Source organism: Pinus tabuliformis, chromosome J, assembly GCF_031772625.1.
Source record: "Pinus tabuliformis cultivar Carrire ecotype Pingquan chromosome J, CPIR1, whole genome shotgun sequence".
NCBI classification, from domain to species: domain Eukaryota; kingdom Viridiplantae; phylum Streptophyta; class Pinopsida; order Pinales; family Pinaceae; genus Pinus; species Pinus tabuliformis.
This window is the reverse complement of record NC_142295.1, coordinates 679,404,199-679,692,556: the sequence shown is the minus strand read 5'-3', so window position 1 is coordinate 679,692,556 and position 288,358 is coordinate 679,404,199. Positions and strand designations below refer to the sequence as shown.

Here is a 288,358-nt window from a genome sequence, read left to right as displayed (position 1 = left end):
TACTCCTCCTTGCTGCCCATATGCAATATGCAAATATGAAGATGGAAATATCCAAAAGAAGTTTGAAATAGGGACTTACCAGTAGAACTATGAATTCTTGAGTTATAAGAGTGTTATATATATACTAAATTTTCATCCTATATCTTCAGATGCTTTTGATTGTAACACCTTGAAAGTTGCACCAAAGTCCTATAGATTACTTTCGTCTGCCCATCTGTGGATGGAATGTTGTGTAGACCTCTTCAACTTCGTGTCCATCTTCTCCCACAATGTAGTTTAAAATGCATTGAGAAATCATGTGCCCCTATTTGAAATGATGCTCCTTCGTATCCCAAAGTGCACCTAGACTTGTACAAACAACAAGTTCCTTGCTTCTTGCCCACTAATGGCCTTTTTACAGGGCATTAGAACACACATATTTCTAAACATGTCAACTACCATGAACAGGTAGTCATGTCCCTTCCTAGTTGTTGGTAAACCTCGCACAAGTCCATGGAAATGATTTCCCAAGGACCATTGGGTATAGGTAAGAAGGGATGGCACCAGCCCTGTTTCTTGTTGTCATGCTTGTTGGAGCAACAAAGCATGCATCCTCTTATGAACCTAGCTATATATTCTTGCATCTTAAGCCAATACACACACCTCTACAAGTTGGCCACTATTATCCCTAAACCAAAGTTCCCTGTAACCTTAGAGGTTTGAGCCTCTCTATTAGCTGCAATCACTCACCTTTAGGAACGCATAACTTATCTTGCCTTTGGAGTAACCCATCTTGGTGATGATAGTCAACTATGTTGTCACCATTGTACACATGACTTTGGCTTTGCAACTACTAAAACACCTCCTTAAAGTCCTCAACCTTTGAATATACTTATCCATATACATCATGGGGGAATGGCTCCATGTGCATCAGAGTTCCAAAGTTGTGATCTTTGATGTGGGTGGCCTTGAAAACATGTCATCCAACTTGTTTGTGTCTTCCTTCTTATACTTGATCACTAAATAAAATTGTTGTAGAAACCCCATCAACTTGTAATTCTTGGTTTTTTATAGCTTACTCTAGGCTTGCAGGTAGTGTAGTCGCTGGTGATTTATGTGGATTACTATCTCCTTTCCCATCGAATAGTGTATCCACTTCTTCACATTTTATACCAGGGCATATAACTCCTTGTCGTAGGTAGGGTATTTGAGAACCACCCGATGAAATACTTCAGAACAGTAGCATATAGGCCTTCCTCCTTGCATTAAGACCACTCCCAAAACATACCCACTTGTATTTGTCTCAACTTCAAATAGCTGTTGCAAGTTGGGTAATGCTAAAATTGGTGCTTAACTACTATTTTTATTTAACTCCTCAAAGTCCCTCTGCTGACCCTTTCCCCATCGGAAACTCTTGTCACTCACAGTTATCGCATGGAGTGGTGTTGCTACTACTAAAATAAGGGCTAATTTCCCCAGGTACTATCTTGATGCAATGAAACTCCTCCTCATAAACATTACTAGGAACTAGCCACTTTATGATGGCCTACATCTTTCGAAAGAATGCCTACCTTAGAGGTGAAGGCCTACCTTAGAGGTGTCGGTCGTTCGGTTGTTCTTTAGAAAGAATGCCGACCTTAGAGGTACGGTGCTCAGCTAAGCGTCGGTCGTTCGGTTGTTCTTTAGAAAGAATTTCCTACCTTAGAGGTACGGTGCTCCTCCCGTATAGCATTGTATACCAATATATCATCTAAATAGAAAATAACAAATGAATCTATAAAAGGGTGCAATATATCATTCATTAACCTCGTGAGCGTAGTTAGTCCATTGTGTAGGCCAAATGACATTACTAACCAATCATACAAACCTTGCCTGATTTTGAAGCAATTTTCTAGGTATCTTCTTCTCTGACCAAAACTTGGTGATATCCAAACTTTAAGTCCATCTTGGTGAAGTACTTGGCCTGTTGCAACCGATCCAAAAAATCATCTATCTAGGGTCGGGGATATATGTTGTTGAGTGTTATTATGTTTGACGCCCTATAATCAATACAAATATGTTATGTTATCACTTAAGAATACTAATGCCAAAATTTCTCAATTTAGTTTGATGCATTACACAAGGATTCATACAATTGCAGACAGCAACACAGTGGCAATGGTTATTATCAATCCAAGCAACCCATGCGGCACTACTTTTACCCATGATCATTTGGCTAAGATTGCAGAGACAGCTAAAAGTAATTACTCTTGGGAGCATATCAAAGAAAAGGATGGTTCCTGATTGGCACAACAGATATTCCTGATTGGTGTTTTGTGGAGGCATATGGAAAGAATGGGAAAAATGTTCACACTGAAGCACCTTCAATAGAAAATACCGCCCTTGACCGCATTCTGCCTTGTGTAGATGTGGCAACAGCGGAACAATCTTTAAATCAGAGCAAAATAGTGAAAATTTAGTAGACCTTATGAGGAGGATGTTGTCTTCATTGCCAATGATTGGCATACATCTCTTCTTCCTTGTTACTTGAAGATTCTTTCACAAATGCCAAGGTTACATATTGCATACATACCTTGAAGAATGGGGTCTATATATATATATATATATATATATATATATATATATATATATATATATATATATTCAGTTTGAAAAGCTTCAAGGCACATGAAAAGAGACATTTGAAGATAGCAAAAGGCTCAAAATGAAAAATTTTGGTTCAAAGCTGTGTTTTTGTAATTACACAGAAGTTTCGTAGCGTGCGACGAAACTGCTGTAAGTGATGCCTAATGATCAGCAGTTTCGTAGCGCGCTACGAAACTGCTGTAGGAGCATATTATGAATTAGTGGACCAATTTTGAGAGACAAAGGGAAATATTTTCAAAGGGGAATCTCTGCAAAAGATCAATTACAAAGTGTGAACATTCAGCAAGGGCAAAACAAGTAGAAGGAGGACATTTTTGTTGAATTCTAAGCTACATGTTATAAAAGTGGAAATTGTTTCATAGCTAGATGATGCTTCAGGCGGCATTAAAGGAGCTATTTGTCTTAATTCAAGTGTGGGATCAGATTTCATGGTTGATTTAATGCATTTCATATGATTAAAGAGACAGCATGGTCAGCAGAAGGATTCGAAGAGGAGCATAAGAATGAAACTCTAAAAAGGAGGAGTTTTGTTTCCCTGTTTTTACTAGTCAACTTCTAGAAGCGTTTCTGAGCATTTGAAAGCTTATCTCTAAAATGTGAAAGAGGTTTTCATTCATAATATACTGAAATACAAAAACCTCTTCCACTTTCTTCAAATCCATTATGATTTGAGAGAAATGAATGATCAAACTTGCGCTACGAAACTGTTGTAGGTGCAAGTTTTTCACAGGCATATTTCTCTGTTTGACACCTGTTTTTAAAAGAAATATTCTGGACGGTAGGAAAGGTATTTCAAAAACCCAAGAGAGGTTTTTGTTAAGCATGTATTGGTTCACAAAAGCCTCCTTCAGTTTTTCCAAATACATTTTTTATGAGAAGTTATGAGCTCTGTCCCAAGACCTATTTTTCAGCCAGAACAGAGCAAGGGACAGTTTCCTAGTTTCTAGGAACAACAAAAGGATGAGTCATCAAGGGCCAACTGGAAGGTTATGGGCTTCATCAAATTCGACTTCATGGATTTTTATGTGTCAAAAGGAGTGTTTAATGCTTAGATAAGGTTGTTGTAATCATGATAAGGAGTTACACTCCTAGTTGTATTAGGTCTCTACGACTACTAGTTAGGTGTCATTTGCATTTAATAGTTAGTTTTGAGTGTCATTAGGTGTCAGGTCAGGTAGAATTCGAATTTTCCTCATCCTAGAAGAGGAATCTAAGTTGTGTAAAGAGCTATATATATAGCACAAGAGCTGATGTACAAGGGGTTGGAAAATTTTATGGAAAAGCTTGTATTTGGCCTATGTAAGACTCATTTTCAGTAATACATGCTTGACTTTACTTCTCAGGATTCATGAAGGATTTTTTATGTTCAGAATATGTTATGTTGTCCTTTTCTTAATTCTTACAGTGGTATGGATGTATAATCACTCAGAATTCACTGAATGTGCTCTGACTTCCTGTATAAATTTATAAACTGTGTGGTCCCATATGAGTTTATGTTCTGAATGTTTAAATGTTGAATGCCCTGACTTCCATGTAGGGTTGAGTTCATTGTGATATTGAGGTGTTTTTGACTCCATAAGCCCAATGGATAGTTTTGTTTAATGTGTTTCCACCATTCATATTTTTCACAGTTGTTCTATAAGAGTTAGCCATCTTATCTTTAATCAAAATCATTAATCCATCAAGAGAGAGCCCTCTCAGGTTGAGGAGGCTAAGCCTCAGCCTAAAGTAGGTTGAAATAGTTACTTAGAGTCAACCTGACCAGCAGCCTATCAGGATCTGATTTTGAGATAACATTTTGGTGCGTCTGCCGGGAGCTTGAAGTCTATTCATTCCCGAAATTAAGAGGTTGAACTTCTGAAGGTAGCAGGAGCTCAGACATCTATTTGAGGCTGCAAAACTACCTTGGCTACTCCACACATCGAATAAGAAATTGGAAGGTGACTCCACTGCTAGAAGATCAGTAGCTTGATGAAGTTTCAAGATGAATTCCATTGCAAGAATGAATGACAAGTATGCTCCTATGAATCGGTCTCATATCCCTGGTTTTCCAAATCCTATGCCAAAGGTTGATTGGTTAGAGGATCTTCCGATATTCAAAGATGAAAAGAAAGACAATGCTGCTCTTCATTTGGTTAGGTTTCATATGCATGTACGCAATCTTAAGGTTCACTTTCCTGAGGATTGTCTCATGAGGATGTTTATGACCACTTTAGAAGGAAAAGCATGGTCTTGGTATAAAAGTTTGGAAAATGGTTCATTATATTCTCTTGTTGATTTCCATGATGTGTTCTATGACATGTATAAAGAGTGTCATCCCTCCTTATTGTTGGTCAAAGATTGTTGTAAACATTCTACGAGTTTTATTCAATATTTGGAGGATTGTTATGATGATGATGAATTTATGGATGAAGAAATTTTAGAGGCTCTTCATAACAATGCATTTCAACACCAAGAAGAAAGTATAACATCTCATGAAACGCAGCATGAAGATCAGCAGGGGTTTACTTGTGAAAACTATGTTTCATCCTTTGGTATGAATGAAAAGATGCAGCAGATTTGTCATTCTTTTGATCATAAAGAATATGAAATTGATTGCAAACACCAAGAAGAAATACTGGAAGAAATTTTTTATAATCCTCAGGCAGAAGAAAAGGTTGTTCATTTTTGTGATTCCTTGCAGCAGCTTACATCAAAGAATGATCACAATAGTGAGGAAAATTACATTGTCTATGGGAATCATGCAGAAAGGCAGTTGGATAGCACATCAAAGGAATTTTGTGTGGCTAACGATCAGTTGTCTAAAGAGATAGAATGTTATGATGATTATCAAAATAACCATGTTTTCTTTGACCCTATAAATGAATACATGGCAAAGTTTTGCACATCAGTATTTCAATTTCATTTGCATTATGAAGATCATATACATTATAGGTTGATTTGGTCATCTCACTACCATGGTTATTTTGAGGTTGAATGCAGTCAAGAGCCTCCAATATCAAAGAGGACAATTGATTGGCTTTATTGGAAATATCATGTTGCTTGAGCTACAAGTGGAGCTTGCAGCTGATAGGGTAGGTAGGTAGGAAAATGAAAATAAGCTCAAGGTTGACTGAGCATTTTTTTCAGTAGTGGTAGATTTCTTTCTCTCACAATGATCATCAAGTTTAAGCCCGAGGTGAAGGCCCAAGAAGTTGGAAAGGAATGCTCGTCAAGCAAATCTATGTTTTTCATAAAATGGACAAAGCACTGGACCTACGAGTTCTTAGTGTACTACAGGAGCACACTATCCCAAGTGGAGCCACTGTTATCACTTAAGAATACTAATGCCAAAATTTCTCAATTTAGTTTGATGCATTACACAGGGATTCATACAATTGCAGACAGCAACACAGTGGCAATGGTTATTATCAATCCAAGCAACCCATGCGGCACTACTTTTACCCATGATCATTTGGCTAAGATTGCAGAGACAGCTAAAAGTAATTACTCTTGGGAGAATATCAAAGAAAAGGATGGTTCCTGATTGGCACAACAGATATTCCTGATTGGTTTTGTGGAGGCATATGGAAAGAATGGGAAAAATGTTCACACTGAAGTACCTTCAATAGAAAATACCGCCCTTGACCGCATTCTGCCTTGTGTAGATGTGGCAACAGCTGAACAATCTTTAAATCAGAGCAAAATAGTGAAAATTTAGTAGACCTTATGAGGAGGATGTTGTCTTCATTGCCAATGATTGGCATACATCTCTTCTTCCTTGTTACTTGAAGATTCTTTCACAAATGCCAAGGTTACATATTGCATACATACCTTGAAGAATGGGGTCTATATATATATATATATATATATATATATATATATATATATATATATATATATATATATATATATATATATATATATTCAGTTTGAAAAGCTTCAAGGCACATGAAAAGAGACATTTGAAGATAGCAAAAGGCTCAAAATGAAAAATTTTGGTTCAAAGCTGTGTTTTTGTAATTACACAGAAGTTTCGTAGCGTGCTACAAAACTGCTGTAAGTGATGCCTAATGATCAGCAGTTTCGTAGCGCGCTACGAAACTGCTGTAGGAGCATATTATGAATTAGTGGACCAATTTTGAGAGACAAAGGGAAATATTTTCAAAGGGGAATCTCTGCAAAAGATCAATTACAAAGTGCGAACGTTCAACAAGGGCAAAACAAGTAGAAGGAGGACATTTTTGTTGAATTCTAAGCTACATGTTATAAAAGTGGAAATTGTTTCATAGCTAGATGATGCTTCAAGCAGCATTAAAGGAGCTATTTGTCTTAATTCAAGTGTGGGATCAGATTTCATGGTTGATTTAATGCATTTCATATGATTAAAGAGACAGCATGGTCAGCAGAAGGATTCGAAGAGGAGCATAAGAATGAAACTCTAAAAAGGAGGAGTTTTGTTTCCCTATTTTTACTAGTCAACTTCTAGAAGCGTTTCTGAGCATTTGAAAGCTTATCTCTAAAATGTGAAAGAGGCTTTCATTCATAAGATACTGAAATACAAAAACCTCTTCCACTTTCTTCAAATACATTATGATTTGAGAGAAATTAATGATCAAACTTGCGCTACGAAACTGTTGTAGGTGCAAGTTTTTCACAGGCATATTTCTCTGTTTGACACCTGTTTTTCAAAGAAATATTATGGACGGTAGGAAAGGTGTTTCAAAAAACCAAGAGAGGTTTTTGTTAATAATGTATTGGTTCATAAAAGCCTCCTTCAGTTTTTCCAAATACATTGTTTATGAGAAGTTATGAGCTCTGTCCCAAGACCTATTTTTCAGCCAGAACAGAGCAAGGGACAGTTTCCTAGTTTCTAGGAACAACAAAAGGATGAGTCATCAAGGGCCAACTGGAAGGTTATGGGCTTCATCAAATTCGACTTCATGGAGTTTTATATGTCAAAAGGAGTGTTTAATGCTTAGATAAGGTTGTTGTAATCATGATAAGGAGTTACACTCCTAGTTGTATTAGGTCTCTACGACTGCTAGTTAGGTGTCATTTGCATTTAATAGTTAGTTTTGAGTGTCATTAGGTGTCAGGTCAGGTAGAATTCGAATTTTCCTCATCCTAGAAGAGGAATCTAAGTTGTGTAAAGAGCTATATATATAGCAGAAGAGCTGATGTACAAGGGGTTGGAAAATTTTATGGAAAAGCTTGTATTTGGCCTATGTAAGACTCATTTTCAGTAATACATGCTTGACTTTACTTCTCAGGATTCATGAAGGATTTTTTATGTTCAGAATATGTGATGTTGTCCTTTTCTTAATTCTTACAGTGGTATGGATGTATAATCACTCAGAATTCACTGAATGTGCTCTGACTTCCTTTATACATTTATAAACTGTGTGGTCCCATATGAGTTTATGTTCTGAATGTTTAAATGTTGAATGCCCTGACTTCCATGTAGGGTTGAGTTCATTGTGATATTGAGGTGTTGTTGACTCCATAAGCCCAATGGATAGTTTTGTTTAATGTGTTTCCACCATTCATATTTTTCACAGTTGTTCTATAAGAGTTAGCCATCTTATCTTTAATCAAAATCATTAATCCATCAAGAGAGAGCCCTCTCAGGTTGAGGAGGCTAAGCCTCAGCCTAAAGTAGGTTGAAATAGTTACTTAGAGTCAACCTGACCAGCAGCCTATCAGGATCTGATTTTGAGATAACATGTTGTAACACCCTCCTCCCACATCTACCCAAGTAACTGGCCAATCGGGGTAAACATGTGACGAGAAGTTACTATGATATGATTTGACCTCCTAAATCATGTTAAGGAAGTGGAACCAATGGAAACACGCCATATAGACCATCCACGTCAAAATCATGACTCCCAGGAACCATCCAAACCTCTTAGCTAACTGTTGGAAAATGTAACTATGTTCGTTCTTCATTAATGTATGGAGTCGTCATGTAATGTACTTGTCAAAAGAATAAAGAAAATAATTATTATTATTATTGTGACTTGTTGAAGCATGGGTTCCATGCTTGGATCACCTTGTTTTAGGTAAAAGTCCACATTGAGGACTTCTAGGATTTATTTTGAGTCAATAGAATCATTGTACTTTTAAAGAGACCCTTCTTGGGTTTTTGAATCATGTAAAAAGGTTAAGTATTGAGTCAAATATGACTTATATACCCTCCACACCATGTCGACCTAGAAGAAGATCAATTTGGCCTAAGGACCCTATTCGACCTCACATTGAGCCTATAAATACAATCTCATCGAATTCATTTGTAGTATCATTCTCTCACACAAGTTTGATATCTCTTGTCGTTGGGAAAAAGTGTGAAGTTCTCTTGTAGATGGGAAAAGGTGTGAAGTATGTTGCAAGGAAACCAAAGTAAATGCGAGTTTGGGGAAGTCTAAGGAGAAAGGAAAAATCAAAATTTTGGTGTCTCCCTCTCTGTTTAGTGCTCTAGATTGCGAGATCAGAGTCTTCCAAGTTTCTCTGTTGCTGGAAGTTATCAGTGGTCAGAAGCCGCTACCTAGTAGAAGTTGTTGGAGAGTAGTCGAAATTATGAGAGGTTGACTTAGTGTGGAGGAAAGTTCTTGGTCTAGGGTGAAGAGTCTCAAATAATACTATTGAAAGTAATAATTTCTTGACTTGGTTTACCCTGGCATAGTGCCTACATCTGGTGTTTATTGTTTTATGTGTTGTTGCTTTGTTAATTGCTTGATGAACTAAAGGAAAGAAGATATAAAGAATAATAATAAGAAACATCACAAGTCATTATCAAGAATAAGAAAATCTTTCCGCCTTTCTGATTTTCTAACATGGTATCAAAGGTTTGGTGAAGAAGGAAGTAAAAGGCAGTCTCAAGCACTTGATCAAGGAACCATTCAAAGGGACTATCTTAGGGAAGGAGTCTACTATATTCAAGGAAGATGTCTAACACAATCAAGGGAGAGAAAAAAATTGAAGGGGCCTCTAACTACAGGCCCTGCAAGAAGAGGATTGACCTAATCCTTGAAAAGAACAAGGTACTAGACTTGGTCATAGGAAAAGTAAAGAAGCCTATAGAGGATTCCAACTATGCTAACAAAGTGAAATACAGGGAATTAGAATTGGTGGCCACAACTCTGATCGTAGAAGGAATACAGGCCAACCTTGTCCCATTCATAGCTAACATCGATCATGCTCACGAAACGTATGAAGACTTGTTGAAGTTATTTACTATGAAAAACATTGGTCAAGTAGAAAATTTGAAGAATGAGTTAAGGACCATGAAGATGACTAAAGAAGACATTGTCGCAACCTTCTTTCTGAAGATAGCTAGAATCAGGGATGTTCTCTTGGCCATTGATGAAATTGTTCCAGACAAAGAACTCGTGATCACTGCCCTATTAGGATTACCACCTACTTGGGGTGCATTTGTTGCAGATCTTAGTAGTTGGAAGGAACCTCCCGCTTTTGAAGAACTCTTGCAGTCAAGAATAATTGAGGATCTCTTTGGTTTCCAATTCTGAAGGTGTTTCAAATGCTTACGTTGCTCAACGTAAAGGAAAGAGATCGAAGGAACCAAGGAACAATTTTGACATGTCCAACACAGAGTGTTATCAATTTCATAAGAAAGGTCACTACAAGGGTGATGGTCCCGACAATCCAAAGAACAAGAAGAGAGATAAAGATCATGCTAACTTTGTTGAGGAAGGAGACTCAAAGAAGGCCAAGCCCGAAGAGTCTGACATTAGGGACTTATACTAATAAGTATTTTTCTCATAGCTTTATATATCTTGTTTTATATGTTTTAGAATTTATAGGTCTTTAAAATGTTTTGAAAAATACATTTTTTTATAAGTTTGTAGGTATCCCTCAAGCTTTGGAGGGAGCCCCCAACAACTCCCTAAGATACGTATCTCATTTCCTTTAAGTTTTCGTTTCATGTATTCATTTATTTTTTATTATGTTAAATATTAATCATCATTCTCCCTCTATTGTCTTGATTAGGAAAAACATCTGCAAGCAGTATGAAGGAGGATCTCTCAAGACAAGATTGGTCAAGGAACAAAGGTATGCTTTAAATACATCGATTTTTTATATTGAAAGAATTATTCATTTGAAAATCTATTACTAACATTGTTATCTCTAGCTATATTGAATCATAATGATTCTTGTTTTGGGTGATTCATCTCTTGATAAATCTACCCACTCCACTCATATTCTTAACTGATTTTGTAAAACCCTAGATAGGTTCTGGAAAACCCTAACCAAAGGGTATGCTATTGTGAATGTTTAAAACCCTAAACTGATTAGGGATATTGTGAAATGATATTTGAGGTTTTATTGATGATGTCATGTTTCAATTTTGGTATGATTATGAAAACCTAACTTGTTGTAGATTTTCATGCAGATTCATCAGCTCATGTAATGTAATAAAACACAAGACAATAATCTACTCTACTCTCAAACAACGGAAACCAATGATCGATGAAAACAATAATCAGCAAGAGGAAGGTAATCAAAGACACATAACACAATTGTTTCTCTGGGGAAATCCACTGCTCAAAAACCTGACTATCTATTTCATTAATCAAAAATCTGAGTGATAATACAAAGTTTGTTCTCACAAGAACAATTCCGCACAAGTATGATCAACTCTCTACCTCACAAGCCCGCACTGACCAACACTTAGCCAATTTATGTTTCCTGTTGAGCCCCTATTTCCTTGCACAATTCCTATGAGGAATAACCCATATTTAATTTGGAATTCCTTCTTCCATAACTATGCAATCCAAAACTAGGTCCTCTTCTAATTGCATGCATGATACGTACAACTTGGATCATTCTACAACTGATAGTACATTGTCATTGCACTCTAGCCTCAACTGGGTCTTAATCTGAACCGGCATGCATGAATTTCTCATGAGGGAATCTTCAGTTAGCTAGAGTAGCAATAAGGATGCACCAGTGCACCAACTTACTGCCAGACCTCTACTAGTTCCACAAACATTTAGAACTCATTTAATTGTCTATAACTCAATCAAACTGAGTTATCTAATTACAACTCAAATAAACTCATCTTGGACCCCTAAAAATTTTCACGCGTAAGTTAATTAAACTTAATTAACTATTTACAAGTTCCTATGAGAAAAAAAAATGATTTTAATTCACAGTTTAATTCAAGGACAAATTAAACTGGAATTTATTGTTGCCATTTCTCAACACTTGTTAGGGTTGAATGATAAGGTCTAAAATATCTAACCTTTGAAATGTTGGGTTTGCTATGATTCTACATTGAAACCCTAACTCATTAGGATTTGGTGGAATGTGTGAGCAAGACCCTTTCAATGACTTAAAAATGATTTCCTTGGTATGAGTGTGTTTGTTTGATCAACCCCTCGTCTAATGAAGTTTGTATGTTTAACTCTTTTTTTGATATTTAATTGAAGTTGGGTTTGACTAACACATGATATGAAATGTATTTTAATGATGATGAAATATAGCCATATATAAATATGTCCTTTTGGTTGAAACCCTAGCTTGGTCTAGGTCAAATGTATTAATGTTGTCGAACATATGATATGCTTATGAATGATTATGAATTCCTAGATGTGTGCGTTGACCTAGTTATTGATGGTCATAAGCCTTACGATTTAATGGAAGTCCTTACCTAATATTCTAGGATGATGATATTTGGAAATCTAGGGTTTGCAACTAAATCCTAGTAGTAACGTTATCTAGTATGTGTGATATAACAACCTGAGATCTATGTATTTAATGATTGTTGAGTTTGTGAAAATGAAATTCTAGGGTTTTGGAGTTGAACATTAGTTGAATTAAAAACCTATGATGAATAATGAAAATATGCTAATTTGAGATTTGTGTTGTTAGATCCTAGATTGACCTCAGGCTGAAAGAAGGCAATCCTAGGATAACCACAAACCAAGCTTAACCTGGTAGCTAGCCCTACCAGGTCAGGGGAGGGCTCTCTCCTTGTCGATCTCAGTTGAGATGACTGAATTAAATATGGATTTTAGGCTAGGTATAGTAGCTTTATGGTTTTTTGTTTGATTTTGATGATTTTGTTGATGGATCAAATGGAGCAGGCAGCTTTGGGTCTGAGAAATCAAGTCAAAATTGCAAGGTGTTTCATGGGGCGAGGTAGGTAGGTGTTTTGGTACTTGGAATTGAGTGAGATGGTAGGTCTAAGACTAGTGAGGAGCTGAGGAGGGCATGCAAGGATCATGAGTCCTCTTTAGACAGCTGAAAACATCAATAACTAAATGTATTCCCAAGGCAAAGCATTGTTACCAATGTATTCTACCTATCTATCTTGATTCATTTAGTTAAGAAGAATTAAATAGATTTTGGCACATATAACACATGAGAAAAACTAATGGCAGAAGGAGAAGCCATGCAAAAACACATTACCACAAGAATCCCACAAAAATAGCTGCAAATCCTGGTTTATTTCCTTGCCAAACTGTTGTAGAGATGTACAATGTAGCTCAAAGCATCCACAAGAATCCAACCTTTGCTAATGACTGAAAAAATACATAATATATACATCAAGCCACCTATGCTAGCCATCAGGGGTCGAATCCATGAGAAGAGGGGTGGTTTCAACCATTTCTAAACTAGGAATAGGAATATAGGCAGTGGAACAACTTGCCTCTATAACCATAGCAATTGATTCATATACCCCTCAACCACCTCAAAATGATGAATCTACCCTATAAGGTCCTTTAGCAATTACATTTACATAGCATAGCATCATTTACAATCATAAATTCATCCATGAGGACAGAAAAAGTCAATTTGTGAAATAACTAGGCGAAAATTGGATTTTTGAGCAAAACTGGCAAAATTTATCCTATGCACAGCACCGCTTCAGACCCAGTTTTGGAGGCCTTCCCCTTAACCAAATTGAGCCCAAGATAGCTCGTTGGAAATGTCTTCTTGTCTAGTTTCTGGAAAATCTTGATTTTTTGCATTTGGAGATCATTTCTCCTGTCAAAATTGGAATCTCTCAAGGCTTCTTCCTATGTGTCCAAAAAGAGGCAGAGAGGTCATTTTTTGATGGTTTTTTTACCATTAGGTGATCAAGATTTGCTTAAATTTGCCGAAACTTTCAGGGATTGATGTTCTCATCATGCTGAATCTGAATATGTAAGCCATTTCTCCAAAAAGTGTCCGAGTCAAAAGCACCTATGCCAAATTCCTGTGTTGCAAAATTTAAATTTTGAAAATTGCAAAATCTTACCAAAATTGGCACAAGGCACCCTCATCCATTGCTTTGATGAGCTAATGAGGCATTAGCTAGGATTTCCAACTTGTCTTGCTCCTTTTTTCTTCTCAAGGCCTTCCTCAACCTTGCCTTAAGCTTCCTCATCCTTATATTGCATATTTTGTTCCGGGTCATATAGTGATAGGCCATGTGATGAAGCATCTTTTTTTCTTTATTGGCCTTCTCAAGCAGCTTTTCAAGGTGTATGTTGACCCTTTCAAGCCAATTTTCCAGGTCATTCTCAATATCTTGCTCAATGGAGGTCATCTTGACCTTTGCCTTCTTTGCCTTTTGCCAGTTCTCCTTGATCATTTGCAACTCCATGAGGACTTGCTTGTCGGTCAATTGCTTGTTTTCTTGCTCAAGATAATTGATGATCCACTTTGCCCTCTCTAAATTGACTGACAAGGCTTGTATATCAGCCTCTTTCTCTTTGATGGTCATGTCTTTAGTTATCTTTCTACCTTGAGTCTCCAAATCAATGACATCAACTCCCTGTGTCTCCTCATGATCAACTAGGTCAAAGTCCCTCTCTTGCCCATCACTAGGATCCCTCTCATGCCTTTTTCCCTTGCCTTTACCTTTGCCCTTGCTGTGCTGCCCAACCTATACCTGTTTAGCTGAAGATGAAGGCAAAGCGCCTTCCACTCCTTATGGAGATAGCATTTGCATGTGGCCTGAAGATGAAGGAGAGACTGCTTCCACACCTTGTGGAGATAATACTCGCCTGGCAGTTGCAAAAATTTTCCTAGTGCCTCTCTCATAGGTCACAAACACTGGCACTCCAATAGTTTCAGTTTCTTTGACTTGTTCATGTCCTGAAGGTCCACCTTCCTCCTGATGCACTGATGAAAAGATTTGTGGACCTTTGAACATCTAATGAGAAATGAAAGTTTCCCATGGCATGTTGATAAGGTTCAGCTGATGTAGAACAATGATTTTAATCAAAGAATAATGAAAGATGTTGTTTAACTGTTGGGGATATGGCTTCTTCTTGACATAAAGTGCCATCTTCTCAATATTTTGAAACATGAAGTAAGGAATATTCATCATCCTCACTCTAGTAAAATGCATCGACAATCTAATGTGGTAGGCATACAACCGAGAAAACCTACCTTCACAAGTAAAGTATTTGATGATGATCTTCATAAGTGGATCAAATCTGTCTTCCAAGAATTTGAAGGGGAAAACTCTCTTCAATTTGCCATGGTATTTAGCCTTGATTTAAGGCTCATAGTACTCCCTGTCAATATACTATCCTTTCTTTGATTTTTCACCTACATTTGGAATGCCTGTAGCCTCTGAAATAACAGCAGGTGACAAAGTGAATGTAACTCCAGCAAGGTTTACTTCATTGTTGTCCAGATGTGTCACAAACAACCTTGCTAATTCATGATGAAACTTAACCCTCTCCACCATTTCACAGAAACCAAAACATGACTGATGTTTGAAACATGAGATGGCAAGTGGACAAGCAAGCAATTCCCTCAAACTAATGGGCTCCTCCCTGATTATCTTTCCCCCTTTGTGAGGCTTCCTCTGCTGCAAATTTCTTTCCCTAGAACTGTCACTATGGGTATCTTCCTCCATTTCATACTCACTGTCCCTCTCAAATATTGTACTACTTTTTCCCTTGTGATGAATGAAGTATGGTGAATGAAAGTAAGATGAGTATGAAGAGATTTTGATAGATGAATGGGTGATAGTGAATAAGGGTGTGAATAGGATTTAGTGAGTGAGTAGGGTTTAGGAATAGTGTAGGGTTTGGGTAGTGTATGAAGTGGGGAAAATATAGAGGGAATGATGTTTAGGGAATCTTGTATGGGGAATAGGTTTTAGGTAACAACCACTAGATGAGGAAAGACAACAATAAAACAGTGGGATTTTGAATTTATGAAATATTTTGGTGACAACTAAGGTTTACTTTCTTAAGAGACAAACTCACCAAAAACTGATTGCAAAAATTCTTTTGAGCAAGAATAACAATGATAATTACTTGCAATGGAGGAAATTGGGAGATTTGAGGCGATTAAATGCAATTTGGAACAAATTAGCACGTTTTGGAGCTTGGATGCCAGGTGCGCAGCGCACGTTTAGTCTTGCACTGTGTAAATTCCCCAGGTGTGCAACGCCCCTTCTATGCGCAGCACTAGCTACCAGGTGCACAACACCCTCAGATTTCTCCAGAAACGATCTGACTTCCTCCCTTTGCTCAATAACAACTCAAGATCACGTTTTTGGCTCTCCTTAGCATTTCAAACTTTCAACAATGAAATGACATAAGATATGGATGACCTTTATATATCTTTTCAACTTTGGATTTTTCATTCCTCAAAACCCACTTTATAATGTCTATTTGCTTTCTCCAAATACTTTGTTTTTCTGATATTTGACTTTTTGGCTTTTGACAGGTGGACTGATGCTTGATTGTTTGTCTTTTTGCAGTGGCATGTGCTTGGCAAATGTCACCAAGTGACCAGGAGCAGCATAGAAATATTTATTACATATAGCATCAATAAAATTACAAAAAGTTACAAATAAAATATCGATGCTCCGTTTTCACCTCAAAACTAGTTTTGAGGTAAAAACTTATTAAGTTTACAAATTTAAGAGATTAAAACTTTTATGATGATTATTGTCATCCTCATGTGTCTGCTGACCCTAGATTGGTGATTATTAGCAATAGTCAATGAAATTTTACCATGGTAAAACCCTAATACCTAATGAGGCTGAAACCCTAGAACTAAAACCAAAATGATGAAATGAACTGAAAATATACAGGAACCATGGATTGAAAAGTATGAAAGGAGATCAGCAAATATACGTCAAGAGAGGAAAAACTGAAATGAACCCTACCATTAGTTGATCCATGACCTGATGCAACTCATTGTGAATGGGACTCCTAATATGAATGCAAAAAAGTGAATTTTGATCACTGATGGCAGTGTGAAGACACTGACACTAACATTGGCTCCAATGGGGATGGTAGCTCCTTGGAGGTGCCAAGAACCATAGATCTCTGGAATAAGTAGACTAGTGCCTCTTCCATTGGGAAATATGGTTAATATACTTCAAAAACTGAAACTGACACTAAGAAAATGGACTCAAGACTCAAAGACTGATACAAATCATTCAACCTTATAGCCTTCACCTCAGGCCCCAAGCTGAAATGAATTGTAACTTTTGAACACTTGCAACGAAAGGAAAATGGTATATACAATGATCACTTCATGATTTCAGAAATCATCTTAGAAAAAGTAGCGCTTCAAGAGCCTACCATTGACTGGTCCTCCTGAACAATCTTGTCCAGCCATCTCTTTGAGCAGGAATTCATTTTTCCCTCTGTATGCAGCAATCTTATAAGGTCCCTTCCATAAGTTTTCAAACTTGCCATGCTTGCCTTTATCTTCATTCCTAGCATCCCACCGTAACACCACATCTTCAAGCTGGAATTTATCTGCTTTATTTTTCTGACCATAGATCTTTTTAATCTTCTCCTGCAATCTAAAATTATTTTGGAAGACTTCCTCCCTTGTCTGCTGTAAATGAATCATCTGATTGATTCTTCGCTGAAAATCATCTTCCTCACTACCAGCTTCCTGTAAAAGTTTCACAACCGGGACTGCTAGAGATGTCGGAAAGACTGTGTCAATGCCATATACTATTTCAAATGGAGACATACCTATAGACTTCTTTTGGCTCACCCTGTCCGCCCACAAAGCATTGACTAACTTTTTATGCCAGCCTTTCTTATTTGTTTCCAGCAGTTTCTTGATGATGTTCACCAATGACTTATTGGAGGATTTGGCCAGACCATTACCTTGCGGATAATATGTTGTGGAGTGACCCAAGGTAATCTTATACTTGCTACAAAAGTCGATCATCTTCTTGGATTTGAATGCAGCTACGTTATCTGTGATGATTTTACTAGGACAACCAAAACGAGATAAAATGTTTGATTCCAAAAATTGAATGATTACCATGTCTATTGCCTGTTTGGTCGGGATTGCTTCAATCCACTTGGTAAAATAGTCGGTTGCTGTTAGGATCCATTTGTGTTGAGCCGATGATGTTGGATGGATTTCCCCGATAAAATCGAGTCCCCACTGCTGAAATGGTGCATTGACTTCAACCGGTTTTAGAGGAAGAGGCAACAACTTTCTTTTCCCCTGAAAGACCTGACATTCATGACAGCTCATGACCTGTTGTCTTCCAGAACAAGTGACCACCACAATCACCCTTGTGAAAATCACTAATCACCTGTTCAGCTTCATCTTCGATTAAACAATTCAGCAAAACAGCTCCTGGATCCTTCCAATAAAGAGCGCTATTCAAAATGCAGAATTTAGCAGCTTTAAGTTTCAGAGATCTACCTTTATTCTTCGACATTTCCGGAGGTGGTGAGAGGTGTTGAAGTACATACACAATATTTGAATACCACGGTGACTGAAGGAACATTTCAGACACTTGAATCAGGGAGTTTTCTTCTTCATCTTCAGACATAGCAACAATAAGATTTATATCTAACGCATGCAAATTTGACTTCGCCATCAACCTCGCCAGGCCTTGTCCTTTGATCAACTTTGTAGGCTTGATCTCCAGATCATATTCTAACAATTGCTGCAATTCATTTTCCCTGCCTTCCTTCCGGATCGGTTTGTACCAACACATCCTTAACTGTTGTGTTAGGAATGTATGCTATGATGTGGGAGTGCAGAATATACACTCGGAAATCCTTCAAAGCTTTGACAAGAGTAAGAGCTTGCTTCTCAATTATGTTGTACCTCAAAGATGCATCTCTAATGACTTTGTGCAATGGGATTTTCTAGCTAATCTCTCTCTTGCATTAAAACTGTTGCCATGGTATGCTCAGATGCAAATGAGAATAAAATGAAATCTTGTGTATAATCGAGACTAATCAAAACCGGGGCCGTAGATAAAGCATACTTTACCAAATTAAATGATTTCATAGCATCCTTCGTCCATTTTACCACGTTTTCCTTCTTTAACATATTAGTAATCTCTCTCAAATGCTTAGCTAGATTGGGTACAAATCTTCGTAGAAAATTCATCTTACCATTGAATGCTTGTATCTCCTTCTTGTTCCTGGGAAAATCTATCTACTGAATCGCTTCTACCCTCGAAGGATCAATACAAATGCCTTCCTTTGAGATGATATGACCAAGCAGTTTCCCTTCATCCATGGAGAAGAGACTTTTCTTCAGATTGAGTGATATCCCAAATCTTCTACAGCGTTGAAACACAACCCTCAAATGGCGAAGATGCTCATTATCTGAACCTGAAAACACTTTCAAGTCATCTAAGTATACAACTAGAAATACATCCTTTTAATTGGAAAAAGAAATATTCATTGCACGTTAAAATGTTGCTTCAAAATTTTTCAAACCAAATGGAATTTTAGCATAATCGAATGTTCCCCAAGGAGTGGTGAATGCAATCTTATCATGGTCATCTTCATGCACTAGAATCTGATTATATCTGGAATATCCATCGAGCAGTGACATACGCGATGCTCCAACCACTCTCTGGAGGATGTGATCCATCTTTGGCAGCGGGTAATTGTCCTTCAATGACACTTTATTCAGATTTCAGAAATCGATACACAATATGATCTCTCCGGTCTTCTTTCTCATAGGAACAAGATTAGAAATCCAATCAGAAAATCTGATTGGGACAATTATACCAACCTTGTATAATCTGTTTACCTCTTTTTCAATGGAAGGCAGCAACTTGGGATTGATTCTTCTCAGCTTCTGTCGAAATGGCTTCTGATTTGGCTTGATGGGAATCGTGTGCTGAATTATGTCTTTTTTATACACCTTTAAATCTAAATAATCCCAAGCAAACACATCAGCAAATTCAGACAATAATTTGATATATTTAGACTTTACCTCTGGTGACAATGTTTTCGACAATTTCACAAATTTGGGTTTTTCGGTTGTTCCAAGATTCACATCCTCCACACCTTTGTCTATAGGCACCAAGATTGGCTTTTTAGCTACATCATCCTAATCAAAAGTTCCTCTAAAGGTATAAGATCTTTAGGAATGACATTGTCCTTCAATTGCAACACTTCCATCTGATTCACCTCAATTTATGGTTCATCGGTGTCATAATCAACATCTATAGATGCATCTTTGTAGTTTCCTTCATTCTACAAAAATTTATTGATCTCCTTATCATCCCAAAACACCTACCAATACCTTAGATTATCGGAAACAGCTGGGTGGTGCTTGACATGGATCTCAAATTTGTTGGTGGAATTCATCGGGATCTTCAAATTACTTGTAGCAGTAGCAAGTGAATCTACAACTACATATTGTGCACGAGGTACGCATGTCAAGGTATAGTCTGGAAACATCCTTGATATATCCAAAACTGTATTTCAATAGGCTCTCATCTGTGGATGTTTGGCTTTATATGCACCCTTAACTTGCTTAATTATCAGCTCTGAATCTCCATAGACCGATATCCTTTTTGCATTCAGCTTTTTAAGAATTTTCAAACCTGCAATTAAGGCTTCATATTCGGCTTCATTGTTAGAACAGTCAAAGGCCAATTTATATGAACAAATTCTAACATTGCTAGGGACTTTATTTGGTTGGAAAATAGGGCTGTGAATCCAAATCCCTATGCCAGCACAATCCTTGCCCACGGCTCTGTCAAAATCCATGCTCCATAGGCCTGCTTCTTCCTCTAAGTGCTGAAATTTTGTTTCATCCTCTTTCTTACCTTGACTGATCTCTTCAATTTGTTGTTGTTCATTACCTTTTTGTTGCTGCTGGAATGTGGACTGCTCAGAGGTACTTGCAAGTTTTTGTCTTTCTTGATCAAGGACTGCTTTGAAATTTTCTGAAATCTCTGGCACATCTTCTACTTCAACTAACTGACTATCAATATCATTCAAACCACTATCGGAATATAATACAAATGACTCTAAATCTGTATGTACAACATTAATTGGATGATTAAGTGGTTTCTCCTTGCTTGTGATCATGTACTTCATTTTCTTCTCCCTATATAATTTTCTCAATTGACCAAACACAGGAATGGTAGCATAGGAGAAATCTAGTTGTAAATTCCCTTTAAGCTTTGCACCCCACGATCTGGACAAAAGCATACCAAACCATGGCGAAATTTCTACAATAACCACATCCATGAGAACATTCTTTGCCGGAATTTGGTCTAAAGACACCACCAGTCTTTGATAATACCAATGCAATGGACTCTACCTGAATCAAAAGAATACATGTCATTATACTTTCGAGTAATGTCAAGGCCCACTTTCTTCTTAATGGCTTTTGGCATCAGATTATGGAAAGCTCCGGAATCAAACATGGCATTGTGGAGTACATACTCGTGTAATCTAAGGCTCATATAGAATGGAGGCACTTCATTATCCTCAGACTGACCTTCTAAAGCAGGGCCAAAGATGAGCTCAGGGTGATCATCTTCTACATTGACCATATCAGATAAAGGATCTATGTTCAAAATTTTGGACACTTGGTGTTTATAACTGTTGTTCTTCATCAACTCAGTCAAAGGGATTGAAACTTTTAATTTAGCAATCTCATTTTCTAAACTAAAAGCTAAAAATTTATCTACCTCTTTGACTGGAGGGTCCTTCTTTTCGAGCTTTTCCTTTGCTACACTTTACTAATTGGTCTTCTCATTTGTAGATGGTCCTTTGCTGGAAGTTGGATCAGCAAGCTCCTTCCCCTTCTTCTGAATGTTCGAGGATTCATTCTTAGGTTGTGCTTTCTTTCTCTTTTGAATCGGGCTGATTGGTACATCTCTACTTCTCAATGAATATTGTTTCTGTTGTGCTATCAATGCATTCATATATCCATGCTAATAATAATTTGACTCATCCTCCAAAACTGCTTCATTTTCCAATATAATCTTCATCCTTTTGCACATTAGGGATCTCTAAATATTCTTCATCTTCCATGAGATAGATAGGTAAACCATCAGCAGTAAAGAAATGATTTGCCTCCACTACCGGATCATCATCATCTTCACTCTCCATTCCATGTACATAGTTTTTCTGCAAAGGAGTTTTGACTTGCTGCTGTGATGACTGATCTTGTGCCTTCTACTCCCTTTGTTTAATCCTGAACTGAGGTTGTTGTTGTCCTCTGAAGTTTGGATTTCTAATTGTGGTTTCAGGCTTGTCTGCAATTGTTAACCGATCGAACATCTTCTCAATTTTCCGAAGTATATGATCTGCCTTAACATCTGAGGAAGATGCTTCTTCCTTTATAGTCACCTTCTTTTTAGTTTTCATCCTTGCTCTTTTGGCTAGCAGATTAGCCTCTACACTCACTGCGTTCTTCTGCATATCCTCAAGTGTGGTAGGATCTCTTTCTCTCAACTGATATGTCATATCAGCATCGAAGCCATCAGGAAATTTGATCAATGCTAACCCCATCGATGGCTTAATGTCAGTTGGAATAGCATTATAAACTGTATTGAACCTTACGCAGTAATCTTGGACACTTTCACCTACATTCCTTTTAATATTTTCATACTCGGATAGAATTTGGAGAGGATTTTTCTTTACCTCCCATCAGACCAGGAATTGTTTATGAAGAACTGGAAAAGTATTGATAGATCTCGCTGGTAATGCTCTGAACCACTTTCGAACCTTGCCTCTGAAACTCTGCACAAATAACCTCATGGACACATTTTCGGCATCTACCTCATGAAGATCAAATAAGTCGTTCATCCTATCAACATGTTGCTGCGCTGTGATGCTTTGAGTGGCATCGAACAGAGGTATTTTACTTTGTTGAGCAGTGGGCATATCATCCAAATTTTGAGGCATAACGAGAGGTGCATATCTGGCAGCCATGACTCGAGGCGGATTTGAAATTGGTCTCAGAGAAAGAGGAGGATTTATGGCAACAAGAGCTGTTGATGTGGCAGAAGTAATGGGAGGCTGATGAGGGAGGGAAGGTATAAACGAAGATGTCGAATGACTTACAGGAATATGGGGAATTGATGATGAAGCAAAAGATGTTGAAGTCGAATTAGAGAGCTCAGGAATTCAATTGGTGGCGATAGATGACTGAGGAGAGTTTTGAAGATTAGAGTTACTTATCAATTTGGCCCTTTCAATTTCAAGTTCCTTGGTGAATTCTGGGTCTAGTACTATGTCCAACAACTCGTTATCAGATGTGGTTCGAAATAAGGAGAGACCAAAATATTCATCAAAAGGAAGATCTTCAAGGAATTGCCACTCTAACAGGCATGAATGGGATCTGAACACCGGTCTAGGACTTGATACACTTTCTTGTTTGAGTATCTGCGGAATGAGATTAGGATTTTCGAACACGGGAGGAGGATCAGGATCAGGATTTGACCTGGTGTATCTTCTTGAAGCCAGTGTGTTCAAAGTTCTCAAGAGTTTGATATTGCTTTACAAATTTCCACTTTTCAGCCTATTGAATTCTAAACTTATCATCCAAAAGTTCAGAACTTCTCAATTGTACTGGGGTGATTTGTCTTTCTTCCTCAGTATGGTCGCCACTATTTTAGAGCCTAGATTGACCTCAAGCTGAAAGAAGGCAATCCTAGGATAACCACAAACCAAGCTTAACCTGGTAGCTAGCCCTATCAAGTCGGGAGAGGTCTCTCTCCTTGTCAATCTCAGTTGAGATGACTGAATTAAATATGGATTTTACGCTAGGTATAGTAGATTTAGGGTTTTTTGGTTGATTTTGATGATCTTGTTGCTAGATCAAATGGAGTAGGCAACTTTGGGTCTGAGAAATCAAGTCAGAATTGCAGGGTGTTCTGTGGGGTGAGGTAGGTAGGTGTTTTGGCACTTGGAATTGAGTGAGATGGTAGGTCTAAGACCGGTGAGGAGCTGAGGAGGGCATGCAAGGATCATGATTTCTCTTCAGATAGCTGAAAACATCAATAACTAAATGTATTCCCAAGGCAGAGCACTGTTACCAATGTATTCTACCTATCTATCTTGATTCATTTAGTTAAGAAGAATTAAATAGATTTTGGTGTAGAAATTTTGAATAATTTAACACATATTCAATGGAGATTATCCTGATCATGTACTAATGCGGAAAACATACACAATACATAAGCTCCTCTACGTTGATCAAGAATATAGCAGCATCAATAACAATAAAACATCAAGAGCATTCACACATTAACACAGTATGTATCACGGGGAAAGCATCTCGCTAAAAACCCCACACTATCTGTATATTAATGATTGAGTCATGTAACATTACACAGCATAATACTTCTCACAAGTATCTCCACCTCTGTTACACACAATACAGCTCAGATCTGATCTCCAAATCTCTTCCACTGCTTGCCTGCCTCCACTGCTCAATACCTGCTCAAGAACTCATGAGAATTGCTTCCCAAACTCGATTTTCACCTGCAAAATAGTCACTCACTCTTTGTGGACGTGAGCAAAGGCTAAAATGTGGGCCAAATACGTGAGCAAACTCATTGGCATACTCAATCCTTTGATTGTGCAAGATCTGGTGCACAACTATAGTCACAACTGATAGCAATCTGATTCTCTACCACCTGTCCCTGTTGAACTGAACATGCACTGACATGCAACTGAGTTAACTGATGTATTCTTTAGTTGTATTATGAGTTAATAATTAGTTTAACAACTCATCATTAGTCTATCTGCAGTTAGACTAACTACAACCAGTTTAACTAAGTTAAACTGAACACAACTCCATCAACTGTACCTCCAGTCCACTAAACTCAACTCACTTGAGTTCTAACTGAAGTCATGCATGCAACAACTCAACTGACTCATAAGAAAAACAAATTTCCTTCTGACAGCTGCATGTGCCACTTCCGTAGCTCAAACTGAAGTGCTCCAAGAGAATAAGATTAAGTTTATAGTCCAAATATTATTGTGAGATAATAATATTTGACTTTTCTATTTTTGACAGCCAGTCTAAAAATAGACTTGATCACTCACACTGTGATCACTCACACTTTCATCAAAAATAGAAGTCCATCTATTTTCCCAACTTGATCAATCATCCATAAACATAGACATGATCCATATGTCTAAAAATAGACATAGTCTAAAAATAGACTTGCGCCAAAAATAGCCTGCGGGCCCACTTAGTGAAGGCGACTCTTTTCACTAAGCTCCATCATCTTATTGCAATCTCAACATTTGGCACATATAACACATGAGAAAAACTAATGACAGAAGGAGAAACAATGCAAAAACACATTACCATAATAATCCCACAAAAATAGCTACAAATCCTGGTTTATTTCCTTGCCAAACTACTGTAGAGATGTACAATGTAGCTCAAAGAATCCACAAGAGTCCAACCTTTGCTAATGACTGAAAAAATACATAATATAGACATCAAACCACTTATGCTAGCCATCAGGGGTCGAATCCATGAGATGACGGGTGGTTTCAACCATTTCCAAACTAGGAACAGGAATATAGGCAGTGGAACAGCTTGCCCCTATAACCATGGAAATTGATTCATTTACCCCTCAACCACCTCAAAATGATGAATCTACCCTCTAGGTCCTTTTGCAATTACATTTACATAGCATAACATCATTTACAACCATAAATTCATCCATGATGAGAGAAAAAAGTCAATTTGTGAAATAACTAGGCGAAAACTGGATTTTTTAGCAAAACTGGCAAAATTTGCACAACGCCACTGTTCCTATGCGTAGTGCCACTTCAGACCCAGTTTTGGAGGCCTTCCCCTTGACCAAATTGAGCCCAAGATATCTCGTTGGAAAGGTCTTCCTGTCTAGTTTATGGAACATCTTGAATTTTTTCATTTGGAGGTCATTTTCCCTCTCAAAAGTGCAACCTCTCAAGGTTGCTTCCTGTGTGTCCAAAAAGAGGCAAAGAGGTCATTTTTTGATGGTTTTTTGACCTTTAGGTGACCAAGATTTGCTTAAATTTGCCGAAACTTTCAGGGACTGGTGTTCTCATCATGCTGAATCTGAATATGCAAGCCATTTCTCCAAAAAGTGTCCCAATCAAAAGCACCTATGCCAAATTCTTGTGTTGCAAAATTTAAATTTTGAAAATTGCAAAATCTTACCAAAATTGGCACAAGGCACCCTCATCCATTGCTTTGATGAGCTAATGACGCATCAGCTAGGATTTCCAACTTCTCTTGCTCCTTTTTGCCTCTCAAGGCCTTCCTCAACCTTGCCTTAAGCTTCCTCATCCTTATATTGCATATTTTGTTCCGGGTCATATAGTGATGGGCCATGTGACGAAGCATCTTCTTTTCTTTATTGGCCTTCTCAAGTAGCTTTTCAAGGTGTATGTTGACCCTTTCAAGCCAATTTTCCCAGTCATTCTCAATCTCTTGCTCAATGGAGGTCATATTTACCTTTCCTTCTTTGCCTTATGTCAGTTCTCCTTGATCATTTGCAACTTCATGAGGACTTGCTTGTCGGTCAATTGCTTGTTTTCTTGCTCAAGATAATTGATGATCCACTTTGCCCTCTCTAAATTGACTGACAAGGCTTGTATATCAGCCTCTTTCTCTTTGATGATCATGTCTTTAGTTATCTTTGTACCTTGAGTCTCCAAATCAATGACATCAACTCCCTGTGTCTCCTCATGATCAACTAGGTCAAAGTCCCTCTCTTGCCCATCACTAGGATCCTTCTCATGCATTTTTCCCTTGCCTTTACCTTTTCCCTTGTTGTGCTGCCCAACCTGTACCTGTTTAGCTGAAGATGAAGGCAAAGCCCCTTCCACTCCTTGTGGAGATAGCATTTTCCTGTGGCCTGAAGATGAAGGCGAGACCCCTTCCACACCTTGTGGAGATAATACTCGCCTAGCAGCTGCAAAATTTTTCCTAGTGCCTATCTCATAGGTCACAAACACTGGCACTCCAATAGTTTTAGTTTCTTTGACTTGTTCATGTCCTGAAGGTCCACCTTCCTCCTGATGCACTGATGAAAAGATTTGTGGACTTTGAACATCTCATGAGAAATGAAAGTTTCCCATGGCATGTTGATAAGGTTCAACTGATGTAGAACAATGATTTTAATCAAAGAATAATGAAAGATGTTGTTTAACTCTTGGGGATATGGATTCTTCTTGACATAAAGTACCATCTTCTTAATATTTCGGAACATGAAGTAAGGAATATTCATCATCCTCACTCTAGTAAAATGCATCAACAATCTAATGTGGTAGGCATACAACCGAGAAAACCTACCTTCACAAGTAATGTATTTGATGATGATATTCATGAGTGGAGCAAACCTGTCCTCCAAGAATTTGAAGGGGATCACTCTATTCAATTTGCCATGGTATTTAGCCTTGATGTAAGGCTCATAGTACTCCCTGTCAATATATTGTCCTTTGTTCGATTTTTCACCTACATTTGGAATTCCTGTAGCCTCTGAAATAATAGTAGCTGACAAAGTGAATGTAACTCCAGCGAGGTTTACTTCATTATTGTCCAGATGTGTCACAAACAACCTTGTTAATTTATGATGAAACTTAACCCTCTCCACCATTTCAAAAAAACCAAAACATGGCTGAAGTTTGAAACATGAGATGGCAAGTGGACAAGCAAGCAATTCCCTCAAACTAATGGGCTCCTCCCTGATTATCTTTCCCCCTTTGTGAGGCTTCCTTTGCTGCAAATTTCTTTCCCTAGAACTGTCACTATGGGTATCTTCCTCTATTTCATACTCACTGTCCCTCTTCAATATTGTACAGTTGTTTCCCTTGTGATGAATGAAGTATGGTGAATGAAAGTAAGATGAGTATGAAGAGATTTTCATAGCTGAATGGGTGATAGTGAATAAGTGTGTGAATAGGATTTAGTGAGTGAGTAGGGTTTAGGAATAGTGTAGGGTTTGGGAATAGTGTATGAAGTGGGGAATATAGAGGAAATGATGTTTAGGGAATCTTGTATAGGGAATAGGTTTTAGGGAAAAACCACTAGATGAGGAAGGACAACAATAAAACAGTGGGCTTTTGAATTTATGAAATATTTTGATGACAACTAGGGTTTACTTTCTTAAGAGACAAACTCACCAAAAATTGATTGCAAAAAAACTTTTGAGCAAGAATAGCAATGATACTTACTTGCAATGGAGGAAATTGAGAGATTTGAGGCAATTAAATCCAATTTGGAACAAATTGGCACTTTTTGGAGCTTGGGTGCCAGGTGTGCAGCGCTCTCTCTCAGGTGCGCAGTTCCTCTTCTATGCGCAGCGCACATTCAATCTTGCACTGTGTAAATTCCCCAAGTGTCCAGCGCCCCTTCTATGCGTAGCGCCAGCTGCCAGGTGCGCAGCGCCCTTAGATTTCTCCAAAAACGCTATGACTTCCTCCCTTTGCTCAATAACAGCTCAAGATCGTGTTTTTGGCTCTCCTTAGCATTTGAAACTTTCAACAATGAAATGACATAAGATATGGATGACCTTTATATAGCTTTTCAACTTTTGATTTTTCATTCTTCAAAACCCACTTTATAATGTCTATTTGCTTTCTTCAAATACTTTGTTTTTCTGATATTTGACTTTTTGGCTTTTGACAGGTGGACTGATGCTTGATTGTTTGTCTTTTTGCAGTGGCATGTACTTGGAAAATGTCACCAAGTGACCAAGAGCAGCATAGAAATATTTATTACATATAGGATCAATAAAATTACATGAAAGTTACAAATAAAATATTGATGCTCTGTTTTCACCTCAAAACTAGTTTTGAGGTAAAAACTTATTAAGTTTACAAATTTAAGAGATTAAAACTTTTCTGATGATTATTGTCATCCTCATGTGTCTGCTGACCCTAGATTGATGATTATTAGCAATAGTCATTGAAATTTGACCATGGTAAAACCCTAATACCTAATGAGACTAAAACCCTAGACCTAAAACCAAAATGATGAAATGAACTGAAAATATACAGGAATCATGGACTGAAAAGTATGAAAGGAGATCAGCAGATATATGTCATGAGGGAAAAAATTGAAATGAACCCTACCATCAGTTGATCCATGACCTAATGGAATGCAACTCATTGTGAATGGGACTCCTAATATGAATGCAAAAGAGTGAATTTTGATCACTGATGGTAGTATGAAGACACTGACACTAACATGTGTAAGATTGTTGAAATCTGAGTTTTGGTTGGATTTTATGGTTAATCGGAAATCTAGGGTTTGCAACTAACCCCAGTGCAAGCTGGTCATGTTAATGAATAAGCTGTGATTGACTTTGATTGATTCTTTTGTATGAAATCTAAGATTTGTATGAAACCCTAGTGAGAAGTATAACATATGAATTTCTAAAAGGTTATTAGATGGTTTATATTTGTTTGAATTATGTATAGGGTTTTCTATATGTTGAAGTAAGGTATGTCATACCTTTAGAAGAAACATTGAAACCCTCGATGGAATGAATGTTGTCATGAAGTAGTCTAGGGTTTATGACAAAGTCCCTAATAAGATGTTGAAGAGTATATGTCTCTTGTCTCGGTATCTGATATATATAGAGTTGAAATGCTTCCGTGATTCTATTATGTCTAACTACATGCTTCTATAAGATTTCATTGTACTTGTTATCTTAGTTGTGCAGGTACACAATCTTCGATATGGTGAAGACGCTCGTTGATATGATGAGAATGATGAGGCTGATGGTAACTTTGATGAAATGATTGGAAGCCATGAAATATTCTCTGATGATGAAAAGAAGAAGTTGATCTCCTAAAGGAAGCCAACATAGAAGATATCCCTAAGATTAAGAGGGAGTATGGATGAAGAGGTGCTTCCTGGTTGAGAGGGAGGGCATAGCTTGATTTTAATTGTATAATGAATTTCGGAGGATATGTTGCTACATGAGAAGTAGGAAAGGAAAGTATATGATTTATGAATCTTCTGTCAAAGATTTGGTTGATAAACCTATTGAGTTGAGGAACAACATCTAGAACAACCAGGAGGCTTGTATTTGATTATGTACATATGGAAGTGTATTATTGATTGGAGTTGTGTTTGTACGAGTAAATATCTCGAAGGTTTTGATATCATGTTGGTTACCAATCAATTTAATTGGGAGAGATTGGTCATCCTTGATATTTGGATCAAGAGGTGTTGAGGATTTGCGAGTGAAACATTGCTTGGGAAGACATCTAGCCGACACTTTGTGTTGATGTCTGGGTCCCAAAATTGGAAAGGTGGTGTTGGTTATTGAGCTTTGTTTTGGATACATGCCTAGATTTTAGGATTGGTGGTTATAAATTAATCCTGATGGTACCTAGAGGGGCTGAAAGCTTAAATCCATCTTATTCCCACTTGGATAGATTGCCCTGGTCAGGAATCTAGTCCATGGCATTGTGGTGCCTAAATTGTTGAGAGACCACTTGGTTAGATTGTCCTGGCCAGGAATCTAGTCCATGGCATTGTTGTGCCTAAAGTTCTTCATGGATCATATAGTTTGAGATCTTCCATTGTATTTGTACATTATGAATACCTCCCTAGTTAAGAGGGAGTATTGGAAAATATAACTATTTTTGGGCTTCATTAATGTACTTGAGTCATCATGTAATGTACTTGTCAAAAGAATACATTTTTTTTTTTATTATTATTATTGTGACTTATTAAAGCATGGGTTTCATGCTTGGGTTACTTGGTTTTAGGTCAAACTCCCCATTGAGGATTTCTAGGATTTATTCTAAGTCAATAAAGCCATTATATTTTTAAAGAGACCCTTCTTGGGCTTTTGAATTATATAAACAGGTTAAGTATTGAGTGAAATATGATTTATGTACCCTCCACACACCATGTAAGCCTAGAAGAAGATCAAGTCGGCATAAGGACCCTATTCGAACCTATAAATACAAGCTCATCGAACTCATTTATAGTATCATTCTCTCACACAAGTTTGATATCTCTTGTAGCTGGGAAGAAGTGTGAACTTCTCTTGTAGGTGGGAAAAAGTGCGAAGTTTGTTGTCGGGAATTCGAAGTGAATCTAAGTTTGGGGAAGTCTAAGGAGAAAGGAAAAATCGAAATTTTGGTGTGTCTCTCTCTTTGTTCAGTGCTCTGGATTGGGAGATCGAAGTCTTCCAAGTTTCTTTGTTGTTGGAAGCTGCTAGTTGCCAGAAGTTGTTGTCTAGTCGAAGTTGTTGGAAAGGGGTCTAAATTATGAGAGGCTGACTTGGTGTGGGGGAAAGGTCTTGGTTTATGGTGAATAGCCTTAAAGAGTACTATTGAAAGGAAGAATTTCTTTATTGGGTTTTCCCCTCGAGGGGGTGTTTCCCAGGCATAGTGCCTACATCTGGTGTCTATTCTTTTGTGTGTTGTTGCTTCGGTAATTTCTTAATGAACTAATGGAAATATGATATATAGAATCGTAATAATAAGAAACATCACAAATAATTATCAAGAATAAGGAAATACTTCTTCCTTTTTTATTTTCTAACAGAAACCAACCCCTGGGTTCCACTTATTTTTTAGACCAGTTAACCCCGAGATGCTCCCATGATATGGCATACATTCATCCAGAGGGCTCTGGTTGCTCCCATAACATGGTATATCAATGTCTAGGAACTTTTCTGCCCAGTGTTGTGCCTGCATCCCTGGGATTTGAGCCACTTTTTTAGGCCCAGAGCCCAGGTCATTTCCCAGAACTAAATGACACTTCCAGAACATAAAGATAACAAGGGGATGATGATACAAATGCAATTACTTGAACAAACCCTTGACTGGTCCCCTACTAGGCATGACAATAATTTCGTCAAACATATCACAAATATGTAATCTACAAGTGTAAACAATAGATTCAAGCATAGGGGTCTCATACTCATCTGAGAATCACTAAGAAGCATTGATGCCTCAACACATTAGTTGCAGTTTCATCCATTAGGCCATAGATACATTGTTCATTCATTTACAAGTAAAAAAATGATGAGATCCATACATAGCCACTGTCATAATACATATGCATAACTAGCATAATAGAAACATAAATACCAAGGAAACAATAGCCATATAATCAACATATAGACCAATATATTAGTCATGAAATAACAAGGAGAAATAACCTCATATTAATGATGCAAAGGCCAACCAGTTGTGGGACTTCCACGAACCACCCGACCATAGACATGGATGAGCCAAAAGTCTCTTCAATCAGTCGCCTCTGTGCCATATTCCAAGCATGAATGTGGGATCTCATAAAATAAATCAATCAAAAACCATATAGGGCTTCAAGAGGCCAAACCACCTCAACCCATCAAACAATGGTTCCACCTCACGGTTAAACATCACAAAACCATCACCAGATTGAGCTCTACCCAAGACTCCCAAGGCTCCAGAGCGTTTGTTCCAACTAAAGATCCAGGACTAGTAACTCAACCCACAAATGTTGTCGGGCTCCAGAGCGTTTGTCCAACCAAGGCTCCAGGACTAGCAACTCAACAGATTGAGGGCTCCAGAGCATTTATCCAACCAAGGCTCCAGGACTAGTAACTCAACCTACCAAGGGCTCCAGAGTATTTTTCCAACCAACGCTCCAGGACTAGTAACTCAACCCACCAAGGGCTCCAGAGTGTTTGTCCAACCAAGGCTCCAGGACTAGTAACTCAACCCACCAAGGGATCCAAAGCGTTTGTCCAACCAAGGCTCCAGGACTAGTAACTCAACCCACTGAGGGCTCCAGAGCATTTGTCCAGCTAAGGCTCTAGGACTAGTAACTCAACCCAAGTTGTTACAGGGATCCATAGCATTTGTCCAACCAAGGCTCTAAGAACTAGTAACTTAACCCAAGCTAAAGGAAAGCATGAGAACCAACTGTTGATTTTGGGTAGCATTGGTTGTGTTCTAGCCACGAAAATTGGTGGAATCAATTACATGCTAAGCTGCTTAGTTTATCCTATGCTTGCTTCCGGGATTCTCTTTATCCTCTCCTGGTAGGTCCAATTTCAATAATGCTCTCTTTTCTTTGCCGGTCGAAACACGAAATAAATAGAAGCTGGTCGAAACCGACGAGGTTGGTTGAACCCGCGAGCCGAGAACGTGCGGATGGCTAGATTCATCAACCTGTAACCCCGGTAAAAGGGTGAAACGAGGTGGACGCTTCATGGGATGCAGTGCTTTTATTTAGATAAATCGATGCTTATATATCCTCTATGTGCTTTTTTCTTCTTGATTAATTTGATTGACTGGATCCAACTCGATGGAGGAGTTGGAAGGAGGAGTCTCACTATAATAGAGACAGTATTCTGGGAGGGGATAAACAGGAGCCTTAAGCCTAAAAAAGTCCACTAGAATAAATAAAACGGGAAGACAAGCCCAACTTATAGAAGCCTTTTTCCTTTCCCCTTGAACCTTTAGTCAAGTCCATCAATTCCAACAGGAGCCTAACGCACATGAGATCTCCAATACCAAGAAAGGGTTTGGACAGATTCTAAACAGTTTGGGAGATATTAAAATAATTAATATTTTTAATGGATTCCCTAAGTCTAAACTTAGGGAAAATAAAATATTAATGTGAATTAATATAAAACTGTGTTAGAATGGTCCAAAAGTCATGGATCAAACCAGACCTAATCTTAGCCGTTGATTAGGGACTTAATCCTGGTCATTGAATTTTCAACGAGAAAAGTATAATAGGTGGCTTGAGGGTCACTTGGAGAACACACCAAGAGATCAAGATTTCGACTTTATGGGGCTGGGTTTACTGAGAAAGTTGAGAGAGTTATCAAAGTTGCAGCTGAGGGGCAGTGAATACAGAAGTAGAGAGGCAGAGATAGCACCGGGAGGATCAGCGCAGTAGCTGAAGAGAGGGATGTAGAACCAGCCAAGGTTTCACGCAGACCCATCCAAGGCTCATCCAGAGCCAGCCAAGAGTTTCGCAGTGCCTCAAAGGACTAGCATGAGTGATGCAGAGGGCCAGAGGACTGACGCAGTGCCTCCAGAGGCTGATGCAGGCCAAGCTAGAGTAACGTTGGGCTAACGCTAGGCCAGAGAGAGCTAACACAGTGCCTAGAGGCTGACGTTGGGGTTCGTCAGGCATATTGGAGCTGTGGAGCTGCAGGAGTGTTTATCCGGGGTTTCAGCCAGAATATCCGCTTCCGAGCAGAGAGGTAATACTGCCGAGATTTTTCTCTGGTGGGTGAGTCGGATTTGGCACCCAAATTGTATTCTAAAATTGCTTAATAAATCAAACCCTCAGATAGCTGCATCGGTTTTCCCGCATTGGGTTTTTCCAGGGACATTAGTCCAAAAACAACGATGCCACTTGTGTGATTGTTTCTGTTTCATTCAGTTGATGATATGTAATGTGTTGACAATGTACTTGTATTTATTTCCAATATTTACATGGTAAATAACTTTTTAATTTACAGAACAAGTAGGTAGGAATAAATCAGTAAAGTACATGAAGGGTTTCTAACGGGTTAGAATTAGAAATTCCAACACCAACCAGAAAACAAAGAAATAAACCTACAACATCATGGTTATCCAGGAAATGGCGAGGCTAGGCAAATCCATTGTCAATCCAGGCAATCCTCCATGCCAATGACAGATCACAACCAATAAACCACATGCATATGCCATGCATACCAAAACTAGTGAGGAAAACATACATACAACTCGGTACCTGCAACCAAAATCCATTGTAGCTAATAATCTTGATGTCCTCTTGAGATTTCTTACTCTTCCTTTTCCTTCTTGCTCCATAACTCCAAGTATTCCACACTCTCCAAGAGTGCTCCAAGAAAACTCTAAGTGTCCAAGAGTACAAGAGAGAGAGAGAATAGAGAGAGAACTCCAAAACTGAACTAACAAAATTCTGTATACTGATCCTCAGAGGCCTTTTTATTCATGAGGCCTCTATTTTCTCCATTGTCCATTATTTTCCTTCATTTTCCTCCTCACATGGAACCTGTGACCTTTCACCTCCCTTTTCTCCTAATTTCCATTATTTTCATAAATAAATGTGCCAAGATGCCATTTTGCCTTTCCAAAGCCTTAGCCATTGTCTTTGCCAATTTCCTTAGCCATAATAAACCAAATAGACACCCACTAGGATGTTTTTCCCAACATTCAGTTTGGAATATGTGTCCCGTCAACCATGGTTATTATTTTTGCCTTTATTAAATTTTATTACATGGAATTTTCACTAGGGTTGTTACAAAACCCTCCCCCTTAGGGTACACCGTCCTCGGTGTTCAACCACACCTATAACTCAACAAAACCATTGAAAGGCAAACATACTTCTCATGGAGCTTTATAACTTAGCTCGATGTAGTATTTATAAAGATCACCTTGTTGAAAAGTAAACCAACATGACAACATAACAACTATAATGACATGACACCCATACCGCTTATTGGAACTTTATAACATAGCTCATGGCTATATTTACATCAATATACATATTGACATATATCAAAACATCACCCAAACAAATGCCAAAACAAATACCAAACATCATACCAAAACTGCTTTGCCTCAACTAGCAAACAATGAAGGATACATAGCCCACATCTGATCCACCATCTCCTGTGTAGCTTCATCGGGCCCAAAGTGCTTCCACTACACTTTAACCTGCTTGATTACTTAGTTTTGGAGCATGAGCACCTTTTTCTTCAATATACACTGAGGCTCCGGCTAGAATTCTCCATCTGGCTCCACCTGAAATACAGACCAGTCAATCACATGATACACATGTTTAACATACTTCTTAAGCAATGACACATGGAAAACATCATGGACTTTTATTGTCGGAGGTAGTGAAAGTCGATAGGCTACTGGCCCAATCCTCTCAATAATCCTAAAAGGTCCACAATATCGGGGGTCTAGCTTGGCACATGATCTAATCTACAAGGAGCTCTTCTTTGGTTTGATGCGCAAGTACACTTGTTCCCAAACTTGGAACTCCTCAAACAACCTATTCTGATCTGCATAGCTCTACTACATATCATGTGTTGCTTTCAAATTATTCTTGATTACTTTCATTTCTCGCTCCATGTCTACCAACATGTTTGGTCCAATGAACACCCTTTTAACTGGATCACTCTAGCTAATGGGAGTATTACAACTCCACCCATACAATGCCTCAAAGGGAATCATCCTTAGTGACTCCTGATACCCATTTTTATAAGCGAACTCTACTAGTGGAAGGTAATCTTCCCACTTTCGTTGACATCTCCTCCAATATCTTGTTGACACTCTTTGTATGTCCATATGTCTGCAGATGATAACTTGTATTGAAGTCCAACTCTATGGCCAAACCTAAAAATAACTCCTTCCAAAACTTGGAAGTGAACTTCGCATCCCTGTCAGACACAATCTTCTTCGGAACTCCATGTAATCTGACCATGTCCCTGATGAAGACATGTGTTACATCACTCGCTGAGAATGTAGACTTCACTGGAATGAAGTGTGCTACCTTTGTCAACTTGTCCACCACTACCATGATGGAATCATGTTGTCTCACTATCCTCGACAAACCTGTGATAAACTCCATGTAAATGACCTCCTATTTCCACTCCGGAATCAAAATCAATTGTAACAGTCCACCTAGATGCTTACACTTTGCCTTCACCTGTTGATAATCCAAGCACCTAGCCATAAACTCTGCTACATCTCTCTTCAAATTTGGCCAATAATAGAATTTATTAACTGCTGTCATCGTCTCTTGATAACTTGGGTGACCTAAATATGGTTTCGCATGAAACTCCCTCAAGGTCACCTTCTTGAGATCACTGTTACCCGACACATATATCATGTCTCTAAATCTAACCAATTTGTATGTCGTGAGACGATACTCCACATCTTGTGCACCTTAATTTGTACCTGTACCTGTACCAGCACCTGTACATGTACCTATACCTATACCACTACCTAAACTCTACTGCAACCTGTGCACAATCTCCATATACCTGACATCCTGCTGACTTGCTTGCAAGATCCTATCCTGTAAATCTGTCATCATAGGAGCTCATAGCTTCTATGTGATTTCCTGTATCCACCTGCTAAGAGCATCTGCCACCTTGTTCTCTTTACCTTTGATATACCTGATCTCAAAATCGAACTCACTAATCATGGCCAATCATCGAGCCCGTCTGCCATTAGAATTTGGTTGGTTAAATAGATACCACAAGCCACTATGATCACTCATCAATACAAACCTCCTGCCCAAAAGATGGTGCCTCCACATTTCAATGCATGTATGATCACTGCCAACTCAAGATCATGTGTCAAGTAGTTTTGCTTGTGCTCATTCAGTTTTCATGACTCACAACATACCACCTGTCCATCCTACATAAGGACTCCACCAAGTACTCTCGTGCAAGCATATGTACATACTACAAACTCTTTATCTGGATCTGCAATCTTTAACACTAGTGCATGTGTCAACAACTACTTGAGTTGCTCCTCTGTCAATTCAAACTTATTACCTTTCTTCTATAATGATGTGATAAGATAAGCAATCTGCGAGAAGTTCTTGATGAACCTCCTGTAATAACCTGCTAAACCCATAAAAGATCTCACCTCATCCACATTCCTAGGAGCTACCCACTCCATGATAGCTCTTTCCTTTTTTGTATCCATTGTTATGCCATCCTTGGAAACAACATGTCCCAAGTAATGTACCTTAGTCTGAAAGAAACTGCACTTGTTGAGCTTAGCATACAACTGATGCTCTCTCAACAATCTCAACACTACCGCTAAATGCTCAACATGCTCTTCTTCATTTTTAGAATATATTAATATATCATCAATGAACACAATAACAAACTTGTCCAAATACGGATGTAACACATTATTCATCCAACACATAAAGGTAGTTGGAGCATTAGTTAAACCAAATGGAACAATAACAAACTCATAATGCCCATACCTGGCCCGGAAAGGTGTCTTGTATATGTCCTCTTCTTTAATGCGTACCTAATGATATTTAGATATTAGACCAATCTTCGAGAACAATGTTGCTTCCTTAAACTGATCGAACAATTCATCAATCCTCAGTAACAGATACATGTTCTTGATGATCACTTTGTTCAATTGCCTGTAGTCAATGCATAGCCTGAGAGTACCATCCTTCTTCTTCACAAATAGTACCGGTGCACCCCATGGTGATACGCTTGGCCTAATGTATCCCTTGTTTGACATTTCCTTCAACTGCAGCTTCAACTCTACCAACTCAAGTGTACTCATCCTGTAAGGTGCCTTTGATGTCAGAGTTGCCCCTGGCACCAACTCAATAGAAAAGTCTACCTCCTTGCGAGGTGGAAACTCTAAAATACATCCTGAAAACTGTAGTAGAATTGGGTACCTTCTCAAAACATTTGCATCCTCAAATTCCTTACCTTTGTGCACTGTAAATAACACACACACTTTCCCGTGACTACGCTTTGCCTACATAGTTTTCACCATCTTAATTGATGTTGCTTCTTTTTCTTTTTTACCTTACAAAACTCTTGGTTCTCCATTGTGATCCAAGCACTCAATAGCTTTGTCATAACAATCCACCTTGGTTCTATGCGGGTACAACCAATCCATGCCCAACGACATACTATATGATCCTAACGACAATACATTCAAATGTGTTGTGGTAGGCATACCATTAAAATCAAATGTACAAGCTCTTACTGAATGATGAACTCGCTTCTTTGTACCTATAGCCAATTGCACTAACCAAGACTCTGCATGCTCTTCCTTATTCAAACCACACTTTTCCACCAAGTTAGGACTAACATAGTTATAATTAGATCCAGAGTCAATCAAAATAGAAACAACTTGATCACAAAGCTTACTTTCCATCTCAATGATAGATGCCTGATGATCTGCATGTCTGTTATCCAGCCCTACATAGATCCTAGGAATAATCTGCCCAACATCTCCCATTGTCTATGTCTCCTAAGCACTGTAGATCAGTGGTCTACCACTGTGATGTTGTGGACAATATCTCCTACGATGATCTCCTCCACGTGTCCAACACCGCACAGGCTCCTTATTCTGCTCCTTAGATCGAATTCCCTGTCCTCTGTCAGATGCATTGAACTTCTTAGATGGAGCTGCATTCTCTTTATTACCTGTACCTTCATGTCTTGCTCGCTTCTTGTCCCATTTCCCTTTGTTCTTATTGTTTCCCTTCTAGTCTTGCTTAGTCTGAGATCTGTGCCTTGATTTCTCATAGCAATGCTTTAGCTTCCAGATGGCCTTCTGTTATGAAACCAGCTCAAGAAAAGATAGAAAACATAGATCAACGCCTTAGAATTCAGCCTCTTCGAGGGGGCAACCTCCTTTACATTACATAAATGAACAATTCTTGGATGACTCAAATGACAAAAACTCCTTTCTATATATAGGAGTCTAAGGAGTCACAATATAATCCAGCCGACCTAACAGTAATAATATAAATCCACAACAATAACAATAGAGGGATTCTATGGGGCACAGTAATAACAATATGGGGGTAATAGGGGCACAACAATATTAATAAGGGGTATAACTACAATAGTAATGGGGTAATCACTAGTATTATAGGGACCCAACATGCCCCTCTCCTTCAAAAAAGTGTTGTCCTCAACGCTTGAGTAGTTCTAGATATTTCTGCATAAAATTCTCATCCTACCATGTGGAATCTTCAGCGGATAAGTTCTTCCACTTGATAAGATACTCTGAAATTGAACGATTTCATAGTTGTCGAGTTCTTGTTTCTGTGACTGCTTCCGGTTCCAATATAATTTTTCCTTCCTTGTCAAGTTCTGGTAATATTGTTTGAACTGGGAGCTTGTCGCCTATAACCTTCTTTAAACATGAAACATGGAAAACTGGGTGCAATCGAGAAGCTGCAGGAAGCTCCAATTTGTATGCCATAGTACCCCATCTTTTGCAACACCTTGTACGGACCATAATACTTTGGTGATAATTTATTATCCTTCTTAGCTTGCTTGAGGGAAATTTGCTTATATGGTTGTAGCCGTAGGAATACCCAATCACCTACATCAAAACTTCTTTCACTGCGATGTTGATCTGCCTGTTGTTTCATTCTATTTTGTGCCAACACGAGGTTATCCTTTAAGAGTTGGAGGACTTGTTGTTGATGTTCGATGTGATGTTCCACTGCCTGAACCTTAGAATTTTCTCTTAAATATGATGTGATGGATGGTGGTTGATACCCATAAAGTGCCATAAATGGGGTCATTTTTGTTGCTGTATGGAAGGAAGTGTTATACCACCATTCAGCCAGAGGCAACCATTTGACCCATTGTGTCTGTTTATCAGATACAAAGCAACGAAGATATCCTTCCAAACATTTGTTTACTATCTCAGTTTGCCCATCAGATTGAGGATGATAAGATGAGCTATGAGCTAACTGAGTACCAAGACAAGAAAATAATTATGTCCAAAAATTTCCAGTGAAAATGGGATCTCTGTCACTTACAATAATCTTTGGGTTTCCATGTAGCTTTTGAATTGTTTCCATAAATGCAGTAGAAACTGTACTGGCTTTAAATGGATGTGATAATGCACAAAAGTGTGCATACTTGGTAAGTCTGTCAACTACCACCATGATGACACTCTTTCCCTCAGACTTGGGTAAACCTGTGATAAAATCCATTGAAACCTCCTCCCAACGTTGGCTTGGAATGGATAAAGGTTGTAATAGACCTGGTGTCTTAATTGTTTCAACTTTATTTGTTGGCAAACCAAACATTTTGCCACAAACTTTTGAATATCTGATTTAAGGCCATCCCAAAAAAATTCCTTCTTAACCCTGTGGTAAGTTTTTAAAAATCCTGAGTGCCCTCCTAAGGGAGAAGTGTGCAATTCCATAAGAATCTTTTGTTTTAGCTGGGAATTCTTACAGAGGTATAAGCGATCTTTGTACCATAACGAATCATTTTGCCAGCTAAATGTATCAGACGTACTGGAATCTTGTTGTAACTTTCGAATAAGTGCCCACACTTCTTCGTCATTCTTCCATTCCTCCCTTGCTTTGTTTATCCAATCTGGTTGGATAATAGAAATGGCGCACAACAATGCTTCCACATCCTCATCCTTTCTTGAGAGTGCATCTGCCACCACATTTTGCTTCCCTTTTTTGTAGATGATTTCAAAGTCATAACCCAACATCTTTGTGACCCACTTTTGTTGCTCTTCAGAGGATAATCTTTTTCTAAAAAGTATTTAAGGCTATCATGATCCGTTTTTACCTTGAAGTGTCTTCCCATTAGGTAGGGTCGCCATTTCTTAAGTGCATGGAGTATTGCCAACATTTCCTTCTCATAAATAGCTTTGCTTAAAAACTTTCCCTTGATTGGACGACTTTCAAAAGCAATGGGTCTTTCATCTTGCATTAGAACAGCACCAATTCCATTTCCTGAAGCATCACATTCCACAATAAAGGTTTTTGTGAAGTCCGGTGTAGCTAAGACCGGTGCTTGGCACATTGCCTCTTTAAGATGTTCAAAGGCCTTTGTTGCTTCCGGAGTCCATGAAAATGCATCTTTCTTCAATAATGTTGTTAGAGGTGCTGCTATTCTCCCATAATTCTTAACAAACTTGCGATAATACCCTGTCAACCCGAGAAATCCTCGCAGATGCTTTATGGATGTGGGGATTTTCCATTCCTTAATGGCTTTAATTTTGCTAGGGTCTACCTTAACTCCTTCATGAGATACAATATGACCCAAATATTCCACCTCCTGGACTCCAAAGAAACATTTGGATCTTTTTGCATATAATTGTTTCTCCTCCAATAGTTGTAGCACCCTGTCAACATGTTCAACATGATCCTTCCAAGACTTGTTGTAGATTAGTATATCATCAAAAAATACTAACACAAATTTTCTAAGGAATGGTTTGAAAATTGAATTCATCAAACCTTGAAATGTTGAAGGTGCATTGGTAAGGCCAAAAGGCATGACCAAAAATTCATAATGACCCTCATGAGTTCTAAATGCTGTTTTCGGAATGTCTTCAATCTTCATTCTGATTTGATGATATCCTGAACGAAGATCCAACTTGGTGAAGTAAATTGATCCATGCAATTCATCCAGTAATTCATCAATGACAGGAATGGGGAACTTATCTTTAATAGTGAGCTTGTTGAGCTCCCTATAATCCGGACACATGCGCCATGATCCATCCTTCTTGTGCACCAATACTACTGGAGCAGAGAAAGAACTTTGACTCGGTTGAATTATACCAGCCTCTAGCATTTCTGCAACCATACGTTCAATTTCACTCTTTTGGACATAGGGATATCTGTACGGCCTGATGTTTGGAGGAACACTTCCTGGAATCAGATGAATAGCATGATCATGATCACGCATAGGTGGGAGACCTTTGGGAGTCTCAAATACCTTGGAATGATTGTCCAGGACTTTTTGGAGATCTGGAGAAATAGATGATTCCGATGTGGAAACATCTAGCGAACATAATTGTGCAATTACACCTCTTTGCTCCTTTTTTAGAAGCTTTGTCATACCATTAGAGCTGATTATCTTTCCTGGTTTCCCTGCAATACCCCTTAATTCAACTTCCTTTCCTTCCGTAGAAAATTTCATGAAAAGTTCTTGAAAATTAAAAGCTATTGTACCCAAGGATTGTAGCCATTGGACTCCTAGTACAACATCAGCACCTCCCATTGGAATGGAAAGCATTGGGCTAGTCAATACATATTCTCCCATGGATAGCTTGATATTATGGCACTTTCCAGAGCAATTTATTGTTCCTCCATTTGCAATCATCACTTGACACTCTGGTGCTGGATATAGGAAGCAATTCAATTCTTTTGCTACCTTACAATGAATAAAATTGTGGGTGCTTCCTGAATCAATCAACACTATTACCTTTTTCTTCTTGATTTGTCCTTCTATCTTGATGGTTTGAGGAGTGGTAATTCCCACCAATGCATTACAAGATATGGTCGGATTTATTTGTTCTTCATCTAGGCTTTGTTCCTGGAGTATATCCTCTTCTTTTGACCTTTCTTGCTCCTTTTCTTCTTCCTCTTCACAATCTATGTAGAATAATTTCTTCTCAGCACACTTATGACCTTTAGTGTATTTGCTATCACAACTGTAACAAAGCCCTTTTGCTCTTTTTTCTTCCAATTGTTGTGGTGTCAACCTTATAGGTTGTGGAAGACTAGGGGCAACAACACTTCCGTCTTTATAGTTGTGAGTGGTATGCTTCCTGGTTGCCATAATTTTGCTTTCCATTTTTCTTGCTAACCTGAATGCCTTCTCTAATGAATCAGGTTCCCAAAGCGAACATCATGTTGGATATTATCCTTTAAAGACCCTATGAACACATCAATCCTATGCTCCTCTGGAATATCTTTTACCCTTATGTTCAATTTTTGGAACTCCTCAATGTGCTCCATTATTGAACCCTTTTGTTTGAGACTTATCAATTGGCTAAAAAAAGTGTTGCTTTTTGTATCCTCATAATGTGCTACCAATTCTTCCGTAAAAATTGCCCAAGTGATAAATTGTTTACGAGAGCAAAGCCATTGATACCATACAAACTGATTTGGTTCCAAATATAAAGTTGCCATACGTACCTTTTGTGTGTTTTGCACATTATTGAGATCGAAGAATTGCTCCATCTGTAATATCCATGTGGCAGGATCCTTGCCATCAAACTTCCTCATATCGATTTTTGGAATATGGTGAGTCTTCGATCCAACATTAGCATCTATGGAATCATGATTAACATTTTTTTTATTCTCATCATGAGTTTCCTTTAGTACCCTTTCACCCTTAGTGCCCATTTCTTGTAGCAACTTATTCACATTTACCTTCAATTCGTCCATGTCTGTCTTCAAATCTATCTTCAAATCATCCATCTTAGCTTCCACGTCAATCATCTTAGCTTCTACGTCTTTCTTTAAACAATCCATCTTAGCTTCTACACCTTTCTTTAAACCATCCATCTTAGATTCTGTTCCTTTTTGTGTAAGGGACAGTTGTTGCACTTGGTCTTGTAATTTTGATATATCATGTTGCATTTCTTCCTCTTCTTCATGAGTCATGCTAGAGCTTTCAGGTTCCTTACTAGGTGTTTGCATTTTCTTTCCTCGGGGCATCAGTTACCGATAATAATGCTCTACTATGCCCTTTGAATTCCTTCAAAATAAATTTTCAAACCAAGCTTAAGCAAAAATTTAAGAAAATCTACACACCTTTTTTCACTTTGTAGGAGCTCGATATTGCCTCTGATGTATCTTTTTACCTTCCAATCATCTAGTTCTAAATTTGTGACTTGTAGTAGCCCTCTGTGTCCTCTTTCCAATGCCACAAGTCTGACCCAAATTGGATTCTCCAAGGAAGATTTATGCGAAATCTCCCACAGTGACTTGATTATAGACTAGTTCAGTAGAGCGAACTTGTACGACGTGCCACGAGTCACTGTTTCGACCTTTGGATCTGAAAAATGCATACACGAAACTACAGTCCATCCTCTTTCTTTACCTTCTTACAAAATTTCAATCCAATCCCCAGAGAGAAAGTTATGACGATTTTCCCAAGGTCACCTGTTTGGAATGTAATTCAGGAGTCTGCAAAAAGACCAACTTCCTCAGATCATATCTCCGCAAATATAGCGCGAAAAACTCTGAAATTCAGACCCAAGGTTCAGCACGATTTCTTCTCAAATGGGTTTTTTTTGCGACTTCTGAAACGTCACAGAAAAAACGTAATAGCGAAAATGCCACGATGACCTGTTTGGAGCAGCGAAACCCTAGAATCCAAAGCTCTGATACCAAATGTTATGAAACCAGCTCAAGAAAAGATAGAAAAGATAGATCAACGCCTTAGAATTCAGCCTCTTCGAGGGGGCAACCTCCTTTACATTGCATAAATGAACAATTCTTGGATGATTCAAATGACAAAACCTCCTTTCTATATATAGGAGTCTAAGGAGTCACAATATAATCCAGCCGCCCTAACAATAATAATATAAAGCCACAAAAATAACAATAGAGGGATTCTATGGGGCACAATAATAACAATATGGGGGTAATAGGGGCATAAAAATATTAATAAGGGGTATAACTACAATAGTAATGGGGTAATCACTAGTATTATAGAGACCCAACACCTTCTCTAATGATCTAGGCTCATCAAACTCAATCTTGTCCTTGAATGAAATTGGTAATCCACTAATGAATCTCTAAATCTTAACCTTCTCCTCCTTGAGGTAAGGCACATACTTTAGTAGCTCCAAGAACCAGCTAATGTACTCATCTATCATCGCTCCCATCTTTAGCTCATAAAATTCTTTTTCCCTATCATCAAAGTATCTCTTCAATAGGTACTTCTTCTTGCATAGTCTCTCAAACTCATTCCAAGTCAAGTCCTACTCATGAATACCTCTAACATTCTTCACATGTTCCCACCAAATATCTGCTTTACCTTTGAGATTGAATGTAGTCATTATGTCTTTCATGTTCTCTAAATAATTATACAACCTGAAGGACTTCCTCATACCAAGAAACCAAACTTCTGCATCTTGTGATTTCTTCATCTCTCCATTAAATGTAGGTGGCTTTGCTTTCTTAAAATCATATGGCAAGTATCCTCTATCACTCCTCCTATAAGGATGATAACGATGGTGATCGTCATGCTTGTCAAAACCAGAACTATAATAGTACCTGTGTTTATCACCTCTCCTATCTGGAGTATCCAACAACCTACCATCTCTCCCTGTGTCATCTCTATCCGATTTGTGACCACCACGAGACCTACTGCCATATGCTCCATTAATTTTTTTCCCCATTCTCATGGTTGATCCAAAGTGGTACCTATCGCTGCAATTCTGACAAACTTTTAAGTATCACTGCATTTACCTTTGCTTGTTTCTCATGTGCTTGTATGATTTTGTCATTGTTTGCATTACAACTCCTTATTTATGCATTTAAGTTTCTCAATGTATCTGCTCAATTATAATAGTGCCCAACACCACGTTTCTCATCTGATCCATAGGGAGAGTCTCGGGAACTATAGTCTACCATCTTGCTAGTCATCTTTGATATTTCTTCCCACAAGGTATATCATTTCAGCTAAACCAAATCACAATAAACCAATGTACCTCAGCATAAGTCGGGGTTGATATCTTGTCTGCAAGGTCAACAAATCAACGTAATACATGTATAACATAATCATGACAACATATAGAAATATAACACATAATCATATAACTATAAAACCATCATTCTAGCTAGAGTCTAATCATCAATGCATGACCTTATCAACAACATGTTGAATTTTCGAAGTCTATCTGTTAGAAAATTAATCTATATTCTGTTGGTTTATTTCTTCTACTTGTTTAAATTCGAACAAGCTATTTAAAATGTTTAAATACCGAAATAAACATAATACAGTCACAACATCTACAAATCAACAACTAAAAGAAAATAATCACATAAGTGACACCGTTATTTTTGGACAAATGTCCCAGGAAAAAACCAATGCGGGAAAACTAGTGCAGCTATTCTGAGGGTATATTATTATGCAGTATTTCCTTTAGTACAACTTAGTGCCAAACTGGGTCACCCGACAGAGAAAAATAATCGACAACAATGCCTCTCTATTCGGAAACAGGTATTCGGAAAACCTGTCCCACGAAACCCTCTCAAGCGACTTTGAAGCTCTGTGCTGGCCCTTTTGGCCTCTGCGTCAGCCCCAAACCCCTCTGCATCAGCCCTTTGAGGCACTGTACATCCTTTGGGACCCTCTGCATCACTCCAGCTACTCTCTGCGTGGATGACGCAGTCCCTCTAGCCTCTACAATATCCCTGTTGGGCTCTACGTGGCCTGCTCTGGCTACTGCTCTTGCTCTCTGCTTCTGCACTGGTCTCTTGGCACTGTCTCTACCTCTCTGTCCAATACCCACTGACCCTCACTGCTGATCACTGATTCAATTCTGCTTAGCAACCCCTCTCTAGCAAAATGAATGACTGATCACTCTGGTGTCTTTTCCAACTGAACCTTAAGCCTCTTCTTATACTTTTCTCGTCGTTCCTTCAACGGCCGAGATTGCATATCTAATCAACATCTAAGATTATATTTGGCTTGATCCATGAATTTTGGAACCTTCTAACCCAATTTTATATTGATACCCATTAATATTTTATTTTTCCTAAGTTTAGACTTAGGAACTCCATTAAAAATATTAATTATTTTAATATCTCCCAAACCGGTTAGAATCTGCCCAAACCATTTCTAGGTCTTGGATATCTCATGTGCTTTAGCCTCTCCACCAATTTTCATGGCTAGCTTACATGCGATGCTACCCCAAACCAACATAACATATACTCTGACCTCATGCATGACAACAACCACCACATCAATTTACACTTGACCACATGTCAATACTAACATGCATAAGCAAAGCATAATCAACCATACACTTATGATGACACACTCCACACCAACACCACCAACTTCCCATGGCGACATCACTACAACCATGACCCATACCACACAAATGCAACAAGCACATGGTCTTACAACACAAGAAACACATATGCAACTGACATGAATGCATGACAAACACATAACCCATCCAGTCTGAGGGGTGAACCATGCTCTGATACCACTTTTTAACACCCTCCTCCCACATCTACCCAAGTAACTGACAAATTGAGGTAAACATGTGATGAAAAGTTACTATGATATGATTCGACCTCCAAAATCATGTTAAGGAAGTGGAATCGACAGAAACACACCATACAGACCTTCCACATTAGCAACAGGACTCCCAGGAACCATCCCAACCTCGCAAGTAACCAGCCCTTGGGTTCCACTGTGTTTTTAAACCAATTAACCCTTGGACGCTCTCATGATATGGGAATGCATGCGTCCAAAGGGTTTTGGACGCTCCCACAACATGGTATGCCAATGTCCAGGGACTTTTATGCCCAGTGTTGTGCTTTCATCCTTGATATTTGAGCCACTTTTTCAGGCCCAAATCCCAGGTCACTACCCATAACTAAATGACATTTCCAGAAAATAAAGATAAAAAGGGAATGATGATACAAATGAAACTACTTGAACATGCCCTTGACTGGACCCCTACTAGCCATGACAGGCATTTCGTTAAACATATCACAAATATGTAATCCACAATTGTAAATGATAGATCTGAGCATAGGGGTCTCATACTCATATGATAATCACTAAGAAGCATTGATGCCTCAACACATTAGTTGCAGTTTCATCCATTAGGCCATAGATACATTATTCATTCATTTACAAGTAAAAATATGATGAGAGCCATACATAGCCACTATCATAATACATATGCATAACCAACATAATAACAACAAAAATACCAAGGAAACAACAACCATATAATCCACATATAAACCAATATAATACTCATGAAATAACAAGGAGAAATAACCTCATATTAATGATGCAAAGGCCAACCAGTTGTGGGACTTCCACAAACCACCCAACCGTAGACATGGTTAAGCCAAAACTCTCTTCATCCAGTCACCCCCGTGCCATATTCCAAGCATGAATGTGGGATCTCATAAAACACATCAATCAAAAATCATCTAGGGCTTCCAGAGACCAAACCACCTCAACCCATCAAACTGTGATTCCACCTCATGGTAAGACATTACAAAACCATCACTAGATTAGTCTCTACCCAAGTGTTCCAGGTCTCTAGAGCGTTTGTTCCAACCAAGGTTCCAGGACTAGTAAATCAACTCACAGTTGTTGTTGGGCTCTAGAACATTTGTCCAACCAAGGCTCCAAGACTGGTAATTCAATCCACCAAGGACTCCAGAGAATTTTTCCAACCAAGGATCTAGGACTAGTAACTCAACTAAAGTTGTTACAAGGCTCCAGAGTGTTTTTCCAACCAAGGCTCCAGGAACTAGTACCTCAACCCAAGCTAAAGGAAAGCATGAGAACCAACCAGAAAACAAAGAAATAAACCCACAACACCATGGCTATCTAGGAATTGGTAAGTCTAGGCAAATCCACTGTCAATTTAGGAAATCCTCCATGCCCGTGACAAATCATAACCAATAAACCACATGCATATGCCATGCATGCCAAAACTAGTGAGGAAAACATACATGCAACTCGGTACCTACAAGCAAAATCCGTTGTAGCTGTTGATCTTGATGTCCTCTTGCACTTTCCTGCTCTTCCTTTGCCTTCTTACTCCAAAACTCCAAGTATGCCACACTCCCTAATAGTGCTCCAAGAAAACTCTAAGTGTTGAAAGAGTATGAGAGAGAGAGATAGCTCCAAAAGTGAACTGACAAAAGTCTGTGTACTAATCCTCATAAGCCTTTTTATTAATGAGGCCTCTATTTTCTTCATTTTCCATTATTTTCCTTCATTTTCCTCCTCACATGTAACCTGTGACCTTTCACCTCCCTTTTATCCTAATTTCCATTATTTTCATAAATATATGTGCCAAGATGCCATTTTTCCTTTCCAAAGCCTTAGCCATTGCCTTTACCAATTTCCTTAGCCATAATAAACCAAATGAACACCCACTAGGATGTTTTGCCCAACATTCATTTTGGAATAAGTGTCCCATCAACCGTGGTTATTATTTTTACATTTTTTAACTTTTATTACATGGAATTTTCACCTGGGTTGTTACATCTGCCAAGTCCCATCCTTATTTGGCATAATGATGGTAGGTGACCCACATGGTGAAGTACTTGGTCAAATGACACCCTAGTATATTTGTTGTCACAACTACTTCTTCACCTCACTTGCTTCTATAACAGACTACCTATACAACCTAATGATTAGCAATGTGAATTCCAGTAATAACTAGATCTCATGCTCCACTTCCCTCTTGGGTGGTATCCCCTTAGGCTTTTGGAAAACATCCCTATATGCATGTAGAAACTTTTCCAGTTGTTATTCTTGTCTCTCAGTACACCCCTCTCAGGATGACTTTGTTGTCACTAACTCTTTTATAGATTGATTTTCTTTTAAAAATTGTAAAATGTACTTCTTATTAGAACTAATCAGATTCTTGGCTTGGTTGGAACTTACCATAAAAAAATAGTTGCCATGCATTTGTGTGGGTTAATGGTGAAAGATTTTCCATCCTTGATGAGGCATTATTGGTTGGCTCTCTACATGAATATTTAATCATGCATGTCAATATAGGGACTTCCAAACATCACTCCACATACATCAAGGGGGGTTGCATCTAGTTCTACTTCATCAATAAAATCAACATTAGTAGTCAATCTAGTTTTACACTATTTGGTTTCCTTTATTTTCGCATCTAGTTTACCCATCCCAATGGATAGGAGCTTGGACAATCACAAACTTCCAATCCCAATTTGTTCACCAACTTTGCTACAACGAGATTTTCTTGTGATCCTAAGTCAAACATAACATCATTATTTGTCTTCTTGAACTATATCTTTATATGGAATAATTTTGTCTTCTCGTTCTCTTCTTGTTGTTGAAGTCTAATCAAAATCCTTCTGCACTGATGTACAATGATATTCTCATCCACATCTGAGATGCTTTCAAATTGGTTGCCCAAATTAGTGGCCATTAGGTTTTTCTTCTGTGCATATTTCTTTCTATTCTTTAGGTTAGGCTCTGAATGCAACTTCCAACGCTTCTCCTTTGTATGGTTACAGTGCTTGTAGTGGTTTTTAGATCTTTTCTCTACTGTGTTGTGGCTACTATTTTTTATCCTCCCCCACTTTCCAATTATTCTTCCCCTCCTTGGAAGCTTCTTAGTGCTCTTTCTGCTTTGACCCACTTGATTTCCCTTTCTTTTGGCTTATGTTTACTAGGTATTGTGTTTGTACACAAGCCTCGTCCACTAGTCTAGGTTTGAAAAACATCACTTATTTTTGCATATGGTTGTGTCACCCCCCATATACTTGAGGAGTATATTTGAGTTCTTTGGGGAGATACCCATCATTATAGTCATCTTTCTAAATTTTGTGGTGTACTCTTGTACACTTTTCACCTGCTTCTACCTAAAGTAATGCCACCAAATCTAGTGGTTCTCTACATATCTAATAAGGAAAAATTGTGATATTATGAGGGTTTTGAAATCCTCCCACTTAGTCACTAGAGGATTTTCCTCCAACCTCAATATCTCCATGTGGCTTTCCCACCAGGTTAGGGCGTGGCCTTCTAATTTCAGCCGAGCAAACACAATATTTTGTTCTTTCTCTTTATGATGAATACTAAAATAGAGAAATATTTTTTTCTCTCTCTTTATGATGAACACTGAAATACACTTCTAATTGTTGCAACCAATGATGTAGCTTTAAAGCATCAATCTCATCTTGATGTAGCTTGATGTCGACCTTAGCTTCCTTTTGGAAAAGGGACTATGAATAGTTCACGACACTTGAACTAAGTGGATCTTTTTCAGGTTCTTTCTTAGATTCCTTTTCTAGTTCTTCTTGAATTGTTGTTTTCCTCTCTGATCTGACCTCCTCGCCTCCATCTTCTCCGAATAGTTCAGGTTCATTGGTCAGTGTTTCCATGAGTAGGCTCAAACTATGGTTTATATCTGTGACTTGTGCTTCTAACTAGACAAACTTCTCCTCTACTAGATCATGAGGGATATTCATAGACTCGTTGGCCATGATTGAGGTTTTGTGACTTTCAGATCCCTACAATGTGCCCAAGAAACTTACTTTGATACCAATATGATCTGTAAATTGTTGTGGATATTCCAATAGATGGTTTGTTACAACAGATCTATTAAAATATATTCGAAAATTTGAAATTTACAAATGAGGGTTTATTTCTCCTTAGATTTATGGATATGTGAATTGTCGTGTATTGCATATGCATGCAAATTACAATTATGTAGAAAATATAGAACAATGAAATAAAACTCACAAACCATAAATTAACCCAAGATATAACTCAGGAAACCCTTTCGAGAGAAGACCTAGCTGGAAGGTAAGGTCGCTCTACTTTCTTTCTCTAAATGGAAAATGAATGCAAGTACAAAGAAGTGAGGCGTGTGGGTTCCTATAGTGTAGAAATACTCTTTTTTTGCTTTCTCCCTATCCACTCTCGACTACTCTGCTCATTTATGGAACAAAATGCACTTGAATAAGGTGGAACCCATTTTCCTCCTAGTGGCCTAGTTATGACACATTTCAATATCCTCCTTCAACTCTTAACAAGAGTTACAATATGGACTCATCTAGAGTCTTCATCATTGTGATCATGTGGATAGCCCCTTTTCCATGAATAATGGGGGTCGATGTGGCATCCTGTCAAATTATGGCGGTTAAAACAAGAAGGTCAATTTCTAAGTGGCATAACTTTTGCATACATACTCTGATTGAGGTGATTCTTATACCATTGGAAAGGTCTCTATGTGTATAATAGCACAAAAATGTGCCACACTTAAGAGACAAAATATTACCCCTAAAAAACATTGTTTGATGCCTCTAACTGCTCCCAAAATTTTTCAGACCCCAATTTCCCAAATTGGGTCCTGTTAGTAAAAATGGTCATGTGAGTTGATTCCTCCACTTTTTTCACTTTGAGAGAATTAAGATGGATGACAAACAATTTAATGATCTAATCCAAATCTTTCCCTTATTTTAACTTTTGTTCATTGAGGTTTCCTTCCTGCAATGACATAACTTCTTTTGAAAGTTGATCAACCAAAAAATTTAACTCTAAAGAGTTTCATATTTCCTTAACCCGAAGGAATTGCAACATGAGGCTCAACTAAAATATTATAAATTCTACATTTCATATTAGCCAAATCCACCATCAATTTAGAGTCACCAAATACTTGCAATGTTTTTACTCCCTTATTTGTTGCTACTTTTAAAAGAAGCCACAAAGCGAAGGGTTCAACTTTGTTGTTTGTACATGGGCCCACTGCAAATTTGAGCTTGAAATAATGTGGTTTATTTAAGAATAAAATATCACTAGCACCACATAGACTCGAGACATCTTGACAGGTCACATCAAACAAACCCTAGGACCATCCATAATCAATTTAGGCTCTTTTTTAAATTTATTGTTGGTTTCTCTTTAGAAGAAGTCGAGTTTCCAAAACTAACACTTCTTATTTTATAGGAAACCTAAGAAGGAGTTGATTTTGATCCTCAAAAAACCATTTTGTTTCAAGATAACCACAGACCCCAAATAAAAAAACAAGGAAGAGCCCTGTGATCTTTTATAGCTTTGTCTACTTGTAACAAACCTGGTGAAAATTCCATGTAATAAAAGTTAAAAACAACAACCACGGATGGCTGACACATTTATTCCAAGCTAAATGTTGGGCAAGACATCCTAGGGGGTGTTCATTTGGTTGTTTATGACTAAGGAAATTCACAAACATATTTTGGCACACTTTTAATGAAAATAATGGAAACTAGGAGAAAAAGGAGGTGAAAGTTCACATGTTGCATGTGAGGAGGAAAATGAAGGAAAATAATGGAAAATGAAGAAAATAGAGGCCTCATTCATAAAAAGGTTTCTCAGGATCAGTTGATAACCTTTTCTTAGTTAAGTTTTGGAGCTCTCTCACTATTCTCTCTCTCATACTCTTGGTGACTTAGAGTTTTCTTGGAGCACTCTTGGTGGGTGTATTATAATTGGACGCTTGGAGCAAGAAGGCAAAGGAAGAGTAGGAAAGTGCAAGAAGGCATATTTGCTTGTAGGTACCGAGTTGCATGTATGATTTCTTCACTATTTTTGGCATGCATGGCATATGCATGTGGTTTCTTGGTTGTGATATGTCATTGGCATGGAGGATTGCCGGGATTGATAGTGGATTGCCTAGCCTTGCTATTTCCTGGATAGCCATGGTGATTGTAGGTTTACTTTCATTGTTTTGTTTTGGTTGGTTCTCATGTTTCCTTAGTTTGGGTTGAGCTATTAGTCCTGGAAGCCCTGGTTGAACAAATGCTCTGGAAGCCCTGTAAAAACTTGGGTTGAGTTACTAGTCCTGAAAGCCCTAGTTGGACAAATGCTTTGGAAGCCTTGGTTGGACAAATGATCTGGAAGCCCTGTATAAGCTGTGGGTTGAGTTACTAGTTTTGGAAGCCTTAGTTGGACAAACAATCTGGAAGCCCTAGAAGGGTTGGATGGAGACCAATCTGATAATCGTTTTTGGTGATGTTCGACCATGAGGTGGAATCACTACTTGATGGGTTGAGGTGGATGGCCTCCGGAAGTCGTGGATGAGTTTTGATTGATGTGTTCCATGAGATCCCACATCCATGCTTGTAATATGGCACGGGGTTGAATGGCTGAAGAGAGATTTGGGTCAACCATTCTACGGTCGAGTGGAACTTGGTAGTCCCATCTCCGGTTGGTTCATTGCATTCATTAATGTGAAATCCATTCCCTTGATTTTCATGTGTAAAGGTACTGATGTATTTATGGATTTGATGGTTGATATGTTTATTGTATTTATGTTCCTATTATGTTGGTTATATGCACATTTTATGACAACAACTATGTATGGATCTCAACATGTTTTTACTTGTATGTGAATGGATAATGTGTTTATGACTTAATGGAGGATAATGCATCAAATGGCATGAGGGAGCAATGGTTCATTGTGATTCTCATATAAGTATGTGATCCCTAGGCTTAATTCTGTTGTTTACACTTGTAGGTTACATGTTGATGATATGTTTAACGAAATGCCTGTCATGGCTAGTAGGGGTCTAGTTATGGCCTTGTTCAAATTATTTATTTTTCATCCTTGTTTCCTTGTATTCTTACCAATTTTAAGTGATCATTCCATTCTGGGCAGTGTGCCGGGCTCTGGGCCGAAAAAGGTGGCTCAATTCTCGGAATGCTAGCAAACAAAGCATTAGTTTAGAGACTAACTCGCTTGGGCAGTGCCTGGGGAGTGTTATAACTCACCTTGGTAGTGTCTGGGGAGTGTTATAACTTGCATGGGTAGTATTTGGGTAGCATTACTCTACCCTAAGTTTCTCAAACAACAATAGGACCCAGGGACACGCTGTCTGAGTGGTTGACTTGTCTTCTAAAGGTTCTGTGGATGATGTTGGATGACTGTGTGTGATGTTTCATCAATTCCATTTCCTTAGTCACCAAGGAGGTTGAATCTTATCATAGTGGCCTCTCGTCACATGTTTACCCCAGCGAGTTGGTTGCTTGGGTAGATGTGGGAGGAGGGTGTTACACTACTATCCACAAATGAATACAATATATCAAGGATGCTTGTGCCCATTTATTTTCCCATTGGTAATCTACAATATATCTTTTCAAACTCCTATAATAAAAGAACAATTGACAAACAAGTGGTCCTTAGATTCCTCATTATTTTCGTACATAATAAAGATAATTATGCAACTTACATATAATTCAATATAGATTTACAAATAGGACAATAAGTAAAAAATGCTCTGCTAGGGTTTCCTCCATCGAACCCTAAAAATCTTCTGAACATTCTTTGAACATGGCAGGGTAGACATTGTCCTTATAGGCTTCAATGGTGGGGATCGGAACTCACGTGGGGGTGGGGGAGATCCCCACCTATAAAAACGTTACAGCAGGAGAATCTAGTGCGTAAGGAGTGACTACAACACACAACAGCGCAAGCGGCGGAGCCAACGGAACCCTAGTGCTGGGGGATCAATGGCAGAACCGATTCAAGGGACAATGTATGCCCAGAGCTGTTAAGAAACCCAGATTTGTAATCTTGAACAATAAACTAGAAACATACCGGAAGTTTATGAAAGATCACGCCTTGATTTGCAAGTTCATTGGGATATGGCCTTCTGAATAGGATCTGGTGAAATGGATATAGCTAAAATGGCATCCGAAAGGACACATAGATCTGACACATAGATCTGAAGCTGGGGGCTCAAGGGTTCTTTACAATGATCTTCACTAGTCTAGAAGACAAGGAACAAATATTTGAGAATGACCCATATTTCTACTACAATGTTGGACTCTTCATGCGACATTGGGAGGAATGTTATAATCCAGACCAAGAGAAAGTAATGGTTGCCCAAGTCTAGGTTAGATTGTTTGGACTCCTGGTAGATTTTTGGGATCCAGAGATACTAGAAGGTATAGGAAATTTTATCGGGATCTTTGTGAAAGCGACATATTCAACTAGGAGAGGAAGGTATACCTCCTGCACACGAATATGTGTATACATGAACATTACGGAACCCCTATGAGAGTTCGTAGATATAGAGTATCAAGATGAGGTATGGCAGCAGACCCTAGACTACGAACACATTCCCTTTAGATGAAAACGGTGTCATGAGTATGGGCACTTGTATAAGGCATGCCCTCTAAATCAAATTGATGCGGCAGACTCACCAGAAGCCAAAGATAATGGGAAAGGGAAGGAGGACAACGACAAATTTCAAGAGGTCCAAAAGAAGAAACGAAGCATGAAAACCCCAACAATAATGGCGCAACAACATCCAAAGAAAGGATCGAATCAAAGCAACCGCTTTGAAGTCCTGACAGAGGAGGAGGAGAGTATTAATGAATCTAGGGGCCTGATCCACTCGAATAACTCTCAGAAGTAGCCAATAGGCAGACAAAAACCTAAAAGAAAAACAGAAGAGGAACCCCAACAATGCAAGCGGAACAAGTTAATATGGAAAATAGATGGCTCGAAAGAAGAACTGAGCATAGAGGAACAAGTGATGAGAAGATTGTTGAACGAATGGAAGCACCTAGATGAAAGATTCATTCCTGAAGAGCAAAAACAACTATATCATGAAACCTTTCAGCGATTCAAAGCCAAACAAGGCCCCCTAACACCAGATTTGCCAGATCATCTAGGATCCCAACAAGGATAGGGGATGGAACTAATTACAGTAGGGAAAGGAGGAAAGAAACAAGGTCACAATAATTTACAAGAATCCATACAGATGGTGGGGGATATGTTAGTTAACTCGGGAAGGGTGGTACCATTGTCAATGGTTTTCCACCATCTCAACAAACCTTCTCAATGATCATTACATCCTAGAATGTCTGAGGCCTCAACAGTCGAGGCAAGCAAAGGTATTTGAAAGATAGGATCCACAAAGATCATCCGAGTATAATGATTATTCAAGAAACAAAAATCTCTGAAAGCAGACTGAAAGAGATTGTAAAAAGTTTGAAACTTCAATACGAAGTGGTGGCTCAGGATTCCAATGGGAGTGTGGGCGGGCTTGCTATCCTATGGAACCCGATGGAGGTGATATTTGATGAGTGGGTCAGCTTGCCTAGGATTCTATCAGGAAAGTTTCGACACATTGGATCCAGAGATTGTTGACTAGGGTTTATGGGCCTCACATTCCAGGAGAAAGAGGGGTTTTCCTCCAAAATCTAGGAAAACTAAAAAAATTATATGAGGAGGAATTATGGATTCTGGGTGGTGATTTTAATGTTATTGCGTCACTTGAGGAAAAGAAAGGAGGGCTTCGGAGGATGGATGCCGATATGGAGGCATTCTGAGACACAATAGAGGGACTGCATCTAGTGGATATCCCTACAATCAATGGAGTTTTCACTTGAAACAACAAAAGGGGGGGCACTCATCAGGTAGCATCAAGATTGGACTGATTCCTAGTGTCTGAACAGGTCATAAGCAGTGATATCTTTTTGGAAGCTGTTATCCTACCAGGCATGGGGTCAAATCATTGGCCAATCAGGATGGAGATGGACCTAAAAGTAGGACCAAAAAACTAACCCTTCCGCTTTGAAACTTTCTGGTTACATGATCCATTATTTATGCAGAAAGTAGAGGGCTGGTGGAATGGAAGTACTGTGCAGGGTCGCAATCATATGCATACATTTCAACTCAAGCTAAAAGACCTCAAGCTCCAAATTAAGAAATGGAACCAAGAAGAGTTTGGGAACATCTAGAAAGAGCAAAAAAATCTCCAATATTGCATGCAAGAAGTACAACAAAGAATCATTCTAGAAGGAAGATCAGAAAGTTTGGTTGAGACTGAAGGTCGTCTGTTGAATCAGCTAGAAGAAAGAAGGAAACAAGAAGAAATCATATGGAAACAAAAATCTCGAATCCAATGGCTTCGTGAGGGAGAACGCAATACAAGGTTTTTCCATAAGGCAATGATCCAACATAGACAACATAACCACATCTTCTCCCTCAAGGATGGGGTGGGGAATCGACTGGTTCAACATGAAGAGATGGAAGAGTTGGTGGTCAACCATTTCCACACTAGGATTGATCAAATGCCATTGCATGAGTCACACGTCACATCCCTCAGCTAATCTCCCAAAATCATAACATGGCCCTGATGCGGGTGGTGACTCTGAGGAAATAGAGGAGGTTGTCAAAGGAATGACTAAGAACAAAGCTCCTAGACCAGATGGGTTCACGACGGAATTCTATCAAGCAACATGGAAATTTATTGGAAAGGATATACTTGAAGTGGTGGAGGAATCAGAAGGTATGTCCAAGTCTTAATTCCACTTTTATTGCTTTAATCCATAAAACTGCCAAATCGGAGGACCCCTAGGGTTTTATACCAATTGCTTTATGTAATGTTATCTATAAAATTATTTCTACGATCATTGTCAAACGCCTAAAGCCCCTTCTTCCTACCTTGATCTCACCGGAGCAATCAAGTTTTTTGGAAGGCCGCCAAATCCTGGATGGCATCATTACCTCTCAATAAATGGTTCATTCCCTAAAGCAACTCAAATCTCCTGGCATGATGATTAAGCTAGACCTATCCAAAGCCTATAACCGTCTTAGTTGGCCCTACCTAACAAGTGTTTTGAAGTTGTTTGGTTTCGACAAAAGATGGATAAACTGGGTCTTCTCTCTGGTGTCTACCCCAGTGTGATCTATCTTGCTCAATGACTCCCCATCCCGAACCTTTAACCCTACTCAGGGCCTCAGACAAGGGAATATGGTTTCTCCATTCCTCGTTATCTTAGCTGCTGAGGGATTGGGAATATTCTTGAAATCAACGGTTCGTTCCTCCCAACTTAAGGGTCTTCGACCTTGGGGCTCTAATTTACCCATCACTCATCAACAATTTGTGGACGACATCATGCTATTCTGCCATGTATCTTTGAGGGAAGCCCAAAAAATCAAAGAAATTCTTCAGGAGTTTATGACGGCCTCAGGTACTTTGATTAACAATGAGAAATCAAATATCTTCTTTTTTAATACCCCTAGAACGATCCAATCTTTCCTGGCCCGCCTGTTGGGGTTTGGTATAGGGACATTACCTATGAAGTATCTGGGTATGCCTTTAGCCTATAACTCTTTAAAGACCTCCTGTTGGCAAGACCTCCTTGTTAAAATTCAATCAAAACTTAGTGGATGGGCGTTCCGAGCTCTCAATTTGGCTGGTAGAACTGTTCTTCTAAAAGTTGTCCTTCAATCCATCCCGATTTACCAGCTATCAGGAATGGCGGCCCCTAAAACCTCTTGTTTAGCCATGGTAGATATTTTCAGGAAATTTCTATGGAAAGGGGCTCATAAATTAAAGAAATGGGCCCTGGTATCTTGGAACACTCTTACCCTTCCTAAGATGGCTAGAGGATTAAGTCTCAGAGACCCTTACACCTTAAACCAAGTTATGGGAGCTAAGTTATGGTGGAGATGGTTAAAAGGAGGACCTGATTTATGGAAGAAAATATGGACCCAAAAATATGGTATGCCGATCCAACCTAAAGATATCCTTAGATATAGGGATCCCCCTCAAGGATCTACAATATGGAACTTGGCAACAAAGAATAAGGATCTAATAAATCAACACCTTTTTGCTGGGAAATCCGAAATGGCCGCACAACTCTATTCTGGTAGGACTCTTGGCAACAAAGAGAAAAATTGTTCAGTCGACCGGATCTTGGAGACATTTTCTTGTATACAACTAGTAGGAATTTCTATACGGTGGACCACTTTTGGAAAACCTCTCCACAAAGCTCAGGATGGCGAAAATGGAAAGAGGTTGGGGACTGGCCAAATCCCCCTCCCTCAGAACAATGGAAAATCATGGATCAGGAGCTCCAATCAAGGAAAATAACTTACCAAGAGGGTGAAGACATCCTACGATGGGGATATTCGACCAAGGGCACATTTAGCATCAAGGAAGCATACAAGCTTAGAGTGGAAGAACCCCAAAACCACCAGTGTCCTTTATGGAAGAAGATCTGGATGAGTAAATTTTGGCCAAAAATTGTTCAATTTCTATGGCTGGTATGCCATGGGAGAATCCTTACTTGGGACCAGCTTCAGAAGTGAGGTTTCCAGGGCCCTTCCTGTTGCGTTCTATGCGGTCAGCACAATGAACACCTAGAACATTTGTTAAACACTTGTCCTTTTGCAATCCAAAAATGGAACCAACTTGGGAACTTGTTCGGGCACTTGGATAGGGACCCCCAGAGCATCAAAGAATCAATAATCCAATGGCATAAATGTATCTTCTCAAGCCCTATTGTAAATCGAGCATGGAATTTAGCTCTAGGGTTCCTAATATGGGCCATATGGAAGGAAATAAATAGTAGAATTTTCAAAGATCGACAAAACTCTCAAGAGATAATATGGGCAGGGATTATGCAGAATATACGAGAGACTATTCTCTTGGAAAAATGGCATCCAGATGACTGGAAAGTAGCTATAGCTGAAGCAAGAATTCTAAAGTTATTGAACTTATCAGCAAGTATGATAGCTCCAAGCTCATGGAAAGTTTTGACTCCCCCCACATCATCACCTCAACATTTCATGGGGCCCCCACAAGGTTTTATTAAACTAAGATTTGATGGGGCTTTGAAAGGAAACCCAAGGAACATCGGGTATGGTGGTCTATCTAGAGGTTGTAAAAAGAAAACCAGACTTATCTTCATTGCATATTATGCAAGTAACAATGAGGTAGAGTTCACTGCAATCAAACAGGGCCTACTCATTTCTCAAAGAATAGGGTTTAAAAGGCTAGTGATTGAAGGTGATTCACGGTTGGTGGTGGACATAATCAAGAAGCTAATTCAGGGCTCTCACTGGGAAAAGTTGAGTCACAGTTGGCACATAACTCATCTAGTGCAGGAGGTTGGAGAGATCCTTCCCTCGTTCGACTATCTCCTAACCTCTCATGTCAGACGAGAAGGAAATAAAGCTGCCAACTTCTTGGCAAATTGGAGTTGTGCTCATCCGGGGAAATCTTTAGAAATGGTATGGCCACCAAACCCTCTAGAGGATGATCTAGTTCCCCTCCAAGGTATTCTTGAGAAAGATAGAAAAGATAGTCAACAACAGGAGGTGAGTAGGAATCACCTTCCCTGATCGGGGTGCGAGCCGACCCCATTGGGCTTGTCCTGGCCTGACGATTAATGTGAATCCAACTGATTGTTCCAACCACCCTTTGCATGCACGCAACACTTGGAGTGGTGGCGGTACGCATGCGGCGTTTAATGGCCCAACTCAAAGGCGGCAAAGGTATAAGGACATTTGGAGCTGTGAGAACTCTATTCGGTTTGTTGATAAGGTAGTTTGTGAGCTCACGAACCTATGGATCTGGTTTGAGATGGTGATTTTGGGCAACAGGTAGTCGTCGTCGTCTCGAGGTTTTGGCAGCGTTCACCAATATGTTTCTGTTCTTAACTTAACACCTTTTGTTTGTAGGGAGCAATCTATTCAACCTTTGACTAATGAAATGTATGGGTCTATGCTTTGGGGGGATGTGAATTGGAAGTGCCAGAGGCATGGCCTAGTTGGGTTTCTCATTGGGTCTGAGTCCATTGTCCTACTCATCCCAGCGTCTGTCACTTATGGTATTTTCTTGTCTCGCACGGGTGCTTGCATGGTCTGGGTGGTAAAGGGTTTTAGATGTGGAGGTCCCCCATACTCAGGCATGAAAGAGCTAGAAGGGGTTTGGGTCTGTGAAGAATTTTGTTTGGTTCCAGGGTATTTAGGTTATGGGAGAGCTCAAAGTTGAGCCATGGGTTCAAGTTACTCCAACTATGTCCTCTAGTGGCAGAGGGGCGAAGGTAGAAGAACCCGGTGGTCCGTTTTTGGGTCAGTCTGGTCCTGTGGAATAGAATCTATTGAGTTGGGAATTTTTGTTTAGCTAGAGGTCAATTCTAGTTTCAGAGCTGGTTATGGCCTGATGTTTATCACCATAAGCTAGTCTTTGAGCATAGGGGTTTGATTTCTATGGCCTGAGTTTTCTGTATGGTGTTATGAAACCAACTCACAAAAAGATAGAAAAGAGAGATCAACACCTTAGAATTCAGCCTCTTCGAGGGGGCAACCTCCTTTACATTACACAAATGAACAATTCTTGAATGATTCAAATGACAAAACCTCCTTTCTATATATAGGAGTCTAAGGAGTCACAATATAACCCAGCTGACCTAACAATAATAATATAAAGCCACAAAAATAACAATTGAGGGATTCTATGGGGCATAGTAATAAAAATATGGGGACAATAGGGGCACAACAATATTAATAAGGGATACAACTACAATAGTAATGGGGTAATCACTAGTATTATAGGGACCTAACATGCCCCTTTCATTCAAAAAAGTGTTGTCCTCAACACTTGAGTAGTTTTGGATGCTTCTGTATAAAATTCTCATCCTCCCATGTGGAATCTTCAGCGGATAAGTTCTTCCACTTGATGAGATACTTCGAAATTGATCGATTTCATAGTTGTCGAGTTCTTGTTTCTGTGACTGCTTCCGATTCCAATATAATTTTTCCTTCCTCGTCAAGTTCTGACAATATTGTTTGAACTAGGAGCTTGTCGCCTATAACCTTCTTTAAACATGAAACATGGAAAACTGGGTGCACTCGTGACGCTGCAGGAAGCTCCAATTTGTATGCCATAGTACCAATCTTTTGCAACACCTTGTACGGACCATAATACTTTGGTGATAATTTATTATCCTTCTTAGCTTACTTGAGGGACATTTGTTTATATGGTTGTAGCCGTAGGAATACCCAATCACCTACATCAAAACTTCTTTTGCTGCGATGTTGATCTGCTTGTTGTTTCATTCTATTATGTGCCAACACGAGGTTATCCTTTAAGAGTTGGAGGACTTGTTGTTGATGTTCGATGTGATGTTCCACTGCTTGAACCTTAGAATTTTCTCTTAAATATGATGTGATGGATGGTGGCTGATATCCATAAAGTGCCATAAATGGGGTCATTTTTGTTGCTGTATGGAAGGAAGTGTTATACCACCATTCAGCCAAAGGCAACCATTTGACCCATTGTGTCTGTTTATCAGATACAAAGCAACGAAGATATCCTTCCAAACATTTGTTTACTATCTCAATTTTCCCATCAGATTGAGGATGATAAGATGAGCTATGAGCTAAATGAGTACCAAGACAAGAAAATAATTTTGTCCAAAAATTTCCAGTGAAAATGGGATCTCTGTCACTTACAATAATCTTTGGGTTTCCATGTAGCTTTTGAATTGTTTCCATAAATGCAGTAGAAACTGTATTGGCTTTAAATGGATGTGATAATGCACAAAAGTGTGCATACTTGGTAAGTCTGTCAACTACCACCATGATGACACTCTTTCCCTCAGACTTGGGTAAACCTGTGATAAAATCCATTGAAACCTCCTCCTAATGTTGGCTTGGAATGGATAAAGGTTGTAATAGACCTGAGGTCTTAATTGTTTCAACTTTATTTTGTTGGCAAACCAAACATTCTACCACAAACTTTTGAATATCCAATTTAAGGCCATCCCAAAAAAATTCTTTCTTAACCCTATGGTAAGTTTTTAAAAATCCTGAGCGCCCTCCTAAGGGAGAAGTGTGCAATTCCATAAGAATCTTTTGTTTGAGTTGCGAATTCTTACAGAGGTATAAGCGATCTTTGTACCATAACGAATCATTTTGCCAGCTAAATGTATCAGATGTACTAGAATCTTGTTGTAACTTTCGAATAAGTGCCCACACTTCTTCATCATTCTTCCATTCCTCCCTTGCTTCTTTTATCCAATCTGGTTGGATAATAGAAATGGCGCACAACAATGCTTCCACATCCTCATCCTTTCTTGAGAGTGCATCTGCCACCAAATTTTGCTTCCCTTTTTTGTAGATGATTTCAAAGTCATAACCCAACATCTTTGTGACCCACTTTTGTTGCTCTTCAGAGGATAATCTTTGTTCTAAAAAGTATTTAAGGCTATCATGATTCGTTTTTACCTTGAAGTGTCTTCCCATTAGGTAGGGTCGCCATTTCTTAAGTGCATGTAGTATTGCCAACATTTCCTTCTCATAAATAGCTTTGTGCAAAAACTTTCCCTTGATTGGATGACTTTCAAAAGCAATGGGTCTTTCATCTTGCATTAAAACGGCACCAATTCCATTTCCTGAAGCATCACATTCCACAATAAAGGTTTTTGTGAAGTCTGGTGTAGCAGTGCTTGGCACATTACCTCTTTAAGATGTTCGAAGGCCTTTGTTGCTTCTAGAGTCCATGAAAATGCATCTTTATTCAATAATGTTTTTAGAGGTGCTGCTATTCTCCCATAATTCTTAACAAACTTGCAATAATACCTTGTCAACCCGAGAAATCCTCGCAGATGCTTTATGGATGTGGGGATTTTCCATTCCTTAATGGCTTTGATTTTGCTAGGGTCTACCTTAACTCCTTCATGAGATACAATATGACCCAAATATTCCACCTCTTATACTCCAAAGAAACATTTGGATCTTTTTGCATATAATTGTTTCTCCTCCAATAGTTGTAGCACCCTGTCAACATGTTCAACATGATCCTTCCAAGACTTGCTGTAGATTAGTATATCATCAAAAAATACTAACACAAATTTTCTAAGGAAGGGTTTGAAAATGGAATTCATCAAACCTTGAAATGTAGAAGGTGCATTAGTAAGGCCAAAAGGCATGACCAAAAATTCATAATGACCCTCATGAGTTCTAAATGTTGTTTTTGGAATGTCTTCAGTCTTCATTCTGATTTGATGATATCCTGAACGAAGATCCAACTTGGTGAAGTAAATTGATCCATACAATTCATCTAGTAATTCATCAATGAGAGGAATGGGAAACTTATCTTTAATAGTGAGCTTGTTGAGCTCCCTATAATCTGGACACATGCGCCATGATCCATCCTTCTTGTGCCCCAATACTACTGGATCAAAGAAATAACTTTGACTAGGTTGAATTATACCATCCTCTAGCATTTCTACAACCATACGTTCAATTTCACTCTTTTGGGCATAGGGATATATGTACGGCCTGATGTTTGGAGGAACACTTCCTGGAATCAGATGAATAGCATGATCATGATCACGAATAGGTGGGAGACATTTGGGAGTCTCAAATACCTTGGAATGATTGTCCAAGAATTTTGGAGATCTGGAGAAATAAATTATTCCGATGTGGAAACATCTAGCGAATATAATTGTGCAATTACACCTCTTTGTTCCTTTTTTAGAAGCTTTGTCATACCGTTAGAGCTGATTATCTTTCCTGGTTCCCTACAATACCCCTTAATTCAATTTCCTTTTCTTTCGCAGAAAATTTCATGAAAAGTTCTTGAAAATTAAAAGCTATTGTACCCAAGGATTTTAGCCATTGGACTCCCAGTACAACATCAGCACCTCCCATTGGAATGGAAAGCATTGGGCTAGTCAATACATATTCTCCCATGGATAGCTTGATATTATGGCACTTTCTAGAGCAATTTATCGTTCCTCCATTTGAAACCATCACTTGACACTCTGGTGCTGGATATAGGAAGCAGTTCAATTCTTTTGCTACCTTACAATGAATAAAATTGTGGGTGCTTCCTGAATCAATCAACACTATTACCTTTTTCTTCTTGATTTGTCCTTCTATCTTGATGGTTTGAGGAGTGGTAATTCTAGCCAATGCATTACAAGATATGATCAGATTCATTTCTTCTTTATCTAGGCTTTGTTCTTGGAGTATATCCTCTTCCTTTGACCTTTCTTGCTCCTTTTCTTCTTCCTCTTCACAATCTATATAGAATAATTTATTCTCATCACACTTATGACCTTTAGTGTATTTGCTATCACAACTGTAACAAAGCCCTTTTGCTCTTTTTTCTTCCAATTGTTGTGGTGTCAACCTTATAAGTTGTGGAAGGCTAGGGGTAACAACACTTCCATCTTTATAGTTGTGACTGGTATGCTTCCTGGTTGTCAGAATTTTGCTTTCCATTTTTCTTGCTAACCTGAATGCCTTCTCTAATGAATCAGGTTCCCAAAGGCGAACATCATGTTGGATATTATCCTTTAAAGTCCCTATGAACACATCAATCCTATGCTCCTCTGGAATATTTTTTACCCTTATGTTCAATTTTGGAACTCCTCAATGTGCTCCATTATTGAACCCTTTTGTTTGAGACTTATCAATTGGCTAAAAAAAGTGTTGCTTTTTGTATCCTCATAATGTGCTGTCAATTCTTCCGTAAAAATTGCCCAAGTGATAATTTGTTTACGAGAGCAAAGCCATTGATACCATACAAACTGATTTGGTTCCAAATATAAAGTTGTAATACGTACCTTTTGTGTGTTTTGCACATTATTGAGATCGAAAAATTGCTCCATCTGTAATATCCATGTTGCGGGATCCTTGCCATCAAACTTCCTCATATCGATTTTTGGAATATGGTGGTTCTTCGATCCAACATTAGAGTCTATGGAATCATGATTAACATTTCTTTTGTTCTCATCATGAGTTTCCTTTACTACCCTTTCACCATTAGTGACCATTTCTTGTAGCAACTTATTCATATTTATCTTCAATTCTTCCATCTTATCATCCATGCCATCAATTTTAGCATCCATGCCATTCATATTAGCTTCCATGCCATCCATCTTAACTTCTACGTATTTCTTTAAACAATCCATCTTAGCTTCTACACCTTTCTTTAAACCATAAATCTTAGCTTCTACATCTTTCCTTAAACCATCCATCTTAGACTCTGTTACTTTTTGTGCAAGTGACACTTGTTGCACTTGGTCTCGTAATTTTGATATATCATGTTGCATTTCTTCCTCTTCTTCATGACTCATGCTAGAGCTTTCAGGTTGCTTGCTAAGTGTTTGCATTTTCTTTCCTCGGGGCATCAATTACCGATAATAATGCTTTACTATGCCCTTTGAATTCCTTCAAACTAATTTTTCAAACCAAGTTTATGCAAAAATTAAAAAAAAACTACATACCTTTTTTCACTTTGTAGAAGCTTGATATTGAATCTGATGTATCTCTGCAATTTCGGATCATCCAGTTTTGAAATTGCGACCTGTAATAGCCCTCTGTGTCCTGTTTCCAATGCCACCAGTCTGATCCAAATTAGATTCTCCAAGGAAGAGTTATGCACAATCTCCCAAGATGACCTGATTATAGACCTTTCCAGAAGAGCGAACTTGTATGAAGTGCCACGTGTCACTGTTTCAACCTTTGGCACTGAAAAATATATACAAGAAACTATAGTCCATCCTCTTTCTTTACTTTCTTACAAAATTTGAATCTGATGCTCAGAGAGAAAGTTATGACGATTTTCCCCAGGTCACCTGTTTGGAATGTAATTCAGGAGTTTGCAAAAATACCAACTTCCTCAGATCATGTCTCCGCAAATATAGCGTGAAAAGCTATGAAATTTGGACCCGAGGTTTAGTACGATTTTGTCTCTAATGGGTTTTTTTTTTTCGCTTCTGAAACGTCACAAAAAATGTTATAGCGAAAATGCCACGATGACCTTTTTGGAGCAGTGAAACCCTAGAATCCAAAGCTTTGATACCAAATGTTATGAAACCAGCTCACAAAAAGATAGAAAAGAGAGATCAACGCCTTAGAATTCAGCCTCTTCGAGGGGGCAACCTCCTTTACATTACACAAATGAACAATTCTTGAATGATTCAAATGACAAAACCTCCTTTCTATATATAGGAGTTTAAGGAGTCACAATATAACCCAGCCGACCTAACAATAATAATATAAAGCCACAAAAATAACAATAGAGGGATTCTATGGGGCATAGTAATAAAAATATGGGGACAATAGGGGCACAACAATATTAATAAGGGATACAACTACAATAGTAATGGGGTAATCACTAGTATTATAGGGACCTAACATATGGAGTCTTGTCAGAAGGGGTTTGGTGGGCTGCGGGCTTAGTGTAGTTGTTGGCTCGACTTTCTTTTCAATTCCTAGTACAATTCTTGGTTGGTGAAGTTGATAAGCTGTGGGATGTCCTGATATAATTTTGAGGTCTTGAACATGGTTGGCATGGTCAGTCCAATCAAGCTCTACAATGGGCAAAGGAAGATGAATGAAAAAAGTGACACCCTTATCCTATGTTGGTAGTTAGTTGATAACAAAATGTGGAGTGGGTTCCTTACTTGGCTAGTTTCGTTTGAATTTGATTTAACATGTCTGCAGTGTGGGTGCGACCCTTAGTAGTGTCCAGCACCCAAGCTATGACCCTGCTCCAATTGATACCCAAAGTTTGGAAAAGAGAAGTCTTTGTCAGGTACCAAAAAAAGCATGGCCCAGACAAATGGTACAAGAGAGAATGGTCATGGGGGCCGAGTCCGGGGAAAACAGAGGAAGGCCACTTCGTCACCGAAAATCCAACCCAACTCTTCTGGTGGGGAAACTGGGGTGGGTCGTGGGTGCAAGCCGACCTCTCGCACAATTCAGGAAGCAGCTCAAGCATACCATGCTAGCAACTCCAACTCGGTCAAGCAATTAATTGTAGAGTGGGAGGGTGAGATCCGACAGACAGAGGAGGATTTCAAATTGGATATGGATGAGTGGCAAGCAGTGATCCCGGACTTAGGCCACACTCATGGCAAATCAACTCAATAGAAGCAGACAATCCATTTGTTTTGGATGATGAAGAGCATTCAAGCAAAAACTCTAGAGCGGTTTCCTCCTGACATGCACGTAGCCCCCGAGTCATTCAGATTACACTAAAGAATTTCAAAAGATTCAGTTTCAATTATAGTCACAGAATGGTTGGTTGAGCTGAATTGAACAACATATTCCTTGCATACCCCACATCGACGTGTCGGGTTCCACTGTGAAGGATCCTGCTCTGGTGGATTCAACTGATGATGAGTAGTGACAGTGCATCCTTATTTTTCTTTTTGAATGATCCAATCCCAAAGTTTTAGGCTTATTAGCAGTTATGTTTATAGTTATCTAGAAAATAGGAAGTACAAAGACTCTCAAGTTTACATAGTGTGGCTAGTTAGACTTATCATTTTTTGTTTATGGATGGCATATTTTGCGGTTAGGTGGCCAACAGATCTGGTTTCCCTCTGGGTAGGTTGAGGCCACCTAACTCTCAGACATATGGATGTAACTTGCTTTATTTTCGAAAATTAATGGAAAGGTACCACCAAGCTTACAAAAAAAAATATAGATTTACAAACAAAATTAATAAGGATTATTAAATTATTAAATTTTAATTATCGATTTCACATATTGGAATCCAATTTTTCACTCTTCAAATATGTTATTCACAGTGTAGGAATATATCTTCAAATATGTTATTCACAGTGTAGAATATATTTTTAAATATTCTAAATTTCATTTTACATTTTTTAAATCCAATATTCACACGTTTTTTATTATAATATCCATACTTTTTGAGTTAGACTCACACTTTAAAAACATTGATTTTCAGCCTACTAAGAGGGATGTAGACCACAATTAACCCAAATTTAGTCAAAGTGTTGTTATATCGTTTTTTTGAGCTTTCCACCATCTTACTAAGTTGTTTAGTGGTTGTATATAAAAATTGGGATATAAGCATTACAATGATATATTTTGGATGTAGTTCAAGTATGTTAAGTTTATTTAGATGTTCTAAATAGTATGCAGTGTATAGTAATTCCAACTCCAATTTCGATTTAGAATGTAAACACTCAAAGCATTGGAAATTCTCTTACATAAGACCCTAATTTTGTTAAATTTTAAGAAAGGTTCATAACCAACTTTTGTGGACACATAACTATAAAAGGTTTTTAAAAGTCAAACACCAGCGATTGAGAATAGCACTAAGACTCGTTGAATTGTAGCAAAAGCTAATAACCAATGCCATCAACCAAAGACATTTAGAAGTCACACGCCTAATCTAAGGAGCTTTATACATATAATGTGAGGATCCACATAACCGTACAATTATTATATATTGAAAAATTGAAAACTATACTTCCACGATTATAAATCATAATCATGTACGCAATAATATACATTACATTAAAAGAGAAAAGATGAAATAATTCATAGATACAAACATAACATAGAGGACTATGTAAGTCTCACATGGAGCATTGGTGGATGGTGATGAACATTAAAAAATAGATATGTTATATCTTGGGTGAATTGTCTTATATAAATGTCAAGTTATGATCACAACATATTATAATAATTAAAGTTGGTTTTTTTTGCTTTTTTGTTTTGTTTAAAAAAAGATTTTATATTAGCAAAAATGATTTACATATGTTACAAACATGAGATCGCTGAAGTACCTAGGTCTATAACAATGCTTGTAATATCAGATTTGTGACCATTTGTCCATCAAGGAGAAATCGAATGATCCCTGAATGAAAGCATATGTTTAAAAATACTTGTTCCATACACGACACAAAAGAAAATAAATAAAAAAAATGTTGACAGAGTTACAAAACTGCTTGTGATTGTTTGCATAAGTGTTGGTCCTAAAATTGAAAAGAAAAAGAGTAGAAAAAATAAGAATTATTTTGGGAGACCACATGCTTGCCTTTGGAGTTTGAGGAAGCCTCTTGTTCTTTGTTGATCGTTGTCTGAGCAACTGCATCTTTCTACTTCTCCTCCAAAATGAGGCAACCATACGAGCTTATTTCCTGCTGAGCTTGTTCCTTTTATGCTTCCTCTCTTCCAAAATGAGCAGCCATACGAGCTTATTTCCTGCTGAGCTTGTTCCTTTTATGCTTCCTGACCCGCTTGGTTTTGGAGTTGCGCATTCTCTATGACAAGAGAAGGGGAATGAGATGATGGAGAGACAGAATGGGAGCCAGAGCCATCCAGAGAGGTATAGGAAGAAGGTGAAAGAGGGACATGAGGGAAGGAAATGCCAAAGCTGATCCAGATTTAAACAAGAATGCAACCAATTACAAATATAACCATAAATACAGAGATGCAACATAAATAACACTTCATTTCATTAATATCAAATACTAAAATATGCTTACAAACAGAATGGAAATAAGACTAGCTCGGGCGATGGTAGCTTATCTCTGAGAAGAGTTGTGGCGGCTACATGTCTTTGAACTGTGTTACAATGAGACTCAAAGGCCTATTTATTATTGAGAAACAATGGAAAACCCTAAACATCCAAAAACCTAACCCTAGGAGATGAAGCGCCAAACTACGAGTCCCATTTGGGTAAATTGGTACATCAACTTCCCAGGGTCATAACTTTGGCATACGATCTCCGTTTGGCGTGTACAATACCTCGTTAGAGAGATCTATTAGAGGACTACAACTTTCGAGCAACCAACATGGTCCACAACCTATGTTGGCCTTGGTTTCCCCAAAAAACATCGTTTAGGGCCTCAAAATGACTCCAGAAGTTCAAGACCCGAAAATTGGCAAAAATAGTAAACAATGCTACAATTAAGGAAACTGAAAAACTGAAAGAGACAGTGGTGGGGGTCCAAGTTGAATAGGCGGGTGGCCACCAACATCCACCTGGATCAAAACATCTAGATATTTGGTGCAAAGATTGATGAAAGATGCTCACTTGGGCATTGACCTCCACCCCCTTCTGCTTTGTTCCCTCTTCCTGTTTCCACAAGTGCCGATCCAATAAGTTTCTAACACCCCAATCACTGTCACTTATGTGCCTCCTCTCACCGCCTTCCGATGAGGCTACTGTGCGATGGATATGCGTAGGGATGTTGGGGTCAAAGAGCTCGATGTTTTCATCAATCCTTGAATTGCGAGGGGGATGACCTCGACTGCGACCACCACCATCACCCACCTAACTCTTCCTCGCTAATAGACCATTGCTACAAAAAGACGTCGCTTTTGGAATGCCACACGAATTCAAAAGATTGTAATACTTAGAATTAGTAATACCACATTAAGGTTATAATGTTTTATTTTTCATCATTTATATTATATAAATGCTCATTTATATAATAATAACATTAAATATATAATTATGATTTTAATATTTAGAATAAACTATTCATATCATTCAATTTTATCCTTTAAAATGAACCATTTTCCTTATGTTGGTGCATACACAAACACTCTAATAATCATATTAATAACTGATCTTCATTAAATTGAGAAACGACTAAACAATATATATAACTTCCACGAGAACTTAGCCTACATAACTAAAAGATTTTATGTTATTAGAGCTGCCTTGGAATTACGTAGATGACATTTGATCGATTTGGTTTATAACATTTTCTATCAATCAGGCGTTCCGCGAGAGTAACATTTTGCAGTGCAGCGTAGCGAGGTGCGGGCAAGGTAAGGAAATTGGGTTACACGCTGCGCGCCCATTTCACAAAGAAACACGGTGCGTGAGGTGAAGCCCCGACGACACTTGACTTGACCTATCCAGCTCTTGACAGTGCGACTGTTTGTGTGATTTACATTGGTAATGGCGACGCCGTCTCTGAGGGAGTATCTGAAAAAATATAGCTCCGATGAGAAACCAAAATCCAAATCAAATAATAAGAGGAAGAAGCCCCATAAATCCATGTCTGTTTCGGTAGCAAATAAGATCAACAATGCCTCTTCCGGCGTGCGCATCGTGGACGAGGATCCGCTATGGCAGACTGAAATTAAGGACGACTCCAACCAGGAGGATTCTCCAGGTGATGTTATGCTATGTTATTCGTCTCCCTCTATAAATTTATATTAGATGTTTCAAGAAGCAGATTTTGATGGTCAAGGAATTCATTTTTGGTTGCACAGCATCCAACGTTCACAGCACCATTCGATTTACATCCTCAAATGCTCCTAAGATGTCATTTTGCAAATTTGTACATGAGAAAGAGAATCAATATCGTCATTAGTTCTGTTCAAGGGGTTCTATTATAAACTAACAATAGAACGATGCGACCCAAATTATTCCAAAGAATTGAGAATGGATAAAAGGCTACACAGGAGAGACTCCAACTCGTTCAAGATTACAGAAGAATGTCACACCCATGGCTTTCGACGGAGCGAAAACTAAAGTAAATTGAATGGAAACATAACTGCGTCTCTCCACGCCCTGCTTACCACATAACTCATGATGGAATGTTCTTGCCAATCGACAAAGCTATAAATTTGAAAATGAAAATAACGAAAAAAGAATCGAAGAGAAACCCCCCCAACGCTTAGTATTCTCTTCTAGGATCGAACTACTAGCTTCAACGTTAATAATTAACGTTACCATCTAATAGTCAATGATAATGATTGTGAGGTCAGCTAGGTAGCCAGGCGACCTAACTCTTTAGGGTTTTATATAGGACAAAATTAACATGAGGGAGTAGTAGTTATGTAAATGTGGGTAGCCTACCTCAGACTCCTTTGATATATTGCTGCAGCATGTTATTTAATGAATTATATTTATTGTTTTTCCATACTTATGCATAAATTGTTTATATTCTATCTATATATTGAGTGTATGTTCATGTGCATACATAAAATAAAATCCTATCACATTTAAGTTTCAACTAGCCAGTTCCAAATCCATCTGATAAAACCTGAAAGAAGAGCATAACATAAAAACTTTAAACGAGTTCTAAAGAAAGTGCAATTCAGAATCCATATCTGGATTGATAGCATCCTCTCTTACTCTGATACCAACATCAGTCAGAGGTAATTTTGTCAATTATAGGTCTCCTCTTTTGTGATTGTTGTCTCTGTAATGCCTTCTTAATTGCAAATTTACTTAATTACCATGATTTATCCGTTATTGAGGACTTTGTATCTGTAAGCTCGTAAAATCACACCCTATACATACGTTGGGAATTTGATCCGGAAACAGTATGCCTATGGCTTGTCTGTTTCATCAACACGGATGCCTATTGCAGAGTAAGAAAATTCATTTGCAAACTTTGTTTCTGAGATGGTTGGCAAACCTTGCAACCAATCAATTACAAATGTTATATGTTAGCAAAATGTAAACTCTGTTTCTTATGCCAAGAACGAGTCATGCTCAGCACTCTTCCATGGGAATCATATATATCCAAGCTACTCATTCAATAAACTTGTGGTAGATTGTGATATATAGGCTACTGATGTCAAGCTAAAAAAGAACATACTTCTTGCTCTGCTGTAAATAGAGAGGACTGCTCTGTTTGCTTGTAATAACAATGCAAGAGCACCAAATTGCGGTTGTGGTCAACACTTAATTGTCTGTTTAAAGGAGTTTCTGCCCAGAGAAGGGATGCATATAGTCATGTGGTCAACACCCAGCTGAAGTGTATCTGCGTAAATACCACCATGACAGATTATGCAAGCATAGTACCAATCGCACACCAAATCCAACAGAATTTTTATCCTGGAATCCCAGCATTTAATGGGTATTTCATTAGGCTCACTAAATAATTAAAGAGGGGTGAGCTATACACAGATGTTGTATAGATTCACTATTAATACAAAATTGCAGATGGCCATGGTTCAGAGACACCTTTGCTCATCATGGACAGGCTCTTTGACTCCTTCGTCCACTGATCTTCAAGCAGGTTGCCCTCTTGGAGCTCTCATTTCTTTTACTGCCCTCCCTAGTTCTCCTTGCATCTCCCTTGGTCATCCTTCACTACAGCATTCATTGTTTTTAATGGGCTGCCTTTGGACGGCCAACCATCACAATGGTTCATTTCCACTTCTAACTTTGCCAAAAAACAAAGTTAAAAAAATACAATGACATGTTTATTACTTATTACAAATTTGGCGAGGATCCATTTCGGATCAAAATTGGGGATAAATATATAACCTTTACCTGGGCAGGAAACAAATGGAAGCATGTACCATAGCTAGAGGAGATAAGGACCTAGATAGGCTTTTGCAAGCCTGACCAGGAGAAAGCACCAAAACCACCTGGCAGAGATACAAGGATTTCTATCTAAGAAACATTTAGCAGTCTTTGGATATCATAATAGTTGCTGGGCTAGATGTTTATTTTTGTCTCAACAAACTTTAAAATAAGTTCGTTAATTCACTCGGATAAATGCTTTACAATGACAGATGAGAAACCTCAAGTCACAGAAGATGTAGAGGTGAAGCGGATGAAGCGATTAGAGCATTTGAAGATGCACCGGCCATATCTTACAGTTGCTGATGATGGCAGTGGATGGATTACTGTGTCTGAGACTAAGAAAACAGGTGAGATCTTCTACGAGAATATTTCTGAAAACAACCAATATAGAAAAAAGATTGATGCTTTTCTGAGTCCCAACAATGGGAAAATAAACCAATATCCCTGATAAGACCAAAGCTGGTTAAGGTCACTGTAATTGCATGTATCAGAGCTGTATTCTGACTTCCCATGTTGTCTGTGACTATTTCTTGTACATAAGTCATGGTTTTGAGAATATTTATGTTTACAGTTTGCATGCGTGCTTGATTCCTTTTATGGAGCAGATATCTCAGTAGTAATTTTCTATTTCTCCTTTGGCAGTTCAATAGTGGTCCAGTTTGAAGCTATTCATACAGTAATGGAGATTTTTTATTTATTGCAGGCATACATTCAAATGATTCATCTCCAAAAAGGCAGAGCTCTGCGGATGTTCCACATGATAGGCATGTGCAATGTACTTATTCAGATCAAAGTTTATCTCCACCAAGGAGAGATCAAAGCAATATTCATAAAAGGGATTTATTACTGGTTAATAAACACACAAATTTTGAAAGCAGCAACCTCTCCCCAGAGTCAAACTATCATGAACCCCACCATTTGCTTCTGAAAGAGCATGAAGGTGGTGCCCTGAGTCCACTGCCACCGAGGAAAGTTCGACATGATTCTCCTGATCAATCTCCTCCAAGAGATGCGTGGACCAAGTCTCCAGATTTGCCACACCCAAGAAAATGTCAAAAGGATACTTTCTTAGAAGGGAAGGATCGAACTCTATCTCCTGTTCTGCACAATGATTCTTTCCTGTCAAGGATGCCCCACCGTGACACAATTGGAAGAAGAGGAGAACATCCAAGCACAAACAATTTTATTCCATCACCGCAAAGAAAGGTCCGTCATGATTCCCCCGACCTAACCCCCCCAAGAAAACCCTGGACCAAGTATCAAGATTTATCACCCCCAAGAAAGCCTCAGAATATTTCACCAAACAAAAGGGATACAAATGAATCTCCTACTTGGCATGATTCTCATTATTCGCTACCAGCAAGAGTTTCAGACTATGAGGTTCAGGATCTTTCCCCACCAAGTAGGACCCAGCAGCACTCAATTGGAAGAAGAGGGGATTTTCCAAGCAGACACAACCTTACTCCGTCACCAAAAAGGAAGGCTAGACATGATTCCCCCGACCTTTCTCCTCCTAGAAAGGCCGATACCAAGATTCAAGATTTATCACCCCCAAGAAAGCCTCAAAAAGGTATTCTGACAAATAGGAAGGATCATAAAGAATCTCCTTTCCTGCGCAATTCTCATTACTCAATACCAGATAGAGTTTCAGAAAATGAGGATTTGGATTCTTTTCCACCAAGGAGTGCCTGGCATGACTCATTCGGAAGACAGGAAGATTCTCCAAATGGAAAAAGATTTTTTCCACCCCCTGGCAAGGACCAGAGGGTGTCTCCAGATTTGTCACCCTCAAGGTATGAAAAGGATATTTCCCCACATAAAAAGGGTATAAAAGATCCCCCCATTTGTCATCATTCTCATTATTCATCTCCAGCAAGAACATCAAAAGATGATGAACAGGATTCTTCTCCACTGAGAAGGACACACCACAATTCTTCTGGAAGAACAGATGATTCTTCAACAAGAAAAAAAATATATCCTTCAACAAGAATGCCTGAACAAAGCTTGTCAGAGAGACATGTAATGGATAGGTTAAAATCAAAGGGTGAAATGACTGATGGGACTAATGCTGGCTTACGCACGGGGAGGGATCTTAAAGAGGAAATTGATCGAAAGAAAAGAGAGGAGTCCCAAAGGTACGTATGCATTGCTTTTTTCTTGAGTTATTTTAAATTTTCAGCTTGTGACAAATAAGGTTAGTGCAAAAGCTTGAGTCATAAATCTTCAGTATCTTGTTCTGTGAAACTAGTACTATTATTTTGACTTCAAGTGGTAATTCCTTAGGTTCAAGAACTTTGTGGAAACAAAAATTAAAGCAGTTTGTGGGAACAGTGAAATCTTTTATAATTTTATTTGCACCTTACTTTTTCAATTTCAACATTTTTTAAGGCATTGTTACTTTTCAATTTCCTCAGTGTCCTCCTGGAGATCTAATGTAAAGGAATGCATATTTAGTTAATTCTGCATTTATCTTGAGTATTTTGAGCCATTCTGTTTTTGGCATACCTTCTATCCGTCCTCAGTGTAGAGTTCGCATTTATCATTTGACATTGATTTTTCTATTGTCTCAGCCATGTACAAGAGCTAAGTAATGCTACAAACCTGGCATCCATATTACTTTGTCTGTATCTCCTAACATAATGGATAGCTAGACTGATTTTTAATGTATTACATGAATGCTGGGTGAGTCTGTTGTCTTCTTTGCATAAAAATATCATTAGCTCTAATTATTTGGTCTTTGTTTACTCCATTTGAAACACTGTGATTGTCTTCTTTAAAATGAAACTAAATGTTTTCAGTTTGAGATGTTTATCTGTTTAAATTGGAAACTAGGGCCAAATTCCATGTGTGTCATCTTATTAATGGAAGCTGATATTTTTCTTGGATCCCTCTCATCGAGAGGTGTAGGATTGATCTAAAGATCATCCGATTCTGATAAGCATTCACGGAGATATGAATTTATTTGTGTTATGGGACAATTCGTCAAGGTCGGCCAGTTACCAAATAAACCCCACTTGTGCTCAACGTTTTAGTATAAATAGAGGTGGCTTTCAAGTCACTTTCAACACACTTGGGATTTCTTTCTCTCTACTTGTCTTTGGGTTTTACTAGGAGGAGAGATCCTAAGGGATAACGTTGCCTTAATCTAGAGGGTAGAAGCAGGAACTGCCGGAACTACCGGAACTGCCGGAATTGCCGAGAACAGCCAAAACTGTTGGGAATTGCGGAACTGCTGGAATTGCTGGGAACGGTTGGAACTATCGGGAACAGCTGGAATTGCCGGGAACTGCTGGAACTGCCGAGAACAGTCGGAACTGCTGGAACTGTCGGGAACAGTCGGAACTGCCGGAACTGTCGGAAACAGTCGGAACTGCCGGAACTGTCTGGAACTGTCGGAGCATCTATCTCCGAAGGAGAGCAGCATGCAAGGGACAACTAACTAACATTGGGACAGTTGTATGGTACTTAGCAGCAAATACACCAAGCATGCAATGTTACAGCTAGCATGCAAGGGACAACTAGCATGCAATAGCAAGCATGCTAAGGACAACGAGCATGCTAGGGACAACAAGCAAGCAAGGGACAACAAGCAAGCAAGGTGCAACCAGAGCATAGGTCAGCACGACAACATGGTGTAGCAATGGCACATAATGCAATACAGTGATGGGTACAGTCATGATTAATGAAGCGTGATGAGATGCATCACAGTGATGATGGGTGCAGCGCGGTGAGGTACAACATTATGGCGAAATGCAACGCAACGATAGGTGAAGGAGTCACCTTGGAGAATCAGTTGAAGCAACATGTCTTCAACTGATCTCATGTATCATCTTTTTAGAGATGATCTATGCTCTTATCTAGATAAGTCAAAGTGTTGACTTTTTTGTAAACGTACTATCTCTCTCTCTCTTTGCTGAACTATTGAAGAACATATAAGAAGAATTGATCAAGGGTTTCCCTACATTGGGGTTTGTCCCTGGCTAGCGCCACATCTTGTGTCCTCTTGTCTTGGCTTGTCTTCTGTGATTTATGTTTATGTTGTAAAGTTTTGTAGATGTTCTATGCTAAGAGCAATTTCACTTTTCTCACAGCAATCATACAAGTAGATAAGCAAAATGCAGATAGAACATATAAGCAGATCTTACAGAAGACAAATCAGAAACAAGAAAAATGTATGTGTTTGTTTCGGCGGTCAACAGGTTGCTTCAACCAGCAAAGTCTCCTTTGGTCAGCCAGCCCAGCATGTGTCACAACAACCCTCCAACCAGTAGATGAGTCAACCCAAGTCAGTTCTACAAAAGTCAACGCTGTCCTGAAAAGTCAACGCAGGGGCAACAAGCTAAAAGTCAACGCAGCAGCAAAACGGTCAACCCTTTGACCTCGATTTTTGTGCCAGGTAGTATGGCCTTCAAAAATCGAACCTCCCACAAGTTTTCAGCTTGTTTGGACCAAGCGTTGACCAAAGTCAACGCTGGTCAAACTTCTGCGAAACCCTAGCAGCAGAAACCCTAGCAGCAGAAAAATCCTCTTCGTCCTTCCCACGTGTGGCTGAAATTCGTCCTCCAGGTAGCTCGTACTTTTTAGGATGAGAGAGGAAGATGTGAGTTGTGTTGTGATCTAATTCTCTCCAACTTTTCCTGTATATATATATCCATCAATGAGGGTGTGTGACACATCTGTTGGGCATGTGAGCCTACATTACAAAACTGGCTGACCTTTGCACATATAATTTATTAAGAATAATAAATTCAAAATATAAGTTCTGCTCATCGGATTAAGACTATTTTTATATGGATTTTACACCTCTCAGAAAGAGGAATCCAACAAAAATATTAGCCTCTTAATCTGAGCATCAGAACATGGAGTTTGGACCTAGTTGTCCAAATTTAACACTCCCTCTCAACTAGGGAGAACTCCATCTATTAGTGCAATTAACATCGTGAGTCATCCCGTCGAAACTTGCTTTGCTGGCTTCTTTATTTCAGAACAGAAGTGGGTCAGTCACAAAGACATCATTCCCCGACTGACATAATCAGTCCAGAGGTCCCAGACCTCACAAATCTTGATCCCAGATCAAGTGGTTGGACCATGCCATCCTAGATAGAGAGTACGGCAATCTCTGATGCGTCCATCAGTCTTTGCTAATAGTCTCTAGCTTTTCCACACCTCATTGGCCAAATGAGAGGTACTTCCCATGAGCCCTGAACTCAATGGGTAGGATGCATACGGGGCACAGATTAAATGAGTGGCGAACCAGCTCAATAATCACAAGGGTGGGGCAGAAGCATTATGAGTGCTTATAGCTCCGAGAAGCTATCCCCAAAGCCCCCCAGAGCTCCCAGAGCTCATCGTCCAACAGGACCCACATCATAGGGTCTTTCCACGACACCAAGACTCTCACGGAAGGTTAGGAACTTGACCTTCCCCAGGGGCTTAGTGAGAATATCCGCGACCTGCTCATCAGTTCCTATATGATCGAGCCTTACGGCGCCTCGCTGTACCATATCCCGGATAAAGTGGTACCGGATATCAATATGCTTGGATCGGTCGTGGAACACAGGATTCTCAGTCATACGAATCCCACTCTGATTATCACAGAGTATTACAGTGGTATCTAGCACATGTTGGAACAGCTCACTAAAGAGCTTCCTCAACCAAACTGCTTCACAACAGGCCATACTAGCAGCAATGTATTCGGCCTCCGCGGTGCTCAAAGCCACCGACTTCTGCTTCCTGCTCATCCATGAGATCGAAGCAGAACCAAGATTGAAACAGCATCCAGATGTGCTCTTACGATCCACCACACTGCCAGCCCAATCGGCATCAGTATATCCCCGGAGTATCACACTCCCGGCAGTGTATCTCAGCCCATGGTTTATCGTGCCCCGAAGATATCTCAAAAGATTCTTGGCACCAACCCAGTGAAAATGATGAGGCTCAACCATCTGTTGACTCAAAGTATTCACTGCAAAACATATGTCCGGACGGGTGTTCACTAAGAACATCAAAGCTCCTATGAGTTGACGATACTCAGTAGGATTGGCCAAGATAGGCCCTGCAGCGCTGCCACTCAACTTCTTAAAGTTGAGTTCCATTGGTGTCGACACGAACTTACAGTCCACCATCCCAAATCTTTCCAGAAGCTTCACAATATACTTTCCTTGAGAAAGGAAAATCTCTCCAGGTCTCTGCCAGACCTCCAGGCCTAGGAAATAGTGCATCAGTCCTAGGTCTTTCATCTCGAACTCAGCAGCAAGCTCCCTCTTACATTGATGAATGAGAGGGTCATCACCTGTCAGGAAGAGGTCGTCCACATACAACACTAGAATGAGAGGCTTTCCTTCCTCAACCTTAAAGTAAAGGTTTGGATCAGCATTGCTTCGAGTGAAGCCCAGCTTCATCAAGTAACTATCCATCCTCTCATACCAAGCTCTGAGTGCTTGCTTTAACCCATAGAGGGCTTTCTTCAACCTGCAGACATAAGTGTCTCGATCTTGAACTTCAAATCCCAGAGGTTGTTCTACATACACCTCTTCCTTTATTGCACCATGTAGAAAAGCAGTCTTGACATCCATCTGATGAAGACTCCATCCTTGCGTAGCAGCAAGGGCTATGATGGATCGGATGGTGGTATATTGAGCCACAGGTGCAAATATATCGTCATAGTCAATTCCTTCCTTTTGAGAGAAGCCACGGGCAACAAATCTTGCCTTAAACTTTTCAGCACTCCCATCAGATCCATGTTTAATCTTGTAGAGCCATTTAGCGGTGACAACAGATTTGTCCTTCGGTCTCGGGACCACATCCCAGACATCATTCTTCATAATAGCCTCATATTCTTCATGCATAGCATCCTTCCAGACTTGATGCTTGATGGCTTCTTCAAAAGATCCAGGTTCAGATTGTATAATAGTACTCATGGCAGCTAGATACCCTTGGTATCTACACGGCTTCTTGCTTTCTCGGAATGTTCCCCTTGGGGCAGCATGACCCTCAGCATCTTCGAGGGTGTCCCTGAGCCATGATGGCCTCTTTCCTAGAGAAGGGGAAGGATCAATAGGGTCCATTGGCTCTTCAACATCAGGCATAGTCTCATCCTGGGGTTCTTCCAGATTTCCAGGTCTTTCTTCATGGTTTTCTTCAGATCTAGGAAGATCTACTACTTTCTTCAGGGAAGCATCTTCGTCAAAAGTGACATCATGGCTTATCTCTACTTCTCTTTGACCAGGTACATAGACTCTATATGCCTTAGAAGTCTCACTGTAGCCCACAAACATTCCTTTCTTCCCAGTAGCATCCAGCTTACTTCTCTTTTCTTTCGGCACATGAAAATAGACAGGACATCCAAAAATTCTAAAATGTGAGACATCAGGTTTCTTACCAGAGAAAACCTCTTCGGGAGTTTTGGAGTCCAAAGCGGAATGAGGGCATCGGTTTTGAATGTACACAGCAGTATTTGCAGCTTCTCCCCACAGAAACTTTGGAAGACCCTGGTCACATAGCATGGCACGGGCAGCTTCCACAATAGTCCTATTCTTGCGTTCAGCAACACCATTATGCTCAGGAGTATATGCAGTGGTAGTCTCCCTCTTAATGCCAGCTTCTCTGCAAAAGTCTTTGAACTCATTTGACTCATATTCAGTGCCATTGTCAGTCCTCAAAATCTTGATCTTCTTTCCGGTCATATTTTCCACCAAGGCTTTGAAGGTACGGAACCACATGAAAGCCTCATCCTTCTTCTTCAAGAAGTATATCCAGGTTTTGCGAGAGAAGTCATCAGTAAATGTCATATAGTAAGAACATCCCCCCAGGGATGTTACAGGCAACATACCGGAAATATCAGAATGGACCAGTTGCAATATCTCAGATGTCTTTGTGACACTTGAGGGGAAAGGTCCCCTTGTATGTTTTCCTTCAGCACAGCCCTTACATACACCTTTATGATTATTTCCAAAATCAGGCATCCCTGTCACCACCTTCCTTGCTTCGGGAAGAGCCTTGTAATGAAGGTGTCCAAATCTTCGGTGCCATAGTTCGGTTTGACGGATAGTATCACAAGTCATAGCTCCCAACGGACTCCCTCCAACCTGGTAGAGTGTACCAACTCTAAAACCAATTGAGATAGCTTCCTTGAAGCTCTTCTTCCACATGAGTACCTTTCCATCAGAGAAAGTTACATTGAATCCTTTGTCTTCCATGGCAGATACAGACACAAGGTTCTTCTTCAATTTGGGTACATAGAGTACATCTTGTAGATGGAGGACTTGTCCTTGAGACAAGTGGAGGGTCACAGTCCCGGTCCCTTTCACAGGATAAGTGGCATTATCCCCAAGGATAATTTCTAGATTAGTATCCCTTTCAACCATGTCAGAAAGTGCTTCCTTGAATGCGGTGATGTGCCTTGAGGCACCACTATCGATTAGCCAGACATCCATAGTGTCGGGCGGAGATGCAGCTGAGAGAGCAGATATTAGAATATACTCATTTCTTTTATCAACAACATTAGACTCCTCATACCTGGTATTTCTGGTCCTTTTAGAAGGTGGATGGTTTCCTTCAAAGTGAGCCTTCCTCTTTCCTTTGGATTTGTCATTTCTTTGATTCCCATTCCTTCGGTTGTTGTTGTTGTCGTCACTATCGGGAGAATTCTTCTGGAAGGGGCATTCTCTAGCATAGTGTCCAGTCCTATGGCAGGTGAAACATTTACCCTTCTTCTTTTGAGTCTTAGTCCTTCCTTTGTCCTTGGAACCACAAGAGTTCTTCTTTCGGGAATGAGCAACATAGGCAACATTTCTTTCATTATCAAATTCCTTCATCCTTGTTTCTTCTTGCATACATCTAGACAGAAGCTCATCAAAGTTAGGGATGGTATTATTGTTGAGAATGGTAGTTGTGAATACTTGCCATTCATATGGAAGTCCTCCAAGTGCGGTGAGAACCATCTCACGATCAGCTATTGTCTCCCCAATAGCTAGCAGATTGTTCCTGGTTTCGGTCAACTTCATAAAGAAAGTTTGAATAGACTCGTCTCGGCCCTTCTTCATATTCTTCAACTTGTTCTTGAGGAATAGCACTTGGTTCACATTGTTTACTCGGAACATAAGTATCAGTTTGTCATACATCTCCTTGGATGTGCCTAGTTCAGATATGTAGGCAACCAGACTCTTATTTATGGATTCCCTGATCAGCAGTTTTGCTCTGATTTCTCCCTTCTTATACTTGTGTTTAACAGCAGCAGAGGCATTTGATGGAGGTTCTTGAATCTTCCCTGTCACATGATCTAGGAGATCATGATCTTCTAATTTGAGATCTAATAACATCTTCCATGCATGGAAGTCATCACTTCCAGTCAGCTTGTCATTCTCCCTGAATTCAAGCTTAGAGGAATCCATTTCCTTCGATGATGATTGCTATAGATAGAGTTTGTCTTCACCTCAGCTCTGATTCCATGTAAAGTTTTGTAGATGTTCTATGCTAAGAGCAATTTCACTTTTCTCACAACAATCATACAAGTAGATAAGCAAAATGCAGATAGAACATATAAGCAGATCTTACAGAAGACAAATCAGAAACAAGAAAAATGTATGTGTTTGTTTCGGCGGTCAACAGGATGCTTCAACCAGCAAAGTCTCCTTTGGTCAGCCAGCCCAGCATGTGTCACAACAACCCTCCAACCAGTAGATGAGTCAACCCAAGTCAGTTCTACAAAAGTCAACGCTGTCCTGAAAAGTCAACGCAGGGGCAGCAAGCTAAAAGTCAACGCAGCAGCAAAACGGTCAACCCTTTGACCTCGATTTTTGTGCCAGGTAGTATGGCCTTCAAAAATCGAACCTCCCACAAGTTTTCAGCTTGTTTGGACCAAGCGTTGACCAAAGTCAACGCTGGTCAAACTTCTGCGAAACCCTAGCAGCAGAAACCCTAGCAGCAGAAAAATCCTCTTCGTCCTTCCCACGTGTGGCTGAAATTCGTCCTCCAGGTAGCTCGTACTTTTTAGGATGAGAGAGGAAGATGTGAGTTGTGTTGTGATCTAATTCTCTCCAACTTTTCCTGTATATATATATCCATCAATGAGGGTGTGTGACACATCTGTTGGGCATGTGAGCCTACATTACAAAACTGGCTGACCTTTGCACATATAATTTATTAAGAATAATAAATTCAAAATATAAGTTCTGCTCATCGGATTAAGACTATTTTTATATGGATTTTACACCTCTCAGAAAGAGGAATCCAACAAAAATATTAGCCTCTTAATCTGAGCATCAGAACATGGAGTTTGGACCTAGTTGTCCAAATTTAACATATGTTCTATCTACAATTTACTTTAATGTTGATATGATTGCTAATCTGGAAAAGATATTGAGCTAACTGTGAAAATTGAAATAAATTGCTCTAAGCATAGAACATACCTAAAATTAACATGGTATCAGAACTAAGATGAAGGCAATGCCCAAGCAAGAGTGAAAGAGCAATCACCGCAGACAGTTGGGAAAGGAAAAAAGGATGAATGGATTCCTCATCCCTCTTCAAATTCACCAAGGGTGAAGTCGAAGCTGAGAATATTATGAGAATGACGCAACAGAAGTTTCTGATGGCCTACCTAAAGATCACTTCAATAGGAAGTCCGGATCTAAGGGTGGAAGGAAAGGCATATGCCTTGGTTGTAATAAGTTCAGCCATTATGCGAAGGAGTCTCTGAGGTTGGGACACATCACTTGATGATGATAACAATCATTCTAGGTACATCTTCAATGATCAGAGGAATGACAGGTAATGCAGGTCATCAAGGAAACGACCGACTCTTCAGAGACAACAAGGAACCCCAGGTATGAAGAATCAAATGTTGTTTCTAATAAGATAAAGAAGCGTTATCTTGTATTGGCCCTCTCCTTCAGATTCTTTGGGAATCTGGCTTATTGATTGTAGTGCTTCAAGGCACTTCATCGGATAGAAGGGTGATCTCTCTAATTTAATAGAGATGGAAATAATCGTGGGATTGTACTTGGAGCCGTTGCCACCTATTTCGGAAAGGGTGTAGGGAATGTTATCCCTCAATTGAATGAGGGTAACTCTATTCATTTACAAGAATCTCTTTTATGTACCTAATCGCAAGAAGAACTTGGTGTCCATCTTGGAAATGGAAGTCAAAGGTTTCAGAGTGGCATTCATCGATGGAAAGGTACGTGTTAAAAAATAGAATTTTCAAAAATGTTTTTTCTCATGGGTTCAGGGTTGGAAATTTGTATCAAGTTGCAGGATGGTCCATTGGAGACCATGTTAGTTGTCACATCTCATCTATAGCACTAGAGGTCTACTTATTATGGGGCCCTACCCGATGTGAGTCAGATGGTGACAGGGATGCCTGAATTCAAGAAGAGCATGAAGGTACATGTCCGAGATGTACCAAAGGAAAATCTTACAAGGGGACCATTCCCCTCATGTAGTAGGTCCACAGGTTTGGAACAACTCGAGGAGTTTGAGATTCATGATCGGGAATCTCATGTATACAGGTGGAAGAAAGCCCTCTATGGCTTGAAGCAAAACACCCCGGGCATAGTATGAGAGGATTGATAGCTGTCTGATGAAGCTGAGATTCACTAGGAGTGAAACTGATCCAAACCATTGCTCGAAGGTTGTGGATGATAGACCTCTCATACTGGCACCTTTTGAGGACGACCTATTTCTAACAGGTGTAGACCCTCTCATTTGAAGAAGTAAGAGGGAGTTGGATTCCGGATGTGGAATAGTAAACTGCAAGCCCATGACTACCTCGTGGATCTTAACTTTCAGAAGTTATATGGTAGTGATGCCGGACCAGATTTGGGAAATGCCTCTGAGTTTCATAAACTCATTCACATTGATGTTCTTGGTGAACTTCTGTCCGGATATATGTTTTGTAGTTAGCATGGTGAGCTCATGTTTGATTGAGCCTCACTGGATTGGTGCGAAGAATCTTTTGAGATATCTTTGGGGCACAATCTCTCATGGATTGAGATACACTGCCGAAAATATGAAGTTGCATGATTATTCGAATGTTGACTAGGTAGGCAGTGTGGAGGATCACTAGAGCACTTCTCAGTGTTGGTTCTCTTTGGATTCTGCTTCGATATCATGGATGAGCAGGAGGCAGAAGTCGGTTGCTATAAGCACCGCCGAGACCGAATACATAACTGTAAAGTTTTGTAGATGTTCTATGCTAAGAGCAATTTCACTTTTCTCACAGCAATCATACAAGTAGATAAGCAAAATGCAGATAGAACATATAAGCAGATCTTACAGAAGACAAATCAGAAACAAGAAAAATGTATGTGTTCGTTTCGGCGGTCAACAGGATGCTTCAACCAGCAAAGTCTCCTTTGGTCAGCCAGCCCAGCATGTGTCACAACAACCCTCCAACCAGTAGATGAGTCAACCCAAGTCAGTTCTACAAAAGTCAACGCTGTCCTGAAAAGTCAACGCAGGGGCAGCAAGCTAAAAGTCAACGTAGCAGCAAAACGGTCAACACTTTGACCTCGATTTTTGTGCCAGATAGTACGGCCTTCAAAAATCGAACCTCCCACAAGTTTTCAGCTTGTTTGGACCAAGCGTTGACCAAAGTCAACGCTGGTCAAACTTCTGCGAAACCCTAGCAGCAGAAACCCTAGCAGCAGAAAAATCCTCTTCGTCCTTCCCACGTGTGGCTGAAATTCGTCCTCCAGGTAGCTCGTACTTTTTAGGATGAGAGAGGAAGATGTGAGTTGTGTTGTATTCAAATTCTCTCCAACTTTTCCTGTATATATATCCATCAATGAGGGTGTGTGACACATCTGTTGGGCATGTGAGCCTACATTACAAAACTGGCTGACCTTGCACATATAATTTATTAAGAATAATAAATTCAAAATATAAGTTCTACTCATCGGATTAAGACTATTTTTATATGGATTTTACACCTCTCAGAAAGAGGAATCCAACAAAAATATTAGCCTCTTAATCTGAGCATCAGAACATGGAGTTTGGACCTAGTTGTCCAAATTTAACACTCCCTCTCAACTAGGGAGAACTCCATTTATTAGTGCAATTAACATCGTGAGTCATCCCGCCGAAACTTGCTTTGCTGGCTTCTTTATTTCAGAACAGAAGTGGGTCAGTCACAAAGACATCATTCCCTGACTGACATAATCAGTCCAGAGGTCCCAGACCTCACAAATCTTGATCCCAGATCAAGTGGTTGGACCATGCCATCCTAGATAGAGAGTACGGCAATCTCTGATGCGTCCATCAGTCTTTGCTAATAGTCTCTAGCTTTTCCACACCTCATTGGCCAAATGAGAGGTACTTCCCATGAGCCCTGAACTCAATGGGTAGGATGCATACGGGGCACAGATTAAATGAGTGGCGAACCAGCTCAATAATCACAAGGGTGGGGCAGAAGCATTATGAGTGCTTATAGCTCCGAGAAGCTATGCCCAAAGCCCCCCAGAGCTCCTAGAGCTCATCGTCCAACAGGACCCACATCATAGGGTCTTTCCATGACACCAAGACTCTCACGGAAGGTTAGGAACTTTACCTTCCCCAGGGGCTTAGTGAGAATATCCGCGACCTGCTCATCAGTTCCTATATGATCGAGCCTTACGGCGCCTCGCTGTACCATATCCCGGATAAAGTGGTACCTGATATCAATATGCTTGGATCGGTCGTGGAACACAGGATTCTCAGTCATACGAATCCCACTCTGATTATCACAGAGTATTACAGTGGTATCTAGCACATGTTGGAACAGCTCACTAAAGAGCTTCCTCAACCAAACTGCTTCACAACAGGCCATACTAGCAGCAATGTATTCGGCCTCCGCGGTGCTCAAAGCCACCGACTTCTGCTTCCTGCTCATCCATGAGATCGAAGCAGAACTAAGATTGAAACAGCATCCAGATGTGCTCTTACGATCCACCACACTGCCAGCCCAATCGGCATCAGTATATCCCCGGAGTATCACACTCCCGGCAGTGTATCTCAGCCCATGGTTTATCGTGCCCCGAAGATATCTCAAAAGATTCTTGTCACCAACCCAGTGAAAATGATGAGGATCAACCATCTGTTGACTCAAAGTATTCACTGCAAAACATATGTCCGGACGGGTGTTCACTAAGAACATCAAAGCTCCTATGAGTTGACGATACTCAGTAGGATTGGCCAAGATAGGTCCTGCAGCGCTGCCACTCAACTTCTTAAAGTTGAGTTCCATTGGTGTCGACACGGACTTACAGTCCACCATCCCAAATCTTTCCAGAAGCTTCACAATATACTTTCCTTGAGAAAGGAAAATCTCTCCAGGTCTCTGCCAGACCTCCAGGCCTAGGAAATAGTGCATCAGTCCTAGGTCTTTCATCTCGAACCCAGCAGCAAGCTCCCTCTTACATTGATGAATGAGAGGGTCATCACCTGTCAGGAAGAGGTCGTCCACATACAACACTAGAATGAGAGGCTTTCCTTCCTCAACCTTAAAGTAAAGGTTTGGATCAGCATTGCTTCGAGTGAAGCCCAGCTTCATCAAGTAACTATCCATCCTCTCATACCAAGCTCTGGGTGCTTGCTTTAACCCATAGAGGGCTTTCTTCAACCTGCAGACATAAGTGTCTCGATCTTGAACTTCAAATCCCAGAGGTTGTTCTACATACACCTCTTCCTTTATTGCACCATGCAGAAAAGCGGTCTTGACATCCATCTGATGAAGACTCCATCCTTGTGTAGCAGCAAGGGCTATGATGGATCGGATGGTGGTATATCGAGCCACAGGTGCAAATATATCGTCATAGTCAATTCCTTCCTTTTGAGAGAAGCCACGGGCAACAAATCTTGCCTTAAACTTTTCAGCACTCCCATCAGATCCATGTTTAATCTTGTAGAGCCATTTAGCGGTGACAACAGATTTGTCCTTCGGTCTCGGGACCACATCCCAGACATCATTCTTCACAATAGCCTCATATTCTTCATGCATAGCATCCTTCCAGACTTGATGCTTGATGGCTTCCTCAAAAGATCCAGGCTCAGATTGTATAATAGTACTCATGGCAGCTAGATACCCTTGGTATCTACACGGCTTCTTGCTTTCTCGGAATGTTCCCCTTGGGGCAGCATGACCCTCAGCATCTTCGAGGGTGTCCCTGAGCCATGATGGCCTCTTTCCTAGAGAAGGGGAAGGATCAATAGGGTCCATTGGCCCTTCAACATCAGGCATAGTCTCATCCTGGGGTTCTTCCAGATTTCCAGGTCTTTCTTCATGGTTTTCTTCAGATCTAGGAAGATCTACTACTTTCTTCAGGGAAGCATCTTCGTCAAAAGTGACATCATGGCTTATCTCTACTTCCCTTTGACCAGGTACATAGACTCTATATGCCTTAGAAGTCTCACTGTAGCCCACAAACATTCCTTTCTTCCCAGTAGCATCCAGCTTACTTCTCTTTTCTTTCGGCACATGAAAATAGACAGGACATCCAAAAATTCTAAAATGTGAGACATCAGGTTTCTTACCAGAGAAAACCTCTTCGGGAGTTTTGGAGTCCAAAGCGGAATGAGGGCATCGGTTTTGAATGTACACAGCAGTATTTGCAGCTTCTCCCCACAGAAACTTTGGAAGACCCTGGTCACATAGCATGGCACGGGCAGCTTCCACAATAGTCCTATTCTTGCGTTCAGCAACACCATTCTGCTCAGGAGTATATGCAGTGGTAGTCTCCCTCTTAATGCCAGCTTCTCTGCAAAAGTCTTTGAACTCATTTGACTCATATTCAGTGCCATTGTCAGTCCTCAAAATCTTGATCTTCTTTCCGGTCATATTTTCCACCAAGGCTTTGAAGGTACGGAACCACATGAAAGCCTCATCCTTCTTCTTCAAGAAGTATATCCAGGTTTTGCGAGAGAAGTCATCAGTAAATGTCATATAGTAAGAACATCCCCCCAGGGATGTTACAAGCAACATACCGGAAAGATCAGAATGGATCAGTTGCAATATCTCAGATGTCTTTGTGACACTTGAGGGGAAAGGTCCCCTTGTATGTTTTCCTTCAGCACAGCCCTTACATACACCTTTATGATTATTTCCAAAATCAGGCATCCCTGTCACCACCTTCCTTGCTTCGGGAAGAGCCTTGTAATGAAGGTGTCCAAATCTTCGGTGCCATAGTTCGGTTTGACGGATAGTATCACAAGTCATAGCTCCCAACGGACTCCCTCCAACCTGGTAGAGTGTACCAACTCTAAAACCAATTGAGATAGCTTCCTTGAAGCTCTTCTTCCACATGAGTACCTTTCCATCAGAGAAAGTTACATTGAATCCTTTGTCTTCCATGGCAGATACAGACACAAGGTTCTTCTTCAATTTGGGTACATAGAGTACATCTTGTAGATGGAGGACTTGTCCTTGAGACAAGTGGAGGGTCACAGTCCCGGTCCCTTTCACAGGATAAGTGGCATTATCCCCAAGGATAATTTCTAGATTAGTATCCCTTTCAACCATGTCAGAAAGTGCTTCCTTGAATCCGGTGATGTGTCTTGAGGCACCACTATCGATTAGCCAGACATCCATAGTGTCGGGCGGAGATGCAGCTGAGAGAGCAGATATTAGAATATACTCATTTCTTTTATCAACAACATTAGACTCCTCATACCTGGTATTTCTGGTCCTTTTAGAAGGTGGATTGTTTCCTTCAAAATGAGCCTTCCTCTTTCCTTTGGATTTGTCATTTCTTCGATTCCCATTCCTTCGGTTGTTGTTGTTGTCGTCACTATCGGGAGAATTCTTCTGGAAGGGGCATTCTCTAGCATAGTGTCCAGTCCTATGGCAGGTGAAACATTTACCCTTCTTCTTTTGAGTCTTAGTCCTTCCTTTGTCCTTGGAACCACCAGAGTTCTTCTTTCGGGAATGAGCAACATAGGCAGCATTTTTTTTCATTATCAAATTCCTTCATCCTTGTTTCTTCTTGCATACATCTAGACAGAAGCTCATCAAAGTTAGGGATGGTATTATTGTTGAGAATGGTAGTTGTGAATACTTGCCATTCATATGGAAGTCCTCCAAGTGCGGTGAGAACCATCTCACGATCAGCTATTGTCTCCCCAATAGCTAGCAGATTGTTCCTGGTTTCGGTCAACTTCATAAAGAAAGTTTGAATAGACTCGTCTCGGCCCTTCTTCATATTCTTCAACTTGTTCTTGAGGAATAGCACTTGGTTCACATTGTTTACTCGGAACATAAGTATTAGTTTGTCATACATCTCCTTGGATGTGCCTAGTTCAGATATGTAGGCAACCAGACTCTTATTTATGGATTCCCTGATCAGCAGCTTTGCTCTGATTTCTCCCTTCTTATACTTGTGTTTAACAGCAGCAGAGGCATTTGATGGAGGTTCTTGAATCTTCCCTGTCACATGATCTAGGAGATCATGATCTTCTAATTTGAGATCTAATAACATCTTCCAGGCATGGAAGTCATCACTTCCAGTCAGCTTGTCATTCTCCCTGAATTCAAGCTTAGAGGAATCCATTTCCTTCGATGATGATTGCTATAGATAGAGTTTGTCTTCACCTCACCTCTGATACCATGTAAAGTTTTGTAGATGTTCTATGCTAAGAGCAATTTCACTTTTCTCACAGCAATCATACAAGTAGATAAGCAAAATGCAGATAGAACATATAAGCAGATCTTACAGAAGACAAATCAGAAACAAGAAAAATGTATGTGTTCGTTTCGGCGGTCAACAGGATGCTTCAACCAGCAAAGTCTCCTTTGGTCAGCCAGCCCAGCATGTGTCACAACAACCCTCCAACCAGTAGATGAGTCAACCCAAGTCAGTTCTACAAAAGTCAACGCTGTCCTGAAAAGTCAACGCAGGGGCAGCAAGCTAAAAGTCAACGTAGCAGCAAAACGGTCAACACTTTGACCTCGATTTTTGTGCCAGATAGTACGGCCTTCAAAAATCGAACCTCCCACAAGTTTTCAGCTTGTTTGGACCAAGCGTTGACCAAAGTCAACGCTGGTCAAACTTCTGCGAAACCCTAGCAGCAGAAACCCTAGCAGCAGAAAAATCCTCTTCGTCCTTCCCACGTGTGGCTGAAATTCGTCCTCCAGGTAGCTCGTACTTTTTAGGATGAGAGAGGAAGATGTGAGTTGTGTTGTATTCAAATTCTCTCCAACTTTTCCTGTATATATATCCATCAATGAGGGTGTGTGACACATCTGTTGGGCATGTGAGCCTACATTACAAAACTGGCTGACCTTGCACATATAATTTATTAAGAATAATAAATTCAAAATATAAGTTCTACTCATCGGATTAAGACTATTTTTATATGGATTTTACACCTCTCAGAAAGAGGAATCCAACAAAAATATTAGCCTCTTAATCTGAGCATTAGAACATGGAGTTTGGACCTAGTTGTCCAAATTTAACAATAACTACGAGTATGATCTCGTGTGAAGCTGCATGGTTGCAAAAGCTCTTAAGTGAGTTGTTTGTACACATGATGAATACCACTGTGATTCTTTGTGACAACCAGAGGGGGGATTCGATTATTGAGGAATCTCGTATTCGATGATTGCTCCGACAGATAGACATTAGACACTGCCTTATCTGGGATATGGTAAGTCGATGAGCAAGGAGGCTCCATTGCATTGATACTGATGTACAGGTCACAGACATTTTGTCAAAGCCCCGGGGAAAGGTCAAATTTGTGACTTTCCCGAACAACTTGGAGTCGTTGAGAGACCTTCTTATAAGGGTCCTGCATGTTGCATGCATTGAGCTCTGGGAGCTTTGGGGGGCTTGGGGTACTTACTGGAGCAACATACAACCACAGGGCGACTCACCGTCCCTTGGTGGTGCGCTATGTACAGGATGATAGGTTCAACCTTCCCCTGTGATACCCCGTGGCGACTGTGGAACAAGATGGTTGGTTCTCCTGTGGGCCGGGATGATTAGTTCTCCCGTGGCAATTGTGGAACAGGATGATTAGTTCTACTGTGGGCCAGGATGATTAGTTCTCCCGTGGCAACTGTGGAACAATATGATTAGTTCTCTTGTGGGTCGGGATGATTAGTTCTCCCGTGGCAACTGTGGAACAAGATGATTAGTTCGCTTATGGGTCGGGATGATTAGTTCTCCCATGGCAACTGTGAAACGAGATGATTAGTTCTCCTGTGGGTCGGGATGATTGGTTCTCCCGTGGCGACTGTGGGGTAGGATGATTCGTTCTCTCGTGGACAGGATGATTAGTTCTTCTGTCGAGGCATCCTACCCATGCAATCTGGGACTCATGGGAAGTACCTCTCATCTGATCAATGAGTAGGGAAATGGGGTTAGGGACCATTGTAGTACTATCGATGGATGCATCGTTGTATCTACCATACTCCCTATGCTAAGATGACCTCCATTGATTTGGGATTAATGAAACTGATCTGGGATCAGTATGAGTGGTTTGAGACACTCTCTTGTGATATTGATCTGGGATCAATAAAACTGACTTCGGGTCAGTAAGAGTGATGTGACACACTTTCTTTAGATGAAACTGACTTCAGGTCAGCAGAGAATGGTATGAGACATTCTCGATCAATTCTTCTTCTTCATGGTTCAACAGAGCATAGCAGAGCAAAGCAGTGCAGGGCACTGATAGCAGAGATAGTACAGTCGGACATATGGATCAGTGGATGGAATTCTCCCTAGTTGAGAGGGAGTGTTAAAATTGGCAACTAGGGCCAAACTCCATGTGGGTCATCTTATTAATGGAAACTGATATTTTTCTTGGATCCCTCTCATTGAGAGGTGTAGGATTGATCTAAAGATCATCCGATTCCGATAAGTATTCATGGAGATATGAATTTATTTGTGTTAAGGGACAATTCGTTAAGGTCGGCCAACAACAAAATAAACCCCACTTGTGCTCAACGTTTTAGTATAAATAGAGGTGGCCTTCAAGTCATTTTCAACACATTTGGGATCTCTTCCTCTCTACTTGTCTTTGGGTTTTAGTAGGAGGAGAGGTCGTAAGGGATAATGCTGCCCTAATCTAGATGGCAGAAGTCGGAATTGTTGGGAACTAGAATTGACAGAACTGTCAAGAACAGTTGGAACTGCCGGGAACAATCGGAACAACCGGAACTGTCGGAGCATCTATCTCCGAAGTAGAGCAACATGTAAGGGATAGCTAACTAACATTGGGACAGTTGTATGGTACTTAGCAGTAAATACACAAAGCATGCAATGTTACAGCTAGCATGCAAGGGACAATTAGCATGCAACAACAAGCATGCTAAGGACAACAAGCATGCTAGGGACAACAAGCAAGCAAGGGACAACAAGCAAGCAAGGGTGCAACCAGAGCATAGGTCAGTACGACAACCAGAGCATAGGTCAGTACAGCAATGGAACATAATGCAGTACAGTAATGGGTATAGTCATGATTAATGAAGCGTGATGAGATGCAACATAGTGATGATGGGTGTAGCATGGTGCAGCGCGGTGAGGTGCAGCATGATGACGAAATGCAGCACAACGATAAGTGAAGGAGTCACCTTGGAGAATCAGTTGAAGCAAGATGTCTTCAACTGATCTCATGTATAATCTTCTTAGAGATGATCTATGCTCTTATCTACATAAGTCAAAGTGTTGACTTCTGTTGTAAACGTACTATCTCTCTTTCTCTCTCTTTGCTGAAATATTGAAGAACATATAAGAAGAATTGATCAAGAGTTTCCCCACATTGGAGTTTGTCCTTGGCTAGCGCCACATCTTGTGTCCTCTTGCCTTGGCTTGTCTTTTGCGATTTATGTTTATGTTCTATCTGTAGTTTACTTTAATGTTGATGTGATTGCTAATCTAGAAAAGGTATTGAGCTAACTGTGAAAATTAAAATAAATTGCTCTTAGCATAGAACATACCTAAAATTAACATTATCACTTTGGCAAAGAGAGTTTATTTTAGAGGAACTTGGTTATTAACAACTAAGAATAACTTATGAATATGTGTATAATTCTAACTCCTTACATATATGAATTTTGTGTTCAACCACTTTTTGCTTGAGGACGGACATCTTTAGCTGCTTAGCACGTTGCCCCCCAACCTAACAAGTCCTTTTTATTTCTTGACCTGTCACCATCCAAGGATATTTGAACTGTCATTGTCCAAGAGTATTTTGAGCTGTTGCCCCTTTAGCAGGTTGGCTCCATATTCCATAACGGTCCCATCACTCCGTATCCTGTAGCAGGTTTTGTTGTATCCTGTTGGTTGCTCTAACCCATATAGAACATCCTTTTTTTTTGGTGTTTGTGGCCTGTGAGTCCTGTGCTGTGGCCGTGCCCTGAACAACACCGTGTCCCTCCACACTGTGGGTTTCTCCTTCCCTCACAATTTTGCCCCTCCCTATATGCCCTCTTCCCCATCCTCGACTTCCCCTACCATCAATCCATCGCCCTCCTCGTTATCAGTTACCTTTCATATATATCCCTCCTTTACCATTCATCATTGCAGATTCACTAGAATCCAATCAGAAAACATAGGAAATGCCAACAACAACTCAAATTGTGGGTGTACCGAGGGTGCAACAAACAGGAATAGCGATCGGAGACCTGGTTAATAGCAGCCTTGCTGTGTTTCAAATGTTGGGCAGCCCTCAGACAAATTCAGGGCTAAACAAGAGTCTTGGCTTGTCTTTTGGATTGATACAACTTTGATGATCATAGTAAATGACTATAGGTTCCAATTCTTGATCAAACAATCCTACAAGTAATTTGTGAAGGTAGATGGCCTTTCAACTAGCAGTAGTAGCTACCATGTATTTTGCTTTTGCTGATCTAAGTGTCATGCAAGTTTGCTTTTTGTTGAACAATGATACCATTGTTGATCCCAAGCTAAAACGACACTTTGAGGTGCTCTTCTTGTTTACTGCACCCTGTCTAATCTGAGCTTGAATAACCCTCCATCTTCACTTCACCATCTCCAAGATATCTCAGGCCATACTACACTATGCTCCTCAAGTACCTAAGCACATGTTTTGTTGCTACCCAATGCTCTTGCCTGGGCTCCACCATGAACTGACTAACGGTGTTCACTGCAAAACATATATTTGGCATGGTGTTGACTAAGTATATTAAGGAACCTATCAGTGGCTTGTACATTGTGTGTTATGAAACCAGCTCACAAAAAGATAGAAAAGATAGGTGAACGCCTTAGAAATAAGCCTCTTCGAGGGGGCAACCTCCTTTACATTACACAAATGAACAATTCTTGGATGATACAAATGAAAATACCTCCTTTCTGTATATAAGAGTCTAAGGGGTCATAATATAATCAGAGCCGACATAACAATAATAATGTAAGGGCATAATAATAACAATAGTGGGCTTCTATGGGGCACAATAGTAACAATATGGGCACTACATGGGTACATCAATATAATAAGGGGGTTGTACTAATAACAATAAGGGGTTACACTAGTAGTATAGGGGCCTAACATGCCCCTCTCCTTCAAAAAGTGTTGTCCACAACGCTTGAGTAGTTCTTGATGCTTTTGTATAAAATTCTTGTCCTCCCATGTGGAATCTTCAGCGAATAAGTTCTTCTACTTGATGAGGTACTCTGAAATTGATCTATTTTGTAGCTGTCGGGTTCTTGTTTCTGTGACTGCTCCAGGTTCCAATATGATTTTTCCTTCCTCTTCAATTTCTGGCAATATTGTTTGAATTGGGATCTTTTGCAACTTTTGAATAAGTGGCCATACTTCTTCGTCCTTCTTCCATTGATCCCTTGCTTCGTTTATCCAATCTGGTTGGATAATAGAAATAGTACAAAACAATGCTTCCACATCCTCATCCTTTCTTGAGAGTGCATCTGTGATAAAATTTTGCTTCCTTTTTCTATAGATGATGTCAGAGTCATAACCCAACATATTTGTGACCCATTTTTTTTGTTCTTCTAAAGATAATAGTTGTTCTAAAAAGTATTTAAGACTATCATGATCCATTTTTACCTTGAAGTGTCTTCCCATTCGATAAGGTTGCCATTTCTTAAGTGCATATAGTATTGCCAACATTTCCTTCTCATAAATAGCTTGCTTGAGATGTAGCAGTAAAAATACCCAATCACCTACATCAAAACATTTTTCACTACGATGTTGATCTACCTGTTGTTTCATTCGATTTTGCACCAAAGTGGCGTTATCCTTTAAAAGTTGGAGAACTTGTTATTGGTGCTCGATGTGATCTTTCACTGCTTGAACCTTTTTCTTCTTGATATGTCCTTCTATCTTTGGAGTTTGAGGAGTGGTAATTTCTTCCAATCCTTTACAAAATATGGTCGGATTCATTTCTTGATGCTCGATGTGATCATTCACTTCTTGAACATGTTTCTTCTTGATATGCCCTTCTATCTTGATAGTTTGAGGAGTGGTAATTCCGACCAATGAATTACAAGATATGGTTGGATTCATTTCTTCTTTCTCGATGTGATCTTTCACTTCTTGCACCTTTTTCTTCTTGATATGTCCTTCTATCTTGAGAGTTTGAGGAGTGGTAATTCTTGCCAATGCTTTACAAGATATGGTCTGATTCATTTCTTCTTTCTCTGGGGTTGGGTCTTGGCGTATATCCTCTTCTTTTGATGTTTCTTGATCCTTTTTTTCCTCCTCTTCATACTCTATGTAAAATAATTTCTTCTCAGCACACTTATGACCTTTAGTGCATTTGCTATCACAATTGTAATAAAACATTTTTTCTCTTTTTTCTTCCAATTGTTGTGGTGTAACCCTTGTAGGTTGTGGAAGGCTAGAAGAAACAACACTTCCATCTTTATAGTTGTGAGGGTTAGACTTCCTTGTTGCCATAATTTTACTTTCCACTATGTAACAAAGCCCTTTTACTCTTTCCAATTGTTGTGGTGTTGCTCTAAAGAAGGTGTTGCTCTTTGTATCCTCATAATGTGCTATCATTTTCTCCGTGAAAATTGACCACGTAACAAGTTGTTTACGAGAACAAAGCCCTTTATACCATAAAAATTGATCTGGTTCTAAATATGAAGATGCAATACATACCTTTTGTAACAATGGTACACCATGTAGATCAAAATATTGCTCCATTTGAAGTTTCCAATTTACCGGATCCTTGCCATCAAACTTCTTCATCTTGCTTTTTTTTGATTTTAGGAGCTTGATCTTGAAACGACTGTAATTCTGTACATTTGGATCTTTAAGTTCTGAAATTGTGACCTACAGTAGCCTTCTGTGTCTTTTTTCCAATGCCACCAGTCTGATCCAAATTGGATTCTCCAAGGAAGAGTTATGCCAAATCTCTCACAGTGCCCTGATTATAGACTAGTTTAGTAGAGCGAACTTGTACGACGTGCCACGTGTCCCTGTTTCGACCTTTGGCTCTGAAAAATATATACAAGAAACTACAATCCATCCTCTTTCTGTACCTTCTTACGAAATTTCAATCTGATGCTCAGAGATAAATTTATGACGATTTTCCCTAGGTCACTTGTTTGGAATGTAATTCAGGAGTCTGCAAAAAGACCAACTTCTTCAGATCATATCTCCGCAAATATAGCGCGAAAGGCTCTGAAATTCGGGCTCGAGGTTTAGTGCGATTTCTTCTCAAATGAGTTATTTTTTTCGCTTCTGAAATGTCGCAGAAAAAAAGTTATAGCAAAAATTCCACGATGACGTATTAGGAGCATCGAAATCCTAGAATCCAAAGCTCTGATAGCATCGAAACCCTAGAATCCAAAGCTCTGATACCAAATGTTATGAAACCAACTCACAAAAAGATAGAAAAGATAGATGAACGCCTTAGAAATAAGCCTCTTTGAGGGGGCAACCTCCTTTACATTACACAAATGAACAATTCTTGGATGATACAAATGAAAATACCTCCTTTCTATATATAGGAGTCTAAGGGGTCATAATATAATCAGAGCTGACATAACAATAATAATGTAAGGGCATAATAATAACAATAGTGGGCTTCTATGGGACACAATAATAACAATATGGGCACTACATGGGTACATCAATATAATAAGGGGGTTGTATTAATAACAATAAGGGGTTACACTAGTAGTATAGGGGCCTAACATTGTGGGATCCACCAACTTTGAATCTGAAGCTGTCACCTTTTTCAGATTAGTGATCATGGATGTGTTTATGGGTTTGCAATCCTCCATCAAAAAGCTCTTCAAGATTTGAACTACGTACTTACCTTGCACAATGAAAATCTTTTGTTGTTTGTGCCAAACCTCCAACCCTAAGAAGTAATCACTCTAATGCCCTTCATCTCCAACTATTAAAATTGGCAACTAGGGCCAAACTCCATGTGGGTCATCTTATTTATAGCAGCGGATATTTTTATTGGATCCCTTTCATCGAGAGGTGTAGGATTGATCTAAAGATCATTCGATTCCGATAAGTATTTATGAAGTTATGAATTTATTTATGTTATAAATCAAATTATCAAGTCGGCCAGCAACTTGAGTAGGCTCAGAAGCCCAATAGACGTGTCTATTCATCATCCACGTTTTAGTATAAATTGGTGAGGACTTGAAGCCATTTTAGACATGTATTCTTGAGGTGATCTCCTCTCCACGTCTTAGGTTTTTGGAGAAGGAGAGAACTAAAGATACGTTGGCCCAAGGGTGATGCCCTAACCGCAGGAAGCCGTAGGCATATGAGGATGATCCACGCAACAGACAGAGACCTAATACGCTGTCCAGAAGTCCTATACACAGGCACGCAGGCCCTAATCTACGCAGTTAATGAAGACTCCTTCAACGCAGTCAATGGAGACTCCTACAGTCAATGGAGACATCTAAGCACAGCTAGGAGACCTATTCTCGCTGTCAAAAGGAGACACAATTCTTCGCATTCCTCTCTGAAATATGGGCACATGTATACGCTGTAAAGAGAGGAACAGAACTCGGGTTTCATCCTTGTAATTTCATGTGAATATGGGTGCAAATATCCGCAAGCAAGAAGGGACAGAACTTGCAAATACCTCTGAGATCTTCCCATGTTAGGGCAAGCCGCAGTAAGGTCTGACTGCACCTGGTTTGGGTTTTAGGTGCAGTCATAACATGGAAGCAGCGAATGAAACCCTGTATGATGCAGTAAGTTAAAAGCCTCATATCTAAGATTTGAAGGTGGTATTCTTGTATGAAGAAAGCAGAAAAGGGATGTATGTGATCTGGGCATTTCATATCTATCTCGGATAGATGAATCAAGACAATCTTCATATGAGGACGCAGAAATCACGTTGGTCTCAAGAATGATATCCCTGTAGCAGACAACAGTACCTTGGACTACCCAAAGCTTCGGTGATGAACACAATCCTCCTTGGTGGTATTCATCTCCATGAATGGGATCAATGACAGCGTATTCCTGTGGCAAAGAAGATCTATGAAACCCTACAACAGTACTAACTCGGCATAGGAGTATATTACAATGAGAAGACCGGATCTGTCATTCTCAACATACTTGTTGATTTGGGGTAGCAATGTGATGCTGTATGATGAGAGCAGCATAACAGTCATTGAGTATACATCAGATGGGTGCAGATCCATGATGTTGAGAACAGCTCAGTGATATTTGGGTGCAACACAACATAATGATATGAGCATGGGCAGCTTGATGGTAAATGAGATCATGGGCAGCATCATGAGCATGAGCAGCGTGATGATATGAGGATGGGCAACATGATGATGAATAAGATCATGAGCATGGGCAGCTTGATGATGAATAAGACCATGGAAGATGTAGCATGAAGATGATGAACGAGAGGCAGCGCTACGATAGGTGAAGCCGTCACCTTGGAGAATCAGTTGAAGCAGAATGTCTTCAACTGATCTCATTGTTATAGGAAATGATCTATGCTCAGATCTAGATAAGTCAAAGTGTTGACTTTTGTTGTAAATGTACTCTCTCTCACTTTCTCTGCTGAACTTTGAAGAACAAAAAAGAAGAATTGATCAAGGGTTTCCCCACATTGTGGGGTTTGTCCTTGGCTAGCGCCACATCTTGTGTCCTCTTGTCTTGGCTTGTTTTCTGTGATTTATATTTATGTTTTATTTGTAGTTTACTTCAATGCTGATATGATTGCTAACTGTGAAAATTTAAATAAATTGCTCTAGCATAGAGCATACCTAAAATTAACATGGTATCAGAGCTGAGGTGAAGACAATGCCCAAGCAAGAATGAAAGAGCAATCACCAAAGATAGTTGGGATAGGACAAAAGGATCAATGGGTTCCTCATCCTTTTTTCTAATTCACCTAGTGTGAAGTTGAAGCAAAGAATATTATCAAAATGGCGCAACGGAAGTTTCTGATGGCCTACTTAAAGATCACTTCATTGGGAAGTTCAGATCTAAGGGTGGAAGGAAAGGCAGATGCCTTGGTTGCAATAAGTTCGGCCATCATGTGAAGGAGTGTCCGAAGGATAGGGACACATCTCTTGATGAAGATAATAGTCATTCCAGGGACATCTTCAATGATTAGAGGAATGATAAGTAATACAGGTCGTCAAGGAAATGGTCGACTCTTCAAAGAAAGCAAGGAACCTCAGAATCTCTTTTATGTACCTGAATGCAAGAAGAACTTGGTGTTCATTTCAGGAATGAAAGTCGAAGGTTTTAAGGTGGCATTCATCGATGGAAAGGTATGTGTTTGAAAATAGAATTTTCAAAGATGTTTTGAGTTCAGGGTTGTATTACGTTACAGGAACTCCACTGGGGACCATGCCCGTTGACACATAGTACTGGAGGTCTGTGAGTCAGTGGTGACAGGGAAGCCTGAATTCAAAAAGAGCATGAAAGTACATGTCTGAGATGTACCGAAGGAAAATCTTACAAGGGGACCATTCCCCTCATGTAGCAGGTCCACAGGTTTGGAACAACCCGTGGAGTTTGAGATCCATGAACGAGAATCTCATGTATATAGGTGGAAGAAAGCCCTCTATGGCTTGAAGCAAAACACCCCATGCGTAGTATGAGAGGATTGATAACTGTTTGATGAAGCTGAGATTCGCTAGGAGTGAAACCAATCCAAATCATTACCCGAAGGTTGTGGATGATAGACCTCTCATACCGGCACCTTATACGGACAAACTATTTCTGACAGTTGCAGACCCTCTCATTTGCAGAAGTAAGAGGGAGTTGGATTCCTGACATATGTTTTGCAGTTAGCATGGTGAGCCCATATTTGGTTGAGCCTCACTGGATTGGTACCAAGGATCTTCTGAGATATCTTCGGGGCACAATCTCTCATGGATTGAGATACACTGCCGGAAATATGAAAACTGTGTGATTATTTGAATGCTGACTGGGCAGGTAGTGTGTAGGATCACTAGAGCACTTTTCAGTGTTGGTTCTCTTTGCATTCTGCTTCGATATCATGGATGAGCAAGAAGCAGAAGTCGGTTGTTATAAGTACCGCCGAGACTGGATACGTAACTACGAGTATGACCTTGTATGAAGTTGCCTGGCTGTGGAAACTCTTCAGTGAGTACACATGATGAATACCACTGTGATTCTCTATGACAACCAGAGGTGGGATTCGATTATTGAGGAATCCTGTATTCAATGATTGCTCCAGCCAATAGACATCAGATACTGCCTTATCTGGGATATGGTAAGTCGATGAGCAAGGAGGCTCCATTGCATTGAGATGATGTACAGGTAACTACACTTTGTCAGAGCCCCGGGGAAAGATCAAATTTGTGATTTTCCCGAACGACTTGGAGTCATCAAGAGACCCTTGTAAATGGGTCCTGCATGTTGCATACATTGAGCTCTGGGAGCTCTGGGGGCTTGCGGTTCTTACTGGAGCAACATACGACCGCAGGGTGACTCACCCTCCCCTGGTGGTGCGCATTGTGGACAGGATGATTCGCTCTCTTGTGGGACAGGATGATTCGCTCTCATGTTGACAAGAAGATTCGCTCTCTTGTGGGACAAGATGATTCGCTCTCTTGTGGGACAGGATGATTCGCTCTCCTGTGGACAAGATGATTCGCTCTCTTGTGGAACAAGATGATTCGCTCTCTTGTGGAACAGGATGATTCGCTTTCCTATGTAGCAGGATGATTAGTTCTTCTGTGAGGTCCGGATGATGTGTTTGTCCATGACAATTGTGTAGCAGGATGATTAGTTCTCCTATGAGGACAGGATTGATTAGTTCTCCTGTCGAGGCATCCTACCCATGCAGTCTGGGACTCACGGGAAGTACCTCTCATCTGATCAATGAGCAGGGGAATGAGGATAGGGACCATAGTAGTACCGATGGACACATCGCTGTATCTACCGTACTCCCTATGCTAGGATGACCTTCATTGATCTGGGATCAATGATATTGGTCTGGGACTAGTTGTAGGAGTTGTACCCACTATGACGCTATCTTCGGGTCGGTTGAGACTGGTCTGGGACTAGTGGTACATACTCTGAGACTGACTTCGAGTCAGTGGAGGACTGGTATGGGACAGTGAGAGTGGTACATGCTATGACGCTGACTTCGGGTCGGTTGAGACTGGTCTCGGACTAGTGGTACACTCTCTGAGACTGATGATACTGGTTTGGGACCAGTAGTAGGAGTTGTACCCACTATGACGCTGACTTCGGGTCGGTTGAGACTGGTCTGGGACCAGTGAGAGTGGTACATGCTATGACACTAACTTCGGGTTGGTTGAGACTGGTTTGGGACCAGTGGTACACTCTCTGAGACTGATGATACTGGTCTGGGACCAGTAGTAAGAGTGGTACCCACTATGATGCTGACTTTGGGTCAGTTGAGACTGGTCTGGGACCAGTGATACGCACTCTGAGACTAACTTCGGGTCAGTGGAGAATGGTATGAGACATTCTCAATCAATTCTTCTTCTTCATAAGTTCAACAGAGCTAAGCAGAGCATAGCAGAGCCAACAGAGCTGAGCAGAGCAGAGCAGAGCCAGTAGAGCTAAGCAGAGCTGAGCAAAGCAGAGCCAACAGAGACAAGCAGAGCTGAGCAGAGTGAGCAGAGCCAGCAAGAGCTGAGCAGAGTTGAGCAGAGCAGAGCAGAGCCAGCAGAGCCAGCAAGAGCTGAGCAAAGTTGAGCAGAGCAGTGCAGGGCACTGATGGCAGAGATAGTACAGTCGGACATATGGATCAGCGGATGGAGTTCTCCCTAGTTGAGAGGGAGTGTTAAAATTTGAAATTAGGGCCAAACTCCATGTGGGTCATCTTATTTATGGCAGTTGATATTTTTATTGGATCCCTCTCATCGAGAGGTGTAGGATTGATCTAAAGATCATCTGATTTCGATAAGTATTTATGAAGTTATGAATTTATTTATGTTATAAATCAAATTATGAAGTCAGCCAGCAACTTGAGTAGGCTCAGAAGCCCAATAGACGTGTCTATTCATCATCCACGTTATAGTATAAATTGGTGAGGACTTGAAGCCATTTTAGACATGTATTCTTGAGGTGATCTCCTCTCCATGGCTTGGGTTTTTGGAGAAGGAGAGAACTAAAGATACACTGGCCCAAGGGTGATGCCCTAACCGCAGGAAGCTGCAGGCATATGAGGATGATCCACGCAGCAGATAGAGACCTAATATGTTGTCCAGAAACCCTATACACAGGCACGCAGGCCCTAATCTACGCAGTTAATGAAGACTCTTTCAATGCAGTCAATGGAGACTCCTACAGTCAATGGAGACATCTAAGCACAGCTAGGAGACCTATTCTCGCTGTCAAAAGGAGACACAATTCTTCGCATTCCTCTCTGAAATATGGGCACATGTATACGCTGTAAAGAGAGGAACAGAACTCGGGTTTCATCCTTGTAATTTCATGTGAATATGGGTGCAAAGATCCGCAAGCAAGAAGGGACAGAACTTGCAAATACCTCTGAGATCTTCCCATGTTAGGGCAAGCCACAGTAAGGTCTGACTGCACTTGGTTTGGGTTTTAGGTGCAGTCACAACATGGAAGCAGCGAATGAAATCCTGTATGATGCAGTAAGTTAAAAGCCTCATATCTAAGATCTGAAGGTGGTATTCCTGTATGAAGAAAGCAGAAAAGGGATGTATGTGATCTGGGCATTTCATATCTATCTCGGATAGATGAATCAAGACAATCTTCATACGAGGACGCAGAAATCACGCTGGTCTCAAGAATGATATCCCTGTAGCAGACAACAATACCTTGGGCTACCCAAAGCTTCGGTGATGAACACAGTCCTCCTTGGTGGTATTCATCTCCATGAATGGGATCAATGACATCGTATTCCCGTGGCAAAGAAGATCTATGAAACCCTACAACAGTACTAACTCGACATAGCAGTATATTACAATGAGAAGACCGGATTTGTCATTCTCAGCATACTTGTTGGTTTGGGGTAGCAATGTGATGCTGTATGATGAGAGCAGCATAACAGTCATTGCGTATACATCAGATGGGTGCAGATCCATGATGTTGAGAACAACTCAGTGATATTTGGGTGCAACACATCATAATGATATGAGCATGGGCAGCTTGATGATAAATGAGATCATGGGTAGCATCATGAGCATGAGCAGCATGATGATATGAGCATGGGCAGCATGATAATGAATGAGATCATGAGAATGGGCAGCTTGATGATGAATAAGACCATAGAAGATGCAGCATGATGAGCAGCATGAAGATGATGAACGAGAGGCAGCACTACGATAGGTGAAGCCGTCACCTTGGAGAATCAATTTAAGTAGAATGTCTTCAACTGATCTCTTCATTATCGGAAATGATCTATGCTTAGATCTAGATAAGTCAAAGTGTTGACTTTTGTTGTAAATGTACTCTCTCTCTCACTTTCTCTGTTGAACTTCGAAGAACATAAAAGAAGAATTGCTCAAGGGTTTCCTCGGGTTTGTCCTTGGCTAGTGCCACATCTTGTGTCCTCTTGTCTTGGCTTGTCTTCTGCGATTTATATTTATGTTCTATCTGCAGTTTACTTCAATGCTGATGTGATTGCTAACCGTGAAAATTTAAATAGATTGCTCTAGCATAGAACATACCTAAAATTAACACCAACTCAGCTGCCATGTTTGCTTTGCACCTTGCAATTTGCTACTGTATAGCTATCAAAAATAAGTCATCTACATTCAACACCAAAATAAACATATTAGTTTGAACGAATATTTAGTATAAGTTAGAATCTACTTCACTTAAGGTAAAGCCCATACTCTACATATTCGCCAATCTTTGAATACCTAGCTATCGTTGCCTTCTTCAATCCATAGAAGGCTTTCTTAAGCTTGCACACATGGCACTCTTTCCCATTTACTTGTTGCTTTATGTACACTTCTTCCTCAATGATTCCATTAAAGAAAGTTGACTTCATATCCATCTAATGTATCCTCCATCCCATAAATGAAACCAAGGACTTAACAACTCTAATGGAAGTGTACCTTGTGATTGGAGCAAATATATTGTCATAATCCACTCCCTCTTTCTAGGCAAACCCTTTTGCTAGGAAGCCTTGCTTTGAACTTCTCAATGTTGCCATCTGCAACATGCTTGACCTTGTAGAGCCACCTGGGGAACTCACAGTTGACTTCTCCTCCGATCTTGGCCCTATGTCCAAAACATCATTCTTCATGATGGAAGTGTACTCTTCTACCATGGCATTCTAATATATTTGTTGGTTTGTTGTCTCTTGAATGCTGGAAGGAAACTGGTGCAAATGTATCATCATAATCTTCACCCTCTTTTTGGGAGAATCCACGAGCCACGAATCTTGATATGTATTTGTCCACACTAACATCAACTGCATGTTTGATTTTGTAGATCCAATTTGAAGTGACAACAATTTTACCCTCAAGTCTAGGTACAATATTCCAAACATCATTTTTCAATATGGATTGGTATTCTTCTGTCATGGCTTCTCTCCATTCTTGGTGTTCAACAACTTCTTCATAGGAGGATGGTTCAGCTTCAATGAGGCTAGTCATAAGGGCTGTATAACCTGAGTATTTTCTATGCATTTTGCTTTCTCTAAATGTTCCATGAGCAGCAACATGTCCTTCAACATCCGTTAAAGTGACCTTCAACCAGGCAGGCCTTTTTCTAGATTCAGGTGCATGAGCTTCAGGAGGATGATTAGTTTCATGAAATTCTTCTTCTTGAACATCTTCATTTTCTTCCATGGAATCAGGTTCTTTTGGTTCAACATTTTTAGGAGCTTCTTGAACTTCATTATCAATCTCCTAGAATATATACCCTAAAACCCTTAGAAGTCTCACTGTATCCAACAAGGGTTCCCTTTTGTCCAGATGGTTCTAGTTTTGATCTTTTCTACTTCAGAACATGAACAAATATAGGACAACCAAAAATTCTTAAATGATCAACATTTGGTCTCTCACCTGAAAAGGATTCTTTAGGGGTCTTGTATTCCAAGATTCGACGAGGACAACGATTTTGTACATTTACAACAATTCTTGCAGTTTCATTCCAAGGAAAACTTGGAAGATCTTGGTCATGGATCATTGCTCTGGCAGCTTCCATAATTGTTCTATTCTTTCTTTCAACTACCCCATTTTGTTGAGAATTGTAAGGAACAATGAGCTCCTTTGTGATCCCAACTTCTTTACATAAAGCAATGAGTTCTTTAGAGACAGACTCTCCTCCTTTGTCAGATCTTAAAATCTTGATTTCTTTCCCTTTAGCATTTTCAATCTAAGCTTTGGATTCACGAAATTACTTTGGCAGATTTGAATAAGGAATCTTTATTCCAAGCAAGTACTTGTCCATCCACAAATGCAACTCTATAGCCCTTATCCTCAATGAGAAGAAATAGACGAGATTCTTCTTTAACCCAACAACATAAATTATATTGTTAATAGAAACATTTGTACCTGATTCCATTCGAAATGAGGAAGACCCAATGCCTTTGATTTCGTATTTTCCATTGTCTCCAAGTTCCACCTTTTGAGGTATCTTTTTATCCATCAATTCTGTAAGATTATGTCATGTGCCTAGAGTGACCACTGCAATCAACCGAACTTCATAATGTCCTGCAAGGTAACCTGTTAGAGCAGAGATAAAAGAATATTCTTCATCACTAGAATTTTGATCTTTTGGCTTCCTTTTGGATGATGGTTCTCCAACTTCAACTGTTGATGCATGATACTCATTTTTCCCTTTTCTACCTTGAGGTAAACCCTTTGGTAATGCCCATATGCATGACAACGAAACCATTCAGCCTTTGACAAGTCAAACTTTCTAGAAGAGGGAGGTATTCTTCTTTGTGGAGTAGATTTACTTCTTTGATTTTGATTTGGAGCAGGTCCTTGTCCTTTAGTTATTTGAAATTTCCCGAAGTTCTTCTTTCCCCTGTATCTTTTTGCATGAGTAGCAAGAGCTCGTGGTTCTTCATTTCGAGTCATTCCTCTATTTATGAGGCTAGATTCCTCTTGAGTGCAAGCATTACATAATTTTTCAAAGGTGGGAGGAGTCTCTCTAAAATTGATTCCAGACATAAAAGGACTCCAAGAGGGAGGTAATCCATTGAGAGCAGTAGTGACCAATTCTTTGTCTGAAATATGTTCATAAATTGACTTGAACTGATCCCGAATTTGAGATAGTTTCACAAAGTAGGATGCCACAATATCATTGCTTGTCATCTTGGCATCTCTAAGCTGATTTCTTAGAATAATAGATGTTGGAAAATCAGAAAGGCAGAAAGTTTTTCTTAACTTGATAATTACTTGTGATCTTTTAGTTATCTTCTTATACCAAAACAAAACATGAACTAGGGTGGTGTTCACAACTTGAATAATTATCTGTAGTGCTTCAACTATTTTACAATCTCAAACATCCTCATGGACTCCACATTATGTTATTAACTATGGAGGAGATTCACTTCTCTTCAACCAAGCTCCCTCTCAACTAGGGAGATATACACTTCCTTTATCCAAGCTTCTCCTCAACAAGTAGACAAATGGTAAAATTGGCAACCAGGGCCAAACTCCACCTTGGATAGCTCATATGATGGAGCTGATATTTTTATTGGATTCCTTTTTTCGAGAGGTGTAGGATTGATCTAAAGATCATCTCATTCTGACAAATATAAATGGAATTATGAATTTATTTCTTCTATGGACAAATTGTCAAGGTCAGCCAACAATCTAATGTAGGCTCAAGAAGCCCAAAAGTCATGTCTCTTCACCCTCAACGTTGCATATAAATAGAAGGAGCATCTACCTCATTTGATTGGGTCGTATGAATTTCAAGGCAACCTTCTTGTCCTCCACACGTGCGAAGGGTTGACTGCGTTTTCTATTTTCCTGCATTGACCAAGTTGCAGCAAGTTTGACTAGCGTTGACTAGGCAACGTTTGACCTTGTTTGATTTTGTTTTTCTTGGGAGAATTTCTGTTCGGGTAGGCCACATTCTTTAGCTCAAATTTCGAGAATTTCTGGGCAGGTTGACCAACGTTGACCACAGGTTTGACAGTGTGTTGACCAAGTTTGACTGATTTCTTCAGGACTGTTTTGGGTTGATTTGGACAATTTTTGGAGGCCGAATTGACTGGGTTTGCCTGAGCTGATTTGGAGGAGTAATTCTGCTGATTTGACCAACATTGAATTTCTGGTTAGGGCATCCTGTTGACTACAGTTTGACATGACAGATTGACTGTTTGGGCAAGTGAATTTTGTATATCGTACTCTCTTTCTTTGCTGAACTTTTGAAGAAGAATAAGAAGATTTGATCAAAGGGTTTTCCCCACATTGGGGTTTTTCCCTGGCATCTGCCAAATATTGTGTCGTCTTGTCTTGGCTTGTCTTCTGCATATTGTTTATGTTTTATCTGCATTTACTATCAATGTTTATGTGATTGTGATATTGGGCTAATAAGAAAAAATGGAGTAAATTGCTCTAAAGAATGAACATACCATTGTTATCTAAAATTAACATGGTATCAAAGGTGAGGTGAAGACAAAGCCCAAACAAGAGTGAAAAGAGCAATCATTGAGATTTGTTGGACAAGGACAAGATTCAATGGCCTCCTCATCTTACTTCAAATCTGGTGACAAGCTCAATGATAAATTTGATTATCATGCATGGAAGATGTCTCTTGGCTTGACTTTGGAAGAGCAAGATGTTATGGACTATGTGCAGGGAAAGATTACTGAACCTCCTTCAAATGCACTAGCTGCCGCTAAGACAAAGTATAAAAAAGGTGAAGTCAAAGCTAAGAAGTTCATCAGGGATTCTATTAATAAGCATTTGGTTGCATACATCTCTGATTTGAACACATCTAAGGAGATGTATGACAGGTTGGTTGGCATGTTCAAAGTTAGCAATGCAAAACAAGTCCTCTTTCTCAGAAACAAGTTGAAGGACATAAAGAAGGGAAGAGGAGAAGATATCCAATCCTACTACATGAGGATCACCTAAATAAAAAATGATCTTCTATCAATTGGAGAAGTTATTGCTGATAGGGAGCTCACTCTCATTGCCCTTAGAGGTCTCCCTTGTGAATGGCACGTGTTCAACACTACTATCCTCAATAATGACAAGATTCCAGGCTTTGATGAATTGTTGACTAGATGTACTCAAGAAGAGACAAGGATGATGGAGAGAGACATGCCTTCAAATAGGAATGATCCTACTGCATTCTCTGTGTAGAGTCTCAGGATTGTTTTGTTTTTGACACCATTTCCATCCATTTTTCCTCTTTTCATCATTGCCATCAACTCAAATAAACAGTAAAACTATAGATTTTGACATTGTAAGGTACTCAAATGTCTTATTTTTCATATTTATTAATGTGCCTTATTATTAAGTTAAAAGATTGCAATAGCTACGGAATTAACACGATTCTGCAGTTGTTTCATGATTCCGCAACTATCTCCATGGTTTCCTAGGTTCCAGTATGCCAGCCAAGTAAAGAAGCACATGGGAAGATGATGATTGATCTCTTCCTATTCGCCCTAGCCAAATCATAAAGGAAATCGCCTAATGGCACAGTCAAAGAAGCAGGTCAATACGTGGATAAACAGAGCAGCGAGAGTTCAAATAAATCATGACTCTCCAATTTGCTTTCCAAATAACAAATCGTCGAGAAACGTTAAAATCTCCATTTTAAGATTAGCATTTAGATTATGATTGTTTTAATTTTTTAAGGCATGAAAGTCTCAATCTGTTGAGCACGAATGCTATATATATAACTCTGTAAACAGAAAGTGAGAGACATATATGTAATCTTTAATTGATTGTTTGAAGTTTCATAATTCTGTTCCTTTTTAATTGAAGAAGTATTCTCATCGATATCATGCGCAGTTAGCTGTTGAATTAAAGTCTTAAAACCTGTTGTTTTGTGGAGGGCCCTTGCAGACAGTTGAGGTTCATTCTTTTATTTTCAGTTCAGTTCATTTTGTTTTTGTTATTTCCAGAATTGCATTATCGTAGCTTTAATTTCTTTGTAATTACTTGTTTACAATCTTTCATTTGCTGTCTGTCGATTTCAAATCATTTGTATGCTTTCTAAAATAGGACTATGTACATAATCGTCTTCTTTTCATAAGCAAATATGTTTGATTAGATCACATTCCTTCTACTTTTCTTTTTTTCAAGTAAATATTGTTAATTGTAGTGCGTAGATCTTAACATAGATTGCTTTATAAATTTATTTTTGAATAGAAGTGATTCTTTATAGAGTAGAAATAATTGTCTTTCTAGAACATAGGTAGTTTTGTTTTTATCACCTTGCATAGTAACTCTTTTTAAACTAACAATAGTCAGTTAAATAGGATCATGATAGTTATTCTTACTTTCCTTTTTTTTAAGAGTTGATTGTAGGAATTTAATTGTAAATCTTTAGTTTTCATTAGGAACATAGGAATAAAGAAAATCTTTAAAACAAATACGAATATCATCTTAATAAACTAAAAAAGGCTTCTAGCATATATAGTGCACTTGCACTTCACAAGTTTACAAACTCTGGTCGATAATTTATGTAAGCAATTTAAGAATATTGAATTGACTATACACTCCGCTCATGCTAAAAACAATAACAATGCAGGTTCAAAGAAGCAATGTCAAGGAAGACCGAGATTCAAAGATGGAAGAAAGGGTAGATGCTTCATTTGTAACAGGTTTGGCCACTATGCTAGGGAGTGTTCTAATAGAAGGGATACACCTTGGGATGATGACAACGACTACCACAACAATTTCAGGGGCAACAACAATCAAAGGAATGGCAGATTCAACAACAAAGGAAAAAGGAATGCTCTTGCTACTCAACATGGAAATGGTCAACCTCCCAAAAGATCAAGAAACTCTAGGTACGATGAATCTAATGTTGTAGATAACAAGCAAAAAGAATTTTATCTTATATTTGCCCTCTCTACAGCCTCTCTTTCGGATACCTTGGGAAATTGGTTGATTGATAGTGGTGCCTCAAGGCATTTCACTAGGTATAAGGAAGCTCTTTCAAATCTAATAGAAAATGATACAAATTTGGAAATCGTTCTTGGAGACAATGCCACCTATCCCGTGAAAGGAGTTGGGAATGTTACTCTTCAATTAAATCAAGGTAGCACCATTCATCTACAAGAAGTACTATATGTACTTGATTTAAAGAAGACCCTGGTATCCATCTCAGCAATGGAGGACAAAGGATTCAAGGTGGCATTCATTGATGGAAAGATACATGTTTGGAAAAGAAATTTCAAAGAAGCATTTACTCTTGGATTCAGGGTTGATAACCTATATCAAGTTGGAGGAAGTCCATTGGAAGCTATGTCTTGCGACACATCTCTTCAATCCGAATTATTGCACCAGAGGTTTGCTTATCTAAATTATAAAGCCCTACCCGATGCAAGGAATATGGGGACAAGTATGCCTGAATTTAAGGTAGAACATCAAGGTGTCTGACAGGGATGTGTCGAAGGAAATCATATAAAGGGACCATTCCCTTCAAGTGATAGCAAGGCTACCGACATTTTGCAATTGGTTCTTTCTGATCTCTCTGGTATGTTGCTCTTGACATCTTTGGGAGGATATCTATATTATGATATCTTTGTGGATGACTTCTCTCACAAAACTTGGATTTATTTCTTGAAGAAGAAGGACGAAGTGTTCAGATGGTTCCGTTTTTTCATAGCCTTGGTCGAAAATCAAACAGGGAAGAAGATCGAAATATTGAGGACCGATAATGGAACCGAATATGAATCAAATGAGTTCAATGACTATTGTAGAGAAACTGGCATTAAGAGGGAGACTACTACTGCGTATACTCTTGAGCAAAATGGTGTCGTTGAAAGGAAGAATCATTCTATTATAAAAGCCACTCGTGCCATGTTTCATGATCAAAGCCTTCCGAAATTCCTATGGGCAGAAGCTACCAACACTGCAGTGTATGTTCAAAATAGATACCCTCATCAAGCCTTGGACTCCAAAACTCCTGAAGAAGTTTTCACTAGTAAGAAACCTAACGTTTCTTATTTTAGAATTTTTGGTAGCGTGTATTTTCATGTGCTGAAAGAAAAGAGAGGCAAATTGGATGCATCTAGGAAGAAAGGAACATTTGTGGGATATAATGAAACTTCTAAGGCATATAGAATCTATGTGCCCGGTCAAAGAGAAGTGGAGATAAGTCATGATGTCACCTTCGATGAAGATGCTGCCCTTGGGAAGATTAGGAACCTTCCTATTCCAAGGAAGGACAAAGAAGCAAATACAGGAAACTAGGGAGAACCACAGGATAAGCCAATGCCCGATGTTGAAGGACCAATGGATCCCATTGATCCACCTCCTCATGAACCCTCCTCCTCAAAAAGGAGACCCTCATGCCTTAGGGAAACTCTCGAAGATGCTGAGAGACATATTGCACCAAGGGGAAATTTTCCTGAAAGTAAGAAGCTGAATAGGTACCGAGGGTACTTAGTTGCCATGAGCACCATTGTTCAAACTGAGCCTTGCACATTTGAAGAAGCTGTGAAGCACCACGTTTGGAAGGATGCTATGAATGAAGAGTATGAGTCGATTATGAAGAATGATGTCTACGATGTGGTCCCTAGACCTAAGGACAAATCTGTTGTCACCTTGAAATGACTCTACAAGATCAAGCATGGAGCTGATGGAAGTGTTGAAAATTTCAAGGCTAGGTTTGCTGCTTGAGGCTTCTGTCAAGAGGAAGGTGTGGACTATGATGAGATATTTGCACCAGTTGGCCGATATACCACCATCCATTCGATCATTGCCCTTGTTGCCTCACAAGGATGGAATTTACATCAAATGGATGTCAAGACTGCCATCTTGCATAGTTCACTTAAGGAGGAAGTCTATGTAGAACAACCAAAGGGGTTCGAAGTCCAAGATCGAAAGACACATGTATGTAGGTTGAAGAAAGCCCTCTATGGGTTGAAGCAAGCTCCTTGGGCTTGGAATGAGAGGATTGACAACTATCTGATGAAGCTGGGATTTACAAGAAGTGAAGCTGATCCAAACCTTTACTTTAAGGTTGAGAATGGTAGACCTCTCATCTTGGTACTTTATGTGGACAATCTCTTTCTGACAATTGCAAACCCTCTTATTCATCAATGCAAGAGGGAGTTGGCTTCTAAGTTCGAGATGAAGGACCTAGGACTGATGCATTATTTCCTAGGGTTGGAGGTTTGGCAAAAGCCAGGTGAGATTTTCCTTTTTCAAGGAAAATACATTGTGAAGCTACTTGAAAGATTTGAGATGGTGGATTGTAAGTCGGTAACTACTCCGATGGAACTCAACTTCAAGAAGTTATGCGGAAGTGTTGCTGGGCCCGATTTGGGAAATCCTTATGAGTATCATCAACTCGTGGGGGCCCTGATGTTCTTGGTGAACTCCCGTCTCGACATATACTTTGATATGAATACGTTGAGTCAATTTATGGTCGAGCATCATCACATACATTGGATTGCTGCCAAGAATCTTGTGAGATATCTTTGGGGCACAATCACCAATGGATTGAGATACACTGCTGGGAATGTGAGGCTCCATGGTTATTCAGATGTTGACTGGGCGGGCAGTTTGGTGGATCGTAAGAACACATCTGGATGTTGCTTCTCACTAGGTTTTGCTTCGATATCCTAGATGAGCAGGAAGCAGAAATCAGTTGCCTTGAGCACCGCTGACGTTGAATATATTGCTGCTAGTATGGCCTCCTGTGAAGCTGTTTGGTTGAGGAAGCTCATTAGTGAGCTGTTTGGGCATGTGCTGGATACCATCGGGATCTTTTGCGACAACCAAAGGGGGATTCATATTTTTGAGAATCCTGTGTTTCATGCCCGCTCCAAGCATATTGAAATCAACTACCACTTTATCCGGGATATGGTACAACGAGGAGCAATAAGGCTCCATCACATTGGGACTGATGAATAGGTCGTAGATATTCTTATGAAGCCCCTGGGGAAGGTCAAATTCTCGATTGAGTTGGATATTGAGCTCTGGGAGCTCCAGGGGGCTTGGGGTACTTCTTGGAGCGATGAGCGACCATAGGGTGAGTGGTTCACCTTCACCTAGTGGTGCGCTGTGTACAGGGTGAGTGGTTCACCTTCCCCTATGATACCCCATGATGGTTGATATATGCATAGGATGAGTGGTTCACCTTCTCCTATGGCATATGAGCAGGATGAGTGGTTCACTTTCTCCTGCCGATGCATCCTACCCATGTAGTCCAAGACTCATGGGAAGTACCTCTTATTTGGCCAATGAGTAGGGAAATGAGGATAGGGACCATGGTACTACCGCTGGACGAATCGTGTACTACCATACTCCTTATGCTAGGATGTTTGATATTGCTGGAGACTGACTTTAGGTTAGTGGAGAGTGGTATGATACACTGTCGGTCTGTAATGAACCTCTAAACATACCCCCAAAAAAATTTCTTTCTTTGCCCCACTATTTTACAATGTCAAATGTATGCATGGTGAAGGTTATTACAAGTGGTGAGTGTAATGATACAAATTAATGTATAACAACTTAGGTTAGAGTCCTTCGTTTATTTATTTTTCATTTTGATTGTAAGTCTACATGCACACTACATATCCTAAGGTTTTCAGAACCATTCTATTGTTATTATTCATACCCTTTATGATTTTGTCCTAACTACCCACCCTTCGCATTCAAGCCTTCGGCCCCAGCCTTGGCCATTAACACTCTACCCAGGACAGGTTATGCGTTTACATGTGGGCATTCACTATGAGGCAGACACGTTTCTTCTCTTTTGGATGAGTTGGCACTCTGTGTGCTCTCACTCTCACCAGATGGCTCGCACCTTGCTGACTGCCCCCTGTACCTAACCTCTTGTCAACTAATTGCTTGTCAGCACTGGCCAATAAACTACTGCTTGTACATCTATGCCCATGTGAACTTGGTACGATGGCACAATTCTTAAGATTTATTGTTTCAATGACTTATTGATGGTTGAGATTCACTTGGTATAGATCTACGACTCTGGTCTTTTAGGTCTAACCCTAACCGTCTCTAGCTACCTAATTTTGCGCTTGCACTTCATTCTCTGTTTTCCTTGTGGGTTTTGATAGAGTGGTGGCTCTTGCTTTTACTTTTTTCTTTTTGCTCGATGCATAACCTCCTAAGATTGGTTTGCTTGCCGCCGCCGCAATGGTTTAGCTCAACTCTGCTACAAGAGCATAACCCAACATCCTCTTCGGCGTTGGCAGACTCCATCACACCTCTATCTTTCGAAGGAGGGTTTGAGTACAAAGGGGGGCAATGGTGAAGTCTGGGTATCCGGCTTTGTCACCATCCAACCAGAATCAAGTAATTTCTCCCAACCTAATGTTTCTATCGATTTTCCACCATGCTCTTGCTCGTTTCCAGATTTCATGAAGGGTCATTTGATTTATTACCCATTTTGACAATTTCTTGTTTGCTAGTGCAGGTGTGGCCCAAGGCGTTGTAGGGACCATCGTTTTCTTCTGGCCTAGAGGTTTCCTCTTAGCACCTAGGTGAATTCCCTTTGTGGTTTCATTTACATGTTCCTGGGTTTTGGTGTTTGTTTCGTCTGTTATTCGAACTCCGTCTTGTCTCCAGGAGGGTTGATAATACCTTGGTTCCACAAGCTATCTCAGGTAAAATCGTTTTCTTAGATTTCGTTTCCCTTGCCTATTCGCATATTCATTCAAATCATTAGGGTTCTTCTTTAAGTAACATGGTTTTGGGTTGTTACAGGTAAGCACATGGGTGGAATTCTATTCGGACGCTCTTCTTTTAACATTTACTTTTCTGTTCCCAGGTTGGTGATCTCTTGGCTTCGAACTTCCCCATTCCCTAAGGTTTGCTACTTGTGAATATTATTCCTATCACCTCTTTTCCGTTGGAACCTGGGCGAATGTTTACCTCGGGTCTGCATCGTTTCTTAAGAAATGTCTGCGATGGCCCTCGTGCCTTTCAGTTGCATGGTTGTGCTTCAATTTAGCCAATCGACCTCTGCTTGGGTTGACAAGCCTGAGGCATGCTGGAGTATTGTCTGTATTTGTTTTGCTACTCTTCATGAGTGAGCTAAGTTATTAATTTACATTCATGGTCTGGTGACTATCTTTAATTCTTTTGAATCTCTGTATAATGTGTTTCGTTCCCTTCTGCCCTCGTACTGGGCTGCGTCGGGCCTTAGGCTCATGGGTTGAACTCTGACCAAATTGGAAGACTCTGTGTACAGAACAATGAACTGTTAATTTACTTTCTCCTTACTATTAATTTACTTCCTCTTTTTTTTCGTTGTTTTAATGAAAGGCGCATGGAACTGTTTCAAGAATGGGTTAACTATCTATGCATTTCGTAATGGTCAGCATGTCAATTTTCTCTGAAGTTCTAACGAGGTTACGATCTCAGGAAAAGATAATTTGTAACTTGTTTTATTGTGATTAGGCCTTAGGAAAGGAAATTAGATCATAATATTAGTCGATTTCCAATGAATCGACTAGGAGCCATTGGATTCAGTAGGGTGTGCTTAGTCTAGTCATGTAATCCATCATAGCAACCAACTAATTTCTTTAATTTGATTTTCTTTCTACTGTGTATTTTATTTAAGTATTAACTATCTGAACCACATGTGTCCTTTCTTGTTCTTTTCTCCTATCCCAGCATGTATCCACCTGTAAGAGTTTAAAGTGATTTCACCATCTACATGCACTGTTTCTTACCCGGTGTGCATACTATGCTTCACCCATTTCTTCTCTACGCCATGCATCTATAGCAACAAGTATGAGCTTTCTGGAAAATACTCAATATGTGCATGCAGCCTATGCTTGTTAGTTGTTCCCGAAGGATATATGTAGCCACTCATCTGTCTTTTATTTACTGTTGTTTATACTGTCTCATACACCACTTAAATGATTCTAATGAGATACATGTTTTCTTTCTATAAATAGTTCTAATTATTTCATTCAACCAGTATGCCATGCATTTACTCGTCTGTTCACTGCAATATAACTAATTGTATCAAGCATGCATAAGATTAAGGACATTCATTTGCACATTTGTTTCAGTACCACTACTTGTATCAGGCATGCATGAAATTAAAAACATTCGCTAGCATACTCCCTGCACAATAAATACTTGCATCGTGCATACATAAAATTAAGGATTAATTCAAAACACAAGTCCCAACTAAATAGCCAACCTACTGTATGTTACAATCCATATGTCAAGAAATTTTGCAATAGTTTCAACAATAATTCTACAATATATTCTCAGCATACAGTGTTCAACCTACACATTCTATAACCAATATATAAACACAATCCATCATAACATAATTCACGCATTTACTTTTTGCCACAACTACATAATTATGAATACTATTAAGATTATCAGTGGGTACAAGATCCTCTGACCAGTACTCCCACGCTGGAAATCTATGGCTTGTAGCACCAAACCACCCAACCTTGAATCACCTCTGATTCCCCCTGAGCTATGATAACTTGCCAGGCCTCAGTAACCTCTATTGAGCCTTGATAATGTTTATTTAACATTATCTTGCTCACAGATTTTCCTTGGCAGCGTCCTGCCTTCTGGGATTTGTTTCCCCTTAGCCTAGGCTTTTCAGTTTTTTTTTCTAAAAGCAAAAGGCTGTTTTTCTCCTTGCAACACTTTTATCCTCAGTCTTTATCTCCCACCGAGATATAATATATATCCATATATTTTTAAATTTAGGAAAATCAAAGTGAATCTGATTCTTCTCAGATTCTGGCAAGTCTCATCTACTCTGGTGTCAGCCATCATGATTTCCAAAAATAAAACCAACAACTTTATTTATTAATTTAAAAATCCTTTTCCAAACATAATCAGTTTGTCCCCATCCTAGTAAAGTCACTAGTAATGGTAACCATCAAACAACTAATTATTTTAATTACAACGGGGGTGTTACACGATCATTTCTTCTTCATTATTTCTTCATGGTTCAGTAGAGCAAGGATGACAGGGATGGTACAAATTGACAGATGATTTGGCAGGTGGAGTTCTCCCTAGTTGAGAGGGAGTGTTAAAATTGGCAACTAGGGCCAAACTCCACCTTGGACAATTCATATGATGGAGCTGATATTTTTATTGGATTCCTCTTTTCGAGAGGTGTAGGATTCATCTAAAGATCATCTCATTCTGATAAGTATAATTGGAATTATGAATTTATTTCTTCTATGGACAAATTGTCAAGGTTGGCCAACAATCTAATGTAGGCTCAAGAAGCCCAAAAGTCATGTCTCTTCACCCTCAACGTTGCATATAAATAGAAGGAGCATCTACCTCATTTGGACATTCATCATCTCACACATATCTCTCTCTGTCCTCATCTGATTGGGTCGTACAAATTTTAGGGCAGCCTTCTTCTCCTCCACACGTGCGAAGGGTTGACTGCATTTTTTGTTTTCATGCGTTGACCAAGTTGCTGCAAGTTTGACCAGCGTTGACTGGGCAACATTTGACCTTGCTTGATTGCGTTTTTCTTGGGAGAATTTCTGTTTGTGTAGGCCACATTCTTTGGCACAAATTTAGAGAATTTCGGGGTAGGTTGACTGTAGGTCCTTTGACCGCAGGTTTGACAGTGCGTTGACCAAGTTTGATCGTCTTCTTCAAGACTGTTTTGCGCTGATTTGGAATGTTTTTGGAGGCCGAATTGACTAGGTTTGACTGAGCTGATTTGGAGGAGTAATTCTGCAGATTTGACTAGCGTTGACTTTTTGGTTAGGGCATCCTATTGATTGTAGTTTGACTGGACAGATTTGATTGTGTTTGGGCAAGTGAATTTTGTATATTGTACTCTCTCTCTCTGCTGAACTTTTGAAGAATAATAAGAAGATTTTATCAAAGGGTTTTCCGCACATTGGGGTTTTTCCCTGGCATCCACCAAATATTGTGTCCTCTTGTCTTGGTTTGTCTTCTGCTTATTGTTTAAGTTCTATCTGCATTTACTATCAAAGTTTATGTGATTGTGATATTGGGCTAATAATAAAAAATTGAAGTATCATTGTTATCTAAAATTAACAACAAATCCATCAACAACTCAACCACATGATATTTCTTTCGCATATTATCGGAGGACTTCAACTTTTCAGAACATCATTCCTTCTATGGCAACAAGGTCATCTATTAATCATCAATGCAAATTTTGATATCATTGAGATTCTTACAACTCCCTCTTTCCATCATTCTCAAGATCATCGTCAAGTTATTATCAAGTATGGGGTAGGTAAGCATCTTCAACATCTTGAAGACTATGTACTTGCAAATCTTCATCAAGTATAACCGATCACAAATATAGAGCATGAAGTCAACTTTATCAATATAAGGTTAACATGTCATTGCAATGGGAGCATAATAAATTAGACTTTTGATATCAAAATCCAAGCCTAGTTAGGTTTACAATCAATAAGGGTTATACCTTTCATGCCCTAGGTTTTCACAATCATTTTTGCTAGGGTTTTTGTCACAAACCCTAGATTCCATCAAAACTAAACCTTAGATATCACTGATCAAGTTAGTATTTCAATCATAGTGACAACATTTTACATCTTGGGTTTCATTATCGCGCCATAGAAACTTATATTATTCTCTACTAGGGTTTTTGTCGTAAACCCTAGATATAAACATCAAAACTTCATTGTTAGATATTCAACAATTTTGATCAAGCTAGAGCTTCAATCATACAGAAGCACATAAACCTAGCGTTTCATTCCTAGGATCTTTCATTAACTATTACAAGGGTTTTGTCATAAACCCTAAAAAGCTAGGGTTTCATATCATCAAGAGATTAGGATCTCATTATATGTTCTAGACTCTATCAACAAACCCTAAATAGGCTAGGGTTTTATAGTGAACCCTAACGATTAGGGTTTTACCTAAGTTAACAAAGGATAGATAGTATGACAAGGATTGATTTGATCTAAAGATCAATCATCCTCAACAACATAAGAATCTTTATATTGTAACCCTAGACATGGAAGTTAGTAATAAGCAAAATGATCGTACCTTTTATGATGAAGACTTGTTACATGTCTTATGATCTTAAACATACCTTGAGTTGCTTCTTTCTACAAACCTTGAAAGGCTCCTTCTCCAACAATGCTTCTTTCGAGACTCAAAACTTCCTTTGAAGGCTCCCTCTTAATCTAGCCACAAACCTTTCTTTTAGAATATTCTTGCAAACCTTCCTTTTTCAAGGGAAGCATAAAAGAAAGGGTTATAGTCAAATATAGAAATGGAGCTAGATCTATAGAGGAAACCATTAACAATGTAATGAAAGAAACAAAGAACAAAATACTTATCTTTTGTAGAGTCTCCCTCTCAACATTTTTAAGATCCATCATAGTGCACAAGGATCCAACTTGATTACCAAGTTACCATTCCTTCTATACATCATACTCTTCATAAGATCAACATATCTTTCTAAACTTTTGCTTTCTTCATTATGTACCTGCAACATTTATTGACAAGTACTACCAAAATACACAAGTACAAGAGCATAATTATGATATGGAGTCTATAGAGAGGGAGAATTCCAAACCTTAAGTCTTAGGATGTTATCTTTCGAAACATCAACTCTAGAGTTTGAATTTCAAATTCTACCTTCATTTCACCATAGACTATCTGCAAACCCTATCTAGAGTTTGAATTTCAAATTCTACCTTCATTTCACCCTAGACTATCTGCAAACCCTAGAGACCAAAACTAGGGTTTCTATGAGGGAATAGAATAGGGTTAGGGTTTCTCTTTAGGGTTTTCAAATACTAACAAGGGTTTACAAAAGCTTTAGATGCCAACAACCTTCAATAATATGAAGATTACAAACCCTAAAAGAAATTCTAAAATCCTAACCTAATTTAAGTTAGATCTTGAATGAATAAAGTAATTATACATATCTCAAGAACTACTTACCTTGGTCTTCCAAGATCTGCTGCAAGAGTTTCTTCAAGATGCCATGATCTACTTATGCTGGCTTTTGACAACAAAGCTGGTCTCAAGATGCTAGATGCTTTCGACAAAAATTTCTTCCAATTAGTTTCTCCTTTCACTTTTATATACTGCTTCTTTCCTTGGGACAGAGATAGTATACTTTCTCAATGATAGAAGAAGATCTCCTTACACTGTTTTTAACTATAGGGCTGGTCCCTCCAAAAGAGTGTAGACAACTCCTTATTCTGAGTATGATCCTTTGACTAGGGCTTCAATAACCACTTTAGTAAACTGCTTAAAACAGGCCTAGTATGCCTTGTACAACAATAATTTCACTTTATGCTTTAGGTCAGCTTCTTTTCCACTGTATAGACTCGGTCCTCTATACATATATGTACTGGTATCTGTCCTCTTCCACAGGTATCTTAGCTTCTTTTCAAAGATTGCGATGACTGTAGCTTTAAAGTAGGTCTAGACAGCCTCTATATAGCTCGGTCTTTCCTTTCATGACTGATAGGACTAATTATATTCCACAAGAGATACTCCAATCTTGTGATATGGTCACCTTTGTAACTTATGCACAGAACATTATGAATTCAAATATCTGTTGGTAAATTTAGATGCACAGAGGTTAGATGACTGTGGTATGAAGAAAAACTTAAGGAGCAGACCCTTTTTGTTGTACATTTGATCCTGCTTCAAAATGTTAGACCTTGATTTCTTTTGATGCCACCTTGGATGAGGTCTAGATCTTCTTGAAACCAAGACTTATTTATCTTTAAAAAAAAAGGATGATGAGAGCCAAAAGATCTTCAAGCTGCCTTTTCCCCTCTTCAGCATAGCTCTGATACCATGTTGGACAATCAGAAAGGCAGAATTTTTTTCTTAACTTGATAATTACTTGTGATATTTTAGTTATCTTCTTATAGCTCTTCTTTAATTTCTTTATGTCTTCTTATCATCAAGCAACTACCAAAACAAAACATGAAGATCAATGACACAAGATGTAGGCTCTCAGCCAGGGCAAAACCCCTCTTTGAGGGGAAAACCCAAAAATCTCCTCTTCTTCAAGAACCAAATCAAATGAGACAACCAAGACCTTTTGACTAGGACCAAGACCTTCCACCATTCACCAAGTCAGCCTCTCATGATGACAAGTCAAACTTTAGTCAAATCTTCAAAAGTCAACATAGATCAGCTCTCCAAAAGGGGTGAACTAGGGTCTCGACCCTCTCTAAAATCCGAGAATTTCGGCCTGCACCTTTGGCCTTGCAACATGCCTAAGTCTACTTTGCATGTGTGGCAGAATGACAGAATTTCAGCTTCTTTCTTATTGGACAAGAGTCTCCTCTTCTTCATTGTGATCTTTCTTCTCTTTTAAGCTCTTCAAACTCTCTTTTTCACCTTGGAAAATTGCAGATTGAATCTTCACTTGCTTGTCTCCAATCTAGGTCGAATCCTTTGCAAAATATAGTGGTTTGAAGAAGTTCTTTGAGGCCGACATGAGGATCTTGAGGCCAACTTGTAGATGGAGCAGGCTGACTTGATGGTGGTGTAGATGACCAAATTACATCAATATAATTTTATTTCTTTGATACAAAATGCCCAATAAGTGTCTAGACCACCATGACAATGACATAGACTCATGATTACTTCATTCTGAGAGAGTTTGATACAACTATGGTTATCATAGTAAATCACTATAGGGTCCAACTCTTGATCAAACAATTTTGCAAGTAACTCTTACTATTTTCTACATTGCCTAGCCAATCTAAATTTGAATAGCGCTACAACTTACTTCGCCATCTCCTATATATCTCATTGACTGTACTCAATTGTGCTTAGTTGCACTGCTTGTCCAATCTGATTCCGAATACCCCTGCAACTTACTCCACCATTTCCAGTATATCTTAGACCATACTCCACTATGCCCCTCAGGTATCTGAGTACATGTTTTGCTCCTAACCAATGCTCCTACCTTGGCTCCACCATGTTCTTGAGAGGGATCCTTCCTTTCTTCTTTGGGACTCCCAGTTTTTGTATCTTTTTATATCTTAGACAATAGACTTTAGATTTTAGATTACAGGTTTTGGACCTTAGATATGCTTTTATAGGAGTTGCACTTGCACTCCCACTATGTACTGTTTCTAATGTATCTGGCAGTCCATTTAACCTTTTTTGTTTTTTTGGTTTTTTCTGGAGTCCCTTACACTTATTTATGGGCACTTGTTGGACATTAATAAAATTATCTTACCTTATCTTATCTTATTTTTTTGTCAAAGGTGTTTTGCTAGGTTGATGAAAGAAGGGTGTTTTAATTGCCCCCATCAGGGTTCGATTCTCCCAGGTGACATGTTTGTCCCATGTGGTCTTCTGTGTCCCTACAAGAGGGCTGTTGTTTACTGGAAGCCGTCATGGCTGTTAAGTTAGGAAGGGAGGTCACATGCCGTAATTGTGACATGGTGTTTCACCTATTGATAAGTGGTGGACACTCAACAGTCAAATTTTCCTTGTGAGTTTTCTACACCACACCAAGTTCCAACTGCCTTTACAAATATCTATATTTTATGTATAACTGGGAGGAATTGAGAAGTTGCTTGTGAATCTTTTGACCCTACAATTCTCATTTTTGAAGAAAGTTATCTATTGATCCTCCTATTGCCATTTCTGAAAAATATTCTATCAGACACACCTGGAATCATTTGTATCAAGGGAGTTCTTATTTGAGTGGGTTGGACTTTTTGCTGTCAAGAGCACTTACCATTTTTACAGTATGATTTTCCTTTTCCATGACACTTCTGTGATGTGTGTTATATTACCTTTGCACCTGGATGCAGTGTCATGAAAAATTCTTAGTAATAATTGTGTGGTTAGTGCATTCTATAAAGATTAAAATGTCCCTGGATTGTGCTTAAATGACCTTGAATTATCAAATACGAAGTATTTCTCATGTAACCAGATGATGATTTCATGGTAGAATAACTCAAAGGCGGTGGAGTTTGGCATTCATTCATATTGTAGGAGCCCTTTTGGCAACAGCAAAATGAATTTCTTTACAGGGCACATACATATGAAAGATAGGTCATTGAGACCATATAAGATCTAAAAGGGATTTGTAACTTCTTGAAGTAAGGTTTTACCATACATACTTTGCATCATCTATACTGTAGAACTAGAAATCTATTATAAAACAGAAAGTAAGAAAGGAAGAAATTATGTTAATGTCCACCAGCGAGCAAAGACGGCTCAATGGGATTTGTTACCACTCATGTTGACATGATTGGTAAAGGTATATTTGCAGCGGGGTAGCACAACTTATTTTTGAGCATAGTGGTCCTCATTGGTGGATCATATGGATGATGCTCTTGGTGGTCTTGGTTGCTATTATTGATTTTGGTGGTGGATCATGACATGGTCATTTAATGTTCGACATCTTTAGTGATTGTTGTGATGCTATTTGCCTTATAATTTGATCCTAATAGGAATAGCAGCAGAGGCAGAGTTTCTTATATTAGCAGTTGTTGTTGCTGACGCAGCACATCCATTATGGCAAAATTCTGTCCTAAAAACCCTCTGAGATGGGATAGAGAACCTAACACACTTTGTGCAACGTTCTCAAATCCCTTTCTTGGTGCATGTGTCGGTTTCATAATACATATTTGAGGTCTCCTTGACATGTAAATATAAGAAGACAGCACTTACATGAGCAAAAGAACCAGGTCTGAAGCGATTAAGGAGAATTGCCAGGCTGCAGAGTATTACTGTTTACCAGACTTTTCTTTGTTAAATTTCTGATACCAGCCATATTTATTTTCTCATGGCAAATTAATTTATTCCCAACAGTTTATATCTTAATCCAAATAAACACTGATTTACCGAAAAATAAAATCACTGATATTTTAACTTCTAGAATGCTGCAGAAATAATCCAAAGAGATCAATTACACATTACAAAATTAATTAACCCACAAACAATTCTCCATCATTTCATTATCTGGAAAATTTGGGTTTTTCAACCCACAAAGATACAAGGAAAAATAAAATCTAGAACCTGCAACTCGGCTCCCTCAGAATGAATTTGGCCCAGGTAAATTGGCCTCAAGGAAATCTGCCTCTAGATGAAATTACTTTGAGGAAATCGGCCTTGAGTAATCAGATCTGCGCCCTCTAGCAACTCTATCTGTGCCTTGCCGCTAATGCGTATTGGAAAAACCCCAACACTCCAGCAATTTGGCCTCCTCAAGACAAACACGATCTCCTTCCAGCAACTCAGCTCTGTAATCTCCTCCAACTTGGCCTTCCTAGATTCGCTCAAACCCACCACTCTTCTTCCTTTTCTGTGCACTAGTCACTGAGCCACTCACACTGCAAAGAGAATCACTCTCTCTCTTGAGGACTCACTCACACACTTGTGCCTTTTGTTGTGTCATCACCTCCATCGCTAGCCTCCATTTATAATGTTCATTGAGTCCAAATCTCTAATCCCAATCTCCTCTCTGGAAACATCTTGAATCTTCCTTCTAGAAACATCTTGAAGATTCCTTCTAGAAATATCTTGAGGATGAATGTTAAAGATTATTTCTAAGTTATTTAAATAATTAAATTATTTATCCTTAGAAAATAACCCAATAGTCCACAATAATTAATTGACTTCAATTATTGTACTTTTCCTAAGTTAAACTTGGGAAAGAAGACATAAATCACTAGAAGAGGAAAATAATGTCTTCCACATGCTAAGACACCAAACAATTGTAGAGGACCTTCTAATGCTACTCACATCAACATTCTCAGCATATATATGCCAGCAAAAGCTATATCCACCACAAGACTGGCATGTGGCTTCATCCTTTTGGATGAGCTAGTTCAACTTCCTAGTAACTCCAGAATCGTTTGGGCATCAAAACAGTTTGAAGGCCAGGCAAATGAAATTGAACCATGGTATTCCTAGTTGAGAAGGTCAAGCATGAGCTAGTGAAGCAATGGGGAGTGTTACAACTCAAACTAGTAGGGGTCCCAAAAGGGGATCTTTGATGGGCTCTATCACGTAAAGGGCAACAATGTAACAATAGCCCACTATCACCTTGGCTAAAGCTCCCTACTCTTTACGCACTTTCACCTATGGGAGGAGACCCATTATAACAAGGATCACACAAATGAATGAATCAATGATAGGATGAGAGGTGATCCTAGAAGCCTATTCACAAGAGAGGCTTAGATATATGGCTTGCTTGCTTTGAAAGCAAGATGAAAGGCTCTCTAGGAAGGGCTTAGGGGAATTCTAAGAGCTAGGGTTTGAGTATATGACTTGTCAAGAAGACTCTTAGCTCCTAAAATCCTTGTGGAAACTTGGATTCCAAGTGGTCTTTGTGAAGTTGGCTTCAATAAGTTGTGGGACCACACGGGACCAAGTGGACCCAGAATTAGGTCAAGGGGATGGAATTTATCAACCAAGGGTGTGCTTAACTTAATTGAGGGGGAGAAAGGGATTGATGGAGAAATTTTCTTTGAATTTGATGCAATAATCCCAATGCGGTCACTGGCCAAAGGAAACCTAGGGCAAAAAACGGTCCTTGAGCTAGGGCTTGCAATATCTCGAGATCCCACCGTCGGATTTGCCTCAAATTTGGAGGGCCTCTAGAGAGTTGTGGGCCAAAAATCGAAGTATTTGGATGGATAGATTGTGAGATAAGTGATGACCTAGGTGACCTATGTAGGCTAGGCCTAGAAAGAAAGAGAGAGGGTGTAAAAATATTCTTTAAAGTGATCAGCAGTGGAAGACCAGTGCTTTGCTCTTTGGGAGAGATGGAGTCATGGATAAATTAGGGTTTGGCTTGATTTCAACTTATCAAGGAGGCCTAGAAGACACTTCACTAGGCGTAGGGCTAGTTTGAAGCAACTTCAAGGTCTTCATACTTCATTTGGTATAATTCGGTAACTTATCAGGAGAAATAGTTATCCCTAGGAACATTCAATCATTTATTGCTCACAAGAGCTAATGATCAATCCAAGTGATACAAATGAATTCATGTCTCTCCTATTTATACACTCATTAGGAGTTCGAATTACCTAATTTGAGCCTACATTAGCCCATCAATTAAAATAATGTGCAAATAACTATCTATTGGTGACAAACCCACCAAACTAGCTCACAAATAAAATAATAAGCCTCCCAAGAGGTCGAATGATCAATAATGCATGTCGTTGGGCTCTCTAAGAGGCCTGATGAAGTCCATAAGTGCCAAAATAATGAGTTGGACTTCCAAAAGTAATGGACAAGGGGATGGCCCCTTGTTCTCCACATAATAAACCTGTGGTGCTCCCAATGGCTGTGAGGGTACACAAGTGACCTCATGGGTCTCCAAGTAAGTTGAAGATGCTTGTAGACCATCTGTAAGGGCTCAGATGATGGTGTAGGTGATGCCACATCATCTCACAAGTCCTGGGTCAGCTGCCAAGTGCATGGTACATCTGTGGGGCTGGCTGGGCAAAGGTGAACTAAGTGCATCTTCCTCATCGAATAGGTGAATCTCGAGCAATCTTTGATCGTCTCTAGGGATCCATGGAGTATTTTCTATTGTTGTGGAGGCCCATGACTCTCAACACACACCCTACATGTGCCAATGTAGCCCTATGGAGGGTTAGGACCTCGTATAGGGAGACCAAACCCAAGATGGAGACCATCTGCAATCTTGCATACGATCCAATGCATCCCCTAGCCTTCCAGTACAAGAAGTCATCAAAGAAATCGAATAAAAGAGTTTAGAAACCATGTACCACAGGTGGGTACTTCATAATGGCCTACCCTTCCATAATGGGCTTTGACATGTGCTAATGTTTCCAAATTCCAAATGGGGTTAACCAAGTATCCTATTAGGTGGTTTCTACTTCTAAAGGGGATAATATGTCCAAGGTACATCCTTTAAAAGGTGGTGGTATGTGATGAAGAGGTGAATGGAGTAGGGGATGAAAGGGGCGACCCTGGGTCACATGCTGGGGTACAAGGGTGGCTAGTACAAGGGAAGCCCACACTTGGGTATATAATGTATAGGAGGGAGAAATCGTGGTACATGAGGTGCTCCGACCTGTACATGAGGTGACCCCGACTTTGATTTTTCCACCCTTCTTTATATGCCTTTTGCCTTTTTATGTTTTCTCTTTAATTGACTGCTCGAGGCTCAAGGGGTAAGAGCATGATGTGTGAGATATAATAGTGGATACCCCCCTTTAAGGTAGGGCGGTTCATTCCCCATCAGGGGTTGGGACAATCATGGATTCCTAGATGATGAAGGAGGCTCATAGAACCTGTAGGAACCAAGGTGATGGCCATGATGATGGGGTAGAGCGCATGTATTGGCCTTTGCCCATGTGCTAAATGTGTTTGTCCTGACCATCTTTTGCATTTTATGGTACATTTTCCTGTTGAATGTGGCCAATTATGCTATTACTTTTCTTTTTAGCCGCATCAACGTCTGGGGCATCATTCCAAGCCTGACCTAAGGTGTGGGCAAGGGGAAGGGGAGAACTAGCCCTATGTGGACCTAGTGGAGAAATGATGAATGGGGTAATAATGAGTGGAAAGGGGGTAATATATGCAGATGAGGGAGCGGGACCACACAACCAAAATCAGGATTTCCCATGAAATACCATCCCTAAAGCCAAATGGTCAGTAAAAGAGATCCCACAGGACTAGAATCTGACGTTAATATCTGAAAGGGGTCTAGGGGACAAGAGCACAGACCTAGCCCATTCTTTCCACCGAATTCCCTTGTTAATCCATGCCTAGAAGTGTCCATGATAAGGAAACTAGAATACTCAATTACCAATTGACAAGGCATTTTTTAGGTTCGGGAGGCCCACCTTCAAACATATGATCATGACAGATGGGTGAGAGACCACATGGATGGCTTAGGTGGCGGAGAAATGGCACAATGAGCTAGTTGGTGGCTGCTGGCTATCGGCTGAAGATCATCTTGGAGTAAAATTTCTCCTAGGGATATCACCCACAAAATGGTGGGTAACAGGCAGTTTCACAACCAGATGCAAGATTAGGATTCCCTTTAGCAAATGCTTTTATACTTACATAGTTAATTCTCAAGCAAGTGGAGGAATAGGTCAAACATCTTGCGTTGCTACAAAAATTTGAACTTTCAAGGTTTTGGTATAAACTAGATACAATGTTCTTTACACCAAAGGATTACATCAAGACCGATTTCAAGTGTTATGAATCAAACTTTGAGCTAAAGGTCCTAGTTTGTGTGGTAACATGATTGAAGGGTGGATCCAATAATAATAAGCAAATGGGGAGTGGGGCATTTGAGCTCTTGGGAATTTTCAAATTATGCAAGAGTGTATGTAAAAGAGAGAATGACATTGAACCCTCAATCATACAATAAAGAACACCCTTGTTAAGCATCTAGAAGGGGGGAAAACCTAGTGAAATGATCTAATCTATAAGAAATGTTTTGTCTATGGGAGGGGCCAGAAGCTCAACTATATCGAACAAATCTCACTTATCATAAACAACTCTTCATTGGTTATTTTATGTTATTTAGAAACATTTTGCCTCGGCAAAGGCATAAGCATATAGAGGTAGACTTTCAAAATTGATGTTTGGACATCTCGACTAAAATCTATCTCATGGAAGTGATTATCAAACCCACTGTTCTCTATAGCCTCGAGATCTGGTTATGGAGCTTGTTGTAGACAAAGTGGACTAGATTAGAGAGAGTACAAACTATTTTTCTTAAGTGCATCATTTGATGTAAGTAGATGGTTCCACAACCCAACATCCAGACAAAGTTTGGTGTCCACCCTTTCTACCTAGAGGTCAATTTCTGCTTGGTTTCTTGCCTTCATAATGTCCGATTTCTCATAGGATTTTCCATTGGGACAAAAAGGTATCCCTACCTTTCACTTTGCTCCTTGGAGGCTCTTGCTTTATATCCTTCCCTAAGCTGGGCTCGAGGTTTGTTCGTAGAGGTGTCTTGGCTTGTTTAGAAGATTACCATTTCCCTTGAGCACCTTTCTAATTTGGATTCTCCGTTGATGCACCATGTTATCTCTTATCGACTAGTGCTGAACCACACTATTAGAGAGGATATCTACAGATTGTACATTTAGGTCACTTGGGTCTCACCCTTAATGAGCCTAGCCTCCAAGATGTTTTTCTACTTGGAGCACTTTTTGGAGCTGTGTGATGGCCTCATTCTTTGCCTGCCTTATATGCGCAAACATCGGATGCATTTGCTCAAGATCCCTTTGGAACAACTCCAGGCCGAGTCCCACTGAATCCAGAGAGAGACAGATCACCATATACCATGATTTGCTAGGATTTTCCAAGATAGAGACAGATCACCATATACAACGGTTTGATAAGATCTACCAATTGTGCCACCTTTAGGAGTCGACGATGGAGGTGCACTTCATTTTTTGGTGCCCCTTATACCATGAGATTAGAAGACACTATGAAGCAAACACACATTGTAGCTATTTGTATTGTAAATGTTAAATACACAATTGTATTGTAAGTATTATATATATATATTGATAAGATGAATAGAATGAATAGGATGATTGAATGTTACAATGAGGGCCTTGCTTATATACCAGGCAAGGTGCCCTTTCATAAGTAGTCATGTCCTTTGGGACATGTATCTTCAATAATTAATTATTATTTAATGTTATTTATATTTGTTACATGCTATCACTACCTCTATAGGGACTTGAGAGGCTTTAACTCTCTACTTTCATTTGGCACCAGGACAATAGATGCTTAGCCCTTTTCATCAGGGATATTTTCAGCCATAAATCTTGGCTCTTGCATGCCATGCCATGACTTGGGATGTCCAAATCAATTATCTCATACTTCCTTGTTGATCTGTCAGATCAAGGCAGCGAATGATAGACAAAGTTCTAGAGTGCAATGAAAAGCAAGATGGTGAGACCCTGGGTTTCTTCTCATCGTTCCCCTCTAGGAGACTACTCGATAATATTGAGACCAATGTTGTACTATTTGTTATCGGGATTAATTCGGCGTGGGGAAAAAATCGGAAAAAATCGTAAAAAAGGGGAAAAAATCAGTAAAAATCAGGAAAAAATCGTAACATACAATTTTTTTTTTTTTTTTTTTTAATATCTAAAGCATCTACAACATAAAATAAATACTTTGACACATAAATATGATAAAAGAACTAATATATAAGATGTTTAATATCATTTTTAGTACCACATCCCACATGACAGTGAATCATGTTCTGAATAATAAGTCTCGACTCATGATTCCCAACTCAGCCTCAAAATATCAACAAAAAATATAATAAGATATCTCATATCATGAGTCATATTGTCATATACAATGAAATGAACCAAATAACTAAAGTCTAATACTACTGATTTCCTTTGCCCCTCTAGATGTAGATGTCGGTGGAGTTGGTAGTAGACTCTGCTGTGCTCTAGAAGCCGAAGAACTAGGAGCTACAGGAGGTAGACCACGTCCTCTATTGGTGACAGGGGTAGCTTGGGTCACCTCCTCCTCCTCATTAATATATATCATATATATATATATATATATATATAGATATATTTGTTTTGTTTGTTTGTTTGTTTTTTTAACGAAAAAATTGCCGAAAAAAAAATTGCGATTTAATTGGCCAATAATATCGCCGATTTGAAAAAATCGCGGTTTTCTGATTTAATCGCGATTAGTGCAACACTGATTGAAACTGGTTTGGAAGTGTTGATCTGTACATCAGGCCACACATTCATAGAGCATTGGTGAGATCAACACTAGATGGATCTAAAGAAGAGCACCTCTTGCTTGTCAAACCACCTCCCAAATCCATAGAAGCAACCAAATATTCATTTAGAGTTTTCTTCTTTCGATCTTGGATGCTAGGATTACCCCTTGCTTGTACATCCCCCCTCAGATAGTGCAACTGGGCTCTTTGATGGTTCTAGGGGACTCTGGCAGTGAGCCTGTACCCAATTCAGCCCCCTCACCTTGACCATCAGACTCAAGAGACTTTGACATCATTGGCATCATCGTTCGTACCCTCTCTCTCTCTTGATAGGTTCTTGAGTTGGGTTGTCCACATTTCCAGTCTTGGATAAACTCGCTTAGTGTTTTATATGATCATTTCTTTGTCACAATTTTATACAAATGTTTTGATGTTATACTTATGTAGGTTTCTTTCTTTGTATTATTTTCGGCATTTTCTAGGACTTGCACTGACACTCCCAAGTTTTATTTACATTGGTTGTACTCTTTAGTCCCATTGACCTACTTTTGTGTTCATTTGTCAGCCATTAATAAAACTATCTTATCTTTTCAATAATGAGTTTTGTAGTGGTAAAAGAAATATACCAATCATTAGGGAATAGGGCATAAAATTTTCTAATATAGTTTCATACGAATGTACATTAATGGCCCAAGTGGGTTAACTCAGCTGGTTGTTTTGGGGCATTTGGCTAGTTTTGTACTAGTAGGTGCTTAGTTCAAATCTCCTTGGGTGAGGCACACTAGTCTGCATAGATGGGCTTACTAGGGTTGCCATCCAAGAATGCGGGGAAGCATCCCACAATTAAAGGAAATCTTGTAATTATTAGGCAAGAGGGCATAATATTTTTTACTGTAGTTTCATAGGAATGTAGATTAATAGCCCAAGGGGGTTACCTCAACCGGTTGTTTCCAATGTTATTGGGTATTTGGCTAGTTTTCTGCTAGTTGGTGCTTAATTCAAAGCACCTTGGGTGAGGCACACTAGTCTATGTATATGGGTTTACTAGGGGTGCCATCTACAAATATGGGGATGCATCACTTAGGTTTCCCTGTGAGGTTTTTCTTGGAAAAAATAGTGTAGATTAATAGGTCACAGAAGGAAACCTAAAGCATAACAAGGATTAAAACCAAGTAAAACTTGACATACCAAACTTCCTAGAGGTAGAGTTGGACTTGCTCCCTTGTATGTACATGCTGAGTCTCCCTTCACTTAGCAAGAATGCATGTTATCATAAATATAACATTCCATCTTGTACCTTGGCAACTTGCTTTGAAATTGAAGTTTGGAAACTTGTATTCTCAATGTTATAGAATTTGTTTTCAAGGTCTCCGAGAAAAAGGGTTGGGCATAGAACTTTCATTTAAGACTCAAGAGTAAAAAAAAAAGATCACGTATTGTAATGAAATCATCTGTGCCACTCTGCTCATCACTGTTTCTCTGTTATGAGTGACACAATAGATATTGTGTCTACTGCTAAGTCATGTTGATATTTGGTACCTTGGAAAGTGTGTATGCCCATTTTAATGTTGGCCTTGCATTAAAGTGAACGGGGCAAAGAGGACCCACAAAGTGATTTTAGGAGAAGTAAAGTCAAGTGTTTTTATAAGGTGACAAGTGTGCTTTTAAGAAAAACACAAGTGTGTTTCTTAAGAGGCACAAGTATGTTTTCTCATAAAGTGAATTTTTGGGAACCATGCGAGCATGACAGGTGACAAGTGTGCTTTTAAGAAAAACACAAGTGTGTTTCTTAAGAGGCACAAGTATGTTTTCTCATAAAGTGAATTTTTGGGATCCATGTGAGCATGACATGGATCGTGATCTCAACCATCAATTAAGAATTGATCTGAGCCATTGATTCCTTATGAGAGCCTATAAAAGCAAATTGAGGGTTAGAGGTCAACTCATTCATGAGAGAGTCATTTATGAAGAGAGAGGGGATCAAATCATTCCTTCATGAGAGATTCATGAGATGATGAGGAGAGAGAGCTGAGGGTTTGAAGACTTCCTAAGAGGGCTAAATTTCTGAGTTGGAGAGGGCGGATTTTCTGCTGGAGATCAGGCATGAAAATCGAGGCAGCTGTACAGGTGATATCAGCAGCCATACAGGGTAACATCAGCAACATTTAAAGTAGGTGTATCAAGGCTATACAGTCAGGTCTGTAGGTTCATTAAATGCCGTAATTTCTCCATAAATTCTGCTGTGTAAATTTACTCCAAGAAGAAATAAAATCAGATTCTCCGGGTTTCCACCTTGTGGGTTTTTCCCTGGTCTTTGACCAAAAATAAGTTTCTTTTAATGTGCATGTGCCTTTAATTTTCCACCAAATTAAGATCTTGTGGTAAAATTGCAAATTTACTTTTCAATTTTCACAAGTAGTTTTTCTTCAAGCCATAGGGCTCACTGAACCTAATTTTTTATTTGAGGTCCGTTTAAGTTCAGCAGTAGGTTCAAGTTAGGGTTCTACATCTCGAACATCTTTGGCGGTCGTTCAGGCCTCTCTGTAGACTGATTGTGAACCCTGTGCTAGTCCTTGAGCCTTGTTGCCTCCCTCGCTGGTTCCTGTAAAGTTTCAATCAGACCCCGCCACTTCCTTGTAAATGATAAACTTCACCGAGCACTCCAAGGCATAGCTTCTTGTAAACCTTTGCCCAAGCATTGTTGCCTCCCTCACTGAGTGATCAACTGCTCTCCTATGCCCTAATATTATGCTTGGACATCACGAGTCACGATCAACTACTGCCTATATGTAGCGAACCCAAGACTTACAATTTAAGTGATATTTCATTATGTTTAGTATTTACATTTTGTATTTCATTTTAATGTTTATGTCAAATTTGACTTTAATTATTTTATTCTCTCTCTCTCTCTATATATATATATATGACTTAGGTTCAGAATTTGGGTTTGATATATATATATATATAAATCAAACCCAAAGCTGAACCGAAGTCATATATGTATATATATATATATTTTTTTTTACTTCGGAAAAAAAGTGTAATTTTATTTATGTATAAAATCACTTTCTGTACATGTGTAAAAACACACATCAAAAAATGGATGCATATATGGATCAGCAGCACAAAATGGCCGAAGGCCTTACAACCTAACATCAGAATTCTCAAAATTCTGTAATGTCCAAGCTGTAAAAGTGTCCAATACAGTTAAATATAGAAGTCCCAGCAAAATACTATTTTCCTATACAAATAAAGTCTATGAATCAAACAGGTAAATAAAAAAGTGTTCAAGACATTTTCAGAATATCAGTTTTGAATATCATCAATGAATGGCCTATAATAGTACTCAAAGAAAGTATCTTTATTTTGCTCCCAGATCAAGACTCAAGAGTCGTCCAAAATCAAGTCATAGGCCTTCTTTAGATAAGCGATCCGCTTCTGTGTTGAATTCTCTATAGACATGAGTAATAACAAAGGAGTTAAAACTATCATTCAAAATCAATGTTTCATTCAATAAAGGAACTAGATTCAATTGAGTCTTCTGATCCAGTTTATAAACAGCAAAGAGTCACCAAAAATTTGTATATTTTGAACGCCTTTCTCATTAGCGAATCTCAGCAGCAAGTTAAGAGCTTTCAATTCTGCATAGTTGTTGGTTCCTTCACCTAGCCCCATTTTGTTAGTGAATGTATGGTTGTTAGAGGTAAATCCCTGTTGATTTGTAGAGGTCTGATCTGTCTTGTATTTTCACCATTCCTTCTTTTTGGTAATAAATCAAATATACCAAAAATCTGAGCAGTAACAGTATCCACTGGAATTAAACTATCTTTAAAAATAGCTTTCTTCCTTACCAACCATATGCCTCAGCAGAAAAGTAAAGGAATAACAATAAAAGGTTTGACTGCCCTTGCCGAGATCCACCTAAACCATGTTTCCATAAGATCCTCTCTGTGCCATACACATAAGATCCTCTCAGCGCCATACACAATATGTACCAAAATACTGGGATACTTTGCCAAACCTCTCTAGAAAAATTACTATGAATAAACAGATGGGATACCAATTCTTCCTTTTCCTTGCATAATGAACATCTGTTGGGACCATAATTTTTTTTCTTTTGAAGATTATCCACAGTTGGAATTTTATTTGATAATGCAAACTACATAAATATTTTTGTTTTAGCTGGGCTTATCAACTTCCAGATAATTTTCCACCAATTCCCTTGCCCAGCTTGTAACCTTACTGCAATTAAACCTAGATATTCAGCTTTAGGAGTATACTCAACATTTGGGTGAAAAGACCAAACTAATTGATCCGGATCCTGAGACAGCGTGATATGTGATCTTCTAAGAGCAACAATGTATCTGCGCCATTCATCATGAAATTGATTTGGAATTCCTAACCTGTCAGGACCAATCCAGCCTTGTTCCCAAGGGTTTCTTGGCCCAGGACCAGCAATATGATTAAATATTTTCCGTCAGTTTCTTGCAAGTAATTCACCAAATCTGGAGATAACTTGTATGCTAGCTGACTTCCCACCCATGGGTCTAAGCTTGACTTAGGTTTGGCTTTGGGTTCGAGTTCGAGTTCAACAACGTCTAAGTTTGGACTTAGTTGTTGTTGAACTTGAACTTGAACCCAAAGCCGAACCATGTGCCTTAGGTCTACTGTGAATTTGTGACAGTTGTACTTGGGAAGAAAATTGAAATTTAAATGTAGGGCCCAGGTGACATCTGGAAAAGTTTATTACATTAAGTTGAATGGACAACTATTCTATGACTTTACCATTGAAAACCATAAAATGATTGAGTGAACTATGATTAACAAATTTGTACTCTACAGATTCTCGAAGATGGATCCTTCTATCAGTGGGAGAGGCGCAGAGACTGTTTACCGTGACAAAGAAGGTAGGTATCCTATACTTTCCGACTATGTCTCTATTATTTTTGCTGCAAAATATGCTTTCTGGTTTTTGTACAGTTATTTCTATTTATGATAGCTGTTTGAATTGGAAATCACTCTGAAGAGATAGACTCAAGTGTTTACTGTTCAGATTGTTGCATGGTAGAAGCTTTCAGATGGGGCATTTAGATGATTTCAGAAAACATAGCCATTCTAACAGTGATAATATTTACCAACGTTATTTTTGATGTTTCTATAGGCAAAAGGCTAGAAGGTGTGGAAGAATTCTTGCATTTGCAGCAGGGACAACCAAAACCTGAGGTATTTGATTTTTTCTGGGTGAAATAATCCCATTGTCCTTGTCTATTTCACAAATTTCCTGAGATAATGACATGATCCTTTAGCAGGTGCCAAACGCATATTTCATAAACAAGTTCGGCAAGAAGATTATTATTGTCCTTCAACTAGGATGACTGATAACAGAATAAGCAATATTAAAAAACGTTAATACAATATGCTTTTTTGATAGATAAATGCTCTTGTTTTTGTCTTCCTTATTAGGTCTTTGACATTAAGTCTGCCATGCCCTTGAACATCTATTGTTGCCAGATTGGCCAATTCTTGTTGAATTTTTGTTGCTCAAATTTCAGTCACAGCAAAGTTTTGAAAGAAAGCTGATCTGTTTGCCTGAGACACAACCAAAAGTGACAACAGATGAGGGTCCTTTTGTTTACAGAGTAGGTTTTCCAACTTAAAAAGGCAAATGAAGATTTAAGTTGTTTTAGTGTTCCTTAACCCTCAAACTTGAGACACAACCAGGTATAAGAGAATAAAATTGCGGAAAACCAGATACGAGAGACAAGTAAGATGAAATATGCGAAATATACCCTTGTATTATGGTAATCAGAAGAATGAAAACAATGTTCACTTGCCTTTTAATGTGGGGCGACCTTTCATTGGGAAAAGCTCCAAATACGACAATATACGACAAAGCATTGCATTGTCTGCTATCTCTTCAAATAGATTCTCAATAGCAAAACCCTAACTACTTGTGGTCCCATCATTAATGGTCCCCAATAACCCGGCCTTATAAAATTTGACCTTTTCCATTATATAACTATCCACTACCATCGAATGGACCTTATTCAAATAGGATGGATGCATGCATTAATTGATTAATTCTTAGGTAGCCTAAAGTAGGGAGGTTAGGGTAGGACTTTAAGATGCACCCCTTCAAAAGCAGTTTTGTCCTCAAGGATGGAGATGAAGAAGTTGTGCAGAACCACTAATGGTTCTTGTTACTGCAAAATCTAGCACCTTAGTGTAAAGCCTCACGAGACAACATAGATTGAGTGGAACAATGGTAGTGTTACCATTGTCACCATAACAACTACTCCCCTTGCTTAATGGTTGGACACATTTCATCAAAAGGGAGGCTTCTCTAGTAGATCTCAGAGATCAAGTAGTCTGATTTGACTTAAACTAAATGCTCCCTAAGGGTTCTACAACAAGATTTTACCCATGAATAAGTATGCAATAGTTAGGGTTTTAGGTGGATAAGTGTTAAAATTGGCAACTAGGGCCAAACTCCATGTGGATCACCTTATTTATGGCTTTTGATATTTTTCATAGATTCCTCTCATCGAGAGGTGTAGGATTGATCTAAAGATCATCTGATTCCTATAAGCATTTATGAAGATATGAATTTATTTTGATTATGGACAAATTGTCAAGGTCGGCCAGTAAACTTATGTAGGCTCAGAAGCCCAACAGTCATGTTTATTCAACCTCAATGTTTGCATATAAATACAAGGAGCATTCTCCTCATTTGGACAATTCAACTCACTCATCTTCTCTCTCTCTCTCTCCCCTATGCATAATAGGAGCCTCTCTCTCTCACACGTGGCTGAAAGGAAGACGTCCTAGGGAAAGGAAGATGCAGAAAGAAGGATGCTAGGGCAGCAAGTCATCTCTTTGACCAGCGTTGACCAAACATTGACCTTCCAGAAGTGCGGATTGGGTGTGGTTTCCTCTCCTAAGCAGGCTGCAATCTTTGGCATGAAAATCGAGGTGATCTGACCTTTGGTTTGATCACTGTTGACTGCCCTAGTTTAGGGCTTGTTAAATTTGGACAACTAGGTCCAAACTCCATGTTCTGATGCTCAGATTAAGAGGCTAATATTTTTGTTGGATTCCTCTTTCTGAGAGGTGTAAAATCCATATAAAAATAGTCTTAATCCGATGAGCAGAACTTATATTTTGAATTTATTATTCTTAATAAATTATATGTGCAAGGTCAGCCAGTTTTGTAATGTAGGCTCACATGCCCAACAGATGTGTCACACACCCTCATTGATGGATATATATACAGGAAAAGTTGGAGAGAATTTGAGAACCACACAATTCACATCTTCCTCTCTCATCCTAAAAAGTACAAGCTACTTGGAGGGTTGTTGTGACACATGCTGGGCTGGCTGACCAAAGGAGACTTTGCTGGTTGAAGCATCCTGTTGACCGCCGAAACGAACACATACATTTTTCTTGTTTCTGATTTGTCTTCTGTAAGATCTGCTTATATGTTCTATCTGCATTTTGCTTATCTACTTGAATGATTGCTGTGAGAAAAGTGAAATTGCTCTTAGCATAGAACATCTACAAAACTTTACATGGTATCAGAGCTGAGGTGAAGACAAACTCTATCTATAGCAATCATCGGGTCTTTAGATCTCAAAGGAGAAATGGCACAGTTCTAATGTGCCTAATCTATGCGGTGGTCGCATAGAGTTCCTGTTCGAGATTCGGTGGGACAGTGAGAGATGATTTTATGGTTGCGCAGGTCGGACGAGTGCTCAGGTTCATTCGGAGGGCAGCGCAGAAGAAAATACCTTACAGGTTGTCTCTATTAATAAACAGAATTCGGCAGTGGCTATGGGTGTGTGGCCGCGTGGATTAAATGGATAATTAACGCAGGGGTTTTGCGCATACTATAAGATTGCTGACTTCTGGAAAACAACGGAGTAAGAATCTTACGCGGTTGGGTCGAGAATCTGTCACGTGGATAGTACAGAACCACACAGGAATCCAGATATGCAGTAGATTGTCAGGCTTCTGACTAAGGGCTGTGGTAATGCACCGGGCGTTAATAATCTGACGCGTGGGCAGTGGAAGAAATATACGCGGGACTGTAATATATATGCCAGTTTATATGTTACGTCGGGACGGTTGAAGTAGACGGTGAAGGAGAAGCGGGTCTGCTGAGACGACGCGTAAGATATACATAGGTTTATATATATAAGCAAAGACGCGGTTGGATCAAATAGGAAGGTTGCGCAAGACTGTTAAGCTGTACACGCTGGTTTATATGCGGGCACACTGGTGTGAACAGCGAAGGAGTTGCGCCAACAACACGTGGACACGTGGGTAAATGTCAGCAACGACCGTGGGCTTGTTGATAAACGGACGCGTGGACCTGTATTTGACATATGCACAGGTTTATATACGCTGATACGTCTGGAGTAACAGTGGAGAAACCTGTGCGGAGCTGCTGAGACAAACAAGCCAGCTGTCGGGTTTTGGTCGAAGTATTTATGCAATTGGCTATACAACTGAGATATAAAAGGCTTACGTGGTTGGTGGGACTATCTCTCAGGTGTACAATTGTGTATGCGGACAGAATATGAAGAAGGGCCAAGACGAGTCTATTCAAACTTTCTTTATGAAGTTGACCGAAACCAGGAATAATCTGCTAGCTATTGGGGAGACGCAGTAAGAGGGAGCCATGGAAGCTGCAGTGATACATTGCCCTAATCTGCTCCTGAAGAGCCGCACGTAATGTTGTTCATGATTCACGGTGGATACGTTGGGCACTCATAGATATAAATATATACGCTAACGTTGAATACGCTAGACCATTTGGAACAGCTGACGGTTAGGATTATGTTGAACGCAATATAAATATCTACTTCACGCTAGACCGTCACATATATATGAAACCGCAGCACATACTTGAAGCCACAGCCAATGCACGTAAACACAGTCTATATATGAAACCGCAGCACATACCTGAAGCCGCAGTCAATGCACGTAAACACAGGTTATATATATACACGCAGAGGTCCTGTACACATCGCAGAGGCTATATATATATACACGTAGAGGATGCCAAAGACTCCAATATATACTCAAATGTCTCTTATGTATATTCGCTGAAGCCGCAGAGGTTTTTCGCTTTGGTATATGGTCTCGCATTCGTCTCTATAATGTGGTATGGCATTCGCATGATATCCATGGTTATAATGGCATATGATCACAATACTGTGATGGTATATGATATTGCTCTGGTGTGAAAACTGATACAAAGATGTATGGCATCAACGTTATATGACAGGGTCTCAATATGTATGATCTTGCTTAATATGTATGTGGTCTTGATATGTATGGTCTTTATATATACGCTGGACTGTACATACAATGGGCAGTAATCGCTGGACAACAGACGCTACAGTACATAAGTTATATATATATGCTGGACACATATATATAACGCAGTCTTGGGCAGTAACATAATATATTGTGGATGGGTTGTGCAACGAATACATGGAGCATGGGTAACAGCATGATGGTCAGCATTATGAGATCATGTGCATGGGTAGCACATTGATACATTAGCAGGGGCAGTAGCATGATGATAATGCACCTTAGTTTGAACAGCATTATGATGGATAAGATCATGGACATGGGTAGCATGATAATCATGAAGTGCAACATGATGCAGTATGCAGTGGTGTAGCTTGAGAACCTGATGTAGGATGATTATAGGTGAAGCAGAATGTCTTCAACTGATCTCATCATTATACAAAATGATCTATGTTAGATCTAGACAAGTTAAAGTGTTGACTTCTGTTGTAAATGTACTCTCCCTCTCTTTCTTTGCTGAACTTTGAAGATAAAGGAAGATTTGATCATTCAAAACCGATGCCCTCATTCCGCTTTGGACTCCAGAACTCCCGAAGAAGTTTTCTCTGGTAAGAAACCTGATGTCTCACATTTTAGAATTTTTGGATGTCCTGTCTATTTTCATGTGCCGAAAGAAAAGAGAAGTAAGCTGGATGCTACTGGGAAGAAAGGAATGTTTGAGGGCTACAGTGAGACTTCTAAGGCATATAGAGTCTATGTACCTGGTCAAAGGGAAATAGAGATAAGCCATGATGTCACTTTTGACGAAGATGCTTCCCTGAAGAAAGTAGTAGATCTTCCTAGATCTGAAGAAAACCTTGAAGAAAGACCTGGAAATCTGGAAGAACCCTAGGATGAGACTATGCCTGATGTTGAAGGGCAAATGGACCTTATTGATCCTTCCCCTTCTCTAGGAAAGAGGCCATCATGGCTCAGGGACACCCTCGAAGATGCTGAGGGTCATGCTGCCCCAAGGGGAACATTCCGAGAAAGCAAGAAGCTGTGTAGATACCAAGAGTATCTTGCTGCCATGAGTACTATTATACAATCTGAACCTGGATCTTTTGAGGAAGCCATCAAGCATCAAGTCTGGAAGGATGCTATGCATGAAGAATATGAGGCTATTATGAAGAATGATGTCTGGGATGTGGTCCCGAGACCGAAGGACAAATCTGTTGTCACCGCTAAATGGCTCTACAAGATTAAACATGGATCTGATGGGAGTGCTGAAAAGTTTAAGGCAAGATTTGTTGCCCGTGGCTTCTCTCAAAAGGAAGGAATTGACTATGACGATATATTTACACCTGTGGCTCAATATACCACCATCCGATCCATCATAGCCCTTGCTGCTACACAAGGATGGAGTCTTCATCAGATGGATGTCAAGACCGCTTTTCTGCATGGTGCAATAAAGGAAGAGGTGTATGTAGAACAACCTCTGGGATTTGAAGCTCAAGATCGAGACACTTATGTCTGTAGGTTGAAGAAAGCTCTCTATGGGTTAAAGCAAGCACCCAGAGCTTGGTATGAGAGGATGCATAGTTACTTGATGAAGCTGGGCTTCACTCGAAGCAATGCTGATCCAAACCTTTACTTTAAGGTTGTGGAAGGAAAGCCTCTCATTCTAGTGCTGTATGTGGACAACCTCTTCCTGACAGGTAATGACCCTCTCATTCATCAATGTAAGAGGGAGCTTGCTGCTGAGTTCGAGATGAAAGACCTAGGACTGATGCACTATTTCCTAGGCCTGGAGGTCTGGCAGAGACCTGGAGAGATTTTCCTTTCTCAAGGAAAGTATATTGTGAAGCTTCTGGAAAGATTTGGGATGGTGGACTGTAAGTCCGTGTCGACACTAATGGAACTCAACTTTAAGAAGTTGAGTGGCAGCGCTGCAGGGCCTATCTTGGCCAATCCTACTGAGTATCGTCAACTCATAGGAGCTTTGATGTTCTTAGTGAACACCCGTCCGGACATATGTTTTGCAGTGAATACTTTGAGTCAACAGATGGTTGAGCCTCATCATTTTCACTGGGTTGGTGCCAAGAATCTTTTGAGATATCTTCGGGGCACGATAAACCATGGGCTGAGATACACTGCCGGGAGTGTGATACTCCGGGGATATACTGATGCTGATTGGGCTGGTAGTGTGGTGGATCGTAAGAGCACATCTGGATGCTGTTTCAATCTTGGTTCTGCTTCGATCTCATGGATGAGCAGGAAGCAGAAGTCGGTGGCTTTGAGCACCGCGGAGGCCGAATACATTGCTGCTAGTATGGCCTGTTGTGAAGCAGTTTGGTTGAGGAAGCTCTTTAGTGAGCTGTTCCAACATGTGCTAGATACCACTGTAATACTCTGTGATAATCAGAGTGGGATTCGTATGACTGAGAATCCTGTGTTCCACGACCGATCCAAGCATATTGATATCAGGTACCACTTTATCCGGGATATGGTACAGCGAGGTGCCGTAAGGCTCGATCATATAGGAACTGATGAGCAGGTCGCGGATACTCTCACTAAGCCCCTGGGGAAGGTCAAGTTCCTAACCTTCCGTGAGAGTCTTGATGTCGTGGAAAGACCCTATGATGTGGGTCCTATTGGACGATGAGCTCTGGGAGCTCTGGGGGGCTTTGGGGATAGCTTCTCGGAGCTATAAGCACTCATAATGCTTCTGCCCCACCCTTGTGATTATTGAGCTGGTTCGCCACTCATTTAATCTGTGCCCCGTATGCATCCTACCCATTGAGTTCAGGGCTCATGGGAAGTACCTCTCATTTGGCCAATGAGGTGTGGAAAAGCTAGAGACTATTAGCAAACACTGATGGACGCATCAGAGATTGCCGTACTCTCTATCTAGGATGGCATGGTCCAACCACTTGATCTGGGATCAAGATTTGTGAGGTCTGGGACCTTTGGACTGATTATGTCAGTCGGGGAATGATGTCTTTGTGACTGACCCACTTCTGTTCTGAAATAAAGAAGCCAGCAAAGCAAGTTTCGGCGGGATGACTCACGATGTTAATTGCACTAATAGATGGAGTTCTCCCTAGTTGAGAGGGAGTGTTAAATTTGGACAACTAGGTCCAAACTCCATGTTCTGATGCTCAGATTAAGAGGCTAATATTTTTGTTGGATTCCTCTTTCTGAGAGGTGTAAAATCCATATAAAAATAGTCTTAATCCGATGAGCAGAACTTATATTTTGAATTTATTATTCTTAATAAATTATATGTGCAAGGTCAGCCAGTTTTGTAATGTAGGCTCACATGCCCAACAGATGTGTCACACACCCTCATTGATGGATATATATACAGGAAAAGTTGGAGAGAATTTGAGAAACAAACAATTCACATCTTCCTCTCTCATCCTAAAAAGTACAAGCTACTTGGAGGGATGTTGTGACACATGCTGGGCTGGCTGACCAAAGGAGACTTTGCTGGTTGAAGCATCCTGTTGACCGCCGAAACGAACACATACATTTTTCTTGTTTCTGATTTGTCTTCTGTAAGATCTGCTTATATGTTCTATCTGCATTTTGCTTATCTACTTGAATGATTGCTGTGAGAAAAGTGAAATTGCTCTTAGCATAGAACATCTACAAAACTTTACAGGGCTGCAAGTTGACTTTAGAAATCTGCAAATTGACTGAACTTTTGGGGCTATTCAAGGGCTGTTTCTTCAGGTTGTTCGAGGACAAGTTGACTGGAAATTGACCAAGTATTTTAGAGGTCAGTTTCAGCTAGTTTGACCAAGTTTGACTTTGCTGATCCAGGGATTGCTGCCGCTGATATAAAATTACAAAATTTAGATTTTTTACTATTTCTCTCTGCTGAACTATCGAAGATAAAAGAAGATTTGATCAAAGGGTTTCCCCGCAGTGGGGTTTGTCCCTGGTTAGTCGCCACATCTTGTGTCTCTTGTCTTGGCTTGTTTTCTGTTGATCATTTAATGTTCTATCTCCACTTTACTTAATGTATATGTGATTGCTAATATGTGGCTAATAAGAAGAAAAATAAGTAAACTGCTCTAAGCATAGAACATACCATAATTTAACATGGTATCAGGATTCTCTAGCTGAGGTGAAGACAAAGCCCAAGCAAGAGCAAGAGCAAGAGAAATCACCGAAGAGAATGTTGGCAAGGCTATCTTAAAAGAAATCATGGGGTCCTCAACACACTTCCCTGTTGAAGACAAACTCCATGAGAAGTCTGACTATCACGGATGGAACATGTCTCTGGATCTAACATTAGAAGAGCAGGAAGTGTTGGACCATGTGAGAGGCAGGATTGTTAAGCCTCCATCAAATGCATCCATTGCTACTAGGAACAAATGGACCAAGGGAGAAGTCAAAGCAAGGAAGATCATCCGGGACTCTATCAACAAGCGCTTGGTGGCCTATGTTTCCGAGCTGAACACCTCCAAGGAAATCTATGATAGACTGATGAGTTTATTTAAAGTTAATGTTGCAAATCAAGTTTTGTTTCTTAGAAATAAGCTGAAGGAAATTAAGAAAGGCAAAGATAAGAGTATGCAAGCATATTTCTTAAGGATCACCGAGATCAAGAACGATTTCCTATCTATTGGGGAAGTAATTCCTGACAGGGAAAGGACACTCACAACTCTTGGAGGACTGCCATCTAAATGGTATATATTCAGGACTACTCTTCTCAACAATAATGTAATTCCTGGATTTGAGGAATTAATGGCCAGATGCATTCAAGAAGAAACAAGGATGGAAGATCAAGAAATGCCCATACTTAAAGGTCATCCCTCTGCTTTTTCTTTTCATACTAAAAGAAGAAACAATTATGGGGCTAAATTCAAAGGAAAGGCTGGACCAAAGGGTGGAAGAAAAGGACGATGTTACAATTGCAATAAAACGGGCCACTATGCAAGGGAGTGCCCTGATAAAAGGGACTCACACCAGGATGATGATCAAAATCCCTCTCAAGGCAATCAAAGGAATGGAAAGTCAAATGGTAGAGGTAAAAGAAGTGTCGGAAATCAAGGAAGAGGACAACCATTCAAGAAGGCAAGAAATTCCAGGTATGAATCTAACACTATTAACTATAAGCAAGATGAATATTATCTACCAGCAACTCTATCTACTACTGCTCCCCTAGACTCGCTGGGAAATTGGCTTATTGATAGTGGGGCCTCAAGCCACTTCACTGGTTACAAAGAAGCTCTCTATAATCTGATAGAGAAGGAAACCAACTTGGAAATTTTTCTTGGGGATAATTCAAAATATCATGTGAAAGGCGTAGGAAATGTCACTCTTCAATTGAATCAGGGTAATACCATCCACTTACAAAATGTATTATATGTACCTGATCTCAAAAAGAACCTGGTGTCCATTTCAACTATGGAAGACAAAGGCTACAAGGTGGCCTTCAGTGATGGCAAGGTACGTGTATGGAAAAAGAACTTTAAAGATGCTTTTACTCTTGGGTTTTGAGTTGATTCATTATATCAGGTCGGTGGAAGTCCGCTGGGTGTCATGTCTTGTAACACATCTCTTCAGTCTGAACTATGGCATCGGAGGTTTGCTCACTTTCATTATAAAGCTCTACTTGATGTAAGAAAAATGGTCACTGGGATGCCCGAGTTCAGATTAGAGCAAGAAGGTGTATGTCCAAAGGGGACCATTCCCCTCAAGCCAAAGCAAGACCTCCGATATATTGCAGTTGGTTCACTCAGACATATCCGTATGATGCTTGTGAACTCCTTGGGAGGATATTTATATTACCTCACTTTTACAGATGATTATTCTTGCAAGACTTGGATATACTTCTTGAAAAAGAAGGATGAAGTGTTCTCCTGGTTTCAACACTTCAAAGCCTTGATCGAGAATCAAACCGAAAAGAAGATCAAGATCTTAAGGACTGATAATGGGATTGAATATGAATCCAATGAGTTTCATGACTTTTGCAAAGAGGTTGGCATTAAGAGGGAGACTACTACACCATATGCTCCTGAACAGAATGGTGTGGCGGAAAGGAAGAATCTACAATTGTGGAAGCTGTCCGTGCTATGCTCCATGATCAAATACTTTCGAAGTTTCTATGGGCCGAAGCTGCAAACACCGCTGCATATGTAGAAAACTGATGCCCTCATCAAGCATTGGGTTCCAAGACTCCCGAAGAAATGTTCACCGGTAAGAAACCTGACGTATCTCATTTTAGAATTTTTGGAAGCCCTGTATATTTTCATGTGCCTAAAGAAAAAAGGAATAAATTGGGTGCATCTGGAAAGAAAGGAATCTTCGTGGGCTATAGCGAAAATACTAAGGGCTATAGAATCTATGTAGCTGGTCAAAGGGAAGTCGAGATTAGTCATGATGTCACCTTTGACGAAGATATGGCTCTTAGCAAGGTAGACAATCTTCCTACTTTAAGGGGATCTAAAGAAGCTGACACCGGGGAACCGAAGGAAAAAGAAGATGAGACGATGCCTGATGTGGAAGAACCTATGGATCCTATTGATCCTCCTCCACAAGAGCCTTCCTCTTCTAGGAAGAGGCCTTCATGGCTTAGGGGGGCACTTAATGATGTTGAAGGACACATTGCACCCCGAGGAACCTTCCGTGAAAGTAAGAAACCGAACAGGTATCAGGGATACCTGACCATCATGAGCACGATCATCCAAAATGAGCCTTCATCATTCACAGATGCCGTCAAGCATCAAGTATGGAAGGATGCTATGACCTAGGAATATGAGTTCATTATGAAAAATGATGTTTGGGATGTCGTCCCTAGATCCCAGGACCAAGCAGTTGTCACTTCAAAATGGCTTTACAAGATAAAGCATGCAGTTGATGGAAGTGCGGAAAGTATAAGGTTTGTTTTGTCGCTCGTGGCTTCTCCCAGAAGGAAGGTATAGACTATGACGAGATATTTGCACCTGTTCCTTGATATACCACCATCCACTTGATCATAGCTCTTGCTGCTTCGCAAGGATGGAACCTACATCAGATGGATGTCAAGACTGCTCTTACATGGTTCGATCAAAGAGGAGGTCTATGTGGAGCAACCCGAAGGATTTGAGATTTATGATCAAGAATCTCATGTGTGCAGGTTGAAGAAGGCCCTCTATGGGCTAAAGCAAGCACCTCGAGCATGGTATGAGAGGATCGATAACTACTTGATGAAGTTGGGATTCACTAGGAGTGAAGCCGACCCTAACCTTTATTTTAAGGTTATAGTTGACAAGCCTGTCATACTGGTGCTATATGTTGATGACCTCTTTCTAACAGGTGCAAACCCTCTCATTCACGAATGTAAGAGGGAGATGGCTTCTGAGTTCGAGATGAAAGACCTAGGACTTATGCACTATTTCCTAGGACTAGAAGTCTGGCAGAAACCAGGGGAGATTTTCCTATCTCAAGGAAAATATGTGGTGAAGATATTGGAGAGATTCTGCATGGTGCACTGCAAGCCCGTAACTACACCGATGGAACTTGACTTCAAGAAGTTAAGCAGTAGTGCTACCGGACCTGTTCTACAAAATGCTACTGAGTATCGTCAACTCGTCGAAGCATTAATGTTCTTGGTGAACTCCCGTTCGGATATATGCTTTGCAGTGAACACATTGAGTCAACATATGGTTGAGCCTCACCACTCACATTGGATTGGTGCCAAGAATCTGTTGAGATATCTTCGTGGCATGATCACTCATGGGTTAAGATACACTGCCGGAGATGTGAGAGTACGTGGGTATACTGACGCTGATTGGGCAGGTAGTGTGGTGGACCGAAAGAGCACTTCCGGGTCCTGTTTCTCTTTGGGATCTGCCTCGATATCCTAGATGAGTAGGAAGCAGAAGTCGGTGGCTTTGAGCATCGCCGAGGCAGAGTACATTGCTGCTAGCATGGTCTCCTGTGAGGCAGTTTGGTTTCGAAAGCTCTTCAGTGAGTTGTTTGGATTTACATTGGATACCACCGTCATTCTGTGTGACAACCAGAGCGGGATCCGTTTATCAGAGAATCCCGTATTTCATGATCGCTCCAAGCATATAGATATCAGGTACCACTATATTCGAGATATGGTGCAGTGAGGAGCAATAAGGCTCTAACATATCGGTACAGATGAACAGGTCACTGACATTTTGACAAAGCCCCTAGGAAAGGTCAAATTCCTGACTTTCCGAGAACGACTTGGTGTCGTTTAGAGACCCTCTTATGAGGGTCGAGTATGATGTATTGAGCTCTGGGAGCTCCAGGGGGTGCGAGGTACTTCTTGGAGCGACATGTGACCACAGGGCGACTCACCATCCCTTGGTGGTGCACTATGTACAGGGTAAAGGTTCAACCTTCCCCTGTGACACCCCGTGGCGACTGTGGAACAGGATGATTAGTTCTCTTGTGGGCCAGGATGATTCGTTCTCCGTGGCGACTGTGGAGCAGGATGATTAGTTCTCCTGTAGGCCAGGATGATTAGTTCTCCGTGGCATCCACTGGACAGGATGATTCGTTCTCCTGTGGACAGGATGATTAGTTCTCCTGTCGAGGCATCCTACCCATGCAGTCTGGGACTCATGGGAAGTACCTCTCATTTGATCAATGAGCAGGGAAATGAGGATAGGGACCATAGTAGTACTATTGATGGACGCATCGCTGTATCTACCGTACTCCCTATGCTAGGATGACTTCCATTGATCTGGGATCAGTGAGTGGTTCACACTCTGAGACTGACTTCGGGTCAGTGGAGGATGGTATGATACATCCTCGACCATTTCGTCTTCTTCATAGTTCGAGTAGAGCAGAGTAGAGCAAAGTAGAGCAAAGCAGAGTGGGGTCACGCTGTACAGGACAGTGCATTTGATGGATGGATAACATCGATGGTCTGACAGATTGCAGATGAAGTTCTCCCTAGTTGAGAGGGAGTGTTAAAATTGGCAACTAGGGCCAAACTCCATGTGGATCACCTTATTATGGCTTTTGATATTTTTCATAGATTCTTCTCATTGAGAGGTGTAGGATTGATTTAAAGATCATTTGATTCCGATAAGTATTTATGGAGATATGAATTTATTTTGATTATGGACAAATTGTCAAGGTTGCCCAGCAAACTTATGTAGGCTCAGAAGCCCAACAGTCATGTCTATTCAACCTCAACGTTTGCATATAAATACAAGGAGCATTCTCCTCATTTGGACAATTCAACTCACTCATCTTCTCTCTCTCTCCCCTACGCATTAAAGGAGCCTCTCTCTCTCTCACACGTGGGTGAAAGGAAGACGTCCTAGGGCAAGGAAGACGTAGAAATAAGGATGCTAGGGCAGCAGGTCATCTCTTTGACCAGCGTTGACCTTCCAGAAGTGCGGATTGGGTGTGGTTGTGTCTCCTAGGCAGGCCGCAATTTTTGGCACGAAAATCGAGGTGATCTGACCTCTGGTTTGACCGATGTTGACTGCCCTAGTTTAGGGCTGCAAGTTGACTTCAGAAATCTGCAAATTGACTGAACTTTTGGGGCTGTTCAAGGGCTGTTTCTTCAGGCTGTTCAAGGACAAGTTGACCGAAAATTGACCAAGTATTTTAGAGGTCAATTTCAGCTAGTTTGACCAAGTTTGACTTTGTGATCTAGGGTTTGCTGCTGCTGATATAAAATTATAGAATTCAAATTTTGTACTATTTCTCTCTGTTGAACTATTGAAGATAAAAGAAGATTTGATCAAAGGGTTTCCCTGCATTAGGGTTTGTCCCTGGCTAGCCGCCACATCTTGTGTCTCTTGTCTTGGCTTGCTTTCTGTTGATCATTTCATGTTCTATCTGCACTTTACTTAATGTATATGTGATTGCTAATCTGTGGCTAATAAGAAGAAAAATAAGTAAACCGCTCTAAGCATAAAACATACCATAATTTAACAATAAGGTATAATTCCAAGAGAGTGAGTTCAAGGGTTCCTATGGCTAAATTTAGAGGATTAGGTCAATTAATAGAGGCTCAAATAAGTTCCCAATCACATGTAATCAAGAAATTATACTTGGCTGCATAAACTAGGGTTTGAAACCAGAAAGTGCAGAAAACAATTAATTTATGACAAAAATAAGAAAAAATCCCGGAATTATGGGAAAAAGTGTAAAATTAGAGCTAAGTGAGTAAACACGAGAATAATTTACAATAATTTTCTGTGGCGTAAAACACATATAATAGCAAGGCCGACTTGGTGAGGAGATGAATAATGACAATTTTGACTCAAAATAATTTTTCTTTACAAAAGCCCAACAAGGGTCATATACATATGACAATGACTCTTATGAATCAAGAAAACCCTAGAAGCCTTCAATGGAGGCTTTGACCTAATGAACAAATAAAAAGAGCATGAAATCCATGCTTAAAAATAATTTTCTTTTTCTTCTTTTTCAATTTTACACTAAATACATAATAATCGAGTACAATAGCTATTATGAAGACCGACCATATTTACATTTTCAACACTCCCTCTTAACTAGGGAGGTATTCATAATTGTACAAACAGGTACAAGGATGAACTCAAATTGACATGTTCTCAGAAGAGTATCAACATACATCATTAGGCTATAACCTGGGTATCAATCCAATTGGATATAGATACTAGCTAGGCCTCCTTGCCAAGACACCAACCCTCACAAGGATCTAGGTATCATACAAGTCAAGATATCAAAAGGAGCTCCATATCATTAAGACCAAGATACCCTCCCACACAGGGATCTAGACATCATCTAGGCCAAACTATAACTGAGATCTCAATATCATCTAGGCCCAGATGTCCTCCCAAGTTCCTTCCTAAGGTACTCATCTCTCCCTCTCAACCAAATCAGAGATATCCATCAATCCAAGCATGCTTCTAAAATATACAAACTTCTTGTTGGGGAGAGATTTTGTCAACATATCATCTACTTGTTCATCTGACGAAACATACTGTAGCTTCACGACCCCATTTTGTACCAAACTTCTAATATAGTGGTACTTATTATTAATATGCTTAGTCCTAGCATGGAACACAAGGTCCTCAGACATTTTGATGCTGCTTTGGTTATCACAATTTATAATTGTGGGATCCAAGGGCCCTCCAAACAAATATGATAGAAGCTTCCTTAGCCAAACCGCTTCTTTTCCAACCTCACAAGCAACTGTTGAAAATATCAACAAGAAATGTTAAAAATAACATCTAGAAAAATTCTAATATAATTTGTCCTTGAATTACATTAGGAATTAAATTGTAATTCTATTCTCATAACAACTTATAACAGTTAACTAAGTTAAGCTGACTTAGCTGGCTCAGTAAATTCGAGTTGGAAGTCTATCTAGAGTCATGTAGAGTGATCCCTAAATTTTAGGGGCCCAGGTTGAGTTCTTATTTCTTAGTTCGAGTTGTAATTAATTAATTCAGTCTAACCGGGTTAATGTCAGTTAAACTAGTTCTAACTGATGGAGGAACTAGTGAGAGGTCAAGTGAATTAAATTGGATTTAATTCACATGCAGTGATCAATCAAATAACTGATAATTCACTCATAAATAACTCATGCATGTTAGTTCTGAGAAAGACCCAGTTGAGATTAGAGTTTAGGGACAATGTACTATCAGTTATAAAATCATCTAAATTAAACCAATGGTGCATGCAATCAGAGGAAGGCCTATGGATGGATTGCACAGTTATGAGTGAAGAATTTCCCAATTAAATATGGGCTAATTCCCAAGGGAACAATGCAAGGAAGTAGGAGCTTGGAATGCTAGAAAATTCGCTAAGTGTTGGCCAAAGTCAGTCTAGGAAGCATTGAGACAGATAGAGTAGTGTAGAGGTTGCTCGGGCTTGAGCAAAGCATTGTAATTTTCTCATATTTTTTGACTAATGCAATATACAAATAGCAGGGGTTTTTAGCTAACTTTCCCCAAAAATTCATTATGTAATGTGTTGATTGAATTCTTTATCTTGTATGCTTCGTGATATTATGATCGTTTAATTGTTTTCGCTGATGAGCAAGGTAGATTCAAGTCTATTTTTTTAGCATATTACAATTAGCAGTTTGAATCTACAAGGAATTTCTACATGGTATCAAAGCTAGATTTGTAGAAATTTCTACATGGTATCAGAGCTAGATTAGTAGAAATTTCTACATGGTATCAAAGCTATATTTGTAGAAATCTATACATGGTATCAAAGCTAGATTTGTAGAAATATCTACATGGTATTGGAGCTGAAATCACGATAGAAGAGAAGAATTCGAAGTTGTCCTTGCAGGTGAATAGAATTTGCATATTTATGGAGCTCTAGTTCAAGGCAAATCCAAAAGACCTTATGTGCAAACTTCTTAATGGAGCTAGAAGGCTGCTAGTGGGCAGATCAGTGAGCCAATGTTTAGTGACACAAAAAGGAGTTGTGACCATTGACACTGAAAGAATGAGGAGCAGAGAGATTTCCCACAGGGAGATTGAGACTCAGAGGGAGCAACCCTATGGAAGCCAGTACTTTAGGATCTGGGGAGATTAGACTCATTTTTGCAGTGGTTGTAGCAACAGTGTGGAAGCAGCAAAAGAGCAGTAACAACAACCGTATGAGTAGATCATATTTAGCTCATGCATGCAAAGCCTTGAGGAGCAAGGCAAAGGTTAGAGACTTGGTGGTTGAGAGGAAGCATGAATTACCTCTCAACATGCAGCCTCAGAAGCAGCCTTAGCAAGTTGTGGAGCAGCCACAATTGGAGAAGCAGAGAGGAGAACAAGAGGAGACATCCACTCTAGCAGAGACCTCCAGTAGGGGGAAATTTCGAGTCAAGTGGGTAGAAGGAGCATATGCAACCATACCTCCAGGTGTGAGGTGGGGCAATATGAAACCTTAGTCTAAGAGTTTTAGAAATTTGGGCAGGGTCCATTAAGGTGTGTTTGTATCGGAGCTAGATTTGTAGAAATTTCTACAACAACAACATATTCAACCTCAACACTACTTAAAGCAACCGAATCTTGTTTACGACTTATCCAAGAAATCATCGCGGATACCAGACTAAAACAACCACCAGTAGTGCTTCTTCCATTCATCTCACTGCCACCTTAATAAGAATCAATGAAACTTGTCAATCAAATTTCCTTTCCATCATATTTTAGGCAGTGATGAATAATCCCACAAATACCTCAAGATATGCTTGGTAGCTATCCAATGATCATGACGTGGCTCCAACTGAAATTGACTTAGAACATTTACGGCATAGAATATATCGGGTCTAATATTCACCAAATACATCAGCGAGCCAACCAATTGATGATAACAAGTGGGATCAACGAGGCTAGAGTCTGAACTTCTCAACTTCTTTAAGTTGGTGATCATTGGAGTTGTCATGGGTTTAGAATCCATCATACCAAACTTTTGTAGAATCTTGATAATATATTTTCCTTGACCAAGATATATCTCTCCAGGTTTCTACCAAACTTCCAAGCCCAAATAATAATGCATAAGTCCTAGATCTTTCATTTCAAATTTTGCTGCCAACATCTTACATTCTTGAATTCTATGCTCCACACCTGTAAGAAGTAAATCATCTGTTGGAAAAACAGAAAGGCAGTAAAGATTTTCTTGATCTTGATAATTACTTGTGATGTTCCTTATTATTACGATTCTTTATATCTTCTTTCTTTAGTTCATTAAGCAATTACCAAAAGCAGCAACACATAAAACAATGGACACAAGATGTAGGTACATGCCAAGGAAAAACCCCCTCGAGGGGAAAACCCAGTCAAAGTAATTCTTCCTTTCAATAGTATTCTTTGAGACTCTTCAACCTAGACCAAGACCAGACCTTTCCTCCACACCAAGTCAGCCTCCAGAAGTTCGAACTCTTTGCAACAACTTCAACTATGCAGCAACTTACGACAACTGATAGCTTATGACAGTAGTCCAACTTGGAAGACTTAGATCTCCTAATCCAGAGCACAAACAGAGAGAGACCACCACCAAAATTTCGATTTTCCTTGTTTCCTTAGACTCCCCCAAACTCGCATTCACTTTGGCTTCTCGGCGATAGACTTCGCACCTTTTCTAACTACACGAGAACTTCGCACTTCTGCCCAACAACAAGAGATTTTGAACTTGATGAGAGAGAGATGCTCCAAATGAATTCGATGTGCTTCCTTTTACTGGCTTCTTGTGGGGTCGAATGGGTCATTAGGCTGACTTGATCTTCTCTTAGGCCGACATGGTGTGGAGGTTACATAATTAATATTTGACTCAATACTTAACCTTTCTACACGATTCAAAAGCCCAAGGAGAGTCTCTTTAAATGTACAATAGTTCTATAGACTCAGAATAAATCCTAGAAGCCCTCAATGGGGACTTTTGTTAAAATTGGCAACTAGGGCCAAACTCCATGTGGGTCACCTTATTTATGGCTGCCGATATTTTTCTTAGATTCCTCTCATCGAGAGGTGTAGGATTGATCTAAAGATCATCCGATTTCGACAAGTATTTATGGAGATATGAATTTATTTATAATTACTTAACAAATTGTCAAGGTCGGCCAACAATGAAGTGTGTGGCACACATGCCCAGCGTTTCATATAAATAGAAGAGAGGTTGAGTCATTTGGAACTCATTCATTCACTCATCTTCTCTCTCTCTCTCTCCTACGCATAAAAGGAGCCTCTCTCTCTCTCACACGTGTGGCTGGAAAAGAAGACGTTCTAGGGCAAGGCAGATGTAGAAAGAAGGATGCTAGGGTTGCAGGTCATCTCTTTGACCAACGTTGACCATCTGAGTGCGGATTTGGTGTGGCTACCTCTCCTAGGCAGGCCGCAGATTTTGGCACAAAAATTGAGGTGATCTGACCTCTGGTTTGACCGGTGTTGACTGCCCTAGCTTGGGGCAGCAAATTGGCTTCAGTCAACTACAATTTGACTGCATTTTTAGTGCTGTTTCTTCAGGCTGTTCGAGGGTTAGCTGACCAGAAATTGACCAAACATATTGGAGGTCAATTTCCACTTGTTTGACCAAGTTTGACTTTGTTGATCTAGGGTTTGCTGCTGCTGATATAAAATTATAGAATTCTGATTTTGTACTATTTCTCTCTTTTGAACTATTGAAATTTGAAAATAAAACAAGATTTTATCAAAGGGTTTCCTTGCATTAGGGTTTGTCCCTGGCTAGCCGCCACATCTTGTGTCTCTTGTCTTGGCTTGTTTTCTGTCGATCATTTAATGTTCTATCTGCACTTTACTTTATGTATATGTGATTGCTAATCTGGGAGTAATAAGAAGAAAAATAAGTAAACTGCTCTAAGCATAGAACATACCATAATTTAATAACTTTGGCCTTAAAACATGGTGACCCAAGCATGAAACACGTACGTTAATAAGTCACAACAATAATAATAATAATTCTTTTCTTTATTCCTTTGACAAGTACATTACATGATGACTCAAGTACATTATTGAAGACCGAACATAGTTACTTTTTCCAACACCCCCTTTTAACTAGGGAGGTATTCATAATGTACAAATACAATGGAAGATCTCAAACTATATGAACCATGAAGAACTTTAGGAATCGTAATGCCATGGACTAGATTCCTGACCAGGGCAATCTATCCAAATAGTCACTTAATAGTTTAGGCACCGCAATGCCATGGACTAGATTCCTGACCAAGGCAATCTATCCACGTGGGATTAAGATGGACACAAGATTTCAGCCCCTCTAGGTACCATTAGGCTTACTTGCTAACCATGAACCCAAAAATCCAGGTGTGTATGCAAAACAAAGCTCTTTGATCAACACCACCTTTCCAACTTCTAGACTTCAACACAATGTGCTAGCCAGATGTCCTCCGAGGCAATGCTTCACTCACAAGGCCTCAACACCCCTTGATCCAGCAGATCAAGAATAACCAATCTCTCCCAATCAAACTGATTGGTAACCAACATGCTATCTAATCCTTCGAGAGATTCACGTGTACAAACACAACCCCAATAATTAATATACTTTCACATGTATATAATCAAATACAAGCCTCTGGGGTCTTACAGACAACTTGGTGTTGCTTCTCATCTTTCCATAGTAGGACTATAAACCGAATCTTAGACAAAAGATTCCTTAATCATATCTTTTACTTCCTACTTCACATGCAACAACATATCCTCCAAAATTCATTCTTCAATTAATACCAAGCTATGCCCTCCCTCTCAACCAGGGAGCACCTCTTTACTCAAACTCCCTCTTAATCTTAGGGGGATTTCTTCTATTTGTGCTTCTTCTGGGAGATCAACTTCTTCTTTTCGACATCGGAGAATCTTTCGTGGCTTCCAACCATTTTATCAAATTTATCATCATCCCCATCGTGCTTATCACATCAATGAGCATCTTCACCAAGTTGAAGATTGTGTACTTGCACAACTTCAATAGAAAGTACAACCAAATCTACGGAAGTATGATGTTAGCCATATCAAAATCACGGAAGCATTTCATCTTTATATCAGATACCCAGACTCAATTACAAACAAGAGATATATACTTTTCAACATCTTGCTAGGAACTTTATACACCCTAGACTACGTCATAACAACATTCATTCCATCTAGGGTTTCAATGTGTCTTCCAAAGGTATGACATACCTTACTACAACATATAGAAAACTCTGGAAAACAATTCATATAGATCTACAAAGCATCTAACAACCTTTCAAAATACATATCTCACTAGTGATTTATACAAATCCTAGATTTCATACAAAATCAATCAAAGTCAATTACAGCTTAGTCATTAAGCTGACCAACTTCCACTAGGGTTAGTTCCAACCCCTAGATTTTTCAATCAACCATCAATCAGTCACTAACATGACTAGCTACCACTAGGGTTAGTTGCCAACCCTAGATTTCCTATCAATCATTAGACTCAACCAAAAATTAAAATTTCAACAATCTCTCACAAATCTCAAATCATATAGTCAACATTCATCAGAGATTTGTACTACGACTAAGGTTCAACTCCAAAACCTTCGAATTCACAAATTCACCAAACTTTATACAAATCTCAAATCATCATATTCCAGAGATTTTACATTGACTAAGGTTTAATTTGAAAATCTTAAAATTCCATTTTTACAATCTATACATAGATCTCAGATTGTTACATTTCACACTAGACAATGTTACTACGAGGATTTAACTGCAAAACCCTAGATTTTCATTTCCAACAATCATCTAACAGATTTCAAATTATATCACACATACTAGATAATTTAATTTCACTAGAGTTTAGCTACAACACCCTAGATTTCCAAATATCATCATCCTAGAATCTCAGACAAGGACTTCCATTAAATCCCAAGACTCATGACCATCAATGACTAGGTCAACACACATATCTAGGAATTCATATCCATACATAAACATATCATATGTCCAATGACATAAATACATTTGACCTAGACCAACCTAGGACTTCAACCAAAAGGACATATCTATATATATGACTAGATTTTATCATCATGAAAAGTACATTTCATATCATGTGTTATTCAAACTCAACTTCACAATAATATCAAATAAGAGTTAGACACACAATCATTTTGATTACACTAGGGTTTGATCAGGTAAACACACTCATACCAAGGAAAACATTTTTAAGACCATATAAGGGTCTTGCTCACACATTCCATCAAACCCTAATAAGTTAGGGTTCCAATGTAGAACACACATTCCACCAAACCCTAATGTGTTAGGGTTCCAATGTAGAACACAACAAACCCTATATTACCAAAACTTAAAAGGTTCCGAGATTTTAGACCTTATCACTCAACCCTAACAAGTTAGGATTTCCTGATCATATAAAAATCCCAAACATGGCATCATCAATGAAAAATTCAACTAACATTTCACAATATCCCTAATTGGCTTTAGGATTTCGAGCATCCACAATAGCATACCCCTCGGTTAGGGTTTCCAGAACCTGCGTAGGGTTCTCGATAGGTTATCAAGTATATGAGTGGGATGGGTAGATTTATCAAGAGATGAATCACCCAAACAAGAATCACTAAGATTCAATACAACTAATCATAACAGAGTTAGTAATAGATCATCAAATGAATAACCCTTTCAATTAATGTATTCAAAGCATTCCTTTGTTTCTTGACCAACCTTGTCTTGAGAGATCCTCCTTTTGTTAAGTTTAGGTATGTTCTATGTGAAAGCAATTTATTTAAATTTTCAACGTTAGCAATCACATCAGCATTAAAGTAAACTGCAGATAGAACATGAATATAAATCGCAGAAGACAAGCCAAGACAAGAGGACACAAGATGTGGCGCTAGCCAGGGACAAACCCCACAATGTGGGGAAACCCTTGATCAATTCTTCTTTTATGTTCTTCAAAGTTCAACAGAGAAAGTGAGAGAGATAGTACATTTACAACAGAAGTCAACACTTTGACTTATCTATCTGAGCATAGATCATCTCTATAACGATGAGATCAGTTGAAGACATTTTGCTTCAACTGATTCTCCAAGGTGACTCCTTCACCTATCATCGTGCTGCATTTGGTACTCTTGCTGCACCACTGCATACTGCACCATGCTGCACTAATCATGATTATCATCATGCTGCCCATGTCCATGATCTTATCCATCATGTTGCCCATTCATCATGTAGCTCCTTGCTAATGTGCATCATCATCATTATGCTGCCCTTGCTAATGTGCATGATTATCATGCTGCCCTTGCCATAATCATGATTATCATGCTGCCCTTGTCATAATACACTGAGTTCTATATCTTAGGATGCTATGTGTAACATAGTCCCTTCGTCCAAGATTTTCATCTTCAGATCACTATTGTATTACATTGTCCAATATGCTTAGAAAGACTGCTTCTTTCATAGACAACCTTGGATTTACCACGCTGTCACCTTCATCTTTGTATTACTGCGGCTTCACTTCCATGCTGTTTATGACCTACGTATTAGGCTACAGATTAACGTATATATGTTTCATTTACCTGTGCATATATATGTGTGTATCTTGTTGCGTAAGCTATCTCGATGACCAACGTATATATATTTCATTGTTGTGTTCATTGCCTATGCATATATAGCTATTGCCATTGCCTTCATGACTGCGTGATATTCATGACAGCATATCTATGTTTTATTGAATACACAGGGTATCACTGTTTCATTGACCAACGTATAATATCTATGTCCCATTGACTTGTGTATGGGTGCTTCATGAAGATCGTAGCTAGGTCGTTAGATAATTGTTGCTGTGGTTATGATTGCGGCTAGGTCTTCAACGAGCAACGTAGTTACATATACTTTGACTGCGGCTAGGTCTTCAACGAACAGCGTAGTTCCATATATTTTGACTGCAGCTAGGTCTTCAACGAGCAGCGTAGTTCCATATACTTTGACTGCAGCTAGGTCTTCAACGAGCAGCGTAGTTCCATATATTTTGACTGCGTTATAAGTACGCTGCCAGATCTGAGAATATTATAGCCTCATCTACTGCGTGGATATGCCCTCATTTGCTGCGAATATATATTGTTCATCTCAGCGTATGGTTGCGTGGATAAGGTCACCATTATAGCGTGTGGATTGCCTTCATTATAGCATATGGACTGCGGCTCTTTCTACTACAACTACATTTGCAGCTAGGGCATCCAACATATTCTCTTTTGTGTGTTATGAATGACATCAAATCCTCTTCTATTTATACCAAAAACGTATAGGTTGAATGGACATGACGTTTGGGCTTCTTGAGCCTACATAAGTTGTTTGTCGGCTTGATAATAATTCCATAATCAAATTAAATTCATATCTCCATAAATACTTATCGGAATCGGATGATCTTTAGATCAATCCTACACCTCTCGACGAGAGGGATCCAATAAAAATATCAGCTGCCATAAATAAGTTGACCCACATGGAGTTTGGCCCTAGTTGCCAATTTAACACTCCCTCTCAACTAGGGAGAACTCCATCCGCTGATCCATATGCCTGGCTATACTATCTCTGCCATCAGTGCCCTGCACTGCTCTGCTCGGCTCTGCTGGCTTTTCTTTGCTCAGCTCTGCTGGTTCTACTTAGCTCTGCTGGCTCTGTTAGCCCTGCGCTGCTTTGCTCAGCTCAGCTCAGCTCTGCTGAACCATGAAGAAGAAGAATTGATCGAGAATGTTTCATTCCATTCTCCACTAACCTGAAGTCAGTCTCAGAGTGCGTACCACTAGTCCCAGACCAGTCTCAATCGACCTAAAGTCAGCGTCATAGTGGGTACCACTCCTACCACTGGTCCCAGACCAGTATCGCAGTCTCAGAGAGTGTACCACTGGTCCCAGAACAGTGTCAACCGACCTGAAGTCAGCGTCATAGTATGTACCACTCTCACTGGTCCCAGACCAGTCCTGCACTGACCTGAGGTCAGTCTCAGAGTATGTACTACTGGTCCCAGACTAGTCTCACCCGACCTGAAGTCAGTGTCATAGTAAGTACAACTCCTACCACTAGTCCCAGACCAGTCCACTAACTCAAAGTTAGTCTCAGAGTGTGTACCACTGGTCCCGGACCAGTCCTCCATTGACCCGAAGTCAGTGTCATAGGGGGTACAACTCCTACCACTGGTCCCAGACCAGTATCATTGATCCTAGATCAATGAAGGTCATCCTAGCATAGGGAGCACAATAGATACAACGATGCGTCCATCGGTACTACTATGGTCCCTATCCTCATTTCCCTGCTCATTGATCAGATGAGAGGTACTTCCCATGAGTGCCAGACTGTATGGGTAGGATGCCTTGACAGGAGAACTTAATCAATCCCGTCCTCATAGGAGAACTAATAATCCTGCTACAATTGTCATGGAGAACACATCATCCAGACCTCACAGGAGAACTAATCATCCTGCTACACATGAGAGCGAATCATCCTGTCCCACAAGAGAGCGAATCATCTTGTCCACAGGAGAGCGAATCATCCTGTTCACAGGAGAGTGAATCCTCCTGTCCCACAAGAGAGTGAATCATCTTGTCCCAGTGCGCACCACAAGGGGAGGGTGAGTCACCTTGTGGTCGTATGTTGCTCCAATAAGAACCGAAGCCCCTGGAGCTCCCAGAGCTCAATGTATGCAACATGCAGGGCCCTTTTACAAGGGTCTCTTGACGACTCCAATTCATTTAGGAAAATCACAAATTTGATCTTTCCCCGAGGCTCTGACAAAGTGTAGCGACTTGTACATCATCTCAATGCGATAGAGCCTCCTTGCTCATTGACTTACCATATCCTAGATAAGGCAGTATCTGATGTCTATCTGCTGGAGCAATTATTGAATACGAGATTCCTCAATAATCGAATCCCACCTCTGGTTGTCATAGAGAATCATTGTGGTATTCATCATGTGTACTCACTGAAGAGTTTCCACAGCCAGGCAACTTCATACGAGGTCATACTGGTAGTTATGTATCTGGTCTCAGTGGTACTTATAACAACCGATTTCTGCTTCCTGCGCATCCATGATATCGAAGCAGAATCCAAAGAGACGAGCACAGAGAAGTGCTCTAGTGTTCCTCCACACTGCCTGCCTAGTCAACATTCGAATAATCATGTAGTTTCATATTTCGGGTAGTGTATCTCAATCCATGAGAGATTGTGCCCTGAAGACATCTCATAAGATTCTTGGCACCAATCTAGTGAGGCTCAACCAAATATAAGCTCGCCGTGGTAACTGCAAAATGTATGTCTGGACGGAAGTTCACCAAGAACTTACCCAAGTCTGGTCCGACATCACTATTGTATAACTTCCTCGAGGTAGTCACAGGCTTGCAGTTTATTGTTTCACATCCGAAATCCAACTCCCTCTTACTTCTGCAAGTGAGAGGGTCTGCATAGGTCGTCCTCATAAGGTGCTGGTATGAGAGGTCTATCATCCACAACCTTCAGATGGTTTGGATCCGTTTCACTCCTAGTGAATCTCAAATTTATCAGACAGCTATTGATCCTCTCATGCTATCCCCGGGGTGTTTAGCTTTAAGCCATAGAGGGCTTTCTTCCACCTGCATATGTGAGATTCCTGATTATCAATCTCAAACTCCTCGGGTTGTTCCACACCTGTGGACCTGCTATATGAGTGGAATGGTCCCCTTGTAAGATTTTCCTTCGGTACATCTCAGACATGTACTTTCATGCTCCTTTTGAATTTAGGGTTCCTTGTCACCATCTAACTCACAGACTCACAGACCTCCGGTGCTATGTGTCAATGGACATGGTCCCCAGTGGACTTCTTGTAACTTAATACAATCCTGAACTCAACAACATCTTTGAAAATTCTATGTTCAATACGTACCTTTCCATCGACGAGTGCCACCCAGAAACCTTTGACTTCCATTTCCGAGATGGACACCAGGTTCTTCTTGCTATTAGGTACATAAAAGAGATTCTGGGGTTCCTTGCTTTCTTTTGAAGAGTCGACCATTTTCTTGATGACCTGCATTACTTGTCATTCCTCTGATCATTGAAGATGTCCCTGGAATGATTATTATCTTCATCAAGAGCTGTGTCCCTGTCCTTCAGACACTCCTTTGCATAATGGTCGAACTTATTTCAAGGCATTTGGCTTTTGCTTCCACCCTTTGATCCGAACTTCCCAATGAAGTGATCTTTAGGTAGGACATCAAAAACTTTTCGTTGCACCATTCTGATAATATTCTCTGCTTCCTCTTCACCTTAGGTGAATTAGAAGAGGGATGAGGAACCCATTGATCCTTTTGTCTTGTCCCAGTTGTCTTCGGTGATTGCTCTTTCACTCTTGCTTGGGCATTGTCTTCACCTCAACTCTAATACCATGTTAAGTTTAGGTATGTTCTATGCCAAAGCAATTTATTTAAATTTTCAACGTTAGCAATCACATCAGCATTAAAGTAAACTGCAGATAGAACATGAATACAAAACGCAGAAGACAAGCCAAGACAAGAGGACACAAGATGTGGCGCTAGCCAGGGACAAACCCCACATTGTGGGGAAACCCTTGATCAATTCTTCTTTTATGTTCTTCAAAGTTCAGCAGAGAAAGTGAGAGAGATAGTACATTTACAACAGAAGTCAACACTTTGACTTATCTATCTGAGCATAGATCATCTCTATAACGATCAAATCAGTTGAAGACATTCTGCTTCAACTGATTCTCCAAGGTGACTCCGCCTATCATCGTGCTGCATCTGGTCCTCTTGCTGCACCATTGCATATTGCACCATGCCGCACTAATCATGATTATCATCATGCTACCCATGTCCATGATCTTATCCATCATGTTGCCCATTCATCATGTAGCTCCTTGCTAATGTGCATCATCATCATTATGTTGCCCCTGCTAATGTGCATGATTATCATGCTGCCCTTGCCATCATCATGATTATCATGCTACCCGTGTCATAATACACTGAGTTCTATATCTTAGGATGTTGTGTGTAACATAGTCCCTTCGTCCAAGATTTTCATCTTCAGATCACTATTGTATTACACTATCCAATATGCTTAGAAAGATTGCTTCTTTCATAAACAACCTTGGATTTACCATGCTGTCACCTACATCTTTGTTTTACTGCGGCTTCACTTCCATGCTGTTTATGACCTGCGTATTAGGCTACATGTCAACGTATATATGTTTCATTTACCTGTGCATATATATATGTGTATCTTGCTGCGTAAGCTATCTCAATGACCAGCGTATATATATTTCATTGCCTGTGTATATATAGCTATTGCCATTGCCTTCATGACTGCGTGATATTCATGACAGCGTGTCTATGTTTTATTGAATACACAGGATATCATTGTTTCATTGACCAACGTATAGTATCTATGTCCCATTGACCTGCGTATGGGTGCTTCGTGAAGATCGTAGCTAGGTCCTTAGATAACAGCTGCTGTGGTTATGATTGCGGCTAGGTCTTCAACGAGCAACGTAGTTCCATATACTTTGACTGCGGCTAGGTCTTCAACGAGCAACGTAGTTCCATATATTTTGACTGCGGCTAGGTCTTCAACGAGTAGTGTAGTTCCATATATTTTGACTGCGGCTAGGTCTTCAACGAGCAACGTAGTTCCATATACTTTGACTGTGGCTAGGTCTTCAACGAGCAACGTAGTTCCGTATATTTTGATTGTGTTATAAGTACGCTGCTAGATGCGAGAATATTACAGCCTCATTTGTTGCGTGGATATGCCTACGTGGATCATCCTTTGCTGCTGTGTGGAATCCTCATATGCCTGTGTGGATATGCCCTCATCTGCTGCGAATATATATATATTGTTCATCTTAGCATATGGTTGCGTGGATAAGGTCACCATTACAACGTGTGGATTGCCTTCATTATAGCGTATGGACTGCGACTCTTTATACTACAACTACATCTGCAGCTGGGGCATCCAATGTATTCTCTTTTGTGTCTTCTCCTTCTCCAAAAACCCAAGACGTGGAGAGGAGGAGTTCACATGGAGAATGTGTGTTATGAATGACATCAAATCTTCTTCTATTTATACCTAAAACGTATAGGTTGAATGGACATGACGTTTGGGCTTCTTGAGCCTACATAAGTTGTTGGTCGGCTTGATAATAATTCCATAATCAAATTAAATTCATGTCTCCATAAATATTTATCGGAATCGGATGATCTTTAGATCAATCCTATACCTCTCGACGAGAGGGATCCAATAAAAATATCAGCTGCCATAAATAAGCTGACCCACATGGAGTTTGGCCCTAGTTGCCAATTTAACACCTTCTTTCAGATGTTTTTCCCTAGTCAAGACAAGCAAGGGAGAAAGGTGATTAGTATTTAATATAATCAAAACTAAATGAGTACATGAACCTAAAACTAAAAATACATGAGATAATTATCTTTGGGAGTTGTTGGGAGCTCCGTCCAAAGCTTGAGGGAAACCTACAAACTTAAAACAATACAAAAATGTCTTTTCCAAAATATGTTAAACCTTACAAATTCTAAAACATATAAAACAAGATATGTAAAGCTATAAGCAAAGGACTTAGTAGTGTAAGTCCCTAATGTTGGGTTCTTCATGCTTGACTTTCTTTGAGTCTCCTTCTTTAGCAAAGTTGGCTTGATCTCTTCTTATTCTTTGGATTCTCCGGACAAATCACTTTTGTAGTGATCCTTCTTATGACATAGATAACACTCTATCTTAGACATGTCAACTCTCTTCCTCGGTCCCTTCGATCTCTTGAGCATGATCGAGGTTAGCTATGAATGGGACAAGATTGTCTTTTATCCCTTCTACCTTTAGAGTCATAGCCACCAATTCTAAATCCTTGATTTTCTCTTTGTCGGCATCACTGGCTTCTTTTGTAGGCTTCTTTACATTTCCTTTTACCAAGTCCAACACCTTGTTCTTTTCGAGGATTAGGTCAATCTTCTTCTTCCAGGATCTGAAGTTAGATGCTCCTTTAAGTTTGTTCTCACCCTTGATTGAGTTAGACATCATCCTTGAATATAATAAACTCCTTCCCTGAGATAGTACCTTTGAATGGATCAAGTGCTCGAGACTGCCTTTTTCTTCTTTCTTCACCAAAGTTCTGATACCATGTTAGAAAATCAAAAAGGCAGTAAAGATGTTCATGATCTTGATAATTACTTGTGATGTTCCTTATTATTATGATTCTTTATGTCTTCTTTCTTTAGTTCATCAAGCAATTACCAAAAGCAACAACACATAAAACAATGGACACAAGATGTAGGCACATGCCAGGGTAAAACCCCCCTCGAAGGGAAACCCAGTCAAAGTAATTCTTCCTTTCAATAATATTCTTTGAGACTCTTCACCCTAGACCAAGACCAGACCTTTCCTCCAAACCAAGTCAGCCTCCAGAAGTTCGACCTCTTCCCAACAACTTCGACTATGCAACAACTTACAACATCTGGCAGCTTTTGACAATAGTCCAACTTGGAAGACTTCGATCTTCCAATCCAGAGCACGAAACAAAGAGAGACCACCACCAAAATTTCGATTTTCCTTGTTTCCTTTGTTGAAATTTGGTACCGGAGGACAGGTGGTTCCCTTAGGCTTTGATCTTTGGCCTAGGGAAAAGTGTCCAAAAGAATTTAATTTTTCTCCTAAAGTGACTTTATAATTTTATAAAGTTAAATCTAATTTAAAAGTGACTTTAAGTGATAAAGTTATTAAGTCTAATTTTAAAGTGACTTTTATAAAGTCAATGAAAAATTAGAAAGGAAAAGTGACTTTGGAAATAAATGACTAAGTGGGTCTTTATTAAAGTGGGGTGAATTAAAAAATAGAAAGTGAGATTTAAATGAGCATTTAATCTCAACCATTGATCTAAATCTATTTCAGCCATTGGATTTAGAGATCACCCAAAAGTCACTTGGATCACCCAAAAGTCACTTGGAGTTATATTAAAGGAGGAAAAGGAGGAAAAGGTCATTCATTCTTTCATGAGCAGATTGGGAGAAGGAGAGCAAGAGAGCAAGAGAGATTTCTGAGCAGGAAGGAGAAGGAGACAACAGCTTGGCACACATTCCAAGGCAGCAGTTGAGCAGATTTGTACAGCTGATTCAGCACATAGTGAAAGGCAGATTTTTGCACAAAAATCGAGGAGCAGTTTGCTGATTTTTCTGCACACAAAACGGAGGTCGTACAGCATTTATTGCTGTCCTGTTTGCTGTAATTTCCAGATTGCTGTGAGGCACGGGAAATGAGATAAGTTGTAAATTTGCTTGCTGATTTTTTGCTGAATAATTCTCACTGTAAAAAGACAATTTTCAGAAATAAAGAAGAGCTCTCAAACTGGTTTTCCCCAAGAGTTGTAGGGGGTTTTTCCAGGGTCAAGTTGACAAAAAATATCAGCGTTTTAATGTGTTTTAATGGCTGTTTTTAATTGCTGATTTTTAATTCTGCAATTTCCAGCATTCTGAAAAATTTCCAGAATTTGTGTTTTCAGCAATATTTATTTTTTTCAGTCTGTTAAATGTATGGTTATGGGAATGGGCATTTAACTACATGGGAGAAATAAGGAGAAACTGAAAACCGGGGTGGGAAAACAAAATTTTTTACATGGTATCAGAGCTTGAGTGCTGAAGGGCAGTTTGGGACAGCAAAAGGAAAAATTACAGTTGCTGATTTTTCATTTAGAAAATTCCAGCAAGCTGATTTTTTCATAAACAACAGTTTTATCTTTACTACAGCAGTGCTATTTTTCAGTTTTAGGACAGCAGGATGTCATTGGGATTGAGGGTGGAGGATAGGCTGGATGGGCATATAAATTACAGCGTTTGGAAGGAGAGAATGCAGAGTATCTTTGAGGAGGCAGAAGTCTGGGATATCATGGTGCATACTGCACAGAACCTTGTTGTTGTGCCCACTGATGTTACTCAGTTGGCTGAGTATAAAAAGAAGAACAATAAGGGTAAGAGGTTGATTCTAGACGGAATCAAAGACCATTGCATTCCTCATGTGAGAGGAAAGAGCAATGCCCATGAGATGTGGACAGCATTGTCCAATCTCTACCAGAGTACCAATGAGAACCGGAAGATGGTCCTGAAGGAGAAGCTGAAGAACATTAAGATGGGTAATGATAGTGCAGCTGGATATCTCACAAAGATTACCAATGTGAGAGATGAGTTGGCAGCGATTGGAGAGGCCATTCCATCCACTGAGTTGGTGCGTATTGCAGTGATGGCCTCCCCCGTTCATGGTTGAACTTTGCTGATGGGGTTTGTGCACGTGAGACCCTTCCCACATGGGAGAGGTTTTGGGATGATTGCATTCAGACAGAGATCAGGAAAGGACAGCTTGGGGCAGCCAAGCCAGTTGAGCAGGATGAGGATGTAGCATTGGTGGCAGGAGGCAAGAAAGGCAAAGGGAAGAAGCAGGCTTCCACAAGCAGTGGTGGGGGCAAAGGCAAAGGTAAAGGTAAACCGGGGAACACACAGAAGGACTATTCCAAGGTGAAGTGTTGGAATTGTCAAAAGATGGGACACTATGCAGTTGTGTGTCCGGAGAAGAAGAAGAAGAAGGGAAAGAACCAGGACGTGGCAGCTTCAGCTGAGATTGAGGACTTTGCAGGTCGTTTTGACCGGGAGTTTGCGTTCACTACATGTGAGTCCTCTAGTGCAGGATCACCTGCCACACAGGTTCAGAGGGAGCATGCTTTTCCCTCGATTAGCGGAGCATCTACAGGTATTTGGTATGTGGACAGTGGGGCTTCACGTCACATGACAGGAGTCCGTGAGTACTTCTCAGAGCTTTCAGAGAGTGGCACTGATATTGAGGTAGTACTCGGTGATGACAGAGTTGTTAGAGCAGTCGGGGTGGGGACAGTGACATTTCAGAGGGAGTCCAAACCTCCCTTGAAGGTGTCAGAGGTTCTTTATGTGCCAGGGATGAGGAAGAACCTCATATCCGTCTCAGCTTTGGAGGACAGAGGATATGACGTACTGTTCAGGGGAGGACAGGTGTTGATGTATCCCAGGGACACTCCAGCTGATTCAGCTAGAGTGATAGGTGTACGCCATGCAAAGGTGTACAAGTTTGCATTTCAGCCCCTTTTGGCATTGAGCAGTAGTACCGACAGCAGAGCTAGCAGTTCTGAGCTGTGTGAGATTTGGCACCGCAGGATGGGACATATGTATCATGGAGCCTTGAGGACATTGCGGGAGATCACTACAGGTGTGCCAGATTTCAGTACTGATCACTTTGATACTTGCAGAGGTTGTGCGATGGGCAAATTTGCCAAATCCCCTTTTCCCAGCAGTGACAGCAGAGCGACGGGGATACTTGATTTGATTCATTCCGATGTGAGCGGTCGGATGTCTCATGTTTCCTTGAGTGGGTATGAGTACTATGTTTTATTCATTGATGATCACTCCAGGAGGACCTGGATTTATTTCTTGAAGACCAAGAGTGAGGTCTTCAAGCGGTTTCAGGAGTTCAGAGCTCTTGTGGAGACACAGACAGGCCGAAAGATCAAGTCCTTGAGGTCGGACAATGGAGGAGAGTACACCCTTGGAGAGTTTGTTGACTATTGTGCGGAGGCAGGCATTAGGAGGGAGTTCACTGTTCCTTACAACCCCCAGCAGAACGGGGTTGCGGAGAGGAAGAACAGATCCATCATAGAGGCTGCCAAAGCTATGTTACATGATCAGGGGTTGCCATTGTTCTTGTGGGCAGAGGCCTGCAACACAGCTGTTTACTTGCAGAACAGGAGTCCGCATCGTGCCTTGGGGCACATGACTCCGGAGGAGGCTTTCTCTGGGAAGAAGCCTGATCTTGGTCATCTTCATATCTTTGGATGCATTACATACTCCTATATACCCAAGGAGAAGAGGACCAAACTAGAGCCCACCGCAGAGAAGGGTATCTTTGTGGGCCACAGTGAGACCTCAAAGGCTTTTCGGATTTACATTCCTGCTCATAGGAGAGTTGTTGTCAGACGGGATGTGAAGTTCGAGGAGGACAGGGCCTTTAGGAGGTCACGGGAGTCAGAGTATCTGGATCAGCCAGACCCTCAGCAGCAGTTGAGTCAGTCGCAGGGATCCAGTGGGCAGGGATCAGGAGGATCCGGAGGTACATCTATGAGGATGTCAGGTCCATCAGTGAGCAGTGGCTCGCCGAGCCAGAGGGGTGGTGCTCCGGGCAGCATGCAGAGCAGTTCACAGAGCAGTTCACTAGGGAGTCCACTGATGGACAGTTCACACGGTACCTCAGCTTCTACAGGTTCAGGTGCAGGCAGGAGGACAGCAGACAGACAGTCAGGAGTTCAGGCTACTGATGATGAGGAGGAGGAGTTTCATTCTCCAGTGGAAGAAGTGCGCTCAGGGAAGAGGAAGCCCAAGTGGCTTCAGGACACCTTGAGAGATGCCACATCTGTTGCTGTGCCGAAGAGGCCGGTCAGAGAGAGTAGACCACCTGAGAGGTTTTGTAGTTATATGGCGATGGTTACCAGCATCCTTGACTCTGAGCCTTCTAGCTATGAGGAGGCAGCTAGCCAGCAGGTCTGGAGAGAGGCCATGCAGGAGGAGTATTCTTCTATCATGAAGAATGATGTTTGGGAGGTGGTGCCGAGGCCTGAGGGCAAATCCGTGGTTACTTCCAGATGGCTTTACAAGGTAAAGCATGCTGCAGATGGCAGCATTGAGAAATTCAAAGCGAGGTTTGTGGCTAGAGGGTTCTCCCAGGTAGAGGGAGTTGATTATGAGGAGACCTTCGCTCCCGTGGCTCGATATACTTCGATCCGCTCCATTATATCGATAGCAGCAGAGATGGGTTGGAAGATCCACCAGATGGATGTGAAGACCGCATTTCTCAATGGCTTCATACAGGAGGAGGTGTACATTGAGCAACCACAGGGCTTTGAGGTGCATGGGAAGGAGTCCCATGTGTGCAGATTGAAGAAGGCCCTTTATGGCTTGAAGCAAGCTCCCAGAGCTTGGTACTCCAGGATAGATGCATACTTGCAGGGGATGGGTTTCACAAAGAGTGAGGCAGATCCGAACCTTTACTTTATTGTGATTGGTGAGGAGCCTCTCATTCTGGTGCTGTATGTGGATGACTTGATCATTACAGGTGCAGAGAGACTCATAGAGCACTGTAAGAGAGATCTTGCGGCGGAGTTTGAGATGAAGGACATCGGCTTGATGCATTATTTTTTGGGTTTGGAGGTGTGGCAGGAGGAGGGGCATTTCTTCCTGGGGCAGGGGAAGTATATTATGGACATCCTTAGCAGATTCCACATGGAGGATTGTAGACCCATGTCGACACCGATGATCACCAACTGGAAGAAGCTTCATGCTTCGGATTCCGAGTTGGTGGATCCCACATTGTACAGGCAGCTGATTGGTTCCTTGATGTATTTGGTCAACACTAGACCAGATATCTGTTTTGCAGTCAACACGATGAGTCAGTTTATGTGTGAGCCTAGGAAGGTTCACTGGGTGGCTGCAAAACACATTTTGCGGTACTTGCAGGGGACAGTGGATTATGGTCTGGACTACAGGCAGGGAGATGGAGTGAGATTGGCAGGATACACTGATTCTGATTGGGCAGGTTGTGCTTCTGATAGGAAGAGCACTTCAGGGTGTTGTTTTGGGTTGGGTTCAGCAGTAGTGTCATGGTTCAGCCGGAAGCAGCAGTCAGTAGCACTGAGTTCAGCGGAAGCAGAGTATATGGCAGCTAGTCTAGCTAGTTGTGAGGCCATCTGGCTTCGCAAGATGTTGTTTGGCTTATTTGGTCAGCCGTTGAGACCTTTAGTGATTTACTGTGATAATCAGAGTTGCATTAAACTCACGGAGAATCCAGTATTTCATGACAGGTCAAAGCATATCGGGATCAGATATCATTTCATCAGAGACTATGTTCAGAAGGGAGCTGTGAAGCTTGAGTATATTTCCACTGATGAGCAGGTTGCAGATATCCTTACCAAAGCCTTACCACGGGGCAAACATGTCTACTTCAGAGACAAGATGGGTGTGGTGAGGAACACCTTCCTCGGTAAGAGGGAGTGTTGAAATTTGGTACCGGAGGACAGGTGGTTCCCTTAGGCTTTGATCTTTGGCCTAGGGAAAAGTGTCCAAAAGAATTTAATTTTTCTCCTAAAGTGACTTTATAATTTTATAAAGTTAAATCTAATTTAAAAGTGACTTTAAGTGATAAAGTTATTAAGTCTAATTTTAAAGTGACTTTTATAAAGTCAATGAAAAATTAGAAAGGAAAAGTGACTTTGGAAATAAATGACTAAGTGGGTCTTTATTAAAGTGGGGTGAATTAAAAAATAGAAAGTGAGATTTAAATGAGCATTTAATCTCAACCATTGATCTAAATCTATTTCAGCCATTGGATTTAGAGATCACCCAAAAGTCACTTGGATCACCCAAAAGTCACTTGGAGTTATATTAAAGGAGGAAAAGGAGGAAAAGGTCATTCATTCTTTCATGAGCAGATTGGGAGAAGGAGAGCAAGAGAGCAAGAGAGATTTCTGAGCAGGAAGGAGAAGGAGACAACAGCTTGGCACACATTCCAAGGCAGCAGTTGAGCAGATTTGTACAGCTGATTCAGCACATAGTGAAAGGCAGATTTTTGCACAAAAATCGAGGAGCAGTTTGCTGATTTTTCTGCACACAAAACGGAGGTCGTACAGCATTTATTGCTGTCCTGTTTGCTGTAATTTCCAGATTGCTGTGAGGCACGGGAAAGGAGATAAGTTGTAAATTTGCTTGCTGATTTTTTGCTGAATAATTCTCACTGTAAAAAGACAATTTTCAGAAATAAAGAAGAGCTCTCAAACTGGTTTTCCCCAAGAGTTGTAGGGGGTTTTTCCAGGGTCAAGTTGACCAAAAATATCAGCGTTTTAATGTGTTTTAATGGCTGTTTTTAATTGCTGATTTTTAATTCTGCAATTTCCAGCATTCTGAAAAATTTCCAGAATTTGTGTTTTCAGCAATATTTATTTTTTTCAGTCTGTTAAATGTATGGTTATGGGAATGGGCATTTAACTACATGGGAGAAATAAGGAGAAACTGAAAACCGGGGTGGGAAAACAGAAATTTTTACATCCTTAGACTCCCCCAAACTCGCATTCACTTTGGCTTCCCAGCAACAGACTTCACACCTTTTCCAACTACAAGAGAACTTCGCACTTCTACCCAACAACAAGAGATTTCGAACTTGATGAGAGAGAGATAATCCAAATGAATTCAATGTGCTTCCTTTTATAGGCTTCTTGTGGGGTCGAATGGGTCCTTAGGCCGACATGGTGTGGAGGTTTCATGGTTCACATTTGACTCAATACTTAACCTTTTGACATGATTCAAAAGCCCAAGAAGGGTCTCTTTTAATGTACAATAATTCTATAGACTCCGAATAAGTCCTAGAAGTCCTCAATGGGGACTTTGACCTTAAAACATGGTGGCCCAAGCATGAAACCCATGTTTTAATAAGTCACAACAGTAATAATAATAATTCTTTTCTTTATTCTTTTGACATGTACATTACACGATGACTCAAGTACATTATTGAAGACCGAACATCGTTACTTTTTCCAACATCATCCACATAAAACAGAATAATGACTAGTTCATTCTTTACTATGATGTAGATGTTTGAGTCTCCATAGCTTTTGAAAAGTCCAATCCTTCGAAGATAGGCATCCATTCTAGCATACCAAGCTTTAAATGCTTGTTTCAAGCCATATAGAGCTTTCTTCAACCTGCAGACATGAGATTCCTTGCTATGTATCTCAAAAGCTTCCGGTTGTTCTATGTACACATCTTCGTCTATGGTTCCATTCAAGAAAGCTGTTTCGACATCCATCTCATAGCTGTTCCATCCCATAGTAGTGTGCCTCGCTATAGGAGCAAATGTTTCTTAATAGTCCACACCCTTTTTAGAGAAACCCCTTGCTACAAATCTTGCTTTGTATTTATCTATGCTCCCATCAACAACATGTCTGATTTTATAGATCCATTTAGATGCGACAACATATTTGTCACTAGGTCTAACAACGATTTCCCAAACCCCATTGCTCATGATTGATTGATATTCTTCTTGCATGGCTTTCTTCCATTCATCATGATTAGCGGCTTGTTCAATTGTGGTTGGTTCTGTTTCAATTACTTTTGTCATATACGTTGCATATCCGGAGTACCTCTTTTGTTTCTTGCTTTCTCTGAAATTATCTTTCACTGCTCCATGTCCTTTGGCATCTTCAAGTGTGGCTTTCAACCAATTTGGCCTCTTCTTTAGTTCGGGAATGATTGTAGGTTGAATGGGTTCACTTGGTCCATCTTCTTCTTGATTTATAGGCGCTTTGTCATGCTGCTCTTTTTCTTCAAAGAGTGGTATATCCTCTTCATCAGATTCAATGGGAATTTCTTTGGACTTCTTGTATGCAAAGCTTTCATCAAATATGACATCTTTGCTAACTTCAATTCTACGATCTTCTTTTGCGTAGATTCTATAAGCCTTTGATGAAAGGCTATAACCTACAAAGATACCCTTTATACTAGTAGAATCTAACTTCTTTATCTTATCCTTAGGAATCTGAATGTAGGCAAGGTATCCAAAGATTTAGAGATGACCTACATTAGGCTTCTTCCCTGAAATTGCTTTTTCCAGTGTCATATTTTCAAGAATTCTATGAAGACTTCTATTTTTTATGTATATTGCTGTCATAACTGTTGAAATTTGGTACCGGAGGACAGGTGGTTCCCTTAGGCTTTGATCTTTGGCCTAGGGAAAAGTGTCCAAAAGAATTTAATTTTTCTCCTAAAGTGACTTTATAATTTTATAAAGTTAAATCTAATTTAAAAGTGACTTTATGTGATAAAGTTACTAAGTCTAATTTTAAAGTAAATGAAAAATTAGAAAGGAAAAGTGACTTTGGAAATAAATGACTAAGTGGGTCTTTATTAAAGTGGGGTGAATTAAAAAATAGAAAGTGAGATTTAAATGAACATTTAATCTCAACCATTGATCTAAATCTATTTCAGCCATTGGATGTAGAGATCACCCAAAAGTCACTTGGATCACCCAAAAGTCACTTGGAGTTATATTAAAGGAGGAAAAGGAGGAAAAGGTCATTCATTCTTTCATGAGCAGATTGGGAGGAGGAGAGCAAGAGAGCAAGAGAGATTTCTGAGCAGGGAGGAGAAGGAGACAGCAGCTTGGCACACATTCCAAGGTAGCAGTTGAGCAGATTTGTACAGCTGATTCAACACATAGTGAAAGGCAGATTTTTGCACAAAAATCGAGGAGCAGTTCGCTGATTTTTCTGCACACAAAACAGAGGCCGTACAACATTTATTGCTGTCCTGTTTGCTGTAATTTCCAGATTGCTGAGGCACGGGAAAGGAGATAAGTTGTAAATTTGTTTGCTGATTTTTTGCTGAATAATTCTCACTGTAAAAAGACAATTTTCAGAAATAAAGAAGAGCTCTCAAACTGGTTTTCCCCAAGAGTTGTAGGGGGTTTTTCCAGGGTCAAGTTGACCAAAAATATCAGTGTTTTAATGTGTTTTAATGGCTATTTTGATTGCTGATTTTTAATTCTCCAATTTCCAGCATTCTGAAATTTTTTTCCAGAATTTGTGTTTTCAGCAATATTTATTTTTTCAGTCTGTTAAATGTATGGTTATGGGAATGGGCATTTAACTACATGGGAGAAATAAGGAGAAACTGAAAACCGGGGTGGGAAAACATAAATTTCTACATGGTATCAGAGCTTGAGTGCTGAAGGGCAGTTTGGGACAGCGAAAGGAAAAATTACAGTTGCTGATTTTTCACTCAGAAAATTCCAGCAAGCTGATTTTTTCATAAACAACAGTTTTATCTTTACTACAGCAGTGCTATTTTTCAGTTTTAGGACAGTAGGATGTCATTGGGATTGAGGGTGGAGGATAGGTTGGATGGGCATACAAATTACAGTGTTTGGAAGGAGAGAATGCAGAGTATCTTTGAGGAGGCAGAAGTCTGGGATATCATGGTGCATACCGCACAGAACCCTGTTGTTGTGCCCACTGATGTTACTCAGTTGGCTGAGTATAAAAAGAAGAAAAATAAGGGTAAGAGGCTGATTCTAGACGGAATCAAAGACCATTGCATTCCTCATGTGAGAGGAAAGAGCAATGCCCATGAGATGTGGACAGCATTGTCCAATCTCTACCAGAGTACCAATGAGAACCGAAAGATGGTCCTGAAGGAGAAGCTGAAGAACATTAAGATGGGTAATGATAGTGCAGCTGGATATCTCACAAAGATTACTAATGTGAGAGATGAGTTGGCAGCGATTGGAGAGGCCATTCCACCCACTGAGTTGGTGCGGATTGCAGTGAATGGCCTCACCCGTTCATGGTTGAACTTTGCTGATGGGGTTTGTGCACGTGAGACCCTTCCCACATGGGAGAGGTTTTGGGATGATTGCATTCAGACAGAGATCAGGAAAGGTCAGCTTGGGGCAGCCAAGCCAGTTGAGCAGGATGAGGATGTAGCACTGGTGGCAGGAGGCAAGAAAGGCAAAGGGAAGAAGCAGGTTCCACAAGCAGTGGTGGGGGCAAAGACAAAGGTAAAGGTAAACAGGGGAACACACAGAAGGACTATTCCAAGGTGAAGTGTTGGAATTGTCAAAAGATGGGACACTATGCAGTTGTGTGTCCGGAGAAGAAGAAGAAGAAGGGGAAGAACCAGGACGTGGCAGCTTCAGCGGAGATTGAGGACTTTGCTGGTCGTTTTGACCGGGAGTTTGCGTTCACTACATGTGAGTCCTCTAGTGCAGGATCACCTGCCACACAGGTTCAGAGGGAGCATGCTTTTCCCTCGATTAGCGGAGCATCTTCAGGTATCTGGTATGTGGACAGTGGGGCTTCACGTCATATGACAGGAGTCCGTGAGTACTTCTCAGAGCTTTCAGAGAGTGGCACTGATATTGAGGTAGTACTCGGTGATGACAGAGTTGTTAGAGCAGTCGGGGTGGGGACAATGACATTTCAGAGGGAGTCCAAACCTCCCTTGAAGGTGTCAGAGGTTCTTTATGTGCCAGGGATGAGGAAGAACCTCATATCCGTCTCAGCTTTGGAGGACAGAGGATATGAGGTACTGTTCAGGGGAGGACAGGTGTTGATGTATCCTAGGGGCACTCCAGCTGATTCAGCTAGAGTGATAGGTGTACGCCATGCAAAGGTGTACAAGTTTGCATTCCAACCCCTTTTGGCATTGAGCAGTAGTACCGACAGCAGAGCTAGCAGTTCTGAGCTGTGTGAGATTTGGCACCGCAGGATGGGACATATGTATCATGGAGCCTTGAGGACATTGCGGGAGATCACTACAGGTGTGCCAAATTTCAGTACTGATCACTTTGATACTTGCAGAGGTTGTGCGATGGGCAAGTTTGCCAAATCCCCTTTTCCCAACAGTGACAGCAGAGCGACTGGGATACTTGATTTGATTCATTCCGATGTGAGCGGTCGGATGTCTCATGTTTCCTTGAGTGGATATGAGTACTATGTCTTATTCATTGATGATCACTCCAGGAGGACCTGGATTTATTTTTTGAAGACCAAGAGTGAGGTCTTCAAGCGGTTTCAGGAGTTCAGAGCTCTTGTGGAGACTCAGACAGGTCGAAAGATCAAGTCCTTGAGGTCGGACAATGGAGGAGAGTACACCCTTGGAGAGTTTCTTGACTATTGTGCGGAGGCAGGCATTAGGAGGGAGTTCACTGTTCCTTACAACCCCCAGCAGAACGGGGTTGCGGAGAGGAAGAACAGATCCATCATAGGGGCTGCCAAAGCCATGTTACATGATCAGGGGTTGCCATTGTTCTTGTGGGCAGAGGCCTGCAACACAGCTGTTTACTTGCAGAACAAGAGTCCGCATCGTGCCTTGGGGCACATGACTCCGGAGGAGGCTTTCTCTGGGAAGAAGCCTGATCTTGGTCATCTTCATATCTTTGGATGCATTACATACTCCTATATACCCAAGGAGAAGAGGACCAAACTAGAGACCACCGCAGAGAAGGGTATATTTGTGGGCTACAGTGAGACCTCAAAGGCCTTTCGGATTTACATTCCTGCACAGAGGAGAGTTGTTGTCAGACGGGATGTGAAGTTCGAGGAGGACAGGGCCTTTAGGAGGTCACGGGAGTTAGAGTATCTGGATCAGCCAGACCCTCAGCAGCAGTTGAGTCAGTCGCAGGGATCCAGTGGGCAAGGATCAGAAGGATCAGGAGGTACATCTATGAGGATGTCAGGTCCGTCAGTGAGCAGTGGCTCATCGAGCCAGAGGGGTGGTGCTCCGGGCAGCATGCAGAGCAGTTCACAGAGCAGTTCACTAGGGAGTCCACTGATGGACAGTTCACACGGTACCTCAGCTTCTACAGGTTCAGGTGCAGGCAGGAGGACAGCAGACAGACAGTCAGGAGTTCAGGCTACTGATGATGATGAGGAGGTGGAGTTTCATTCTCCGGTGGGAGAAGTGCGCTCAGGGAAGAGGAAGCTCAAGTGGTTTCAAGACACCTTGAGAGATGCCACATCTGTTGCTGAGCCGAAGAGGCCGGTCAGAGAGAGTAGACCACCTGAGAGGTTTTGTAGTTATATGGCGATGGTTACCAGCATCCTTGACTCTGAGCCTTCTAGCTATGAGGAGGCAGCTAGCCAACAGGTCTGGAGAGAGGCCATGCAGGAGGAGTATTCTTCTATCATGAAGAATGATGTTTGGGAGGTGGTGCCGAGGCCTGAGGGCAAATCCGTGGTTTACTTCCAGATGGATTTATAAGGTAAAGCATGCTGCAGATGGCAGCATTGAGAAATTCAAAGCGAGGTTTGTGGCTAGAGGGTTCTCCCAGGTAGAGGGAGTTGATTATGAGGAGACCTTCGCTCCCGTGGCTCGATATACTTCGATCCGCTCCATTATATCGATAGCAGCAGAGATGGGTTGGAAGATCCACCAGATGGATGTGAAGACCGCATTTCTCAATGGCTTCATACAAGAGGAGGTGTACATTGAGCAGCCACAGGGCTTTGAGGTGCATGGGAAGGAGTCCCATGTGTGCAGATTGAAGAAGGCCCTTTATGGCCTGAAGCAAGCTCCCAGAGCTTGGTACTCCAGGATAGATACATATTTGTAGGGGATGGGTTTCACAAAGAGTGAGGCAGATCCGAACCTTTACTTTATTGTGATTGGTGAGGAGCCTCTCATTCTGGTGCTGTATGTGGATGACTTGATCATTACAGGTGCAGAGAGACTCGTAGAGCACTGCAAGAGAGATCTTGCGGCGGAGTTTGAGATGAAGGACATCGGCTTGATGCATTACTTTTTAGGCTTGGAGGTGTGGCAGGAGGAGGGGCATTTCTTCCTGGGGCAGGGGAAGTATATTGTGGACATCCTTAGCAGATTCCACATGGAGGATTGTAGACCCATGTCGACACCGATGATCACCAACTGGAAGAAGCTTCATGCTTCGGATTCCGAGTTGGTGGATCCCACATTGTACAGGCAGCTGATTGGTTCCTTGATGTATTTGGTCAACACTAGACCAGATATCTGTTTTGCAGTCAACACGATGAGTCAGTTTATGTGTGAGCCTAGGAAGGTTCACTGGGTGGCTGCAAAACACATTTTGCGGTACTTGCAGGGGACAGTGGATTATGGTCTGGACTACAGGCAGGGAGATGGAGTGAGATTGGCAGGGTACACTGATTTTGATTGGGCAGGTTGTGCTTCTGATAGGAAGAGCACTTCAGGGTGTTGTTTTGGGTTGGGTTCAGCAGTAGTGTCATGGTTCAGCGGAAAGCAGCAGTCAGTAGCACTGAGTTCAGCGGAAGCAGAGTATATGGCAGCCAGTCTAGCTAGTTGTGAGGCTATCTGGCTTCGCAAGATGTTGTTTGGCTTATTTGGTCAGCCGTTGAGACCTTCAGTGATTTACTGTGATAATCAGAGTTGCATTAAACTCACGGAGAATCCAGTATTTCATGACAGGTCAAAGCATATCGGGATCAGATATCATTTCATCAGAGACTATGTTCAGAAGGGAGCTGTGAAGCTTGAGTATATTTCCACTGATGAGCAGGTTGCAGATATCCTTACCAAAGCCTTACCACGGGGCAAGCATGTCTACTTCAGAGACAAGATGGGTGTGGTGAGGAACACCTTCCTCGGTAAGAGGGAGTGTTGAAATTTGGTACTGGAGGACAGGTGGTTCCCTTGGGCTTTGATCTTTGGCCTAGGGAAAAGTGTCCAAAAGAATTTAATTTTTCTCCTAAAGTGACTATAATTTTATAAAGTTAAATCTAATTTAAAAGTGACTTTAAGTGATAAAGTTACTAAGTCTAATTTTAAAGTAAATGAAAAATTAGAAAGGAAAAGTGACTTTGGAAATAAATGACTAAGTGGGTCTTTATTAAAGTGGGGTGAATTAAAAAATAGAAAGTGAGATTTAAATGAGCATTTAATCTCAACCATTGATCTAAATCTATTTCAGGCATTGGATTTAGAGATCACCCAAAAGTCACTTGGATCACCCAAAAGTCACTTGGAGTTATATTAAAGGAGGAAAAGGAGGAAAAGGTCATTCATTCTTTCATGAGCAGATTGGGAGAAGGAGAGCAAGAGAGCAAGAGAGATTTCTGAGCAGGGAGGAGAAGGAGACAACAGCTTGGCACACATTCCAAGGCAGCAGTTGAGCAGATTTGTACAGCTGATTCAACACATAGTGAAAGACAGATTTTTGCACAAAAATCGAGGAGCAGTTTGCTGATTTTTCTGCACACAAAACGGAGGCCGTACAACATTTATTGCTGTCCTGTTTGCTGTAATTTCCAGATTGCTGTGAGGCACGGGAAAGGAGATAAGTTGTAAATTTGCTTGCTGATTTTTTGCCGAATAATTCTCACTGTAAAAAGACAATTTTCAGAAATAAAGAAGAGCTCTCAAACTGGTTTTTCCCAAGAGTTGTAGGGGGTTTTTCCAGGGTCAAGTTGACCAAAAATATCAGTGTTTTAATGTGTTTTAATGGCTGTTTTGATTGCTGATTTTTAATTCTGCAATTTCCAGCATTCTGAAAAATTTCCAGAATTTGTGTTTTCAGCAATATTTATTTTTTCAGTCTGCTAAATGTATGGTTATGGGAATGGGCATTTAACTACATGGGAGAAATAAGGAGAAACTGAAAACCGGGGTGAGAAAACAGAAATTTCTACAATAACTGCTTCTCCCCATAAGAATTTTGGAAGGTCTTGGTCATATATCATGGTTCTTATGCATTCTTCAATGGTCCTATTCTTTCTCTCTATTACTCCATTTTGTTGAGGATTATAGGGAACTATGAGCTCCCTCTTAATACCTGCTTCCTTGCAAAAGGCTATGAGTTCCTTAGATGTATACTCACTACCATTGTTGGATCTAAGGGTCTTTATCTTTCTTTCTGTCAAGATTTCCACTTTTGATTTGAATTCTTTGAACTTTTCAAAGACTTCATCCTTAGATTTGAAAAGATAAATCCAAGTTTTTCTAAAGTGATCATCAATGAAGGTCACATAATATAGATTACCTCGAAGACATTTATCTGCCATTGGTCTACACACATCCCAAAGCACATCCCTTACATACTGCTTCATGATCCTCCTTCAAGTTGGGGATGCCTTTCACCATTTGACTTAGGGAGGGCAATATTTTATAATGAAGGTGTGCATACCTTCTATGCCAAAGTTCAGAGGGACTAATATCCATGTGAACAAGAGCTTGAGGAGGTGTTAGAAGTCTATACAACCTCCCCTCACGAATCCCAATATCCCTAGCTTTTTGAATACTAGAGTCCCTTCCACAAACAAGAACTTTACCATCTACAAAGGCAAGTCTATCTCCTTTATCTTCTAGACAAGAAATAGAAAGTATTTTTTTTTTTCAAACCTGGGATATAGAGAATGTTGTTGAGATGAATTTTTCCACCATCTTCTAGTTCCAATGAAGTAGATCCAAGACCTTTGACTACATAGCTATTGTTGTCTCCAAGCTCCACTGAATGAGATGATGATCCTTTTGATATGGTTTGAAGTTGCCCACTTTCTCCTGTCATGTGTCTTGAGGCTCCACTATCAATGATCCAAGAATTGTCATCATCAAATGCACTTGTAAGTGCAGCCAAGAATCCTCCAATTTTGACTCTCCTAGATAGATTGTAGATGATCTTGACACCAAAGTTTTTTGCAACTTTCAAGAGATTTTTAAGGGTCTTGAGTCCCATCTTGAAATAACTTGCCATTGATGAGAGAGATCCTCCTTACAAGAGTGCTTTTCCTTCCTTCAAATGATAGCCAACAAAGTGATCTTCAAACAGTCCTTCCTTCACCTTATCTCTAATACGGTAATACCTTGTTGAGAAATCAATGCATGTAGTTATTAGGGTTTTGATTCCTCTTTTCTTGATAATTACTTGTGATATGTGTTGGCTTCTTTACTTTTTTATTATGTTATCTTTCATCAAGCAATTACCAAATAAAAAATATGAAGATCACAAGAACAAGAGACACAAGATGTAGGCACTTAGCCAGGGAAAAAGCCCTCTCCTAGGGGGAAGCCCAATTAAACTCTTCTTCTCTAATAGAACCAAGTCAGAGTGATGCAATCCAAGACCTTATGACCATGATAAATACCTTCTCCAATCACCAAGTCGACCCTCCTTATAAGTAGACAAACTCTACTAAAGTCAACACTCTTCAAATCTAGGGTCTTCTCCTTATTTAGGTATTTCGCTCCTCTTTTCTTCTCTAGCAACTACAGATCGAACTTGGTTGATTGAGCGTCCAAATGAGGTCGAGTAGTTGCGAATATATAGTGGATTTTGGCTCCTTTTGAGGCTGACTTGTAGAACCTGTGGCCAACTTGTAGAATTTGAGGCCGACTTGTAGAACTTGAGGCCAACTTGGTGGAGGAGGGTTATTTGACTCATTTTACATAATTTTTTCTTTCTTTCTTTCTTGATATACAAAGCCCAAGAAGGGTCTATTAAATGATGACAAGGACTAGGACCCAAGACATACACCCTAGAAACCTACAATGGAGGCTTTGACCTAGAAACAAATAAATAAAGCATGAAAGTCATGCTTAATAAATAATTTTATTTCATAATAAAATTTCTTTTTCTTTCTTTTGACAAATACATTACGTCATCACTCAAATATAATTGTAAAGACCAACACTAGTTACGTTCTTCAACACTCCGTCTTAACTGGGGAGGTAATCATAATTACACATATATATACACAGGCACATGGATGAACTCAAAATGATATGTTCTACAAAGAGTCACAACAAACATAGTGCTACAGATTAGATACTTGACCAAGGTATCTAACCGATTAAGACTAAGGTTTGTTCCAAGCTTTAGACCAGTGTTGAAAATATCGGTATCGGCAAAATATCGGCGAGGGTCCAGAAAATATCTTATCGGCAATATCGGCGAAAATATCGGCAAATATCGGCAAGCATAAAAAATAATTTTTTCAAATTTTTAAATATAGCCGATATTTTCCGATATTTGCCGATATTTTCAAAACAGAAAATATCGCGATATTTTCTCGGCGATATATCGTTTTGCCGAAAATATCGCGATATTTCCGAATATCGCCGATATTAACAACAGTGCTTTAGACACTATAAGTACCATCAGGCTTAAGCTCTAACACCAACCCAGGGATCTAGGAATCATATCCAAAGTCAGAGCTCCACATCGTCACAGGTCGACCAGATGTCCTCCCAAGCATCTTTTTGCCTCAAGATGCTTCATCTCTCTCTGTTAACTAAATTTGTAATGTCCACCAATCCAAGCATGCTTCCAAAATGTTCAACCCTTTTTATGGAGAGATCTACCGGTACAATCACAACCCCAATTAGTAATAAACTTTTAATATAAATGTTAGAACAAACCTTTGGGGTCTTCAATTATTCTGATGCTTATCTCTATGGATACTTTTTTCTTTACTTTTATTCAACAACACCAACCTCAACTTCAACCATTTTTCCAAAAACATTTAAGTCAAGTTTATTAATCACGAATAACCATCAATAGTGCTTGTAGCTAATCTTCGATCTCAAACATCCTTATTGTCTTTTCATTATGCTATCAACTATGGAGGAAATTTACTTTTCTTCAAGCTCCCTCTCAACTAGGGAGTTATACACTCTCCTTTATCCAAGTTCCTTCTCAACTAGGGGCCAAGTCCATTAACTATCTTATTCTTTCAATTACACATGCTTTTTCTTTTGCATCATTATTTCATGGGAGAATTTTGACTTTTCAAAACTTTTTTTTTAGGAACATCATTTTTAAAATGATCATCTTATCAGTTTTAATGTCAATAAGATACTTACAACTCCTTCTTTCCATCATGCTCATCAAGTCATTATGAGGTAGGTAGACATCTTCAACATTTTGAAGATTATGTACTTGCAGATCTTCAACAAGAAGTTCAACCAAGTACAAACATATAGGAGCATGAAATCAATTTCATCAATGTTAGCATATCATCACAAGAAATCAAATTTTAGACATCCAAAACCTAGACCTAGTTAGGTTCAGAATCAAGAGTTACATCTCTTATATCCAAGACTTAACAACTTTGCTAGGGTTTTGTCACAAACCCTAGATTCCATCATTGAGACTTAAAGCCTTAGATATCAACTAAAACAAGTTAGCAATCCAATCATAGCATTTTACATTTGGGGTTTCAATATTATGCCCTAGAATTTCATGTCAAACTCTACTAGGGTTTTGTTACAAACCCTAGATTTCATCAATCATGGATATCAACAATCAAGTTAGCATTCTAGCATTTCATATCTAGGGTTTCATTCTTAGGACCTTACTATTAATTGTTACAAGGGTTTTTCATAAACCCTAATTCATCAAACCATAGAAATATAGGGTTTTATCGTACAACCTAGACATTAGCAACAAACCCTAAAAGGTTAGGGTTCTATCAACAAACCATAATCATCAATAGAGAAAGATTTAATCATTAGACTTTTATTAACAAACCCTAAGTAGACTAGAGTTTCATTGTTAACATTAACATACCCTAAGCATCAAAAGGAGAGGGTTTTATAGTGAACCCTAAAGGTTATGGTTTGACTAAAATGAACAAATGGCAAGAGATAGTATTACAAGGGTAGATTCAATCTAGCGATTAATCACCCTAACAAGAATCTTTGTGATTCAAAACCTTAAACATAAGAGAGTTAGTAATACAAAGCAAATTTCAAATGAAGAATAATCATGCCTTCTTATAAGAAGAAGATCTGCAACAAATCAAATATACCTTGAGTTGTTCTTTAACAAACCTTGTTGATTTTTTCTTTGCGGTAAGCTTATTTGCGACACTTGTCATGCCCCCAATTCTTTTTTCACAAATTGGCTTTCGTGCGGCATCTGCTAAGTACTTAACATTTTCATTAGTTAACTTACTTTTCGAACTATGCCTCACATTCATCATTTTTAACTGATAATATTAATGTGTGGAAACCATTAATATAACATTCAACAGCAGAGGAACACATAACCGTATGCAAGATAATAGTCTTTTATTATAATATCAGAATTTACAAGTTCACCGGGAGACAAGCTCGACCGACTCTTACAATATTTTGAACGACTGTGTTGTTTGCCCAACTCAGGCACACCTCCGTGTGCTATCGGTTCACCCAACCTAGGCGCCCTCTGCACGTTGGTCGCACCACACTTACAATCCACACGAGTTCGTTCCACTGCCGGGCACTTCCTACCCACGGTCGTGCACACCGTTCAGCTTGCCGGTTGGTCGTTCGGCGTGCGCCCACCTGCCCATGTTACCCTGCCTGAACGCCTTCCCGTTTTCCTTTGAACGTGTCCGCTGTGCGGGCTCATACAACCCACGACCTGCGCCTTAACCGCAGTCCACCACATATGTAACTCGCACTTCGACTTCGCTGTCCAAGTTCGATGCCTTACCAAACTCGTCCGTCCGTTGGTTTATATGGTTGCCCTCACCGCTCATGCATTTGGCCGACCCACCAACACTTCGTTGTTTGGTTTATTTCGTTTGAACGTAGGCCCACCCGTAATGTGGGTGACTGCCCCACCATCACGACTCTTCGCCCATCGGCTCAAGTCGGCTCGTGGGCTTGAGCGTTCGCTCGCCCACTATAAGTCCGCGGCCGCACTCTCACCTCGTCCACACTTCGCGTTTCCAACTCGTCGTTTCGTCTCGCGCCTATGTCTCGCCTGTGTGAGCTCGCCGAATCGCCTGGTTTACCGTTCAGCTCGCCCTGTGGGCGCGCCTGCTCATCGCAACAACTGTAGGGTGTTACATCCTCCCCCACCCAAGGTCATTGCTGTCCTCGACAATCCGGCTATCCATCGTAACTTCCTGTCATACTTCGCAATCTTTCGCTTCCATCTCCAAAGTGAGTCCTCCGTTTCCCAGCTATCCTCCTTCGGTGCATTCTTCCATCTGACAAGAAATTCCCGTCGTATGTGACTACCAATCCCTGCTGTCTGACATTTCAAAATCTTGTCCATCTCAAGGTTCGGCTTGTCCACAATCATGGCTGGTCCCCTCAGTGGTTCCACTCTCTCTGGATGATCTGCATCAAGTCTGCATCTCTTCAACTAACTGATATGAAAAACTGGATGTTTCATATGCATATGGTGTGGAAGCTCTAGCTCATAGGCAACTTCCCCCACTCGCTTCTTAACTCGGAATGGCCCCTCATACTTCCTTGTCAACGATCTCGCAGTCCCCTTAGGTGGCTGAAACAACTCGGTGGACAATCGAACTTGGACAACGAAGTTGGAAGTGCGGTTCTGCGGTTAGGCAGGGCACAGTGGAATGAACCCACACGACGGGTAGACCAGGCGGAGTTAACATGCAGGACGAAACGGTGGGTGCGTTGTGGGTTGAATGTTGAACGTGCCAGGTGGTTGAATGGGCAGGGCGACCTGCAGGTGGGCGCGCCTGGTTCAGGTGAACGACGGTTCGTGCAAGGCGACATGGAGGTGTGCCCGCTGAACGATCGAATGGTGAAGTGGTGACTCGGGTGAGGTGACCCGCGGTTGGGTGCGCCGGGCGAGGTGCGAACGAAACGAAGTGTTTGGGTTTGTGAACGGAAGGTGCGACAAGCGTGCGTAGGGCGCCCACGTTGGGGACACGGACATGAGGAGCACGCCCAAGTTGGGCAAACGACACGGTTCATTCGACGAGGTGAACGAACGCGTTCAGGGGTAAACAAAGAGTTGGGCAGAACTTGCGGCGACCGTTTGGACGTGCAAACTCACAAGTTCTTTTGATGTCTCTCTAAAGCTAGATGTATAGAGGAACTCAATCATGAAAGAGAAAATAAAGAACAAGATACTTATCTTTTGTAAAATGGTGGAGGCTCCCTCTTAATCTTTCATCAATTCAATCCTTTTGAGGGATGCCTATACCTTATCAAAACAACTCAAGAATTTCTAACAAGACATATTAGGTCTATAAACTCTAGAAATCAAAACATAAAAAAAACTTTACAAAACCTAAAACAATAGTCTATGATATAAGTAGGAGGATATGTAAGAGACTTAATAATATAAGTCTTTGACTTCGGATTCTTCAGTCTTGTTCTTCTTAGGTGGAGCTTCATTTGCAACTGTAGCATGTTCTCTCTCTCTTCTTATTTTTAGGATTTTCAGGACATTGATTTTTGTAGTGTCCCATCTTATGACAATGAAAGCATTCTATTTTGGATAGGTCAATCTTCTTCTTTGGTCCTTTAAACTTCTTGTTTCCTCCCTTTTTCTTGTAGTGAGTAGAATATGCATTGGATGTGTTGTTCTCTTCATCTTCCTTCTTATCACTTGCTAATGAGATGCAAGCTTCTTCTTGACTGCATGCATTCCACATTTCTTCAAAGGATGGAGTTTCTTTCCAACTAATAGTACCTCTAATTATGGAGATTCTTACAAAATAAGAAGACACTGTGTCATCTTTTGTCATCTTTATTGTTCTCAGTTCGTTCTTGAGACTAGTAACTTGTCCAATGTTCTTGATGGTAAATAGTTTGGAGACAACTTCATACATCCCTTTTGCAGTATCTATATTGGATATGTAAGGGTTTAAGTTATCCTTATCTGCATCCTCAATTAGATTCATGGCCAAAATGTCTGTTTCCTTGTATTTTTCCTTTCTTGCATCATCTGAGGGTTCCTTGACTTTTCCTAGTACAAAATCCAATACTTTGTGCTTTATAAGGATGAGATCTATCCTCTTCTTCCATGCTTTATAGTTGGTGGCTCCTTCTAGTTTGTTTTCTATCTTCATTGAAGATGCCATAGATTTTACAATATTTCCCTTACTTGATATAGATAATAGGCCTTCCTCTTTAAAAAACTCTTATATCATCCTTGTCCTTGTCGTCTTCCTTGAAACCTTTTACTTGATCTTTCCTTCAATAAATCTTCAAGTTGCCTTTTTCCATTTCTTCCTTCACCTTAGCTCTAATACCATGTTAGAAAATTAGAAAGGAAGAAAGATTTGCCTATATTGACAATTGTGATATTCTTGTATTCTAATTAAATTTCTTTACATTCTTCTTTTATCTTCTCATCAAGTAATCATCAAATCAAAAGCATGAAGATCTATGACACCAACTATAGGCACTCAGCCAGGGCTAAAATCCCTTTGTAAGGAAAAACCCAGTCAAACTCTTCCACTAGTAGATTCAAATCAAATTGAGACAATCCAAGACCTTGAACCAGACCAAAAGACCTTCCTCTCTCCACCAAGTCAGCCTTCCAAATTGATTACCCAAAATTCAGTAGTCACTTCTAGTCAAACAACTTCAATCTAGCTACAACTCAGAATTTCTGTCCTCTTTTTTCTAGAATTTTGGCCCTACTGCAGATCTGTGACTTTGGCCCTCCTGCAGCAACCCAGAAATTTGCATGTGTGGCAGAAAAGAGAGAATTTCGGCTTCTTCTTGCTTGAAAAATGTCTCCTTCTTCGCTAAGGTTTTCTCCTTCTTCTTTAGGTAGTTTGCTCCTCTTTTCTTCTCTAGCAACTGCAGATTAAACTTGCTTGATTGAGTGGTTTCTGTCTCCTTTTGAGGCCGACTGGGTGGAGGAGGGTTATTTGACTTATTTTACATAAAAATAATATTTTATCTTGATATACAAAGCCTAAAAAGGGTCTATTAAATGATGACAAGGACTAGGACCCAAGACATAAAACCTATAAGCCTACAATGGAGGCTGTGACCTAGAAACAAATAAACAAAGCATGAAACCCATGCTTAATAAATAATTTTCTTTCATAATAAAATTTCTTTTTCTTTCTTTTGACAAATACATTAAAGCATGACTCAAATATAATTATGAAGACCGACACTAATTACATTCTTCAATATTGGATAGGCTATTCCATCCTCCCATGGGCAATTAATCCATTAGGGACATTACATGACCCATAACAGAACCATGCAATTTTAGGTTGTAATAGACATGATTATGAATGACCATGGCAATATTTGGAGGGGCACTTATCTATTATATACAAGGTTTCCTCCCACAATTCAGCGAAATGTTTTTTTTCGTTGCCATATATATATATATGGACATGGAAAATAGAAACTATACCAGAAATAAACATTTGGAAGATGGTGATTTTTCCATGATAAACTGTTTAAATCCCAAAAGCTTTACAATTTTTTTTCTTAGGACTTGTACTGCAACCAATAAATTAGAAATTTTATATATCATATATGGAAATTTTGAACCGGCCACCTATCTAACTGGGATAACCGAAACCAGATCAAACCGGATTCAATGAATCAGATGTGAAAAAAATACATAAAATAATTATTTTTTTAATGAAAAATTTACTTTTAAGATTTCAAACCATGATTCCAAACCATTAGAGACAAAATATGCAAAGTTTGCTCATCTATATACCATGTAAGGGTGAATATATCAAAATGGCACATAGTGCAATACATATTAACAACAAAATACATAATCAATGAGGCTCTAAGTGGCCTCTAGAGTCCAAAAACAATGCTACAAGTTATTGGGCCACTGGCCTACTACAAATCACTGATCAACATGATCACTCATCAAACTCATCATTGATTCACCACTACTAGAAATGGGATCATCAACAAGAGCTACATAAACATCATCTACCTCAAAGTTTTCATATTTGGATTGCTCAACCTTGTAATATGGTAGAAATTGAAAAAGTTTAACATGCCTAATCAATGATTTTGGTTTGATTGAAGGTTTCATCTCCTCAACCTTGTAATATGGTAGAAAAAGCTTAGCATGCCTAACCAATTATTTTGCTTTGAATGAAGAGTACATTTTTGTTAAGGCCATGGTAGAGGAGTTCAACAATCAATACCACCAACATCAACACAGTTCAACTATCAATACCATCAACATCAAGGTACATAAAGGGCTTCATGCTCTTGATCAAATGCCAATCCCATACCCTCACAGATGACAGAATGAAATGGAAACATTGTAACTCCCCAAATCCTGAAATCCTGAAAACTATTAAGTGTGCTGCATTTTGAGTGAGACCTAAAATTCTAGTTTCTCCATTTGAAATCCAGTGAGGCCGTAACCACTCTCAAACATCCCGAGTCAGTTCATGCTAATGTTAAAAAATTAAAAATTTAACATTACCATTGGTTGCCAACATTGCTAGGGTTTAGTTAGGTTTTCTGTTTAGGTTTAGGGTTTAGGAGGGGGAGGGTTGGTTTTGTGTCCATGGGGGGCTGTTTTGGAAGAATAACGACGCCGGGTTTCCTCCAAAACCACCTGATAAACTGCCATCGATGGTTCTGGACTCCCCCACAAATGTGAGATCTAACTGGGCGGGTAGGGCCGGTTTGTACCAATTAGGTACCAAACTGACCCTCCAACCGGTTTTTCTACCAGTTTGTTACCTGGGCTTATCTAACAGGCTGGTTTGACTGGTTTCCAGTTCAGACTGGCTGGTTTTGAAAACTATGATATATATGACACGGCAAGTCGAAACTGTACCAGAATAAACAGTCTGAAGATGATGATCATTCCATGATAAACTGTTTCAATCTCAAAAGCTTTACATATTTTTCTCTCAGGACTTGCACTGCAACCAATAAATTGGAATTTTTATATATCATATATGCATTGTTATAAATAGGACTCAACATTATAACATCCTTTTCTTCCCAAGTCATTTTCATTATCACATCTTCTTACTTTATCTTCTAATCTCTGTCTATGCTAGGTTTTAAGAGCTCATAGATTGGGCCAACTAATTTTACACTTTTCCGCGCCAATATCTGGTGTCATAATATCCAGCTATTTTCCTGTGAGAAACAATTTATCTATTGATATTATATGCATACGAAATCTTTGGCATATGTAATCTCATCTATTCATATTTAATCGAATAAACAAGTTCTTGTCTCTATTTGCATCCTTATCTTAGGTGTTCATAATTCTTGTGGGTCTGATCTTTATGTTTCTACCTTGCTCCTTTTCATTTTGAACATTTTAATTATGGGTCTCCGTTGTTTCAATGTTGTTGCAGGATAAGCCTTTGGAATGGGGTAAAGGTTTAACTCAGAAAAGGGAAGCAGAAGCTAGACAAGCTGCACTTGAGCTAGAAAAGGACAAGCCCTTTGCTCGAAGCAGGTATAATGTTTTGTGGAATAAATTCTCTAGTCTTAGATGTCATTGATTATCATTCAAATCTTTCTGCTTTTTAACAATTCAATTGCTATTTCTCTTGCACAACAAACAAAAATTTGTGAGGACACTGACTAGGCATAGCACGTTAGTAGGTTCACTCACCTACGCTCTTCAAACCCTTGATGTTAAAGCCTTTTTGCTTTCAATATGTTCTAGTGTGTCAAATTTGACCTCCACATATGACATGTACCCTAATGGTTCTATAATCAGGAATCCAGTCATGTATGCTGTCATTATAGGGGCAAAGATTCTGTACAATGCTCCTTTTTCACTTATAGGAGCTCCTTTTTTCTTAAATTAATAATGTTCTTTATGTCCAAGGATTCCATAATAATTTAAAATTTCTATTTGACTTGGATTATGATTGTTTCTTTCCTTGTCTCCAATACTTTAAATTGTTGTTTGAACCATATAATTTAATATTAGAAAGCCTTGGATTGTGTTGGAAATCCTACGATTGATGCTTGACATCCTTACTAGTGTGTTTGGGCTGTTTAGAGTATTTGATTGAACTTTCTTATCCTTGCTGCTTGGATGATAAGATTCAATTTCACCAATCCTTCCTAATCTGTTTCAGGCACATGGTTTCCCAATAATCCATATTTGCAAAAAAAATGCATTACTGTCTCAAAGAAGCATAATTTACCAAATGAGACACCAAGTCCGCTAGTTATTGATGACCTCCCTTAGTGAAATAAATCTTATAATGTTGATGGTGGGCCATTAGAAGATAAAACCTTTCGAAAACACCATAGTACCATTACCTATGATTCCAGAACTGGGCATTGGGTACCTTTGGCGGAGATCTGAAAGGAGGAGCTGCTTAACTGTGTTGCATATAGGATGTTCCATAAGGACAAATATCATAGTATCAAGGAGATAGACCCACTCAATCAAACTGTTTGACTGAAGTACTCTGAGAATCATTTTTAGAATCATTAGTAGATTTGAGTGGGATAGATCCTGTGGACCTGTGAGTGGAAACTAATCTATGTCAAAGGAGCTGAGAGAGGGTCCTCTTTGGGAAACAAACAGCCATAGGTTTGTTAGAGTCACTATAAATCACTGGCAGAAGCTGAGGGGCAGGCCTTGTGTCACTGGTTGCAATATTCAATATAAAAGTACCAAGCGTTGGAATATGAAGAATACATCCAAATAAGTGGAGTAAATACCAAACTATAATCCAAAGTACACCGCCATATGTATAACAAGTGGCTGTTTGCTAGTCTGGAAAAGAGAAGTCTCCATGAAGACCTCAAGAGATTCGAGAATCCACTGAAGGTACCAAGAAGGGGTTTGAAACCCTATAATAACAATGATTAAGAAAATGTCACCATTAAGGAATCCTTTGGATGAATAGAAGCAGCACTGCCCTTAAAAACTGCATACCTTTTCATTCATAGAGAGCAAAAAAAGAGTGTGCTGCCCTGGAAGAGGGCACAATTCTGCAATTTTTTTTTATCGAATCCATTGAATAGAGCAAAAAAATGCCAATGAAGAAGTGTGCTGGTGAATTAGAGGGTAGAAACCCTAGAAAATTGCATGTTGTCCCCAAAAATGCTGGAAGCCATAATATTCAGACTCATAACATCCTTAAAAACGTGCTAAAATTCTCGTTTCAGACTTATAACTAGTTATTGAGCAATTTTTATTGGCTACCACTCTAGATCAGTGTGACAACTAAACCTGGCTCACGAGTTAAATATCCTAAATATTTGGAACACAATAAATAAATCCATTTTAGTAACAATAATATATTGAATAATGTATGAGAAATGATATAATATTACAAATGAGGGCGCTGCATATATAGTTAGGTGGGAGTGCCCTTTCATTAAGAGTCATGTCTTTTAATTGGGACATGTCTTTTAATCAATTATAAGTTATTATTTAATTATGAATTATTACTATTTATATTATTTTATATTTATGTTTATAACATTGCCTTTCCCTTTTAGAAATTCTTTATCCTCAAAGCATATTGATGGAAAGTCTTGATATCTTTTTCGTTGTCTTGTAATGTCTTTGCATCTTTCTTAGTTTTTGGAGTTGTTATAATGGATGATATGGACAATATGAACCTTTGAGTGCTAAACTAAATTGTTGAACTGTAGAATTATCTAACCATCCAAATGCGATCTTTTGTGGAACTTTGCACTTATTTGATATTTGAGATGAATTGTTATTATGAGACTTAATTGTGCTGGTATCAATATTTTTTGGAAGATTAGTCAGTTTTTACCCCTGGCGAAAAATCACAATTTTCTATTAATTTGGAAAATTACATGTTGTAGATGCCTAAAGGCATATGCTGTATGTTAGGCCATAGCCTTCAAAAAATAAGTCTATACAAAAATTACCCATAGAGGGTATACAGTGACTGTTCAGTAAAATGATTTATACAAAAATATATAAAGCATAGATAGCTGATGTGTGCTGCAGTAAAATAGCTGTAATTAGGGCCTATCGGCCCTTTGATATAGCTGATCGATGTATGGCCTGTGGTAGTACTGAAAATGCTCTGCCTCCCGCTGCTCTTGAATTAACCATATATCTCTGGGCTGGTTCACAACCTCCTTGGATAATTGATCGACAACCTGATTGCGTTCCCTGAAAATGTGTAGACAAGAAATATAATCAAATTGTGATTTTAAATGCATGGCATCATCCAATATGTTCCTGAGTGAGTGCACATGACATGTATATGTGTTATTGAACCAATTAATAATGATTTTGGAGTCCTCGAAAATCTGTAGGTGTCTGCATTCATGTGCCAATGCAAAGTGTAGCAAGTGTCTGAGTGAAACGAGCTCAGCAAAATTATTAGTACCAGCACCAAATCCCATCCAGATACGGTAAGAATGATTGTCAGATAAGTGTAATAAAATGCCCCCCACATCCTTGTTCTTGAGTGGATCCGTCAAAATAGGCCCAAGGTTGATTACGGTTAATAGCTTTAGGTATCACTGTTCGAACAGGAGGAGTATGATCATCATCAGGAATCTCATGAAATGCATTGATAATCTGAGCAATTGATATGGGCCACCGAATTTCTTTGTTGCTGAAGATGATACCATTCCTGTTCAACCAAATAGTCCAACATATAATCAATGGGAGATTACGATTTTTCATGTTTGAGGACCCAACCCACAAGTGGTTCCAAGCATCCAAGATATTTTGACCGAACCATCGCTGTGTGATAGTCAGGGAGGAGAGGACTTGTTCCCATATATGGCTAATAGTGGGACAAAGAAGGAAGAGATGATCATTCGATTCCTCTGCCTGTTGGCATAAGACACACCAGGTTGGACCATAATGGGATCGTTTCATCAGATTTTCCCCAGTAGGGGTCTTGTTCATTAATACATTCCACATAAATAGTCAGGTGCAAGGGGGAGCCTTGAGTTTCCAAAGAGATCTCCACTACCCCTCCAAAGCAGGTGCCTTGTGAGCAGCATGTATGATGGGGTATCCTTCCTTGGGGGAATATGCTCCATGTGTTGCATGTGCCCAAATGAGCTCATCATCTTCATCTGTTATACAGACATGTGATTCAATCAATGCTGAGATATATCCCTCCCAGTCCTGGATCCACTGGTCAGGTATTCCCAAATAGGTGACAGATTTCCATGCCTGCATAAATATTGTGGAGTTCTCCGAGTCTGCAATATTAGCAATCGTAGCAATGCCCCTATCTTTAAGAAAATTAATGAGATAAGGAGGAAGGCGATACATATTACCGCCCCTATCTTTAAGAAAATTAATGAGATCAGGAGGAAGGCAGTACATATTACCACAACCAGTCCATGGGTCCAAACCAATGCGAACTGATGTGCCTGCTTTAATACGCCAAATAAGGTCATTTCTGATGGTGGGAAGAGTTTGAAGAACAACCCTCCAGATTATCGAAATTCCTTGCTTGTGCCATGAAGGGAGTCTTATCCATTCCATAATGTGTAACGACCATATGTATTTATATAATACCACCTCTGTCCAAAGACTGCGGGAATTAAGAATGAGCCATCCCATCTTGGCTGCTAGTGCATGTGCAAATGAAGGGAGATCTTTTAGTCCCCAACCTCCCCATTTCTTGGGCAGTGCGATGCGACTCCATCCCACCCAGGCAAATGACTTCCCTTCCTTCTGACCATTCCAAAGGAATTTACAACAAATTCTTTGGATTCAAGATAATATTCCTTTAGGTATCCATACCAAGGACATCCAATAAACTGGGGTAGCTTCCAAGACGGATTTAATAAGGACCAATCTCCCTGCTCTGGATAAGAATCTTTGATTCTAGTTGATAAGTCTTTTTTCTACCTTGGCCACAAGCCAAATCTAGTTCGCTATTTTATAACCATGAGATTTGATGTGGAAACCTAGGTATTTAAGACCGTCTTCCAAAAGATGTCTTTGAAATGGGAATTTATGATAAGCATATCGAGTTTCCTGTGGAGAGCATGTTGAGAAAGTAATGGAAGACTTTAGCCTATTTGTTTCCATCCCAGTGGTAGCACAGAAAAGTAGTAAGAGATCATAGAATGTAGTGAAATCCTGAATGCCTCCATTGAGGAAGATAAGCACATCATCTACAAATAGAAGATGAGATATTGTGCAATGGTTTGATATCTTGAGACCCTAAATACACCCTTCTCTTCTTTCCTGTAATATCAATATGCTTAGTCCTTCCATAACGAGCAGAAATAGAAGTGGAGAAAGGGGGCACCCTTGTCTGAGACCATGCTCAACATGAAAGAAATTGGAGGCAAAACCATTGATAAGAACGCTGAATGATACAGTAGAAATGCAACACATGATCCATTGAATGAAAATGAGGGGGAAGCCTAAATGTGTTAGAAGCATTCTAAGATAAAGCTAGCTAACCCGATCAAAAGCGTTAGAGAGATCGATTTTGAGAATGGCTCCTTTTAAATGCTTCATCTTAATGGAGTGAAGAGCCTCCTGAGCAGTACCAATGGCCTCATGAATTTGTCTATTATGCAAAAAGGCAAATTGCTCAGAAGAGATATGGGCAGAGAGTATAGGCTTGATACAGTTGGCGATGATTTTGGCAATAATCTTGTATAGATAGTTGCAGAGGGAAATGGGCCGAAAATCATTGAAGGATTGAGGAGAGTCTACCTTGGGAATGAGGGCTATAAAAGTAGAATTGATAGCCTCGTACAAGCGACCAATGGTCCTGCATTCCTCCACCACCTTAAGAAGGTCCAGTCCAATAATCTCAAAAAAGGCTAAATAGAATTCAACGTCCAACCATCTGGACCAGGACTTTTATCCTTCTTAAACCATTTAAGAGTGCTTTCTAGTTCCCCCATGGATACAGGCTTAGTAAGATCTTTTGTTGCATCTTGGTCGACGAATCGAGGGAAAATCCTAGCAATTCGGACTATTTCGGCAAGTGAGGCCCCAGGTGGAGCCTTGAACAAATGATGGAAGTGTGTAGTTCCAAGATGAGCCAGTTGTTGAAAGGTGTGTGCAAACTATCCATTTTCAGTAGGCATCTTCCATATAGTGTTACTAGCTCGTCTCCCCTTCGCATAATTATGAAAGAATTTTGTATTGTCATCCCCAGCCTCCAGCCAGATAGCTCTGCTCCTTAGTCGCTAGGTCTCCTCTTGATCTTTAAGTATTTTGGTCCTCTGACCCTCTAAATCAGTGAGAGTGTTTTTAGCTTCATCAGAGGAGAAGCCCCGACCTTGCTCATCCATCAGCTCAGCGAACTTGTTTTTCTGGGTTTTGTCCAAGGAGTCTAAGGCTAAAAGGGTAGAATTTTCTGGGCTGTTTTTGGGCACTTTTCAGCAGGCCGAAAGTCAGTAGATGTAGTTGGAGAGCAGCTCCCAAAAGGCTGAAAATACAAAGTCAAAATCAATGAAATTCCCTTCTGGGTTTTTCTGGGTTTTGTCCAAGGAGTCTAAGGCTAAAAGGGCAGAATTTTCTGGGCACTTTCCAGCAGGCCGAAAGTCAGCAGATATCGCTGGAGAGCAGTGCCCAAAACGCTGAAAATCCAAAGTCAAAATTAGAGAAATTCCCTTCTGGGTTTCTTTGGGTTTTGTCCCAGGAGTCCAAGGCGAAAAGGGCAGAATCTTTTGGGCAGTTTTTGGGCACTTTCCAGTAGGCCGAAAGTCAGCAGATATAGCGGAGAGCAGCTCCCAAGAGGCCGAAAATCCAAATTCAAAATCAGAGAAATTCCCTTCTAGGTTTTTCTGGATTTTGTCCAAGGAGTCTAAGGCTAAAAGCACAGAATTTTTTGGGCACTTTCCAGCAGGCCAAAGTCAGCAGATTAGTAGTTTACTGAGATAACGCAGACATAGTAGAGTAGCAGCTGAGCAACCATCTTTCCAGCTATTCTACCACCTGGGTTTGGTCCAGTTTGTCCTTGAGACAAGCCCAAGTGCACTACTCCATTTATATATTGTACTCATGCTCTCATATTTCATAATATATGGCTCAACAGATCCAATATTATAGTGTTTCATGGGTGTTTGCTAAATGTTTTTAATTTTCCACTGTTGCACTGTTTATTTAATTGGTTTATCACTTAAATTCCTATTTGGGAACATTACAGTGGTATCAGAGCCATAATCTTGGCTCAGCCTGTGGGAAAAATTAGAATCAAACAACATGGCAGTCACCTGGAATGAGGTGGTGAGGATACAACAAATGATGATTGATGTGGGGAAGAAATTGATTCATTCTTCAGTTGGGAATCCGAACATGATTCCAACTGATGTGGAGTTATTGGGGGAAAAATAGAGGGCATACCAATCATTGGGTCATGGCATTCAAACGTCCCTCTCTTTTTGGGAATTTTGTGGACTAAGGGGTATACACAAACTAATGGAGATTCCGTGGGATTTTGCAGGGATGATGAGAAGTATTAAGAAAAAAGATGAAAGAGTAGTTGAAGGGGCCATGGTTGGCAAAGAGATAGTTGAGCATCCACCCATTGATGAGGCGTCATCCATTGAGGTATTCGGGGTTGTGATCGATTTGTCAGGTGATAACAATGCACCACGAGTTGGTGAGGTGCCAGAAGACAGCTCCACTGTTGTTGAGGATTCGATAGGTACAAAGGCCTCTAGATCTATGACGGAGTTGCCAGATGACAGTCGCCTACAACTGACTGGTGAGCATATTGTGCATATTGGGTTGTCTATGGATGAGCAGTCGAAGACTCATGTCGAGCTCGTGATGGAGGAGGATGTGCATCCATCCCTTGGGCTAGCCATTGATGAGGGGCAACATAGAGGTCATGCGTTGGGTTTTCAGCACAGTTCACTTTAGAGGCCCACTGGTGGGGTCTATAGCGTTATCAACCCACCCTTATGCATTGGATTGAGGGAGGCCGAGTTGTCTAGACGTACTCGAGGGGGTGGACAGGTTAACAGGATTGAGCTGAGCATGATACCACATCATCTTGGAGGGCTTGTTCCTTCCACAGAGGATTACACATTCGATCTCTCCTTTGGGATTGGATGGCGAGAGGTACTGAGCTGGTACTCAATGGAGCAGGTTAGGCGATTAGATACATCCATGGCCACATGTCAGCAGAGGCCATGGATTACCAGAGGGACTCGAGGGCAAGACTATTTTTGGGATCCAGGTGGGATTTTCCATCACATCATAGAGCTGGTAGGTGATGGTAGTAGCTACAGGATGGGTTTGACGCTTGAGCGCACCCACATTTTCAGATCTCCATCAGAGCCCCAGTCAACACTAGTGACAAGATGGTTTGACAGGCGAGCAAACATATTTCATGAGTTGTCTTGGCATATTGACGGTGCATGGAGTCACAGGGTGACTAGCTTACTCTGGCAAGAGTTGGTAGGAGGAGTGACTCGCATCGCATTGAGGATGTGTAGTGAGTGACAGGTGTAGTGACACAGACCGGACACAGGATGGTACATGATGGTATAGCCATAGTCGGGGGTATCTAGTGGTGTACAGGGATAGGTACTTGGGATGGCATTTCATGGAATGCGGTGGTACTTGGTGGTATACACTGACACATGATGCGGTGCAACAGGCTCTTGGAGCTTTGCCTCCAGGGAGACTTATGGACAGGGATAGTAGGCGTACCATTGGACGCAACTAACCTAGGATCGATGAGGACATTGTCGAGCATGTTCAGTGGAGGCAGGGCCTCGAGGGAGTTATCAGTAGATCTGAGGCGGAGAGGGGGTCGTCCGTAGGATTACTCTTGAACATTCCGACAGACTCTTGATTATACTCTTTGGGACATACCCACCCATAATCCTCCAGCGTTGCTTACAATCACAAAGAGTTTGGTTGTTTCACTTTGACACTCTCCATTTAGGCAACAGGGCATGGGGGACTTACCCTAGGCACTTGGATGAGACACCATGTGTCATGGGCCGCGAGGAGACTCTCCAGTTGAGACACTTGGTAGGTGCGCGAGTTGACGGTTACAGACTTAGGGATGGCATGGTTGATTGTTGAGGTAGCATATGTTCCACCCTTAGGTTCACACTTGGGGAGGTGACCGAGAGGGAGTTACATGGTGCTTTTTCAGTTGGACAACTTGGGGCGTTAGGGGAGCATGAGGTGCAGAGGACAGTAGTCCTTGGCTTTTGGCAGTACCCGAGCACATCATCAGGAGTTGGGATAGCAAATTTGCTGTGTGATTTGGCAGGCACAGAACAAATGGATATTTGCAGCACGGGCTCTTGATGCTTAGTGCTTGCCTACCTATTGGATACCTACAGGAGGCAGAGAAGGGGCACAAAGGGGTCCCAACAACTAGCAGCATATCACAATGACAGATAGAGAGGATTGGGGTTTTTGGACCTCCAATATGGTTATGGGATCCAGGGATCCAATGGATTGGTGGGATACTCCACTCCTCGGTGAGCATAATCGAGATAACAAGCAGACTGATTCGTTCACAGGCGGACACATGGGCGATCAACGAAGTCCTCTCTATAGGACAAGGCAGATTGTTGCTCAGGATTTGCGTTAGCCATGGAGTGATAGGCGCTGGCACTGTTGAGTCACTTTGGCAAGATTGGCCTAGCCTCGATCATTGCATAGATTATGGCCGAGAGTTATGGGGGAGGAGGTTCTCGTACGAGCATGCTATGCAGTCATTCATGACCAGAGTGTCACGATGTGAGCAGGATAGGTTCCTTCTGCGATGGGCAGGGGATTCTCACATAACAGGGTTGAGCAGTTCAACTACTCGTAGAGGTGAGCTGGTTTCTACGGGGGAGGGTCATGTAGATCTTCCATTTGGTTTTAGCGATTCATTGATGGTGTGGGGAACTTCACCAGTGTGGCAAGGTGATCAACAAGAGGAGATCAGGGGAGGCCCGGGTAGACAAGGGTTCAATTTCACCAGGATTGGATTGCATCTTCAAGAGTTTACTCTTGTAGTGCACGAGATGGACTATTTGATAGAGCAGCTTCATGAGGATTTGGGCAGATTTTTACATCGTGAGGATGCTCTACTTATTGGTGATAGACACCGGGGTTCTAATGCTCATATCTCGCAGGATAGTGAGTGGAGCAAGGGGGCTTCACGTTGATCAGGTTGGCTTGGGATCTTGGTATCAAGGGACTCCTTCACTATAGGATAGTACAACGATCGGGGACGATCCAATGGCACATTTGGGACCCTGGTGAAGTTCGCAGTGATAGTGGGGGTCCACAGTCAAAGAGGGTGTTAGTTTAGGCATCGTTTGAGGACAAGCGATGTTTGGTGCATTGGAAGAACTTGCCAGATGAGGATGCCACTTGGGAGGGTGAACATATTTTGGAGCACCCAACATTGAGGTTACTTGAGGGCAAGTAACATTTGGGAGGGGAGGACTGTCACGTCCCTTCTCAAACACATTAGTAACATGTTGCTGCTACACAATTTGGCACATTTTTGATTAAGGAAGAGGGCGCCACACTTTCGACTTAGGGACTTAGGGGCCCAATCAACTTTATTTCGCTGCTAGTGGAATGTGGGGACCACCCACATAGGAGTTCAGAATTAACCATTCGATATGCTTGGAGGGAAAATCGAATGGGTGGATGGAGGGGCCCACATGAGGCTAAAGGGGCCCAAGGAGTTATAAAGAGAGATTAATTCTCATCTTGTTTTCATTCTGAATTTTTGACAAACAAACTCACTCTTGTATGCTTTGCTACTTAGCGAGTCTACCGGCTGTTTAGCCACGAGTCTTTCGCAAGGAAGATTCAACCTCTACTTTGGGGGACTGACTGCGCCCGCCTTAGAAGCTATTCCACAGAGATTGCAGGAGTTTTCAGCAGCGATTCTTAGCTCAGCCAACGACGCAGAGGAAGCGATTGCGTGTTGTAGAGGTTGATTTAGCCACCCAAGAGGACGAAAATACAAATTCAAAATCAGAGAAATTCCCTTTTGGGTTTTGTCCAAGGAGTCTAAGGCTAAAAGGGCAGAGTTTTCTGGGCAGTTTTTGGGCACTTTCTAGCAGATCGAAAGTTAGCAGATATAGCTGGAGAGCAGCTCCCAAAAGGCCGAAAATCCAAAGTCAAAATTAGAGAAATTCCCTTCTAGTTTTTTTTTGGGTTTTGTCCAAGGAGTCTAAGGCTAAAATGGAGGAATCTTCTGGGCACTTTCTAGCAGGCCAAAAGTGAGCAGATGTAGCAGAGAGCAGCTCCCAAGAGGCCGAAAATTCAAATTCAAAATTAGAGAAATTCCCTTCTGGGTTTTTTGGGTTTTGTCCAAGGAGTCTAAGGCTTAAACGACAGAATTTTCTGGGCAGTTTTTGGGCACTTTCTAGCAGGCCGAAGTCAACAGATTAGTAGTTTACTAAGACAACACAAAGCATAGTAGAGCATCAGTTGAACAACCATTTTCCAGCTATTCTACCACCTGGGTTTGGTCTAGTTTGTCCTTGAGACAAGCCCAAGTGCACTACTCCATTTATATATTGTACTCATGCTCTCATATTTCATAATATATGTCTCAACAGTTCCAGTATTACAGTGTTTCATGGGTGTTGGCTAACTGTTTTTAATTTTCTAGTGTTGCACTGTTTGTTTAATTGGTTTATCACTTAAATTCCTGTTTAGGCACTGTTGTCGCACAGATTGTCATGACAACGCTCAAACCAGGGGCTGTCACTCTGATCCCCGATCTCTCCGTTTAAGCCTGTCTCCCGCGGCTAAGGGGGGTAGACCCCAAGAAACACGCACTAAAATGATTTTGTTAAGTAAATAGACCAGTGCCTTATGAAGTTAATGTTTAAACGATTATTTATCAAACGTTGCAGAGATATGAACTCACTAACAATCGTTTACCATCAGATAGCTCAAGCAATGCAAAATATTCGATAGATGCACAATGATTTAATAGTGATCTAGCGATTAAAAACTCAATAACAATATTCCAACAATTTCGAAAGATAAATGCTTTAAACAACCACGTAATTTCGAATGTTAACTAGAGATCATATTCATTAGCTAATCTTTAAACGATCATTCAAGCATATTTGACCACATGAAAATGATAATCATTAATTCCACATCAAAAAATTCAGCCTCCACAGAAAAGATACTTCGCAAACATGGCAAATCCTTGAGGGGAGACTGAATCTGGCAAAATATTTCAAAATCCCTTTTTTTTTAATTTTATATTTTATATTTTTATTTTATTTTTATTTTTTTCTCTAAAAGTAAAGTAAAACTAAACTAAACTATAACAAAAATGAAAATTTAAACCTAAATTCTAAAAACTCAGACCTAAACTAAACTATGGGCTAAATTAATAAAACAAAATCCAAGCTTAAACTTTTTTATTTTTTTTAAATTTTGTAACACCATTTATGATTTTTATATTTTATATTTTTATTTTTTTTATGATTTAAAAAATTTTAAACTAACTAAATTGAAAGATAAAGATTAAACTAAAATGAAACTAAAAGTCAGAGTAAAATCAAATGTAATCTAAAACCAAATTTTAATAAGTTTAAAGTTAAACTAAGCTAACACTAAAATCATAAAAAATCAATTCTAAATATAAAGCTAACTATGCTAACTAAAGCCTAAAGAATTTTAAATAAATCTAAAACTAAACCAAAAATTAATCTAATGCATGAAAACAAAGCCTAAAACTAAAATAAAAAAAGAAAATGGAATTTTAATTTTTATAAAGCCCAAACAAGAAAAGACTTACGCTAAACTATAATAAAAAACTAAAAAATCTATGTTGCCAGGAAACGTGGGTGCGGGGACGGGGATGGAGACGGGGACGACATTTTTTGGAAACAGGCTGCGTGGGTTCGTCGGGTAATATAATAATATTAAATTTTAATAATTATATTTTATAAATTATAAATTTATAATTAATAATATATATGAAATTTGAATTTGTATATTTTTTCAACTTTAAACAAGAAAACTTTAATGATAATCATTTAAACATTCACATCATTGAACATTCAACATTGACATTGAAATTTCAAAATTTATCACCAAAAAACTGTTCTTTTGAATCTTTTCCATGTAACCATGACACTGTGACAGCTATGTGAGAGAGCTCAAGACTACTACTAAAATTGAAAATTTAAAATACATACTAGGATAAATGCTAGACTCGGCTATTTTGGTGAAACTTGGGATAGATTTTGTCACACACAGGCTTAAAATAACTATGCAGCTTAGGTTCATTTGCAAGGATGCCTATCAATGAATCAGGCTGTGGTCGTACATACTACAGACCCTTCCTCCTACACAGCCAAGGAGTGTTAGCATTTCTGCCTCTTGCTCTAATTTCAAGACAACTTCTCTCCTTATTGAAATTGCTCATTCTGGCTGGAGCTTGAGCTTGTAACTATGCTTTGAATGTTTAGTCTCTCCCATATAAAAACACAATTTTTTCATAGGAGATTCTTCTCAACCTGATAGTGGTCTAGAATTTTCTTGATGTCTAATCATCCACCTGCCCCATGCATGGTGTGCTCTGTGGTAAAGCAATCCCAAAAACAGTGGCAGCCTTACCCTTCCACAAAACACGCTTATCAGTCTTTGTTTCCCAATAAAATGTACAGCAACCATCTGATGGCTTGAGGGATAGTTTGTCTTTGAGTGCAAAGCTCTGCCTGAATATTAATTATCTAAACATAAAACATCTTTGCAGTTTTTAGAGATTACTTGGTGTACAAGTCTGTAGAGACCATATATGATTTAGGCATATTTTCCTAGTTTTAATCTTAACATGATGTTATCAGAATGCTGTGAGAAATTTGCAGATTTTGATACTTAATTTAGCCATTGTCCAAAATAGCCCTTTGCCATTTAACAGCATCAGCTGATTACAGCTTATGGCTGGTCTCAATCCTACTTTCTATTTGACTGAAAATGTCTGAACCTGTATGTGTGCATTTACAGTTTATAATTTGATGGTGATTTGGCTCGGGAATGAATGTTTCATTCCAAATTGATTTACAAGAATTCTTAAAAAACAAGACTTGTAAAAAACTTTAAAAACCGGGTGCGGGTACCCGTGCAACACAGGTTTTTATGGTAAGGACCGTGGAAGAATGTTTCATTCCAAATTGATTTACAAGAATTGATTTAGGGTTTTTTAGGTTTTGTTATAAGTTTTACCTTTGTTATAAGTTATTTTTTAAATTTCAATAATAAAAAAATTATTTGAAAATTAAATTTTAATTATAGTTTTTTTTATGAAGAACCCGAAGAACCCAAAGAACCCAACCCGAAGAACCCGAAGAACCCAAGCACCCGAAGAACCCAAGAACCCGTTAAAGTAAAATAACCCAATTTTTTTTTTGAAGAACCCGGTTCTTTTGGATTCGTCTGGGAAGAACCCGTACCCGAATCCGGTACTTGGATGCGAGAACCCGGGACGTGTTCGAGAACCCCACCCCCGGGTGCGGGTACCCGTGCAACACAGTAAAAAATCGATTTTTTGATTTTTTTATGTCAAAAACATAGTTCATAACAAAAGGAACGCTCAGCCAAAGAAATCGAAAATTATCCTAGCTCTAAACAAAATAAACCAGATCAAAATCGAAATGTCTAAAACCCTAGCCGCAGAGAATTTTCGAGTGCTTTTATTATTTGTGCAGGTCGGACGGCATAAGGTGAGTGAGAAACCAGACAGCGGAAGACTCACGTATCATAACTCACCAGAAATTTACCTGGCCCGTATTGTTTGATCACTTTGTGCGTTTGCAGGTGCGTGGAGCTCTTCAGCAACTGGAGCAACGCGTGGATAAGGGACGATGTTGTTGGAAGCACGCAGGCAATGAATAATTTTACCAACGCCCAGAAGAAAACTTGAAATGCTGCCCACGTTAATGTTCATGCCAAAAAAAACAAAAAATCGAATTTTCTGCCTACGTTTACGAGTGTCTTGCAGGGCGGCGGCTGCAAAGGATTTTACCACGCAGGAAGAAAAGAGACGCAGAGAAATAAACTGCGCAGAACCTGAAAGATCTTTCCCAAAAAAAAATTGCTACGCTGATTTTCAAACCTGCAGGCCTGGACGAGTTTCGACGGCAGCGTGATGAATCAAACACACAGGTGATTGTGTGAGGGATGGAGGATGGCAGGGAAAGATGTGTTTTGCAGATAGAGGTGCTTGGCAATGGCAGCAAAGCTCAAAGGAGCTGATCGATGGGAGGTCGAAACAACAGCTGAATATGCTGCAGATTGGACGCGGGGGAAGTGATTTCGAAAGAAGTGGGGCAGGAGTGGAGGTAGGAAACACGCAGACAGGTAGCGTGAGTGATTTTCAGCGTGGAGGTGATTGCTGTTTGGCGTGGAGAAGGAAACGAAAACCTGCACGACGGAGAAGCTATGATGGATATGGCTGCGTGAGATATAATGCAAAGTGGACAGATTGCTGAGTGGGCAGCAACGTGGAAATGGATTGATGGCTGGAGATGAAATCGCTGCAGATTCCTTTTCAGATAAAATTTGAAAACCATGAACAACAAACAACACTGATAAACCCTCGGATGCTTCAGAAACCCTGCAACCTGAAATGAAAAATTACCCAAAAATAATATGTGCATAAAACAAAATTGAAAACCCTAAACCCAGCAAAAAAATTTACAGTATTTACAAACTGAAAGCTCTTAAGCAGCCAGATTTATCAATAATCACAGAAATATTATCAGAATTTTATTTTAATGTAAAACGCTTCAGAAAACCCTGCATGCATTCATAAAAAAAATATTTCGAATGATAAGCCCGGGATCAAGAACTGGCTGGGCTCTTTCAGAAAACACAACCCGGGAGTTGGCTGGTTCAGCTGAGAACTTCCCCTAACGCTCGGTAATATGAAAAAAAGGATTTCCTGCACAACTTAAAATCAACCATCAACATAGAAGAAGAAAACAATAGTGAAACCCCGATCAAATGGAGATACCTGCCACTATATTTCATAATCTAAACTATCATTCAAACCCCAAAGATCAGACAAGATACCTGTGCCTAGATCAATCTTCATTAAGCTATCATTAATGGCTGAAAATAAAAATTATGCAGAAAAAATAGAACAATCTTACAACATTTTCAGAAGAGTAACACCAGGAAGATTTTTAACCCCAAAGTCTTCTTTATTGCACAAAATTGACTACAAGAGAGCTTTCTTTAGCACCAGACTCTCAGATCCAATCTGATCTCAAATGACCCCTAGCACCCTATTTAAAGGAAAAATTCCCAACAGCTAGTTCGAGTGATCCATGTCAAAATGATCTCGACCGTCGATGAGGATCAAGATATCTCTTAATCTCATCCGTCGAATTTTTAATGCATTAAAAAATTGAAATTCTACATTTATTTACTCAAAATATTATTATTTTATTATTTTTTAAGTTTTTACTTTATTTTATTATTTTTATTTTATTTATTATTTTTATATATTTTTTTTTATATTTTTATTATTGTTTTTTAATTTTTTTTTTTTAAATGGATCCTCGAACTTAGCCTTTGGAAAAATCACCTAGGACCTAGGACTTAGGACTTATGAGGGGATTAAAACATTTTCTAACCCTCATGACACTTTACATCATGACTTTTACAACTTTAAATCTCAAGGGGGAGAACCCATTTGACATAGACCCTCATAAACCACCCAGTGCTGCGACACATCTATAATCTAGCAGATCAACACACTAGGATTCTCCTAAGATTCTAATGACAAAATTCATTCCGGCTTTGGGGTTAGGCTAAAGGAAAACTCTGCCGATCATGGATCGGTGAGACAAAAAACCTTCCGGAACGTAGATTATCACTAGAATGTTAGGTCCACCTAGGCAATTTACATACATGACTCATATCTGCTAAGATTATTTACAATTTACACATGCAGACTGGGTTTACAACATAATATGATCAAGCTGTCGATGACTGTCGAATGGCACAGACATGTCGATCAAGCGCTATCCCTTTTTGCGAAGAAAAGGGGGTGTACTGCTGGGAAGTTGACACGTAGTGGTCGACAGGGACATTACACAAAAGATGCCAAAGAAACAATTGCTCAAGTAAATAATCACAAAATGTATCTCTTAAAGAAAGATCACTGATATGCTAAAAACCCACAATAACCATAAACTAATAATGATATTAGTGGCAAGAGAAAGAACTAGAGCATTTACCCACGGTGTTATTCAAATCTATTATCAATGACAATAAGATCATCAATGTTCCTTTTTAGACAATTAGGATGCCTTAACTCAGACAATAATAAACGTTCTTATTCAAAAGTTTTGTTGAATAAAAATTACTAAACATTCACTTTCCACATGAATTAAAGACGCTTATTTTTCAGCGATATCAGTTTAAGCTTTCAGAGATAATAAAGACAACAAAAGAAAGATTTATGACAATAGATAGATTAACGCTTTAAACCGTATGACAGTCACCTTCAAAATTATGTTTCAACACCTAAATTTCAGAAATTTAATATTCAGGACAACAGTAGATCAAATTTATTTTCAGCGCTTTAAACTTTAGAAATGCATTCAGGACAACAAGCCTATATGTGTGTAGTCTTAATTCAGAACTCAGAAAATATCAAGCATTTAAACTTAAAACCCAATGTCAATAACCACTAAAACTTGCTAAAGTAAGAATGCAAAAAATCACCCAAAAACACTTAATTTTCAGAGATTTGCATTTAAAACAACAGTGAGTTCTTTAGGGACAACAATGAACCAAATTAGTGCAAGTATGTAAAACAGTCCCAAAATATTCAATTTGATATGTGCAATCCAAATTCAGAATTTAGAAAATAAGTGTTTAAACTTGACGCTACTAACCATGCCAAACCTTGCTGCAAAAAATATTCACTTTCAAAATGAAGTAACAGTACTACTACTTTTCAGAAATAATGTTTATGACAACAACTTATTATTTTGGGACAACAGTAAGCCTTAGATGCCAAACTAATGAAAAATATGTCAAACAATTCCCAATCAATTGTTTCTTAGAAAATATTGAATTTAGATGCAAATTTCTGTTATGATTAAACTTCAGAAAGCAAGGAGACAATCATTCAAATTGTAGTTTTTTACTCAGTGATTATCTTTGTCAATGTGCTTAATGTCACTACTTAAATTAATTAGCTTAATGTATTGGACAACGAAAGAAATAGAGGTTAGAAAACGAAACCTGAGGCCCTAGGCCTTGAAGCTTTTTATCCAAAATCTTCCAACAATGAGAAAATATGAAAATCACCAATTTCTACCCATGGTTCTCTTCAACTTCAATTCAGATTTGAATGGCAAAACCCTCATCCAAACTCATTTTTTTGTTGTTGCAATTTTGTATCTCAGAAATTCATGAAACCCCAGATCTGAAACTTCACTAATGATCCTTGAATTATTTGTCCCCACAAACAAAAATGAGAATAGGTCTTGCCCTTCAGGGCCTAGATTTATCTTAAAAGCCAAAACTTTCCTCAAATAATCTCAGATATGAAGCCTTTAATGAAAGATCTTATTGTTTCTTCCTTGCAAACAAAAGTTCGATGCTAGATCTTGCTCTCCAGGGTCTAGATCTAGCTCATATTTGAAGATCTCCTTGGCTGATTTCTCAGATCTATTCCCGCACAAGTGAAAAGAGAAAAACCCAATACCCAATATGTACAAAAATAGAGAAAATTCCAAAAACTCAGGTGTTAAAATTTAAAAATGTGTTACAAAACTTCAGATCTACAGAAGTAAATCACAGATCTATACAAATAATTTACAGATCTATCAGATCTGAGGAGCATGTGTTCAACTCCGCTCGCAGATCTGTAGATCGAAGGCTCTTCCTAGTCAAATGTAGCTATTTAACACAATTTTTGGGAGATAAATAAATTTTTAAATGAGGTACTACCCTAGAAAACCTTGCAAGAGAAGTTTCGTTAGATAAATATGGGGGTTTAAATCAAGGGGGCTTTTCAGATCTTATGTTTTAAGAGTTGGCTGGTGCAACGGAGGACTTCCCCAAACGCCCAAATTTTAAGTACGAATGATTTCTGTAAACACTAGATACATACACAGACGGTCTTACTATGATCATTTAAATTATAAACATGTAGAATGGGGTTACATCTTCTGCAAAATGATGACTAATGATAATGATGAAATCTGGATGATCTCATTGCTCAATCATGATGGAATCTTCTTGCCAAAATGTACACTGCTATAAGGTAGTCGACGCGGAGTGGTCAACAAAACACATTGATAATTTAACGAAGTAAAAGCATATCACAAGCAATTATCAAGAAGAGAATTCTCCTAATCATTAATGTCCTAGATTTCTCAACAGGGAGGCTTGAGAGAAGATCGAGGAGCTGAGGTTGATTGGAGTCTGATTGGAGGGAATTTGAGGAGAGTTTCCAGCCCTTGGATGGGCAGTAAACACAATATTCCTTACATGTTATATTTTTGGCAGTGGAGGAGGGCCAAGTATTTGGGGGTCAATTTTGGGGTGTCTAAACTAGAGCAAACCCTTTCTGGGTTTTTTCTGGGTTTATGGTGAGGAGTTCAGGATTAATTTGGTGGAATTTTCTGAGCAATTTTGGAGGCTCAAATTGGGGTCTCTTTCCAGCCAACAATTGTTGGTAATTGACAACGTTTTGTGGGTTTTCCTGGTGGTTGCTTTGGGACAGATTCCTTTCTGGGTTTGGTTGAGTATTTTTGGGAGAAACTACAACTTCATTTTCAGACGATCCTGGGAACCACAGGGGGCCTTTCTCAACATTTCTAGTGCAACAAGAACTGCCAATTTCTCGGTCTGCGCAGATAGATATTGTGCCGAAGTTTCCTAGCTTTTGGGATCATCTCTTCCACCTAGGTTTGCTCCAGCTTGCTTATGCAAGCCCAGGTGCACTTGTTCCTTGCTATATGTCCTCCTCGTAGTTCATACTTTAATAAAATGGCTTAACTTATTTGCCCAGTTTTTTGGTCTTTTGATGGTGCATGCATATTTGTGATTTTATTTGCTATAGCCTAGTTCATGTGTCTATTATTAGCTGTAAATTTCAATTTGGAATATTACACAATAGCCAACATAAGTAATTATGTGCTTTTCCCAAGTTAGACTTAGGCTAAGCTACAAAAGCAACTTACTCGTACTTGAGCAAATGTAGAAAATTTAAGGTCCTTGTAGCCCCTCCAATTTTAGTTTGCTTTGAATATCATTTTTTAATGCCCACAACCCATTTCAGTGTAGCTGATATGTATAAACATAGATATGCATTGACATAAAACACTGCGAGGCTACCACTACTTCACTTTCATTTTTACTTTCAGCTGATAAAATAAATTACAGATAAACACACACACAGATGAACTCTTGTTTTTGGTTAATCTTTGACCCTGGAAAAACCCACAAGGGAAAAACCAGTCTAGAAGAGGATTCTTATTGTTTTTTTAAGAGAATTAATTACAACATTAAAAAATAAAAACTCATGAGTCATCAAGGGTACTTATCTCTCCCTTGAATATTGTGCCACTGTCCTTGAAGTTTGTGCACAGTCCAACAACCACTGCTCTAGGAATGTGTGCCACAGTCAGACTTTCTCTACCCATAAAATTGAACCACTGTTCCAGCAATCACTGCCTGGAAATTCAAGCCACTCTCCAGCCATTCAGACCTGAAAATTTGAGCCACTCACAGAATTTTCCTTCTAGAAATTCGGGCCACTTTCTCAGAATTTGTGCCTTGAAATTTGTGCTTGCAGACCCAAATTTTCTTCTTGGAAAACTGTGCTTGAACTTAGCCTCTATCTTGGGTTGCCTGCTTCTCTCAAAGCCTGAAAACTACGCTGGAAACCTCTTCCTATTCTTTCTCAGACTTCGTGCCTCTTCCAGCTTGTAACTCAGCCTGCTGATGGTCTAAACTTCCTCAATTTGTGTGATGTGGAATCTCTCCAAGCTGTTTTAGTTCTTTCTTGCAAATGGCTATCTCAACCCCTTCCTCCTTCAGCAAAATCTCCTCTTCTTCTCCCCAACAGAAGCTATCTCAGCCTCCTCTTCTCCTCTCCTTTTCTCTGACTCTACACTTGAAGAATGAATGTGCTCCCTTTGCCTTTTCTCCATCTTTATAATGAAGTGAAGCCCTAATCCTATGATCAATAGCTGAGATTAGATCTCAGCTCTCCTTGATCAAGGGTGGAGATCTAATCTCCCATTGACCTCCTTTTTCTTGTCCCCTCTTCATTAATGACTTCCCTAGTCACTTTAATTTTGTTTGTGTATCTTGTACTTTTTTCTCATAAAGTCACTTTAAAAACATAAACTTTAGTATTATAAAGTACTATGTACTTTATGAACCTCATAAAGTGACTAAAAGTCACATGAATTTAACAAGTCATAAAGTCACACACTAAAAAAGGTGTCTCATGTGTTTTCCGAGGCCAAAGGCAAAAGGCTTTAGGAAACTCCTCCTTGGACCCTTTTTCTCAACAAGCAAGTGTCCTAAGAAGGCTTTGGGTGACTTCTACACGCCTAGACACTTTGACCTGGTCAGAAATACTGCCCGAGCTACAAACATGAACATTAGTGGTGATACATGGTGGGAATGTGAAGGCCATTCCTTGTATAAGAAAACAGCAAATCTGATCTATAATTGTAGGCTCAATTATTTCAAGGCCAAAAAGAAATGGATTGCTCTAGAATAGAGTACAAGGCAAGGAGCTTCAAGGTTCTAAGTACCTACCATTTGGGGTTGAAGGATATTACCTACTTTTTTATGTAACCAGACACCTCACCCTACAACCTGTAAGAAAAGGAAAGGTATTCCTCATGGCTAACCATCTCAACAACAGTTGGCTGATGAAGAGCAAAACATGTCACAAGTAAGATTTGAAACTGAGTGGGGTGATAACATCTCTCCTCCCTAGCCACCCAAGCTAGATTCGTTTGATGAGGCAATATCATTACCTATGGAAATGGAAAGTTAATTTCCTGTCTAGTGCCCACTAATTAAGATATTAAGAAGACTATAGATCCAACGGGCAAGCCCTTTCATATTTGGCTGAGAAATAAAGAGCATGCAATGATGAAAGAATGATTGAGATTTCAGAAATTCAGAGCCCTTCAGAAATTAATAACTTGTTTGTGTGCATTTGTAGCATGCAAGATTGTCCATCTTTTTCTTGATTAGATTGCCACAACATGTGTTACAAGTAATTGTACCAATACCATAGCTTAAGAGAAAAAGTTTTTGAAGTGCCTACCAATGATACATTTCATCTTATTTTTTGTTAATTTTACCAACTCTAGCTACTAAAAATTTATCACCTAGTAAATCACGTGCTGTTAATTCAATTAATTGCAGATTACTAAATAAAAGTGCTGCTGAAATTTTTAACAGGTAAATAAAATATTAAGCAGTAGAAGTAAAATTGACACCAATTTCATATGCATGCACACAACAAATTATGCCCTTCAAAAGTCTCTTGTCCATTAACATTAGTTTAAGAGTACACAAGGGCTTCCCTTCTTGGGAAATAAATGTGCATTGCGGAAAATTACAAACAACAAGCCTGGATTTTTTTCAGCTAATAAAACCCTCAAAATTTGTCCTTCGATCTTGCTGACTGCTGGATCCTTTTCCCTAACTGCCCCTTGTTCTCTTCCTCTGGATCTGCACACTTGGATAAATGTCCTTCTCCATCCAGTCACTGAGATCCTGCCTATCTCACTGTCTTGTGTTCAATTGATATGTCCTTTCCATTAGCCTAGCCTTTCTTTTGTAAGTTTGAGTTATTGACCGAATCCACAACCCTAATCTCCAAAGTGATGGACACTTGAGATTAGATCTCAAATTCACTTGATATCAATGGTTGAGATTCATCTAATTCACAAATGCAAATCACTTTTGCATTTCATTAGATTAATTCAATTTTTCTTATAAAAGGAAATTATTTTAATATTTCCTTTCGTTAAAGTAATTTGCTAAGGTTAAAGGTCCTTTCGACGACTTAGACATATCTAGACACTTAGCCCTGTGCTGAAGTACTTCTTGTTAGTTTTTGTAGCATCGGGATGTGTTCTAGCCACGAAATTTGGTGGAGAGGCTAGAATACATGTATTCTCCAAAACCCAGAAATTGTTTATGGAAATTCCACCTGGAGACGACTTAATTAAAATAATTAATCAGTTTTTAATATTTCCTAAGTCTAAACTTAGAAAATATGATTAAATAAAGGGTATTAATTAAGTCATGGTAAGAATCTTCTAGAAAAGGACTTGGATCGAGTTTTAGTTAATCTTAACCATCGATTAAGTTTTAATTGTGGTTGTTGATGTTTCAGTGAGAGATTATAAGAAGAAGGGGCTTGGAGAACACACACCAGCAGTTTAATTTCACTAGCAGATCGATTTCCAGAGTAGCAAAGTTGAGTTGTCGAAGAGGGAGCTAGTGAGCTCGAAGCAGTGAGAGAGGGGCAGGGATAGTAAGGCCGGAGGAAGTTTTTCTAGTTCCAATGAGTGCACTGTAGAGAGGCAGTAAGTGCCACAGAGAAGCAGCATAGAGCCACATAGAGGCGACACAATGCTTCAGAGGGGATTCCGTATTTTGTTGGGGAAAAGCAGTGATTCAGTGCCAAACGCTGAAAAGAGAGTCCAGAGGCCAGGAAGATCCATCTCCAGACAACGACTGATTAAATAGCAAGAGGGAAAGGAGTTCCGAGTTGTGAGGACACAATACTACATAGGTTGATGCAGTGACTACGCAGAGGAAACAAAGAGCAGCTCAACTTGAACCAAGGTCAGTGTCAGATCGCCTATGGGAGTGAGATTTTCTGATTAGGTTTATTGTTAGTCATTTATGATTTTATCTATATGGATTGCTAGATTTGAGCATCCATAGTCTTGTACTAAGATTTTGTTAAATTTAGGTATGTTGTATGCTTAGAGCAATTTACTTCAATTTTTCATATTAGCCCAATGTTAATACTCAGATTAGCAATCATATCAGCATGATAGTAAAGTGCAGATAGAACATAAACATGAACAATAGAAGACAAGCCAAGACAAGAGGACATAGGATGTGGCACCAACCAGGGACAAACCCCAATGTGGGGAAACCCTTGATCAATTCTTCTTATATTCTTCAATAGTTCAAGAGAGAGAGAGATAGTACAAATATACAAAACTGATATTTATTACAACAGTAGAAAGACCATCATTCTACTAATGATGACAGTTCAGAGATGCAGTCCAGAATTCTCATGATAGTCTTCAACCAATAAGAGTGATGTAGTAGATCATCAATCTAGAAGCCCTCCATACGGCTGCAACATTCCACTGATAGCTTGCTGCACCTGCGATTCTGGTTAGGGCACAAAATGCAGCCCTTAACCTTTCACGCTATTAGCCAACTCAACCCTTTTAGGGCTGTGGTTCACCAAGGAGAGTCTCCTCTTTATCCACATTGCCTCCAACAAGTAGTGGCACCTCAAGGCTGCCTTGGAACAACCTTAGTTGCTTGCTATGGCTTGCAGCTAGCTATAGCTATGGTCTCCTTCAATAGGCCCAAACAAGTTCCTAAATAGCAGCGTTGCCCTATGTCTTCAGCGATTACTAACCTTGTGACAGCGGCTGCCAAACGTACCTAAACCATGCTTTAGAACAACAATAATTAACACGCTGTCACAGGGATTCCTTCACGCTGCACGCTGATATATGGCTCCTTTATGCTGCGGCTAGGGCTTTTTAGGGCTTCCTTTGCAGTGTATTGAAGCTCCCTTAGACAACTGATAGATCTCACATCAAACTGCAGCTAGATACCTCCTTTCTCTGTGGCTAGATATCTTTATTGACAACGTATTAGGTGACTCCTCTAGTCAGTGGATTAGGGCTCTTGAGGCTGCGGATAGGAGCCTCTCAAGACAACGGATCAAGGTCTCCTTTAGCTGCGTTTGAGGGTCTCTTTTGACAACGGATTAAGGTCCCTTCTTGACCTGCGGCTAGGGCACTTATGACTACATATGAGGGCTTCTCCTTCAGCAGTGTATAGGCCTCCTTCACTGTGGTTAGATCTCCCTCTTTGGACAACGGCTAGGCTTCCTCCTTGAGCTGCGAATATGACTTCCTCTTGACAATGTATAGAGGTTTCTTTGAGCTGCATATAGGTCTCCTCTTACTTGCGAAAAGATCTCCTCATAAGACTACGACTAGGGCTCTTTAGTTGACTGCGTCTACGACTCTCTTAGAAGACCCTTTCCACTACAGCCTCCTTGAGAGAGGATAACCCAAACAAGTGGAGAGGAGAGAAAAAGAGAGATGAGTGTGTCAAATGGCTTGAAGACCTCTCCTATTTATAATGCAACCCTGAGGATAAGTTGGGGTAATTTGGTTGCTGGCCGACCTTGACAAATTGTTAATAACACAAATAAATTCATATCTCCATAAATACATGTCAAAATCAGATGATATTTAGATCAATCCTACACCTCTCGAAGAGAGGAATCCAAGAAAAATATCAGCTGTCATAAATAAGATGACCCACATGGAGTTTGGCCCTAGTTGCCAATTTTAATAGATTTACTACTAAATAATATTAAAACTCTCAACTGCTGCCCCAGTTTTCCTGAGTTGTTTTTCTAGGGACTCATTGCAAAAATCACTGTGTATTTGTGTGTGTGTGCATCTATTCTACCAACATTTTATTTCTTCTGCAGTATTTATTTTGTGAAGGTTCCAGTGTATTTGTTTCGATATTTGCCATAACACAACAAATATTTTGTTTAATTAAATTAAAAAATAGAAGAAATAACATCAGTTGTTGCAATACGATTCGAGGTTAGCTGAATTTCAAATGGAATCAGAGCACAGATTGAAGCCAGAGAGGTCAGTTGCAGGTTGGAAGAAGGAGCTTCGAAGCACTGTGTAAGCAACTGGTCGAAACCCCAAGGGCTGCGCAGTCCCTTTAGCCAAGAGGGTCAATTTTCGAGAAAAAACTTATTTCTTTGAGAGAGTCGACAGAGAATAAATTTTCTAGATCAAAGATTACCTGAGGCAGAGGGAGAAGCAATATTTTCTCTGCAGAGCAGATCTTCAACTGGGACGCAGTTGTTTTGCAGCAGTTTGCTGGTGCATAATAGCGTCAGGAGGAAGGAAGAGCACACACAAAGGGAATTCTTTCCTCAGGGAACTTCTAGTGCAGAAGTTCGATTTTTCACTGCAGAGCAGCAGTAGTTGTGAGCAGATTTGCCCTCTCCAACAGTGAGTGTGTAGAGCCAGTCAGTAGCTGCGTAGAGGAGAAGAGGAAGAGTTCGACTTCTTGCAGAGATGGCATTAGCAGGGCTGAGAGATCAGGATCGGTTGGATGGAGCCTCCAACTACGTGATCTAAAAGGTAAGAATTTCCTGTCTTCTAGATGAATACGATCTCTAAGCCTACAACGATAACGCGGTAGCTGTACCCATGGATGTAGATCAGCGGAAGGCCTACAAGAAGGAGATGGCAAAAGCAAAGAGGCTGATTCTCGATGGGGTTCGAGATCACGTGGTGTCTCACATAGCTGGCAAAGATACTGCCAAGCAAATGTGGGAAGTTCTCGCTATGCTATACCAGGGATCTTCTGAGTAGTGGAAGATGTATCTTGAGGAGAAGCTGAGATATACAAGGATGCAGAAAGGGGAGTGCATAGACCCCTTCCTTACTAGGATTCAGGATGTCTGAGACCTGCTATCTGCAGTAGTGTCAATGCCCCGACCTACAAAATTGGCGCGGTTATCTCTAAACAACATTTTCGAAGACGGGCAGGTCGTTGTTTAGAGTATTCTGGCCAGAGACTAGTTACCAAAGTGGGATCGAATGTGGGCTGATCTGCAGCATGAGGAGATGAGGCAAGACTTGTGAAGAGCACCATCAATGGCAACAACAACAACAGTGGGACGAAGCAATTGAAGGAACAGGAGATGTGGCTTGTTACCACTCAAACTAGCAGGGGATCTAAGGGGTTCCTAAGAGGGCAACTGCTAGGTTAAAAGAAATTGTGGAGGCTTAGCCCTCTGTCGCCACAACTAAGTCTACCCGCTCTTTACGAACTTTCATCGATGGGAGGAGTGCTGGTAGTGTAGGGATTCACTTGTAAAGTATATGTCAATGGATAGGTGAGAAGTGACCCTGAAAATCTATTCGCAAGGATGGAGTGAAAGATGGAGCTTGCTTGCTCTTTAAGCAAGGGACTTGGTCCTCCAGGGATAAAGGGTGAGGATTGGAGGGTTGAAAGAGAAAGGATAGGCTTATGAACAAGGTTATCAATCCCCATAATTCTTGGGAAACTTGGATTCCCAAATGGTCCTTGAAAAATAGTCTTTATTGAGAAGTGGGACCACACGGGGCCAAGTGGACCTAGCCCAGTTTCGGGGATGGAATGTAGCAACTAGCAACCATTGATGTTCCTATCCTGGCCAAGGTGAGCGGAAAGGACCAAAAAAGAATACTTTCTTCAAAAGGTTGAATTGATCCTATTGAGGTCTAGCCTTATGGATGCCTAGGCACAATTCGATCCTAAATCTCGGGCTTGAGATTCCTAGAGATTCCATCGTTAGAATTGCCTGAAATTTGGAGGAGAGGGAGGGGACCCAATAGTGCAGTAGCCTATAGGAGATCAAATTTTTTCCTTGGGTTAATTCTCGGGAAATTGATGCCCTAGGTGACCTAATGGGGCTAGACTTGGGGAAAAAGGGGAAAATGGTTAAAAGAGGGTTGAAATGATCACCCTTTTTGATGGATCAGTGCCTAGTTCACTTGGGGATATGGAGTCAAGGATAATGATGAGTAAGAACTTGGTTTCTTGATCAAGGAGGCCTAAGAAGTCAACTTTGTCCAATGTTGAGAGAGAAAGGAAAAGTGACCTTCAAGCATTTATACTTTAAAGCAAATGATGCAAGCTTGTCGAGATAAATAAATCTCTAGGACATTTCATTCATATAACATTGACCCATATATTAAATTAGCTAAAACATGCTCAATTCCACATTTCGATAATGCAAATAACTAGCCCTACTTTTAACAGTATGCAGCAACAAGAATAATAGCATCAAAATCTACTTACAACATTATAGAGTATATCCAACCATCATTTCGTTTGCTCAATAAAGCTCCAAGACAAGAGAAATAACCCAAATCCATACATCAAAATTCATCCATCTCCAAAAATATCCACCAAAGAAAATTGTGAAAATTCTCTATGATTAGAGAGATCCCAAGTCAAGTGATGATACAAATGAGTGTATCTAACATCAATATATAGCCTCCTAAGGAGTTCGATTTAGCCTATGGGTCTACATTAACCAATAAAACCCTTATTGGTGACAAACCCACCAAATTAGCTCATAAGTGTAAAAATAAGTCTCACAAGGGGCCAAATGATAACATGTGCATGTCATAGGGACCTCTAAAGGCTCAATAATATCCTGAAGTGGCATATTGAGGAATAAATTCCTTGGAATATGATGGAAAAGGGTATGGCCCCTTGTTCTCCAAGTAGTAGACCTGTGGTGCTCCCATTGGGTATGAGGGCACACAAACGACCCCATGGGTCTCCATATGAGTCGGAGAACCTTTGGAAGGGTCCAAGTGGTGGAATGAATGTTGCCATGACATCGTACAAGTCCTGGGACACTTGCCAAGAGTGCGGAGCTCTTGTAGTGGCCTATTGGGCATAATGCTGCAAGCATATCATCATCATCCCAAAAGTGGATCACTAGTAATTTGTGATCATCCATGAAGATCCGTGGAGTGCTGTTTGTTGCTGTGGAGGCCCATGGACCTCTATGCACACCCTACATGTGCCAATGTATACCTCTAGGGGTTAGGATCCCATATGTTAGGATATTCCGACACATAGGATATAGTTAAGTCCAACTTGGTCTAGCATAGAGTTAGGTTAGAGTTAGGTAAAGTGTGTTTCTTTACCGTTGTACATTTTGTAACTTACAATCCGACGGTCACGATATGTAGTGATCCGACGGTTCACTCTCACCTCGGTATTACCGACACTTGATCCGTGGCTTGACACCCGATTGGTCCATGAGTTCTATTTAAAGCGCATGGAGGGTCATTGTTCGGGTAATCCGTGCATGAGAGAAGCTTATGTAAATTTTCATTCTTTGATTAATAAATTGCTTGTAGTACCCACGTTGGGACAGGCCGTGGACTGTTTCCCTCCTTGCACTCTGAGGGTTTTAACCACGTCAAAAATACTGGTGTATTGATTTGAGATCTGGTTGTGAGCGGTGTCCTTTTGGTATTCTTTCTGTGGAACTTACCCTGTAAATTCCTACATGGTATCAGAGCTATTTGAGGGCCGCGTCCGTTGGTGATCCAAATCTGAAGCCGGTAGAACTGCATGCGGCTGTCGTTTCCTAGATCTGTTGTTTCTGACTGCTTTCGGGCCGAGAGGACTGCTCTGTTGCGTTCGGAGCATCTGTTCCAGTGAGGAACCCCTTTTGTTTCATGCGAAAAGGTTTCCGGTAGCCCTAGCTGCGTCATTTTTTAGATCGGGAGGTATACAGTGTTTTTTTTTGCAGTTTACTGTTAATTTCTCTCTGCTTATTTCGGTCTCAGTTTATTTAGCCTTTTTTTTAACCGGATCTATACCTTTCATTTCTGCGTATGCTCTTTGCCCTGCGACTCTGTGCGATCTGGGCAAATCAGAAACAGAAAGGAAGGATTTTTCTCATGCGTATGCTCTTTTCCCTGCACCTTAGTGTGATCTCGGAAAATCAGAAACATTGAGAAAAATATTTAGTTTTTCGGCTAAAGCTAACCTTGAGATTTTTTTTAAAATTTCTAGTTTTTTGGCTAAAGCTAACTTCGAGCCGCAAGGTTCGTTTTTCTTTGCATATTCGTGTTGGGTTTTGTGTTTTGTGTTTTGTAGGGAAAAAGAGCTTTCTCAAGGCAAGCACGCAAATCGAGGCCCGCCCCCCCCCTCTCTCTCTCTCTCTCTCTCTCTCAAATTTTTTGTATAGATCAATTGGTTCAAAGCTATTTTTAGAGAGTAGAGGTCTTGGGTTCAAGTCTCCATTTTGTGGGGGCGGATTTTTTCATTCCCGCACATTCGCGCACTTTGCCGGCAACGTCAACAAGTTTTTTTCAAAAAAGCCATAACTTCTTCATCCGGAAGCCTTTTTCAGAGCCGTTTTTTTTTAAAACCGCCTATTTTTTCGAGATCTATCCGTTGGTACACTTACTTTCAGCATCTTCAGCTTCAGTTTTTTTAAAAAAATGGAAAGTCCATGCCAAGTCATTCTTGACAGCACTAACTACTTCCAATGGGTAGAATACATGGAAGATTTACTTAGAAGTAAAGGTCTCTTCAGAATAGCCACAAACCAAGAGAAGAAACCTAAAGATGAAGACAAGGCGGCAAAATGGGAAAATAGACAAGATCAAGCACGTGGTTTGATAGGGATGTCTATTTCTCTTGATCTTAGATTCCACATTGCAGGACTTGAGACTCCTCATGAAGCATTAGAAAAACTTGCTAAAGTTTTTGGGATTAAAAATGAAATTAGATTCCATCAACTTGAAAATGAGCTGCTTACTTTGGATCCTAATAATTTTTCTTGCATTGAAGATTTCTTGTCAAAATTCAAGACCCTTAGATATCTCTTGGAAGGTGTTAAAGTTAAGAAAGATGATGGTAACCTTATTTATTCCATCCTTACTAAGTTAGGACCAGCCTACTCTGTATTTGTTTCCACTTTCCATTCTACAAGAGAAGCTTTCATTTGTCAAGGACAAGAATACAAGGCCCCTTCCTTTGACTCCTTTTGTGATTCCTTAATAAGAGAACAAGAAAAACTCTTACACCTTGGTCTTCTTAATCTTGGAAACTCTTCCACAAAAGCGTTAGCCGCCCAGCAGCACCCAAATTCAAAGAATCCTAAGAAGTCATATCCTCAAAAGAATGGTCCTAAACCATCTCAGCCTCAAAATGAAAGATCATTTCAGCAAAATGATAAGCCCAATAAAAACAAATGGAAGAAGACTGATAGACATTGTAACTTTTGTAATCGAGATGGCCACTTAGAATCTAAATGCTTTAAGAAGATGGAAGCCTTGGAAGCCGCAATGAAGAAACATAACATCCATCTGGAGCCTACTTCAACTTCAACTTCCGGAACGGCACTTTCTGCATGTCATCGTCAATCATCTCAGTCTGGTTATGCATTAAATGTATCTTCTTCTTCTTCTCATTCTCATGAGTGGCTCATTGATTCTGGAGCCTCTTGTCACATGGCCAAAAACCAAGCCATGTTTTCTTCTTTAAATGATTGTAACACCAAAAATATATATGTTGGTGATGATAGATCTCTTAATGTTGTAGGGACTGGAACTGTTCATCTAGACAATGGTCAGTTCAATGATGTATTATGTGTTCCAAACTTATCCTGCAACCTTCTATCTGTCTATCAGATAACTCATTCAGGTGAAGGTAAAATTGTTGAATTTTCACCTCATGATGTTGTAATCAAGGATCTAAAAGATCCTAAACAGATTCTAGCTACTGGTCTTGCTGATGATTCCAAAAGGTTGTATAAGTTTCACAACTTTGGGTCATCCCATCTTCCCTCAGTATTTGTTGCTCATAATGATGAAGTGAGCAAACTTTGGCATGAGCGGTTTGGTCACTTAAACTATCGCTCCCTTCAGCATCTATGTAAAGAAAATATGGTGACAGGTCTTCCTATGGTATCTTGCAAAGATGGTGTTTGTTCCGGATGTGTACTCGGAAAACATCATCGGGACAGTTTTGACAAACGTGCCTCTTGGTACGCCTCAGCCCCTTTACAGCTTGTGCACAGTGATTTATGTGGTCCTCTTCCTGTTGCTTCATTCTCTGGCTGCAAGTACTTCTTAACTTTCATTGATGATTTCTCTAGACGCACTTGGGTATACTTCTTAAAACTCAAGAGCGAAGTATTTAGCACTTTTTTGGCCTTTAAAGCATTTGTTGAAAAACAATCTGGACATCAAATTCTTAAGCTAAGAACTGATAATGGTGGAGAATATGTTAAAAACGCATTCATCAACTTTTGCACCGAAAATGGAATTCAAATGCAACATACTGTTCCATACACTCCACAACAAAATGGTGTAGCTGAAAGGAAAAATCGCACCTTAAAGGAAATGGCTAATTGTATGCTGCAATCTAAAGGACTCAGTCTTAGTTTTTGGGCCGAAGCAATTAATTGTGCAAATTATATAATCAATCGCACTCCTACTAAGGTTCTAGAGAATATCACTCCAGAAGAAGCTTGGAGTTCCATTAAACCAGATGTAAGTCACTTTCGTGTGTTTGGAAGTGAAGCATGGGCCCATATTCCAGATGAAAAGCATAAAGCTTTAGAACCTAAGAGTGAGAAATGTACTTTTGTTGGATATTCTGAAGATGTAAAAGGTTATAGACTTATTCCATTTAAGTCCAAAAATGTTATCATTAGAAGAGATGTAAAATTTGATGAAAATAAATCGGCCTGCGAGCCTAGTCCGGCGGATGTGCCACCTCTTCCTATCTCTTCTATCTTTGAAAACATTTCTTCTTCTGATGATGAAAGCGAGGATGATAATCCTCCCCCACCTTCTCAGGATCCTCAACTTCCAAGATGGGTCCGTGCTACTCGGGATGCAGCAGGTGATCTTGCCGGTGATCCTACAGATCAGCGACGTACACGTTCTCAGTTTGAAAGAGCCTCTTCTTTACTGGCTCAAGCTCCAGTAAATCATGATCCTGACACTTTTGCAGAAGCTTCAGGCCATCCACATTGGGAAGCAGCTATGAATGAAGAATATCATTCATTGATGACAAATGATACATGGGATCTTGTTCCTCTACCAAAGGGACGCAAACTTGTTAGATGCAAATGGGTTTACAGAACCAAGTATGGACCAGATGGGAAAGTTGATAAACATAAAGCTCGTCTAGTTGCTAAGGGCTTTTCACAGGTTGAAGGCATTGACTACACTGAAACCTTCTCTCCAGTTGCCAAAATGAACTCTATCCGCCTTGTTCTTTCCCTTGCTGCCTCTTTAAAATGGGAAGTCCATCAAATGGATGTTAAATCTGCCTTCTTGCATGGGGACTTGCAGGAAGAAATCTATATGGAACAACCCATTGGCTTCATACAAACAGACTCCAGCCTAGTTTGTCGACTTAAGAAATCCCTTTATGGCCTCAAGCAAGCTCCTTGGGCTTGGTATGCCAAAATGGATAGCTTTCTTCTAGAATCTGGCTTTTCTAGGTGTCATTCTGACAATACTGTCTACACAAAGAAAGTGGGCAACTCTCTTATCATCCTTGTTCTTTATGTTGATGATCTTATTCTTACTGGTAGTGATCCCAACCTTATAAACCATGTGAAGTCCAGCCTCAAAAAGAAATTTGAAATGACAGACTTAGGACACTTACACTATTTTCTCGGTCTTCAAGTCTTGCAATCCCAAGAGGGTATTTTCCTTTCCCAGTCCAAGTATGCTTGTGATATTCTTCGTCATTTTCACATGGAAGACTGTAAGCCAGCCCCTTCTCCCTTTCAGTCTGGAGTCAAACTTTCAGTCTCTTGTACTTCTCCTGAAGTTGATGCTACCTTATACCGTCAACTTGTCGGAAAACTCTTGTATTTAACCCATACTCGTCCTGATCTTTCCTTTGTTGTTGGTCTTGTTGCTCGTTTTATGCAAAACCCCCGTGAAAGTCATTGGAAAGCAGCTAAAAGAATACTTCGTTATGTTCGAGGTACAGTACAGTTTGGGATTCATTACAGTGCCAAAGCAGCTCCTCTGTTAGTTGGTTTCACTGATTCTGATTGGGCTGGTGACCTTGATGATCGGAAGTCTACTGCCGGTTATGTCTTCACTCTTGGTTCAGGACCTATTACATGGGCTTGTAAGAAACAGGCTGCCATTTCTCTTTCGTCAGCAGAAGCAGAGTATCGTGGTGCCGTGGAAGCTAGTAAGGAAGCCTTGTGGCTTCGTCAGATCCTATCAGAGTTTGGCTTTGAGCAGCAGCATCCAACCACACTCTGGTGTGATAATCAAAGTGCCATTCAGCTATGCAAAGATCCAGTCCAACATCAGCGCAGCAAACACATTGAACTACACATGCACTTCATCAGAAAGCTCATTCATGACCATGTTCTTGAAGTGCAATATTGTCCAACAGATGATCAGGTTGCAGACATCTTCACAAAGGCTCTCACAGAGGCGAAGTTCACTAAACTTCGATATATGCTTGGAGTTCAGGAAGTTGTCACTAAGGGGGGATAGGCTCTAGTGCCTCCTTCCTTCTCCTATTGTGTCATATTTGTAAATCCTTCAATCCTATCCCAAGTTGTTCTTAAGGGGGGATGTTAGGATATTCCGACACATAGGATATAGTTAAGTCCAACTTGGTCTAGCATAGAGTTAGGTTAGAGTTAGGTAAAGTGTGTTTCTTTACCGTTGTACATTTTGTAACTTACAATCCGACGGTCACGATATGTAGTGATCCGACGGTTCACTCTCACCTCGGTATTACCGACACTTGATCCGTGGCTTGACACCCGATTGGTCCATGAGTTCTATTTAAAGCGCATGGAGGGTCATTGTTCGGGTAATCCGTGCATGAGAGAAGCTTATGTAAATTTTCATTCTTTGATTAATAAATTGCCTGTAGTACCCACGTTGGGACAGGCCGTGGACTGTTTCCCTCCTTGCACTCTGAGGGTTTTAACCACGTCAAAAATACTGGTGTATTGATTTGAGATCTGGTTGTGAGCGGTGTCCTTTTGGTATTCTTTCTGTGGAACTTACCCTGTAAATTCCTACACCATATAGGGAAACCAAACCCAAATGGAAACCACCTGTAATCCTGCATAAGATCCAATGTGTCCCCTAGGCTTCCAGTACAACCAGTCATTAAAATAATCGAGTAAAAGAGCTTACAAATCATGGATAACAAAGTGGGCACTTCACAATGGCATGCCCTTTCACGGTGGGCTTTGGCATGTGTTAGTGTCTCCAAGCTCCAAAGGGGGTTAGCCAAGTAGCTTATTAGGTGGTTTCAGCCCTTAAAGGGGATAGTGTGTCCAAGGTACATCCCTCTAATGGGGGTGGAAAGTGACAAATAAGTGGAATGGAATAGGGAATGATAGGGGTAATCTTGGGCCACATAGTGGGGCATAGGGGTAGCTAGATTAGGGGAAGCCCACACTTGGGTATGTAATGTGTAGGAGGGAGCAATTGTGGTACATGAGGTGCCCCGACCTTGATTTTTCCACCTTTCTTTATATGCCTTTTGCCTTTTATGAAGTTCTTTAATTAACTGCTCGAGGCTCAAAGGACAAGAGCATGATATGTAAGATATAGCAGTGATTACCTCCTTTTAGGTAGGGCAGTTCATTGCCCTCTAGGGGGTTGGGACAATCATGGGTTCCTGAATGATAAGGGAGGCAAATCTAGGGCCTATGGAACAAGGGTGATGGCCATGGATTGGGGTATAACTCATGCATTAGCTTTTTCCCATGTGCGGATTATTTTGTCCTGACCATATTTTGCATTTTGTGGTACGATTTCCTATAAAATGTGGGCATTTATGCTTTTCACTTTTTCTTTTAATTACTTCAACCTCAGGAGCATCATTCTAAGCTTGACCCAAGGTGGGGGCAAGGGGATAGGGAGGCTAGTCCTATGTCGACCCAAAATGGAAATGTGGACCCTGGTGGGAGAAAAGATGAATGGGGGTATAGTGAGTGGAAAGGGAGTAATATGTGTGGGTAAAGGAGCGGGACCACACACCTAAAGTCGAGGTTTCCCAAGTAGTACCACCCTAGAACCAAATGGCCAATAAAGGAGATCCCACGGGACTAAGATCCAAGGGTAACAACCAAAAGAGATCAAGGGAACAAGAGCACAAACCAAGCCCACTCTTTTCGCCAAATCCCCCCATCAATCCATACCAGAAGTATCCATGATAAGTAAACCCAATACTCAATTATCGAAGGACAAGACATACCTTTAGGGTCGGGAGGCCCACCTTCAAACATACGATAAATACAGGTGGTTGAGGGACCACATGGCTAGCTCAGGTGGTAGAGAAATGGCACAACGAGCTAGTAGGAGACATCAAGGGGCTGTCGGCTGAGGCTCATCATGGAGAAAAGTTTTCTCCTAGGGATATCACCCATAAAGTGGTGGGTAACATGGCCCTCACATCAAAAGGGCAACAGGAGCAGTGCAAGAGGAAGAAGGACCTTTCCAAGGTCAAATGCTTCAGATGTGGTGAGCTTGGCCACTACAACACCCTGTGTCGTCTCAAGAAGAAGGACAAGGGGGAAATGCAGGACGAGGTGGCAACTCATGCAGAGGTCGATAAGCTCTCCTCCAGATAGGAGGAAGAGTTTGCCGTGATCATCGATATACCTCCAGGAGTGAGGTGGGGTGATTTCGTTTTGTAGCCCTAGAGAGCTACAAGATGGGCAAGATTCTTGAGGAGGTCCACCTCTTGAATCAAAACCTCGTTATGAGAGCCCACAATATTTCAATAGCAGGATGGATCAGTGGCAGGTGGTGCAGTCGGATGCCAGAGTGACAGATACAGTGGCTAGTAGCGGTCAAATATTGGGCAATGCAATACAGAGTTGGCAACAGTGCAGTTGGCACAATGTAGACTCTACAGTAGTGCAAAGGCTTCAGTGACAATGCAAAGACTAGCAATTGTCAAAGACTCGGGAGACAGATGCATCATAGAGCTACAGGCTAGACAGGATTGTTGAGGAGGTCCACCTCTTGAATCAGAACCTCCCTGCGGAGCCCACAATATTTCAGTAGCGGGATGGATTAATGGCTGATGGTGCAGTGAGATGCCAGAGTGACAGATGCAATGGCTAGTAGCGGTTAGATACTGGGAAACACAGTACAAAGTTGGTAGCAGTGCAGTTTGCACAGAGCAGAGTTAGCAACAATGCAAAGGCTTTAGTGATAATGTAAAGACTAATAGCAGTCAAAGACTCGGGAGACAGATGCATCATACTGATCAAAGTTGATTTAGTATTTTGGATGATTTTCAGTTGCAGTTGTAGCAACAACATATGGAGAGGGAGTTGCAGTGCAGATGCAGTGTTGGCAGTAGTTCAGCAGGGCCAACAACAACACAGATGCAACGTATATTAGAGTTGCGCAGTAGTTTGTGGGTAGTAGCAGCCATACATCAGTAGCGTGACAAGAGGTGGTGCAGAGACAGGGTGTTGCTTCAGTGGGTTGCAGTGCTAGAACACATTCCTCACTAAGAGGGAGTGTTAGTTTTTGTAGCATCGGATGTGTTCAAGCCACGGAATTTGGTCGAGAGGCTAGAATACATGTATTCTCCAAAACCCAGAAATCATTTCTAGAAATTCCACTTAAGAGACGACTTAATTAAAATAATTAATCAATTTTTAATATTTCCTAAGTATAAACGTAGGAAATATGATTAATTAAAAGGTATTAATTAAGTCATGGTGAGAATCTTCTAGAAAAGGACTTGGATTGAGTTCTAGTTAATCTTAGCCATCAACTAAGTTTTAATTGTGGTCATTGATGTCTCAATGAGAGATTATAAGAAGAAACTCAATGGGGCTTGGAGAACACACACCAATAGTTTGATTTCACTGTCAGATCGATTTCTAGAGTAGTAGTGTTGAGTTGCTGGAGAGAAAGCTAGTGAGCTCGAAGTAGTAAGAGAGGGGCAAGGATAGTAAGGCTGGAGGAAGTTTTTCTAGTTCCAGTGAGTGCACTGCAGACAGCCAGTAAGTGCCACAGAGAGGCAGCGCAGTGCTTGAGAGGGGATTCTGTATTTTGCTGGGGAGAAGCAGTGATTCCAGAAGTCGGAAAGAGAGTCCAGAGGCCAGGAGGATCCATCTTCTAGACAACCACTGATCAGATGGTGAGAGGAAAAGCAGTGCCGAGTTGTGAAGATGCAGTACTGCAAAGGCTGACGTAGTGACTGCATAGAGGCAGCAAAGAGCAGCTCAACTTGAGCAAGGTCAGTGTCAGATCGCTTGTGGGAGCGAGATTTTCTCACTAGATTTATTGTCAGTCATTTCTCTGTATGGATTGCTAGATTTGAGCATCCATAGTCTTGTACTTAGATTTACTACTGCATGATATTAAAACCCTCAGCTGCTGCACCAGTTTTCCTGAGTTGGGTTTTTCCGGGGACTTAGTGCAAAAATAACTGTGTATTTGTGTGTGTGTGCATCTATTCTTCTAGCATTTTTATTTCTTCCGCAGTATTTATTTTGTGAAGGTTGCAGTGTATTTGTTTTGAATTTTCTGTAGCACACAATACATGGTTTTTTTAATTAAATTAACAAATAGAATAAATAACATCAGTTGCTGCAATAGGACTAGGGGTTAGCCAAATTTTCACACTTGTCTGATGCTACTATCATCAACATTTTTCCATAGTGTTTTAAAGTCTTTGGCCAATGTACTGAAGGTTGTTAAAATGATACTACATAAGATGGTTTCTGCCAAAATAAGAAAGAAATGTCATTGATATTCTTGACATCAACTTACTTTTTTTTTAAATGACTATAGCAATTGGCAACTCTGCAGGTTTCATACTCACATGACATGAGGTCGATTCCCACTGCTACCACTATAACCTCTAGTTGAGAGTCAAATAGGTGGGGGGTTTTGAATTGGTGATCATTATGCAAGGAGTGCCTTAACAATGCACCCAGTCACCCACTGTTCTACGCCCCATGGGCATGACATCAACGAACTTGATTAAATATTTTGTGATGCATATTTATACTAAACATACTTGGATATGAAATTTCTTCATTTTATTATTATTTTTAATTTTAAAAACATCATGGATATCTGATTAGAAGGTGTTGTGGCATAACCTGCATCTGAAATTTCAAAAAAAAGAGAAGAGAGTATCTAGTTTTTGTTAGAATCTCCATAGAGTTCATAAAACTGCTTAGGAAGACTACCTTGTGAATTGACACAAAAACATAGCGAGTTAGGCCCATAAAAGATTTAGCTATTGATTTCATGTTCACAGAAAAGATTTAGGCTGTAGGTGATCCTTCAAAGTAGGAAGGCGGAGGAGGAGAAGACTATATCATATCATGAGGCAAGAAATTACAATGCTAGAAACTTGAAAGACATGTTAGAATAACATCCATGGCTTTAAGGGAGCTGTCAAATTCCAATATTTTTGAGTAGAGACTACTCATTACGGTTTTGGGTTCCTGCTTTCATTTAGTCAGGCACTGTAGTTGCTTTTGAAATTGTTGAATGAATGTATCCCTTTCATTTTTCCCTTAGCTAGAATAGAGTTCAAATGAGCTTTGTGGTTGTGCGCCACTAAAGCTGTGTATGTGGCATTGTTGTGAGTTGCTTCTGCGTCCTTGCATTTCTTTAGAGCCTTCCACAAATCCTAAAGGTCCATATCCATGCATTGATGGCAACATTGTAAGCCATTAGAATAAAGTTCTAGGTGATATTCCAAGGGAGACTTTGGGAAAAGACGTGGGCTAAGTAGCATCACATTAGGAAATCACGTGAGGGGTGAATCCAAAGATGGAAACCTCTCCCAGAGAATCCCTATGACAAGAGCCTAGAATGGAGCATGAGGAGAGGAATGAACAATGTGAGACCATTGAAGAATACCATATAACCTTGATCAACCTCTTGAGACTTCTGTTGTGTGAGAGTTATTGATGGAAGAGCGGAATTATGGGGGGAATTGAATCCGTTCCCCTTCTTGATCCATCGGATTTGACTGGGGGAGGGAAGTGCTTCCCCCCTTCCAAATTTCTCTTGATTTCTTGAATTATAATGGTTTGTGCCCATTTCTATGAAGACCTTCATCATGGGGGTAGCTAGATATAGGTGTGCGTCTCATCCTTATCCTCTATGGATATTTTGCTTTCCTTGAGCTATGCTCTAGTATTAGCCATGGCACTTGTATCAAAGTTGTTAGCTTGAATATCCTAAAAAGAGGTCTGCTTGAAGTTTTGAGCTAGGAATGTAGCTCTACTGATAATTCTAGATATATTGGGGAGGTGATATTTCAACTATTCTTAATAGCACTGCTGATGAAAGAAGAGTCTCCTATGACTGTTATGAATAAAATATATATAAATAATGTAAATAATAATAATAATGAATAATGATTAATTAACTAATATTTAGCAGTGAAGAGGCATGTCTCTATGGACATGACTGTTCGTGAAAGGTTACCTATCTAGCGATATATACGAGACCCTCAATTGTAACCAAATCATCTCATATATTTTATACATTTCTTATGTAAATATATTTATCCTATCATGGATATTTACATATTTAAGATCTTCTGAATATTTTACTGCACTTTATGAACTTTGTTCGCAACATTGGTATCAGAGCATTCCTCTGAGTATACGAACCTTGTTCGTAACATTGGTATTAGAGGTAGGTTTTGATCCTAGGACTTGTGGGTTATGAGACAAATATCACAGTATATTTGAGAAAAAAAGGAAAGAAATTAATATTGCTATCAGCATAAACAATGAGAAAAATTACATCAATATTAATCTTGCGAATCAATTATTAATTCAAGAGCTAAGCATTTGAGAAAGAAAAGATATTTTTGGCCAAAAGGAATATGAAATTAATAATTTAAAAAAGTTAATTGATCATTATGAATGCATTTCTCAATTCAGTGTCGTAACTATGGTTGAGAAAGAGATTGAAATAATTCTTAGTCTACCTTGGTTTAAAGAATTGGGTACATTCATGTTAAACATAGAGGAAAAAAATTTGATGTTTCCTTATAAAAAGAAGTTGATCACCCTCCAAGACATGAAAAATAAAGTCAAAGATGATAATGCCCTCATCAATGAATTTTAAAGATATTTCGAAACTAATGTTTCGAGATAATAAAAAAACAATATCAAAGAAGCAAAAAGAGCTTGAAGAAGTCATCTCCAATAAAGACAGAAATTTCGTGCCTCATAGATCACAGTGAAAAACTACTCGAACAAGTTAAGAAAGCTAAAGGCTACAAAGAAAGAACTCAAGAAGCGACTACCAAAACAAGAAGAGGAAAATTTACGTTTAAAGAACCTTATCAAACATTATTAGAACAAATCAAAAGTTTAAAAGAAGAGGAGAAGGACATTAAGAATAAAACCAACGATCCAAAAAGCGATGAACTTTCACGTATCAAGATTCACAATCAGAAGCCTACTCACGCAAATCAAGAATCTAAAAAATCATAAGAAATCATTAGATAACAAACTATGAAACCGGATTCGTCCAAAACCCTGGACGAATCCCAAATCGGACGAATCGGACACGATTCTGTCCTGACACGTGTCATTCTGGAAGGACTCGTCGTGTCCTCTTGTGGCACGTCGTGTCCAGGGGCGTGTTCAAAAAATGGAAAACGTGTCACGATTTTCAGATCGAGTCCTGGTTTCGGATTCGTTTTTCGGGTCTGCTGCTAGGTTTAAATGCGCTGTCTCTCCCATTTGACGGCAATTGCAAAGGAGTCGGGTCGTAAAACAGCGATTTGGCAAAGCCGCAAAGGATTCATTCACCAGTTGCAGCGAGGAGCGGACCGCATTTAGGTTTATATTCGCATTCAATCAGCGATTCACTGTTCAGCAATCTTGCAGGTTAGTTTTGGCAGTGACTTGTCTTCGTTGTTCTCCTTTCACGCTGCCGCGGACATCCTCCTCTTTACCCTCACGCTGCTGTTTAACAGTTTAAGGCTTAATGCAGCCATTGTTTGGCTGGCTCTTGCTGCCTGTAGCAGCCCTTGAGGCTTAACGCAACACCCTCCTTATGGCCTCACGGCCCTCACCTATTTGCCTAACGCTATCCTTTAAACTTACAATCTGCCATTCTATATTAATATTGAATCCCATAAGTCCTGCAGTAACTCCAATATCTAAAGGTAGAAGGGACTGATTCTATATTCATATTCTATCCAATTAGTCCTCCAATCCGATATCTAAAGGTAGAAGAAGGGACCCTTAACTTCTGAGAGAACAAACCTGTGCAGAAGATATCGCATAAGCATTGAGTTGGCAATCTATATAATAGCAGCTCAGTGTCAATGTTATATTGATTTCTGTATTCAATTAAGAAAAACAGGGCTACCGCCAGGTCTGTCTTGCGTTGAGAACAAAAAAATTGTTATTGCCGGTCTAGAGTGCAGGTGCCGAGAGTAATAAAGTAGTTATTTTTTTTTTGTTTAAGAAGCTCATTTTTTAGTTTGTAACGAGGGCTGGTTAGATTTCGGTTGATAGGTTTTTGGCAGCTCACAGACAAATCTTCACTGTTAAAGCCTTTGCTGCAACCTTCCTTTCCTTCCAGCCCAGATCTGCCTCATTGAGCCACTTTTCTCTGCTTTGCGGGATTCGTTTTAGCCCGAGCTTATCACTGTGGACTGGAGAGATTAATTTCTGGGTTGATAAATTGTCAATTTTTGCAGAGAAGTATAGATAAACAGTATATGTGATCAGTATCACTGAGTTAAAATCTTACTTTTATACGGTTTTGTCTGTTGAATCTTCTATTACTTTCTTTAACAAGAAGTCTATAATATCCAAGCGTTTGCAATACAACTGGATTGCTTCCATTCCTCAATTATTTTATCATTTCAGTCCCACCTGTAATGTCCCTTCTCACCTGTACAGTCCCTAATAAAAACTTGTGTTTCAACTTCTGCTGCATCCTCCTCGTTCTGATGACACTCAAGAACTTCAACTGAATCATCAGCCACATCAACTGAATCATGAATCTCTACAACGGTGGATGGATAATCTGATTTTTATACAGCAACATAGAATACAGCCAGTGAGCCACTGATATATACTATAAAATGAACTTGATTCTTGTTCATTTCTTTTGCTGTTTGCATTTTTAAATTTTTACAGCAGTTTGACTGTTTGTTCATTTTTTTTACAGGTTGAGGTAACATGGCTCAATCAAAGGCAGCAAGGAAGGGCAAGAATGTCATGGGTAGAGATGCTCTTCCTCCCCCAATATCATCAGAGTCTGCTGCAAGTAATGTTGAGGGAAGAGGACTTAAAGACAATGAAAAATATCCATTGTGGAAATATGTCACAAGAGAGGATGGGCCAAACAACAAGGGAAAGGGAGGAGGCAATGTGCAATGGAAATGCAACTTTTGTAACATTTCTTTCAAAAGCACATATTACCGTGTGAAATCACATTTGTTGGCTATACCTGGTTGTGGGATTGGATCTTGTAAAGTTATTACTTCACAAGAGAGAAAAGAATTGGAAAAGGAGGCCAATGTTGGTATGGAACATGTGGCACTGGCTTCAAAATCAAAAGCACCCAAGGGCAAGAATGAAGACCCCCTTCCATTTTTGAGGAAAGCCACCACCAAATTTCCATTTGAGAGTTCTACTTCTACTGGGGGGACAAGCATTAAAAAGAAGATCACTTGGTCCAATGGACATGATTTTCCAAAAAGAGAGACGGGAAGAGCTTGATCTCACCATTGCCTTCTTCTTCTATCAAAACTTCATATCATTTATTGTTGCACGTTCACCTTTATTTGTTGAGATGTGCCGAGCTCTAACTCAAGGGGCTCCAACAGGGTATGTGCCTCCTGGGTCAGAGAAGCTGAGAACCACATTGTTGACGAAGGCAAAAAAAGAGGTGCAAAAAATGCTCGAGCCTATTAAGGCATCATGGCCAACATCTGGGGTTAGCATTGTTTCTGATGGATGGACAGATCCAGCACGACACCCAATCATCAACTTCATGGTGTCTTCCTTGAATGGTCCAGTTTTCCTGAAAGCAGTGGATACACTTGGCGAATACAAGGATGCACAATTTATGGGTGAGTTATTTATTAGAGTTGTTGAAGAGGTAGGTGTTGATTCTTGTGTGCAAATCATTACAGATAATGCACTTGTTTGCAAGGCGGCTGGCATGATTGTGGAAGCTAAATATCCACAAGTGTTTTGGACACCTTGCATTGTCCATTCATTGAACTTAGCACTGAAATCCATTGCTTCTGATGTGCTTTGGATTGGAAGCATTATTGAGGATGCAAGACATATCCGTAACTTTGTGCAAAATCATACAAATGCCCTCACTATCTACAAGGAGTACAACAATCTATCATTGTTGAAGATTGCTGATACACGGTTTGCATCTTCATTCATGATGTTGAAGAGGTTGAGGGAGGTCAAGACTGCTCTTGGGTCCATGGTTATTTCTGAGTTTTGGTCTTTTTGGAGAAAGACAGATCAGGCAGCCTCTAAAAGAGTGAAGGACACAGTACTAGATGATGCTTGGTGGGAGAGGGTAGATCTAGTTATTCGGATCATGGACCCTATCATCTCTTTGCTTCGAGTTGCAGATACAGACAAACCCATCCTAGGAGAGGTTTATGAGGGATGGGATTCCATGATTGAGTCTGTGAGGAGCATTATTCTACAGAGTGAGTGCCCCCAGTATGAGACATCACCAGAGGCCTTCTGCGATACCATACATGATATTCTTATTCGCAGATGGGACAAGAATTGTACACCTTTACATTGTTTGGCTCACTCATTGAACCCCAAATACTACAGCCATGAGTGGCTGAATGGTGGACCTTCCCGCAGATTCCCTCCTCACATGGATGGTGAAATCTCACAGGGGAGGAAAGAGGCATTGAAGCGGATTTATCAGGATAGTGCATTGCTTGCTGAGGTGGAGGATGCCTTCGCAGAGTTTTCCACTGGCACTGGTCGATTTGGAGGTTATGATATGATTAGAGGCAGGGGGCTTAAGAAGCCCTACTCTTGGTGGGCAAATCATGGGGCAACAAGCCCTCCTCTTCAGTAGTTAGCCATGAGGCTCCTCTCTCAGGTGACTTCATCCTCTTGTTGCGAGAGGAATTGGAGCACATATGGGAATTTTCATACTGTGAAGAAGAACAGGCTTGAGCAGTCCAGGGCAGAGACAATGGTGTATGTGCACACCAACCTTCGTCTTATTTACAGGCAGAGGGAAAAGTGGTTGAGGGGAAAGGCAAAGATGTGGGATGTCTTTCCCGAAGATATGGGTCTGGACACCACTGTTGAGTTGGCATTGGCCAACATGGATCTCGGTGATCCAGTGCTAGACCCTATTAGTTTTGATGACTTAGAGGGGTCAACCTCCATACCAGCAGATGCAGAGGCGACTATGGATACAGGGGAGGAGGAGGATGCAGAGGAGAGCAGTGGGGACCATGATGATGGGGACAGTGATGCTGATTCTGATGCTGATTGATGCCTTGAGGCTTGTATACCTATAGTTGTTTTATATTTTCTATTTCTATTTGCCATTGGCATTGCACCAACACTACCTATGTAACAGATTTTGATTTGATGACTTAATGAGAAAACTACAGTTGTCAGTGTGTTTATCTTACTATCTTGTAGTTGTAAGTTGTCTTTCAGTTATGAATTATGAATCATGATTTAAATTTTTAATAGATTTATCATTTATGTGACCAGTACCACTGATATTTATTTGAATTTTGTATGTACTATGCATGCTAATAGCTATAGATGAAGATCTGTGTTTGAAATCAATAAATTTGTATCATTAATTAAAATTTGTGTAAGAAATATGCTAATAACTAATTTTTAATATATATATATATATATATATATATATATATATAATATATATATATATAAATATATATATATATATATTTTAATAAAATAATATATAACGTGTCCTGTTTCGGGGGTCAGCGTGTCCCGAATCCGACACCACGAATCCCGAATCCTACGTGTCCCGAATCCCCGTGTCAGGTGACTTAGATAACAAACTAGAAGGAATTATGACAAAATCAAAATCTCCAGATGAAACAACTCAAGTTGAAGAAAAAGGAATGAATACTGATCCAGTGAACATCACAATTCAAGAAGATGACAAACCAGTAGAAGTGAAAACATATTCAAATGTTACAATTCAAATGATAGAGATTTCAAGTAAAGATCCAACAATTAACCAAGTGACTTCTGTACATGAAGGTAATGAGATATCTCAAGTAAGTCAAGAAATCATCACAAACATATTTAAGAGAAATCAAATCACAAGAATTCCTTGGGAACACCCAAATCACAAGAGCAGACAACTCCATCAGTCTACAAATATGTATGACTCAAAACATAAACAACAAACTTATGTTCCGAAGAATACTGAAGTGTATGCAATTCAGATTGGTGATAACAATTCATTGCAAATTTCCAGTAATCAAAAGATTCCACAGAAAATTGATTTACTATGGTTAGATCCCTTCTCAATGCAACAATTTTGTTTATCACTCAGAGGATCCTATCATCATATATCAACGAAGATGACAATTCGAAGAACTCCGAAATATATGAAAATATTAAAAGACAAAGTAATAGGTGGCATGCCTTGTCAAGTATTAAGCTTTAAGGACAAAGATTTTTGAGGAAGACAATGTTATGAATAATATATATAAAAATAATACAAATAATGTAAGTAATAATAATGAATAATGATTAATTAATAATAATTAGTAGTGAAGAGGCATGTCTTTATGGACATGACCGTTCGTGAAATGGTACTTATCTAGCTATATACATGGGACCCTCAGTTGTAACCAAATAATCTCATATCTTCTATACATTTCTTATATAAATATATTTGTCCTATCATGGATATTTACATATTTCAGATCTTCTGAATATTCTACTGCGTTTTACGAACTTTGTTCGTAACAATGACACTGATATTAGGGATAGAACGAGCACATAGGATCTGCAGACCTTGGGGGACAGCTGCTGCCTCTACTTTGTTATTTTTGGCGTGATGAATCTCCCAGGCAAATAATACTTATTTTTGTCCACTAGGGTCAATGATGATCTGCAACCACTACCACATCCTCCCATCCCTCCACGGTGCTGCAATCCTCTACTAGCCACCACTATGACTTTTCTTTATTATTGTCTTAATGCACATGTTCTTTTCTTACTGCCTATTTGTTTCAATGCTCATGTTTTCTAGAAAAGATTGAGCCTTGAGGGCTTCATAAACTATTCACTTCTTTAAAATGTCAATGTTTGTGTCTGCAAAAGAAACTGACATGCTCGAAGGAGATGTCTACAATGGGTATGATTCATTCAACGGTGTTAGGAATGTATTGTGAAATTGGAAATGAGTGATTCAGTGATACTGTTAATATTTCCAAATCAATCTGAAATACTTTACTATTTTTTTCAGATCAATAGAGGTTTTGAAAATACAGTGTTTGTTTAGATGATAGACTGGACCATTTTTTATTCCGAGATGCTTAGTAATGGTGTTTTACTTAGGCCAATGCAATAGAATGTTTTTCTGTCTGCAGAGATGATCCAGAACTTGACAAAATGTTGAAGGAGAGGGTTAGGTGGGGTGATCCCATGGCCCATTTGGTTAAGGTAATTTGTTTGACATTTTAGTTAACCATTCCAATTGAAACAATTTCTGAAAAATTTCATGACAATTTATTGAGCATTGTACAGAGAAAAAATGTCGAACATGTACTTGAAAACCTAGCTGAGGATGAGAAGATAAGGGAATCTGGTTTTATCATTCCTCAAGATATACCAAGTCACAGTTGGCTGAAAAGAGGTGTTGATCCTCCAGCCAATCGTTATGGCATCAAACCAGGGAGACATTGGGATGGAGTTGATCGCAGCAATGGTGAGTTGTAATTTTCTGTTCCACAGTTTATGAATAATTTTTTAAATCATTTCACTGATACATGTTGAAGTATATTAAACTGCATTTCATTAGAGATTTAGAGACCAAAAATACATTTAGGTACAAGCATAGAGATACGGAGAGAAGTAATCATGTATTAAAAAATGTTTTGGTGGCACATTGTACAAGTTACAGATCCCTTTCTGTCCATCTCCATAATTTACATATTATGTATCTATTGTCTCTTGTGCTTTTGTATCTCACGACTTTACATTTGTTGCCATGCTAACACTTTGACACCGTAATTACAAAAGAACTTTATGAATGATCCTCATAAACCTTAATATGATCTTAATGGCTTTTCTTTTTCTTCTATGGAATACACTTCCTGGGTAAACCTGCTGGTTACTTCCTTTCATTTTGAGGATGGTACCCAGGGTAAACCAGATTCTGCAGAGGCTCGAGGCTTGGTCAACAATATCCTCATTTAAGAGCTCAACATGTTACTTTGGGAAATTGGACCTAGGTGGGTAGGATAATACTTTTTCACGACTGCCTAGGCTAGACCCAATTGATATATGACCTTAGGGACTTATGCTCCACATGCAAATAGTTAATGTTTTGATAATTTTCAATATTTTTGAAGATGAACAAGGAATGTATGTCTTCACATATCAATGTGGTGTGTGCAGTTGGAATACTTGTGGATGAGCTGGCTTGCAATCCATTAAAATTTGATAGATCCATGATTCTTTGGCTAAGCATATTAAATTTTGTATGTTGGTTAGGGTTTTGAATAATGGCTGGTGTACAAGCTTCATAATATTGTTATGCTTGAAGTTTTCCTCTATTGCTGGAAACCAGTGTTTTAAAAAACGGCCGAGCCGATTCCTACTTGGCCGAGCCAGATCGAGCCAATGCCTGGACGGGTCGGCTTGATGGCCGAAATGGATTGGTTGGCTGGGTTGTTACCGAGTCAGCCAAGCCGATCACCGACTCGGTCGGCTCGGTCACCGACGCAAAAGCATGGCCAATGGTTTTTTTTGGGGGGGAATTGGACCCTGCAACCAATTCTAATTTGCCTAAGGGTTATTTTGAGGAAAGCTACCCAACCCCTCTCATTTCCTATTAATTTTAGGTATGTTCTATGCTTAGAGCAATTTATTTTAATTTTCACAGTTAGCTCAATATCTTTTCCAAATTAGCAATCACATCAGCATTAAAGTAAATTGCAGATAGAACATAAACATAGATCGCAGAAGACAGACCAAGACAAGAGGACACAAGATGTGGCGCTAGCCAAGGACAAACCCTAATGTGTGGAAACCCTTGATCAATTATTCTTGTATGTTCTTCAGTAGTTTAACAGAGAGAGAGATAGTACATATAGAACAGAAGTCAACACTTTGACTTATCTAAGTAAGAGCATAGATCAACTCTAAGTAGATGATACATGAGGTAGCTGAATTCAGTTGAAGACATGCTGCTTCAATTGATTCTCCCAGGTGACTCCATCATCATGCTGCACCTATCATTGTGTTGCTTCTCATCATCATGCTACACCTTATTGTGCTGCACCCATCATCACTATGCTGCATCTCATCATGCTTCACCAATCATGACTGTACCCATCACTGTACTGCATCATGTGCCATTGCTGCACCATGTTTGTCACTGTTGTCCCATGTGCTTGCTGCACCATGCTTGCCACCATGTGCTTGCTGCACCTTGCTTACTATACTGCTGTCCCAATGTGCTTGCAGCACCATGCTTACCATGTTGTCCCATTGTGTTTGCAGCACCATGCTTGCCATGTTGTCCCATTGTGTTTGTAGCACCATGCTATTGCTGCTGTCCCATTGTAACATTGTTGTACCATGCTGCTGTCCCCTTGTGTTTGTAGCACCATGTTATCGCTGTTGTCCCATTGTAACATTGTTGTACCATGCTGATGTCCCAATGTGTTTGCAGCACCATGCTTACCATGCTGCCCCGTTGTAACATTGTTGTACCATGCCATTGCTATCCCAATGTGTTTGTAGCACCATGCTATTGTTGTGCCTGCACTTCAGGTTTGGGCATGTGCCATACCCTTAATCCAACACACAATAAGACTGGCCTTCGAAATGACTACGACCTAGTCAAGGTAGAGTGCTGCCTCCTCATACTACTATTCTGGGCATATGGCAGCCTCTCAAGTCTACACGCAGCCCTGTTTTGGAGTGGCTAGGCCTACGGCCTACCACAGATCTCTGCGACACCCTAACAACCCTCTAAAACAATCAATCCTTACCTCTTTCTGCCCTCAACCAATCCACAATTCTTCCTAACTCGACCTCCATGCAAGTGCGAACAGTCCTCAAAATACATTCACTGCACCTTCAGCAACTCGACCTTCAACCACATATTTCTCCCACGCTATCCACCTTGTCCCAAAATCTCCTCGATCTCCTTTACAGCAACTCGGTCCTCCAAAAGACCCATGACTTTGCTGCGACTAAGACCTATTTGGGCAGTGTATAGGTGTCTACAATTAGGGCCTAAGTTGCACGAAACGGGGAAACGGGTATGAGTTTTCGAAACGGGCACGTGTACGAAAAGTGACCCCCCAAATTTTGGAAACAGGGAAACGCAATATATATATATATATATATATATATATTAGGACATTTAAGAAATATGTGCAATCATAAAGCATATATGATACATTCTAATTTATTACATTATGATTAAATTGTCAATGCATAAACTATAAGTCTCTAAATTTACATCACATTTACTCATGAATGATCACATAATGAAAATAGCAATATCCAAAATCAGTCACGAGAAATTTCTAATTTCTTGTCTCGTGCTTGATTGGGAGTTTCTTTCTTGTCTCGTGCTTGATTGGGAGTCTCCTCCTACGTAGTCGAACGACCTTAGTGCTCTTGATTAAATACAAGTTGAGAGTTCCATACCCTAGTATCCTACGTGCTGTTGATTATTGGGAGTCTCCCCTGCATAGAGGGCTTGGTTCTCTTGATTAAATACAGGTTCCATACCCTAGTACATGACAAAATCCAATGGAAACATTGCAATCCCCCCAATCCTGAAATCTTGAAAAACAGATAAGTCTGTTGGATTTTGAGTGAGATCTAAAATTCTACTTTCTCCATATGAAATCCAATGAGGGCGAAACCACTCTCAAACATCCTGAGTCATTTCATGGTAATGTTAAAAATTTAACTAAAACGATGAAAATGAAAAATAAAGGAGAATGGCACTTTTACTTTAAGAATTTAACATTACCATGAACTGCATATCAACATTAGGGCCATTGTCTTGAACATTAGGCTGCCTCACTCAAAAAAATCCTCTTTTTTTTTATAATTTGAGAGGCATCCAGAAGATATTTTAGTCACCCAATAAAAAATTAGAAGCGAAAAAATAAAAAAAATACAAGAAAATGTCAATTTAGAAGAGGAAACTTCGTCGTACGACCTGTAAATGCGTTTCCGGCTGTACTGGCCACGTTTCCTCCCCGAGAAATGGGCCAATACGGCCGGAAACACATTTCCAGGCCGTACGGTATGAGTTTCCTCGTTTTCGTTTCGTTTCTGGTCGGAAACGGACCCTTCTCCAACGTTTTCTGCAACTTAGATTAGGGCTCTTTCTGTCGCTGCGTCTAGGGTTAGATCTCCCCTCTAGGACTGCGGCTAGGGCATATCCTCCTTAGGACTACGGCTAGGGCATCCTCCTTAGGACTACGTTTTTTTTGCTAGGGCATCATCTCTAGGGCAGCTCCCTTAATCTCCTTTCCTCCTTCGTCTAGGGCTTCATCATCTAGATTTCCCTTGCCACTAAAACCCAGAACAAGTGGAGAGAAATCAAGAGTGAAGTGTGTGTATAAATGACTATCAAGTCACCTCCTTTTATACTAAAACGTTGAGCACATGTGTGGGTTATTTGGTCGCTGGCCGACCTTGACGAACTGTCTTATAACACAATAAATTCATAACTCCATGAATACTTCTCGGAATCGGATGATCTTTAGATCAATCCTACACCTCTCGATGAGAGGAGTCCGAGAAAAATATCAGCTGCCATAAATAAGATGACCCCTCTCATTTCCTCACAGCGATCTCATTGCATTTGTGTGAGAATTTGTGAGGAGTTTGTGAAGAGTTGTGGAGTTTGTTTTTGGAGCAGCAGTGAGGAGTCTTGGGCAACCATTGGAGTAGCAGTGAGGAGCTTCTTGGGCAGCCATTGGAGCAACATTGAGGAGGCGATTTGTGCCTTGAGGTATTTTTTTTTTCACTTCTAAAATTTGTTTTTGCTTATTTATTTTTTTGTGCAAATCTGGGAATTGAAAAGAGTGTTTTTTGTGAAAGAAATGAACATTGAAGCAATGCTATTTTTTTTGTTTTCATTTTCAGATTTTTTCCTTTCATTTCCAAATCAAAAAATGGTTCCTAGAGTGAAAGATGCTGCTTGGGCATATGGTGAGATGGTTGATAATCAAATGCACTGCAAATTTTGCCATAGAAAAATTAAGGATGGTCCTGGGGGTATTCATATGCTGAAACAACACTTGGCTGGTATTAGAGGCCAAATTACTCCATGTGAATCACCACAAATTGGGGAGATTAGGAAGGAGTTGTTAAATAGATTTGAGAAGTTTCAGGAAGAAAAATCTAGGCAAAAATAAATAGAGGCTGAAATTGGGAGGAAGAGCAGTATACAACAAATGATGGCTACCAACCCTCATTTTGATTTTGAGGGCCCTTCATCTATCCCTTGTACTAATGCATCCAACCCCTTTCGCTATGTTCCTCCCTCTTTGGAATCCATGCAAGGAAAAAAAGGGTAAGGGTAAAATGAAAAGGAAGGGTGATATGAATATCAAAAGTTATTTCACTCTCACACCCTCCTCTCCATCAGATGCACATGGTCCTTAAGCTAGTAGAAGTCATATGCAACCCACTTTAGATGACCATTGGAAGAAATATATGAGGGACAATGCTTGTGATTACATAGCTAGATGGTGGTATGATGCTAATATCCCCTTCAATGCTTCTCGTTCACCATATTATGAGTCCATGATTGATGCCATATTTGCTGTTGGAAAGGGCTTCAAAGGCCCTACTATGCATGAGTTAAGGGGGTCTCGTTTGCGAAAAAAGATTTCCTCCATTGATGAGTATTTGAAAGATTTCAAAAATTCATGGGCAAAAATAGGATGTACCATCATGTCAAGTGGATGGAATGATCAAAGGAACCTTACCATCATAAACTTTCTTATCTTTTGCCCATAGGGAACCATGTTTCTAAAATCAGTTGATGCATCTGATAGGGTGAAAGATGGACAATTGTTGTTTCAGCTATTGGATGAGGAGGAGGGGGGGGTGGCTAATGTTGTTCAAATAATCACAGATAATGCCTCTAACTATGCTCTTGCTGGTAAATTGTTAGAGGAAAAACACAAAACCATCTTTTGGACCCCATGCGTTGCACATTGCATAGACCTCATGCTTGAGGATGTTGGCAAATTAGATTGGGTTAAGAACATTGTAGATCATGCCAAAAGAATAACAAAATGTATCTACAATCATTCATGGATTTTGAGCCTGACGAGGACACACACAGGGGGCAGGGATATTATTAGGTCTACCATCATTAGATTTGCAACTCATTTTTTGACATTGAAATCTGTGCTTTCCCAACATAGAAACTTGCAAAAGATGTTTTCTAGTGATGAATTGATCCGAATTGGATCCTAGAACCCTCTCTAGGTTTTCATGAACTCTTCAAAAATTATGCCAAAGGCTACAAGTTTTATAAAGATCAAGCTTATCAGAGGTATCCTCGTAACAGTGGCAATTTGTGATCAGCGCGGAGCAACGAGGGCCGTCGGTCATGCGCGCAGCCCGTCGGCCCATGGTAACGCGCGCTGCCACAAATTAGCAAAACCAGATGTCATTTCAAGAAACGAGGGTAGTTTTTGAAGTCGCTAATCGCATATCGCATGGAAAACCCCTCAAAGAAGGAAAAGCCCCGAGCGCCTAAACCCGAAATAATTGTTAAATACGGAAAAATATCATTCCGATTCCATCAGAAGCAGGGTCCCACAAAACCGGCAGAATATCGGAAGGACTTCGAGTGGTAAGCGGTTTCAACCGAGTCCCGCCTGATGCCACACAATGGTTGCCATGCGTCTAGCGGAAGAGAGAGAAAACCGCTCACATCGGATGGATAAAGTTATAAACATCGTGTTACTTATCTGCTCGATATGGACGATGACCGTAGGATTTGGAGGCTCCAGATCAATGGCGGAGACGCGTTCTGATGGATGACCGGATTTGACGAGGTTAACAGGCAGAGTTGTAAAGGATTTGAAGTCCGATATGGACAATGCGTTGGCGGAGATTTGTGTTTTGCGAGAATTCTTAGAGTTAATGGACAAAACGGTCGTTCAAACATTTCCAGAGAACCTGACGCACTCATCCGTTACAGAGCAGGTGGCCACCTCCCTGAGAAGTGTTATGCAGTGACTGTAAACGCCGAAAGAAGGGATTCGAGCGGATAGAGGCAGGGGAATTGGAAAGTCGAGAAGCGGAAACGAACAGTCAGGAAGCCGATGGCTTTAAAGCCACAAACTGACAGAGAAAACAGAGGAGGTAGTAAGCCTGAAGCAAAGCAGAAAGCAGAGAGAAGAAGCCGAGTTGACCTGCAGAGCAAAGGCAGCATCGAGCCAGAGTTAAGACAGAGTCAGAGAGAGTCAGAGAGTCTGTGTACTCCAGAGATGACTTGAGAGATTCAAGTGAACTCCTCTGTATATGCCTGTCATGTATGAGTCTCAGATTGGGCTCATACCACTGTGACCAATAGAGGTCCAGAGTCAGTAAAGAGAGTCTGTGTACTCCAAAGACTTGGGGGATCCAAGTACAATCTTGCTGATTTATATCTGCTGTGTGAGACTCAAACTGAGCTCACTGTTGTAAAACTTTGCTTTGAAAACATAATAAAGAGGCCACCATTGAAGGCTGGACCAGGAGACGTAGCCTAGGAGTATTGGGTGAACTCCTTATTAAACCTGTTGCGTTTATTTGTTTGCCTATTATGTTTTCCTTTAACTGCTTCATTGCCTGTGTACTTTGCAATCTTATCGATTCGTTGCATAAAGTAACATAGGCACACCCATGCACATGAGTTTGTAATACCTTATTAATTGTCTTAGATCAATCCCAGATCAAGTGGTATTAGAGCTCTAGGTTACTAGGGTTAGAAAAGCTTGTGTTGGATTCTTTTGTTGAATGCTAACTAGGACAAAGCTCAAATTAGGAGAAGGAGAGTTGGTTGAAGCTAAACCAGAAATTGGAAGAGTCTATCCTAAGAGGAAAATGGCAGAAGAAAGTCCCTGGGAATCAGACTCCCAGTTCATGGATAGTTTCATGACCATGAGAGCCATGGTGGAAAAAATGTATAGAGAATTTAAGAAAGGTAGAGATGAAGATTCATCAAACTCCAAACAAGATAAAGGAGCAGAAGAATCTCTCTTCCATGACCATTCTAAAGGCAAAGGGAAAGAAGAAAAATTTCCCACACCTGATAGTCCTGAAAATAAAAAGAAGAAAACATCTTTAATTAAATTAGATGTTAAATTTGATTTGCCAATATATGATGGAGAGTTGAATGCAGAGAAGCTGGATAATTGGATTAGACAGATTGATGTATATTGCAGGGTGCAGAGCATTGATTCAGACAAAAGTAAGATTCAGCTGGCCAACCTACGCCTTGGAGGCACTGCCTTGGTATGGTGGCAAGGCAGAACACAAGTTGACATGAAGAAGCATGGTAAAATTCTTTCTGTCTGGAGTGAATTTGTTTCTACAATTAAAAAGAAATTCTATACACTAGCTTACATACAGCAAGCTATGATGAGTTGGCAAACTCTTCGCCAATTGAAAGTGTAAAGTGTACAAGGTTACACCTAAGAATTTAGAAAAAGAGCTTTGATTCTAGGAATTTCTTTACACTCACAGCTATTTAAAGCACACCATTCTCATGTTTAATCCCATTAGCATAGATGAGGTATCTGTTCAGGCTACACGTTTAGAGGCTAGAGGCAAGAATGTGAACCCAGAAGTTGGGGGATCATCAAAACCCATTGCAAGCAAAAGCAAGGAAAAGAGAAATGGAAAGAGAGGAAGACCAATACTGTACAAAAGGCCAAATCTTCATGCACTCACTGCAAGAAGGATGGGCACGATGATGAACATTGCTAGATTCTGCATTAGGAGCCGAAGCCCAAGAAGTACAATGGCAAAAAGAAGAAGACTGCGGCAACTATTCAGAAAGATTTGGGGTCAGACTCAGGGGATGAAACAACAATCACAGCTACAGGTATAAAAGGTAAAAATTCTAAAGCATCTACTAGTAATTCTGCACAATCTACTGAGAATGAAGAAAATGAGAGGAAAAGACATGGGATTTTTCATATTAGAGTTATTTCCAAGCATCAAAAGATTGATACTTTGTTTGATAGTGGCTCACAAGTAAACTTAGTTTCTGAAGCAATTGTAAAGAAGTTGGGATTACCAACCACACCTCACAAGAAGCCATATCCATTGGGTTGGGTATGTGATAAAGCAAAACTACAAGTGATTAGACAATGTAAACTTAGGTTTTTTTTTGGGTCAGCATTTGTAGATGAGGTTGAGTTAGATATAGTTCCCTTGGATATATGTGGAATTGTTTTAGGAAGTCCTTACTTGTATGATAGAAAAACCATTTTCTATAGAGCAGAAAACAAGTATCAACTCGTTAAAGATGGAATTGAATATATTGTAAGAGCTCATAAATTCAAGAATAATTATACTCTCATAAACTCAGGGCAGATGAAAAGAATTGTAAATTCATGAAATTTTTTTACTGATGGTTGTAAAGGAAAAGAAACATGATATAACCAATGTATTTGAGGGCTGCAATGCTAAACAACAAGCTGATTTAGAAAAAGTTGTTTCAGAATATGATATGCTATTTCAAGAACCTAAAGGTCTACCACCCAAAAAGGAAATAGTACATGATATTAATTTGCAGCAAGATGCTCCATTGCCTAACATCAGAATGTACAGGTTGTACGCTTTGGAGAATGCAGAGATCAAGAAGCAGGTACAGGCGCTGCTTGAGAAAGGTTTCATAAGACCTAACACATCACCATGTGGGTCTCCAATTGTCCTGGTGAGAAAGAAAGATGGCTCATGGAGAATGTGCATTGATTACCGAGCACTGAATAAGATAATGATAAAAAATCGTTATCCCCTTCCTTGCATAGATGATCTGTTAGATCAGTTGAAAGAAGCTGTTTACTTTTCCAAGTTGGACTTGCATAGTGGCTACCATCAGGTCAAAGTTGCAGAGCAAGATGCATGGAAGATTGCTTTCAAAACGAAGCAGGGATTGTATGAGTGGTTAGTTATGCCTGTTGGTTTGACTAATGTTCTTGCTACTTTCATGAGAGTAATGAATGATGTACTCAGGCATTTTCTTGATGATTTTGTCATTCTATATCTAGATGACATTCTTATATTTAGTAAAACATGGGAAGAACATTTGAAGCATGTAAAGCAGACTCTAGATGTTTTGAAAAGAGAAAATCTTTATGTTAAGTTATCAAAATGTGAATTTGACAAAAGATCTTTGAATTATTTGGGTCATATTGTGGGGGGTAGTGAATTGAAGATAGATCTCTTTAAGGTTGCAGTCATTGTAAACTGGCCTAAACCCAAATCTGCTACAAAAGTTAGAAGCTTCCTAGGAGCAACACAGTATTGGAGAAAATTTATTGCTAACTTTTCCTTGATTGCAGCTCCCTTACATGTTTTAACAGGATTGAACAAGGTGTTTCAGTGGGGAGGCAAACAACAGAAAGCCTTTGACACCTTAAAAGAAAAGATTAGTACATCACCAGTACTAGCACTGCCCGATCTTCAAAGACCCTTTGAGATTGAAATGGATGCCAATGACTATGCCATGGGAGCAGTGTTGATGCAACACGATAAACCCATATGTTATCATTCAGAGACATTTAATTCTGCAGTAGTTAATTATCCCACATATGATAAAGAATTGTATGCATTAGTACAGAGTGTGAAAAAGTGGAAACATTACCTAATGGGCAAAGAGACCGTTATACATATTGATCATCAACCACTTCAATATTTACACTGACAAACTAAGTTGCAGCAATCAAGACACTATAGGTGGATGGGTTTTCTACAACAGTTTCATCTTGTCATCAGATATAAAAAGGGCATACACAATAAAGTTGCAGATATGTTGTTTAGACCAATCATAAATGCATCTACTATACTTAAGCATAACTCAGTATTGCATGAAAGCTACATTGAACAGTATGCTCAAGATATAGATTTTAAAGATGTATATGCTACTTTAAGTCGTGGCAAACAAGTAGAAGAATTGAATTATCATGTTAAGGACCAACTCTTGTATCATTTTGGAAAGTTATACATTCCTCAAACTGAAAGAGTAAAGATAATTAGGGAGGCAAACACTTCTCTAATATCAGGTCATTTTGGTGTAAGTAAAATAGTTGCACAGCTGCAAAGATTCTGTTATTGGCAAAAAATGAATGAAACAGTTTCTAGATATGTAAGAGGGTGTACCATGTGTGCTAAAAGCAAGCCCAGCAACAGAAAATTAGGCTTGTACACTCCACTACTAGTTCCTTCTCATCCTTGGGAAAGTGTTTCCGTGGACTTTGTTGGGGGACTGCCTAAATCTAGAAAAGGTCATGACTATTTATATGTTGTTGTGGATAGGTCCAACAAAATATGTATTTTAATACCCTGTAACAAACAGATTACTGCTAAACAAGCTGCAAAGTTGTTCTTTCAGCATGTACGGGCTCATTTCAGATTACCCACTTTCATTGTATCTGATCGAGATTCCCGATTTGTTGGGAAATTTTGGTCCAGTCTGTGGGAATTGATGGACACTAGACAGAAGAAGAGCACAACCTTTCATCCACAAACAGATGGCCAAACAGAGGTAGTCAACAGGACAGTGATCCAGTTGCTCAAAGGCTATTGCAGCAAGCATCCCAAGCTTTGGGATGAACATTTATATTATGTGCAGCATGCTTACAGCCGGGCTAAACGTTCTTCTACATAGAGATCTCCTTTTGAGACCTGTTTTGGTTTCACACCAAGGTCTCCCTTGGATTTTGTCTTTGGTAAAAACGTAGCAGTTGATGGACACAATGATGTGGACAAGGCAACCAAGTTTATTGAACAAATCCAAGAGATTCACCAGCCAGTACAGGAACAACTGGAAAAGAGCCAAGCCAAGTAGAAGGCAAGGCATGATAAGCATCGGATTGAGCATAGTTTCCAAGTTGGTGATCAAGTCTGGCTGTATATCAGCAACGACAGAATGCAAGGTGAAGGTAAGAAGCTGAAGCCAATAAGGCATGGACCTTTCAAGATACTTGAGAAATTTGGTGAAAATGCTTTTTGCCTTGATTTGCTAGCTTACATGCACATCTATTCAGTAGTTAATGCAGAAAGCTTGAGACTATTTGAACCTTCATTAATTGAAGATCCCAAAGATCAGAGTCAATTGCTTTCTATTAATGATCTGTTGCCAGAATATCTCAATGAATTGCAGGAAGATACAGTTCTGGACAGGAAGGTGAGAATTACGTGCCGAGGGGATGTTGAGTACCTCAGGATTGGACTCAAAGGTTCAAAACCAAGAAGTGCAAGATGGATAGAAATTGGGCAAGCGAGGAATCTATATCCTCACTTGATTGATGCTTAAAATCAACTTTTGGTGGTCCAAAAGCTTTTTCAGTGGGAAGGCCGTGATCCGAATTGGATCCTAGAACATTCTCTAAGTTTTCATGAACTCTTTAAAAATTATGCCAAAGGCTACAAGTCTTATAAAGATCAAGCTTATCGGAGGTATCCTCGTAACAGTTGCAATTTGTGATCAGCGCAGAGCAACGAGGACCATCGGTCACGCGTGTAGACCGTCGGCCCATGGTAACGCGCACTGCCACAAATTAGCAAAACCAGAGGCCATTTCAAGAAACGAGGGTAGTTTCTGATATGTGATTAGCGACAAGTCGCTAATCGCATATCGTAGGGCAAACCCCTCAAAGAAGGAAAAGCCCCGAGCGCTCGGACCCGAAATAATTGTAAAATACAGAAAAATATCATTACGATTCCGTCAGAAGCAGGGTCCCACAAAAACCGGTAGAATATTGGAAGGACTTTGAGTGGTAAGCGGTTTCAACCGAGTCTCACCTGATGCCACACAATGGTTGCCACGCGTTCGGCAGAAGAGAGAGAAAACTGCTCACATCGGATGGATAAACATCATGTTACTTATCCGCCCAATATGGACGATGATCGTAGGATCTGGAGGCTCTAGGTCAACAGCGGAGACGCGTTCCGATGGATGACCGGATTTGACGAGGTTAACAGGCAGAGTTGTAAAGGATTTGAAGTCCGATATGGACAATGCATTGGCGGAGATTCGTGTTTCGCGGGCGTTCTTGGAGTTAACGGACAAAACGGTCGTTCAAACATTTCCAGCTGTGTTGCACGGGTACCCGCACCCGGGGGTGGGGTTCTCGAACCCGTCCCAGGTTCCCGTACCCAAGTATCGGATTCGGGTACGGGTTCTTCCCAGACGAATCCAGAAGAACTGGGTTCTTCCATGAAGAACCGGGTTCTTCAAAAAACAAAATTGGGTTCTTTTCCTTTAACGGGTTCTTGGGTTCTTCGGGTGCTTGGGTTCTTCGGGTTCTTCGGGTTGGGTTCTTTGGGTTCTTCGGGTTCTTTGGGTTCTTCATAAAAAAACTATATTAAAAATTTAATTTTCAAATAATTTTTTTATTATTGAAATTTAGAAAATAACTTATAACAAAGGTAAAACTTATAACAAAACCTAAAAAACCCTAAATCAATTCTTGTAAATCAATTTGGAATGAAACATTCTTCCACGGTCCTTACCATCAAAACCTGTGTTGCATGGGTACCCGCACCCGGTTTTTAAAGTTTTCTACAAGTCTTGTTTTTTAAGAATTCTTGTAAATCAATTTGGAATGAAACATTCATTCCCGAGCCAAATAACCATCAAATTATAAACTGTAAATGCGCACATACAGGTTCAGACATTTTCGGTCAAATAGAAAGTAGGATTGAGACCAGCCATAAGCTGTAATCAGCTGATGCTGTTAAATGGCAAAGGGCTATTTTGGACAATGGCTAAATTAAGTATCAAAATCTGCCAATTTCTCACAACATTCTGATAACATCATGTTAAGATTAAAACTAGGAAAATATTCCTAAATCATATATGGTCTCTACAGACTTGTACACCAAGTAATCTCTAAAAACTGCAAAGATGTTTTATGTTTAGATAATTACTATTCAGGCAGAGCTTTGCACTCAAAGACAAACTATCCCTCAAGTCATCAGATGGCTGCTGTGCATTTTATTGGGAAACAAAGATTGATAAGTGTGTTTTGTGGAAGGGTAAGGCTGCCACTGTTTTTGGGATTGCTTTACCACAGAGCACACCATGCATGGGGCAGGTGGATGATTAGACATCAAGAAAATTCTAGACCACTATCAGGTTGAGAAGAATCTCCTATGAAAAAATTGTGTTTTTATATGGGAGAGACTAAACATTCAAAGCATAGTTACAAGCTCAAGCTCCAACCAAAATGAGCAATTTCAATAAGGAGAGAAGCTGTCTTGAAATTAGAGCAGGAGGCAGAAATGCTAACACTCCTTGGCTGTGTAGGAGGAAGGGTCTGTAGTATGTACGACCACAGCCTGATTCATTAATAGGCATCCTTGCAAATGAACCTAAGCTGCATAGTTATTTTAAAGCCTGTGTGTGACAAAATCTGTCCCAAGTTTCACCAAAATAGCCGAGTCTAGCATTTATCCTAGTATGTATTTTGAATTTTCAATTTTAGTAGTAGTCTTGAGCTCTCTCACATAGCTGTCACAGTGTCATGGTTACACGGAAAAGATTCAAAAGAACATTTTTTTGGTGATAAATTTTGAAATTTCAATGTCAATGTTGAATGTTCAATGATGTGAATGTTTAAATGATTATCATTAAAGTTTTCTTGTTTTAAGTTGAAAAAATATACAAATTCAAATTTCATATATATTATTAATTATAAATTTATAATTTATAAAATATAATTATTAAAATTTAATATTATTATATTACCCGACGAACCCACGCACCCTGTTTCCAAAAATGCCGTCCCCGTCCCCGTCCCCATCCTCGTCCTGCACCCACGTTTCCTAGCAACATAGATTTCCAGTGAACCTGACACACTCATTCGTTACAGAATAGGTGGCCACCTCCCTGAGAAATGTTATGCAGTGACTGTAAACGCTGAAAGAAGGGATTCAGACGAATAGAGGCAGGGGAACCGGAAAGCTGAGAAGCGGAAACGAACAGTCAGGAAGCCGATGGCTTTAACGCCACAAACTGACAGAGAGAACAAAGGAGGCAGTAAGCCGGAAGCAAAGCAGAAAGCAGAGAGAAGAAGCCGAGCTGATCTGCAGAGCAAAAGTAGCATCGAGCTAGAGTTAAGACAGAGTCAGAGAGAGTCAGAGAGTTTGTGTATTCTAGAGACGACTTGAGAGGTTCAAGTGAACTCCTCTGTATATGCCTGTCATGTATGAGTCTCAGATTGGGCTCATACCACTGTGACCAGTAGAGGTCTAGAGTCAGAAAAGAGAGTCTGTGTACTCCAGAGACTTGGGGGATCCAAGTATAGTCTTGCTGATTTATATCTGCTATGTGAGACTCAAACTGAGCTCACTGTTGTAAAACTCTGCTTTGAAAACATAATAGAGAGGCCACCACTGAGGGTTGGACCAGGAGACGTAGCCCAGGAGTATTGGGTGAACTCCTTATTAAATTTGTTGTGTTTATATGTTTGCCTGTTATGTTTTTCTTTAACTGCTTCATTGCCTGTGTACTTCGCAATCTTATCGATCCATTGCATAAAGTAACATAGGCACATCCATGCACATGAGTCTGTAATACCTTATTAATTGTCTTAGATCAATCCCAGATCATGAATGGAATGAAAGCCATTGGTCTCACTAACACGATGGCAAAGATTTCAAAAAGAAAGTTAATAAAGAAATATTTTGGAAAAAGGCAGTAGAGATTGTGAAGGTTGCTGAGCCACTGGTTAAGGTGTTGTGGTTGGTGGATGGAGAAAGATATGCTATGGGCTTCATTTATGAGGTTATGGATCAAGCAAAGGAGCAAATAAAGTGGGCATACAAGGATAGAGTGGCTAAGTATGGGCCCATTTGGGCAATCATTGATGAAAGATGGAACAATCAACTCATCGCCCTATACATGCAGCTAGGGATTTTTTGAACCCAAGGTATCATTATAAAACTCTGGAGGCAAGAGCTTTGGGTGGGGAGGTTAGAGATGGATTGATTGACTGCATTGATCGCATGATCCCTATGGAGAGTGATTAGCTGGAGCATGGAGATACACTGACAGGTCACTTATTTCAGGAAAGCCACAGGTACCTTTGGCAAGAACCTAGCGAAGATTGCAAGGGAAGCAGATGAGCCAAGTAAACAAAAATTTCAATTTTTAACTTCTTATTTTGTTAAATTGTTTATAATTTGAAAGTTGGATATAATTTGTTGAGCTAACTCATTACACTATATGTTTTTTGCTGCACAATGGTGGGAGGTTTTTGGTAACCATTGTCCTCAATTGCAAAAGTTTGCAATTTGTATTTTGAGTCAAACTTGCAGTGCTACTAGGTGTGAGTGCAATTGGTCTGTCTTTGAGAGGATTCACACAAAGAAGAGAAACTGTTTGGATAAAAAAACGGTTAAATGATCTAGTCTATGCCCAATACAACCTCCGGCTCAGACGCAACCAATTGCTGAACAAAAGACCTGATTTTAGATCCCACTATGTTGGAAGATATTGATCAAACATCAGATTGGGTAGTGGAGAGTCATCCAACAAAGTTTGATTCTGATGGGGATCTTGATTTGGATTTATAGACGGAGGTATTACTTGAACAAAATGTTCGGTTGAATGCAAATCCACTTGTACCAGCCTCAGGCCCAGCCCCAAGTCCTCTAGTTGCAGGCGCTTCCTCTGCTCAGCCATGACAGAAGCACATATCTCGTTTATCTCAGCGTGCAACGGTTGCGCAGCCTGCTAGTGCTATCACTTCTACAGTTGCAGTTGGAGATGATAATGAGGAGCCATGGGTTTCGCTGTCTGACTCTGATTCAGAGTCTGAGCCAGATGATGTTGGCTCCTCTAGCAGTAGCCAGTGGTACTAGTTAGTGGTCACTAGTGATGTTTCACAGTTTACTTTTGTTGTAGATGCCATTTCTAGCCTCCTTGGTTGTGTGTTTTTGTTTTGATCTCTATATCATCGTTCATGTGTATATTGGACAGTGCATTGGGTGCCATTTTGATATAATGGATATATTCACATGCCTACTTTGATCATATGTTTTCTTCTCTCTATATTCTAAAGCTTTGTGTTTGGAAACTTGAATGAAAATCTTTAAAATTATGTTTTTTTTATAAAAAATTAAATAGTTAATGTATTTTTTACAACGACAGAGTCATTGAAATCAGACCGACTGAGTCGGAGTCGGAGTTAGAGCCGACCCTCGACCGTTTCTGAACCGGAGTTGGAGTTTTAAAACATTGTTGGAAACAACTCCTTGGAGGTTGTCTCCCTCTGGAAGATATTTTGGAAACCCATTTTCGAAACATCCAGGGGAATGCCTTTCCAAATGTCATATATTTCTCTCCTCCCCTCTATAGTAGGTACTTATAGGACTCATCAGTTATGTAAACACAATTAAATAAAATAGAGACTCCGACATCCAAAAAATACCAGTTGTTATTTCATACACAACTCTTTGATGAAATAATATAATTGACAATATGTTCTATGTTGCAAGAAATGTGGACAACTTTGACTTTTATGTTTTCAAAATCTCGTGTTCCATGGGGATGTCTATGGGGGGCACACTCCCCACGTTTCCCATGCTCTCAAATTAGGGGGGACACTTGGGGGAATGTTTCTCCATGACCCCCTTTTTCGGAAACATTTCCCCAGTGTGGGGAACACATTTTCGCAAAAGGGGTGCTTGTGGGCATTTCTCTTAAAAAAGGGCATGCCACTTTCTTGTGGTTTTGGCAATGTTGCGAACATCATGATCGAGATTAAATTGACGAGGGTCCGAAATCAGAAAAAATCGTAAAAATTGATAAAAATTGGCAAACAATTGGCAAATACATATTTTTTTTAATATCTAAAGCATCCACAAAATAAAATAAATGCATTGACACATAAATATGAGAAGAGAACTAATATATAAGATGTGTAATATCATCTCTAGTGCTACATCACACATAACAGTGAATCATGTCCTGAATACTAAGTCCTGAGTCCCAACTCAGCCTCAAAATATCAACAAAAAATATAATAATGTATCTCATATCATGAGTCATAATGTCATATACAATGAAATGAACCAAATAACTAATACTGCTGATTTTCTTTGCCCCTCTTGCGAGAAAATGTAACAACTTTCCCTCTAGATGAAGAAGGCGGTGGGGCTGGCAGTGGACTCTGTTGTGCTCTAGAAGCTGAAGAACTAGGAGCTATAGGAGGTAGACCACGTCCTCTACTGGTGACAGGGGTAGGTGGTGTCACCTCCTCTTGTTGTTCCTCCTCCTCCTCTCACCTCCTCTTGTTATTCCTCCTCCTCCTCCTCCTCCTCTACCCCCTCCACTACCTCCTGCTCTAGCTAATCAGGGGCCGACTCCATGATAGGCCTCTCGACCTCAACCTTCCATGCAATTGTGGTGCCCTCTCAAGTTGCTTGAAGTTGCCTCCATTAAGTGTTTTCTCAAGTTGCCTCACGCACAATCGAAGATTGTAGTAGATGTAGACCATGTCATTAAGTTGCTGGGACTCCAATCTGTACAAGGGTCATAAATTAATAAATTATAAATAATAAATTAATAATTATAAAAAATTATTTTTAATGAATTCAAAAAATTAATTGGAAATTTGGAATATTCTAATTTTTAACCTGTTGCGCTTCTTGGTGTGAATTTTTTCAAACACACTCTAGTTACGCCTGCATCCCGAGGAACTACATGTTTGGCTGAGCACTCGAATGGCAAGCCTTTGGAGATTGGGTACTCTGCCGCCATAGCTTCTCCACCATGCATCTACAACAAATAAGATAAACATAAGAAAAAGATGAAATTTGAAAGTTGAAGCAAAGTATGAACTTGAAGAGACAATGAGATTTGAAACAAATTAAAGCTTACCTGACATTTTAGTCTTCCTATCAACAACAACCATGTCAAAGCTAAATGTGCCACTTGCCATCCTGTATATCTCCATTTCTTTGGAGATTTCTGCACGTTCTGTTGGAGATGGCACCATCCTCTAAACACAAGTGAAGAATCCATCCATGACCTCAACATCAAATAAGAAACCACAGGAGTAAGAAAATGTGGGGTTCAGATAGACCACTGCAACATGAACGGGACGATGGAGTGTATTGTTCCATCGCTCATTAATCACTTCCCATAAGAGTTGTTGTTTCTCAAACCCATCATCACCCTTATCATCATAGTAGCTCTGAATGGATCCTTTGGCCCTATCCATGGCCTCATACAAGTAGCCCATTGCGGGCTTGTTTCCATCAACTAATCGAAGAATGTTTACCAAAGGTTCAGTAATGCTACACATCTGTTGCACTCTCACCCAGAAGCTTTCCTGGTATGAAACTAACTTGCATATGGCCTCTCCCTCTGGTTTGTGGCTATATGCCAAAGCACGCCACTCCTATGAAAGTAACATTCTCTTCACATCCCACATAAAATTCAAGAGGGATTGAAGGGGTATGAAACTTGTGGCAAACCGTGTAATGACAGGGTGCACCAACTCCTTGTTGTTGGTGAATGTGCTCATCAAATGAAACACATATGCATGATTGTATATAAATTTTGTAATTCTTTTTGATGATTCAACAATATCCTTGACAAAAGGAATTTTTCCTATGTTCTCCATCATCAAATCAATGTAGTGTGCAACACAAGGTGTCCAAAATAAGTTACGATGCCTCTCCATAAGCATCTTGCCAGCAACGACATAATTTGCAGCGTTGTCCGTTATGACTTGGACAACATGTTGTATACCCACCTCTTGAATGAACACATCCAACAAATCACATAATAATCGTGCATCTTTGATATGTGCAGATGCATCAACAGATTTCATAAACATTGTCCCCTTGGGACAATTTACTAAGAAGTTAATAAGGCTTCTACCCTTTTGATCGGTCTAACCATGTGACATCACAGTGCATCTTGTGTGTGTCCATGATTCCCTAAACTCCTCCAATCTTTTAGTGTAGTCAACTTTTTCATTTTGAAGAATGTGCCTTCTAAAGTCATCATATGAAGGGACTTTGTACCCTGGGCGAACAATAACAATAACATCAACTAGGGGTTGGAAAAATGTATTGTTCATGGCAACGCTGAAAGGAATATCACTCCAAAGAAGAAATTTTCCCAACAACTTGTCAGCTTTTTCCTTCTCCCTTTTTTTAATAACTGACGAGATAAATGGTTGTGCACCAAGTGTGGTTCTAGGAACAAAAAATGATGAGGTAGCTACAGGGTTGGGTGTAGATGCTGATGGTGAAGTAGAACTAGTACCACTCTCACGGCTACCTCCCAATTCTGACACTCTACTCCCTGCTATTTGACTCTTCAGATTTGCCTTGGAAAATTTGGTTTTCTATATTTCTTCCAATGATTTGAGGGCTCTTTAGATGATTTCTGGATTTGTATTTGAGCAAGGCCCTACTTCATGTCCAGGAACTTGTGCAAGGTGATACTTCAATCTGTATACTCCCCCTGTCATATGATGCCCACATAACTTGCAAGTCAAATTTGATCTGTCAAACCCTCCATTAGGTTCACCAAATTCCCATAGAGGGTCCAATTTCCTTGGCATGTTTGTAACTTTGTTGAATCTTGAGTTTTAATGTAAGATTGAAGTTTGAAGTTTGAACCTAGGGCACAAGAAGAATTGCAAGTTAAACAAATGAAATTAAAATTTACATACAACATTTTGAATTTTTGACAAAGAAAAAACCAATGTGGAAAAAGTCGAAATTGGGATTAAATCGACAAGGGTCCAGAAGTTGAAAAAGTCGTTAAAGTCGGAGTTTTTTGAAAAAGTCGGCAAAAAGTCAGCAAGATCAAAAAAATACAAAAATATTCATTTTGAAAAATGCCGACTTTTTCAATAAAATGCAGACTTTTTCAATAAAATCCCAATTTAAAAAAAATAAAATTAAAAAATCGTTTTAAGAAACTGCTTCATTCACGATTTTTTGGAAAAAGTCCTGATTTAATCCCGACTTTTTCAACTAGGAAAATATTGGCAAAAAATCGGCCGATTTAATCGCCCAACCAAAAAAATCGCATTTTGGGGATTTAATCCCGATTTTTTCCTGACTTTTTTCACATTGGAAAAAACTCTCAACTCAATGCAACAATAATGGCAAACAATACACATTCAAATCGAAGCAAAAATGATGGAAAAAACGAGGGCATAAGAAAAAATTAAACAAATAAAACTAACAATTAAGTTTTTGCATTTTTGACCAAAAAAACCCTTTCCACTAAATGCAACAAAAATAACAAAAAAACCCACTCAAATCCAAATAAAAATCATGGAAAAGAAATGGGTGATAGAAAAACACACTCAAATCCAAAAATAAGACAACAACAATATTTTTCAAATGAAGACAACAAATGAAGACAACAACAAATATTTTTGAAATAACTATTAATAAGCTCCGTAATTTTCACGCTCTCTCTTCTCAAAAGCAAATCTCATTGCCCTGATGATGGACTCACTAAGCTAGTCTGAAACGTTGGATTCAAAACTGTTCACAGGTTTTTCCTCAAAATAAAAAAAAATCCAAAAAAAATCATGGAAAATAGATGGATGATAGGAAAAACAAGAAAAAAACAAAAAAATGGCCAAATTTGATGGCCATACTTAAAAACCATGCTTTGACGAAGAAACTTGGTCCAAACTTGATTTGTTTTTGCTTGGGATGCTAAATTCATTCACTTTTCTCCTCTCTTGCCCTTGTAGAGGAGTTCTCCTCCTCCTTAGCTCTCACTCTTGCCCTCTGTTTGCAAAATGAGCAAAAAAAACCGAATTTGGTTTTAAAACTTTGCTGCTTTCCGCCCCACAATTTTGACCAAAAAATTGTGATTTTTTCATGATTTTTTGAAGTTGAAAAAATCACCATTTTTTCAAAACATCGCGATAAAATCGTGATGTTCGCAACACTGGGTTTTGGTGCCTTAGGTTTGAATTTTGAAGGTATTCATGTGAAAATTTCTGAATCTAACACGTCATAAACCCCTACTGCAATATTTGGTTTACTATCTCCTACTTGTTCTTTACATTAACAAGTTATTTAATAACATAAAAATCGAAGTAAACACAATTGCAACCTTCTCAAATATACAGATCAACAACTGAAATAAACTGAGACAACACAAGGGACACCGTTATTTTTGGACAATCGTCCTCGAAAAAACTCAATGCGGGAAAACTGATGCAACATACATGAGGGTTTTATTATTAAGCAGATTTCTGAATACAACTAGGGTGCCAGAAATGGCTCACCCTTCAGAGAATATTCTTGACAGTAGTACCACTCTCCGAAGATAAATATTCCGGCAAATCAGCAACCGAATGATCAACCTCACAGTGACTCTGACTGTTTTACTTTATGCTGAACAGCTAAAGCTGCTCCACGCACTCCTCTGGAACTGCGTCACCCTCTCTCGGCCGATCTGCTCCCAGTCTGCCCCACAGAACCTTCTCAGCCCAACGTCAACCTCTACAACCCTCTACGCTATCTGCATCAGCCTCTGCGGCTTTCTGCGTTAGCCTTTGTGTCCTCTGGGTCTGCGGTTTTTGCGTCCTAAGCACTAGCCTCCTTGGCCTATGCATCAACCCTCCTAGGCTCTGCGTTGCGTCTTTTGGCACTTTGCTGTCTCTCTGATATGTATTCTTCAGCCTTGGATCAAAATACCTTACTGAACTGCTCCTCACTGCAACTAATCTCTAACTCGATTCCTCAACAAACCCAACCCCAGAAAATCAAATTCTTCATCTCTCTTAGTGTATCTCCAATTGACCCTCAAGCCTCCTCTTATACTTTTCTTATTGACGATTCAACGACCAAGATTAAGTCCCTAATCAACGGCTAAGATTAGATCTGGCTTGATCCTCGTTATTTAGAATTTTCTCACCCATATTATATTAATACACATTAATATTTTAACTTTCCTAAGTTTAGACTTAGGGTCTCATTAAAAATATTAATTATTTTAATATCTCTTCATCCAGGTGGAATTTCTCCAAACGATTTCTGGGTCTTGGAGATCTTCTGTGCCTTAGCCTCTCCACCAATTTTCATGGCTAGAGCACATTCGATGCTACCAAAAATCAACACTCCCTCGTAGCGAGGAATGTGTTATAGTAATGCCTCACCATAGAAGCATCACACTGATCTTCTACATCGGTACTTGTGTTGATGCTTGGCCTGGTCCCTCACATCCCTTGCATTGTTGCTTTTTGTACCGCTGCCCATGACACTGCCACTGCCACATCTATATTGCAGCTCCCTCTCAACATGCTGCATCATGCTGCCCATAGCACTGCCACTGCTAACTGTTGCACTGCAACTCAGTTACTGAGAAGCGAGTAACTAACTTCATCGAAATACTGACATCCTGGTCAGTCTGGAAGCCTCGTGATGCTAAAGCTACCTCTGCTGCTATCCTGTGCTCCCTTTGTTGCCACTGCGCAGTTGCAATTTGCAAACACCCCTGTGCCTCTCGCATTGCTGCAGCCTCCACTGCGCTGCTACAAACTTCTGCACTCTAGCATTGCCTTGCCACTCCACCACACTTTGCTCCACCCGACACCTGTCATCGTGCTACTATCGTTAAGGGCTCCCGTAGCTGGATGTGATCCAAGAGTTTGGGCACTTCAAGGATCTTGCCCCTTCATGTAGTTCTCTCGACTACAACTCTATGTCTCCCCACCTCTTCTCTAGAGGTGCATAAGCACTCATGGCACAATCATCATTAGTCTCAACATCCTTCTCTACCTTTGCTGGAGCTGCCTTTGAGTCAGATGCTTCTCCCTTGCCTTTCTTCCTGGGGCACTGAGATGCATAATGTCCCAATTCCCCACAGTTGAAGCACTTGACCTTGGAGATGTCCTTCTTCTTCCTCTTCTGAACCCCCTACTGTCCCGCAGATGTTAGAGCCGCATTCTTCTCCTCCTCTTTCTTGACTCGAACTCCGTTACCGCTACTCCCCTCCTTAGTCAACCTCTTGATCTCTTCTTGTCGAATAGCTGCCCACATGTCCTCTCAACTGGGGAGAGTCGCTCTGCCCAAAATGCTTTGGACAAACGTCTCCCAGTCCTCGGAGACTACATCCAGAGCAGTCCTGACCATAAACTTTGGATCTGGTGTAGACCCCATGGAAGTAAGCTGGTCGCGAATTCCTTGCAACCTGAGAAGGAAGTGATCTATCTCCTCTCGTTTCGGCGTCTGATATGACCTCAACTGATTTTCCAATAACATCTTTTGCTGCATGGAAGAGCCCTGGTATAAGGTGGTCAGGGTCTCCCACATCTCCCTTGCTGTTGACTTCTCAACAATATGTGGTATTACATGATCCTTTACCCTGTCTAGAATCATGCATTTCGCCTTCACCATGGCCTCCTCATACTTCTCATTTTGCATTAGGGCAACTGGGACAGCTACGTTTTTCAAGGCTGTCTTTGATGCCATGTTTATCCAGGATTGCCAGGATCCTGGCCTTCCAGATGAGAAAATTGGAAGCCTTGTCCAATCTGTCCTGATCCCTCAATTCGTTTACTGCCATCTTTGCTCCTCTTCTAAACTCCCTTTGAGTCTCGACTTCCCTCCATGAAAACCTCCAGCCAACTGTCGAATCACCCCTCTCCAATCCTCCTTGGCCGCTGCAACTCGGATCTAGATTTCTTGGCTAGAAATTTGTCGAGGTAGTGCTTCCCTCTACCTTGGTTCCAACTCCTTAGACACTGTTCTGCACAGATAGAAACAATGTCCCACCAGCTCCTCCAATCACAATTTGCACAACTCCCTTAGCCCTGGCAACTGAAGAATCTGAGCCCTTCAGCCTCTGCGCAATCACGGCTTGGGCTGAACCTGCTCCTCCCGGCCAATTGCGTCAATCCTTCTTGGCTGGAAAAGATGACATGGCTCTACGTGATCCTCTCCGTCACCTGCTTTGCACTGTGTCACTCCTCTTGCCTCTTTAGCTTTGGAACAATGCTGTCTCTCGGGATAACTGCTTCTCTGCTACAAATTCTCGGATTTCTTTGCCTGGTGTGTTCAGTCATCTTTGATCTGCAATCGCTCTGATACCATGTGAAAATTTCTGAATCTAACACATCGAAAACTCCTACTGCAATATCTGGTTTACTATCTCCTACTTGTTCTTTACATTAACAAGTTATTTAATAACATAAACATCAAAGTAAACACAATTGAAGCCTTCACAAATATACAGATCAACAACTGAAATAGACCGAGACAACACAAGGGACACTGTTATTTTTGGACAATCGTCCCCGGAAAAACCCAATGTGGGAAAACTGGTGCAACATATATGAGGGTTTTATTACTAAGCAGATTTTTGAATACAATTAGGGTGTCAAAAATGGCTCACCGTTCAGAGAATATCTTGGGCAATGGTACCTCTCTCTGGAGATAGATATTCCGGCAAATCAGCGACCGAATGATCAACCCCACAATGACTTTGACTGTTCCTTGAGTTGGACAAGGAAAGTTGCTCCACGTACTCCTCTGGAATTGCGTCATCGTCTCTAGAACTGCGTCACCCTCTCCCGGCTGATATGTTCTCAGTCTTCCCTATAGAACCTCCTCAATGCAGCCTCTTCAGCCCAGTGTCAACCTCTACAACCCTCTGCGTTGTCTGCGTCAGCCTTTGCAGCTTTCTGGGTTAGCCTATGTGTCCTCTGCGTTTGCCTCTGCGTCTTCTGCGTCCTCTGCGCTGTCTGCGTCAGCATTTGCGGCTTTCTGGGTCAGCCTCTGTGTCCTCTGCGTTTGCCTCTGCGTCTTCTGCGTCCTCTGCGCTGACCTACTTAGCCTCTGTGTCAACCCTCCTAGGCTCTACGCTGCCTCTTCCGGCACTTTGTTGCCTCTCTGATATGTATTCTTCAGCCTTGGATCGAAATCCCTCGCTGAACTGCTCCTCATTGCAACTAATCTCTAACTCGATTTCCTTAGCAAACCCTGCCCTAGAAAATCGAATTCTTGATCTCTCTTGGTGTATCTCCAATTGAACCTCAAGCCCCTTCTTATACTTTTCCTGTTGACGATTCAACGACCGAGATTAAGTCCCTAATCAACGGCTAAGATTAGATCTAGCTTGATCTTCGTTATTTAGAACTTTCTCACCCATATTATATTAATACACATTAATATTTTAATTTTCCTATGTTTAAACTTAGGGTTTCATTAAAAATATTAATTATTTTAATATCTCTTTATCCGAGTCTTCCAATGATTTCTGGGTCTTGGAGATCTCATGTGCCTTAGCCTCTCCACCAATTTTCATGGCTAGAGCACATTTGATGTTACCAAAAATCAACAATTCATTTCCATTGCAAATATGTCAAAGACTTTTGAACCATTTTGGCAATATGAGGAATGTAAAGATGGGACAAATCAACAATGATTGAGTTGCAAATTGTGTGGGAAGCATATGAAGAGAGAGATTAGCAGGTTAAAATTCTATTTGATTAAACTCCATGGTCGTGATGTTGGGATTTGCCTTGAATCTAGCCCGAAGGTTATGAGAGTTGTACATGATTTAATTCACGCAAATGATAGAAAGAATGAAGAGGCAACTGCAAACAGGGCCGAATGTTCAACTAAATCTTCATGGCTATCTACTATAGAGGGTAGTGGGAGGGGCTCCATGATTTCACCTATCAAGAGGTCCTCATCTTTTTTTGTTCCACAAACTAGAGTTGGAGCACTACCTTGCATTAAGACAGTGTTAAAAAAAAGAAGGAAGAAGCAAATAGGTTTATGGGTAGGTGTCTTTTCTAGAGTGACTTACCTTTAAGCATCACCAAAAACAATACATTTTGGAAATTGATGTGTGATGCCATTGTTGTTGGCCCAGGTATAAAAGTGCTATATATGAGGAGTCGCAGGGGCCAATCCTTGAAGCAGAAAAGGATATCCACTCTAGATTGGCGGAGTCGAAGCAATCATGGGAGGAAAGTGGATGAAGAATAATCTTTGATGGCTGGATAAACAAGAAGGGTAGGACCCTTCTAAATTTCTTGGTACACTATCCTAGAGGTACGATGTTTATCAAATCGATGGATGCATTGGCACATGTAAAGGACACAACATTGATATGTGAGTTGATGGATGAGTTCCTTCAAGATATTAGTTTGCATAATGCAGTCCAAATCATAACAGATAATGTAGCTAATTATGTGGTTGCGGGTAGGACGCTTATGGAGAGACATTGTTCATTGTTTTGGACTCCATGTGCTACACATTTTATTGATTTGATGCTTAAAGATATGGGGAAACTTTCCTTCATCAAGGAGGTGATTGATCAGGCTAGGAGCATCGCCAAGTTCATAGATAACCATGCTTTTCTTCTTAGTGTCATGAGGAGATGCACTAGAAGATGTGTAGACGTGGGGCAATGGGAAGAAGGATGTGTAGAAGTGGTAGGAGTGGGGTCGATAAGTTGCTGCCAATAGGGATTCAAGTAGGTCAGTCGTAGTAGAAGGTCTGCGTAGAGTCGAATGCGGAGACACGAGTAGAACTAGACGTGAGTCAATTCACAGTAGGTTGCAGACGAGTCGATTCAAGTTGAGTCGCTAGTTGAGTTGCACCATAGGAGTTGTTGCACGTGCAAGGAAGAAGCATAAGTTAGCCATGGTAGTCGAGTTAGTAGAAAAGGTAGAGGAAAATAGCTGCTACTGATCTTGTGGTGTTGTAGGGGACAAGAGAAAGACAAACTAGTTATGAGAGGGTACAAAGTCATCAAGCAGGGGATTTGCCACGTAGGCATGAGCTAGTAGTGGTTGGTAGAGCTGGTAATATCTGATAGGGTAGTAGAGGTTGTACAGAGTGTATAAGTTTACCAGGTTTGCAATTGTGATTGGTGGTGGTTAACCCTTAGAGCGTAGAGGGAGAGAGGGAGTGTACTGCTTGAGAGTTTGGCAACAAATTAATTTTTTTAGTGGGTGCCTAAAGGACTTGGTAGATTTTTAAGTATGATTGACAGGACTTAGTGTATATCTTCGCCAAGATTTGGTGAAGATGATTGCATTGGGTCTTTGATTTGAAGATAGGCTAGATGGAGCCTCAAATTTCTTGCCTTGGAAGGCTAGGGTCACCTTGGTTCTCAAGGAAAACGATCTTTGGGAGATTGTTGAGACAGTTATCTCGGAGCCGATAGATGCGAAGGGGAAGGGCACCGTAGCTAAGAGGGAGATAAAGGCACAATGGGTACTCTTGGATGTGGTAAAAAACCATTTGATCCCTCTCTTGTCTAAGCAGAAGTGAGTTAAGGAGATGTTCATTTTTTTGGTAGGTATATGCAACAACAAGACCCTTAACTGGAAAATGGTGTTGAGGAACAAGCTTTAGTCTACATAGATGTCCAAATCTAACTCGGTGATGAGTTACCTGATGAAGATCACTCAGATTCTTGATCAACTTACAACAATGGGGGAAAATGTTGACGATGCAAAATTAGTGAACATGGTGCTGAACGACTTCCTAGAGGCATGGGATCCATTCATCAAAGGAATTTGTGAACAAGAGAGCCAACCTTCATTTGATAGGCTATGGGATGAGTACACCAAGAGGAGATGAGGTAGTAGTAAAAGGCCAAGGCCAACAAGCAAGAAGGTGATGAGGACTTGGCTCTTGTTGGAAAGATAATGAAGAGCAAAGGAAAAGATAAAAGAAGGACTTGATGCAGGTCAATTTTTTTTCATGTCATACGATAGGACATTGTGCTTCACAGTGTCCAGACAAGAAGAAGGGAGGAGAGGGAACGTAGTTAGCTATAGATGCGTTAACAAAAGCTTAGGTGGAAGTGTTTGCTAGGAAGTTTGAGATGAAATTCTCACTTGTGTACCACCTTTCCTCGAGCACCATACTAGCTAGTGTGTGGCTATTGGATAGTGGAGCCACACAACATATGACAAGAGCAGGGGAGTTTTCTGATAACCTAGTAGAGTGGGACTTGGAGTTGCATGTGGAGTTTGGTGTTGATATCAATCATGCAATGAAGGGAGTTGCAACAATGATATTCAAGCTTTGAGTCAGGAGGGATGTTGGAAGTAAAGGACATGCTATGTGTGCTAGAGCTCAGGAGAAGTTTGCTCTTAGTCTCTATGAGAGGGGAGAAGGGGCTTGTTGTAGTGTTTTAGGATGGACATGCACTGATCAGATCTAACTTAGATGTTGGCCACGTCATGGGAGTTAGAGAGGGGAGGAAGCCTCAAAGGTTGAGCAGTTTAAAGTGAGTCAACCTTTAGGATAAGGTGGGGAGGAACGGTCTAATAGATCTGTTGAAATTGTAATTAGTGTCTATCTTCATAATGTAATGTAATTTCATCATCAAAATATTTATTATATTCATTATTATTATTATTATATCATTTTTGGTCAATGCATGTTATTCATGCTCATAGAGTCAAAAGAGTCAAGGAATTTCTTATGAGTCAAAATGAATGTATTTGAGTCAAATCCCATTTAGACTTTTGAAAGAAAAGAAATTGTATTTTATTTTTGGGTCAAAAAGTCAAACACAAGACCAAGTCGACCCTCCTTGGGCAAGTTGGCCTATGTGGCAGCTATTCGACCCTCTTGGATAGCTATATATAAGAGTCCACTGGACCTCTTGGAGCCATTCATTCATTCAACACATACATCATCGATTTCTGTGCCTAATCAAGAAGAAAGAAAGCCAAAGTCAACAGAGAGAGAAGGAAGTCAAAGGAGAGATAAAGTTTGAGTATTCTGCATTGTTTCTATTCACACATGCGAAGATTATGTGGCATCTCTGCAAAAATTACAGGTCCCAAATTCGTCCTTCATTGCAAGTCCGAATATTTTGCGATTTAACCATATTTCAGTGGGTTTGACCAGCATTGACTTTTGTTTACTTTGACTTGATTGGAGAAGACTTGAAGGAGGGTTGACTTGGGTCTTTGTTGCAGTGTTTGGTCTTGGTCTTTGTCTTGGGTCTTGGATATCTCATTTTGATAAGATTCTATAAGGATTGTTGAGTTTTCCCCCTTGTTGGGTTTTGCCCTGGATTGTGTTGAAATTTGGCAGCTCAGGGAGAAATTGCCTCCTTTGGGAAGCCCTCCTCCCCCTCAGGCCTCTGGAGACCCTACTAGCCCTTGGAAGAATTTAATTTGCACAAGGAAAAATATTATTTTTAATGTGGAACCACATCTTCCAAAAAGTATAAGTCAACTTGTGCAAGGAAATTCAACCTTATTAACCACATATAAATAGACATCACTTGGCATCATTTGGAGGCATCACATCACATCTTCTTTGCTTCTCATTGGTTCGTCACACATGTAAAGGAGACAAAGACTTTTTTTTTTTAATCTGTTGGCTGAGTACGGCTTCTGTTTTGGGCTGTTTGACTTGCATTGACTTGAGGAGATTTGTCTTTCGCTTGACTGTATTTTGGATCTATTTGGAAGGCCGAGTTTACTACTGCGTTGACCGAAATTTTATGGGCATCTTGACCAAGCTTTGACTGCATTTTTGAGCTACAGTTTTCACAGGCCAACATTTGACTTTGACCAGATCTTATTGTTAAATTTTTGGGGTTGTTTTGACCAATTTTGATTGAAGGAAGGAGGTTGCATCTTTTGATAGTGTAATTGAACTTTTTGGAGCACTTTGACCGTTGATTGTTGACTGGTTAGGGTAGAGTTGACTGCTATTGACTTTGACCAAAAATTGCAGATTTGAATATTTACAAGATTCAACTTTCTGGCTCATCTTTGATTGGATATTGGATGGTTGGTTTGGATAGTCAAGACTTTGACCTTTGTCTTGTCATTGATGTACTTGGACTATGTATCCCTTTGCTGAACATTTGATGACAATCTAAGAGAAGAAGAATTTAGAAAGGGTTTTCCCCATTGTGGGGTTTTTCCTTGGTCTTTGACCAAATCATTGTGTCTCTATTGTTCTTGGTTGTCTTCTATTGTACATTTGGTTTACTGTTCTATTTACAATTGCTTTATTGTTGTTGGAAGATTGAAATCAAATTGGGTAATTGATTGCTAATTGAAGAAGAATTGTAATAAGTGATTGTGTCAACATAGAACACTAGAAAATTAACATGGCATCAGAGCTCAGGTGAAGACAAGCCCAAGGAGACGAGCAATCACCTTTGAAGGGATCCGATTTGAAGAAGCTTATTTGACTTGGTCAATATGTCTACCTCATACGTCAAGATTGAAGAGAAGCTCAATGACTCGTCTAACTATGCTGTTTGGAGAACCAGGTTGGCTGTGATTCTGGATGAGAATGATGTTTTGGAATATGTGGAAGGAAAGGTATGTGAGTCTCCTGAGAATGCTTTTGTTGCTGTCAAAGCCAAGTACAAGAAAGGTAAGGTCAGAGCTAAGAAGATTATTATTGATTCGTTGATAGATCATTTGATCATTTATATTTCAAAGTTGAAGAAGTCTAAGGAAATGTATGATAAGCTGGCTGGCATGTACGAAGTCAACAACTTGAATCATATTCTATCCTTGAAGAATTAACTCAAGGACATCAAGATGAACAAGGGGGAGATTGTGCAGTAATATTTCATGAGGATATCCCAACTTAAGGATTAATTGTTGTCTACTGGAGAAGTTACTTCTGATAGAGAGCTAGAACTAATTGCCCTTGGAGGTCTTTCACCTATTTGGGAGACATTTATTACAACTATTAGCAACAATGACAAGTTTCCTTCATTTGATGAGCTTGTTGGCAAGTGTACCCAAGAGGAGACCAAGATGATTTCTAGAGGGAGAATTCAAAAGCATGAAGGAGAACCCTCTACATTTGTTGCTCAAGACAAGAAGAGGAAAGGAAGAGGGAGACCATCTAATTCAAGAAAGCCTGCCCTTGAATCCCATGATTGCAATACAAGATTTAGAAAGGAGAGGCCACAATTTGAATGCTTCAATTGCCACAAGCATGGTCATTATGCACGTGACTGTCTAGAAAAGAGAAATGCTCAGAGGTCCTACAACAACAACAGGTCTAACTATAGAAGAACAAGAGAAGCTCTTGCTAACCATGATGAAGGCCACTGTCAAAAGAGATCAAGGAACCCAAGGTATGGAAATAATGCAACTGCTACTCAATCTGAATACATTCTTATTTCTACTCTTTCTGGTTCCTCTCCTCCAGATTTGTTTGGTAGTTGGTTGGTAGATAGTGGGGCCTCTAGACACTTCACTAGTTATCATGATGTCCTCTCAAACCTTGTTGAGAGGGGGACAAATTTGAAGATCATTCTTGGGGATAATTCTACTTATCCTATGAAGGGGTTTCGTTCTATTTCATTTCTTTTGGATTGTGGGGAAATCATACATTTACAGGGTGTTCTATATGTGTCGGGATTGAAAAAGAATCTTGTATCAATATCTGCCTTGGAGGACAAGGGAATGAGAGTTGCTTTTATAAGAGGAAAGGTTCTTACTTGGCCTATGGAATCTCGCTTGAGGGATGCCTTCAGTTTGGGATCAAGGATTAGAGGCCTTTATAAAGTCAATGGAAGATAAATTCGAGCATTGGTCCATGATAGCAATCATCAATGTGAGTTGTGGCATTGAAGATTCACTCACCTTCATTATGATGCCTTGCTTAAAGTGAGGAAGATGGTCTCTATAATGCCCGAGGTTCAAGCAAATCATGATGGGGTTTGCCCGGGATTTGCAAGTGAAAAGAAGACGAAGGGACCATTCCCTTTAAGTAGGACCAGGACCAACGATATTCTACAACTCAAACATTCTAATATATGTGGACCCATGCCAGTAACAACTCTTGGTGGCTACCTATACTACATAATCTTTGTGGATGACTTCTCTCGCAAGACATGGATATTCTTCTTGAAGCAAAAGGACTAGGCATTCGATATGTTGAAAGACTTCAAGGCCTTGACAGAGAATCAAACTGGAAAGAGGATCAAAGTCTTCAGGTTTGACAATGGAGGAGAATTCATTTCAAATGAGTTCATTGACTTTTGCAAGAAAGATGGAATGAAGAAGGAGGCTATTGTACCTTACCCCAAACAAAATGAAGTGGCTGAAAGAAAGAACAAAACCATCATGGAATTTGCCTGAGTTATGTTGTATGATCAAAAGCTACCAAAGTTTCTATGGGGAGAAGCTGCAAATACTGCAATCTATGTTCAAAATAGGACTCATCAAGCCTTGGGTGATAAGACTCCCCAAGAAGTTTTCATAGGTGTTAAGCCCGATGTTGGACATTTGAAGATTTTTGGTTGCCTCGTCTACTTTCTTGTACCGAAGGACAAGAGGAACAAGCTGGAAGCTTCTGGGAAGAAAGGTACATTTGTTGGTTATTGTGAAAATTCTAAAGCTTATAGAATATATGTGCCTGGTTAAAGGAATATAGAGTTTAGCAGGGATGTGACATTTGATGAAGATGCTTCCCTTGGGAAAGCAAGGGACACTCCTCCCCCTGCCAATGTTGAGAAGAAGGATGATGCCATGGATATTCCAGAAGGCCCTTTTGTGCCTAAGTCTGAGTCTGATATTGCTGATGATCCCATGGAACCCATGGGCCCCTTGGATCCCCTCTATGTGCTCCTCTTGCCATGAAGAGACCATTGTGGCTTCGAGATACCTTACAGGATGCTGAGAGACATGCTGTTACCAGAGGAACCTTCAGGGAAAGCAAGAAGTCATGCCGAAATCAGGGATATGTTGTGGCTATGAGCAACATCATACAAGCTGAACCAGACACCTTTGAAGAAGCAGTGAAAGAGAAGGTATGGAAGGACGCTATGACAAAATGAATATGAATCTATAATGAAGAATGATGTGTGGGAAATAGTTCCGAGATATGAAGGGAAGTCTGTTGTGACTTCTAAATGGTTGTACAAGATCAAGCATGGTGCAGATGGATGTATCGAGAAATATAAGGCGAGATTCCTGGCTAGAGGTTTTTCTCAGAAAGAGGAAGAGGAGGCAGTAGCAGATTGGTTGCGAGCTAGAAGGGCTGAGATCAAGCAATGATCTAGGTTAGCAGAGGTCAACCATATCGACTGAGATTTGTGAGTAAAGCAGAACGATTTCTCAAGTGAGACAATTTTCTTTGTAATAGATTCAATTGCTCCAAGACAATCAATAAAAAATACCACATTAAGAAAGCAGGTTTTCCATATAGGGTTTCTTGAGAAAACAAGTGTGTCAATATTTGTGTGATGTGTTTTTATCTCTATGTTTTTTATTCCGTTGCTTATAAGTTGTTAAGAGGCTCTGTATATTGGTGAAAGTTAACTAGTTACAGTTTTCAATTATTCATCTTAGTAGTTGTAGAGTTTCATGTAAATTTAACAGATTTTGGCACAAATTTCTATACAATCTAGAATTGTAAACCTTGATGAAGAATAATTTCTCCTAGAAGAAGAGTTGGTGGGTTTCCTCCCAGGTTTGGGTTTCCCAGGAAAATTTGTTGTCTCTATTGTGCATGGCTGTCTCTTTACGATCTTACTGTTTTTGTTGCATTACTGTTGATATTTTCTATGTATAATTGCTCAATGATATCAGTGACATAAAGATAAATTATTAAACATCATTCGGTAGTAATTATCAGATTAGAATATTGGTTTCTAGTATGCTTATTGTAGAAAATTCAACATGGTATCAGAGCTTTGTTGAGAGAACAACCACTAAAGACATGTATGATGTGTATCATTTGTGGAGGACATTTGCCCAAAAAGAAGTTGCAGTCTTAGAGAAAGATAATCGCAACAATGATATAGCTAAACAAGAGAGGCTGAGTAGAGTTTTGTAAGGAAGGTCGAGGCCTGGTCTAGAGGCAGAGGTTGGGAAGTTTGTTCTGGTCAAGATCTAGAGGGGACCAAGCCCTAGTCAAGGGCTGATCTGTCTATCTGTGCATCAGGCCAAGATTACCGGGAGGAAGGCCAAGGTTGGTTTGAGGCTTAGGCAAGGCCACCCGCAAGTCTGTCTATGTATAGGACAACCGACTTGTGTTTATGGTGACTGCAAATTGGGATAGAGCTAAGGACATTCAAAGGATGGAGTAGGGTTTGTTTTGTGCATTATAGAGAAAATCTGAGGGCCTCAGGGGCTGTAGTAGCTAGGCTAAGTTCTATCTGTTTGATGATGGCAGAGTTTTGTGTTGAAGAGTTGGCGTCAGGGGCTTCAAAGTCTATTTGCTTGAAGGATGAAGGATCGAGTTTGATAGAGGGTTTGTGAGGGTTGATATAGGCTAGTAAAGGGTTTGGTTAAGGCTACTAGAGATCTGTTCAAGCAATGAGAGGCTTGTTTTGTAGTGGAGAGGTAGTTAAGAGGCATCTTAGGCATGGTTGAAGTGGTTTTGTGGCTTAGTATTAGCAGTAGGCCTAGGAACAATGCTGGCCGCACGATGCATCAGTCTGTGAAGGAGGCCGAGGGCCTAAGATATTGTAAACAGGAGGGCTGAGTACCCATAGGCCTGATGAAAGGCCAATTGAGGTAGTTAGAGGTTACTACTTGGAGATGAGGAAGCTTGCTGAGTTGTGAAGGTTGCTATAGTAGGCTGAGTAGACAACAAGCTAAGGGGTTGATTAAGGGCTAAATAGAAGTAGTATGTTAGCCAAAGGAGGGGCTAACAACAAGCAGAACAATGATTGATATAGTGCAAGTGACTAAAGGGTAAGCCTACCTGTGAGCAACAAGTTAATAATGATCAATAGGAGCTGATCTTTGTGTGAACATTGGAGGCAAAGAACAACCTGGTACTGTTGGAAAATGTAAAGTGGCAGCTTGTAATTCTTATTTTGTTTAACCTTAATATTTTCTTGTGAACTTTATTAGTCTTCTTTATGTTCTTTAGTTAGATCTTTTCATTAAACAAATATCAAGAACAAAATAGCAACAATAGAGGACACATAAATTAGGCTCTCAGCCAGGGAAAAACCCCTCCAAGGGGAAAACCTAGAAAAACTCTTCTCTTCTTAGAATCTGCTTCAAATGAGATACAAAGACCCAACCCTAGACCAAGTCCTTCTCCAAGTACCAAGTCAACCCTTCCAACAAGTCCTTCCTTGAACCTGCACCAACCAGCTACAACCTGCAACTTCGACCTGTCAACCTCAACCCTACAACTGGCAACTACTTTGGCCCTTTGGTATATTACCTTAGTTTGCACCTTCAGCTTGTTATCTCAGTAATGTACCTTGGGTATGTTCTACACCTACGACTCAGTTCTGTACCTTCGGTCAGTTCTGCACCTTCGGGTTAGTTTTGCACCTTCAACTCAGTTTTGCACCTTCGGCTCAGTTTTGTATCTTCAACGTATTTTGCACCTTTGACTTAGTTGTGTTCCTTCGGCCTGTTCTGCACCTTCGACTCAGTTCAGTACCTTCGGCGTGTTTTGAACCTTCACTAGAAACTTCAGATGTGATAATCGAATTTGTCTTGGTTGCATGAGTGCTAAATGAGGTTGAAGTTCGAACTACTCCTTTATAAAGCCTTCTCAAGGGGTCAAATTCCGTCCTTTAGGCCGACTTGATGTTTCTAGGGCCGACTTGTACTTTAGGAGATTCCAAGACTTTCTAGACTCAAAATTAATTCTTTTATAAATAAATTTTGCCTAGAAGGGTCTTACAAACATTATGTTGACTCCTTTGTCTTATGACAATAAATCCTAAGACCAAACAAACCCTAGAAGCATGAAGAACATGCTTTTACCTAGAAGACTATCAATAAAGAGCATGAAACCCATGCTTTAATAATAATAATTTTTTCTTTTCTTTTTTTGTTTGTTACATAAGATACATATTGAAATGAGTACAACAACAATTATGAAGACCGAAACTAGTTACGTTTTCAACAAGTACAAGAGTTCGAAGATTTAGGGTTTGTTAACCCTAGAATAGACTTTGAAGTGACAACTTATATTGAAGTCTTGGATAAGAAAGTCCTAGGATTTGTGGGATGAAACCCTAGAGCAAGACTTGGAGTGATGAATGCAAGTTAAGTTGTTATGATGCATACTTGGTTTATCTCCATGACAACATGTGGAATGACTTTGCGTTGATGCTAGCTTGCGGTTAAGCCTTTGGTGTGGCTAGATAGCTTGATGAATGACTTACTAAGTCTAATCCGTAAGATGAAGAAACAAAGGAATCTAAGCTTGATGAGATTGGATCATAGTTTTCAAAACCAGTCTAACCGGCCGGTTAGCAGACCCACTGGTCGAAATCAGCCAAAAAACTCGGTTAGTAGGCCCATTTCTCCCTTTTTTGACAAAAACCGGTCCTAACCGGCCGGTTTAGGATGGAACCGTCTGGTTTATAGCAAACCGGCCAGTTTTGTCCTAAACCAGCCAATTAGGAGGCATGCCACCCACCGTGAGCTGGAAAGTGACTTGCTGAGTGTGTTTTAGGGGTTTTGGGGGGGAAACTAAGGGTGCTTTCCCTCCAAAAACACCCTCTCCAAGCCTTTAAGAGGCCCCTCTCCCTCTCATTTGTCTCACACATCTCATTTGGAGTGTTTGTGAGTTTGCTTGGGAGCTTGGAGAGTGTTGAGTTTTTGCTGGAGTAGTGGAACAACAGAGTTTAAGCTAAGTAGTAGTCATCATGCCTCCAAAAGCCAGAGATACTGCATGGGCTCATTGTGATATGATTGATGGCAAAATGATCTGCAAATATTGCCAAAAATCCATTCAAGGAGGGGGTATTAACAGGTTCAAGCAACACTTGGCTAGGATAGGAGGCCATGTAAAGCCATGTGGAGCACCAAATGAAATAATAGGGCATATTAGGGCAGAATACCTTCAGAAGTTTGAGACTCAAGTCGCTGAACCAATAGAGAAGTTTGTGATTGCAAAGTTTGGGAGTCGAGACTCAACCAACTGAGTTTGATCATGATGACTCATGAGAAGTTTCAAGTGATAATGTTGATCACTATTATAGTATTATCATATATGTAGACTTGAGTCTTGTAGTAGGCCACTGGCCCCATAGTTTGTAGGCTTTGTTTTTGCACTCTAGAGGCCATTTAGAGCCTCATTGCTTATGTATTTTGTCGATGATATGTATTGCACTCGGTGCCATTTTGATATATTCACCTTTACATGATACATAAATGAGAAATCTTTGCATATTTTGTGTCTATTGGCTTGGAATCATGGTTTTAAATCTTAAAAATAGTTTTTATCATTAAAAATTAATTATTTAATGTATTGTTCTAAAACCAGTTCGTTTAGACCAAACCAGTACCGGTTAGACCAGTTCCAGTGGGTAAACCGGTTCATTAGGTGGATCGGTCCGGTCACCGGTTCTGGTTTTAAAAACACTGGATTGGATATGGACTTTATTAAGGAGGAAAGGATCAAGAGGGAGTTGACAATTCCCTATAACACAACAATTTTTTTTCTTAATCAAGAGATAAGTACTTTATATATTTTTCCCTTGATTATTGTTATTTTTCCTTGGTGAGCTTCTTGTCTTCGTATTTTTTGCTTGGTTATAAATATTTTCTTCCATGGCCTCCAAAATGAGGTTTGTAAGTACATCATGAAGGTTGCCAAGGCAATGATTCTGGCAGCAGATGACATCATCAGGAAGAACAAAGCAAGGTTTGTGACAAGAGGGTTCTCCCAGTAAGAGGGAGTGGACTACAAGGACAGTTTTTTGCTCCAGTCACCAAATGATCAGTCTTTTTTGTAAGGGCTTGAGCGCAAACTCAATAAAGTGATTGGTGTTCGAAAGGAATAAATTGTACAGATTGTTAGGACGTTTAGGGTCGTGCCAAACGACAGGAAGAGCTTCCAGTTCAAAGGGAGCAACATTGGCAAAAGGACTTGCTTATGTGACAGAGGGCGCAGTAGTGGCATAAGGATTAGCTTACAAGATAAGAGGGAGCAACAGTGGCAAGAGGATTTGCTTCTGTGACAGATGGAGCAACTAGGACTACCATTGGAAGCCCTGATTCAGTGTCAGAGGGAGTTGGCTTAAGAGATTGAAATGAAGGATTTTGGCCAGATACAATATTTCTTGGGATTGGAGATTCAAATTTGGTGAATCTCACGATGTACATACAGTTGATTGGATCCTTGATGTACCTTGTTAACACTAGGCTGAATATTTGCTTTGCAGTGAACACCTTGAGTTAGTTTATGGTTGAGCCAAGGCATGTGGATTGGGTTGCAGTGAAGCATGTGTCTAGGTACCTATGTGGTACAATTGGATATGGTTTGAGATATGTCTCAAGTGGTGGAGTGAAGCTGTAGAGATATACAGATTCAAATTGAGCAAGGAGTGCCGAGGACAGAAAAAGCACATCGAGGGTGCTGCTTTGGAAACTACTTGTAGGGCTATTTAGTTAGCCAGAGATCAAATATCATTTCATCCGAGAGATGGTGCAGAGAGGATCAGTGGAGGTCCAATACATATAAATAGATAAGCAGATTGCAGACATTCTCACCAAGATTATGTCTAGAGTGAAGTTTGTATACTTCAAAGACAAGCTTGGTGTGATGCAGGATGTCTCCCTCATTGAGAGGGAAGGTTGATGTCTTTGCAAGACTAGGGCAAACCATCTCCTAATGCCATAAAGGACTTTGGTTGGGTCATAAAGGACTTTGATCGGGGGGATGGATACACTCACCTGAGAAGCCAAAAGGACTTAGTTAGGTCATAAAGGACTTTGACCAGAGGTGAATGGTTCAAGGCAATTGTTGGATTGAACAAATTTTCTCCTAAGAAGCTAGAAGGACTTGGCTTGGTCATAAAGGACTTTGTCCAGGTGAGATAGGATGTAATTCACCTGAGAAGCCATAAAGGATTTTGGCTAAAGGGTGAATGGTCCAAGGGAAAATTCTCTCCTGAGAAGCCAGAAGGACTTGGCTAGATCATAAAGGACTTTGATCAAAGGAGATTGATACATTTACTTGAGGAGCCATAAAGGACTTTAACCAGAGGTAAATGGCCCTGGATTCTCACATTGCCCACTCTAGGTTGGAGTGATTTATAGACATGCATCAACATCGATGTTGCACTACTCGTACTCGTATAAGACTCGTCTGGCTATTGACTCAGAGACCTGTATAAGACTCGTCTGGCTATTGACTCAGAGACCTGTATAAGACTTCAGAACGACCCGTATAAGACTCAGCAAAATACAATTTAAAAAAAATAAAATATAATCTCCAAAAAAATTAAAAAATTAAAATAATATGAATTTTGAGTGGGTCCACGGGTCTTATGCAAGTCCTATGTGGGGCTTCATGGGTTCAATACGTGTAGACGAGTTCTACGCAGGTTTGGACGAGTCTACTCGTAGGTCCTATGCCAGTGAGCCGTCTCGCTATAGAACCCATCAAGGCCCACGGGTACTCGTGGGTCTTATAAGGGTCGTGCTACACTGATCAACATCAAGCTCATGAACTTTCCTTATGAAGGAGAAATTTCAGCTAAGGGGAAATCTGTTGCAGCTAAGGTGAATACCTCCCTTGCTAAGAGGGAGTGTTGATTTTTGTGTAGCATCAATAGGTACTCCCGCATGCCAAGAGGACTCCTAAGTCGACCTAGAAGATTTATGAAAATAAAAATAAAAATTCAATTTTTTATTGGGCTTCATGTAGGCTCAAGAAGAAATTTCCATAGTTTTAAAACTCCGACTCCGACTCCGACTCGGCCGAGGATCGACTCCGACTCCGACTCCGAAACGGTAATGACTCGGCCGGCTCAATTTCAATGACTCGGTCGTTGTAAAAAATACATTAAATATTTATTTATTTATAAAAAAAACATAATTTTAAAGATTTTAAACATAATTTTAAAGATTTTCATTCATGTTTCCAAACACACATTATTATAATATAGATGGAAGACAACATATGATCAAAGTAGGCTCATGAACCAATCCATTATATCAAAATGGTACCCAATGGCAATACATAGTCAACTGTCATACATGATCAAAGACTCAAAACAAAAAACACATAACCAAGGAGGCTAGAAATGGCCTCTACAACAAAAGTAAACTGTGACCAGACTCCAGTACTAGTACTACAGCTACTGGCTAGTAGCTACTGCCAGAGGAGCCAAGATCATGTCGATCAATCTCTGGATCATCATCAGAGTCAGATAGGGGGCCCCATGGCTCCTCATCATCATCATCATCTCCAACTGCAACTGTAGAAGTGGTACCACTAGCAGGCTGTGCAACTGCAGCAGATGCAAGCTGAGATAGAGTAGATATGCGGCTGCGCTTCTGTCGTGGCTGAGCAGAGGAAGCACCTACAACTGGAGTCCTTGCTGGCTGTGAGACTGAGGCTGGTGGATTGGGATCTGCATTCAACTGAACAACATGTTCAAGTTCAACTGATGTCTCGATATCTAAATCTAAATCAAGATCCTCATTAGGATCAAACTTTGCTGGATGACTCTCCACTACCCAATCTGATGTTGGATCAATGTCTTCCAACACAATGGGATCTGAATCAGGTCTTTTGTTCAGCAAATGGTTTCGTCTGAGTCGGAGGTTGTATTGGACATAAACTAGATCATTTAACCGTTTTTGATCCAAACGGTTTCTCTTCTTTGTGTTACTTGGGAGCAGGAGCGAAAACGGGAGCGGGAGCGACATTTTTAGAAGCTCCTGGTTTGGGAGCGAATCCCAGAGGAGTTCGGCAACCAATGTCACTAACATCAAGGTACATAGAGGGATTGGTGCTCTTGATTAAATACGAGTTCCATACCCTAATACATGACAAAATTCAATGGAAACATTGCAATCCTGAAATCCTGAAAAACTGATAAGTCTGTTGGATTTTGAATGAAATCTAAAATTCTACTTTCTCCATATGAAATCCAATGAGGCCGAAACCACTCTCAAACATCCTGAGTCATTTCATGGTAATGTTAAAAATTTAAGTAAAAGGATGAAAATGAAGATTAAGGAGAATGTCACTTTGAATAGCATATCAATAGTAGAGAGCATTTGAGTGTGTTAAATAGGGTTTGGGAGGGGGAAATGGACCCCAAATAACATTTAGCTAATTCATAAAACATCTTGAAGTCCAAACCAATCAGAAAACCCCTTAAAATTTCATTAAAATAATGTTAAATCGCTGTTTTAGTGGGTTACGGGCCGCTGTTTGTGACTCGGCCGAGTCAGTACGGGACCGAGCCGTTTTTTGTACCGAGTCACTCCGGAGGGCAATGGAACGGACCAACTCGGCCGTTTCCGTTTCGAAACGGCCGTTTTTTAAAACTATGGAAGAAACAGTCTGCATAGCTCATGAAGCGATTTGACCCTAGGGGTAAATGCACCCATTCGACATGTATATATATATATATATATACAATGTGACATCTTCATTTTGATCAATCATCATCTCTCTTCTATAGCAGTCACACATGGGAGCAGATAGAGGATGAATTGGCTGAAGTTTGGACTTGGAATTTGCCACAGATATCTAGATGATCTAGAATTGTAAACCTTGCTGAAGAATAATTTCTCCTAGAAGAAGAGTCACTGGGTTTTCTTCAAGTTTGGGTTTCCCAGAGAAAATTTGTTGTCTCTATTGTGCATGGCTGTCTTTTTATGATCTTACTGTTGAGATTTCTGTGCATAATTGATCAATCATATCGGTGGCATAAAGATAAATTGTTAAACATCATTAGGTAGTAATTATCAGATCAGAAGATTGGTTACTACTACGCTTATTGTAGAAAATTCAATTGGGCATGATTCTCAAAACAGCTAGCAATACACTGGTAATGTCATATGGTCATGGTAGCCATGACTCAAACAAACAAGAGCGTTATTGTATTTGTAAATCATCGGGCAGATATATTGGCAGGGATGACATACTAAGATGGTCTAGGTAAAACAACTTGGAAGATGTTTCGTACTTAATCAAGCATTGTATACTGGCTAGATCAGTAAGTCAAGTCTTTGCATGCTGATCTTTACTATAGATCCAGTTCGTAATTTATGTGAGTATGCCGGAGCGCTACCCGTTCATCACATGGCCTAGAAATTAGGGTTCAATATGGCTTGAATACTCCGTGACTGGAAATGGCTCCCTGGGGCCTGTTTCTTCGAGGGTAGTGTACCCATTTTTGAAACAACCCTGGGAAACACCTCTACGCTTTTCCAGAAACCTGAAACTTTTCAGAAATGTTTCTGAGGCATTTCCCAAATGTTTCATATTGTTATCCTTATTTTCTGTATTCTTTTTTACTGTGATGGGTGTTGGTGGGAGCTATCTATAGAAGTAAGCATTTAAATAAATAAACATCAGAATCTGTTATGTCTACATTGTAGTGATCTGCCCTATTCCTTTGTCTTTCAACTGTCTCGTTACTGTCTTCTAATGATCGCAGTCCATGTATTCAGCATTAAATTCTAGAATTAATGCTGAGTTTGTTTCCTTTATTCTTTGCTGTTCTGCCCAATTCCGTGATTTCACGGATAGTTTGTTGCTCATAAATCTCATAATAACGTAGCAAAATTAATAGAAACTCCGTCAAAAGTATACTGTATAACAATTAGAAAATTTTTTTTTGGCCTTCGGTCTGATCTTCATTTACCGCCTGCCGTAATGGACTACGTCACATAAAAAAAAATACCCATTATTTTGGAGAAACCATTAGGGATAAATATATGCCCTCTTATTGAATAAATTATTAAACCTAAAGTAATAAAACAATAAAAATGCTCATACTTTCTTCAGCCGTTTATTTTTTATTAAAGCAAGAACTTTTACAGAGATTATTCAAGATGCCTTTTTTTTAATTTTTAATTTTTATTTTTATAATAATCACATGTTTTCTTGTTTTAAGTGAACTAGATAAGAGTATAAAATGGTTTACAGTTTGACTGGGATTGTATAATGTTTCTTTATCAATCAATATAACTTTACGGTGAGCTGATTTTATTTGATCAATTTGTATCTCTTGCATTGAAAAATTAACTTTCGCACATGCTTGTCAATCTGTGATTCTTTTGATATGGGATGCAAACCTGTAACTTATTTAGTTCTGGATGTGAGGGATTATGGTTTCCAGATGGTTGACATTGCTGTCTGTTCCAGGCTTTGAAAGAGGGTTATTTAAGAGGCAAAATGAAAAGCGGGCTACAGAAACGGAAGCTTATCTCTGGTCTGTAGCTGATATGTAATATGATACTTAATCTAAAATTGACCAGGTCAGTGACTTCTGGACCAAATAGGGACAGTTCTTGGTTCATACTTCTATATTTATTCGGCAGATTTTAAAGGCAACTTTCTTTGTTGATAATCTATAGGATGATGAATTGCTCAAAGATGTATATCCAGTGCTTGTTTCAAATTTCTACTTAGTTTCAGCAGATTTTAAAACCAACTTTCTTTGTTTACAGTCCAGAAGATGATGAATTGCTCAAAGATGTATATTCTATAGGCATGCTGTTCAATCGTCTGATATTCGAGGCTTTGTTTCTCACTGAGCAATGTTGGAGCAACATGGACAGAATTCTCCGTTAGAAAGCTCATATTTTCCTCACCTTTGTATGGTTTGCTATTTCAGCATGAGGCTGTTCTATTTTTAATATTTTTGTATCTCTGTTGGCACTCAATTCCACATTGTTGTGCAGTTGTCTTGGATTCCAATTTCCAACGAATCTAATTATAGGTTTCACCAAGTGCATATTGTATTTGAAGCTATTCTGTTTTCATTAAATGGTTTATCTCAATGTTGTCAGAACTGGATCAGTCATTGAACCAGTTGACCCAAAAAATGTGAACTGGACCTAGACCAGAACCGGAAAATAAATGGAACAAAAGTACATAAAATATTCAAATTCTTAAAGAAAACATATATATTCTTATGCATCCCATATGAATCAGAACCATTTTACAAAAATTTGCAAAGCCTTTCATGTATATGGCAAGGGTGCATATAATGAAAATAGCACTTAGTGTGAGCCATCTCTGAACCAAATAATACTGCAACAAAGAGACTCTAAATGGCCTCTAAAGTTAAAAAATAATCAATGGTATAACAAATAACTACATATCATCAAAATCTTGCTTATATTGGGATCCTCATGATTAATACCACCTTCTAAGAATTAAAATAAGATAGGAAAAACTTAACAAATCTGTGATTTGCTTGAGAAAAGGGTCATGACAGAGGAATTGAACAATCAATGCCACCGACATTGAGGTACATAGATGGCTTGGTGCTATTGATTAAATGTCAGTTCCATACCCTTATACATGATAGAATCCAAGGGAAACATTGAAATTTTTCCAAACTTAAAATCTTGAAAACTGTTAGGTCTGCTGAAGTTTTGTTAAAATTGGCAACTAGGGCCAAACTCCATGTGGGTCATCTTATTTATGGCAGCTGATATTTTTCTTGGACTCCTCTCATTGAGAGGTGTAGGATTGATCTAAAGATCATCCGATTCTGATAAGTATTCATGGAGATATGAATTTATTTGTGTTATGGGACAATTCGTCAAGGTCGGCCAGCAACTAAACTGCCCCCACTTGTGCTCCACGTTTTGGTATAAATACAAGTGCTTTGCAAATCATTTGAACACACAACTCTCTTGAGATTTCTTTTTCTCCACTTGTTTTGGGTTTTGGTGGAAAGAAGAATCTCTAAGGGAAAAACACTGTCCTAGAGGATGCTTGTAATGCAGTCGTAGATGATGCCCTAGCAGCTCTATGCATGACCTAGATCTAGGACGCAGTCAGTCTTAATCTTTAAGTGCAAACTCGTTGGAAAGGAGGAAGGAACATCGTGGTGTTTTAGGGCTGTTTCTAGGGTCTGTTTGAGGGGCAAATTGCTGTGAGGGGAGGCCAAGGCAGCTCCCTAGAGGGCTGAGGCAAGGAGAGGCTGGTTCAGCCTGCTTGGAGGTGTCTTGGGTGCAGAACTCTTGAAGGAAGGGCAGCATATGGTGCTGTAGATGGGCCACAGGTCCTAACTCATCTTTGGAGGGCAGCGTGGAGCTGTTTAGGGGCTATCTATGCCCAGGACAGCAGCCAAGGGTGCCAGCACCTCTTCAAGAGTAGGCCACAGCCAAGGAGGGACTGTTTTGAGGACGTTTGAGGGTGGGCAAACCCTTAACAATGTTGTTGCAGGCCTGTGGAAGCTTGCTGTAGCATGGTGCAGGGATTGAGGGCAGGCCGAGGACTTTGTAAGGGCTAGAACCGCCCAGGATTACAGTGAAGGGTCTCATCCCCACAAGGAAGGGCAGCCGCATCACCTTGGAGCAAATCTGGGTGGAAAAGAAGGCTGGCAAAGGGACTATGATATGCCCTAACCAGGCCTAGTTTGCAGCAAACAAATCAGACCTCAAAACAGTGAGCTAAGGTATGTTATTTATGACATTTCTTGTAGGTGTTGGATCCTAGATGAGGATCAGATTTGGATCGTGTTAAGGCAGCCTGTGGAAGTCAATGAGATGAGGGCAGATCTCATGATTAGATGCCCTAGACTAGTGACAGTTTCCACAGTGGTTGGGCAGCAAACTTGGAGTGAGAGTTTGTTGTGTATTGGGTCAAAGTGTTGACTATTGCATGGATCACAGTCTATCTTGCTGCTGGGCTAGGCCATAGGCCATAGCCAGTAGCTAAGGCAGTGTGGCAGCATGACAGAAGTAATGGTGCAGTGAGGTGTAGATCAGTGTTGTTGGACATGGTACAACATTGGTACATCAATGGGACAACAATGATACATGATGCAGTACAGTGATGGGTACAATCATGATTAGTGAAGCATGATGAAATGCAGCATAGTGATGATGGGTGCAGCATGGTGCCGCACAGTGAGGTGCAACATGATGATGAGGTGCAACACAATGATAGGTGCAACATTGTGATGGAGTCACCTTGGAGAATTAGTTGAAGCAGCATGTCTTCAATTGAGTTCAGCTACCTCATGTATCATCTTCTTAGAGATGATCTATGCTCCTATTTAGATAAGTCAAAGTGTTGACTTTTGTTGTAAATGTACTATCTCTCTCTCTCTATGCTGAACTATTGAAGAACGTATAAGAAGAATTGATCAAGGGTTTCCCCACATTGGGGTTTGTCCCTGGCT

General features: G+C 39.9%; 1 protein-coding gene across 2 annotated transcripts; it reads left to right on the top strand.

The window, feature by feature from the left end:
• Positions 1-72,253: 72,253 nt before the first annotated feature.
• On the top strand, positions 72,254-285,965 carry LOC149228671 (pre-mRNA-splicing factor of RES complex protein). 2 transcript variants are annotated; one of them, XM_089378323.1, is made up of 10 exons: positions 72,258-72,718; positions 75,081-75,218; positions 75,575-77,006; positions 138,871-138,935; positions 139,190-139,251; positions 194,428-194,531; positions 241,449-241,521; positions 241,606-241,786; positions 285,361-285,473; positions 285,666-285,965. In XM_089378323.1, exons 1-9 carry the CDS (start codon positions 72,502-72,504, stop codon positions 285,444-285,446), a joined length of 2,358 nt encoding a protein of 785 aa, XP_089234449.1. In that variant the 5' UTR covers positions 72,258-72,501; the 3' UTR covers positions 285,447-285,473; positions 285,666-285,965. The 2 variants fall into 2 exon arrangements, 1 of the variants encoding a protein (XP_089234449.1); XR_016247894.1 differs by lacking the exons at positions 139,190-139,251; positions 194,428-194,531; positions 241,449-241,521; ... (1 more) ...; positions 285,361-285,473; positions 285,666-285,965 and adding an exon at positions 125,576-125,805 and having other exon boundaries at positions 72,254-72,718; positions 138,871-138,936.
• The last annotated feature ends 2,393 nt before the right edge of the window (positions 285,966-288,358 follow it).

Bases quoted from the DNA above. Each gene is read 5' to 3' on its own strand.
- LOC149228671 (XM_089378323.1), top strand. From the start codon at position 72,502: ATGGCGACGCCGTCTCTGAGGGAGTATCTGAAAAAATATAGCTCCGAT. The intron at 194,532-241,448 runs GTATAATGTTTT...TTCTGTCTGCAG, and splicing joins AAGCCCTTTGCTCGAAGCAG to AGATGATCCAGAACTTGACA. The intron at 241,787-285,360 runs GTGAGTTGTAAT...TGTCTGTTCCAG, and splicing joins TGGAGTTGATCGCAGCAATG to GCTTTGAAAGAGGGTTATTT.